The sequence below is a fragment of the Rhinolophus sinicus genome, chromosome 3 (genome assembly GCF_057876585.1).
Source record: "Rhinolophus sinicus isolate RSI-liver-muscle chromosome 3, RSI-T2T, whole genome shotgun sequence".
In the NCBI taxonomy this organism is placed as follows: domain Eukaryota; kingdom Metazoa; phylum Chordata; class Mammalia; order Chiroptera; family Rhinolophidae; genus Rhinolophus; species Rhinolophus sinicus.
Genome location: NC_142503.1, coordinates 92478045 through 92763087, shown reverse-complemented (window position 1 = coordinate 92763087; position 285043 = coordinate 92478045). Strand labels below are relative to the sequence as shown.

Genomic DNA, 285043 nt, shown 5'->3' with positions numbered 1-285043 from the left:
TTATTGTGGTAAAATACACATAACATAAAACTTACCGTTTTTTAGTGTACAATTCAGCCGCATAACGTTGAGAAAGATGAACTGGAACTTGAAGCAAATATAATCATCAGGGAGGGTCGAAGGGAGGAGTGAGGGCTCCTGGAAGTTCTTGCGCTCTAATCTCGAGAACCCAACACGAGGAAATCTCTGTTTACAATAAAGCTCTGTGGTTCTAACTTCCCCTTCCCTTAACTTCCCCTTCCCTTCTATAAATACCCCTCCATCTTGGCACCCAGGCCAGGGTGTGCTTGTGGCTTGCCACGTCTGCACGCACTGGGTTACAACCCTTTCTTTTTCCCAAATAAATCCTTCTTGGTGACAAAACACCTAGTATATATTACTTTTCAGTCAACAAAGTACATTCCCAATGTTGGACACCCACCACCACTATCCATTTCCAGAACTTTTCCATCAAACCAAACAGAAAACTCTGTACCCATTAAACAATACCTCCCTGCATACTAACCTCCTACCACCTCTATTCTACTTTCTTTCTCTATGAATTTGCCTAGTCTAGGTGCCTCTTATAAGTGGAATATTTGGCATTTTTTTTGTCTGGCTTCTTTCACTTAGCATAATATTCTCAGGGTTTACCATGTTGTAGCATATATCAGCATGTATCCTTTTGAAGGCTGAATAATATTCCATTGTACAGATAGACAACATTTTGGTTGTCCATTCACTGGTTGATGGATATTTGGGTTGTTTCTACCTTTTGGCTATTGTGACTAGTGCGGCTATATATCCCTACTTTTGATCGTGTGCCCCATCCTGTTCTCCACACAAATGTCAAACATGATTTCCTAAAACCCAGATATGATCATTTACTTTTCCTGCTTAAGCTCTATAGAGGGTTTCCTATTGCTCACACAGCTGAATCCAGGCATACTGGTCGTGGTGTATGAGGGTTTCACAGTTCCAGCCCTCACTTTCAGCTCCCCTCCGGCCTCTCCTCTGCTGTGCTCCTTCCGGTCCTACAAATGCACTCACCTTTCCACTCCTGGTGCTTCTGCACATGCTCTTGCCTCTGTGTGAAACGTCCTTTTATGCTTGCAGAAGCGCTGCTCATTTGTCAGAAATTAGCTTAAACACCCAGGCTTCTTGGACCCTGAAAGTGAATGAGCCCTGCCTACCCTCTGCCTTCAAGGTGGAATGGAAGGGGTTGGGATTCCCACCTCTGCCACTCATTAGCTGGGTGATTTTCGGCAAGTTGCTTCTCAGAATCTCTTTCCTCATCTCTAAAGTGCATAATTGGAAGACACTTTTCAGAAAAAGGCAAAATCATGACTCTCATGCAGGTATAAAAGTAAAAACACATGTTAAAGATTTTATTTTACTCATAATGAAGGAACTGGGCAGATGTTACAACTAGTCCAAAAGAGAATCTAAAAAACAGACACTTTTATAGATCAGGAATATTAAAATGAATATGCAAATAGAGGCAAATTTGTTTTTCCACAGAGAAGGGAGAGCACTTGAACCGCTATCGATGGAAGAAAATCCACGTCTATCAGTTACCCACATCTTACAGGTTTGTAAAGGAGTTCCCATAGACGCAGGATCTGCTGAAGTGGAACAGCTTGCTATAGATAACACTTAGCTTTTTCTACGTGACTTGAGTCCCCACTAATTATTGTTTTTCCATTCTTTGTGGTCACAGTGAAGATTGAACTTCCAGGCCCCTTGGTGGTTGACTGAAGCTTTGTAGCTAGATCTGTACAATGAATTATGAGTGGAATTGACAGGTATCCCTGTGGGCCTCAACATTTAGCTGCTGGTTCAGAGTTCTTTTGACCTCTGTTGGCCTGGATCCCTGAGTGACTATGTGAGCAAAGCTTCCTGCCCACCGTGTTGGACTTGTAGTATAAGTGGGACATAAACTGAGATTTGGGCTTATTCATTCTGCAGCATAACTTAACTTATCCTGACTGATCTCAAAGGAAGTTGTGACAAAAGCTCTTTATGCAGGAAGGACCTAACATATCGAAGTCATTCAATCACTGTTCTTTCCTTCCCCAATTTTCTACCTCATTGTATCAGAACATAAAACTACGTCTATATTTATTGCTAGAGTGTGACTACCACAAGGCGAGGGGCCATGATTTTGGTTGGTCTTTGTATTCTCAAATAGCATCTGACCACCCAGTCGTTTGCAATAATGTTTACTGAATGAACAAATAAAGTATTTATTGAATTTGAGTTCTGCCACTTGAGCTACTTATAAATTTTTGGAGCCTTAAATTTTTTATCTCTAAATTGGAGGGGGAAAAAGCACTAATGGAGTTGTAAGTAATGAAAATAAATAAATAAATAAATAAATAAATAAATAAATAAATAAATAATGGGGATGTGAGAGCGCTTTATCACTTTTTAAATTACGTAAAAGTCAGTGGGATCATTATAAGTTAAAGAAACCAAGGCCTCCAAAGTTGGAGTGACTGAGCTAAAACCAGGACAAAAAAAATTGGGATTTTGAGACTTAAAGGTCCAGAGTTGAAGGAGCCCTGAGAGGCCCTTCCAGAAGTTTCCTTGGGGGACATCAACCACCTGGATATTCGCGGCTCCTTTTTTGACCAAATGGAGCTGGAGAATAAGTGACTTACGGCTGATGTCAGAGACTCAGCAGGGAGGGGTACGTGTCTCCTGAGAGTCCCATCTGCCTGGGGCGAGTCTGAGCGGTTCTGGAGAGCCAGCAACTGTGAGACAGTGCAAGTACGCCAGCCCCTGGCAGTCACTTTGGGAGAATATGCTATCCAAGTAGCCCAGGATTTCCCTCAAGGGACCAAGCAATTTGTTTCCTAATTAGTAAAGAGTAAAGGAGGATTTTTCTGATGTTCTTGTCTGAGGGCTGAGATTTTCAATTTTGTAGCTGCCTTGTGAGGTCATATTGTTGTAAACAGCATGAGGAAGTGGACAAAACCACAGGATGTGGATCAAGAGAAACTGATGATAGCCCATGTTCCACCACTCACAACAGTGTGACCTCACTTCGTGTCTCCACCTGTTTCTGAAACAGCACACAAGTCACGTGGACCAGCTTAACACTGGTTCAGCTCTTTTAAAGCAGATCGGTGATTAATACAGTCCTTGAGTTATGTTACAGAGACAGCGCAGCACATGTGCCCCCCACCCCCACCCCCTGTCCAACAGCTGCACCCAGAACCGAAGTCTAGCCCTCCCCATGGAACCAAAGGATCTGGACATGACCAGAACTTGAACACCAGAGCCTTTCAGAAGTGAAGGGTTCTGTTGCCTAGGAAGATCCGGAGCTGAAACCCCCTTACCATAAATGGTCACGTTCCAAGCTCCTCCAATTAAAATGTGCCCGACAGCGAGCCCTTCTGTTACGGATACCAGGATGGGAAAGAACCCAAGCGGTGCTCAGAGAGTTAGGAGAGTCAGCTTTATTTCGCCAGCAGGCTCACCGGGATCTTTCCCCAAAGACTGAGCCCCTAGCAAGGTTTTGAGCAGGTTTTTATGGGTTGGGGACTTCCTTGAGTCGGGGAAGGGGTAGGTGTTGTCTGGTGATTGGCTCGGGGTGTGGCTTGGAGGGGGGTATGTGGAAGTGGGCTGGGGCTTAGGCTGGGGACTTCTCTCTCTGCTCTGGCCACCATTTTAGGTCAGTTCCACGTGGCAGGGAACCATCTTAGGTCACTTTATCCATCATTTCCGCATACCTGTTCCCCTAATGCCTTAAAACCTTCCAATTGTAAGCCACTGAGGAGTTTGGGTTTTGAGCAATAGCTTTTCATTCCCCTTGTGTGGTGTTAGCAATAAAGCCACTCTAATTTCTCCACTGCAGTTGTCGGTGTTCACTGTTTGGCTCTGCTGTGTGCTGAGAGGGATGAACTCTCTTTCTGTTCCGTTACATTTCCTAGAAAATGTGAATCATTCTGTCTTCCTCACCTCACAGGATTGAGAAACACTCTAGATGCATTTTCCAGTGATAAGGCAATACAGTCATGTGCTGCTTACCCAGAGGGAGACATTCTGAGAAATATGTCGTTAGGCGACTTCGTCATTGTGTGACTATTATAGATGCACTTACACAAACCTAGATGGTCTTGCCTACTACACAGCTAGGCTATATGGTATAGCCTATTGCTCTGTAAGGGAGGAAAATAATTTTCCCTTTACCCTTCTGGGTTCTTGGCAGAGACATCCCCATAATAAAAGATTAACAGGAGAAAAACACAAAAGTTTAATAAAATGTATACCTCTTTATGTATACATAGGAGAGACCCAGGAAAACTGAGTAACTCACCAAAATGGCAGACACCCTCATCTAAAATATCATTTTCAGCTGAAGAGAAAAGAAGATGGTGATGGTGGTGGTCGTGGTGGTGGTGGTGGTGGGGTGGGAGGAGTCAGTTATGAGAGGTTACAGGAAAAGCACAGAAAACAAAGGTCAGGTTCTGCAGATTTAAGTCTTTGCCTTCAGCACTGATAAGAGTTTCTAGAGATAAGGTCATTGGGGCTCATCCTGGTACAGCCAGGGAGACACCCTTACAAATGTAAATGTCTTTTACAAAGTGTAACTTCTACTTGATTTCTCTCATGTCTGCTGTTTCTTAAAATTAACTGGCGTAAAATAATCCTTATGCCAAATAGACATATTTTGAGGTCACAAATTCTGTTCCCCTACAGCTCCTAGGTTACAAACTTGTACAGTATGTTACTGTACTGAATAGTGGAGGCAATTGTAACACAGCGGTAAGTATTTGTGTAATACGTTGCCATATGACATTACCATGGCTTCGATGTCACTAGGCGGTAAGAATTTTTCAGCTCCATTATCATCTTATGGGACCACAGTCTTATATGAGGTGGTCAGTCATTAACTGAAATGTCATTATGCAGTGCAGTTAGTTATTTTGACTATCCTTATCTCATTGCCCTGTACAAATTGCACTGTAATTGCTTGTTGACATGTCAGCTCTCCATTACACCACGAACTCCTAGGAATCAGGGAAAGTCTTTGCTACTTTTATACCCCCTCCCTACCACTTAGCAGAGTGTCTAGCACAGAATGAGTGAAAATAAATAGTTGTTCAATGAGTGAAAGAAAAACAAAATGAACCAGAGCGTAGCATCAACAAGGATGTTTATTACTGCAACTGCCTCTCCCTTATCAAACCCTGCCCATCTTTCTGGACCCAGCCCGGGGCTCCTTCATCGAGCCTCAGGGGGCTATGTCTGCACGTGCTGATCTTGTGGGCATAAGGTACGTACAAAACTGTAGAGAACATTTAGAATTTTTTTGAGCCAAACTGACATATGTCGGAGACCAAGATCTCAAATGCTCCAGAGAATACAATTTCGCAGTTTCTTTTATGCATTTGAAACTAAGAAGGAAACATAATGAAGATGGCATAAAGGTGGGAGGATAATTAACAAGATTATGTGCTCTCTTGAGGGTTAATACCCCCTTCATACTTCTGGTATTTCAAAGGTGTGTTAACCTAGATGCACAGAAACAATGGACGGGGCTTTGCTTAAGGCAAAGAAACCTTTTACCAAAAAGTTATATGACTGGGGTGTGACTAACCACAGTGACCTGCCCAGTTAGGAATTTATGATCAGATCACCCTGTGAGGTTGCTTTCCCTTTTTATGTCCACAGTCTCATTTTTAGATTGCTCACCAGCATGCTTTTGTGCTTTACAGAAATTCAGGAGCTCTAAGGAGTCCTGAACATCTATTCGAACCTCCTTATTTTATGAATGAAAAAACTGAGGTCCAAACCGAAACTCAGACAGGTCTCTTATCTTGTAGGGGGTCTTAATTGCTTAGCGTGTATGTCATTGCTTCCCTTCCCTCTGAAGATTGAGCTAAGTCTTCCTTTCCTCATATCTACCCCTTGCCCTCCTCCTACAGTGCTGCAGGTGACGCTGGATATCAGGTAGATACTCAGTAAAGACTCAGGGCATGGACTTCTCCATAAATTGGACAGCTAGTTAGGGTAGAGGTAAGAGGAGTCCTTAAGAAATGATAGGAGACTATTGCCATCTGCTGGTATGTGTGTGGAACTACAGACAACAGTCTGTCCTGCTGGTAGACCCATCAACACTGGATTTAGTCTTGCCCGTTTGCATGCATTGACCTCTTCCTGCAGGTAAACCGCTCCGACTCAGAGTTGAGCTTGGGCAAGGCATGTCTGGCAAGATTCATCTCTGGCGGCATAGTCCACAAATGTTTACTGAGTCCTTCATTTATACAAAGATATTTAGACTTAGCCCCTGACCTCAAGGAACTTGCAATTTGGTAGAGAGCTAAGAGCACCGGTAAATATATTACAGTTGTAAACAAGTACCACAGAAGGGAAACAAAATATGCCAGAGTCCTTTAGAGGCAGGAGAGGACTGCTGCTGTTTGGGAGCGTGCAGGAAATCACTGAGACCCCATGGAAAACGTGATCCCAATAATCTCATCAAATGGAAGAGACCTATTGCCATTTGGGGTTTAGTTTGGCAAGTTGCATTCTGGCAGGGAGAGACTGGGAATGGAAAGGGGATGTTTCAGTGGAGGAAACGTGTTCAGGAGATGGAAGGAAATTACCATTTGCAGGACTGAAGTGAGCTAGGGGTTGTTTCATATTCAGAAAAGCACAGTGTGACCCATGGTATTTGGTTGGGTGAGTGGTGGGTGACAAGTCTGGAGAAATAGGCTGGGGTTTGGTCCAGTGAAGGAGATGGTGCTAGCGCCCCACTCCTGCCCTCAGGATTTACCATTGTATCCCAGCCTGCCAGCACCTGTATCTCGTCGCGAGCTCTCTTGGGTGGCCCACTCTGCCCTCATACACAGCAGGTTGGAAGTGCACCCCTCCCTTACCCGAGCAGCTGTCGGCCTATGATGAACTGGAATTGGTATATAAATACCCCTGCTCCCTTGCATCCTGTTAACTCTTAGACACCTGTTTGACCATTATTTCCCAGAGGACACCAACAGGATTAAGCTCCGTTGCCCAAAGTGGTAACTTGCCTGATAACACACCCTTATTGGCTACCTTCCCGTCTCACTTCCCCATTGCCTACTGGTGTCTCCTGAGATCATTTCCAACATATGTTATATACACTCAAATTCTTATCTCAAGGCCTATTTCAGACGAAATTCATTCTAAAACATCATGTAAGACCTGGGATGCTAAGTTAAGAAGATTGGACTTCGAGCAATAAGTGCTTCTTTAATGCCAGTTATAATAGCAAATTTGCAGATAATGTCTTATAAACTACCATCGTCTCCACATTCTCTCTTGCAGCTGTGGTGATCTCCTAGCCAATCTTAACTTAGCTGGGTACCTATTGCTATGCAGTGACCCAGGAACACCTGTATCCCCATCTCGGCCTTCACTTTGAACATCTGGCCCAGCCTAGTGGCATGTGCAGATTTGCATCTACTATTGGTCACAACTTGTCAAGATTTCTTCTTTTATTATTCCCTTTACGTTTAAAGAACTTCCTTTAGCCATTCTTCCAAGGCAGGAAGCCGGGATATTCACCCCAACCCAGCAGTAATAAGTATCTCTCCTCACTGTAAATGGGTTAAATATACTAATTAAAAGACAGAGATTAGCAGATAGATTTTTTTTTAATGACCAAATTATATGCTGTGTGCCTATAAGAAACTGACCTCAACTATAACAATATTGGTAGGTTAAAAGTAAAAGGATGGAAAAAAATATAACATGCCAAAAGAAAGTAGAAGGGGATATATTGTTATCAGATGAAATAGACTTCAGAGCAAAGAAAATGACCAGAGACAGAGAGATTACATAATGATAAAAGGGTCAATCCACCAAGAAGACATAGCAATACTAAATGTGTATGTACCAAACAGTGGAGCTACAAAATACCATGTTTTGCCCTGTATAATGTGCACTTTTTGCGCAAATTTGCGAGGGTAAAATAAGGATGCACATTATACATTGGTAGTAGTAATTATGTATCTATATAAATGTTTTTAATTATTTTATTTATGCTATGAGTTTAAAGTGTAACTCTAAAAATCAACAACGATATCCACATGCAAAATAATACCCTGGAATATGATAATCGGTTTTGTTGAACTTACGAGGAACTTGCAACTACGAAGAGTTCTTGGCCTTCTACGATGCGTAAATATCGTAAATGTGCTATGACTACATAAAATTTCTTGTACCTTGTATCTGTCTTTGTGTTTTGTAATTATTTGTTGCATAAAATTTCTTGTACCATAATGTTAAAAAATAAATGCCAAAATTCCTTTATAATACCAAAACAAGTACCTAAATGTAAATAAATAAAAATTTGAATTAAAAATTAAAATGAGGGGCCAGCCCGGTGGCTCAGGCGGTTAGAGCTCCGTGCTCCTAACTCCGAAGGCTGCCGGTTCGATTCCCACATGGGCCAGTGGGCTCTCAACCACAAGGTTGCCAGTTCAATTCCTCGAGTCCTGCAAGGGATGGTGGGCTCTGCCCCCTGCAACTAAGATTGAACACGGCACCTTGAGCTGAGCTGCCTCCCGGATGGCTCAGTTGTTGGTTGGAGCGTGGGCTCTCAACCACAGGTTGCCAGTTCAATTCCTCGACTCCCGCAAGGGATGGTGGGCAGCGCCCCCTGCAACTAGAAATGGCAACTGGACCTGGAGCTGAGCTGCGCCCTCCACAACTAAGACTGAAAGAACAACAACTTGAAGCTGAACAGAACCATCCACAACTAAGGTTGAAAGGACAACAACTTGACATGGAGAAAAATTAAAATGAAAGATTTTTTTCCCTGAAAGTTTGGGCCAAAAACATGGGTGTGCATTATACATGGCAAAACACAGTATGTGAAGCACAAACTGATAGAAATGAAAGGCAACATAGACAAATCCACAATTAAATTGGGAGATCTCAACACCCTTCTCTCAGCAGCTGTTAGAACAACTATACAGGAAATCAACAAAGAGATGGAAGAACTCAACAACACCATTAACCAACAGGATTGAATAGATAGAACACTCCACCCAACAACAGCAGAATACACATTTTTTAAAAATGCCCAAGGAGCATATACCAAGGAACACCATATATTCTGGGCCATAAAATAAAATTTCAAATTGAAAAGAACTGAAATTATACAGTGCACTGGAATAAAACTAGAAATCAATAACAGAGATAACAGACAAATCTTCAAACAGACATAAAACAATCCATGGGTCAAAGAAGTCTCAAGGGAAATTTTAGAAATACACTGAATTGAATGAAAATGAAACTACAACACATTAAAATGTGTGAGACACAGCTAACGCAGTGCTAAGAGGATACTTATAGCATTAAATGCTTACCTTAGAAAAAAAGGAAGGCTCAAATCAATAATCTAAACTTCTACCTCAAGATATTAGGAAAAGAGAAGCAGAATAAGCCCAAAGCAAACAAAAGGGAAGTAATTATAAGGACCAGAAATCAATGAAATTTAAAAACAAAAACAATAGGGAAAATCAATGAAACCAAAAGCTGATTCTTTTAAAAGATCAACACAATTGACAAACCTTTAGCAAGAATGACAAAGAAAAAAAAAGGAGACGACACAAATTACAAAAATCAGGAATGAAATGCAGGAAACCACTATAGACCCTGCAGACTTCAAAAGGATAATAAAGGAATACTGGAACACATTACACACATGAATTCAACAACTCAGATAAAATGAGCCAATTCCCTAAAAAACATAAACTATCAGAACTCATCCAATATAAAAAAGATAACTTGAATAGCCCTATAACTATTTTAATTTTTAAAATTTATTATTTAAAACTCCCAAAAAGGAAATCTCCAGGCCCAGATGGATGTTTTCACTAGAAAATTTTACCAAATATTTAAAGAGGAATTAATGTAATCCTAAATAAGCTCTTACAGAAAGTAGAAATGGATGGAGCACTTCCCAATTTATTTTGTTTAGAATTACCCTGATACCAAAGCCAAAGACAGTACGAGAGAGAGAGAGAGAGAGAGAGAGAGAGAGAGAGAGACAGAGAGAGAGAGACAGAGAGAGAGACAGAGAGAGAGAGAGAGAGAGAGAGAGAGAGAGAGAGAGAGAATGCACTACAGACCAATATCTCTCATAAATATAGATGCAGAAATCCTTAACAAAATCTTGCAAATAGAATTCAGCAATATGTAAAGAGAAAAATCACATAATCATATTGATGCAGAAAGGCATTTGACAGAATTGAACACCCATTCATGATTAAAAAACAAAACAAACAAACAAAAAAAACCTCTCAAAAATAGAAATAGAGGGCAACTTCCTCAGTTTGATTTTTTTTGGAAGTCTCTCCCTAAAAACCAAACACCCCAAACAACTACAATTAGCATCATACTTAATAGTCGGGGACTGCTTTCTCACTGAGGTTGGAAATAAAACAAAGATGCCCACTATCACCACTCTTACTGAACATAACACTTGAAATTCTAGCCAATGCAAGAAAGAAAGAAAGAAAAAAGTAATTGCAAGGCGTACAGATCAAAAAGGAAAAAATAAAACTGTCGCTGTTTGCAGTTGACACAATTGTCTGCTTAGGAAAGTCCAAAGAATCTACCAAAAAATTCCTAGAAATAATCAGTGAGTTCAACAAGGTCTCAGAAAACAAGATCAACATACAGAAATCAATTGCATCCACTTCATAGCATATACAATATTAACTTAAAAAGGACCAAATACCTAAATGTAAGAGCTAAAACTATAAAACTCTTAGAGGAAAATATAACATAAATCTTCATGACCTTGGACTAGGCAGTGATTTCTTAAATATGACACTGAAATCACAAGCAACCAAAGAAAAAAATAGATAAATTCGACTTCATAAAAATTAACAAATTTTGGGGCCAGCCAGGTGGCTTAGGTTGTTGGAGTGCCGTGCTCCTAGTGCCGAGGTCACGGGTTCGATTCCCACGAGTCAATGAGCTGCGCCCTCTACTGACTGTGAACAATAGCTCTCCCTGGAGTTTGGCTGCCATGAGTAGCCGGAGGTTGGCGTGAGCTGCCGTGAGTGGCCGGCAGCCAGTATGAATGGCCCACAGCCAGTGAGCGCTGCTGTAAGCGGCCAACCAATGGCGACTGACTGCCTCAGCACAAGTCTCATAATACCAGCATGGGCCAGGGAGCTGTATCTTATACAACTAGACTGAGAAACAATGGCTTGAACTGGAGTGGGGGGAGAGGAGGTGGAAGAAAGGGGAAAAAAATTAACAAATTTTGTGCATTAAATGGGTACTACCGTGTTTCCTCGAAAATAAGACCTAGGCAGACAATCAGCTCTAATGCATTTTTTGGAGCAAAAATTAATATAAGATCTATAGTAAAATAAGACTGGGTCTTATATTAATTTTTGTGTCAAAAGACGCATTAGAGCTGATTGTCCGGCTAAGTCTTATTTTTGGGGAAACATGGTATCAAGATCAGGAGACCCAAAATGGAGGGGTAGATAAACGCTGTGCTTACCTCATCCTGTAAACACATCAAAATTACAATTAAATTATAAAACAACAAACCTGGAGAATGATCTGAAATTAGCTGAACAGAAATTTTGTAACTAAGGATATAAAGAAGCCACATCAAGACTGGTAAGACAGGTGGAGATGCAAATGGGTCAGCCGCAAACTCCCATGTGGCATTTGAAAATTGGGAGGGATATCTTGGCCACAGAGTTTCCTCACAGAGTAAGCAAGGGACCCCAGCTCCACACCAGCCTCCCCAGCCTGGAGTAGTGGTGCTGGGAAAAGGAGCCCCCACAACATCTGGCTGTGACAAACAGGATTCTGACCATCCGGGTGGGACGGAAGGCTGTGAGAAACACAGACAGCCTCTTAAAGGATCCATGCAGGCCCTCACCCTGGGCTCCAGTGGAGGGACAGTAACTCAAGGGGTGTTGAAGACATATGGAGAGAGACTGAGTTGTGTAACTTCTGGGTGAGTGCTGGAGGGACAGTCACCATTTTCCCTGTGTGGGCCCTCTTCCCGTGCAGCTGGCAGGCAGGTGCCATCTTTCCTGTGTTGAGCCTGCCCCCACAGGACAAATCTGAATCTGATTGGTTTAGTGAGCTCCACTGCTCCACCCTGCTGACTCAATGAGACCCTGCCTCACCCAACTTGCTACCACCTGGGGCTTTATCAACAGCTGAACCTCACAGGAGCCAGCAGGTGGCAGCAGGCCTGAAGTGTCCCCACTTTTTACAGAGTTACCCCAGACCCTGTATGGCAGACTTGGTTTGCAGCATGTCCTCTCCCATGCACCTCCAGGTACAACACAAGCAGCGACCAACCATGGATCACTTTGTAGCTCCTACCAGGTACTCCCCGCCAGTCACAGGCAGTAGGTGACCTGGGCCTGCACCAGAGTCCCTCCCAAGTGGCCCCAGAACAAACATACTTGGAGGTTTGCTTCAGACCACAGCAGAGCACTGCCCAATTAGCCCTACAAGTGTCACACAAAAAGGACAGTCTCAACAGGCACTGGAGCCCACCGGGGCAAATCAAACTCTGTGGGGTAAGCCCCCCCTCACAAACCTCACAGCCAGTCAGCCTGAGGGTCAATACCACCCACTGACATGGCAACACCAATCAAGGTTCAGCTATAACAGGAGGGCACGCAAGGGACATTCCTACAGCACCTGGCTCAGGGAGATTGTGCAACTGGCCTCCACAGGGCACGTACTACATAAGGCCACCCAGCCAAGGCTGGGAGACATAGCAGCCCTACCTGATACGTAGAAACAAACACAGAGGGTCAGCCAGAATGAGGAAACAAAGAAATACATCCCAAATGAACCAACAGAAGAACTAAACAAAATAGAGGCAAACAACCTACCAGATACAGAGTTCAAAACAATGGTTATAAGGATGCTCAAAGAACTTAGTTAGAACTTCAACGAGACAGGCATCATAAAAAAGGACCTAGAAACCATAAAAAAGATCCAGTCAGAAGTGAGGAATACAGTAACTGAAATGAAGAGTGCACACTAGAAGGAATCACCAGCAGACTGGATGAAGCAGAGGATTAAATCAGTGATTCGGAAGACAAGGTAGCAGAAAATACCCAATTGGAACAGCAAAAAGAAAAAAGAGAATCCAAAAAATGAGGATAGTTTCAGAGTCCAGAGTGCTAACCATTACACTATATGGCCAAATTGAGGATAGTTTCAGAGACCTCTGTGACAACATCACGGTAACAACATTCACATCACATTGGGTACCGAAAGGAGAAGAGAGAGAGAAAGGGACTGAGAACTTATTTGACGAAATAATGACTGAAAACTTTCCTAACCTGGCAAAGGAAATAGACATACAAGTCCAGGAAGTGCTTTGAGTCCCAAACAAGATGAACCCAAAGAGGCCCACACCAAGACACATCATAATTAGAATGGCAAAGGTTAAAGACAAAGAGAGAATCCTAAAAGCAGCAAGAGAAAGGCAACTAGTAACCTATAAGGGAGCTCCCATAAGATTGTCAGATGATTTCTCAACAGAAACTTTGCAAACCAGAGGGATTAGCAAGAAATATTCAAAGTGATGAGAAGAAAGGACCTACAACCAAGATTACTCTACCCAGCAAAGTTATCATTTAGAATGGAAGGACAGATAAAGAGCTTTCCAGACAAGAAAAAGCTAAAGGAGTTCATCACCACCAAACCAGTATTACAACGAATGTGAGAAGGAGTTCTTTAAGATTAAAAAAAAAAAAAAAAAGATAGGGCCGCTGGTTGGCTCAGTTTGTTAGAGTGCAGTGCTCATAATACCAAGGTCACCCATTCAATTCCCACATGGGCCAGTGAGCCGAGCCCTCCACAACTAGAGTGAAAACAACGACTTGACTTGGAGCTGAGTTGTACCCTCTACAACTAGATTGAAAAACAATGACTTGACTTGGAGCTGATGGGTCCTGGAAAAACACTGTTCCCCAATATTCTCCAATAATTTTTTTTAAAAAGATAAAAAATATGAATAATAAAATGGCAATAACTACCTATATGTCAGCAATTGCTTTCAATGTAAGTAGATTAAATGCTCCAATAAAAAACATAGGATGGCTGAATGGATAAGAAAACAAAACCCTTATATATGCTGCCTACAAGAGACTCACTTCAGATTGAAAGACACACACAGACTAAAAGTAAAGGGATGGAAAAAGTTATTTAGTGAAAATGGAAACGAAAAAAAGAAACTGGGGTAGCAATACTTATACCAGACAAAATATACTTTAAAACTAAGGCTATAACAAGAGACAAAGAAGGACCCAGTAATCCCACTCCCTGGTATTTATCCGAAGAAACCCAAAAGGCTACTTTGAGGGAACATGTGCATCCATCCATATGTTCATTGCAGCGTTGCTTATAATGGCCAAGATGTGGAGGCAGCCTGGGTGTTTGTTGATAGAAGAATGGATAAGGAGGGGGTGGTACATATATACAGTGGAATATATTGCTCAGCTAGGGAAGGGAATGGGTTCTCCCCATCTGTGGCGGCATGGATGGACCTGGAGGGTATTGTGCTGAGTGGAGTATGTCAGACAGAGAAACACAGATGCAATTTGATTTATCTTATACATGGAATCTAAAGAACAAAATAAACAACCAAAACAGAAACAGACTAATAGATACAGAAAACATTTTGATGATGCCAGATGGGAGGGTGGTTGGGGGGGTGGGTGAAAGGGGGAAGGGATTAAGAAGTACAAACTCTGGGTGGTGAGCACACAATACGATCTATAGATGATGTATTATAGAATTGTACACTTGAAAACTATGTAATTTTACTAACTCTTGTCACCTCAATAAATTTAATTAAAAAAACAAAACAAAGGCTGCCAGTTAGTTTAGTTCGTTAGAGTGCTGGTGCTCTTTTTTTTTTTTTTTTTTTTATGTCGAATTTTATTTTTTTTAAAAACTTTGTTTTCATACAATACATTTTCACATTAGATTCCCACAGTGGGAAAAAATAATAATGTATTATTTAAAGTCTTATATTTGTGGACAGATTATCTCAAGAAAAGTAAAATGAACACATTTGAGGATTAAATCTCAGTTTAGAATCTGTTATAGTTTGATGCATCTAATATGGAACCTCTTCCCTACATGGAATTTTTCTATATTCAGAAGTTCTTCAGGCTCTTTTTCTTAGGATTTAGATATTAGTAATGTGAAATATCAGCATTTCCTAATTTTAAAGTTTCTTAAGGACACACAACCATGAGTAACTGGTGTCAACTGAACAGAGGGGGAAGTTTTCAAACATTTAGCACTGCTTAAGTGTCTGCAGTCTTTACTTATGAATTAAAAGTCTTTTCTTTTCTCCATCATTCCCAAGACAAATACAGAAGTTTGATCAGGTAGTGATAGTAATAAAGCTGAATTTCTTTTAAGAGTTTGATAAATTAAAATGCAAAAGCTCATACATATGTTTAGTTATGATGTGACATATGTTTAGTTATGATGTGAGTCTTGTGAGAAGCTGGGAGACAACCCCATTAACTCATCAGAATAAGGAACTCGGTCTCACAATTTCTTGAATACAATTCCTCATAAACCTTTTCCTCAAAGATTACATTGTAAGACTAACCAGGTGATTGGGAGAAGAGATTTATCTCACCAATGGAATTATCTTTTATTTCCTTCTTATGTGAGTAGAATGGCATGACAGAGCAGAGGCAAAGAGGTGTACAATCAATTCTCAACATACGAAGTCAAGAAAGTCAGAGCTTCCATAGCATGGCAACAGCTTTGCAGATGCCCACATCATGATAGTTGAAATAACAAAGCCCAGCAAATGTTAAGGCTGAGAGTGCCAAAATGCCTGCCTTGGCAGCTTTCTGCCATGCACTCGCTTGCACATAGTCAGTAGCAACTTGTCGAAGGCCCCAGTGACTGTGGAGAGTGAGGACTGCAGCCAGCGAGTAGTCCATTGCAGAGGAAAGATTCAAATAAGCAGCTGGAAGTAGGCCCAGGAGCAAAACACTGACAACCCTCTCACCAGTCCAGTGGAGAGACGCAGCCTTGGAACCAGAATGGCAGCTGGGTGACAGGTGAATGTGCTGTGTTCCACACCATCCTGGGGTAGGTCGGTCCTGGAGAAATGCTGAGACGTGAGCAGGTCTGACCACTGAGGTTCGGAGGAGAACTTGGCCTCCTTGGGCACTGCAAAGGACACTCAGTCTCCAGATACACGCCATGTCGCTACTTGCTGGTGCTCTTAACAACAAGGTTGCCGGTTCTATCCCCACCTGGGCCACTGTGAGCTGCGCCCTCCACAACTAGATTGCAACAACTATTTGACTTGGAGCTGATGGGTCCTGGAAAAACACACTTAAATAAACAAAAGTTTAAAACAAAACAAAACAAATAAACAAGAAGTATAAATTGGTTGTTACAAAGTATTCATGAGGATGGAGGGTATAGCATATGGATTATAGTCAATAATATTGTAATAACTATGTATGGTGTCCAGATAGGTACTAGATTTATCAGGGTGATAGATGGGAGGGGGTTGAGGGGCAGGGTGAAAAAGGTGAAGGGATTAAGAAGTACAAATTGGTAGTTACAAAATCATCATGGGGATGTAAAGTAAAGCATAGGGAATATAGTCAATAATATAGTAATATCTATATATAGTGCCAGGAGTGTGCTAGACTAGTCAGGGGTATCACTCCTTAGATTATATAAATGTCTAACCATATGCTGTACACCTGAAATTAATATAAAATAATATCGACTGTCAACTGTAACTGAAAAATTAAAAAAGGAGGGAAGGTGAAGGGCAATAAGTGGTCCAAATTTCCAGGTATAAAACAAATAAGTCATAGGGATGTAATGTGCAGCATAGGGAATATAGTCAATAATACTGTGATAGCATAATGTGGTATCAGATGGTTGCTGGACTCTCTCTGGTGATCACTTCTTTAGGTGTATAAATGTTGAATAACTATTATGTACACCTGAAACTCATAAAATTATGTTATATATATATATACATATATATATACATATATATGTATATATATATATATGTATATATATACATATATATATATATATATATATATATATATATATATATATATATTTATTTATTTATTTATTGGGGAAGGGGAACAGGACTTTATTGGGGAACAGTGTGTACTTCCAGGCCTTTTTTCCAAGTCAAGTTGTTGTCCTTTCAATCTTAGTCGTGGAGGGGGCCATTCAGCTTCAAGTTGTTGTCCTTTCAGTCTTAGTTGTGGAAGGCGCAGCTCAGCTCCAGGTCCAGTTGCCGTTGCTAGTTGCAGGGGGCGCAGCCCACCATCCCTTGTGGGAGTCGAACCAGCAACCTTGTGATTGACAGGACGTGCTCCAACCAACTGAGCCATCCGGGAGCTCAGCAGCAGCTCAGCTCAAGGTGCCGTGTTCAATCTTAGTTGCAGGGGGCAGAACTCACCATCTCTTGCAGGACTCGAGGAATTGAACTGGCAACCTTGTGGTTGAGAGCCCACTGGCCCATGTGGGAATCGAACCAGCAGCCTTTGGAGTTAGGAGCACGGAGTTCTAACCGCCTGACCCACTGGGCCGGCCCTGTTAACTATATTTTTAATAAAAGTATTTTTTAAAATGGCTACTATCAAGAAAGTGAGAAGACAACCCAGAGAATGGGAGAAAATATTTGCAAGTAATATATCTAATAAGGGTCTAGTATCCAAAATATATAAAGACCTCTTATAAATCAATAATGAAAAGGCAAAGGCAAAAAGTTTGAGTAGACATTTCTTCAAAGAAGACATACATGACCAATAAGCACATGAAAAGATGCTCAACATCATTAGTCATAAAGGAAATACAAATCAAAACCATAATGAGATGACACTTCACATCTTACTAGGATGATTTATCAAACAAACAAATAACAGCAAGTGTTGACAAGGATATGGAAAACTTGGAGCCCTCATACATTGCTAGTGATGATGTAAACTGGTTCAGCTGTTATGAAAAACAGTTTGGGGTAGTTTTTCAAAACGTTAAATATAGAGTTACCACACACCCAGCTATTTCACCCCTACATATGAGGTCTGACAATTAAGTTCGCGATCTCATCCTAGAAAACCTGCCACACACCTCATTGCTGAATATCACTACGGTCACCTTCGGAGTACTCCCCTTGGGAAGCTATGCACTGACACAAGCGCCTAGTCCACCCTTCAAAGCAATTTTGGAACTCTTTTTCTGGAATGGCCATCATAACTGTCATCGTATTACCCTTCATGTACTGGATGTCATCAAAATGTTTTCCTTTCAGTATTTCCTTTATCTTCGGGTAAAGAAAGAAGTCACTGGAGGCCAGATCAGGTGAGTAGGGAGGATGTTCCAATACAGTTATTTGTTTACTGGCTAAAACTCCCTCACAGACAGTGCTGTGTGAGCTGGTTGGTGCATTGTTGTGTGCAAGAGCCATGAATTGTTGGTGAAAAATTCGGGTTGTCTAACTTTTCCACGCAGCTTTTTCAGCACTTCCAAATAGTCAGCTTGGTTAACTGTCCAGTTGATACAAATTCATAATGAATAATCCCTCTGATATAAAAAAAAGTTAGCAACATCGTTGCAACAAGTTCATGAACTTAATTGTCAGACTTTGTATATACTCAAGAGAAATGAAAACATGTTCATAACAAAAACTTGGACACCAATGTACAGCATTACTCGCAATAGCCAAAAACTGGAAACAACCCAAATATCCTTCAACTGATGGATGGGTAAACAAAAGGTGGTATAATCCACGCAACAGAATATTTTTTAACCATAAAAATGAATGAAGTACTGATATATGCTGCAATATGACTAAATCTTGAAAATATGTCAAGTGAAAAAAGCCAAATGCAAAAGGCTACATATTGTATGATTCCATTTATATGAAATGTTCAAAATAGGAAAATCCATAGAGACAGGAGTAGATTAGTATTTGCCAGCGCTGAAGGGAGGGGAGAATAGGGAGTGACTCCTAATAGCTATGTGGTTTCTTTTCGGGCTGATGAAAGTATTCTGGAATTCATAGTAATGATGGTTGCACAACTTTGTGAATCTACTAAAATCACTAAATTGTACACTTTAACATGGTGAATTTTATGGTGTGTGAATTATATCTCAATAAAAAATAAAATTTTAGAAGTCAATTGTATTATGAAACAGACGGGATAGAAATAGCCCCACACAAGAACTGAGTTGCAGAGCTGCAGGTGGCTCAGTTGGTTAGAGTGCAGTGCTCATAACACCAATGTCACCAGTTCGATTCCCACATGGGCCAGTGAGCTGCGCCCTCCATAACTAGAGTGAAAACAATGGCTTAACTTGGAGCTGATGGGCCCTGGAAAAACACACTGTTCCCCAACATTCCCCAATTAAAAAAAAAAAGAACTGAATTGCAAAAACTATTCAATGGAGGAATAATACGATAGTTATTTTAATAAATGGTGCTGGAGCAATTGAGTATCCATAGATAAATAAACAAACAAACCAACCTGGACCTAAATCTCATACCTAAACAAAAGTTAATCCAAAATGCACCATAGATTTAACTGTAAATGAAAAATTATAAAACTTTTAGGAGAAAACAGAAAAAAATCACTGGGACTTAAGCTTGGTGAAGAATTCTTAGGAATGACACCAAAAACATGGAGAAAAATAAAAAAATTAAACTTTATCCAAATTAAATATTGTGGTCTATGCAGGATCCTCCTGTTAAGATGAAAAGACAAACTACAGACTGGGAAGAAACATTTGCAAACCGCGTATTGATAAAGGACTCATCCAAACTCAACAGTGAAGACAAGAAACCTAATTAGAAAACGGACAAAAACACAAGAGACGTTTCACCGAAGAAGAAATATGCAAATAAGCACATGAAAACATGTTCCACTTCACTAGCCAATAGGGAAATGAAAATTATGGCCACAATGACTATTTATCACTACACAGCTATTAGGTCAGCTAAAATAAAAAAATATCAAATGCTAGCAAGGATGACCAGAAATTACATCTTTGGTTGGAATGTAAAATGATACAATCACTCTGGAAAATTGCTTGGCAGTTTCTTAAAAAACTAAACATACGCTGTGACCCAGCAATTGCATTCCTGGGCGTGTACCCCAGAGAAATAAAAACGATGCCCACACAAGAACCTGTATGTACATGATTGTTCTTAGCAGCTTTATTTATAATAGCCCCCAACTGAAAACCTACAAGAGGAGAAAGGCGAAATAAACTGCGGTACATCATACCGTGGGATACCACTCATCAGTGAGAAACAATGAACTATTGATACACACAACCACTTGGATGTATCTCAAGGGCATTGTGTGAAGCTAAAAAAGCCAAACTAAAGTCACATACTGTATGATTCCATTGATATAACATTCTTGAAATGACACAATTATAGAGAAGGAGAACAGACTAGTCGTTGCTGGGGTTAATGAGGGTGAGGAGGAGGCAATGACTATAAAGAGATAACACTAGGGGATTTTTGTGGTGATGGAATCATTCTGTATCTTGGTTGTAATGGTGGCTACATGAATCTACGCATGTCATAAAATGACAGAACCATACAGACACTTCATACCCATGTCAATTTCCTGGGTATGCTATTGTATTATAATTATGTAAGATGAAACTCTTAGGGAAAACTGGATAAAAGATAAACCCAACTTTTCTGTACTACTTGTGCAACTTCTTGTGAATTTATAATTACTTTTTTAAATAATTACTTTTTTAAAACTTATTTAGGCTATATAGACATAGGCATCCTAGGGTTGATAGGTAGATAATATTCATGTTTATCATTAATATTTTATGAGAAAACACTGCCCAATATGAAGGCATTTCATTTACCCAGTGCCAACAGTCTATGAGGTGTTGCACAGTATTTAATTTTCCAAATAACATAAACTTACCTCGCTAAATAACGTTAAAACATTTACTGAGCATTTTCCCAAAACATATTAAAATTGTCTGTGCTTTGTTGCACAAACAAAAATGTAAGGCGGCAGGATAACTCAGTTGGTTAGAGCGTGAGCTCTGAGCAACAGGGTTGCTGGTTTGATTCCCACATGGGCCAGTGAGCTGCGCCCTCCACAACTAGAGTGAAGACAACGAGCTGCCGCTGAGCTGCCACTGAGCTTCCGGTTGGCCGGATGGCTCAGTCGGTTAGTGCTCTCAACGACGAGGTTGCTGGTTCGACTCCTGCTAGCGATGGTGGGCTGCGCCCCCTGCAACTAGATTGACAAACGGCAGCTGGACTTGGAGCTGAGCTGCGCCCTCTGCAACAAAGATTGAAAGGGCACAACTTGACTTGGAGCTGACGGGTCCAGGGAAAAAATACACTGTTCCCCAATAAAGTCCTGTTCCCCTTCCCCAATAATAATAATAATAAAACCTTAAAAGAAAAACGTAAGGCAGAATTCAATATCAGGGTCAGTTCAGGGGTTAGGGGCCTGCCAGGCAGTCAGCTGTAAATATTGACTCAGTATCTTTCTTCCTTTTTTTTTTTAAGCCACCAAAATGGGTTTATTTTTGTCACGGAACATGCACAAAACTACAATTGTATCATTACTTTGGTTTCCTTAAATATTACTTAAGTATGCATTAAAAATATATGTTTAAAGTTAAAAGAAATGTAACATTTTCAAGAAGTCCTCTGTAAAAACTCCTTTTCAATATACTTTCCTGCTTTGTTAAATACGTAAATAACTTAATCTATAGTTATAAATAAAACAATTAACTCTTACGCCCTAAAAGTATATACAAATTTTGAAGCTTGACAAAAGTGATCTCTTTTTTCTTTTTTTTAAGATTTTTATTGGGGAAAGGAAACAGGACTGTATTGGGGAACAGTGTGTATTTCCGGGACTTTTCCAAGTCAAATTGTTGTCCTTTCAATCTTAGTTGTAGAGGGCATGGCTCATCTCCAGGTCCAGTTGCCGTTTTCTTCAATCTAGTTGCAGGGGGCGCAGCCCACCATCCCTTGCGGCAGTCGATGAGTGGAACTGGCAACCTTGTGGTTGAGAGTCTGCGCTCCAACCGTGAGCGCAGCTCATTGACTTCATTCTAGTTGCGGAGGGCGCAGCTCGCTCGCTGGCCCACATGGGAATCCAACCGACAGGCCCGTTGCCCAGAGCTTGCACTCTAACCAACTGAGCCACCCGTCTGCCCCAAAAGTGATCTCTTTTATTTTATAAATACTTGAAATAATGTGCAGTATTTGCAGTATTTATTATAAAATAAAAGACTTACCATCACAAGTTCTTATTGCCCCTCTCACCCAGTTCTCCCAACAATAGACCTTCCAGGGCACTTGATGAAGATTCATGCATTTAAAATGTCAAAATGTTCTAAACACTAGATTTTTAAAACAGTACAGAAAGTTGCCATTTAACTATTACTAAGCCTTACTAAAATCACTTCAGTTTGTCTGAAGAACAAGAAATGCTTCTAGCGCAAGGCTCATACCAACATGGGTCAGGGAGCTGCGTCCTCCACAACTTAGACTGAGAAACAATGGCTTGAATCGGACTTGGGGGCGGGGGAGGGGAAAACTGCTTCTAAAGAGTAAATGCTTGTACTATCATTTAAATGGAAGCTAACAAAGTCTAAAATAAAACCAGATTAAATTGTATTAGTCTTGGGAAAAATATTCCATTGAGATTCTGCTATAGAAATAGAATCACTACTATCCTAAATTTTCTAAAATTTATTTTGAACCAAACTTTGATTAGTTGAAACTTTCAGGGTAGAAATAATGACACACAAAAATGATCTTAGACATTACAGAACATTTGATTAGTTTTACTCTAATGACTGGAAATCTCTTTTTTTAAATAAAAATTTTATTGGGGAATATTGGGGAATAGTGTGATTTTCCAGGACCCATCAGCTCCATGTCAAATCTTGTTTTCAATCTAGTTGTGGGGGACACAGCTCACTGGCCCATGTGGGGATCAAACCAGAGACGGGAGTGTTGAGCACTGCGCTCTAACCACTGAACCAACCGGCCGCCCTTAATGACTGTAAATCTTTATTCCTTCAGAAAATAGTCACATATTTATTGAATAACATCTCCTGTTTAGTGATTAGATAACCATTAGTTGTCTATTTAGTTATTAGATAACCACTCAAGATATATTAGGTAAGCACTCAAATTATTTTTATGTAATAAAACTGAAAAGAGTTTTGCATGTTGAAAATGCTTCATAACGCATTGCTTTTTAGGCTGTCGTTTTCAGAGTATAAAACCACCTTCGGGTTCACTGCCCCTGGGAACCCCACTGCTGCCCCTGAGCTTCTGCTACTCACCACCGTGGAGGCCGAGGAAGACCTCAGTTTCTTTTCTTTTGTCAGGTTTATCGAATAAGAATATTTATGAGTAAGTCCAATTTTTATGAAAAACCTTTATTAAAGAAAACTCTGGTGGAAAATGCCTTTCCTCCCCACCAGGTCCATGAAGCCATCTGTTGAAGAAATTCTCCAGGCTCCGCCAAGAACAGGACCAAGAGCAGAGCCTAGGTCCTGGGGCTGAAAATTCAGCGGTCACAGCCGTTGCTGAGCTCGCAGTAAAGAAATGTATTTTTGCACCCACTTGTCCTTCGGATCGGTACATACTTTCTGGCCTCTTTTGGTAGTGAATCTGTGGGAAAAGAGACGCTGAGAGTCAATGCTGAGAACTTCCGTCTTCTGGAAAGGGATGGGAAAGGAGGGGCAGCCGCCTGACTTCCCTCTTCTCAAACTGCTGGTCTTCTCCCCTTGCCGCACCTCTATCGCACTGTCCCTGCTCCCTCTTTTGGCCCTTGCCCTCCCTCCTCTCCAATATCCTGCTTTCCCCAGGAAACCACGTTTTCAGGCGCGCCTCCCCCAGGAAGCATTTTCCAACAGCTCTAGTCCGAAGCACTAACCTGTACCGTGCCTCTTAAGAGTTTTCACTGAGATGTAATTCACACATCATACAGCTTACTCATTTAAAGTGTATAATTGGAATTCAGTTTTTAGTATATCTATAGATGATACAGCCATCACTACTATCAATTTTGGAACATGTGCATCACCTCCCAAAAAGGAACCTCATATGCATTCTGCCACTTAATTTGTAAGCACATTATCATGGGTTGTTCGCCAGGATTCTTGTGCATTTCTTCCTAGGATTCCTGATTCCCGCTGTGAGCTCATTAAGATTGGGGGATCTGGTTAACGTCCCTGAATCTCCTCCAGCCTCCTGTACCCTGAGAACACTCAGACGTGACGTGAGCCTAGATCGGGGCCCTCTAGCCTGGAGCACCTGGCAGCACCCAGAGATGTTTTCAGGGCTGTCAGGCAGGCCCCAGTACATGCAGGGGAGAAGAGCCAAAAGAATGGGAAAATAGAGAGAAGCAAGAGTTTTGTGGACATGTGAAAAGGTGGCTGCACATAGCTTTGATATGGATCCTGTTGAGAGATGGGCATCTTGAATTTCGGCCAGTCTGAGGGACTTGTCGACCAACAGAGTGTGGCAGAAGTGAGTGACACTATGTGACTTCAGAAGCTAAATCAGAAAAGATGGTGGAGCTTCTGCTGGTTTGCTGGATCACTGGTGCTGAAACCTGGAATCACCTGGTAAGGACTCCTACCCCAGGTCACCACACTGTGAGGGAGTCTAAACTAGTCCTACAGGGAAACCACACACACACAGAGGCCCCGAAGACAGAGATGCTGCCAGCCCCAGTGGTTCCAGCTCCAGCCCCTCCTGACACATGAAAGACTCCAAGCCAAAACCATCCAGCCAAGCCTTTCTGGAATTTCAGACCCACAGAAACTACATGAGATAAGAAACGGGGCCATTGTCTTAAGCCCCTAAGTTCTGGGGGTGGTTTATTATACAACCATAGGTAACTGACATAAACCTCTCACCTTCCTTTTACAAATGAGGAAACTTGACTTGCCCAAGGTCACACAGCTTATAAGTGAGAGAGCCACTGCTCTGAGGCCAGCTCAGGGCTCTTCACCTGCAGTTGGTTAAGTGTTGATGACTCTAAACCTCCAGAAAGCCAATCAAGACACAAAGGAGAAGACCCAGGGCATCCTGAGCCCTGGAGTGCCCTCCCCCAGCCCCCCACCATGTCTAGGCACTTGAGTGCCTCTTTCCCATCCTTAACAGTCCCAAAACGATGGCATTTAAGTTGGCTTCTGGAGTCCTTTCTTTCCCCTTCTGCACCATTCTCTCATGCTCAGGAAGCCCCATGTCCTGGAGAGTAGTGACCACCCCTTCCCTGTGTGTATTTGCACTTAATTAAAGATGCTCCCATTTGTTGAATGTTCACTGTGTGGAGGCATAGCACTAAATGCTTTGCATATATTACCTTGTTTAGTCCTGCCAGGGGGCCTGTGAGGTGTGTGTCATCTCTCCTGCTACCAATGAGTCTGGCGTGACCTGGCTCCTCTTTACCTGTCTGCCTCGTCAGTGACATGGTCCTCTTCTCACCCCCACCTGCTGCTCCCTCTGCCTGGTGCATGCCTGCTCCTTCCTGCCCCCTTTACCTGGGCTACTTCCACTGATCCTTGAGGGTCTTGGTGTAAATATCACTTCCTCCGAGATACTCTCCTGACACCGAGTTAGTCCTCCTGAGACTATGACGAAGAGTGGCAGAATATGCCATCCCAAACTATGCCACTTTGGCATAGGATTATTTTGAGCTAAAGTCACTTAAAAAAAATTCAGGTGCCAGAATGGCTCTCTGACCTCCCCCTTTCTTCCTGGAAGCAGGAGATAAAACACTCATGTAAAAAAGGTCCTCCCTTATGGCAGAAATAGTGCCATTTGCGACAATATGGATGGATCTTTAGATTATTATGCTAAGCGAAATAAGTCAAACAAAAAAAGTGGAGAACCATATGATTTCACTGATATGTGGGGTATAAAACTGAAAACAACAAAGGAACAAGACAAACAAACAAAGAAACAAAAACTCATAGACATGGGCCAGCCCGGTGTCTCAGGAGGTTAGAGCTCCATGCTCCTAACTCCAAACGCTGCCATTTCGATTCCCACATGGGCCAGTGGGCTCCCAACCACAAGGTTGTCAGTTCAATTCCTCGAGTCCCACAAGGGATAGCGAGCTCTGCCCCCTGCAACTAAGATTGAACACAGCATCTTGAGCTGAGCTGCCGCTGAGCTCCCGGATGGCTCAGTTGGTTGGAGCACGTCCTCTCAACCACAAGGTTGCTGGTTCGACTCCCGCAAGGGATGGTGGGCTGTGCCCCCTGCAACTAGCAACGGCAACTGGACCTGGAGCTGAGCTGCACTCTCCATAACTAAGATTGAAAGGACTACAACTTGACTTGGAAAAAAGTCCTCGAAGTATACACTGTTCCCCAATAAAGTCCTGTTCCCCTTCCCCAATAAAATCTTTTAAAAAAAACCCAACCAAACAAAAAAACCTCATAGACACAGACAACAGTTTAGTGGTTACCAGAGGGTAAGGGGGGAGAGGAGTGGTAGATGAGGGTAAAAGGGATCAAATATATGGTGATGGAAGGAGAACTAACTCTGGGTGGTGAACACACAATGTGATATGTATGTAGATGATGTATTATAGAACTGTACACTTGAAACCTATGTAATTTTACTAAGCATTGTCATCCCAATAAACTCTAACTTAACAAAAAATTTAAAAATGGTCCTCTCTGTACCAGGAGGAAAGAAACATCTTTATCACCAGAGATAGGGCATCAAGGCCAAGAGAATTCTGTAGAAAGAGACCTTGCCAAGATAACTTGTACCATCCTTTAGCGCCCCTCCCCCATACATTTTAGTTACTTTTCCATAATTGCCTCTCTTTGTTCAACTTAGTATAAAAATATTTAGTTTTCGTCACTTTTTTGGTCCTTCATTTTCTTATGAGGACTCCCATGTACGTGTAAAAATCTGTATGCTTTTCTCCTGTTTATCTGTCTATGTCAATTTAATTGTCAGGCCGAGCCTAAGAGGGCAGAGATTTTTCTCCCCTACAGTGACAAGCTCCCTCCTGCTTTCCCTCCTGCACCCATCACAACTGTGATTACCTATTTTGTGCAAACATCTTTTAATGCCTCATTTCTTGTGCTAGATGTAAGTTCTGTAAGAGCTGTCTTATATTCTCTTTTCTATTCAGCATTTAGCACAGTGCCTGGATTGTGCCTGGCATGTGGTATGCGAATTAGGAAACCAAAGCTCAGAATCACACCTGTTAGTGGCAGAGGCGCGGTGGCAACCCAAGTTACCAGGCTCTCATCCTGAGGCTCATCCTGGCACTCCGGGGGCCTGCCCAGCACCCACCCAATTATGTGGCCGGTAGCCCAAAGGATAAATACTCACATCACAGCCCGCTGGGAACAGCTGCTCCTCGTGAATTCGTAGGTTTGCACCCTGTTCAAAGGCAGGGTCTTGTGGCTGAATCGTAAGCAGCAGTACCTGGCCACATCACTGCCGTCTATAAAACAGGGAGAGGAAGGGCCTTGGAGATGCCCCTTGGCTTCACTCCCAGTCCCCCCAGGAAGGGAGTGGGGCAGCTACATACGTGAGGCAGCTCCGAGGTGGACACTCAGGATGAAAACCAGGAGAACCCCAGGGGCTATGGGGAAGGTCTTCATGCTGCTGCAAGCCGAGCCCGTCACAGTCTTCACCCCAGTTCCTCCTGCTCTAACCAGAACCCCTTTTATGGGGATGAGCGCTCCCTATAAAAGGGGCAATCCCTGTAGTTAATTCCAGATAATTTTAAGTTGAGAACTTTGACCCCTATGGAGGAGCAACCGGACACCCAGGAGAAAGAGATTGGAAAGTGAGGAAATGTCATCTGGGGGAAGGGGCGGAGACAGGATACAATTGAAAGCCTCAGGCCCAGAATTATGTCAACACCTCCTTGCTAGAACAGCTAAAGCAGAAGGAACGAAATAATAATTCCAGTGAATTGATCTAAATTCCCTCATAACACAGTTAGCTGTTCCAGATGAATTTCTGGCTCTTGGCCAAAGCTTTCCTTGCTTTCTAAACATTGCTGATCTCTTGGTGAAGTCTGGACAGTCTCAGGACATGCAGAGAGCAGCCTGACTAGGACAATGGACATTCAAGAATGTTCTCAGTGTCACACATCTCCCAACACAGGAGGTGCCAGAGCTGCCTGGGGCACTCAGAGCCCTCTCATCTGGCATAAGGACGCCAAGCCTGACAGAACAGCTCCATGGCCCCCAGTCTGAAAGATATACCTATTCTCTGTCCCTTCTTTGCTCCCTGGGTGGGGCTTTTTGGGAGGGGGACCCAGGACTATATATTGTAACCAGATTTGGCTGAGGTGGAGAAACTGAATTCTAGAAATGGGTAGTGACTTCTGCCAGGAGAGTCTTAAGGAGGGGCAGGCCGGGCTTTCAGACCCGAATCTCACAGCTGCACTCGGTCCTTCCCACTCCCCGACATGACCCCAGGCTTTAAAATTTTGAACTTAAGGTGTGTTTTTTTTTGTTTGTTTGTTTGTTGTTTTTTTTTAAAAAAGGCCACTAGCCATCTAGAACCATAGACTTTTTCCAGGCTAACTGGGACTTTTAAACACCCTCAGACTGTTTTGACACCTCTGAGTGACTTGAACTTGTCTCAACCTAGGACAGCTCTGTGTGGGGCAAAATTCTTTTAAGTTCTTTTTAAATTTTGGGTGAAATCTGTACTCATATTGCTTCTATCTATAGACCCAGTTCTACACTAATATGTCTAATTTCTCTTCTTTTGGAAGATGAGGAAATTGAGGTTTCGGCAGATTTGTTGTTTTAGTTTGGGTTCCCCAAGAGCAGGCCCTGCGACAAGGATTCCAACGCAAGCAATTCACGAGGGAGGTGATTCCAGAAGATGCCAGTAGAGGAGGGGGTGTTACTGGAGAGGGGGGGCCCTTCTCAGGGTGACGTCCGGGCTTGGCTTTCACACTGGGGGTCGAAACCAGAGGAGTCTGGTTAGCTTCCCACACTGGGTGTGGAACCCAGGCCTCGGAGAGGAAATTCAGGGATCCTAGCCGCCACGTTCCCGGGGTGGTCCCTCCTCAGTGCGATGTCCAGGTTCTTGGCATCTTGAGCAAAGAATTGAATGAGACACAGCAGTAAAGTGGTGAAAAAGTTTATTAGAAAAGATAGCACACTCCAAAGAATTAGGAGCAGGCTGAGCACGAAGAAAAGCGGCTCAAGGCCCAAGGCTCAAGGTGTCATTATTATCAGGAGAGAAAGTACACTCCAAAGGGTTTGGAGCAGCCCTGAGCAAAGGCAAGACTCGAGAGGGAGCCTGGGGTTTTATCTTTTCTTCTCTAGGGTGGGCTGCTCCTCTCCAGGCCCAGGACCGCCTGATTGACACCTGTGATAGACAAGGGGCTATTACCGTGTTTCCCCAAAAATAAGATCTAACCGGGAAATAGCACTAGCATGATTTTTCAGGATGCTCATAATACAAAATAAGCCCTAATATGTCTTTTGGAGCAAAAATTAATATAAGACCAGGTCTTTTTTTCGGGGAAATACAGTAGGGCTTATTTTATATTATGAGTATTCTGAAAAATCATGCTAGTGCTATTTTCTGGTTAGATCTTATTTTCGGGGAAACACGGTACCTCATCCTCTTAGACTGCACATGTCTCTTCCCAAAGTTCAGTCTGTTATAATGATATTAATGAACTTCTGGGCATATGTACGACATTACAATGATGGTATAATGAGTGGTGGCCTCTTCCAGTGGCTAATGCTTAGGGCAGAAAAGGAAGAATTTGGGAGGTCTCCAGGCGGTGCTCCCTGTAGGTTGTGTTGGACATGAAGGAATGCAGAGACCCAATTACTTGTCTCTAACTGCCTGCCTTATTTCTCCTGAGAGACGTGATCCCCATAAATGTCTGTGGGGTGTTGAGGGACAGGAGGTCTGTTCTCCTGTATCTGCTTCAAGCTGAGAATGGGGTAGAGCTGTCCCTATCTAATGGGGATTCACGACACTCTCACCCTATCTGATCTTAAGTAAAAAGAGGGGGGTCTCTTCTTCCTTGGTCGGTGTGCACTGGAAGCCTCACTGGGATATAATTCGTATCCTGATGGCCCCTAGATGAGGAGAGACAGATGTTAGTTAACAAATTAAAGCACTGCTCCAAAAATAGGACTCAAATCCCAATTATCGTAATCTCACCCAGGGTTGGGTATGGACTGGCCTGAGGAGTGCTAAAACCCACTTGGTCTCTGAGATAGTGTTTATTTATCCAAGCGTTAAGTCTGGAATGGTCTGAGGGAATGTTGGGCTACAATGATTACAGTTAACAAGGGGCTAAGGAGCTAAGAAACTAGGGAAAAGGAGACTTAAAATTCCTATAGTAGGGTGGCCGGATGGCTCAGCTGGTTAGAATGCAAGCTCTGAACTACAGGGTTGCCGGTTCGATTCCCACATGGGCCAGCGAGCTGTGCCCTCCACAACTAGACTGAAGACGCTGAGCTGCTGGTGGGGTAGCAGGATGGCTCAGTTGGTTAGATTCGTGAGCTCTTAACAAGATTGACAGTTAAATTCCCACATGGGATGGGTGGGCTGCGCCCCCTGCAACTAAAGATTGAAAACGGCCACTGGACTTGGAGCTGAGCTGCGCCCTCCACAACTAGATTGAAGGACAACGACTTGGAGCTGATGGGCCCTGGAGAAACACACTGTTCCCCAATATTTCCCCTGCCCCCAAAACATTCCTGTAGTGAGGGGACTTAAAATTTTTATAGTGAGGCTCTCCCGAATCAGGGGAAGCGAGGCAGAGGAGGGCAGGTGCCAATGGGAGGCGAGGCGGGTTGTCAAGCAGGTTACTGCCACCAGCAGCTGAAGCCCAGTTCTTCCGCGGGGTTCCAGGAGCCCATGGAGAACCAGCCCGAGTCGGCCCAGGTGCAGGGTAAGGAAGCGGGGACATTCACCCCCCGCTGTCTGCATGGCACTGGTGGCAGGCTATGTCCCATTCTCCTCGCTTGTCCTCTGAGCAGGCTGAACCTGCTCTGTGATCAGGAAAAGGCCCTTCAGGTGGAGTCCAGGGCGTCCTCAATGAGCAGCCTGTGACTCACAGAGGGGACTGATGAGGGGATGTGGGTGGGGCTCCAACAGCACCTGCTACAGCCATGATCATGCTTGCCCTCGAATGTTCTCTTCTTTGGGCTAAGCTCCCCTATGCCTTCAACTGCCCCGCTCCATCCTACTGGCCACCTCAGCACACCAGTTTCAACTTTGATGAACTGGGGACCCAAATGTTTCATAAATGGGATACATAAACACTAACTATCAGGGGCTGATAAATAGTTAATAAATTGGATTATATTAAAATTTGGAATTTTTATTCATTAGAAGATTGAAAGGCAATGTGCAGGTTGGGAGATTTTTGCAATATATCCGTACTGGGTTGAAAAATGTCCCTCCATCCGTACTGCTGTGAAAAATGTCACAGCAACCCAGAACTCCAGAATATGACCTTATTTGGAAAATAAGGACTTTGCTGTAGTTAGGAGGAAATCATACTGCGGTTTATAAGAAGAAACATATATTTGGTCTATATCCCCTGGCACACAGCTCCTAAAACCCAGGTAATTTTCTAAGTGGTAAGAGCGATGGGAGCACCTTTTGTTATATTTGGTCTTTTATCCTCAGTTCTTGAAATAGCTTTAAAGCAATGAAGGCAAAAGGAGTATCTTATTATTCTTACCTAGCCCCTCTCAAAGTCACTGCAACTGAGGGCAAGAAAGTCAGGGCATTCATCGTCTACCTCCCATTGCTGCCAGCTGAGGGCACTTGGACCTGCCCTGTGTGGGGGCCAAGGGGGACCCCTCAGGTGGAGGACCTCAGATGCATGTGGATAAAGGATGGAGGGAAGAGTGAGAATGGAAAGGTGAGTGCCGCGGGGATGTGGGCTGGGCAGTGTCTGCTGCATGAAGACTTGGGGGCTGGGACAGAACACCCTTTGGCTTGGAGCAGAATGCCCCACTCTGTGTCGGCAAAGACGCCGCTCTCTGGACCTGTGACCCATGTCACCTGCTCAGGGAAGCTTTCTTCCATCCTCCCTTCTGAGCTGGACTGGGTGGCCCTCCTCTGCTCCCATACAACCCAGTGCAGGATTGAATCACAGAGAGCGTCACCATCACTGTTTCACACACATCAGCTTACCTGCCTTCCTCTCTGGATGGTGAGTGCTTTTCACTCATTCCTTCACTGACTCATTCCTTCAACAAGTTTTTCGTGCTCTCTGCATTGTTCCAGATGTTGCGATCAAGAGTAAACATAACAGATGTGGTCTCTGCTGTCAGGACATGTATATTCTATTAGAGGGAATTGACATCAAGCAGGAAACAATTACCCAATAAATTATGAATTATAGCTGGGGTGTTTGCTTTGATGGAGAAGCACAGAGAGCTTTGAGAATGTATACTGAGGGCATCAGAATGAGGTGAGGGGATCATGAAAGTCTTCCTTTAAAGGAAGTGACCTTTGCACTCAGCCTTGAAGAACAAGGTGCTGGTTATTCTCCAGTGCATGCATCCATGTGCACCAGTGCGCGCGCGCACACACACACACACACACACACACACACACACACACCCGCAATTCAGCATTCTCTACACTCCTCTGCCCTGATAAGTGCTGGAGGACGACTTCCATGGACAGCATCCTCAGGCTTCCTAACCCGCTGGTGGTAACTCCTGGATTTTGCTCACCTTGCTCCCTCCCTGCCTGGCCATAACTCTGGCAGTGGTCTGTGTTTCTCCATGGAGCCAGCTCCCGTGGGGCGACCCCTTTGCTGCAGCCATAGCTCTCCTGGCTCTCTGGCCTCCATAACATTATTTTTGCTCATGCCCCTCACACCTAAAGATGGTAGCATCTTCCTGCCACTGCTAGTCTTTGGGTGCCGCACCATCCCCGTGGGCTCTTAAACAGCTGATCCCTGTACACTCTTTTCATTACAGTCTCTTTTTCTAGATCCTTTTGCATCTGCCATGTTTCTTACTGGCAACCTGACCAAAAAAAAAGACAGCAAGACTAATAGGATAGGAGGGCATTCCAGGGAGATTGAATGCATGTGCAAAGGCCCTGTGGCAGGAGGCAGCAGGGCATATTCAAGGAACTGAAAGAAGGCCAACATGATTGAGACAAAGAGCAGGGGTGGGAGGTGAGAGGACTGAGATGGAGATGGGGAGGGGTGAGGCTGGGGCTGGATCAGGCAGGACCCTGTAGCAGCAGCTAACACTTGGGGCTGACTGCATGCCAGGTATTGGTCTATAGTTATTCACCCACATGAGCTCTCAACACAGCACTATATGGCAGGTCTGTTACTAGTCTCCTTTTACAGATGAGGAAACTGAGGCACACCTGGTAAGTGGTGAGAATGGGATACAAATGCAGGTAGCCCACACTCTTCATATCCAGACTCAAGCGAAGATCTGGGTTTTGTGGAAGCTAAAGCTTACTTAGTCTGGTGGCTTTCTTTTTAAAAAAGGACACAAAGCTACCTAATGAGGTACGGAGTTTTGGAAGGGGCGTGCAAGTGAGAGGCCCTGAGAGAAGCTTCCTGAGCTTCACGGAGAATCCCCACCAACTCTGCTCTACTGCCTCCTGTACAGAGCATGTGTAGTATTTTCTTCTTTGTCCTAAACACATTTGGGAGACATTAAGGAGCTGAAGTAGGACCATGACAAGATTAAAGGAGGAATTTCTAAAGACATACCACCCCACCCATCCCCTGCCCCGGGAAGTTACAAGGAGGATGCACTAGAGAGGGACAAGGGGACATGTGGAAGACCAGTAAGAAGGCTCCTTATCTCGCTTCACAAGCCTGCAGCACAATGTCTGCAACCTGTTTATTTCACGAATGTTTGTTGAATTCTTACCAGGTGCCCAGGCACCATCCAAGGCCCTGGAGATACATGGTGGACAAGACCCAGCCCAGCCCTTACTGAAACTGAGTAAATGGAAATGAAACCTTGTCTGCTGTCCCAGTGAGACCTAAACATCAGGGAGCAGAGAGAGGCCAGAGGAGGCACAGCGTCAGGGTTTCCCCAGCACTGGGCCTACCTCCGGGAGGTAGGCAGAGTCCTGGTTTGGGCCCATTAGAAATAAATACAGTCATGCACCAAGCACATAACAACATTTCAGTCAATGACAGACTGCATATATGACGGTGGTCCCATACGATTATAATGGAGCTGAGTAAGAAACGGAAGGATGTATGGTTCCGGAGGAATTTTTTTCTCTGACGGGAGTGATATCTGTGGTCTTGGCAACAGATTCCCTCTCACTCACAGCACCTCAATTTCAAGTGCACAGATTCCACCCCCATCAGTCAGCCACATCCTGATTCAGCACAAAGGGGCCTGTCCCCCCAGCACTCTGTATTCAGAGGGCACCGCAGCCCTCCCAGATCTAGCCTGATGGTCTTCAGAGGCTGTAACTTCTTCGCTGAGGATCTCAGAGCCCGTACAAGGACACAGGCCCACGGCAGCCACCTTCACGAGGATTACGTGCCACTGCCACTGTGACAAAAGCTTTCTGTGGTGGTGTGCAGCCAGCCTGTCCCTGTGCTTTGGAAATGTTTTCAGGTTGTAAGGATGGAAAGCATTAATACATTTATTTCTTCCCTCAGTTCAATGCCAGAGAGAGCCTTTGTGCCAGATTTGGAACCAAAAACAAATTTCCAAAGTCAAACCATTGAGTCCTTGGTTCTACACCCTCTCCATGTTAAACACCCTTTCCTAAAATGAATACCACAAAGTTCCTTAATCTGTCCACTGCTGCAACATGCAATAGCCAAAACCACGTCGCCATGACACTCCTCTATGTTCCTTTATCTCTCCATCTTGATGTCTTACTCCTACGCATCCTCAGGCCACCTTTCACTCCCTCCCATCTGTCACTACTGTGGTGCTCTGTGCCTAGTCAGTTTCTCCTCAGTATTTCCAGTCACCCAGCCCACATCCCTGTTCATGGAGCAGCACTGACAGCTTTGATGTCCTATTTCTGACCCTAGTGGGAGGAAGTGGGGGCGGGGGGCTTGTGGCACAGTTCACAGCCTGCAGCAGTGTACAGTCATGTCCCGGCCTTCACCTTCACTCCCCACTCACTCACTGACTCACCCAGAACAACTTCCGGCCCTGCAAGCTCCATTCATGCTAAGTGCCCCAGACCATTTTTTTGTTTTTAATACCATATTTTTACTGTGCTTTTTCTATGTTTCAATATGTTTAGGTACACAAATACCATTGTGTTACAATTGCCTACACTATCAGCACAGTAACATGCTATACAGGTTTGTAGCCCAGGAGCTGTAGGCTACCCCATACAGCCTAGGTGTGCAGCGGGCTGTACCATCCACGTTTGTGTGAGTGCCTCCATGATGTTCACACCATGACAAAATCACCTAACAATACGCTTCTCAAAAAAGTATCCCCATCATTAAGCGACACGTGACTATAAAAGGAAACTACATCTTAAATGGAGCCAGTAAGCCCTAAGGGGCAGTTCACACACACTGCCACCTACACCCCAAACAGAAGGACAAACGTTAGCAGAAGGAAGGAAGACTTTCTCCTTGCCCAGCAGAACACCTCCATCTTCACCTGAATCCCTTTAGCTGGTTGCCTTCAGGTTGGGCTCCTAGTTACAACCCAGCCAATAAGAAACTGTACACTCAGCTAATGAGAAGACATAACCACCCTGAACTCTTCTAAAAGAGTCTCTCCCAACTTCCTCTTTTTCCCTATAAAAGCAAGTCCCTCCCCTCTGTCCTTCTGACCTGTCTATAACGGTTTGCCATAGTTTGCTTATCCTGAATTGCAATTCCTCGGCTATTCCTAAATAAATCCATACTGCTGGTAAAATAACTGGCTCTTTTGGTTTTTAAGGTCAACAGGTCGAAGAGAAGCAGCATGGAATCGAGATAAGAAAAACATGTTTCCTGGAATCTGAAAAAGACAAACCTTTTTTGTTTGTGTGTAACCAGTTTCTTCATTTATCTTCATGGCATTTCTTTAAGGGAGGTTTTATTATCCCCCTTTCATCGAAGGAAATTGAGATTCAAAGAGGGGAGGTGATTTGTTCAAGGTCGCACAACTAGTGTGTGGTCGGGCCAAGGTTCAAAGCCAGGGGTGTCTCATGCCTGTGCCTTTTCCTGCCTCTGAATGTCTCAGGGTCTTGTCCCCTGTCCCCCTCCCCTGAGAAAGGGCCTCGACGTTTGCTTGCCCCAGGCTCTGTACTGGAGACAAAACTACTTTCCACTTAGGGGAGGATATCAGAGCAGTAAGGTGCAGCACTTGGCGAGGCTGCAAGGGGTGCAAACTTCCAATGAGCCAATGCAAAAAGGGAAATGCAGCCAACTTCCTGAACATAAAACAAATAGCTGGTTGCCTGGGAGAAGTGCAGCTCCTCCCCACTCTGAGTCCCGAGAAGAGTTTCTCCACATGTTCTCAGAAAGGGTGAGAAAAGGGTCGTGAGCACCTATAAGGCAGATGCCACACTTCAGTCTCTTCCTGAAAGTCAAGGGGACATTAACCCCTCGGCAGGGCCCTACGTCCCTGTGTGGTACTCCTGACACGAGTGGGGAACAAAGTCCCGGCACACAGGTTCAGATAGAGTAACACAGCTTTATTTGGGAGCCAATGTCCCTCCAGAGACCAATGCTCTGGTAAGCACAGAAGGTTATACAGAATACAACAGAATTTCATAACAAACCGAGTCCCAGAGTCAATTGAGGTGGTGAAGGTCCCTGGTCCGGGAGAGGCGACTGGGCCCACGATGGGTCTGAGGCAAGCTGGTCTTGCAGGGAAGACCTTCGGAGAGTCCCGGAGCATCGTGGCTTGCCACTCGCAGAGGGTCTTAGCCGGAGCACCCAATCAGACCACTCACAGCATTGCTCTGGAGTTCTGCTTTTATCCTCTTTTCCTTGGACTTGTTTACTTCTTAGGTGGTAACCAGAAATTGTTTGCCAGGAGTTGTTTACCTCTTAGGTGATAACCAGAAGTTGTTTGGTGAAGGTGTTTATCACTCAGTTTTGTTATGCTCAGTTTCACACAAAAACCTGTTTTTTAATTCACTCTTATCAGTCTCACAGATGTGTGGCCATAGTCCTGTCCCTACTAGTAAACAAATTGTTTTGCAAACCTCAATCCAACATATATAATACACTGTATATGCTCTCTACAGTCAGATTGTGACAGGACCATACCCACAGCATCCAGCGAGAAGCTCACATTGCAAGGGGTTTGTCATTATTCAGAAATTAGAAAACCAGCAGAAGAAGGGTGAGAGTTCCAGAGAAAGCCAGTAATAAGATATTTTTCCCTGGAATCAGGAAATATAGAGGCCAAAAATCCTATCCGACAGTGGGGATACCCCTTAGCAAAGAAGAAGCAGGAAGACTGGAGGTTGGACTAGGCAGGAACCAGGTGGGAAGGGAAGCCGGGGGTGGGGGAGGATACGTGGGGTCCCCTCGCTGTCCTGTTTGGGCCGAGCGTTCCAGGAGTGTATCTACCTTTCCCACGTATGGTCAACAACAGAATAATTTCCCCTGAAGCTGCCTGTGTCTCAGAGGGAATGCTAGATTAAAAGATCCCAGAGCACAGCTTTGTAAGGAGAAAGGAAAGCTTTGTGTGTTCTGAAGGGGTTTCCTGGAAATTGACTGCCATTCTGGGAAATTATGTAACAATCCTTTTAATAAAGAAGTTCAACCTGTAGAAACAAGTCTATGGAATTCTTTGGAACACAAAGGTCTGCAAATATTAATATCTAGAGTTAAGACTATGATTCCAGCAGTCCTGACAATACAACATCTTCCTGCCCCAAACAAATCTCTGGTTGGCAACCTCTCTCAGCAAGTCTGCTTTCAAGAAGGATGTGGGGATGGGGGAGAAGACAGAGCAGCTACCTCTCTGAAAGAACTGATCCGCTGCGGGACAGCTAGGCAGTGACTCCCATCTTACATGCCTGTCAAGAAGCACTGTATTCCCAGTAGATGGATGGAACCTTGTTGAGCCCAGTCAGAAGGCTGGCTGTTGCGTGGGGGGACAACGCAGAGAGGAGGAAAGAAAAGTAAGAGAGGTGGGGAAAGGAGGAGATAAGGCTCTGAGAAGTTCAAAGGCTTTAAACAAGTATAGTAGCTCCTTGAATCAATTCAATGCTATAGGGACTTTAACTCTTTACATCAATTAGGCTATGGGGAAATTGGTTTCTTTATACATTGTTTCACTTAAAGTTGCAGTAAATGAGGACTTACTGTACAAGACTTTCTGATGTCCTCACCTTTATCTTGCCACTGCAGCTGCCACCTGGAAGGAGAGGCAACTGAGACCAGAACTCTGCTCACCAGCTACCCCTGCCCCCCAGCAAGGGTCGGAGTCGGACAATTAAACCAGCCGGGCACTTCCCAGATGGTCCCCTCTGGCCGGATGAAGCCCAAGGCCCTCTCTGCTCCTCAGTCCACCCGCATAGAAGATGAAGTCGGTCAACCCTGGCTGGGCATCACAATCATCTGGACAACTTTTTAAAACTTGAGCTATAATTGACATGTAACATTGTATTAGTTTTAGGCATACAACACAATGATCTCATAGATAGTGCTAACTGATCACCACAGTAAGTTTAGTTAACATCCATCACCACATACAGTTACAATTATTTTCCTTATGATGAGATCTAATCTCTTAGCAACTTTCAGATATACAATACAGCATTGTTAACTATTGTTGTATATTACATGCTGTTGTGTATTATATCTCCAGGATTTATTTATCGTATAACTGGAAGTTTGTACCTTCTAACAACTTTCACCCGTTTCATCTGTTCCTCCACCCCGCCCCCTTTCCGCCTCTGGCAACCACCAATCTCTTCTCTGTATCTATGAGTTTGGGATTTGTTTTTGTTTTTGTTTTTTTTGTGCTTTAGATTCCACATATAAGTGAGATCATATGGTATTTGTCTTTCTCTATCTGACTTATTTTACTTAGCGTACTGCCCTCAATATCATCCATATTGTTGCAAATGGCAAGATTTCATTCTTTTTTGTGGCTGAATAATATTCTGTTGCATATGCACACACCACATTTCCTTTATCCATTCGTCCATCAGCGGACACTTAGGTTGCTTCCGTGTCTTGGCTGTTGTGAATAAGGCTGCAGTGTATGGACACGGGGCTGCAGATTATTGTTTCGAGTTAGTGATTTCATTTCCTTCTAATAAATACCCTGAAGAGGAATTGCTGGATCACATGGTAGTTCTGTTTTTAATTTTTCGAGGAACTGCTATACAGTTTTCCATAGTGGCTGCCCCAATTTGGGCAACTTTCCCAAATATGCATATTTCTAGGGCCCATCCAACTAGAGTTTGAGTCATCTTGTGTGGGGGGTGGGGCCTAGGCATTGGAATTTTAAAGCTCCACAGCTGATACTGAAGCCTTTCCGTGATCACAAAACATGATGAATGATGCTCCCAAGTGCCATCCAATGGAAAGGCTGGGATCTTCAATACAGGAAGTAGTGGGTCGAACCTCAGTAACAGTGTATGACAAGGCTCAACTTGGGTGCAGTCAGTTGAGTGTGAGCTACGGTGGAGAGAAGGTGTGTTTTAAAGTGTGCCGTAAATTATCCTCCATCATGACAATGCTCCGTGTCACACATCGCTTCTGGTACAGCAATTTCTGTCCAATAAAAACATCATGATGTGTCTTCATACACCTTATTCACTGGATCTGGCTCCGTGTGACTTCTGGCTCTTCCCCAAAGTAAAAAGGACCATGAAAGGTAAACGTTTTGAATTGATTCAGGACATCGAGGCAGCCACAACAGTGTAACTAAAGACACTCACAAAAGAGGACTTCCAGAACTGCTTCAGGAAGTGGCAAGAACAATGGGATAAATGTGTTCGAAGTGATGGGGCGTATTTTGAAGGGGATTAATGGCAATGTGTCTTTTACTGTAATACATTTTTTTAATTTAAACATTCACCTTGTTTGATCACACCTCATACATGCATGCACCTCTGGACATACGTGTAGGAACCATTCCTGGATGTGGAATTGCTGAATCAGTGTGGTTAATATTCTAACAGCCGTAAGACTTTTCCAAAGAGGCTGGTCCAATAGACACTCCCGCAAGCAGTAGAGCCCACTGCCAGCTTCTCCACGCTCCCAGAGGCTCTCCCCTCCTCTCCCTTGCCTGCTTTAGCCCTCCCATGGGCCCAGCTGCAGCCATACCAGACTATACGACTTCCCTGTGGAAATCAATGACGATCACCCAGGTGAGAACAATCACATTATTCATTCAGAGCTTGCTGGAGTAAGGGAGTCAGTTACCATCACTCACATTTGGCGGAGAGACTCACAGGCAGGTAGGCGGGAGGGTTGAGCTTCAGAGTGGACAAAAGGGAAGATGCAGGTGTGCTTCGATTGGAGGTGGTTGGCCCGAGGAAGCTGGAGGTAAGTTAACTAGAAGCAAACATCTTATGTGATTGATTTGGAAGCATATTTGACTTTCTCTGCTTGGCCCTGAGCTGGAAAAGGGGGAGTCATGGAAGCTGGCAGTCACTGACCATTGATGGCTCTGGGCTGGTTGCTTCAGAGGCTGTGTGTCAGAGTTCTGTTGTCATCTATGGCCTGGTCATTGTACCTCAGTCCCTCGTCCCTGACTGCTCTGGCTCTCTTCCATCCTTAGAAATGCACTCTTCTTTCCAGAGTGAAGTCTCAGTCCCCATTCAGATGCCAACTCTGTGAAGATTTCTGCTCCCTCCACCCCCATCACACTATGCATCTGTCATGCAGGGAGTCTGATCCCGCTCCCTGCACAAGAACGCAGGACACGGTGAGGCCAAAAAGGAACACCCACGGGGCCATGTGTAGGGGAGTCACACCACTATATTCTCGCTGGCGGCTGGGTTGTAGACACAGGAAGCAGGAGCCACATGATCTGCAACCTGCCGTCCGCTTCTCTGCCAACCAACCAAGCAAGCAAGCAACCAACCAACTATCATAGCCACAGCAGTTATATCAGTGGCCAATGGCTAACTGGTAACAGCTCATGGCTAACTAGTCACAACTGACGGCCATCTACTACCCGAGCCAGCACCTTTCCACGTGAGGCCGAGAGCCTGGAAACTGCTCTCTGGGACTCTGTCCCCACACTCCACCGGTCAGGGTCTCGCCTCATAATCTACCTGACAAGCATCTTCCATTAGGGGCCCTGTGCCATATTAGCCTATAGGCACCTACGGTGGGGGGCAGGGGGAAGAAATAGCAGTTTTAGGAACCAACAGTGGCAAATACCTTCCATCTGGGAGGATACATGCTAGCTTTTTGTCCTGAGAAAGGAGGGTCGCTGCCACTGGCAGCTTTCCTGGTTTGTGGTACCAGACCTTTATGGCAGGGCTTGGGGTCCCTTGCGTAGTTTCAACATGTAACAGAACAGGGGACCCCATAATAGGCCATAGCGAGCACATATAGGTTGCCCCACAAAATCATCCCAGCATCGGGACCTTCGTATACCACAGTCACTTGAGGTAGCCACTCGGCTACCACCCCTGGCGTCATTTGCAAATCATGGGTCAAACCAGCCCCCCATGGGGCTGTCAGGCCCAACCACCGACAGTGGGGGCTTTTGACCTGCCAGGGCCAAGTCCATTGCTGTCGTTCCCCTGCTTTCAAGCAGGTGGGTGCTGGCAGGAAAATGTTTCCATTTCTGCCGTAGCCTGGCTTTAACAGAGTCTCACTGGTGGTAACTTGTAATTGAATGGGAGCGGCCGTTCGATGTAGCAGAGCTTCTACTGGTGCGGGCCCTCCCTTCCGTGGTCTCTCATTCAGGATTCTCAGGATGTCCCATGGACACGAAGCCTAGTCACACATTGTGGGAGGGTGTTTTGACACCCGGAGACCTTGCTTCAAAAGGCCATTATAGCGTTCAATCGTGCCAGCTACTTGTGGGTTACATGGGGTATGAAACAACCATTGTACGTCCATCCTGGCAGCCCAGCACTGCACTTCTTGCCCCATAAAATGGGTACCCCTGTCACTTTCAATGACTTGGGGGCGCCCATAGAGGGCGCACAGCCGTGTAAGGGCGACCACTGTATGCCGCTGATCCGCAGCCGGATACGGCCAAGCAAACACCAACCCTGTAGCAGTGTCCACTGCTGTGAGCGAATACATCACATTGCGGGCCTTAGGCAGGGGTCCAGTGTAATCCACTTGTCAGTGAGTGAGGGGCACCCTCCCTTGTGTAATCTGCTGTGTCACCCAGAGCAGCCTCTGCCTTTGGGGGATGTCCTGAGCACAGACGGCACAGTCATAGCAGGCATCTGCTATCTCCTGCCATTTCAAAGGCAGACCCCAGTGTCTGCTCACCTGTCACATGGCTCGGTTTCCAGCATGCTGCAATTTTCTATGCAGCCAATGGGCCACATCAGTGGCAGGAGCCCGTTCTAACCATCGGACCCATGCTAGGGCGTCTGCTTCATCATTACCTGGGGACACTAAGGGGGAGTGACCTGTGACATGCATTAAGGTCACCTCCTTTCTCTGCCCTAGGTCCCAGAGGTCCTGCCACATGGCTTGACCCCACAGTGGACGGTGTCCCACCAACCAGTTTTGGTGTTTCCAGGTAGGGAGCCACAACGTTAGGTCCCGGAACACTGCCCAGCTGTCAGTGCAAATAACTAGGGGCCCGGGCTCGTGGCTGATTATCATCCACAAAGCCCGTAGCTCAGCTCACTGGCTGCTCTGGCCCGTCCCAGTATCAAACCAAATGGTGTCTGCTTTGGGCTGCACACCAATAGCCGTCCAAACAGCTGCAGCCCCTCGGCTAGAACCATCGGTAAACCAGGCATCCTCAGGTACTGGGGACTGTCCTTCTTTGTAGGGTGAGGGCTCCAAGTCCTCCCCTCTAGGCAGAGCACTTGGCTCAGCCTGGGCTACAAGGTCCAAGGCCCCAGGACGTGTTGTAGCTCTGTGCTCAAAGGGCTTGAACTAAGGGTGCTACGTTGCTCCAAGTAGGCACCCCACTTGGCGAGGGTGGTGGTCTGTGCCACCCCCGTTTTGGGTCCCTGGGTCTATGTACAGACCCACCCCTGGACAGGATAGGTTGTTCGAACCAAAACCCGTGCTGTTCCTATGATGGCTTCTGTGGCCACTAGGGCTGCATACACAGCAGCCAGCTGTTTCTCTATTAGAGAGAAGCGCACTTCTGCTCCTCTCTACAATTGGGACCAAAATCCCCCTGGCAACCGGAGACGCTCCTGCTGTTGCCAGAGGCCCCGTCCGTACCCCTCTTGGGTGACGTGAACATCAAGTTCAAATGGGCGGCCGGGGTCCACTACTTGCAGAGCCTGTGCCTGCTGCACTGCCCGTTTTGTGGCAACGAAGGCTTGCTCTATAGCCTCTGTCCAATTCCATGAGGCCCCCTTTTTTATCATATTGTACAAGGACCTTGCCATTTGTGCTAAATGGGGTCCAAACGCCTGCCAATATCCTAGCAGACCCAAATATGTCTGCAGTTGGGAGACCTTGCTCGGCCGGGGAAATACTTGTATTTTGTCAGTAATCTCCTCAGGTATGACCTTTGTCTTACCCGACCACACAACACCCAAAAACTTAACAGATAAGCCAGGGCCTTGGACCTTTTCCTCATTCACTGCCCAGCCACGTGACTTCAGGTGGCGGAGAAGAGAGGGAGTTGCTTGCTCTAAATCTGAAAGAAAATCAGAAGTTAGAAATATGTCATCAACATAGTGAAATGAGATCACAGAAGATGGGTGATCCCACTGTGCCAAATCCTGGGCCACGAGCTCGTGGCAGATAGTGGGGCTGTGCAAGTATCCTTGCAGAAGGACTTGAAAAGTCCACTGCCGCCCGTTCCAAGTAAAAGCAAACTGCTCTTGACACTCAGGTGCAATGTCAATGGAGAAAAAAGCATTGACCAAGTCCACTACATAGTGATACGTTCCCAGGCAGACAGTCAGACGATCCACCAAATCGTGAATTGAAGGCACTGCAGCGTGCAAAGGTGGCGTCACCTTATTTAACTCCCTATAGTCCACAGTCATTCACCAGGTCCCATCTGGCTTCTTCACAGGCCATACTGGGGAGTTAAAGGGACTGTGTGTTGGCCTCACAATATGTGCCTTCTCCAATTCCAATATTGTACGACCAATCTCCTCCTGCCCTCCTGGCAGGCGGTACTGTCGCAATGTGACCACGCGCCAGGGCTGTGGCAACACTTGAGGAGGGTGGTGAACATGCCCGTGTGTCACCGCTTTCACCACCTGGATCCGGAAACGGAACTCTCCCAACGACGTCTGTAAGCTGAGGCCATGTAGCACGTCCACCCCTAGAATATACTCCGGAACGGGGGAGACATAAACCTTGTAGGTACGAGGGGGAAGCCTTCCTTCCAGTGGTAAGGAAACAACTTTTATAGTCAGTCTTTCCCCCATAGCCATCAATGCAGATTGCTGGTCCGGGGAACAGTTCTGGGTTCCCATAAACAAGACTGCAGTCTGCGCCAGTGTCAACTGGGGCCAAAACCCTCTGCACATTAGAAGGGGACCAATGTATGGACAGTTCCACGTGGGGCCTCTGGTCCCTGCTCGTCCCCTCTGACCGGGTACCTTGGCCCCACCCCTAATCAAGCTGAAAGGAGTCAGCCTCAAGCAGCTGCATGAAATCCTGGAGGGACAAGGGTTGCGCTTTCCAGACTTCCCCTTTGGGGTTCACTGGAATTGCTGTTCCGGACGCAGCTGTTTCCAAATTTCCAGCAAGAGTGCATTGCGTTGTCGGTCTATTTTCTTCCGATCGACCCCTGCTGCCACGAGATCACTCCACATCTGTGCACATGAGGCCCGTGACCTCACCCCCTTACTTTTGATTTGGGCTTCCAGGTCTCAACTGCTTAGACCACCTGTCTTAACTACCTTTGCCGCTGGCTTTCAACATCCTCCAGGGTGGCCATGGCAGTTGTAACTTCATGGATCTGCCGCCACACATAGGGCATAAGAATGGCAACCAAGGATCCAAAAGCACTCGCAGGTGCAGTATCCAAAACCAGATCTCTCATGCTGGCTGTAAAAAGCTCATCATCCGGCCCCCGCATATTACGGTTGAAAATAGCATGTCTCATACCCATTTCACGGATTATTTGCCTAAGTTCCGTATATGACTGTCATTGACTCACAGTGTCTGACAGCTCACCAGCCTGTCCCCATACTGTGTGTACCGCAGCAGTGAGCCACGCCATTTGAGTGTTGTTGCCTGGTCATGGGCCAACCTATGGCAGTTCTGTAACCTTTGTAGCAGGGATGGATGCACTGTCACGAAGCCTAGCTTTTCCATCTCGCCTGGGGAACAGAGAATGTTGTCTGCTCCCTCATCCCATAAACCACCTGGGGAGCAGAGAATGCTGTCTGCTCCCTCATCCCATAAACGTAGTAGCCAAGCTGAGACTGGCTCTCCAGGGCGCTGTCTGTACTGCCTCCCTAGCTCCCGCAACTTGGTGGGAGTGTAAGGAGTGTAGGTCGTGAACTCAGTCACAGCTGGGTTGCCTGGCAACAATGCACCCAGGGCCCAAAGGTTGCTCACGTTTTACCCTTTGCTTCAAGATGGGCCAGGTTTGGGGGTTGGGAGCTACACTGTCTCCACTCACATCCTCTGCCTCTGCCTCAGAATCTCCACTGTGGGGCTCATCCTCTAACAGGCATGCCTGAGCTTCCAACGCCTCCCACCAGGACACCTGGTCCTGCACCTGGGCTATTCCAGCAAGCGCTTCCTCCGAGTTATGATGCAGTACGGTGAGAACCTCCTCTAACTGACGGTCTCGAGCTTCCAGCACCTACCCCCGGGGCTGCTGGTCCGGCACCTGGGCTATTTCATTAAGTGTGTCTTCCGAGCTACGACGCAATGCGGTGAGGAACATCCAGCCCACGCGGCCGGCTGTACCAATCCCCTCCTCTGGCAACCGCTCAGCTAGAACCTGCAGGGCCTTCTCCACACTTGCCAGAGAGCCATTCTTGTCCTCCCACTGCTCCTTGGGGGTCCAACTCCTGAGAACAGTGTCTACCGGACACCACACACTGTGTGGGGGCCACCTGTCCTCCTGCCCAGAGTCAGACACCATTCCACGTAGCCGGAATCCTACTCGCCATGCCAGGCATCCGATTGGGTGGAGGCCTTGGTGCAAGAAGTCCACAACCCTCAGAGCCTATAGCAGCAGCAGACCACCAAAAGGAAGGAGACGCCTTCTGTGGCCAAAGGGTGGTGTGCCATCTGAGGCTCGAGTCTCCCAGGCAGACCGTGCCTCCCGTTCCCGGCGCCACTCCTCACGGGCCTCCCGAAGCTGAGTTTTCACACATATAAACTGCTCCATTACCCCTTTGGGCATTCTGGCCGGTGCTATACCCTGCTTGCTGTGCCATGTGTCATGTAGGGTGTGGGGACAGAGTCCCAGAGAGCAGTTTCCAGGCTCTCGGCCTCACGTGGAAAGGTGCTGGCTCGGGTAGTAGATGGCCGTCAGTTGTGACTAGTTAGCCATGAGCTGTTACCAGTTAGCCATTGGCCACTGATATAACTGCTGTGGCTATGATAGTTGGTTGGTTGCTTGCTTGCTTGCTTGGTTGGCAGAGAAGCGGACGGCAGGTTGCAGATCATGTGGCTTCTGCTTCCTGTGTCTACAACCCAGCCGCCAGCGAGAATATAGTGGTGTGACTCCCCTACACATGGCCCCGTGGGTGTTCCTTTTTGGCCTCACCGTGTCCTGCGTTCTTGTGCAGGGAGCGGGATCAGACTCCCTGCATGACAGATGCATAGTGTGATGGGGGTGGAGGGAGCAGAAATCTTCACAGAGTTGGCATCTGAATGGGGACTGAGACTTCACTCTGGAAAGAAGAGTGCATTTCTAAGGATGGAAGAGAGCCAGAGCAGTCAGGGACGAGGGACTGAGGTACAATGACCAGGCCATAGATGACAACAGAACTCTGACACACAGCCTCTGAAGCAACCAGCCCAGAGCCATCAATGGTCAGTGACTGCCAGCTTCCATGACTCCCCCTTTTCCAGCTCAGGGCCAAGCAGAGAAAGTCAAATATGCTTCCAAATCAATCACATAAGATGTTTGCTTCTAGTTAACTTACCTCCAGCTTCCTCGGGCCAACCACCTCCAATCGAAGCACACCTGCATCTTCCCTTTTGTCCACTCTGAAGCTCAACCCTCCCGCCTACCTGCCTGTGAGTCTCTCCGCCAAATGTGAGTGATGGTAACTGACTCCCTTACTCCAGCAAGCTCTGAATGAATAACGTGATTGTTCTCACCTGGGTGATCTTCATTGATTTCCACAGGGAAGTCGTATAGTCTGGTATGGCTGCAGCTGGGCCCATGGGAGGGCTAAAGCAGGCAAGGGAGAGGAGGGGAGAGCCTCTGGGAGCGTGGAGAAGCTGGCAGTGGGCTCTACTGCTTGCGGGAGTGTCTATTGGACCAGCCTCTTTGGAGAACAGTCTGGCGGCTATGTTAGAAGTGAGAATATAGTGGTATGACTCCCCTATCTATGGCTCCGTTGCTGTTCTTTTTGGCCTCATTATATCCTGCGTTCTTGTGCGGGGAGCAGGACTAGAGACCCTGCATGACACCACTGTTCACACCCAACCCTGCCTCTACAGGCAGGACACAATCACCTTCAAAAGAGAAATCATTTTACTTGGAATGTACCTGACAGTAGCAAGTGTATCCACACCTTTTTTTTTTTTAATTAAAGTTTATTGGGGTGACAATTGTTAGTAAAGTTAGATAGATTTCAGGTGTACAATTCTGTATTACATCATCTATAAATCACATTGCGTGTTCACCACCCAGAATCATTTCTCCTTCCATCACATATATTTAATCCCCTTTACCCTCATCTCCCACCCACCCCCTTGTGTCCACACTCTTGACATACAAATTACATGGTATCTCATGCATAGGAAAAAAAAGCTGGGGTCCCTCTCCTCCCTCAGCCCCACCCCATCTTCCCATCACCAAAATGTGGGGAAAGACCAGCTTTCAAGCCAGAGCAGATCTTTGTCCCCAAAGTAGCATGGAGCAAGCCATGTCACAAAGTGGGACATCTCCTCGAAGCTATATCTTCACAAGGGAATTAAACTACCCAGGCTGTCCCCTTATCCTGCTCTCCTATGCCCATTTTGTTACAAAAACCAATGAGTTCCTGAAACCTTTATTATCATATCCCATAAGAAGTGTGCAAGGAGGGCCAGGATCTGGCAGTGAATGCCACAAAGGGGCCCCTTGCTTTTGTGGGGTTTTCATTCACTCGGAGTGCTGGGAGAGGGACAAGCCCGAGGCATCCTCTACCTGATGGAGAGATGCAGCTGTTGTCAGGTCCCCCATCCCCAGATCGATCGATAGATGATAGCCTGTAGGCCCCACTGCAAGACCATAGGGCCCAGAGAAGCCAGCAGCAGGCTAAGGTTCAAACAAGTTTGTCTACAGGTTGGGCCTCATGCACCTGGGCTCTGATGGTGCCAGGAAGGCAGGGGAAGGGCCAGCTCCAGCTCAGAAGGAGGACAAAGGACCTTCTCCCCAGCTCAGGGAAGGCCAGGGGCACAGGATGCTTGGAGCCTTTGCTCAGACCCCAAGAGTTTTTATAGACTAGACATATCCCCTGCAAGTGATGCTAAGAAACAGGTTCATTAGCTCTTCACTTATCACTGCTGGCTCACCAGGCCCCAAGCAGCCTGGCAAAGAACTGAGACCAAGATGCAACTTCAGGACAGGGGGCCAGGAGATGGTGAGATGCAGCTATTAGTAGGACGTCTCTGGAGACGGACTTGGGTGCCCATTGCCCTGGCCCCAGGATGAGGCCTTCTTCTGCTTGGTGTTCAGGTTCTTCATGTACCTCTGGACCCACTGCTTCCTAGGGTTACTGCAGAACTTCTGGCCGTTCTTGGTGGTGAAGCTGTGGAGGAATGACAGGGCACACCTGAGACCTGGCAGGGAGCCTGGAGCGTTTTAGGAGGAGGTGGGGGTGCAGCCCATTGAGGACAAGCTGCTGCCCAGCCTCCTAGCAAGTGACTCACACGATGTCTTCGCTCTGTGTTTCTGTGTCTCCCTGTTTCAGTGTCATGTTCAGTCACCTTCCTGTCAGAGGGGGGAAGCCCAGTCCTGCCTTCGATAACTCTGGATCTCTATCCACAGGGAGGAGTAAGAAAATGCATTGAAAATCCCCAAGAAGAAAAGGCAGAACCTCCAATCCACACGCTATGCAAGGAAGTGTGGTCAATAAGGACATCGGGGCTGGGATGGGGCAGCAGGATGTGCTCCTCCAGGCCAGTGGAACTGGGCCTGGTGCCAGTGTGGGGAATCACTAATAATATGAACATCACATTCCTACAGCATGCTGCTGTTTACACAGTGAGTTCACACCTCCTGCCTTATGTGAGAGGCAGCTATGAATTATTTGAGTCCTAGGTGACCTTGAGCAGTCACTTTTCTGAGCCTCAGTTGCCCTCTGTAAAATGAGGATGATCCTATCTGACTCATAGGATGGTCAAGAGGGTTAGTTAAGATAACATTATGGGCCAGCCCAGTGGCTATCATGTGCTGCCGTGGGCTACCGTATGCTGCCATGAGTGGCTGGCGGCCAGCGTGAGTGGCCGGAAGCCGTCGTGAACTGCTATGTGCTGCTATGGGCTACTGTGTGCTGCCATGAGTGGCTGGTGGCCAGAAGCCATCGTGAACGTTTGGCAGCCAGCAAGAGCTGCCGTGAGTTGCTGTGAGCAGCCGACTAACCACTGGCGACCGGCTGCCTCAGCTGGGGGAGCACAAGGCTCATAACACCAGCATGGGCCAGGGAGCTGCGTCCTACACAACTAGACTGAGAAACAACGGCTTGAACGGGAGTGGGGGGAGGAGGTGGAAGAAAAGGGGAGGAGAAAGATAACATTATATGCCCTGAATGGTGCCTAGTATATATTTGGTGCTCAATAAATAATCGTTGATTCTGAATCCTCTTCCTAGTTTTCTGGGTGTGGAAGTTGAGGCTCAGAGAGGTGAGGTGACTTCCCCAGAACCACAGAGCTGGGTCCTCCTGACCTCACCCCTCAGTGACCCTGGAGGCTCCCATCTCCCTGCTCCTCTCCCATCAGGTGCCCAGGGGAAGATACGAGTTACTTACATCACTCCTGCCTTGGGGCAGATACTCCCACTGGACAGCTGGTAGCTCACCACTCGGCTCTCAGGAATTTTCTTGGAAACGAAGGACATGCAACAGGCAAAGGGTATGGTCGCAGAGCCTAAGAGACGGAAAGAGAAGAACTATGTCCTTTCTCACCCTGCCCTAGGCTCTGGGCTCCAGATACAGACGGAGCCTGTCCCCTTCACTAAATACCTCTGATCTAGTCACAGGGCAGCAGCATTCCCCTCCAACTCCAGGCTGGTCGGCCCTCCTCCCTCCACTGTGCCATCCTAGCTATGCCCTCAGGATGGTTGTCCTGCTCAAGAGCCATTCTGGGACTGGAAATCTTACCTGCAGGGGCGATGCAGTGGGTACACAGGGCCAGGAGCAGGAGGCTGGCTGCTATGGCTGTGGAGCCTGCCATGTCCTGGGGAGCAAAACTGGGGTGCAGGAGGAGATGGACTGGGTTCAATGGGCCTGGTTCCTTGCAGGACACCCCAACCTCCTTCTGCCCTTTATAGAGGAAGCTAGGAGGAAACACGCATTGGTATAGCCTCCCCTCAACGCCTCTAGGCTTCCTTGAAAGTCCTAGAAGCCTAAGTTCTGCAAATGGGATGTTGTTGCCCAGCTGAGTCAAAAGCTATTTTGGGGTGCTCTAAGAAAGGGCTGGGGGAGGGGAACCATTGCTCCACCAGGACAAAGTTCAAAAGCTTTGGATGCACAGTCAAGAAGGCTGATGGGGGTCCTGGCCGTGCTGCTCCTTCCCTGTGGGATCCTGGGTAAGTTACTCATCCTTCTAAGTTTCTATAGCTGAAAATGGGTAGTCATCCTATCTCCTTCTTTCCATTCATTCATTCATTCATTCATTCATTCACCTGCTCTTATTTGGCATGTGCCATATGCCAGACTTCTAGTGGGCAGATATGTGATCAAGTGTATGTAATAAAGTATCACAGGTGCTGATAGAGTCGGCATAGAGTGAAGCAGATGCTGTCATTGTCATCCATATCCCCTTGGACACATTTACCATGTTCACGCACACTGGCTTCTGGTGGCCTTGCAGTCCCCACCTTCAGGCTGCCAGAGCTACCTAACCTACAGGCTATAGAAAAATGGGGAGTAACTCAAAACTTACATCATCAGGGCAGCCCTTGACCGGTATCTGCTGGAGAGATACGGACTCCAAGCCCAGTGTGACCTATACTGCGTCCTGAGTTCCTGGTAAGGTCAAGTCAGTTACCTTCCATGCTGTGAGACTTCGCAGTCCCCCTCCCCTGCTGGTTTCCCCTGGAAGCACTTCCTAATAAGCCACTTGCTCACGAATCCTTGAATTTGTGTCTGAGGGTCTGCTTTAGGGACCCTGACCTGAGACAAGGGGTATGCATGGGGAATGGGAAACCAGCCAGTTCTGCTGAAGGGAAAGTCAGGGATGCACTTGGATTTGACGGCTCTGCTGAGGTTTGAAGGATGGAAGTGGTAACCACGCTGGGGCTTTGCCAATCATAACGATAAGTTCAGTTGTTAGAAACTGAAGTGACTCTGTCAAACAGGGTGGGTCGTGGCTCCCACGTCACTCCAAGCCCCATTCCAGGATCTCAGGCTGGGACCCCAGGTTTAGAGACTCTTGTCATTGATGCTTCCATTTCCAAACTCTCCCCCCGTCCTCTCCGTTCTACTTCTCATGGAAACACTTGGCCTTCTCTGGCTTCCCTGCTCTGGCCAACTATGGCACCAGGAGCACACTAGTATGGGAGCAGAGTGGCACTCATCACCTAGATGACAGCCAGTTGTGCATTTGTCTCCCACTTGACCATGAACACCTTGAGGCCAATGTCTCATTTCCATGCCCATCAAGTCCCAAGCAGATCACCTGTCCCATGGCCAGTGTATAGAATGAATATATGGTGGACCAACTTTGGTCCCTCTCCTCTGGACCAGGGACTTCCACAGGGTCTCCGCCCAGCATGACTGGGGTCAGCGTGTACACAAGGCAGCCAGCAGGCAGGTCTTCTGAGGCTCACAAGAGTGGAGTTGGGGAGGCCAGCAGGGCCTGATCTCCCCATTGCCCTGCTTTACGTTGCGAAAATATTGAGAGCCCCGCTCAGCTCCTCACCAGCTGTACACCTTCCCCTCATCAGCCAGCAGTAACAGTCCTCACCTGGCAGAGTGTGGGGAGCGTTCAATGATGAGCCCTTTATACATTCAAGGGCTTTCATGATTCCATTTTATGACATCCCATTGTAGCCTCCTCAATAATTCAGAGGGGATAACCTACTGTCTGGGTGTTATGCCTCAGTGGGTGCAGGGAGTGGGGTGCAGCAGGAGAAAGAAATGGTGAAGGAAGAAGTGGGGCAGAGGCATCATGTGGGAGAAGAACGGGGACAGGGCTGAGCAGGGTGGGTGGCACGAGGTGGAGCCCTCGCTGTCTGTCTGTGGTAAGCACAGTGTCAGGGCAGAAGGCCATTGGGTGGGAGGGTTTCACCCTGATTAGTCATACCCTTTAGGGGCTTTTCCAAGGCCCTTTCTAAAAAACATCCCATCCAGCGTGCTCTGTCTGGAGAAGGAGGTAAGACAGGACTTGTCAATCCTATTTTAAAAGGGGAAAACTGAAATCTATGAAGGATAAGTGACTAGACACCATCACAACCATGTATCTGGTCTCCCCAAATGGGACCCTGCACCCTTCCTGCTTGAAGAGGCGGAATCCAACAGCCAGTATGATTATTTAAAGTAAGAGTGGGGAGGAGGTCCTAGGAGAGCAGAATAGAAAGGGATAAATCAAAAGAGAAAGAGGAGGGAGGGGATGAGACAATGAGGGGGAGGAGGAGAGCACGACAGCAGGTACAGGATTGAGGGAGGGAGGCGGAAAGGACAGAAGAGGGGCAGTGTGAAGTACTTGGAAACCCCCTGGCTCGGTTCAAACCCTGCTCCACACCCCACCACAGTTTCTCCATCTCAGAAGAGGGGTGTTGCCCAGATCTGCCTCTCCCCTAGTGTGGCAGCCACACCAACACAGGCGATACGATACAAGGATTGGCATTTCTTTTCTTTTTTTCTTTAATTGCAAAATGTGTATTACTTGGCAATACCTAGTATCAGCCACAGAAATCCAGTTTATATCAAAAGACACCATTGTGTGGTTTATCTTTTTAAAAGCATTCACTATTTTTCATTTCAGTTTTTATTTTTTTATTCAGGTTGGTTTAACATTCACTTATCAAACTGATATAAAAATAAAACAGGTGATTTTTATAACAAGTGGTTAGGAATCATTTAAAAATTATAAAATTTAGCCAAGTATTATTCTTTCCTTTGCCTTTGCCTAGGGAAACCTATTTTCAGACATAACACATAACCTTGTTTGGACGATTGTCCTAATCATTGTGAGATGTGTATTGGAGATTTCAGGAGAGAGTCTATCCATTCTGTCAATCCCAAAATAGGTTTAAACACATTAATAGACTGTATGAATCAGTACCTCTTTTTCACGTATAGCCTTTGGAGGCAGAGTGGCAACCAGCCTTGTGTCCTTGCGTAGGTCAGTCTTTCTGGGTCTATTTTCACCAAAAGGTGAGAAGGGCAGTTAGACCAGTTATCTAAGGTCCTCAGTGTCTTTGATTCTATTCATTAAACCTTCATTTATATGCAAAGCAACCTAAAATTTACTTAGAGATATAGTGCAGTGTAGGTTAAAAACTAACATGGCAACTCAGAATAAGGTTATCATTTATAGAAAGTATAGCTTACTTACCGCCACTTAAATCCGTTCTATATTTTATAAAAATTGTGCCATGAGTGGACTTGTGGTTCCTAATCATATATTAAGAAATGACAAGTGTTTACTTTGATTTTGCCTTAGTGACATAAATTGGTATAAATTAAGTACAGTATCTCTACCAGATGGAAATTAGTTTTTGAGTGATCAAACTTAGGAAAATATGGTTATCTTATGACTGTCTCATTTGATTATACTAGAGGAAAACATGAGAATTTTCATGACAAGATCTATAGGCTATTTTTGTAGTCTAGTCTGCACCAGACCCTCAACTGATGAAAGGTTTCGTTTGAATTTAAGTGAAGTGAAAAAAATGTCAATTTACCTTTATGTTTGAACTAGCTTCTATGTGACAACTGACAATACATAATCTTGGGATCTTATACTTCTCATATGCCATAACTGAAAGGGGATGAGTAAAATTTAATATATAACTTATTCATGCTCACATTTCTGACTCTTTTTTTTAAGATTTTATTGGGGAAGGGGAACAGGACTTTATTGGGGAACAGTGTGTACTTACGGGACTTTTCCAAGTCAAGTTGTTGTCCTTCCAGTCTTAATTGTGGAGGGCACAGCTCAGTTCCAGGTCCAGTTGCTGTTGCTAGTTGCAGGGGGCACAGCCCACCATCCTTTGTAGGAGTCGAACTGGCAACCTTGTGGTTGAGAGCCGGTGCTCCAACCAACTGAGCCATCCGGGAGCTGAGCAGCAGCTCACTGACTTCATTCTAGTTGTGGACGGTGCAGCTCGCTGGCCCATGTGGGAATCGAACCAGCCGCCCCATTGCCCAGAGCTCGCACTCTAACCAACTGAGCCACCCGTCCGTCCCACATTTCTAACTTTTGAACAAAGACTAAACAAATCCTTCTTAATGGCCTGTGTATATTCTGCTACTGAGCTTTAAAATGTAATTTCATTAATATAATGATTACATTTTCCATCCCTACTTAGAGTTTTTCTAAATTAAAGTTATCTAAGAATATAACTTTATAAAAAGTTAATTAGCCTATTTTTTTCACTGAAAAAAACAACACACCAGTTTAAAAACAAACACCCAGTAATGTAAAGTTTTAGCATTTGCCCCATGTTTAATTTTCTTGCTGGGGAATTATTCCTTAATCCTCATTCCCCAAAGATAAGCACTATCAACAATTTAATATATTCCTTTTGATTTTTTCCCTATATGTACACTGTCAAATGCATGATTTTATATATGCTGTTTTGCCACTTGATTTTTTCAAGTACAATAACACCCTAATGAAGATGTAACATAGTTAATCTTAGTTAACTAACCTTGGTTTTTGTTTTGTTTTTGTTTCATTGGGGAATATTGGGGAACAGTGTGTTTCTCCAGGGCCCATCAGCTCCAAGTCGTTGTCCTTCAATCTAGTGGTGGAGGGCGCAGCTCAGCTCCAAGTCCAGTGGCTGTTTTCAATCTTAGTTGCAGGGGGTGCAGCCCCCCATCCCATGTGGGAATTGAACCAGCAACCTTGTTGTTAAGAGCTTGCGCTCTAACCAACTGAGCCATCCTGACGCCCCTAACTAACCCTTGTTTTGATGTTAACTTATTCTTGTAATGCATTCCTGTAATGAGTCATGGAGGGTAGGATCTGAGCTAATACTACCTCAATACATCTTTTTAAAAACAGCTTCTTTAAGCGGAAATATTCCTCCTAAAATGATTTAAGTAGTCACCAAACCAAGGTGCTAAATACTCTTATCATTTTAAATGCTTTTTACAAATTACAATGAAGAAAAACAGCTTTCAGAAATAAATGTATTCTAAATATTAGCCCAATTAGTTGTTTTTATCAAAATGTAGGATTATGGGATCATGTCCTGTCTTCTTCACAAATATAAGGAAGTCTTCGGGGCTCAATCCCATGGTTGCAGCACTGGGCATTGGATGAAAGTACACCTTTTCATATCCACCTTGCAAAACAGCAGAATCCAGAACAAATTTCACATCTCCATCATCACAGAAGCGTGTCAAGGGTGTGGCACAACCTTGCCCAACTTTAAGTTTTTCTAGCATGGCTGTTTCATCAACAAACCGCAGATTTCCACTTCCAACACCTAACTGCTTGGCAAGATCATTTGAATTAATTTGTCTATCATAAAGAACTGTCACCAGCCAATAGCCTTCTTTCTTTTTGTCTTTAAGAAATAAGTTCTTACTATGTGCTCCCTTCAAATGTTGGATATGAGGCATCATTTCTTCACCCGTAGCCACCTCCGGGTGCTCCAGGGCCTCCGTGCGCATGGCGAGCGCGCCGGCCGCTGCTCAAGCTCGCGGCGCGGTTTGGCGCCGGTCATGCTGCTGTGGTGGCCGGGGGACAGACCTGGAATTGGCATTTCTCATTTTAATTTAAATATGTCTTGTTATGGTTACCCTCTATGACAAGGGGTTTTATATTTATGGTAATGATATATAATTTCAAATACCTGAAGATACGTCCCAGAAAGGGAGAGTTGGTCTTGAGTTTAGGTGGGTTTCCGGGCGGGAATTCCCAGCCATCCTCAGGAATTTTTTTGCTTTCCCATTCCCAAATCCCGAGATACAAACTGTTTTCTGTTCTCCACGATGAATCATTTCCACAAAGTGACATCCGATTCTACCAACCACCGGGGCTCAAGGAGCCAATTTTCCCGATTTCCTGACCAACTTTTCTCGGGATTCAGAAATGGAAAAGTGAAAAAAATTCCCGAGAACGGGGAGGAATTCCCACCCAGAAACCCTAGTCTTGATGGCCCTGAAATCAGGCAAAAGTAGACAACAGGAAAAGGTTGTGGTGTTAGGGTGGGGCTGACTGGTAGGAGGGCAGCCAAGGGAGCCGAGCCCAGCCTGCCTATGAAACTGCTAAGTATTTTAGATCCCTCCTCTCCATTAAATACCCCCACTTTCTATGCAAGGAAACCAAAGTTTAGAGGTCAAAAAAGGGTAGAGCTCGCATTTGAACTGAGTTCTGTCTGAATTCAAGGTTCACTTCTCACAGTGGAGTTCAGCCTTGTGGGCAGTGGGGCCGCCACCCATGGTTTTGAGGTGCAGAGTTAATTATCTGTGACCTAGTGACGTGATTGGAGCCATTAGCAGGTATAGTAGGAAGGGGCTAGCGGCAGGGAGGCTGACTGGGAGGTTATTATAGCCGTCCAGGGGAGGGACGAAGAGGGACTGGACATGGGCCAGGGAGAGTTTAATTTGGCTCCACGTTGCCCATTAGCTCTACCGGAAGAACCTGTGGAAAGGGAGATGAAGACTCTGAGGTGCCGTCTTCCAAGATGTCATCCACCCCTTTCCAGGTTGTAGGTAAGAAGCACCAGCACGTTTCCTATGAACAATTTCTTGGAAGTCAACCCAGAACCCACCTTGTAAAGCCTCTCCCTAAACCCTGAGAAGACTGGCCAGTAGCCATGGCCAAGTAGGACCACCTTCTAGATTTGAAAATCACCTGCCAGGCTTGAAATCTCAGCTCAGCTCTTTTGCTATCTGATAGTTAACTTCTCCATGCCTTCTCCATGCCTTTGTGTCCTCAGCTATAAAATGGGAACTAATGACAGTATCTACCTCATGGGTTATTATGAGGATTGAATGAGGTGATTCATGTCAAGGGCTTAGCTGCCTGTCTGGCAAAGATCAATTGTCCCCAAAAAGGTGGTCATTCTTGTTTTTGTTCTTTTGTTACAAGTTTACAAGCTGATGATCTGAGTAATCCACAGGCTCTTCCATGAGTTTTATTTTATTATTGAATGTAATTTAATCTACATTAATGACCAGTAGAGAAGATGTAATGCATTTCATTGTACAGAGAGGTGAAGTAACTTGCTCATGGTCACATAGCCCCTGACTCCACCTTCAGTTTGTAGCCTAAACTTGAACCACCATCGTTTGGGGGTTAGAAACGGAGAGGTAGTGAGGGAGAGAAAGGCTAAGAAAGAGAGTGAAAATGGATAAGCTGACTCTGAAATTCGTATGGAAATTCAAGGAACCCAGAATAGCGAAAACAATTTTGAAAATTAAAAAAAAAAAAAAGAACAACATTGGAAGACTAACACTTCTGGGTTTCAAAACATACTACAAACTACAAACTAAAGTAATGAAGACAGTTTGGTATTGGCATAAGGATAGACATATAGGTCGATGGAATAGAATTGAGAGTCCACGTATAAACCCTCAATTAATCTTTTACCAAGGTACCAAGGTCATTCAATGGGAAAGAATAGTCTTTTCAGCAAATGATGCCAGGACAACTGGACCTCCCCATGAAAATAAATGCAACTGGACCTCTCTCACTCCATATATAAAAATTAACTAAACATGGATCAAAAGCCTAAATGTAAGAGCTGAGACCATAAAACTCTTAGAAGGAAACATAGGTGTAAATATTCATGACCTTGGATTAAGTAACAGTTTCTTTGCTATGATACCAAAGCACAAGCAAGCAAAGAAAGGATAAGTTTGACTTCATTAAAATTAAAATCTTTTTTGAATTAAAGGACACTATCAAGAAAGTGAAAAGTCAACCCACATAATGGGAGAAAATATTTGTAAATCATCTGGTAAGGGTCTAATATCCAGAATATATAAAAAACTCATACAACTCCACAACAAAAAGACAAATAATTGAATTAAAAATAAGCAAAGAAATTAACTAGACATTTTTCCAAAGAAGATATACAAATGGCCAATGAAAAGATGGTCTACATCATTAATCATTAGGGAAATCCAAATCAAAACCACAATGAGATATCACTTCATACACACTAGGGTGGCTATTGAAAAAACAACAACAATGGAAATAACAAGTGTTGCTGAGGAAATGGGACCCCTCATACACTGTTTGTGGAAATGTAAGATGGCATAACCCCTGTGGAAATATTTGTCAGTTCCTCAAACAATTAAGCATAGAGTTACAATATGATTCAGCAATTCCACCCCTAGGTACATACCCTAGAGAATGAAAACATGTTCCCACAAAAACACTAATATTCATGGCAGCATTATTCATAGTTGCCTATAATGTGGAAACAACCTAATGTCCAACAAGTGATGAATGGATAAGCATTGTTATAGTTATGCAATGGAATTTTACTCAGCCATAGAAGGGAATGAAGTACCAATATACACTTTACATTAAGTAACAAAATTCAGACACAAAAGACCAGATATTGTATGATTCCATTTATAAGAAATGTTCATAAGAGACAAATCCATAGAGCCTTAAAGTAGATTAGTGGTAGTCAGGGGCCTGGAAGTAGGAGCGATTTGGGAAATATGGGGGTTTTTTTTGGGGGGGGGGGGTGATGGAGGAAATGTGGTGAGGGTTGTATAAATTGTGAACATACCACTCAAGTATACACTTTAAAGGGGTTAAATGATGCATTTCATATTATGTGACATTTATCTCAATTAAAAGTTAAAGAAAAAAAAGGAAAGAGAGAGAAGAAGCTGAGGAAACTTTTAAAATGTTGGTTCAAATAGCGGGGCCTTAATGGCTTTATTAAGGTTGTGCCGTCTCTGAGATCTTACCTGCCTCCCTCACGCAGCCCGACTTTCATCTAATAGTCTGACTTCTCAGATTGGAACCTGAGTGGTCACAGTGAGGTGGGGAGCAGTGTGTTTTCCCTCAGTTCTCCGCTACCCTGGGCGCATTTCCTGGCAAGCAGGCAGAAAAGGACTCTTCCTTCAATGGGTTCCATGGCAGAGTCTTAGAGAGCTGAAGCTTCAGGGCCCCTTTCCTTTTTTTTCTTCCCTGGTGAACCTCCTCAGGCCTCTTGCCTCTTTACTCCCTCTTTCCCTTCTTATTTAAACCTACTACTCTATAGAAAGGCAATAAAGGGCATTTGCTGTACACACAAGTGGCTGATAACAGCTTAAAATAAGAGGCCTCTTGTTCTAGGCGTCTGCAAATGAGAACAATGGGAACCAGGTTTCTCACTCTTGGAAAAGGGCATTGAAAACATGCAAAGGCGGACAGAGAAGATGAACCCAGGATTGGAAGCAGAGACATTTAAATATCATCATTTAGAAACAACAACACACCAGTAGCAATGAGCATACTTAGCAAAAACATTTCTCCTGGGAGAAATGGCTGATTCTAGTCCTAGGACAGAGAAAGTGGAGCCTGGAATGTCTTTTTGTGTTGGAAAGTAAGAAAGTTCTCGAAGAACCATGGGAATACGTCTAAAGGACATAGGAGCCAGCTTGCAGGAGCTTACACTCGCCAAATCTATGACAGTTTGACCAGTAATGGAGATAGTGAGGGATTGAATAAAATAAAAGTGAATAAACAAATACATAAATGTGTTTGGATTGAATTGTGTCCCCCCCAAAAAAAAAGAATATATATGCTGGAGTCCTAATCCCCAGTATCTTAGAATGTGACCTTATTTGGGTATAGGGTCTTTGCAGAGATAAAATGAGGTCATTAGGGTGTGCCCTAACCCAATAAAACTGGCATCCTTATAAAGGGGGGAAGTTGAACATAGGAAGGGAAGACAATGTGAAGATACACAGGGAGGAGATGGCCGTTTACGAACAAGGGGAGAGGCCTGGAACAGCGCCTTCTTCACAGCCCTCAGAAACAACCAACCCAGCTGACATCTGGATCTCAGACTTGTAACTTTCTGCTGGTGGGTGAAAGTGTGATGAGAAATGGGATATTTACATGGCCTCAAAGTATCTCCCCACAAATCATTTGTTAATTACAAAGAGAAAATTTGTGATTTGATAGTGAAGAAACGTGAAGGACAAATTTTTGGAAAACGATGTGCTTTCCTAGTAAAGTTTGAAACTGGGTTGGGGGTCAAGGGGAGGAGCAGCTATGTATATTGGAGGGTTGTACTTTCACACCTGGTCAAACTGAGCTGCATGAACTTGGGCAACCACTCACTTCTCCCAGCCTTTGATTTCCTCATCCATGAAATGGGCGGCTGAGTGGGGGGGCGGGGGACTAGCTGTCTCATGTGGTCATGAGAATCCAAGGAAATTATGGACATGAGAGCTTTTAGTCAACTTCAAAGCGTGGTGCTCCTACAAGTCTTCACCATCCAGCAGGAATCTGAGCCTTAAGTTAGAGGAGTTAAGCCCGTTTCAGGAACTAGTCAGCAGAGGCGCAAATATCTGGGGTCAGTGTGGCTTTTCTGAGCCCCTGAAATGGAACTTCCAGGCAGTCTGGCTCTGCAGGCTCTTGAATGGACTTTAAGGAAGGAGGAAACTGACTTGGAAGGTGAGATCACTATACTGGGGGACAGATGGCTATTGCAAGACCTTTCCTAGGATACAGTGGATGTGTTTTGAAGGGTTGAAAAATGTCACCTTCTTGACCCTACTACCCTGATAATTGACAATTACCCTCTAAATAATATCCCTTTTGTTAAAATGCAAATGTGTTTCTTGGAAGGGAAAACAAATCCCTCACCCCACCCACTAATAAAACTTGAGCTAGTCTTCCATCCGTCCACCTACACGTCATCCACTCACTGAGCCCTGCTCATCCAGACGTACCAGGGGAAACTATACCCAGGTGCTGCCTTCAGGAGCTCACACTGAGCCATGAGACACAGGCAACGGTGACACAGGTGGTAGGTGCCGCACAGGAGAGCAGACAATATCAGAGAAAACTTCCTGGAAGAGGTGCCTCCTGCACTGAGTGAGGCTGATGGAGGTGGGAGGGTCTGGGGGTAGGAGAAGCGTGTTCCAGGCCCTGGAGGCCGCAGGAATGAAGTCAAGGAGTCGGGGGTGACTTGGTCAGGTCTGGAGCTTTACAGAAATCACCCTGACTGCGGGTGACCAGAGTGGAGGGACTATGGTGAAGGCTACAGTAGGGGCCCAGAGCGAAGGTGGGCAGGCAGTGAGAGTGGAAAGAAGAGGATGGATTTGATAACTACTTGGGAAGTGGACTTGCCAGGACTTGGTGCCCTGTTAGTTGAAGGAGGAGAAGGAGGTGACCAGGATAACACTCGGGCTTCAAACTTGGGTGTGCGTGTCGTTGGGGTAATTTATGAAAGAGAAGAATCCACCAGGGAAAGCAAGTTTGGGTGAAAGCTGTTTGGGGCTGTTGGGTCCAAGGTACGGGGGGTTCTCATAGAGCTTTCTAGTATGTAGCCGATGAGGCAGTAGGGAGAGGTCTGGACATGCAAACAATTATTAGACCAAGGCCCTTGGGGTGGCAGGGAGGTCTCACCTATCTTGACACTTTGCAGATGGGGACTGGGGGCCCACAGAGATTGCACAGGTCCAAACGCCCCCACCTGTCAGTGCCCCAGACACTGACAGTGTAGCACCATGGGAAGGACCCAGCCCTAGACGCAGACCGTCCTGGGTGTGAGCCCTGCCTCCACTTGCTCATTTGGTGGCACCAGGCCCGGTGTTGAACTTCTCTGAAGCCCAGCCCTTTGCTGTAAGATGGGGTGGGAAAGCCCACCTCCCAGGACGGGGGGTAGGGTTGTAAGCCTTAGTGAGAGACTATTCCACACCTGCCTTTTAAGACGTGATGAATTGCCACCAGTTCAGATTTGCATCCCTCCAGCTATTACCTTAAAGCCCCACTTGATACGCTGAACTCTTATCTCATACTTTTATTATACCCGTTTCACAGGTGAGCAAACTGGGGCTCAGAAACGTGAAGTGACTTGCTCAAGACCCCAAAGCCGTGATGCAACAGGGCTGGTCCTACATCTTCCTGGTAAAGAACTCATGCCCTGGCCATGGCACTAGGCAGGCCTGGTCTGTTATGTGGTGCCAATTCCAGCACACTGAGAGCCTTCCTCAGTAGCTCTCAAATCCATCTCTTCCTGTCGACCCTCATTGCCAGCACCTTCGCTCAGACCCCACCAGCGCCATCCTGGATTCCTGCCCCAGTCTCCTAACTGAAGGTGGCTGAAGGTGGACAGTGTCAGGTTTGAAGCAGGGAGATCCAGGCGGGCATCAGGAGGATGGGTGGGCACTGAAGTGGGGAGCTGAGAGGATTCAGGGGAGCAGGCTGGGGTGTCACTGCTTCACGTGGTAGCCTCTGTCCTCAATACCAAACATACACAACACACAGACCCAGAGGACTGGGAACGGGGTGGTCTTGGGAGCCACTGACCTGGAAGTGACAAACTGACAGCCTCACACCCAGTGCAGAAATGCTTCCCCTCATTTATCAGATCTGGAGTGACAGGGAGAGTGGGATGAGAGGACGGACCTCCCAGGCACAGAAGGGAGCCTCCTGCACATCTCACCTGTGTTTGGCTTAGAAATTCAGGAGCCAAAGGTTCATACAGACTTTTGAGGAGTTGGCTCGTGGCAACAGGCAGACCTTGACAGGTGCACATGCAGGGGTGAGGGCTGTTCCCATCGGGAGAGCACAGTGAGCCCATTGTCAGGACAGGCTTTGTCACACCCTCTAGACCTGGTACTGGAAGGGGTGTGTGCCCTGGGAGAGCAAGGGCAGGGACAGGCGGCAGCTATGAAGTGATTTGCCCTTTGGTTCCTTGATGGGAGGTCTTCCAAGAGTTCAAGTTAACAAGAATCCAAGGGCACTGCTAACCAGCTGGCCCAGTCTGGGTGGAGAACTGGGACAGCTGTAGACTGAAGGGGCCTAGGGGATCCCCTTGTATATCTCAGTGTCATTGCTGCCTCCTAGACGTTGGAGGCCCAAGGGGAACAGAAGCAAGAATCAAGAGGTAAGGGAGGAAGACGTTTATGGTTAGGGAAGCCATCCAGTGAGATCCCCACCAAGGGGGGCGTGCAAGCACCTCTTTGCAGAGCTCCGAGTAGGAAATGCAAGCTTCAGATGAGGGAGTCTTAGCTCTGGGATTCTGGGATCCGGGAAAGGACCCATTTCAGATTAAGGCCATTAGAGCTAAGAGTCCACTGGACAGACAAAGACATAAACAAATAATTACAATATAGCACAATAAGGCATAGGAGTCAGAGTGATGAAGACCCTGGGCTTTAGAGGCAATTAGGCCTTGGTTCAAATTCTGGCTGCAGCCTCAGTTTTATCATCTGTGAAATGGGGATGAAACCCTCTGCTTCCCAGTAGTATTATGTGGAAAAAGGGAACTGCTATACATAGTGTTCCAGGCATGATGCCTGTCCTGAAGTAAATGGTAGTAAGGGAAAGTCATTGCTAGTGTCAGGCTGGTGATTAGGCCTCCCTGCCCTAACCACCCCTGACTAAAAATCTTCACTAGTACCCTATCACCAACAACCAAACTTCATCCATTCTCTTACCATCTCCATAATTTTTACCATTTCTGCCCAGCACCCAGACTATTATACACTTAATGGTTTTTTAAAAATTGAATTCACTCCAAAATATACTGGCTGCATTTTTTCCGATAGAAATTTAAATAAACCCATAAGTATTAAAGTAAACCGTGTGTGTGTGTGTGTGTGTGTGTGTGTGTGTGTGTGTGTGTATCAGTCCTTAGCAGATGCTCTGCCTAAATGTCCTCATCTTTGCCAATTCAGGGCTTGCTGGTCTGATGTCTGTCCGTCTGCCACCACCTGGCTGATTGTACCCCCGGGGGCCAGGGCCAGGCTAACCTGCTGGGGAGGAGGACTCAGGAACTCCACATGGAAGCAGCTGATACTGACACTAGTTATCAGCAAACACTTTGGCAGGTCTTTGTTTACAGACAGGTAAGATGGGGCCAGCGATGTGCTCGTAAATGTTTAACAACTGGCTCTGTGGGGAAAGCTCTGATTTGTAGTATTTGCTGATTCCCTTGGAGTAAACACTCCTAACATGGCTGATTTCAAGCTTTCAACCTGATGTCACTGAAAGTGGTGTTGGGGAGAGATGCTCTTCCAGGTAGGCGAGAGCTGGCTTTGGCGTACCCCTGGGTGGGGCCCAGAATAAAAACGTAAGGGGCCTTAAGTTCTGGGAGATGCAAGGAGGGAAAGAGTGGTCTTGAGAGGGAGGTTGGAAGACACTAGCCTGAGGCTCACTGAAAGCAGGTGGGTGCAGGCGGAGCGAAGGCCTCCGAGCATGTGGACAAAGGCCCTTCTGGTGGCCGCGCTCTTAGAAGGCAAGGAGTCCCAGGGCAAAAGGGCACAGCAAGACCTAACCACACCATTTTCCTTCTTGCCTGTGGCTAGGTCCCATCTTTCTCCTCATAAAAATAGCTCTTTCGTGGAAGCCAAAGAAGGATCAAATTCTGCTGATCCGCAGTCTTGTGACCAATGACCTCAGTAAAAGAAGAAGTGAAAGGGCAAATGGTGCAGCCGCTATAGAAAACAGGTTAGCACTTCCTCAAAACCTTAAACATAGACATACCATATGGTCCAGTGTGTTAAGCATGTCTTTTTGCTTTCAGCGTTGTGATGCTTTGATAGCTGGGGCCTTGCTAACACTGGGGAGATCACCCTTCCCAGGGTTCCTACTTCCTAGAGAGAACAACTCACCTGGTGAGAGATGGTCTTTCTCATGCAAACCAACCAATCCAGAGCCCATCCTGCCAACCACCTCCTTGGTCAGGCTCACACTCCAGGCCACGACCCCCATGCCCTAGTCACCGTAGGGCCAGGTAGCATACCACTAAGGAAGCCCCTATGCCACAGAACCTGGTGAAATTATTCAACCTAGCCAATCTTAACCCCACTCATACTGTCTTGCCGCTTCCTTCCCACAAAAAGCACAATAAAGACTCTTGCCCACATTTTCTCCAACTCCCTCTGCCGCCTGACCAAGTGTGGTGCTTCCTTATGTGGCCCTGTGTGACATGTTATGCCTCCTGTTTCTAGGAATCTGTGAGTATATACTTCTTCCTTCATGACAGTGATTTCCATGTCTGTATGTCTCACCATGCCTCATTTAAACAAATTCTGGATACGTTTAAAACACCCAGGAATTCTGTTTCTAGGAACATGCCCTCAGGCACTCAAACTAACACGTGTACAAGAATGTTCACAGCAGCGTTACTCTCAACTGCCAAAAAGGGGAAACAATCCACAGGAGGAATAGATAAAGAAATTGTGATACATACACAAAACGAACTACTATTCAGCCATAAAAAGGAGTGAACTACTGACACATGCTACAACACGCACGAACCTTGAAAACTTTATACTAACTGAAAGAAGCCAAACACAAATATTACATACAAGGTCAGACAATTAAGTTCGCAAACCCATCCTAGAAAAGTGCTACCTACCTCATTGCTGAATATCACTACGGTCACCTTCGAAGTACTCCCCTTGGGAAGCTATGCACCGACGCCAGCACCTAGTCCACCCTTCAAAGCCATTTTGGAACTCTTTTTCTGGAAGGGCCATCAGAGCTGTCGTCGTATTACCCTTGATGTCCTGAATGTCATCAAAATGTCTTCCTTTCAATATTTCCTTGATCTTCGGGTAAAGAAAGAAGTTACTGGGAGCCAGATCAGGTGAGTAGGGAGAATATTACAATACAGTTATTTGTTTACTGGCTAAACACTCCCTCACAGACAGTACCGTGTGAGCTGGTGCATTGTCATGATGCAAAAGCCATGAGTTGGCGAAAAGTTCAGGTGGTTTTCATCTAACTTTTTCACGCAGCCTTTTCAGCACTTCCAAATAGTAAAGTTTGTTAACTAGTTGTCCAGCTGGTACAAATTCATAATGAATAATCCCTCTGGTATCAAAAAAGGTTAGCAACATCATTGCAACAAGTTTGCGAACTTAATTGTCAAAACTCATATTATGTGAAATATCCAGAAAATTAAATCCATAGGGAAAGAAAGCAGATTAGTGGTTGCCAGGGGCTAGGGGGAGGGCATGACTGCTTAATGTAAGTACAGCTTTCTTTTAGGGTGATGAAAATGTTTTGAAACTAGACAGAGGTGCTGATTGTACAACATTGTGAATATATTAAATGCCACTGAATTGTACACTTTAAAATGGTTAATTTTATGTTATGTGACTGTGGGGACAGAACCCCAGAAATTAGTTTCCAGGCTCTCGGCCTCACATAGACAGGCGCTGGTTCAGGTAGTGAATGGCCGTCAACTGTGATTGGATGGCCATCAGCTGTGGCTAGTTGGCCGTCAGCTGTAACCAGTGAGCCATTGGCCACTAATGTAACTGCTGTGGCTACGCTAGGAGCAAATAGAGGCTAGCAAGCAGATGGTGGCTGAGCTAGCAAGAGCGGATTGCAGTTAGCAAGTGAGGTTGGTTGGCGGAGAAGTGGACGGCAGGTTGTGGATAGTGTGGCTCCTGCTTCCTGTGTCTCCAATCCAGCCGCCAGCAAGACTATAGTGGTGTGACGCCCCCATCTATGGCTCCGTGGGTGTTCCTTTTTGGCCTCACTATATCCTGCATTCTTATGCGGGGTGTCATGCGGGTCTCTGGAGCTGCTCCCCACATAAGAATGCAGGATATGGCTAAGCCAAAAAGGAACACCCACGGAGCCATAGATGGGGGAGTCACACCGCTATAGTCTTGCTGGCGGCTGGGTTGGAGACACAGGAAGCAGGAGCCACAATATCCAAAACCTGCTGTCCACTTCTCTGCTAACCAACCCCACTTGCTGGCTGCAATCCACTGTGCTAACTGCAATCCGCTCTTGCTAGCTCAGCCACCATCTTCTTGCTAGCCCCTATATGCTGCTAGCGTAGCCACGGCAGTTATATTAGTGGCCAATGGCTCACTGGTTACAGCTGACGTCCAACTAGCCACAGCTGATGGCCATCCAATCACAGTTGGTGGCCATTTATTAACTGAGCCAGCACCTTTCCACGTGAGGCCGAGACCCTGGAAACTGCACTCCTGGCTCTGTCCCCACACACCCTGAATGACAGTGTGATTTTAAAAATGAACATATCCCTGTGGGTGGCTGGTTAGCTCAGCTAGTTAGAGCGTGGTGTTAATAACACCAAGGTTGCTGGTTTGATCCCCGCATGGGTCACTGTGAGCTGTGCCCTCCATAAAAATAAAAAAATAAACAAACAAACAAACAAACAAAAAAACCTAAATTAATATATAAAATATAAATAATATATTATAAATATAATATCATAAATAGGCATCTGCCTCCCTAACGGTTTGTATATTCAAGTTGGAAAACTATTTTAGATTTCTGCTTCAGAAGATGCCTTGTCTTAATGGTCTTCTTCTATTCTGGTGTTTAAGGTATTTCTGTAATGAAAAAGAGGATCTCACTATTAGAAAGTGTCGTGCTGGGGACCCTGCTCGCTGCGCCATTTGTCGTGCAGGGAGGCCTGCAGGGTCTCTGCTCCCGCTCCCCATACAAGAACGCAGGATATGGTGAGGCCAAAAAGGAACACCCACGGAGCCATAGGTAGGGGAGTCATACCACTATATTCTCTCTGGCGGCGCTATACTCTCACTGGAGGCTGGATCCACACTGTCCGCAAACCGCCATCCACGCTTGCCAGCCCAGCCACCATCTTCTTGCTAGCCCCCATTCTTCTCTCTCCTCTCCTCTCCTCCTCGTAGCCACAGCAGTTATATTGGCGGCTAATTGGCTAACTGGCTACAGCTGACGGCCATCTACTACCCGAGCCAGCACTCCTCCACGTGAGGCCGAGAGCCTGGAAACTACTTTCTGGGGCTCTGCCCCCACAGAAAATTATCCTAATTCCTGGAGCAGGGCTTCCTCCGCATGCTTCAGTAGAGCCTGTGTGACACTCGGTGCCCTGTGAAACTGGCCAAGCCACTTGGCTCTGAGTCCCTGCCCACCGATCACCTCATTTTACCAACTTAGTTTTCATGTTGAATAATTCTGATTTTCTGTCCACAAAAATGGTAAGTCCTAACCTTCCCAAATTAAGTCACGTACATTATTTTTGTTAAACCTCCCAAATGAGATTTTCTGAGAGCCTCTTTTGCCTATACTGGGACCCAGGTCCCCTCACATTACCCATCTGTTATTTCTGAATTTCTCAGTTTCTTCCCCGCTGGCCTCTGACCACACCTGTCTCTTGTGAGATGACCAAACCCTGGGCACGCGCCTCTATACTCACACCTCTCTGACTCCTGGAGAAGGCACCAATCTTCCTTTGGCACCACATATCCCTTAACGCGCCTGTGGGGACAGAGCCCCAGAAAGTAGTTTCCAGGCTCTCGGCCTCACGTGGAAAGGTGCTGGCTCGGGTAGTAAATGGCCGTCAGCTGTAGCCAGTTAGCCAATTAGCCACTAATATAACTGCTGCGGCTACGGAGGAGAGGGGAGGAGAGTAGAGGAGCAGAGTGGAGGAGAGTGGAGAGTCGTCGGTCGGTTGGCAGAAAAACGGACAGCAGGTCGCACGTCCAGTGAACCCAGCCTCCAGTGAGACCATAGTGGTATGACTCCCCTACCTATGGCTCCGTGGGTGTTCCTTTTTGGCCTCACCATATCCTGCGTTCTTGTGTGGGGAGCGGGAGCAGAGAACCCGCAGGCCTCCTGGCACGACAGCCCCACAACGCAGCTGAGATCAGGCTATAACATCTGACAAGAGTATATACTGAATCGTAAGGAGTAACAAGCCATAGCAGAGTCGGCAAAACTGTTTTTGTAAAGGGCTAAGTGACCAGTATTTTAGGTGCTACAGGCCCCCATACAGTCACTGACACTCTTTTCTGTTTGTTTACTTGCTTGTTTGAACAATCCTTTAAACATACAAAAGCCAATGTTAACTCGTGGGCTGTACACAATGGTCTAGGGGTGGATTTGACTCATAGGTCATAATCTGCCAGCCGTGATCCAGCTGAGTCTTGGGAGGTGCTGTGGTCAGAGTTCCCAGAGGCCAATCCACCCAATGGATCCCTGCTGTAAGGATTCTGCGGAACATAAACTCACAGGGCGATCTGATCATAAATTCCTAACTGGGCAGGTCATGGTGAGTAGTCACACCCCAGGCATATAACTTTCTGGGAAAGGGTTTATCTTCGCCTTAAGCAAAAGCCCTGTCCATTGTTTCTGTACATCTCGGTAAACACACCTGTGAAATCAATGCAGCTGCCCCTGAAAACAGCACGTAATCTTGTAATCCGACCCCCAACCACGCTTTCTCCCACCTCCATGTACTCTTCCTTAGTTCCCATTAAAAAAACAGCAAAACTGTCGTGCTCCAGAGCATTATAAAATCTTGCTTCCTGGCAATTGCAGTCAGTTTGGCTTAAATAAATTTTAATAAAAATTCTCTACAAGTTTGGATGTTTCTTACATCAACACTTCCAATACTGTTTTTGCCCAGCTCCCAGCCTCAGCTCTCACAGTGGGAGTCAGTTTCTGGAGAAATTGCTTGTGTCACTCAGGGTTCTCAGAGATATAGAATAAACAGTGTATATAGATACAGAAATGGAGATATTTATTTTCAGAAACTGGCTCACATGATTGTGATTGTTGGCAAGTCCAAAATCCGTAAGATGGCAGTCTGGAAATTCAGGTTGATGTCACAGTCTTGAGTCCAAATTCCACAGGACCACAGTCTAGAAACTCGGGGAGGAACTTCTATGTTATAATCTTGAGGAGAATTCCTTCTTCAGGAGCCCTGTCTTGGCTCTTAAGGCCTTCAACTGATTGGATGTGGCCCATCCATATTATAAAGAGTAATTTGCTTTACTCAGAGTCTACTAATGTATATGTTAATCACATCTAAATAATACCGTCACAGAAACATCTAGGATGTGATGTTGGACCAAACAATTGGGTACCTTAGCCTAGCCAATTTGACTCATAAAATGAACCATCCCATTGCCTGTGCCTCAGAATCCAGGTTCAGAAGGCCTGAGGCAGAGAGAGAAGACTTTCACGTTCCCTTTAGTCTGAGGCCTGCCTCCCACACTTCATTTAGTGTCCAAGGACTGGCCTCTTTCCAGAATGACTTATAGTGAAATTTCCACTCATTGCAGGGGAAACACAACTCCCACCACAGAGCTAAAGGACACTTCCTTAGTGCTGAGTCGGGATGAGAGAATTGAGTTCTAGTTTCAGCTCTGCTGCTAACCTGCTATGGAGCCTGGTTTTTTACCAGCTCCAGGCCTCCTGCTGACCCCTGGATCTAACACACAGAAAAACCCTGTAGAACAAAGTAGATGTTCAACAGATACTTGTTAGGTCACCTTAGCTTTAAGAAGACTTATCTGATCAGAAAATAGCTTAATTGCCCCAGATCAGCCCTCCCTGTCCCTTTTGCCCCCCAGCTTTGTGTCACAGGACCCATGTTTCAGCCCAAAGATCAGTATTCAGGTGTTTGCAGCTTGGACACAAAGTTGAAAGTCTTTCTGCCAAGTAAAGAGAACTTACCACTGATGAGTGTCTATCACACTGTAAGCATCCTGTCTAACCCTCCAAACAGCCCATAAGCAAAAAATATGCCATTGTCCCTACTGTCATCATTCACAGCAGTGTCCCAGCGGCAAGCACAGGGACAGGAAGCACCCCTCCCAGAGGGGTAGGTAATTAGGAACAACAATTTTCATTTCCAAACAGAACAGTAACTCTTCTTAATCATTTCCCCAGGTAGAAGGGACTTCACCAGTTTCCCCAAGAATCATGGCTGGGCTGTAGGTCACATGTGGAATCACTCACTGATTCTAATACAAGGGAAGAGTCATCCCATAGGAAAAGCAAGCCTTCCCTCCTGAGATCCAGGAGACTGCTTTTAGCTTCAAAAGACTAGTTTTTCCAGACTCTACTTTTTTCCAAACCAGTAAACAAATATTCACACTTGACAACCCTTCAAATATTTTCAAATGTGCTACTCCTAGGGCATCTTATCTTCTCCAAGCCTTCAGCCATTCCTATGTCGCCTCTTCTCAAGCCCCCATCCCATCCATCTGGACAGCTCCTCCCTGAACTCACTGTACCCAGTGGTTCTCAGCCATGGCTGGTCCTTGAAATTGCCCAGGGAGCTTTGATAAATATGGATGCCTGAAAACGTTTGAGGAGAAACAGATATTTGCATGGTCTCCAAGTATCTCCTCCAAGATTTTATTAAGTAGAGAGGGAAAAATAGAAACTTTACAGTACGGAATCTTGGAAGACACTACTTTAACCCAAAGATCAAAGTGAATATCACCAGTAATAAGATATTATCAGGAAAAAAACAAAATAAAACAAAAAAGCAGTAGCCTTTCCTCCTGTCTGCCTCTTTTACTTTCACACAGAACACTTCACTTCTGATACTCCTGGTCACTAAATGTGTGGAGGTTTTCCCCGATCAAGCTGGGTGACACCAGCTGGGTGTCCTACAATTTAATTCAAATCTACCTAGAGATAGCATCGGATCCCACAGCATAAGAGCTCAGTCTCACAAGGCTGCCCGACTTCAGATGCCAATCACAAGTAGTAGGTCCCCAGGTTACCCACAACTTCTGCCCGACTTGGCTACATATCAGAGGTTCCATCGCCTCAGGTTCAATTAATTTGCTAGGGCAACTCACAGAACTCAGGACAACAGTTACTTACATTGACCAGTTTATTAAAGGCTATGATAAAAGACACAGATGAACAGTCAGATGAAGAGATACACAGGCTGAGGTCTGGGAAGATCCCAAGCACAGTGGTCTCTGTCTCCGTGGAGTTGGGGTATGCCATCCTTTTGGTACATGGGTGTGTTCACCGACCTGGGAGCTCTCCAAACCCCATACTATTGGGATTCGTGTCACCCAGGAAATTACAAGGATTTCAGGAAGACTGTGTCAGGAACTGGGGTCAAATACCGACTATTAGAACAAAAGATGCTTCTAGTGCTCTTATCACCTAGGAAATTACAAGAGTAATTTCCTGTCCTGAATCAATTCAAAACATTTACCTTTCATGGTCAATTTGACTTTGGGGAAGAACCAGAAGTCACACGGTTCCAGATCCGGTGAATAAGATGGTTGAGGATATACTGTAATGTAATGTTTTTATTTGACAGAAATTGCTGTACCAGAAGCAACGTGTGACTCAGAGCCTTTCCGTTGTGATCAAAATATACAGTGAATACTACTGCCGAGTGCCATCCAACAGAAAGGCAGGGATCTTCAATACAGGAAGTGGCAGATTGAACCTCAGTAACCATGTGTGACAATTTTCAATTTGTTCAGTGCAGTCAGTCGGGTGTCAGCTACGGTTGAGAGAAGGTTTGTTTTAAAGTGTGCCGTAAATCATCCTCCATCATGACAATGCTCCATGTCACACATCGCTTCTGGTATGTGACAATTTCTGTCAAATGAAAACATTATGGTGTGTCCTCATCCACCTTATTCACCGGATCTGGCACCGTGAGACTTCTGGCTCTTCCCCAAAGTCAAAATGATTCAGGATATCGAGGCAGCCACAACAATGCAAGTAAAGACACTCATGAAACAGGACTTCCAGAACTGCTTCAGAAAGCAGCAAGAATGATGGGATAAGTGTGTTCGCAACAGGGGGGTGTATTTTGAGGGGGATTAATAGCAATGTGTCTTTTACTGTAATAAGTTTTTTACAATTTAAACATTCACCGTATTTGTTGATCACATCTCTTATGTTCAGGTGTCCCAGGCTGATGAAGCAGCTCATATCTGGGACAAACCAGGTCCATGACAGAGAAAAAGGACAAACAGCAACAGTGGAAGCATGTACTGGCTCTTAGGACTCCTTCTGAGAAGTGGCAGTTGTCACTTCCACTCACATGGTCCTTAGCCATATTATATCAATGATCAAGCCTGACTTTAGGGGGGTGGGGGTGGGGGAATAATCTTCTCACAGGGAAGAATAGTGAATATTTGGAACAATAACACAATCTACCACCAGGCCAATGAACAGAACCCTATTTCTCACCTGAGTTCTGAACTAAGATACCGTATAAAACAAAGAAGACAACACATGGAGAATTAAAATGACTCCTTCATTACTAATATAGGCTAGAGTGAAGGATGGCAGCCTGGTAGGAGAGCCAAAATGGGATTGCTGAAATAAGCCCAGAATTTAAAACCTACTGCCCAGTCATGGCTGTGCTGGATGGGGCATGTCTATGTCTATAGAGGAACCTGCTCCCGGAGGAGCAGAAAGCATACTCCAAGGAACCAGCTCTCAAGCAAAGGGGGCGAGGGAAGGGAGGACACCAGGTTTCTCTCCAAATTTTCCAGGCAAATTACTATTCCCACTTCCCTGAAACAGAGTGAGTCAACAGAGGGGAAGGCCAGGGGCAAAAAGCTAATAAGCTCCCACCACATGGAAAGAAATGTCAGGAATAGGAAGGAAACACCATGAGGCAGGTATCTTTTGGATGAGGAAACAGAGGTCAGTGGGGACCAATAACTTGCTCATGTCCCAAGTGGGGGCTGAGTGCCACCCAACTCCAGAGAGGAAGGAGGGACCACTTCCACTTAAAAGAAATCAACCAGGGTGTGCCTCAGGGAGAGGAATTTGCCATACCGGTGGGAAGGTTCAGATCTGAGGGACATTTTCTGTGTGCCTTCGTGTGTCCGAATTTGTATCTGCTGATTTCATATTAATCTTCTTGTGTTTAACAAGCATGTATGGTTGTGGCCCCTCCATTCCACTCTCAGGATAGCCATTCAGGAAATTGTAGAATCAGTAAAAGTTGGTTAATTCTTGGTTAACTTGAATAAGAACAACTTTACAGGGACTTATTAGGCCTATTTTACAGGCCCAGAGGGGCTGAGATAGTAACTGAAACCCAGACCATTGGAGGCAGTGCTGGGATGTTAAGCCCTGGTCTTCTGCTTCCCATGCAGTGTTCCTTCTCCTGACTCATACTACCTGTCTCCCCCCATCCATAAGGCTGATGTAATGCCAGGCCCACCCACTCAGAGCCCCGCATGAGGGGTCTTTGCCTCTCGTGGCGCTGTGATTACTTCCAGGCAGCAAAACCTACAGACAGAAGAGGCAAGATGTTACCGACGCGCAATTCCAGGATTTATCGCCAGCAGCGGCAGCCCAGGAGCAGGTCGGAGGCCCATCCCCAAATTCTCCCGAAATCCGCCCCAAGACTGAGCTAACAGGCCACGAGTGGATGCGTCACCCCTCACGACTCCTGTTCCCCCCACCAGCCTTCGTTTTCTCTGCCGCCTCACCAGGAATGGGGGCGGAGTCTGTTGCCAGGGCGACCCGGAGTGGAATTCCTTGGGTCCATTTTGCCAGATTCTCTCTGTGTTCTTGGCTTTCCTCATTCTAACCACCAAAAAAAATGCGAACCGTGCCACCCTCCTGCTTCCTTTCCTCTCCTCATTTTGCTTCTTTCTCTACGGTCTGAATCTCTCGCTGTAAGATCAGGTTGACCTCTGTCATTTTCCCAGTCTACTCTTATTCCTCCAGCCAGTCCGGATGCCCTTGCCATCCCTGTCTGATCGCAGCCTCTCGGATTTCTCTTTTGATCCGTACCACCAAGCAGTGAGAACTTTGTACTGCATTTCTGGTCAGAGAGCAGTCACAAGTGGGTTTGGAGCCTGATCTTTTCTTTGGGGAGATTGATCTGGCACCAGCTGGGGGGTCAATCATAGTAGCTATAATTTATTGATCACTTGCTTTGTGAGGTATCTTACGTATACGACTTCTAATGTTTTGAGGAAAGCCTTATTGTACCCATTTTACAGGTGAGACCATTAAAGCTAAGAGGATTACTCCAGGTCCCCAGCCGATGAGTGGCAAAGCCAGGATTCAACCCCACATCTATTTGGCTCCAATGTCTGTGTCCTTCCTTTGTCCACGTCAGGAAAGAGCCAGAGGCATGGAGGATACTTGGGAGACAACTAGGCATGACGGAGGCCAAAATGAGGAGAGCACAATGGGAATTTGCATGGGGGCCGATAAAGTCCTTGGGAATGGAGAGTCTGGGCTGGCTTGTGAGTCTGGGGAGGGCTCCTAGTGAGATGTAATTACAGTAAATTATTTTTGTACAGTACTTTATAAAACTTCCACACATATTAACTTATTTGTTCCTCTTCACAGATTTGGAAGTAAATCTTATTACCTCCTTAAATTCAGGAATTTTGATTCAAAAGCTGTCGCACCCCCACCCTCTCACCACCACCACCCCATCACAAACTCTAGAGAACAAACTCCTGTAATGGAGGTTTGACTCTTGGCTGTGGTTGGGGTTTCTGGGCAGGAACTCCTGACCGTTCTCATGAATTATTTTCGCTTTCCTGTTTCTTGAGAAAAGTTGGTTGGGAAATCGGCTCCTTGAACCCAGGTGGTTGGTAGTATCGGCTGTCGCTTTGTGGAAATGATTCATCATGGAGAACAGAAAACAGTTTATATTTCAGGAGTTGGAAACGGTAAAGAGAAAAAAATTCCTGAGAACGGGTGGGAATTCCCGCCCGGAAACACTACTGTGGTATAATTTAGGGTAATAGTGGCAGCTTTAACAGGGTGGCCAGGGTATGCTCCAGACACACACTCTACCTTTCTTTATTCTTCTCTGTGGAGTCGGCTGACGTTAATGAACCACATAAGGAGGCTCCCAAGCCCTCTGGCTTCAGGGGGTTTGACCAATGGGAGGCACCAGCAAGCTGGCTCCTGTCTCTACCAGTATAGCTGCTCTCAGCAGGCCCAGGAGCCATGCCCTGCCCTGGGCCCTCAGGCCTAGATGGTGGAATGGCTCTCAGGCATCCCCAGGCCTGGGGCACTGCACCATCCCTACCTCACCCTCACCTTTATAAATAGTCCCTTTCGGTTCCCTTCAAAGGCCTTATTTTGAATGTGTACAGCTCTGGCAATTAAGTTCGCGAACTTGTTGCAACGATGTGGCTAACCTTTTTTGATATCAGAGGGATTATTCGTTATGAATTTGTGCCAACTGGACAAACAGTTAACCGAGTTTACTATTTGGAAGTGCTGAAAAGGCTGCGTGAAAAAGTCAGACGACTTGAACTTTTGGCCAACAATTCATGGCTTTTGCATCATGACAATGCACCAGCTCACACGGTGCTGTGTGTGAGGGAGTTTTTAGCCAGTAAACAAGTAACAATTGGAACACCCTCCCTACTCACCTGATCTGGCCCCCAGTGACTTCTTTCTTTACCTAGAGATAAAGGAAATATTGAAAGGAAGACATTTTGATGATATTCAGGACCTCTAGGGTCATATGATGACAGCTCTGATGGCCATTCCAGAAAAAGAATTCCAAAATTGCTTTGAAGGGTGGACCAGGTGCTCGCATCCGTGCATATCTTCCCAAGGGGAGGATTTCGAAGGTGACCATAGTAATATTCAGCAATGAGGTATGTAGCACTGATGTAGGTGATGTTGGATCTGCCGGCAGTTTCTGGGTGCGGGCCGGGATCGTGTCTCGTGAAGCCAAAGAATGGAAATACGGACCAGGGGGAGGCAAAAAGTTTTAAAAAGAGGATAGTTTATTAGAGGCAGGAGAAGAGGTTGCAGCTCCCAAGCGGGAGGGGGTCCCCAATGGGGGGTGCCCCATGACTGAGGCAAAAGCTCTTACTTTTATACCTTCCCTTGCCTGTTTGGGTAAGGGAACCTGTCTGAAGAAGGGAACTGGCGCCTTCTAATGAAATTCGCCTACCAGGTTTGTTCTGCTTGCCCATCCTAAAGGAATTAGCAAAGTAACCCACTCTTATCTATCAGATCTGCTCCGTTTGTCAGGCCAAAAGGAATTTTATGATTAACTTCAAAGCGTTGTTACATTATGTCCTGGAGCAAAGGAGTGATTTCAAAACCTGAAGTTTTAGGATATGGCTGTCTTTTGTTTATTCTACCAGGGACCTCCCTGTCTACCTAGGGACATGCTAACTCTCCTGTATCAGCACTTTTTCTAGGATGAGTTCGTGACTTCGTCCAACCTTGTATGCCATCTGTTTGCTCCAGGGCCTTGATGAGAAAGATAAACCTGCAAATCTCAGAGGCTTGACCCAATTAAAAGTTATTTCTTGCTCATGTCACAATCCATTGTGGGTCTGTGTGTATGTGTATATATACTCACATGTGTGGAAACTGGGGAGGAGGCAGCGGAGGTTGGGTTAGAATGTACAGAAGAAAAGTTGTGGGTGGAGGAAGGTCTAGCCAGTCAGACTGAGGGTTGGTTTTTCTGGAAGGCAAAGGGCACACTGACCTAGATTGGTAGCTCAGTGTGCACTTGCTGTAACCGAAGGTGTGTCAATCATCGAGAAATAGGAACCTCTTGTCAGCACTTGGCATGGGAATGACAGAGTGATTGCCCTAAAGGTGCTAATGCTTGCCCAGAGAAAATAATTTCATTTAATTATCATTGACTTTAATACACAACTGCTAAGCAAGGCAAGGTACTAGAGTCTCTGGGAGGCACAAATTTGATTCAGATATAGGGTCACCTTCAAAACACTTGAAATTTCTTCATATTTAAATTTTATTTTTAGACTTATAGTAAAATTCATTCTTTTTGGTACACAAGTCTATCCGGTTTTTAGGGTTTTTTTACATTTTTATTTCTTTGCACATATTTTTTTATTGAGGTATATCATAAAATTCACTATTTTTTATAGTTAAAAAATTTTTTAAATTGGGGAACAGTGTGTTTCTTCAGGGCCCATCAGCTCCAAGTCAAGTCATTGTCCTTCAATCTAGTTGTGGACGGTGCAGCTCAACTCTAAGTCCAGTGGCTGTTTTCAATCTTAGTTGCAGGGGGTGCAGCCCCCCATCCCATGTGGGAATTGAACCAGCAACCTTGTTGTTGAGAATTTGCGCTCTAACCAACTGAGCCATCTGGCCACACCCTAAAATTCACTATTTTTTAGTGTACAGTTCAATAGTTTTAGTATATTCAAAGACTCATGCAACCACCACCATTAATTCTAAAACATTTTTATCGCCCCTAAAAAGAGATACCTATTAGCACGTACTCCCCATTCCTCTTTCCCCCGACCCTTTGACAACAACTAATATATTTTCTGTCACTATGGATTTGCCTCCTCTGGACATTTCATATAAATGGAGTCATACAATATGTGCTCCTTTGGGACTTGTTTAACTTAGCACGTTTTCAAGTTCATCTATGTTATAGTCTGTTGCAGTACTTCATTCTTTTTTATGGCTGAATATTTCACTGTCTGTGTAGACCACATTTTGTCTATACATTCATCAGCCAATGGACATTTCGGTTGTTTTCCACTTTTTGGCTATTATGAATAATGCTGCTATGAACACTCTAGTACAAGTTTTTGTGTGGATGTATATTTTCACTTCTGTTGGGTTGATAAATATAATTTTATACTGCAGCATAATATTGTATGTAGCTATAGTATAGTGGACTGTAAACACACAACCACTTTACTGACATTGGAGATAATTTTTGGATGACCCAAGAGGATCATTGTAGAAACCAGTTGCTAACCAGAAGGGGTAGGGGAAAATGGCACACTTTCCCGTGGGGGATCTGTGCTGAAGCAGTGGGCTTGCCGCTCTGTGCCTCTAAGTGTGGGGATAAAAGAACTGGGGAGAGATGGCTTGGCAAATGAATGCCACAGATGACTGCAGTCACATTACCTTGGGGGATTGTCATCCAGGATTTTGATAACTTAAGGGGGAGGCTCAGCGGTCCCTAGATTAAAGCCGGCGTCTAGATACGCCGCTTCCTGAGACAACCAGCAGGGAGCAGTATTCTGCTTTGAGACGGGACCATATTTAAGGAACCCTGCGCCAAGCTGTCCACCAGGGGGCAGTAAGGACATGGCTTGGAGGCCCCAGAACCTCAAGTTTGTGTGGGGAACCACAGAGCAACCGGTTATTCTGCACCGCAGCCATCCTCACCGGAGTAAGGAAAAAAGAGAAGGAAGAGCAAGCTGAGGACAAAGAACAAGCTAATAAGGAGACGCGCTGCTCAGTGGGCTCCTGTCCCAGAGGCTGGGACCACTTGGGGGACCAGAGGGACCTAATGTCCTGCGCCCCTGGACAACCCGTTGGCATGGACGAGGTCCAATCCTCACCCTACCTCCAGCCCCTCCCAAGCCCTGCAGTCACTCCATTCCTTCGGCAAACGTGGGGGGGGGGGGAAGGGGGTATGTAAATCCAGGAACACCCTAGCTAGCCAAGCTGGGTGGTTGACACCAGTCCCAGAGCTGTTTCAGCGGTGCAAACTGAGACATTTGGTGCTTATCATCTCAAGCCCTCTGACCTTCCGCAGCCTTTTCTTCCCCACACCAGAGACATCAGCAGTGTAGAGGAGGGACTAACAAATACTTCCGAGCACCAACTATGTGCTAGGTTCTATTCTGGGTGTTGGCACATAGAGGTCACTGCCCTTAGGGAGCTCATAGTCTGGTAAGAGTGACAGACAATCAGATACGTAAAGACCCAAATAGGTGAGATCATTTGAGACTGTGGCAAGTGCACTCAAAGAAGAAATAACTGAGGGGAGGTGGGGGGTGGGGAGGGAGGCTCAGAAGGCCCTTCTGAGGAAGCAGCATCTGAGCTGGAGACCTGACGGCAAAGAAGGAGGCCACCATACTAATAGCCAGGAGAGAATGTTTCAGCAGAGGGAAGACCTCGTTCAAAGGCCCTGAGATGAGAAAGACTTTGGCTTGTTTGAAAACAGAAAGAACACCAGTGTACTGAGTGAGGGAATGTATTCATTTCCTATTGCTGCTATAACAAATTACTGCAAATTTAGTTGTTTTAAACACAAATTACCACTTCACACCCATTAGGATGGCTACTATTTTAAAAAAGCAGAAAATAACAAGTGTTGGTAAGGATGTAGAGAAATTGGAATTGTGCACAATTGTGTTGGTGGGAATGTAAAGTTGTGTAGGTACTGCAGTATGGCAGTTCCTTCAAAAATTAAAAATAGAACTATCATATGATCCAGCAATTTCACTTATAGGTATACCCCCAAAATAATTGAAAGCAAGGTTTCAAAGAGATACTTGTACACCCATGTTTATAGCAGCATTATATACAGTAGCTAAAAGGTAGAAGCAACGCAAGTGTCCATCGGCAGATGAATGGATAAACAAAATGTGGTCTAGCCATACAATGGAATATTATGCAGCCTTAAAAAGGGAATTCTGACACCTGCTACAACATGGATCAGCCTTGAGGACATGACGCTCAGCACAATAAGCCAGTCATAAAAAGACAAGTGTTGTATGATTCCACTTACATGAAGTACCTAGAGTGGTCAAAATCTCTGTAGACAGAAAGTGGCCTGGCAGTTCCTAGGGGCTGGGGGGAGTAGGGAGTTATTGTTTAATGGGTATAAACTTTCAGTTTTATAAGATGATAGGAGTTATGGAGATGAATGGTGGTGATGGTTGCACAACATTATGAATGTATTTAATACCACTTAACTGTACAGTTAAAATGGCCAAGATGGTCTATGTTTTATGTATTTCAACACAATAAAAAAGTTGGAGGGCCGGCCCTGTGGCTCAGGAGGTTAGAGCTCCATGCTCCTAACTCCTAAGGCTGCCGGTTCGATTCCCACATGGGCCAGTGGGCTCTCAACCACAAGGTTGCCGGTTCAATTCCTCGAGTCCCGCAAGGGATGGTGGGCTCTGCCCCCTGCAACTAAGGTTGAACATGGCACCTTGAGCTGAGCTGCCTCCCAGATGGCTCAGTTGGTTGGAGAACAGGCTCTCAACCACAAAGTTGCCAGTTCGATTCCTCGACTCCCGCAAGGGATGGTGGGCAGCGCCCGTGCAACTAAAATTGAACACGGCACCTTGAACTGAGCTGCCGCTGAGCTCCCGGATGGCTCAGTTGTTTGGAATGTGTCCTCTCAACCACAAGGTTGCCGATTTGACTCCCACAAGGGATGGTGGGCTGTGCCCCCTGCAACTAGAAAACGGCAACTGGACCTGGAGCTGAGCTGCGCCCTCCACAACTAAGACTGAAAGAACAACTTAAAGCTGAACAGCACCCTCCATAACTAAGATTGAAAGGACAACTTGACTTGGAAAAAAGGCCTGGAAGTACACACTGTTCCCCAATAAAGTCCTGTTCCCCTTCCCCAATAAAATTTTTAAAAACAAAACAAAACAGTACTGAAAGAATTTAAAAAAGTATTATTAAAAAAAAAAATTTGGATACCTCCTCCCCCAACACATTTAATAATCTTTCCGTCCTGGAGGCCAGAAGTCCGAAATGGGTGTCCCTGGGCTAAAATCAATGTGTCCGCAGAGCTGGTGTTCCTTCTGGAGGCTGTAGGGGAAAATCAATTTCCTTGCCTTTCCAGTTTCCTGAGGTTGCCTTATTCCTTGGCTGGTGGCCCCTGCCTCCATCCTCAAATCCCATAGCTCCAACCTCTGCTTCTGTCGTCACATCACCTTCTCCCCCTGACACTCCTGTCTCCTTAAAAGGACACTCACTTTTCCATTGGGCCTACTCAGATAATCCAGGATAATCTTCCCATCTCAAGATTTCTAACTTTATCACGTTTGCAAAGTCCCTTTTGCTATATAAGGTAACATATACATAGGTTCCAGGGATTAGGACGTGGACATCTTTGGGGGCCAGTTTTCCATTTCCCACAGGGCATGCAGAGTGGTAGATGATGAGCTGAAGAAGGTCAGCAGGGAACAGGACATGTGGGATGTCCTATTAATCATAAACTGTGACAAGGGCAACAACACACTCTGATGTACTTTTTAAAAAACAACCCTGGCTGCTGGGTAGAAAATGGGTTTCAGATAGAGACGACAGCGTTCGCTCATGGATTTGAGCTGGAGATGTCCACACTGGTGTGTGCTCCCTGAGAAGTCGCCTGTCCCCCAGCCTCATGGGGAGAACCAGACACTCTCTGAGTAAGAGGATACCCGGTACAGCCATAAACAGGCAGAACCAGAGAGATGGGAGACCACTGGGTGCTCCCTGCATTAGACTACACGACCCTTGGCTGTAGGATATGTGAAGTCGCCACAACTCATTCTGCCAGGGGACCAAATTCACTTATTCTCAACACTGGTAAATGGTAAATGTATCAATTCTCCATATGCATTTGTGTTTGTTTATGGACTATTAGAACTGAGGATCCAAAAAGATTTTAAAAGGTATCTAGTTCCACCTCCTACCTGGTGTTTGAATGTAACTTCAGTATTCTCATGAAGTCACCAGATGGCCTCTGTTTGCACACCTCTAGTACCAGGGAGCTCACCACCGATCCAGGCAGCTCATGCCATAGATGGACAATCCAAACTGTCAGAAAGTTCTTTCTTAACTGTGTCTCTCATTTACACCTTTCTGCCTCAGTGCTCCCCTCTGGAGAAACAGAACAAATCTACTCCCTCTTCTCCAGAAAAGCCCTTCAGACAGTTACAGCCAGTAGTCTGGAAGGGAAGTCTCTGTGGTCCTTTTAATTATTTCTCATCAGACATGATTTGAAGTCCCCCTCCCCCTCCCAATCCTGATCACTGTTTGTTGGGCAAGCTCTAGTTTTCTACATCCTTTTTCAGAGTGTGTGTCTAGAAGTAGACCCAGAACATCTGGATTGGCCTGACTGGCACAGAGCAGATGAGACCACCATCCGCTCCTCTTTCCAAGGCCCAGAGTTCAGTTCCAGCAGCTTAAATTTCCATTCACTATTTTTAACAGCTCCACCACATTCCTGTTTCATATTTTGCATCCTGTTGGGTAAAACCTTAATTTTCATGCCCACTGCTGTGTCATGAGCAGCATTAGTTTAAATGTATGCAGTATTCATTTAAATATATCCCTTGCTTTATAGCTGGAAAATTACGTGGTTATAGTTTAGTACCAAACAAAAGATGAAAAGAATCTCAGCTTCTCCCCCAGAGGTTCAGGAAAACACAGATACGGCCAGAACTAGAGAGGGGGCAGAGTAGGGCCTGAGAATGGATCTGAATATCCAGCACAGACAGCGAAGCATTTATTTTTAAGTTGTCTGTGTGGCCTCAAGTCAAATTTACATACAGGCAAGCAGGATATTAGAGGGAACTACTGTAGTGAAAAGGGGAGAAAATTGAGGTCTAGCAAACCGATTCAAATCCCAGGCCTTCCACTTCCCGCTTGTGACCTTGGGCAAGTTACCTCACCTTCTGGAGCATCTGTAATCCGCGAAACAACATACCAGTTATGTACCCTAAACAGCTGTTCTCTGGCGAAAGAGCATTTCTAACTTGAAGTGCTGAAATAGACCCTGATTATTAAGGTGTTCTATTACATTCCTAACATTTCAGTGCCTTCATAGAAACCCTCTCTAGTCTCCCGCTCTTGCCTCTCCGACCCAGCCACCAAAAGCTGCCCCAGCTGTACTCTTGGCCAAATCCAGGCCATAGCAGTGGGAGGACCTGAGTTCTAATTCCGCCTTTGCCATTTAACTGAATTACCCAGGGGCCTCCCCGGACCTCAGTTTTCTCGAATACGTGTAACGGAGATAAGCACAGGTAATGGAGGGGGGGGTCTCTGTAAACCACAGGGGACAATAATCATTAGGTATTAGAGCAGAAGTGAGAAAACCCAAACCCGAACCCTTGAAGCTGCCCCACACCGGAGCCCTGCGGGGCGCCAGGACTGTGCAACCAGGCAGGGCGCGCTGAAAAGACTCCCCACTGCCAGCCGGCGGGAGAGGCTGGTCAGCGCGATCCAATGGGGCCGCTCGGCGTGGGCGGGGCCCGGGAGGCGGGGCTTCCGGCAGCTACCCCATCCGTTGCCAGGGGAGACAGCCGCAGGGAGGCGGAAGGAGCCTGCTCTGAGTCGGTGCCCAGCAGGCACGGGAGCGGTGGCGGCCATGGCGGTCTCGGAGCCCGGGTATCGGAGCTGGTCCTTTTGGCCTGAGGTGCCATCCGCCACTTTCTTCACCGCGCTGCTCTCGCTACTGGTGTCTGGGCCCCGTGTGTTCCTGCTGCAGCCTCCCCTGCCGCCTTCCGGCCTCTCGCTGCGGTCCGATTGCCTGCGCAACTGGCAAGGTGAGCAGGCGGGGCCGGGAGTCCGGTACCAGCCCTTTTCCTCCCACCTCTCCAGGCCCTGGGCTTCGGCCTCCCAGCACCCGTGCCATCAGCCCGTACCTCCAGCTTCCCCGTCCACATCATCATGCCCCCTATCCTTGGACCCATATTCCACGTCTTTGTCTCTCCAGAGCCCATCTTCGTCATTACTGTAATCCTACCTGAATTTGTTCCCTTCCCTGTCGCCACCGGACAACGTTCGCAAGCAAACCAATTTCATTCATCCATGCTCGCTCTCTAAGGAGAAGGCTATTTCTCTCCCCCTCCTTCGTCGTATACACACTTCCGTCTGCTTTAGGGCCTAACCCTCACTGAAAAAATATTTTCTCTCGCCTTCATCAAGACATTTGAGCTTTATCTGTGGCTACGCCTATGCGCGTCCTGGCCTCTGGAAGTTTAGGATTTCTTTTGCTTCTTCGTTTGTATCTTAATTCTCACTCAGATTGCCAGTTTATGGGGTTAGGAGCATCATGTGCCTTTGGGGGAGGTGTTTGTTTTCTCTGGGGGAGAGAAATTTTGCAAACCAATTAAGTATAAGCATCTGCTCATAAAATCCTTTCTTTCCTGGGGAGGAAAATGGGAAATTTGTATAACTTGCTGTTTTGCAAAGCCACAAAGGTGGCGGATGCAGTAAGCTCATTTAATCCTCCATGATCCCATGACGTAGTAATGAGACTGAGGCTTACTGCAGAGAATCACAGAGCTATTCAGTTACACAATTGAGACAGAACCCAGATTTTTCCTCTTGTTGTATGATGTTTTGGAACCAGAGGCTTGGGGTACATTATCCCCAAATCATATAGAGTTTCTTCTAGAATCTTCACATTGATGCTTGGAATTTCCGTTTGGGAAGTATTCAACAAGTAATGAGGTGCTCGTCAGATAATGTAGCCCAACAGACATGGCCTTGCCTGACTGGGGTTCATAGCCTGTCCCCTTCCTCAAATCTAAAACTTACACCCCCAACCTGACACAGAGCATGTCATAGGCAGATGCAAAATGTCAGCCCAAACTAAACTCCCTTTTTTTCTTTAGTTCACAGTTTCTCTGAGCGTGGGGCTCATGGGCATGTGAGTATTAGATACGCACGTAAGAGACCTTTGACGGCCCCAAGTGTCATCCTGTTACTTTACAATGAGGAAACTGAAGGCAAGAGGGCCTGTGACTTGACCTCAGCCAACCAGTACGTGATAGAGCCAAGATTCCACTCCAAGCCTTTGGGCTCCCAAGTCCAATATTACTGCCACATGACTGGTCCCCCTCCTTCAGTTTCATGTTTTGGCCTGCAAGGACATAAAAGTGCATAAGAGATGACTGCTTTTAAAAGAATGAAAGTAAGATTCTTTGCTGTTTATTGCACATAAAGCATCAATCCACCTGTAGGATTGGATAAGCACTTTCAAGGAAGACTTCTGAGTTTTATTTCTATATTATTAGTGATACTCATTATATCTGGATTATAGTGATAATCTTTATAGGTGCAAAATAATTCATGGTCCCTTTTTTCTTCCTCTGAACAGCCACTATGGAAGGAGAGGTCAGGATTACAGCCGAGGAGACTGACACACAGAGTGTTAAGGGAACCCACTCAGTCCACCCTGAAGCTGTTACAATTAATTAACCCTCAAACTGCCTGGTGAGATAGGTCAGTATTAAAATCTAAAAAACGGGCATAAAACACGTTACAAATTCAAAGACCATCCCATGCTACAAAGTGTTATTTTTTTTTTCCCACATGGAAGTCAATCACTAATAAGACTCACTCCAGGTCGGGGAAAGAGCAGAGATTTAGACATTACTCTACTTTGAGTCTTGGGCCCTTCATGGTTGCCTCCCACTGCTTATCTTGGCTACAGACTGATTTCACTGGCTCTCAGTGCTCTATCATGGGGGCTACTCCCCCTTTTCGAGGTGGTTGGAAACCTGTTTTTCCCTCCTTGGAGCAATCCACCGTCAGGCCTCTAACCCACCTCCCTCTACAGTTTACAGGCTGGTGACCTACATCTTTGTCTATGAAAATCCAGTCTCTCTGCTCTGCGGTGCTGTCATCATCTGGCGCTTTGCCGGCAACTTTGAGAGAACCGTGGGCACTGTCCGCCACTGCTTCTTCACTGTGATCTTCGCCCTCTTCTCTGCTATCATCTTCCTGTTGTTTGAGGCTGTGACAACGCTGTCGAAGCTGGGGGAGGTGGAGGATGCCAGAGGTTTCACCCCAGTGGCTTTTGCCATGCTGGGGGTCAATGTTGTCCGCTCTCGCATGAGGAGGGCCCTGGTGTTTGGTGTGGTCGTGCCCTCCATGCTGGTGCCATGGCTCCTGCTGTGCGCCTCCTGGCTCATTCCCCAGACCTCTTTTCTCAGTAATGTCTGTGGACTTGGAATTGGGCTAGCATGTATCCTTCCTAGAAGGGAATTGTAGAACGATGACATCCCAAAAGGTGAACCAAGTTGGAGGGTTTGGGGAGTCATGTAGGTAGAGCTGTGAGCTCAGATATAGGTAACCCGGGTTCTAGCTTCAGCTTTGAAAATTGTGTAGCCTTGCGGGGTGGTGGGGGGCCGGGGGTGGGAGCGTGGTCACTTACCTTCTCTAGGCCAGAATTTCCTCACAAAGCTATCTCCTTGGGCCAGCTTAGCACTGCCAGTTAGTAAAATATTCCGATTTGATTTTTTTTCCTTATAAACTAAGGTGTAAATGTATATTTGACTAATTATGATAAGACTTTACATTGGAAAAACCAGAAATACCCATGAGCTGGAGATGTTCCATGAAAGGAATAGATAACAAGGTTTTTCTGTTTTCGTTGGTTTAGTCTTTTTCTCAGAAAAAAGAAAAATTATGATAGGCTTTTATCGTATGAATGGTTTAAAACTTAGGATAAGTTTTACATCCCTTGTGTAAATATCCCGGCAATTAGGGAAGAAAATTCTAAAATACAGAGGGGTTACTTTTTTAAACATCGGAATTGGTATTATTGGGGGTTAGATAGGCACAATCCTAAAATCTCTTTCAATTTATGATTCTATAAGCTATTAGGGTAGGTTGTGTATAAATACACATTGATAACGTAGTTCTTATTTATCTTATTTTTAAATTTAAATTTAGTTTCATTGATTTTAAACCTTTTTTTAATATGAAAATTTAAAGCTATAGACTCCCCTGTAAGCACTACTTTAGCTGCATCCCACAAATTTTGATAGGTTGTGTTTTCGTCACTCTGTTAAAAGTATTGTCTAATTTTCTTGGGATTTCTTCTTTGATCCAAGGCTTATTTTATGTAAGTGAGTTGCTTAATTTCTAAATATTTGGTGATTTTCCATATTTCTTTTTGTTATTGATTTCCAATTTCATTTCATGGGGTCAGAGAACATTTCTTTTGAAGATTACAGTCCTTTTGAATTATTTCTAGCCCAGTATTTGGTACATCTTGGTGAATGTTCTATGTGTACATGAAAAGAATGTGCATTCTGCAGTTAGTGAGTATAGTGTTCAATATATGTCATTTAGGTCAAGCTGCTGATGTTGTTCAAGTCTTTTACATCCCTATACTTGTTCTACCAATTACTGAGAGGACTGTTGAAATCTCCAACTAAAATTGTGGATTTGTCTATTTTTTCCTTTCAATTCTTGTCAGTTTTTGCTTCAAGTATTTTGAAACTATAATTGGATGCATACACATTTAAGATTGTTATGTCATCTTAATGAATTCACTCTTTATCATTAAGAAATTGACCCTTTTAATCTCTGCCCTAAAGTCTTTGTTATCTGATATTAACATAGTTATTCCAGCTTTCTACTTTCTTAAAATTAGGATTTACACAGTATATATTTTTCCATCCTTACATTTTTAACATGTTTGTGTCTTTATATTTAAAGTATGTTTCTTGTAGATAGCACATACTTGGTTCTCCAAAGACAATCTCTGCCTTTTAAATGGCATGTTTATCTCATTTACATTTAGTGTAATTATTGATCTGGCTGGAGTTGAATCTACCAGCTTGATGTTTGTTTTCTCTTTGTCCCAAATGTTCTTTGGTTTTTTCTTTTCTCCTACCTTCAGTTGCATTTTTTTTTTTTTTTAGTATTTTCTCTATTTCTCTCTATTAACTACACTTTTTTGTTTTAGTTTTTAGAGTTTCTCGCACACTGACTTCAAGTGCAATGATCTTTTCTTCTGCAGAATCTACTGTGCTGTTAAACTGATCCAGTTAGTTTTTTACTTGTCATGTTGCATATTTTAGCTCAAGAGGTTCCATTTGATTCTTTTTAATCGTTTTTATTTCTTTGTTGAGATTATTTATCTGTTCCTTCATTATATTTACGTTTTCATTTAAACACATATACTTACACAATTATAAAAGCTGCTATAAAAATAATTGTCTGTTAATACTATCATCTCATTTCTGGATCAGTTTCTTTTGACTGATTTTCCTCCTGGTTATAGACCACATTTTCTTGCTTCTTGTCTTGTAATTTTTTATTTTATGCTATACATTGTGAATGCTATGTTATTGAGGGTTGAATTTTGTTCTTCCTTTTAAGAGTATTGATTTTTTTTCTGATAAGCAGTTAATTTACTTGTTAAGGCGTTACCTTTTCGGAGATTTATTCTGAATGCCCTGGGTGTTCAGTGAGTTCCTTTTATTCTGTGGTTGGAATTCGATCATGTCCTTGGCCTGTATGACCTCTAGGAGTTGTTGAGCTTATAGTTGTTGTATCCTCAGTAGCTGTTCTTTGCCTGGCTTGAAGATTCTCAGCCTAAGTATGTGCATGTTAGCATTCAGCTAAAGACTCAGGGAACCCATAGGTCTTCTATGAGCAGCTCTCTCTTCTCCATTACTCGGACCTGTAAATCCCAGGTACTTTTTCCTCTCTGAACTCTGTCTCTCCAGCTCAGCAAAAAACTGTGATATGATGCGTGGATTCTTCTTTCTGTGCTATAGTTTGGAAAGTGCCTCCAGGCAGAAAGCCAGCTTGATCTTGAAGTTCACTTCATTTGTTTCCCTTTTCTTAGGTATGTCAGTCTGGCAGTAATTATTGTCCAAAATCTGAAAACAATTGTGTAAAATATTTATACTTCTTTATAGTTATTTATGGTGGGAGGACTAGTCTAGTATTATTACCTCATCAGAGTCAGAAGCAGATACATTCTTGAGATCATTCTATGATCTCAAGCTATCACTACTTGACTACTTCTGACTTCCTTACAGCACTGATTATCAACTGGAATCAGTATTTGGAAATACACCGTCCTCCCTGAAAGAATTTAGAAATATGCAGGGACATTTTTGGTGATCACAATGACTAGGTGCTACTGCCATTTAGTGGCTGGTGGCCAAGGATGCTAAAAGCCCTGTAATGTGTGAAATGGTCCAGCCCAGCAAAAAAATTGACTTGTTGAAAATGCCAGTAGCATTCGAGTTCAGAATACTGCCTCAAGGAACAACTTTCTCTTGGTGCTTCCACAGGGAAGCCTTCTCTGTACCACCCCTCTTCTAGCTATTGCTACTCACAATTTAGGGTTCAGCATACCCATCACTTCCTCAGGGTCCCCAGCAGGGTCTTCCATAGATCAGCTTTTGCTTATCACCACTTATTCTACCCCAATTACTTACTCTTTGTCTGGCACTTGTGACTTACTCCTTAGTTCCCAGTGTATGTTAGATGTTCAGTAAGTATTTGTTGAAAGGATGGATGGGTGGGTAGATGGGTGGGTGGATGGATGGGTGGGTAAAGGCTGAATCTTTGTGACTGCCTAGGCAGTGGTGGGCTGACACAGGTCAGAAGACCAGAGTGCCATCACGTCACTGGGGATGGTGACAGTATTAGGGGAATGCTGCCAGAGAGTCCCATATGAAGCTCACTTGGTCATCTAGAGGCAAAGTGCCTTCTGTCTGGGACAAAAGTACAAGATGTCAGTCCCCTCTGTAGGGTATTAGGACAGTATCCTGCTGCATCCCACTGCAAGGATGGAGGTGTGTGCTGGCTTATGACTTGATTACAGGGCTTAGAGAGGCTCATGAGATAAGATGGGTTGACGTAGGGGAAGGGGAAGTGTTAGCACCTATCTGCTGTCCCCTATTGCTGGGCCATGTTCCCTCTGAGGTACAGGGGATGGAAACTCTTGCTTTTCTCTGACCTTGAAACTCCAGTCAGTTTGTGGTAGAAAAAGCACTAATGCCTCTGTAGAATAAATGTGGGAGCCTGCATTCTCCTGTGGGGGGTGTTCACTCTTCCCTTTAGCTGCCTCCAATTTTACTTAACATGCTGACCTCAGATGGCATCACATACTGCTACTCCCTCGACATCTCAGAGCGTGTAGCATTGAAGCTCGACCAGAAGTTCCCCTTCAGCCTGATGAGGAAGATTTCAATGTTCAAGTACATCTCCAGCTCTTCAGCCGAAAGAAGAGCCGCCCACAGCCGGAAGTGAGTTATAGACCCTTTAAATCTTATTAAAGCAATTCCAGGGTGTGACCGGTTCAGTGTCATGGTGACAAAGGAATAAGGTGTGGGCAGTCCTGGGCCCAGAAAATCTACGCACAGATGTCTTCTGAGCACTCGAGATTCTGCCCAGCTGTATCTGAAGTGGGGAGTGAGCAGGAATGGCAAAGGGAAGGCATTTGAAGCACTGGTGCGTTATCCTTAGCGAGTTGTGGCAGACTGGGGGACGGAGTGGCCCTATCTAGTTACTACCAGCCCTCAGCACTGACGAGCACTCCGCAGGCCGGGTTGGGCTCTGGCGTGGTGCACTGGTAAGAAGCACAGAGAGTCCAAACGCTGCCTCTGTGGCTTAGGAAATGGCAGGGCCCGACACCTGAGAGGTAGGGTTTCCTTGGCTACCCAGAGAGAAGGGGAGGTTTACTCTTTCTAGTCCAGTCTCATTAACTCTCAATGGAAAGTGCGAGGCAAGCTGTCAGAGCTCTGGTAGCCTCATTTATTTTAGAGAAGAGGCCCAAAGAGGACAAGAGTCTTTCTCCAGGTAACAGGTGGGAAGGGTCTAGAGCTAGGGTCTCTAGATCTGCTTCCAGATCCTCGCTCCTTTTCCTCTGTTCCACACCACCGGCTTCTGTGCCTTCCCTGGTTTCTGTCCATGCCGAGACTTCACAATGTAGGTTTTCTTTCATTCAGCAGTCCATCTAAAGGAAGGACTTACTGTGAAGCCAAGATGTCAGTGGCCCTTTTCTGCCTTCAAGCTGTGGAGTAAATTTTGCCCTCCATGCTCGTCTGGATGCAGGGAATGAGTTTAATTGGAAGCTGCTCTTATTTCAGGAGGTGGACGCTCCCAGCCCTCACTGGCTAAGGGCCCTTTGACCATTTTTTAAAGGCATGTGTTGGGCTGGGGCAGGGAGTAGCTATGAAAAACAAATGCACACACCCATTTTGCTTCAGGCAAGTAATTCCTGGGGTCTAAATGTGTGGGAGGCTGTTTAAATATAGAAGGTGAATTGTGACTTTTTGGCTTTTAATTGTTCTCACGGAATCTAGAGAGGACTTAGAGGTCCTCGGGTGCAATCTGCCACCCTCTGAAAGAGTCCCCTCTAAAACAGCTGGTAATGGTCATGGTCACCCACCCTTAACTCACATCCCCCGGTGGCTGGGAGCTCCCTGTCCAAGGCAGCCCCTGATGAGAAAGCTCTTCCAGGCTGAATTGCAGTGGCCTCTGTGGCTGTGACTCATTGGTGCCAGATGTGACCCTGCTTCACCCTGACATGTAGATCCGAGTAGGGGACATGGTGACCCTTTCAGTTCCTTCCGTGTTCCTCACACGGCATGGTGTTTGGTCCCTCATTAACCTGCCTAAAGTAGGCACCCAGAGCAGTACATGGTGTTTCGACGGCCTGACAGTGAGACACGGACAACTGCAGCATGCGTGGGCAGGTGACATGGCGTCTGCACAGCTCTGCCTCCCTAGAGGCTCTTGCCGAGCTCCTGGTAGACCTGAACCTCCACCTTTTCAAATATGCCAGAAGTGCTGTTAAGTGTCCTGTGTCTATGCTCATCTGTACATTTGCTTTGTAAAGTCAGGTTTTAATGGAAATTTATACGGGTTCATCCCGTCATCTAACAGACATCGGTCGTGTTGGTGTTCGTTCTCCACATTTGGAATTTTGCACCAAACTTCAGAGGATAAAACCCTTCAGATGTGTCTCCATTCGCGGTCCCGCCACATGTGTCTGTGGTAGGGTCTTTAACCGCAGCACAGATAGCTCCCCACATCTGTCTCGTTGGCTCCTGCCGACCAGGACTTGGAGCTGCAACTATTCCTGCCTGGGGTCATAGGTAGAAAGTGTCACAAGCAGACAAGACTTGTGCCCAAGTCCTGCGTTAGCTTGTTAGAGCCCCCGGCCCTCCCGCCCTCGCAGGGCTGGCTCATTCTCGTTGAGGAGAATTGCAGAGCTGGCCAAACACACTGATTGCTCTGAGCCGGTCCCCATCTCTCCATCCGCTTTGCAAGCTGCTGTGAGTTGGTTACACTCAGATGGCCGTGGGCCCATTATCCCTTCCTCCCACTGGCTCGCTGCTGCACTGAGCAGGCCCTTCCCTCTCTGGGCATCTGGGCTTTGTTAGGTTGAGACTAACCTTTCCCTTCTTGGTACTTAGAGCCAGTCACAGCAAATTGTCCAAAGCATGTTGCAATATAAAGCACGACAGCGACCACAAGCTTTTCTCATGTAGAACGATAGCTGGGGGTGCTGTGTGCCTTGGCATTTCCAGCTGAATGACCATTTTCTCTCGTTTCATTCTAGGCTGAACCCTGTGCCCGGCTCCTACCCCGTGCAGAGCGGCCACCCTCACGTGCCCCCAAACCACCCTGTCTCCCAGATGCAGCACGCCAGTGGCCAGAAACTAGGCTCCTGGCCAGCCTGCGCCCCTGGGCACATGCCCAGCCTGCCTCCCTACAAGCCTGCCTCTGGCCTGTGTTACGTGCAAAACCATTTTGGCACAACCCCTAATTCCAGTGTCTACCCGGCTTCTGCAGGGGCCTCCCTGGGGGTCCAGCCCCCTGCCCCCCTCAACTGCCCTGGCACTGTGTATTCCGGGGCCCTGGCCACTCCGGCAACTGCAGGCTCCAAGGAGGGCTCAAGGGTCCTGATCCCCTGATGGGGAATTTCTGGGGAAGTCATCTCACATCTCAGCCTTCTGAAGAAGGTCCTCTCTGAGCTAAGGTTTTCTTGACAAAAGTTATTTATTGAACACCTCTATGTGCCAGGCTCTGTGTTGAGTACTTTGATATCTCTCCCTATTTCATCCTCATGACAACTTTGTGAAGTACAGTTTACTGTCCCCAGTTTGTAGCTGCAGAAGCAAGACTGAGATTACACGAAGTCGCCCAGCTCTGTAGTGGCACAGCTGGGCTGCTTGGCTCCAGGCCCAGGGCTCCTCCTACCTGCTGTCCTGCCTCCCAAAAGCACCTGGGAGAAGAGGGCGTTGTCAGTGACTGCCAATGGCTAGTTCCCGCCCTGCATTTCCTTCCTGTCACTGTGTGGTGCTGTGGTTGTATAGTGTCTGTGTGTCTGCCCCTCGGGAGCTCCCAGCTGTGTGCTTGGCAGTCCCCAGGCCTGTGTAGTGTTTCTCCCTGCAGCGGCCCTCCCCACCTCCCAGACTTCTGCCCCAGGAGCGGTAAGAAGGGCCAGTGTGAACCGCAGCAGCTTGCTGGTGGATCCATAGTGTTGATTACCTTTGTATAAAGAAACAACCTCTAACCTGCCGTCCGTCTGTGGTCTCTTTGTATTCTGGCTGGGGGACATGGAGAGCTGGCTTTGGGCAGTAGTGATGCGGGGTGTGATGCCTAGAGGAGAAATATATTAGGGGTCAAGTCAGGCAAATGGCCTCCACCCAGTGGGAATCTGACGTGGGGAACAAGTTGGCAAAGGTGCTGGGCGAGCTGAAGGGGCAAGCAGGAGGGTTTGGCAACTCTGAGATTGGTGACAGTAGGTAGCCACTGCGGCTCTTAGAGAGGAGGGGTATTACCAGAGCTCCAAGTGGGACCACCACCAGAAGGGCTGCCTGGCAAGACCTTGTACCAAAGAGTGACATGGGCAGTGATGACATCTGAAGCAAGAGGGGGAGAAGAGACCTAGCTTCTTTGCCTGGCATCTAACGTCAGGGTCTCCCATGGGCCAAATTAACCAGGAACCTGTTGGCACGTGAGCTCCGGAAATGTAGTTTGGGGTGGCAGGTGGCCCCTCTAAGGCAGGACAGGACAGGATGTGAGCCAACAGGCCCATGGCCAGCTAATAAGCCATCCGCTGGAGTTCCTCACAGTGGGCTCACATTGATAAAGCAGGCCAAGTTGTAGGTGTTTTTATGGACACAACACATGACCACTTATTCCAGGACCTGGATGGCCTACTCTGGGCTGGTTCTTTGGTAAGTCTTGGGGATTAGAGGTGGATAAAACACCTACAAATCCACCCAGCCCAGATGAGGGCAGGCAGTGACAGTCACTGGAGGGGCCTGCATTATGTGAGGGGGTGGGGGATGACGCTGAGATGATGACTCCCCAGCTGGGTTATGAAGTAGGGTCACCAGCCAAGGAGTTGGGTGCCCAGACTACAGCTGGGACTTGTCTGCAGTCACAGAGCAAGTCTGGAAGGCTGGCCTGAGGCCTCTGTCTCCAGCCATACCTGGCACCTTTCCCAGTGTCACTCGGAGGGTGCAGACTGCTGTGTGTCCGAGGCATTTTCCTGCCAGTCTTAGGCCTGTACCCAGAAGCAGGTGAGAGGGCCATCTGTTCCCAGTGTGGCAGGGTGACATCCCATGTATCTGGCCCTTCTGCATGGATTGTGCAGCAGAGCCGCAGAGGCCATGGGCCTGGGTCGGGCTTGGGAGGGCCTCTTACATGTCCCCAAATAGAGCTGTGAGGATCCTCAGAGGCTGTTCAGCCCAACAGTCTCCTCCACCCCTGGTTTTACTAATGGGGTTCCAGGGAGGCAGGAAGGAGCTTGGCAGAGCAGCCAGCAGCAGCCCCTGACTCAGGCCCCTGCCACAGTTGCTACTCTGAGACGGTTCTCAATCTGTTCCCCTGTTCTTTCCTTGGTCTGGCCACAGCTAACAGCAGGCAGCCTGGAGCCAGGTCAGAGGGGGCCATTTCTCCCCTCAATATACATTTTAGAGGACCTGGAGGGAGATCCCAAGCCCCTTCCCTATTTGCCTGTTGAATCATCCACTAATGTGTCCCATGTCTGGAATCTGAGTGTGTGCCAAGCCTCAGGCTGCGGCAGAGACTGAGATGAAGGCACAAGTCCCTCCAGCCTGGTAAGGGCCGAGAACCCCTACCATGGGGCTGGCACTCAGTCAATGTTGGTTAAATGAATGAATGAACAGGTGGTCCCTGCCTTTGGGGAGCTCAGTCTGGGGTGGGGATGGGACAACAAAGAATTGTAATTTAGCAATGCTTTCAGGTGCTCGGAGTTCCCCTACCCCCAGACCAGCCTGGAGAGCTGGAGAGCAGATCAGTCAGGTACCGAGCACACACCCTCCCATGGAGAGTGAGTGGGGCTTCGGAGGGAGGAAAGGAGGATGGAACCAATTATGTCCTCTGGCTGTTGTTAGGAGAATGAAGAATACAACCCTTTCAGCATAAGGGAAAGCCATTATTCCTTCCCTGCTCTCCCAAAATCCCTCTCCTATCCGCAGGCAAGGCAGGACCTACTGCAGCCAGAGAAGCTTCCAGACTTTGTCCAGTTTTTCCACTTTGTCAGCAGGGGGCAGCAGAGAAGCAGAATCGCACCGTGGCAGCCTCCACAAACCTTCCCTGGGGCAGGCGGTGCTCCCCAGCACTGGGGGTACAGGAGGGAAAAGGCTGGCTGGCTCCTGTCCTCGGAGGACACCCACACATCAGGGCATCAGATTTGCAGATAACTACAGCACAAGTTAAGGGCTGTGAGACGCATGCCTGCCCAACCCTGCAGGGCTTTGTTCCTTCACACACATGCTTATTCATTCTTTCATTAACACTTTGAGAGCAACTACTGAGTGCCAGGCCTGGGCTAGGCTCTGCGGACATGAAAATGGAAAAGCACTACGGATGCACTCATAGTTCATTAAGGGAAACATGCTATGTGGAGTGAGACAGAGAGAGGAACCCACCTGGGAGGTCAGAGCAGAGAGACTTCTGAGAGAGGGAGAGTTAACGGGACAGGGGAGGAACTGGGAGGACAGAGGATGACAGTGTGAGCAAGACAGGAAGGTGGGGGTCCAGGAGGTGGTGAGACAGGTTAGTTGGCATGTTGTTAGGCAGACAGGAAGGTCCCCGGTAAAATAAACAAAAGGCAGCCATATCTTAAAACTCCAGGTTCTGAAGTAACTCATTCACTCCTGGACAAAATGTACCAGCACCTTGAGGTTAATGATCTCATAAATCCCTTTTGGACAAATGGAGCAGATCTGACGGATAGGAATGGGTTTGTTAACCCCTTCAGGACGGGCAAACAGAACAAACCTGATAGACGAATGTTATTAAAAGGCACCAACTCCCCTTCCCCAAACAGGCAATGGGAGGTACAAAAGTAAGAGCTTTTGCCTCAGTCACTGGGCACCCCATTTGGGACCCCCTCCCTCTCAGGAGATGCATTTCTTTGCTTTTTAATAAACTATCCTCTTTTACAACTCCTTGCCTCTCCTTGGTCCGTGCTTCCATTCTTCGGTTTCACGAGACACGACCCCGGCACTCCCTCACTCACAGGAAAAAATTCCCTACATCAGTGGGGTGGAGAATTGGAGCACGGAGGCTGAGAGGCCAGATAGGAACTGGATGGTTACGGTAGCCCAAGCTGGAAGTGATGAGAGCCTGTCCTGAGGCCCTGGCAGTGGGGGTGACAGGCAGAATCAGAGTCTAGAGCACAAAGTGCCTTTCTGGGGCCACACTGAGCATGAAGCCAAGCTGAGAGTGTGCACAGTTTTCCGTTTTAAGTCCGGCGTCCCTGTGCTGCCTGAATGTGTCTGCTTGCTCACAGTGAAGGTTGGAGGCAATACAGTCCTATAGGATGAAGTTCCCAAAGCATGGGATGGTGGGGGGTGGGAGCTGGCCATCAGACTGACCCATTGGGGCACCTCCCCAGCCTCCATCCCAGGATGCTTCCTGAACTCTGATAGGCTGGTCCATGCCTAGACAGCTGCCCACTGTAAGAGTAGCACCCCAACCTGGACCTGAAGGTTGGGTCCTAAGGGACCTCCACGCTATCTCTAGATGACAGTTCTGTTTTGAGCCTAGGGCTCCTCCCCAAGGAAGGTCTCCAAAGGCTTGTCTGCCCAACCTTGACCTTGAGCCATGACCAAGGCTGCCTTCTTAATAGAACTCCTCCTCCCGGGGGCCTGGCTATAGCCCCCCAGGCACCAAGGGCCAGATGGGCGGGCTACTGAGGTGGCTCTGGGACAGCTGGGGCCTTCCCAATGCCCAGGGCAATTAGAACCATACACCACCCCCATGTACACACACACCCTACCTACACAGGCATGTAATGTATAAACACAACATTTTGAGCTCACAAATCTGGACCCTCACCCATATATTAATTTAAGTTCAAACAGGCAGATACCCACACAAAAATGTACATGTATGTGGTTAAGGCACATACCTACGTGTACTCATACCTGTCCGTGCACAAAACCATGCATATGCTGATCTGTGCACGAGTGCATGCTGTACATACACACATGTATACATGTCACCCCACAGAGCCAAGTGAGCACTCAGGTGGGAACCACTGTGGGGACAGAGCCCCAGAGAACAGTTTCCAGGCTCCCGGCCTCACATGGAAAGGTGCTGGCTCGTGTAGTAGATGGCTGTCGGCTGTGGCTAGTTGGCCGTCAACTGTAGCCTGTTAGCCAGTTGGTCCCTGATATAGCTGCCGCTGCTGCGCTGGGGAGTGGAGTTGAGGAGAGTCATTGGTCTGTTAGCAGAAAAGTGGACAGCAGGTCGCATGTCATGTGAATCCAGCCTCCAGTGAGACTACAGTGGTATGACTCCCCTACCTATGGCTCCATGGGTGTTCCTTTTTGGCCTCACCATATCCTGCGTTCTTACGTGGGGAGCAGGACCAGAGACCCCGCAGGCCGCCCCGCATGACAACCACCTAACCCCTTCCCTCTCCCTCCACCTTGCCCAACATGATCCCAGCCTAGCCCCCCCAATCTCATCCCTCACCAGCCTCCTGCCTTTCCCCAAACATACCTTGCTGTTGACACTGTGTGAGATAACCAGACAGCTGGCAGGAAGCCTCTGGAAATGAGCAAAATTTTCAGGAACAGGTGTGACCACTCGCCGCCTGTGATGAACAAGACAACAGGTAAGTCCCTGACCCCGCCCCCTTCTACCTGCCCATCACACCCTGCCTGGACTTGCACCATCAGAGGGCCATTCCTATGAATTAGCCTCATCAAACATTGAGGAAACAATGGAAAACATCTGGAGTCCAACTCTCACGCTGCACTCAGGATTGTGAGGCCGAGAGAGGAGGTTATTGGCTAAGAACACACAGTGAATCTGTTACAGAGCCAGCACAGAACCCAAGTCTCCTGACTCCTGTCTTTGTTCTGCCTCTCTGATCATTGGGCGGAGGAGTGGACTGGCTCAGGCGGGGAACCTGTGAAGACAGAAGCAGAGATCGGAGTAACGTGTCTATAAGCCAAGAGATGTTCAAGATTGCCGGAAGCCATCAGAAGCCGGGAAGGGGAAAGGACGGATTCTTTTCCCTGGGAGGAGCCCTCAGAGGAAGCATGGCCTTGTTGACACTTGATTTTGGACTTCTCGCCTCCAGAACTGTGAGAGAATAAATTTCTGTTGTTTTAAGCCACCGGTTGGTGGTGCTTTGTTACAGCAGCCCTAGGAAACTAATACAGGCAAGTCCATCTCCCCAAGTGGCAACATTCGGCACATGGCCGTCCTGCTCAGAGGCTCCGGGAGCCCCCCACTGCTGGATGCAGCTGGCACTCAAGCCCACCCCACCTCTACCTCCTTCCTGCTGCTCCCCAGCCCCACCCCTCGACATTTCTCCACTAGCAACTTGCTTGTCTCCACAGCACCTTGTACTCATTTAGTGGGAGAGAAAAGAGGAAGGGAAGACAGAGAAAAATGAGATTTTGAATGGTGACTGGCGTCCCTGCTGGAAATAAAAAGGCTGGAAGAGGGAGGTGGTCTGCAGGCAGGAGAGTAGGGGTAGACGTGCCATTGAGGGCAGCGCGAGGGAGGGGCACACAGGCAGAAATAGCCTGAGGCACTGCGAAGAGTAGTGCTAGAACCCAGACTGGAGACCAGCAGCAGAGGCCTTCAGCCCTCACCCCTACCCCCCAGGCCTGAGCCTGATGGAAAGACACCTGCAGGAGGGCCTCCCTGATGGGCCAGAATTGGTGACTTTGAGTTCCAAGGGAGGAGCTCTGATCCGAAGCAGAGGGTGGCGTCCGAGGCGGCAGCAGCCTCTCCCTGGCCTCTCTGAGTCTCGGGTCCTCATCCGTAAAGAAAGAGAATCCTGCCTGCCCCACAGAGGGTAATTATACATGTAAAAGACAAGCGGGGTAAAACCATGCTTCTTTCTCGTGTTTGACCTGGGGCAGGCACACAGCCTCGTGCCTCCCTGAGCTTCCATTGCCTCACCTGCAAGTGAATAATTCCTACCTTTAGGGAGGTTGCCAGCATTCGAATGAGTGACAATGAAGGACAGAGGCACCTAGCATAAGGTGCACGTAATAAACAGCTTCTGTGAGTGACGAAAGGCTTTATCAACTGCAGCAAATTGTATCGATTCACTTTGGCTTTCCCCAAGTAGCTGTCTGTCTCCTGCACCACGAACTCCTTGAGGACAGGGACTGCCTGGCTTGGACCCTTGTCCCTGAAGCCTGGAGTTCACTCATACTCACTCACTGAACATCTACTGAGCAGCTACGGTGTGCCGGGTGCTAGTCCAGTGCTGGGGTGCTGCAGTGAGCGAGGTGGCCAAACGCTGCCTTCAAAGAGCTTAACAATCTCTGTGTGTATGTCAGGGGAGGCGTGGGGGAGGGAAAGACAGCAAACGGATAAATAAATAAATAGGAGCTAGCTCAGTACAGAGCATTCAAACAGGCTGATGGGAATAGAGTGGTGACTTGAGATCAGGGAAAGCCTCCCTGAGGAGGTGGCTTTTCTACTGAGACATAAAAGAATCCCAAGAGCAGCCCTGAGAGGATCAGAACAAAGAGCATTCCAAGAGGACAGAGGAACAAGAGCAGAGGACCCGGTGGGAACAGACCAGGCATGTTCGAGGAACAGAACAGAGTGGCTGAGGGGAGGATGGCATGGGGTGATGCACACAGTAGGTGCCCATCAGTGCTTATTGCCCTGGGAATCTGCACACGGGCAGCCTGAGTTAGGGAGGCCACATGGTCAGGGCTTAGTGTTCTGAGCCCAGATGACCTCTCTGCCTGGCCCACAGGAGCTCAGTCAAGGGCCGTAGATCCTGGGAGGCTGTGCCCTGGCAATGCCCACCCTCACCCTTTCACTCATTCATTCATTTACTCTCGTCACATAGTTACTGAGCATCTGCGGCATCCTGGGCCTCATCTCAAGGCCTGGGGACACAAAGGCGACCAAGGCCTGGTCCCAGCGCCGTTTGGTAAAGGAGGTGGAACCCACAGTAACACCAGCTCCGGGATAGACATCTGCTCGGCCCACCTCCCCTCCCCCGAGAGCACAGAAGAGGGAGCAGCTAGCCCTGCAGGACCCAGGGACAGTGTCCCAGAGGAGTTGATCCCTGAACCTGGCCTGGAGGGCTGAGCAGGCCTCTCCAGAGCAGAGTGTGGAGAAGGGCGTTCCAGGAGGACAGAACAGCATGTGCCTGCACAGATGCGTTCAGCTTGGCTAGACCAGAAAGTGGGGTGTGGGAGGGTCCAGCATGGAGACATGGACATGCAGAAACTACAGGACCAGGGTGGGAAAGGCCTTGAGGGTCAGCCTAAAGAGCTTGGACTTGGTCTTGTGGGTGGTAGAGACTAGGTTTTCCTGCTTGTGCAGGGGTCTGAAGGGAACCACACAAATTCCCCCAATGACAGAGCCGGGGCTAAAACCAGGCTCTCCCCGGAGCTGCCCCATGCACCCAGGGCTCAGGGGGCTCGAGGACGGAGGGCATTTAGGAGCAGTCAGAGCTGTCCCTTCCAGGTGCCTGAGATCTGTGTCGCAGAGTGAGCTGGCCCTCTGTTGGTCTCCAGCCTGCCACAGGGGGCCCGCTGGCTGGCCAGGGCCATTCCTGTGGTTAGTGGAGAAGGAATATAAAACCCTTAAGCCTCCTGTTCTTTGTTGTTCTCCACTACCAGGTGGGGTCCCTCTTCTATTAACTCTCAGGGCTCCAAGTACACAGAAAGTTTACCTGCCTTTAGAGGTGAAACAGGGTTTATTTAGCCCACCTCCCCACATGGAAGTGTAATCGGGTGTGACGATTGTACCTCAGTTCTTGTCTCCTCAAGGGAAAGAATTCCATCAAGAGACAGAGTTTGTTTGTGCAAGCATAACATAGTATGAAGTTTATTAGCAAAGCAGATCCACTGGAGAGGGATGACCCAAGAGAGGGAAAAGCAGCCTCTCCTAACAGTGCCTGAAGTTTTTATTTCTATGGGTAGACTTGTCTCCCCTTCTCCCTCTCCAGTGTCTCTCACTCTCCCAGCTAGCATGCCTCCACCTCCCTTCTTGCTCCCAAGGTTGTCTGAGCTCATTACAATGGCCCTGAGAAGCAGGGTGTACATTTTGATAAGCGGGATATTTTCCCATCCCTCTCCAGCATTTTTCCTTCTATCTTTAGGGGCATGTGTGAGCCCGCTCTCCTGCTGGGTCAGTTGTTTTGTGCCCGCCTTTGTTTATAATATCCCCCAGAGCAGGGTTTCTGTGACCTAAGAAGGAGCAGCTGCAAGGGGGCTCCTAACAGGGGCTGGTTGCCTTCTTCTCCTGCTCATTTCTACCTTTCCATCTACCCTATCGGAAGGATGGAGCCCAGGTGTCCTGCTCCCCAGATCCCACCTGCTCCAAACTCTTCCCCTCTCTGCTGCCTGAGGTAGTGGGCAGACAGAGAGAAGGCTGGTCTCAGTCCTGACTTCCCGAGAGCTCTGCCAGGGAAAGAAAAGCTCTCTGACATCTCGGCCGTGGTGCTAGCTAGCATAGCACTGAGCCCATGTCTCTCCCATCCTTTAAGAAAACAGCTGGCCTGAATCCCACTAATTTGGTTTCCCTTCTCCTTACCTGAGATGCAAGGAAGGAGGTGAGGAGGATGCAGAACCTTCCCTGGGGCCTGGGGAAGAGGGCAGTAGGTCTTATAACAGCACCTCCATCAGTCTTCCTCCCTGGATGACCCCCGGGAAGGACAGAGAAGCACTGAGTGTGCGTATGAGAGTGGCAATGTGGGGCAGCTGCAGGTGGATGTATGTGAGTTCAATGTGGGAGCAAGTGGATAAGTTTGAAGGAGCCGGCGACACAGTGCAGGGACCTGCCCATCAGAAATGTCTCTAGTGGAAGAAGCCCTTCCACAGGCTTATTTGGCCTGGGGCACCGATGGCTGTGCTAGAAAGGCCCTTTGAGTCCCTCTGGTCCTGAGAGGAAAGAGCCTTTTCCGAGGGAGTGGAGGCAAACCCAGCAGCCTTCCATTCCCTGCTGAGACTTTCTCCCAGGGTGAGGACTGCTCCAGCCCTGCCCTGGCCTGTGTCGGCCCCCACCCAAGGCCTCTCCAGTCAATATGGCTCAATCCCTCTTGGTCACCAGCAAGTCCTCTAAGATGTTTGGAGTGGAACTGTCTGTGTGGAATCTAGCCTCAAGCCCTGTGGGGACAGAGCCAGGAGTGCAGTTTCCAGGCTCTCAACCTCAAGTGGAAAGGTGCTGGCTTGGGTAGTAAATGGCCATCAACTGTGATTTGATGGCCATCAGCTGTGGTTAGTTGGCCATCAGCTGTAACCAGTGAGCCATTAGCCACTGATATACTGCTGTGGGTACGCTAGCAGAAAATGGGGGCTAGCAAGAGGATGGTGGCTGGCCAGCAAGCGGAGGAGTGTGGACTGCGGATTGCAGAGAGGCGGATTGCAGCTAGCGAGTTGGTCGGTTGGCAGGCAGAAAAGCAGACAGCAGGTCGCATGTCATGTGAATCCAGCCTCCAGTGAGACTATAGTGGTATGACTCCTCTACGTACAGCTCCCTGGGTGTTCCTTTTTGGCCTCACCACATCCTGCGTTCTTATGTGGGGAGCGGGAGCAGAGACCCTGCAGGCTGCCCCACACGACAAGCCCTCATGCTGCAGTGCCAGTCCTGATGGAAGCAGCAGGCCTCCCTGTAGGCCCTGGGTCCCGCCCTTTCCAAGGGTGCCAGACCTTCCTGGTGGCTTCTGCACCTGGGAGAGGTTCAGCTTTCTTGAGAACTAAGGTCTGGCTGGGAGTCAGGTTGCAGTGGCGGGGAGGGGGTGGCAAAGGGAGAAAGGGGCTAGAGCTCAGGTTGCTGCTGGCCCTTGGAGGCTCCCACGCCTGGCATTAGATAACAGTTCCAGCCTCAGGGAGCCTGGCCCTATGCTCCTTCACCTCTCCTGAGAGGCGACGTCCTGGGTCTGAGTGAGAGAGGAGGAGGGGTGAGGCCTGACTGAATTGTCCCCAGCGGCCTGCCAGCTGCCTCCTCTAACAGATGAGTGCTGAGGGAGTCAGCTGAGGCCTGTAGGAAAGACCCAGACTTCACCTTGGCCCCACCTGTCCCACTGTATGACCTTGGGCAGGGATCTTCCTCCATCGGCTCCCCTCCGTTGGCTGAGGGGTGGAGGGCAGGGCAATGACTGTAGAGAATGGCCAAGTGTTGCTGGGATGTCTGCACCTGGCACTCAGCAGGCCATCAGCACACCTTGACCGAGTGGGAGTTCCATGAGGTCAGAGCCTTAATCCCAGCGCCCAGAACCGTTCTGGTTCTCCCTGTCCTGGCGCATGGAAGGCACTCAATAAATATTTGCTGGATAAATGTAATGACTCATTTAATCATTGCAACAATCTTATTAAGTAGGAATTCCTATCACACCCACATTCATATAGCAAAACAGACACAACGAAGCAAAGGTCAACCATCAAAGGTCAAACAAGTAAGTGAGGATTGAACCCAGGTGGCAGAATGCCAAGTGGGGCCCATTTTACCACAGTGAGGGGGCTCAGAGAGTGTCATGATCAGCTGGGAATATAATACCCGGCCCACGGGCAGGCCTGGTGTGGCCAGTGCCCAGCTCCCGTGGAGGGTCTGCGGCCCCTCTGGCCTCACCCCTCCTCTGCAGTGAGAGCCCACAGTGCTTTTCCCTAGAGCGGACAGGGACTGCGCCCACACGGACACAGACAGACAAAGGGAAAGGTCCTGGGGAAAGGTCCACAAGGCCCCTTGGGTGGCTGTGAAAGGCCAAGGGACAGCTTCCAGTGCAGGACGGGGAGAGCTGGAAAGATGAGCCAGGACATTGGGTGGTTGCGGTTTCTCCATAGACAAACCTCAGTGTGGGGGTGAGGGGGTAAGGGGGCGTGTGTGTGTGTGTGTGTGTGTGTGTGTGTGTGTGTCTCCTGCTGGGAGGAGGGGGTTGATCAGGGAGGGCTGAGCATTGGAGAGTGAGGGAGCTCAGGCACGGGCGTCAGGAGCCTGCCTCACTGTGTGGCCTCGGCCTCCCAGCCCAGGTCACTCAGCTGCAAAATAGAGCTCATGCTGCCTGTCCCAGAGGGCTTCTCTGGCTCAAACGATGTGGACTGGGGCAGCAGCATCGTGGGGCCTGTCTGGGGACGAACTGGCTGCCTTGGGAGTTGAGGAGTCCTGTCACTGAGGTTAGCAGAGGAGCGATACCATGGAGGGCTGAAACTGATGAGCTGTAGGGTCCAGAAGACCATTAGCTTTCTGAGAATTCGGGCAGAATTTGGACAGATCACAGTCTACCTGGGCCTTGTCCACAGAACCAGCATTTCTCCCAAACACTAGGCTTCTGTCTCTTTCCTACTGTCTGAACCACTCCAGAGCCAGCCTGCCTCCTCTCCTCCCTCACCGCCCCGCACCAGGGTTTCATCCTTTGCAGGCTGTGCTTCTCTGAGGGCTCTGGAGGGGCGGTAGGGGACGGGGGCAGCAGACTTCACCTGTCCAGGGGTCTGGATCTCTGCTCTGGAGCGAGCCCAGCTGCTAGATGCCACCCTTCTCTGTCCCTGGTCCGTGATCTCTTGTTCAGGGCTTTGCTGAGAATTGCTGGGTCTCTGAGGCCAATGGCTGGAGTGTAGACCCCACCCTGGACTGGCAGGTGCAGTGAGAGAGGCTTGTACACAGGAAGGGGGGCCTACTCAAAAGCAGTGCTGTCACTCTCTCTGCCACCTTTGCCCCAGCAGGCCAGGATGGGAGGGCGTCCTCTCCTTGCAAGGAGGAAGCCAGGTGCCCAGAGATGAGACACACCAGTTGCAATTAAATCTCTTTTTGCCTCATGGGGCCCCACCTATTCTGGTTGGGGGTCCTCAGAGGCACAACCAAAGACCCGAGCATCATCCTAGCTTGTCTCCCCTGTCCAACCTCTCTGCAACTCACCCTCCATTCCTATCTGCCTCTTATTAGTGGCCAATGGAATGGCTAGAACACAAGGATGCAAGCCACAGCTCTTCCCAACTCACACCCCTTCAATGCCCCCACACACACATTGCTCTTTATTCATCAGTTCATTCAACAGATTCTTACGTGCCAGGGATCGATGCACAGAATAAGTTTACAGGCTGGCAGGGAGAGAGATAGTAATCAAACAGCCACACAAATGAATACGTATCTATTTACCAACTGTGGCAAGTGTCATGGGAGAAAGGAACACGGTTAAGTGGGGCTTAAAACATAGGACCGTGGCTGGCCAGGTAGAGGAGCAGGAGTTTTCAAAGGACCTGGAGCAGGAGTAGAGGAAGGAAACATCAAAGGGTTGTATGCTGCAGGAGGCAAGAGAGGAAGGGTGGTCAAAGGTATCATAAATGCTGCTGAGAAGCAGAGTAAGATAAGGAGAGAAAAATATTCTTTAGGTAAAACACACATTTCTTAGCATGGCCGTCAAGGCCCTTCAGGATCTGGCCTCACTGATATCTCCACTCATTCCCTAGCCACTATGCAGTTGTTGGCACTGTTCTCCCTGCCTGGAATTCTCTTGCCCCTTCTCCTCTTGGCAAATGCTTAAGGATCCCACAAGCCTCAGCTCAAAAGCCACCTCCTCCATGAAGCCTTCCCTGACTTCCACCCCTCCGGTGAAGAATCTCACTACATTCTTGGTTTTCCCATAGCACTTGTATGAACCTCTGTTGGATCACATGGCAGACACACTGGACCTGCCCAATGCCCATCCCCTCTTCTTCCTCACTGAAAGAACTCCATTTTTTTTTTCTTTTCTGAGCAGCAATGTTCCCAGCCCCAGCAATGCATTGGGATTGATATAATCCAATTGTGATAATACGATGGTCTACTTTCCCAACCTCCCTTGCAGTTACAGGTGGCCATGTGATCCAGTTCTGCCCAATAAGACATGAACATAAATCTACTGCAGAAGGAAGGGTTGGAAAATCTTTGCCTTCCACTCTTTATTTGGTCTCAAACACAGATATGATGGGTTGAACTGTGGCAGTCACCTTGAGACCATGAGGGAAACGCCAAAGAAATTACAGAAATGTTGGCTCTGATACCATTGAACTGCTGAACCAAAGCCAGCAGCAGACATACTTGGGACTTCTTGTTTTGTGGGAGAAATAAAACCTCTATGTAAGCCAACTATTGCTTGAGTTTTCTGTGGCTGGCAGCTGAGTGCTTCCCTGATACCCAGCACTTTACAAATCTTGTAATTTATTTGGTTGCATGTCTCCCTCCCCTACCTGGCAGCTCCCTGAGAGCAGGGATTATGCCCTAATCTTTAGGGCCTTAGGCTTTAGCAGGGTGTTTGGCAGTGAGTCAGAACCCAAGAAGGGTCCATTATTAACTGCAGAGAAGATTTCTGAGGACCAAGGCCGCTCCCAGATGGAGGTAGAGAGAGTGGTAACTTCAGAGGCCTAGTACTAGGGTTGCCAGGTAAAATACAGGATGCCCAGTTAAACTGAATTTCAGATAAATAATGAATAATTTTTTAGTATAAGTATGTCCTAGGCAATATTCGGGATATACGTACACTAAAAATTATTTGTTGTTTATCTAAAATTCACATTTCACTGGGCATCCTGTATTTTTATTTGCTAAATCTGCTTCAGGCTGTTTTCCACAGGTGTCCTTACCTGTGTTCAGGGGCACCTGCAGTAGGCACGGAGGGTGGAGTCTCATCCATAAGGGGAGAGGCTACTCCTGGGGCCAAAATGACAATAATATCTCCCCTCACTCTAGGCAGGACAAGAAAAAGAATAAGATCGAGGTGTTGTAGGTCCTTGTATTAGTTATCTATTGCTGCATAACAAGTGACCCCATATCTAGCAACTTAAAATAACACTTTTTTTATCTCAGTTTTTGTGGGTCAAAAATCTAGGAGCAGCCTTAGCTGGGTGGTTCTGCTCAATCTGGGTGCTTCTTTCACCAGATCCCCCCTCCTCCCCACTGCCCCTACCCAGGGGAGATCCTTGTCACTTCTCTCCTGAACACCTAGGCTCTTCTGAACCAAAATGTACATGTTGCATAAAAGCTCCATTGGCTCCCCAGCAGACACGGACCCCTGGGTGAGACACTCAGCTCCTGCTCCCCACTCCCCACTGGGCCTAACTGAATTTCACCACATGTTCTCTAAGCGAGCTACACACCTTCATAGACCCTGATAGCTCTGCCTAGAACATGTTCTTTTTTGACTGTCTGTAAAACTCCTAGGCGTCCTGCAAATACCATCTCCCAGAACCCTTCTCAGACTGCCCAGGAGAGTCTGTCCCGCTCCAGCCCCTTATAGCCTCTGTTCACAAGTGTGTAGCCATCTCATTACCTGCTTGCTGGTCTGTCCCTTCAGAAGTACGAGTTTTCCGGGGCAGGCACACAGCCTGGCTCATCTTGGAGTCCTCAGAACAAAGCCCAGGGTTGGGCATAGGGTGGGGGCTCTGCTGACTGGTGAAGGTGCTGATGCAGGTGGGGGCTGGGAACAAGATCAGGTAGAATCCATTTAGCTGCAAGTAACAAAACCCCACCTCGAATTGGCTTCACGAATGACATTATCTCATGCAGAAAGAAGTGCAGAGGGAGGGTAGGCAGCTGGGGTTGCGTAACCAGTGGTTCAGGAACCTTCTGCTCCACTGTCCTCATCATTGGCTTTGTCCTCAGGCCAGTTCCCCTCACGGCCACATGATGACTGCACGAGATCCGGGTGTCGCAATGGGGCATGACAATATCCAGAGGCAGAAAGGGGCCTTTTCTTCTAGTGTTTTCCTCTTGGGAGCCAGGAACCCCTTCCCTGCAGCCTCCCAGCAGACCTCCCTTCCTGTTTCATTAGCCAGAACTGGGTCATGTGGCACTTAAGTCATTTGCCATTGAGGAAATCATCTAGTACAGGGTCCACTGAGAGTCAACCAGCAAGTCTGGGAAGGGATCACACTCTGACAGTGAGAGCAAAGTGGGGGAACATTTATGGATGGAGGTAGGAGAAGGGGGGAGCCTTTAGGCATGTCTGCATCAGGCAAGGTGAGATGTTGAAGAAATAAGGTTGCTAGGGTTTATTTGGACTGGTTTCCAGACCCCTCACCATCCTGGTCACCTTTCTGTTCATTCATTCGTTCATTCATTCATTCATTCATTTGTTCATTCATTCATTCAAATAGTGATTGAGTACCTACATCATAGGTCCTGTTCATTCCTATGACGTGAGTATTATAATTATTTCTCTTAGATATGAAGAAACTGAGGTCAAGGTCCCAGAATAGGTCCCAGGAGCTGTCATAACTATCTAGCTCCTGATGCGGGGGTGTGAGCCCCCCAAGAGAGAACTGCAGGGAGCTGGGGAGGTCATGTGTCCCAACTGGGCCTCACTCTCCTGAGCCCCGCTCTCAGCCCCATGGGAAGCCTGGGCTTGGCTGGATGAAGCATCTGTGCTATTTTATGAGGGATGGGGGCCTCAGCCAGGGCAGAGACTGTTTTGGGACCCGCTCTAGGCCTGCTGCCTTCAGTATCTGGCAGGGGCACTCAGGGTGGAGACGGTTCTCAGATACAGACTCCCTGGGCTACACCCCTAATCTCTCACACTGTACCTCTCTGACCCATGAAAGGCCACATGGGGCTCACGCCATGGGAAGGCAGGACGACCCTCAGCACAGCACCTGCCCCAGCTGGTGGGCCCTGCCAGGGACAGCCATACTCCCAGCTGCCCAGGTGAGTGCCCCTCCGCATGGGGACAGAGAAGGTTGGAGCGGTAGGGGCCAGAGGCTGAGCTCTAGGTGGTTGCCAACCAGCTGCCCCTCCCCTCCTTGCCCCTCTGAGGGAAACCTGCTTCAGGGTAAGGAGGGCACAGACAAGACCGGTCAGGTCAATGGAACTGAGGCCTGAGGGCAGCTGGGGGTGAAGTAGCTGCAGGGGCTGTGCCATGCCCCCCATCCCATTCTAGTCTGCGGGTAGAGGGAGGGGAAGGAAGGAACTGGTGCGGGGCCTGTCCTCCACTCGTGTGCAGGGCTGGTGGTACAGTGGGAAGAGTCCTGACTAGGGGTCTGGTCCCAGCCCTGCCATTCGCTACCGTGTGACCTCGGGCAAGTATTTCAACCTCTGTAGACTGAGTTTTCTCATCTGTAAAATGAGGAGGTTTCACGTGATGATCTTCGTCTGTGCTACCGTGTCTGCTTGAAGTTTGTGGTGGGACTAGACATAGCGCCCTTCACTCTTCTAGCTTCCACCCCACCTGCTCCCATCCTGCAGCCGTTACTGATCTCCAGCCCCGAGTCCCCAAGCCAAGGACTGGCAGCCCTGGGTAATTTTCCAGGGCTTTATGGGACACAGCTTCATGGTCATCTTCCCTCTCCCTGGAGGCAGGCCAGGCAGGCATTTTGGCTGAGAGAAATGGAGTGGAGTGCCCAAGGCTACACAACGAGGCTGTCAAGGGCACTGCTTGCTCTACAGTCCAGTGGGTGGGCTGTGGGGGCCCCACTGCAGAGCATGGGGCTGAGTCCCTGGAAAGTCATTCTAATTTCTCCACCTCTGTGCTTCCTGGACCACCTGCAGGGTAAACATGCTTGTGAAAATGTGCACAGATTCCTGGTCCCTGGCCTCCCCTGCAAGGGGCTCCGTGGCCCAATGCCTGGGAATTCCTCTGCCTAATGAAGTTTGGAAGTCACTTCCCTGGATGACTTGGAGAAGGACCACGGACAGAGACTACATCTGTCTGCAAGCGGGCCTACAGAGATGGATGGAGGCGCCACTCGCAGCCTGGGAGGCTCCTAGACTCTTTGGGGTGGGTACAAGCAGCCACCTGAAAATGGAGACCCCAATGCACGTGACATAGGCCAGGAGTTAGGGTGTCCTCTGGAGACTTTAACAAAGGAGAGGAGGGGCCGGCCAGGTGGCTCTGGCGGTTAGAGCTCCATGCTCCTAACGCCGAAGGCTGCCAGTTTGATTTCCACATGGGTCAGTGGGCTCTCAACCACATGGTTCCTGGTTAAACTCCTCGACACCCGCAAGGGATGGTGGGCTGCGCCCCCTGCAACTAACAACGGCAACTGGACCAGGAGCTGAGCTGCGCCCTCCACAACTAAGACTGAAAGGACAACAACTTGACTTGGAAAAATCCCAGAAGTACACACTGTTCCCCAATAAAGTCCTGTTCCCTTCCCCCCCCCCCAAAAAAAAAGGAGAAGAGGCTGACCTTGACGACCTCTTCAAACCAATAGTGTGGACAGCCAGTGCAAGGTGGGCAGCCCAGTCAAGGAGGGAATTTACGGGGCTCCTTCTTTCTCATGCAACACACTAATCCCTCTTGAAAAACACGTTCTGGGAATGAGGCCAGAGTTGCTTGAATTTCTTGAGCTACAGCATCATCGGTTTCCTCTTGGCAAAGCCAATGTTGCCAAAATGATTAAAATAATCCTGTTATCGATCTGCTTGAGAGGCCTGATCGGGTTTCCTTCCTTGTGAGACATGACCCTCTAGAGCAAAGGGTTTCTCCCACACCCCAGAAAGCTGCCTCTGGGGTGAAAGTTCTCTTTGAGCGCAAATGTGGGTAAAGCGCCTCCCCCAGAAATGCACTGAGGGCCATTTTGGAGAGAATCTTGTGAAAAATAATCTGGAAAACTAAAAATATTGATTAGTGACAAGGGGTTGTTCCATTGTCTTTCACTAGAGAGATAGTCCGCTCACCTCACAGGTTCTCTCACCGAGCTTTTGCTGAGGTCTCCCACGTGCTGAATGCTGAGCTGTGATGCCCTTCTGGCCCTCTTCCCTTTGCCTTAGGAACATTCTACCTGTTTCCCTCATACCCAGACTCTAAGCATTCATCTTTAGAAATCAGAAAATAGAATAACATCTCAGCAAATATTTTCCCCTTCATTCACCTTGTTTAATCCTTAAACCAACTTCAGAAATTGGGTAGGTTCACCCCCATTTTACAGATGAGAAACTGAGGCCCAAAGTAGGGGATGGCTTGCTCAGGATTCGAGGCACATTTCCGTGAAGTTCAAGTCAGTTAAGCTCCAGGGTCTCCATTTGCTGAAAACAATACTATATAAGAAAATTATTACTGAAAACACTATGAGTGAGTTTTAACTTTTCTGTCATTACAAACCGTCCGTGATTTTATTCAACAAAATGAAGCTTCTGGATAATTGTATTTGTAATCTCACATTCTTTTTTTTTTTAAAGAGGCCCCACAGGGAGAAAGAAAAGAAGAAGGAAAAAAGGAAAAAAGAGAGAGAGAGAGAGAGAGAGAGAGAGAGCACCCAAAACGCATCAGCCCCTGCACAGCTTGCTCTCAGGGTCTCTCAGGCTCCTGCCAGGGTCTTTTAGGGAGTAAGTGGCAAGATGGAGGCTCCAAGTCAGCTGTCTTTTCTTCCACCTCTTCCTGTCCTCCTTCCTACATCAGTCTTGTTCCTATTGTCCTTGAGGTAGTGGGTTGGTATTCTACCTGCTTTGTTTATTTGAGTCATCGGGTGGTAGAGTCATCAGAAATGACTGGTATGGATGTTCTTACTTCATATCACACTTAAAAAAATAAGCCTGTAATCTCTGTTAATGGAGATTAGATTGACTCACATTGTAAAAGGTAGAAATTACGCAGGGATGTAAACCTGTTGGAGATTTCATAAATGGATGGGCTGCGCAAAAATGCAGTGAGTGTCCAGTCACGGGATGTGTGCAAAAAGAGGGTGGAAGCCATTAGTTGCCAAACAGGTGATTCCAAATTTGGGGAGGGAGGTATTCAGAAAGATGCTGTGTAAGATGGGACCCTGAGAGTCTGTGGGGGCAGAAGCTTGGAAGGAGACCAACCTAGCATGTAGGTGATTGAACAAAGGAGAGAATGTCCCAGGATTGGGGTTTGGGCAGAAAGGGGCTTGGAAGTCGATGGCCTCAGCTGGGGGTGCATTATGTTAGCCCAGCATCACATTTGGGGCAGGTGGTTGTCACTCGACTCCTAGCTCTTCTCTGCTCCATTGTGATGCTCTCATTTCACCCTGCGATCACTATGCTCAGAAGTGCAGGATGAGCCTGGAAAGCCTTGTCTCAATCCCAGCTCAGCCTCGGCCCCTGCTGGATGCCATGTAAGTTAGCTCCATGGGCCTAAGTGTCTCCAGGCAGGACTCAGGAAGAAGACCCGATTATTATCGCGTCACAGGTGCTGCAGTGGTAGAATTCCAAACCACGAGGGAACTGAGAGTCTAATCCCTTGGTAAACTGTCAGCTTGTCACCATACCAGAGTGGACAGAGACTCAGTTTCCTCATCTGTAATATGGGAACCACAGTATCCATCTTTCGGGATGAGGTTCTTAAGTACATCCAGGGTTCTCAAACTTCAGCCTGCATGAGCAGCCCCGGGAGGGTTTTTGTTCAAGCAGATTTCAGGGCCCTCCTCCCCCAGAGTGTCTGATTCAGTCGATTAGGGAAGGGGCCTGAAATTTGGCATTTCTAACATATTCCCTGGTGGTGCTGATGCTCCTGGGTCGGGGACCCCTCTTTGAGAATCACTGAATCAAGCACATCAGGAGGTACTTGAACATGAGTTAGCCAGAAGACCGCCCGACCCTTGAGGCCAGGGACCAGCAATAACCCACTTCCATTTCTGCTAAGCGACTGCTGGGCATAGGCACATAGTAGATGCTCTCAGCACCTCGCTGTTTGAACTGAACATTAATGGATGCCAAGCAGGCTCCTCCTCCTCAGAGGCTCTTTCCCAATGGTTGTCAGGGGTTCTGGTTGCCATGGCAACAGCCGGCAGCAGCCAGGAGATTTGAGAAACATAAGGGCTCTTCACAGTGGGGCAAGAGGCAAAGGTCCTGGCCTAGCAGCACGTGGACAGGAATGTGAAGAGGGAGTAGAGAGGAAGGGTTTGGCTTTCAAAGCCCCCCTTAGCGCAACAGCCTCCCTTTTGCTCTTCAGCGTATCCTAGCTCCGGCCTGCAAACCAAGCAAGGATTTAAACTGTGGTTACATAACAGAGAAAGGAACAAACGGTGTAAGGGGGGGTGGGGTGGGGGTGTAGGATGTAGGGAGCGGGAAAGAGAAAGGAATCTGGTCCCTGAGAACCACTGTGCACTTGGTCACTTCACACACATTAACCCTTTAAATCCTGTGGACCATGTTACAAGGGCCCACAGGACCCGTCCAAGGTCACACAGCTGTCTGGGCCTTGGCTGCGTCCAGACTGAAAACCTGATGTGCTGTTACCAAAGACCATGTTTGTTCTTTCATTTCAGGGCAACTTCTTTGAAATTTTTGAACTTCGGTCCTGGTTACAGAGAACTCGGTGTATATGGGCAGCGGGGAGAAAGGTCTGGGGAAGTTTCTTTAGCACCTCAGGGAACAAAGCTGGTCATCACCTGGGCTTCACCTTTCATCCTCCTCTTCATCTGCTTTCCTGTTTGGATCCATCTGAGCCATACTGTGGACACCCCCACCCCCACCCCCACCCCACCCCACTTCTGGTCAAGTTAACCCAATAGGCGATGGTTCTCGTATTCCAGTGTGGATAAGAATGAAGCTTATTTAAAATTTCAATTTCTGCCTTGCCTCCAGAGACTCTGATCCAGGGGCTGGGGGTAGGAACTGGCAGTTTTAACAGACCCCGTGATGATTCTGATGTAGGTGGCTCATTGATTACCTTTTGAAACATCCAAGGCCTCTCCTATCTCCTGTATTTTCATGGTCCCTTCTGGAAGCCCCCAGGTTGCAGTGACTTCTTGTCCAGCACCCCAGCTGCTTCTGCTCTATCCTTTTCTCAGCTGTTTCCAGGAGCAATTTATCCAGTCCTGACAGCACTGTCTACAGACAGCATATCCACAGCTGCAGCCAGCTGGCCAGCTCCCCCTGCAGCCAGCAGGTCACACACATCTGGCTTATTAAATCCAGCAGCCAGAGCCTCTGCTCTGTTTTCTAAGGACCTGGCTCTTAACCAGATAGGAGGCCTGAGCTTGGAGGCTTCAGGCAGGATGAGCCAGCTGTCCCTGACATCAGAAGGGAACCAGGATGTCTGGGGCCCTTTGTAAAAGAGGCTTGGGCAGAGAAGCGTCCCATCTGTGGAGAAAGGGCAGCCTTTGGAGTGTACCAACAAAATGAGGCTGTTCCGCTTCTCTGCCTCAGTTTCCTCAATTGTAGAATGGGGCAAGACCAAGTGCTCATCAAAGAGCTTCAGGAAGTTCAGGGTCCTCCGAGCCACAAGGTCAAGTGTGAGGGTTGGCCGGGGGCTTAGATGTCCGGGAGGTGCGTCCTCAGGCTCCTACTTCCTTTCCTCTTTCACAATAAGACTCACAGGTGTGCCAACCTGCCTGCCACCCTGCTGTCACACATTCATGCTTTGATTATCACCACAAACCTCAGAACACCTGGGAGAAGTGACAGGGACAGGATTCCTCCCACCCCCAGTTTTGCTGATAAGGAAACTGATTTCTTATTCAGGGAGGGAGATAGAGAGACTTGACCAAGACCATGCATCTGGTTAGCAGTTGAAGCGGAATTTACCCCTAATCTCCAGATGGAGGTTCTGCGCTTCTGTGCTTTACTGACTGCCCCATCCCTGGCCCTGTAGGTGTCAGGGATCACAGCTCTGTGGGGTCAGGAAATCTGCAAACTCATTTCTCCTGCACTTTCACGGAAACCTCCCAAGGGAAAGGGCCAGGGCAATGCTTAATTCAAAGGGCTTGGAGTAGCCTTTCCAACACCATGCCAGAGAGCTGGTATGACAATTGTTTTTGAGAAATGAGGAGGCTTACATCAGAGGCTGACATCAGTTTCTCAACCACATCCCTCTGCATCTGTGGGGGATGTCAATCCAACTTCTCTGAGTGCCCAGCTGACCTGGGATCCTCTTTTTCTTCTTACTAAAAGAAGATCACCCCTTTCAGGCCTGCTTGGAGTGAGTTACTGCTCAAGGTAGGGAGTGGCACAAACTCTGTGTGCCCATGAAAGAGGAAGCCGGGGTCAGAGGGAGCAGGGGAGAAGCAAGGCAACTGGAACAGAAGCCCTGAGAGGCTGGAGCCCTGAGCCGAAGGGGCTGTCCAGGGTGTAAGTGTGCGGAGGCTGCACGAGCATGGGGAATGGTAGTACTCCAAAGTAAGAGCTGAACAGAGACCCCAGGGGCTGGGTAGTTACGCTAGGGGAGCCAGACCCATCACTGGGGAAGTTCAGCTCCTGGGCCTGGAGTTAAGTGGGAAGGCTTTGGACGTGCTTGACAAGCCCCCTGATAGGCGCCAGGCCTGCCACAATTTAAACACTTAACAATTTAAACACTTAATAGTTGTGGGGTCTTGGGGACTTTGGTACAAATCCCTTCACCTCTCTGAGCCTCTGTTTTTGCACCTGTCAAATGGGAATAATAGTGTATACTTTTGAGAGAAATTTGTCGTAATGTGTGTTATAGAATGTTTAGCACAGCGCTTAGGATCTAGTTAGTGCTCAATAAATGGTAGTTAGCCTCTCCCCTCCATCCCATAACAAGTGAGTGCCCATTGTGAGTACTTAGGAAATGCTTGGTTCTATAGAACAAGGGAAGGTTTCGAGGAATTGTGGTGATCAAAAGGTACTGATACAGGGTAATGCCTCCCTTAGCTTCATGGGATGCTACAAGTTTAAAAGCTTCTTCCGGGGAAAGAAGCTTTGCTTTAGGGACCAGCTTCTGGCCCCCCAGTGCTCAAGTTTTCCTGTCTGTTGTAGGTGCCCTGAGTTTTCTGGTTGTTCACATTCAGGAGAAATCTGGCGGGGCGGGGGGAGGCAGTGTGGGTGTGGGACTGAGCTGTCTGCAGTAGAGAAAGGCCCACTATCCTGGTGGCCCCCTATCTCTCCCTTAGAAGATCACACCTTCCTGATGAGTCCTTAATGCAGACGCACCTACACCTACACCTGGACAGAACCTTCTTCCATCTATTGGAGAGAGCCCCAGAAAACCAACAAAGCGGGGCCCTGGACAGGCCACACGGTCCTTGTCCTGCGATGACCGTAGTCCAGTCCTCCAGCTCCCTCCCACCCCATTTGGCAGGACTTGGGCATGGAGAGACAGAGAGAGGAGGCCTCTACTACAGATCTGCCCTGGAGGGACAGCAGTTGACCACTGACAAATATTCTGGAGACATGATTTAAAACAAGAAATACTCTGGGCCTCGGAGGGCTGGTCAGTTGTTAGGCCATCACTTCCAGAGGGATCAGGGCAGCTTTCTGGGGGTAGGAGTATTGGAAGGGTACGTACATATTAACATGGAGAAGAGCAATATTCCTGATGACTCAGAGGAATCAAAACACAGCATGTATGAGGATTTGCCCACTTTTGCTAGAGTGTAGAGTTTGTGGAGGAAAGTTATGAAGGTCAAGCTGGAAAAACAGGTTGGGACCAGATTTTGAGTGCTCTTGGGTTCCAGACTAAGGAGATCCATTCATTCCACAAACTTTGATTGTGTACCTGCATTGAAAACTGAAAACCAGATAAGAATTCAGCCTCCATCCTTGACAATAGTTAATCTGGATGGGGGCAGTGAGCTGAGACCCTGGAGGAGGTCTCTGGAGAAAGCTTGATATACCAAATCCACGGAGAGATTGAGGATCTGTTTCTTTTCAATCACGCCAGAACAAAATGAACCTCTAGGAAGAGGACCGCTGCACAGGAAGAGACCTGTAATCTTAGAAGTGGTTGGCTCGGCTGTGCACACCCTAAACAATGTTAGAACAATGTTAACGCTGCTTGTTGATTTGACTTTTAGGCACAAGTGACAGACAAAGCAAAGAACATATACGGGGTCTGACAACTAAGTTCGCGAACTTGCCGCCATGTGCTTACATTGGCAGCACTGTACAAACAGCTCCGTAAGGTTTCATAACCTTGGTATATCAGTGTCTCACAGCTGTGCTCATGTCGACATGTGGCGGTGTCTTGCTGAGTGGCGTTCATTATTGTTGTTGCGTGTTTTTGTGTGCCGGCACGAGAATGTCTCAGCTTGAATTAGAGCAACGACCAAACATTAAATTTCCTGTTAAACTTGGCAAAAGTGGACGTGAAATCAGGGACATGTTAGTCCAAGTTTATGGGGATACTGCCATGAAGAAAATGGCAGTGTACAAATGGATTAAACATTTTTCTGAGGGGAGAGAATATGTCACTGATGAAAAGAGGCCAGGGCGGCCAGTAATGAGCAGAACTGACAAAAAAATTGCAAACATTTGTTGAATTGTGCATCAAAATTGTCACTGACTGTGAAAAGCATAGCAGACCAAGTAAACATTGATAGAGAAACAGTTAGGAAAATCTAAACTGCACATTTTGGCATGAGAAAGGTGTGTGCAGAAATGGTCCCGAAGGAGCTCACCCATGAACAAAAGTAGAGTCAAAGGTTGCCAATATCTTTTGGAGAGGCAGGACGATGTTTTGGGCTGTGTTATTACTGGTGATGAAACATGGCTGTACCGATACGATCCTGAAATAAAGTGTCAAAGTGCACAATGGCAGTCAGCCAATTATCCACGACCAAAAAAGTTCCGTCAGTCCAAATCAAGAGTCAAAAAGATGTTGCTAACTTTTTTTGATATCAGAGGGATTACTCATTATGAATTTGTACCAACTGGATAAACAGTTAATCAAGTTTACTATTGGAAGTGCCGCAAAGGCTGCGTGAAAATGTTAGACGAAAATGACCTGAACTTTTCGCCAACAATTCATGGCTCTTGCATGACGACAATGCACCAGCTCACACGGCACTGTCTGTGAGGGAGATTTTAGCCAGTAAACAAATAACTATTGGAACATCCTCTCTATTCACCTGCTCTGGCCCCCGATGACTTCTTTCTTTACCCAAGATCAAGGAAATAATGAAAGGAAGACATTTTGATGACATTCAGGACATCAAGGGTAATACGACAACAGCCCTGATGGCCATTCCAGAAAAAGAGTTCCAAAATTGCTTTGAAGGGTGGACTAGGCACTGGCGTTGGTGCACAGCTTCCCAAGGGGAGTACTTCGAAGGTGACTATAGTGATATTCAGCAATGAGGTCTGTAGCACTTTTTCTAGGATGAGTTTGCGAACTTAACTGTCAGGCCTCATAGACAGAATGTAAATGTTACCAGATTCAGTGATGAGAATGTCCAGGTTCAGACAGCTGAAGCTGGGAGGCAGAGGTGGAGGCACAGAGCAAAGGGAAGGGCAAGGAGGCAGATAGCGTCATCATATATGAGGTGTGATCAAAACATACAGTGAGTGTTTAAATAAAAAAAATTATTACAGTAAAAGACACACTGCCATTAATCTCCCTCAAAATACTCCCTCTCACTTCGAACACACTTATCCCATCGTTCTTGTCACTTTCTGAAGCAGTTCTGGAAGTCCTCTTTCATGAGTGTCTTTAGTTGCACTGTTGTGGCTGCCTCGATGTCCAATTGATTCAAAACATTTATCTTTCATGGTCCTTTTGACTTTGGGGAAGAGCCAGAAGTCACACGGTGCCAGATCTGGTGAATAAAGTGGATGAGGACACACCATAAAGTTTTTATTTGACAGAAATTGCCATACCAGAAGTGATGTGTGACATGGAGCACTGTCATGATGGAAGATGAAACCATTTTCTCATTTCATGTTAATAATGTGTTGTTTGTGATCCATGATTTATGGCACACTTTAAAACACACCCTCTCTCAACCGTAGCTCACACCCGACTGAAAACACTGAACAAGTTGAAACTTGTAACACACTGTTACTAAGGTTTGACACACCACTTCCGGAATTGAAGATCCCTGCCTTTTCGTTGGATAGCACTCGGCAGCAGCATTCACCATATTTTGTGATCACAACGGAAAAGCTCCAATTAATGGCCAACTGTCTTTTACTATAATAAATTTTTAAATTTAAACATTCACTGTACTTTTTGATCACACTCATAGCATGAAGAGATACTGCCAGCAGTGGGTGGACAGAGAAATGAAAGTCCCAGACCTATGTCAAGTATAAAGATGACTAACACAGGCAGTAAAGTAGCTATATAAATAATTATGCTGGAATGTGTGGGCAAGGAAGGCAGGGCTGTGGTTTTAATGACCCAGCTCATCATTAGCAGGACTCAAGAGGTGACACCTAAAATATAAGACAACAGTCAGCCACAAAAACATTTATTTACTGGCATGGAAATAAGGACCAGAAGAAAGGACTAAACAAGGCAAGAAGTGATTCTTTCTAGGCAGTAAAGATAAGAAACAGGGGAGCTGGCAGGAACTGTCTATAACATCACACATGTCTAATTTTGCTTTAAGAAAAATGAAGTGTATAGTCACTATTTAGGTCAATAAAATAGTTGGTTCTTTGGCCAGTGACAGGTTACTTGGGTATTTAAAAAAGTATTTATGTATTCAACTCAGAATAAGTAAAACATTCATTAGGCACGAAATGTGAAAGATACAAAGATCACACAGTAATGCCTTCTTTCCCTCCTGGTCCCAATTCTCTAGAGAACCAATGTTACCTTTTTTTTTTTTTTGAGGAGGGCACAGCTCACAGTGGCCCATGCAGGGATCAAACCGGCAACCTTGGTGTGATTAGCACCCTACTCTAACCAACTGAGCTAACCGGCCACCCCAACCTTTATTATTATTTTTTTTACTTGCCAGAGCGGTCATGCACATACAACCAAACATTTATACACAGTAGGTACATGCTTCCTCCACTTTCTCCACCTGCTGTTCATCACCTTGCTTTTTTTTTCTTCTATCAAGTTGTCTCAGAGATTGTTCTGTATCAGCAATGTGCTTCCTCAATTGTCTTTTTTACAGCCGGATGATACTCACATATGGATGTAGCAACAGTAAATGTCAGTGCCTATTTCCACACAGCTCCACAACAGTTTGAGTCATCCAACTCGGATTTTGTCATCATCCGGGGTAAAAACTGATATCTCACAAAGTTTTAATTTGCATGTCTTTTACGTGTGAATGGGGAAGCTTTTCATATGGTGAAGAGCCATTCAGATTTCTTTTACTGTGAACTGATGATTCCTGTCTTTTGCCCATTTATGTTAATCAGATTTTTTCTTATTAATTAGTAGGGGCCCTATTAGGAAAACTAGTCCTTTGACTATTAATAATTGCAAATATTTCCTCCTAGTATGTCATTTGTCTTTTGACTTTGCCTAGGTCTTTGCCACACATCAAATTTCGATTTTTATGTAGGCAGATTTCTCAGTTCTCTCATTTATGGTTTCTGTCATAACTCAGAAAAGCCCCTTGGAGATCAACACAAATTCTCCCATGGTTTCTTGTAGGACTTTTCTTTTTTTTTTCTCACTCTCTTTATAATCATTTAAATCTTGTATCTGTCAGGAATTTATATTAGTGTAAGGTGTGAGGTGTGTATCCAAGCGAATTTTTTTTTTCCAGCTGGCTAGTGAAAGTGTGTTTTGAGGAGGAAGGGTAAAAGGACAGGAAAGTGGGGCAGTGAGCACAGCAGTATATGAAGAAATATTCCTGGCAGTGAGTATAGAAGAAACTGGAGGAGACATGCGCAGTCAGGAGCTGCTGAGATTAACCAGGTAGACCTGAACACCACACATGGGCAGGGGCAGCAGGAAAGGTGAGAAGGGGGAGTCTTGGAGATAGACTCCATAGGACTCAGTTGGTTCAATGGGAAAAAGCAAAAGAAGATGCCTGCCTGTTTCCTGCCTCAGAGATGCTATTAGAGAGTGAGAACTCAGTGTTATGAGTTCTGGCGTCACAGAGTAAGGTGCAAGGATCCAGAGTCAAAGTTTGAAACCTCACTGGGACACCCATGGGAGATGGTCAACAAGGTGTTGAAAAGGTGGGAGGAAGTATCGGAGATCTGGGTGATGAATTTCCCACTGCTCTCTTGAGGATCTAGTATAGGAGTTACATGGTCAGTCCCTAAGGTGGACACGGCACACCCCATCCTGAGGGCTACTGCATTCATCAAACCTATTGGAGGGACTGGTTCCTGGATATAGGAAGCCTAAAACTGGGATCATGGTAACAATTCCCTCTGTGTAGGTCCTTACTATTTTCAAATCATTTGGTTGGTCAGTCTCGTTTTCAAAAAAGAACAGGCTTTGAAGGAAGTGAGTTGCCCACTGTTCCAAAAGAAATTTGAGGCAGAGCCTGTAATAATAATAGTAAATAATAATGTCAGTGGCTTACATTTCTAGAGCACTCACTATTTCATTGAGCTAAATCCTTCAGGAACACAAAGTATGTCACTTAATCCTCAGAACCCTATGTGGATTAAAAGGGGATTCTACGGAAAGTGACCTCAGTGTTATCTAATCAGAAATTCTTAACTGGGCAGGTCATGGTGGGTAGTTATGCCCCAAGCATATAACTTCTTTGGTAAAAGGCATATTTATCTTTGTTTTAAGCAAAGCCCTGTCCACTGTTTCTGAACACCTAGGTTAACACACCTTTGAAATATCTCTTTTCAGATCCCTCCTTCTGAATTGTGACCACCCTCAAGAGAGCATATAATCTTGTTAAGTGCCCTGTAATCAGATCCCCAACTGCCTCGCTTTCTCCCACTTTTATGTAATCTTCCTTACATTTCCTCCTTAAATTCCAAATGCATAAAAGAAGCTACCAATTGTCATTTCTTGGAAGCATTTTTCTCAGTGTAAGATCTTGCTTCCAGGGTATCCTCTGTTTGGCGCAAATAAATTATTATAAAAATTCTTTAGAGGTTTGGACATTCTTGGACATCAACATCTATAATGTAGGAACTGCAGTAGGAGGCAGGGGGACCAAGGCTGCCAGACCTGTGAAACCCAAAGCGCCCTCTGTCCCTTCCCGCGTGGGTCCAGTCCTAGCTCCTGCTTGATCACTTCCCGCCCCGACCCAAGCAGCCACCATTCCCATCCCTGGTCAGGCAGGAGGGACCCCCGACCATCTGTGCACGCAGACTCAGGTCAGGGAACTGAGGGCCGCAGAGGAGAAAAAGCGGGGAACACACACGAGTGGAGGTCAGCAGCAGGCCAGACGGCGCGGCGCACAGACATAGCCCTGCGGTGACCCGGGAGAGGGTGGGCAGCGGGCCAGGGGGCCGCAGTGACCGGGCAAGAGACGTCACGCAGCCTGAAGTCCCGCCCCGCAGGGAACTACGTGCCTGGCCTTCAGGCCCGTAGCCCAAAGAGAGACGGAGGGGGCGGGGCGGGGCCGGGCCGTACCAAGAGCTCGGATTCGCAGGGGGAGACCTGGCCCAGGGAACGCGCTCGTGTTAGGTGGGGCGGTGCCGCCGACGGCCACGCCCCTACCCCCGTGACCGGCGCGGGCAGTGGTAGCACCTCAGTGGTGTGGGCTTGCCGCGGTCTTGCGCAGGTGCGGGGAGTGCTACCGGGCCGCCCGTGGTGAGTGCGCGCGATCGCGGGCGCGGGGTTTGTGAGGTCCCGGCGCCAGGTTCTGCGGCTGCCGGGGCTCCGGGACCCGACTCCTTCTGGTCTCGGCCGCCCCGGCCCTTGGCGGTGGGGCAGCTTCGCGGGCCGGGTTGCTGAGTGTCTCATCTGGCGCTCGCACAGAAACCGCAGCTCCCACCTTGGCCCATCCCGGGCTGGCCCTTCCCCTCGAGCTGACCTCCTGCGGCAGCTTGACTGTCGGGTTTCCACGGCCGGAGGCGCTCGACAGGCCCTTCCACCGAGTGTTAAGTCTCGGCGTCAAAGGGCTCGGGCACCAGGCCCGGTGCCACCACCTAAGGGCTAAGCTGCTTTTCCTCTCCAAGCCTCAGTTTTCCCGTCTGTACGATGGGCCTCGAGGCAAACAGTTTTGGGGGTAACTCACGTAGGAGGCGCTCTGTGAGTGCGAATGGGGCCAGAATCCGATCCTGCAGCATCAGGTGGGCTCAGTCGAGGGCTCAGGGGGTCCGGCTAGCCCGGCCTCCCCTGGGAATCGCTCTGCGTGCTGGCGAGGCCCGGGCATCTCTGGGGATCAGTGTCCCTGGTGGGCAGGTGTCTTGGCGGCCGCTGTTACAAATCTTTGCTGAGCTCTCCTGGGCAGCCGTGAGCACCCTTAACTCGTGGCAGCATTTGGGTAAGAGGTCGAGGTTTCCTAGGCAGGTAAGATGGGGGTGGGGGCTTCAGGGAAATAGACCTCGACTTTGTTTTTTATTTCTTAAGGCAAATCACCATTGTGTAAGCTGGCGACCAATACTGAGGAGTTTGGGGTCATTTCGATGAACGCGACTGCCTCCTCCGTTAGACCCCCCAAAAGGCAGACTTCCCTCTGAGTTTGGCCGCGCTAGAGAATAGTGCTAGCACTAAGGGAGACGGAGTGGAGTGGGTGGTCCTGGGTCTGAATCTTGGCACTTTGTCAGGATGCGTAACTTTTTGAGCCTCTTCAGTAGCACAGATGGTGATACAGCCCACCCTGTCCCCACAGGGTTGAGGTTCTGAGGATCAAAAAAGAGCCTTGAAGGGGAGGTGACATTGAGAATTGTCCTTTAAGCTGAGCAGCCTTTAAGCTGAGCAGTTAACTAACCCTCTGAGATCCATTGTCCTTACTGTGCAATGCTGTAATTCCTGTTGTTTGGGGAGGAGCCATTGATTCGTGAACCACTCACAAGTTATGCCTACACAAGTCCCCTCTGAGTGGTTGTTTTAGTAAAGCAGAAAGCCCAGAAGGGATTGCTTTCTTTGTGTCCCTCTAAGGAGTTCTTATTTCCCTTTTCAGAGAGTGGTCAGTTCTTGAGTTTCTCATGATTTTCATACACGTGATGTAGGAAACTGTTTCATGGGACAGATAGCTTAATCATTTTCTCAAGTGTCCAAAAAATAGGCCTGCATTTCAGAGCATGGAATCTTAGCTTCCAGTTGTGTTGTGCTGTTGAAAACTTCAGAGTGGTCTTAACTCTCCAAAATTCTTCATGTCTAGCACTTGAAAAAAAGGACAGGTAGGTTTGAAATAAAAGGAACCCCAGGGATGGACTTCAAGCCCTGGAAATAGCAGCATTGACTGCAGCCAACAGGAGTCAGGCAGGTGAATACCTCTGGGTTGTATGAGTTTATAATCAGCCAGAGAGGTCAGTTGCCTGACGAACTTGAAATTTTAGGACCTGCCAATGACTGGGTTGATCCTCCCTTAACCCCTTGAAATTCAGGATCTGAGTTAGATAGACCATGTGTATTTGGGAGATAGACTATTTGAAATCAGAACGGCTTGGCAAATCCAGAACGTTTACTTGTTAAACCCATGGAATGTTTCAAGTTAGTAAGAATTCAGATTTTAAGCAACTTTTTGTTTTTCCCCTGATGGAAGCTTCTGTAGTTATAGGACCTTTCATGGTTCCAGAGAACCAAGTTGCCCCTGCAATATCTTCGCTTTCTTGTACTTTAAGAAGGAGCAGACCCACTGGATTGGGAGTCAGGGAACCTCACTTTCAGCTCTGGCACAAGCACTGAGTGGCTTTTGACAAACCACTGCAGGCCCGTGGGCCTCGTTTAGTGCTTTGGCATTTAACTTATATGTCAGATTCATTTAAAATTAAAAAAAAAAACTGAAATGGAGAAATGACTGTTTTCATAAAAATGTAATTTTCTGTTTTCAAAAATACGTGCTTATTTCAAAAACTATTACAGAAATATGCCATATAGATAATGAGCACCCCTCATATAGCCTTACACTGGGACAAAAAGTCACTACTAGTGGTATAGTATATATTCTCCAGAGAGTTTTCTTCACGTATAAAAACATTATCTAACATTTTAAAACTTAAAGCAACAGAAATTGTTTACTATTTAAATTTTAAACACATAACCAAGATGAAACTAGTCCTACTGTTCTGGGGCTTTCTTTTTATTACTTAACATGATGAATTTCTATATCACTATGTAGAGATCTACTTCATTCTTTTTAAAATGACAGAATATTCCAGTAACCAGTATTATTGAAAAAGTAGGTGGTTTGCAGCTTTTTGTTATTATAAATTCTGCCTGAGTAGTCTTGTTCTTGTGCAGTTGGGCAAGTATTTTTGCACAGTGAATTCTTAGAAGTGGAAGAGTTGGAACAATGTTTATAAGCTTTTAAATGTATTCATTTAACAAATATTGAATAGGAAGGCAATATTTGAGGTGTTGAGGGTATAGCAGTGACCGAAACAGACAAATCCTGCATGAATCTGATCTTCTAGTGCTGGGGGGAACAAGCAACACAAGGTTTGTCACATAATTTCGGATTTAACTTTTCGTTATATGTCAGATTCATTCTAAAATTAAAATCAGAAAAATGAAATGAAGAAATGATTTTTTGTAGAAATGTATTTTTTTCTGTTCACAAAAATGTTTAAGTGCTCATTCATTATTACAAAAAAGACTATTACAGAAACACGCAATACAGATAGGCATCCTTCATAGCCTGAGACTGAGACATATTTTTCTATGCAGAAAATTAATACAGAAAAGGGAGGGAGGGAGGGAGGGAGGGAGGGAGGGAGAGAGAGAGAGAGAGAGAGAGAGAGAGAGAGAAGGAGGGAGAGGGAGAGAGATTGCAGAAATGGTGTGAGTTTAAATATCAATAGATATTGCCAGACTCCCTTCCAAAAATGATACCTTGTTATGTTACCACCAACAGACTCATGGTTTTTTAATTCATAATTCTAAGGCCGGTTGTGAAGATTAACTGCTAATGGAGAGATGCTTTATTTCAGGAAAATTTATGCAGACTGTGCTAAGTGTGTGTGATGTATGCATGTGTGTACACACACACATATTTAAGTTCTGGTGACCCCCAAAGGTTGGTGTGTCCTTGCCCACTTCACAGCTAGGGAAGGGTCTCAGAATTGAGGTCACTTGCTCAAGGCTCTGAGGGTGAAACTGAGGCCTCACCAGGGCCGCCTTCTTTCAGTGCTGTGTCTCCTTTTCTGACTGGAGAGGATTTCTTTGTTTGTTTGTCCTGATGGAAGAGAAATCTCCTAACACATATAAGTACTTAATGATACGATTGTTCCTCCTCACTTCCAATACCACAAAGCACAAGTATGTGTGTTTTGTATGTTCACTGTACATACTAGTTTCATTCTAGTGTAAGAAACATAAATGAAATGAGTATATGATAGCTAGACGATGCCAGTTCTTTATTAATTACTATTATATTACTATTATTTTGTTGTTATATAGGCTACAGAACAAAACTTGTTTTCCTGTACAATTCAGTTATCTGGTATTTTATGGAAATTAGAGGCAGCTGAGCAGATTACACATCCATGCAGTAGGGGAATGGAGTCCGGCTCCACCTGCCTCCCGGAGCAACAGCTCAAGAGGTGTTTATTTTCCTGCAGTTAATGCTCCCTGTTCTTGGTAATGTTTCCATCCCTGTGGAATGACACTTAAAAAAAACCATATTTGACTTTCAGGGTCTAAGCTTCATGTTTAGAACCTGGTTCAGGCACTTGAGAACTCTGCTGGGGTGGGAAAGAAACATAAAAGTAAACAATTATGACAGAGTTGTGGAGTTTATTCTTGAGATAATGCACATGAGGCTCTTATTCTTGGTGCTGAGCCCCATGTGGGGGCGTCATGCAAAGCTCCACAGAAGAGATGACATTTGAGATGGTTCTTGGAGGGTAGTAGGTATTCACTGAGCCCACCAAAGCGCAACCCCTCTGGAGGGTGGAGGTGGAGGTTGCAGGTTGTGTGAGGCTTGGAGCAATCGGGACCTCTCTGAAGGTGGTTTGTGAACCCTGCTAAGTGATGGCAAGGCTTTTAAATAGGTCAGTGATGGGACTAGCACAGAAGCGTTTTTCTGTATGGGGTGTTCAGACTTTCTTCCTGCCTAGTGTCTTTCTCTTTGAATGACTTCATCATCTGGAAATATCTTCCTGTGCCTAAATCTGAATCATTACCATTTTAGAGCTCTACATTCTAAAAATATTTCTCCTCCCCCAACCGCCTTCCCAAGTGAGGTGTTTACATTAGTTGTGTACCTGTTGGGGTGTGTGTGTGTGAAGGTGGCAGAGGAGTCCCATGGGCAAACCATGGCTTTTTGCAGGCTGGTGGCTCCTGTTGGTTGGGTCCATTGGAGCCAAGTTCATCAGCCTCTGTCATGCCTGATGCTGGTTGGCAACTTGGTGAACACTTGGGTATGTTTTGAACAAAGGACCTGGGGAACATCGTTCTTGTGAGTGGCTTATGGATAAAATGGTTGATAAGGGGAGATAACTTATTTTGCTTATAAAGAGGTGACTATGTTGGGGGAAAATAAAAGAGTTATTCTTTAATTGGAGTGCTGGAGGTTGAGGCATTCTAATCTCCTTTGCACAGCATCGTTACACAGCTGAAAGAATGTACAGCTACTTCCCATAAATTAATCCATTTCAAAGGCTAAACTAGAATATAATGATGGGCCAAACTGGTGGCATCAGCCGTGAACTGTTTCTCAGAGAATTGGACTTTTTAGGAGACATCCTATAGTAGGAAAACAAACTAGAAAAAGTTGGATTTTGTCTCCCTGGTTGTAACAATGGAGGGAGATGGACTCTGGAGTGTGCCCTCTGATGTGGGACTTACGTAATTCCACGTGAAATTTCTGAATTATGTTTAGTCTTTTTTTTTTTAAAGATTTTATTGGGGAAGGGGAACAGTGTGTACTTCCAGGACTTTTTTTTTCCAAGTCAAGTTGTTGCCTTTCTATCTTAGTTGCAGGGGGTGCTGCCCACCATCCCTTGTGGGACTCAAGGAATTGAACTGGCAACCTTGTGGTTGAGAGCCCACTGGCCCATGTGGGAATCGAACCGGCAGCCTTCGGAGTTAGGAGCACGGAACTCCAACCGCCTGAGTCACCTGGCCGGCCCATGTTTAGTCATTTTAAAAATTCCCCTAGCTTTACCTTCAGTGCCTTTTCTTATGGTTCTGCGCACCCCACCCTGTTTGCCGAGCTCAGCTGTCCACGTTCCCTCGTCCTTTGGTGCTTATGTAAGAGCACCGTGATCTTGAATACTTTGATCCTCCAGGCATGCATCATCGTTGCATTGGGTAGGCGGGGTCTGTACAAAGGTTTGAGGGCTGGGTAGGAACCCATGAACTCATGCTCACCTTCTCTAAACCCAGATGTGTTGACTTCGTATCTGTAGGTCACTTGGGGTCGGTTTTCAACACTATAAACATGGATGATGGTTCTTGAATACACAGGAGAATGTATTAGCCAATCATGCCCAGGACTTTCGGGGGTGGGGTTTAGGTTGGGACACATTCCAGGCATCACGTCAGGTATTTGTGGTCTTGTGAAGGTGAGCATTTGTTGGTTTCAGTTAAGGGTTTCAGAACCTTTGCTTTGTTTAAGAAACCACAGTGCTATGTGGACATGTTGGATGCAGTCCCTTATGTAATGGGATTTGCAAACTCTAAAAGGTCAGTTAGCATGGCAACAGAGATGAAAAAGCCCATCCTGCCTACCTGACCCCACCCCACCCCACCCCACCCCACCCCACCCCACCCCACCCCACCACACCCCACCCCACCCCACCGGCAAGGTCTCTATCCCTGTTAGTGACCTTACCATCCTCTTGGTCTCTGAAGCTCTAAGGACAAATGACGTCTGCCCACTTTCCCTGTCTTCATTCTGTGTTTCCGCCACCATGAAGTCCTGTCCGTTTTTAGTCTTTGAATCTCTGTCCGCTGCCATGGTCTTATTGTAGCCCCTTGTCATTTCCTGGTTGTGCCAGACCCCTAATTGGCCTCCTGAGTCCATAATTCCTCCTCCCCGTTCCCCTCACTACCTCCCGGTACTATTGCTAGATTGATCTCAAAGCCCTGCTTTTATCACCCCTCTTTTGCTCAAGAATTTACAATCGCTCTCACTGTCTTACTGCTCTGTGTTTTTCTTCCCTTCTCCATCTACTTCCATAAAAGATATGGAAGTGGCTTATAATTATAGGAGCCTAACTCGCCCTCTCCCTCATGGCAGTGTGCTTGGAGTAGAATGTGAATTAAGTGAGGACAGGAACTTCCCCGTCTTTTCCACGATTGTCAGCCAGTGTGTGCGGCAGTTCCAGGGGGAAGGCAGGCACTCAGGAAATACTAACTGCGTGAATGGAGGAGTGACTGGATGAACGATTATGGCTTCTCTCATCCCGTGTCATGCGACGCTTTCTCCTGCGTACTGACCGTCAATATTGGGTCTGATCTGTATTTTTCAAGATTATTCTGAGGTGTCATATGTTCTTTTTGTAAGATTTTAGTTTTCTATCTAGGTGTGAAATTTTAAACGTTTCAAATTCTCCCCATAATTGATAGTTTACTGAATAATTAACCATTTTATAACTGAAGAAGAGAAAGAACTTGGGTACCCCCTATAGTATTCTGTCTTTCTAGATATTTCTAGATCAGTTACCTGGATGCCAAAAACATGAATAAACTTGTTTATTTTTAAAAATCTAATTAAAATGAATAAAAGGGATCTAATTTCACCTTTGAATGTCTGTTGTATGTCAGGTCCTGTGCTGGCTGTTTTATATCTCATGCGATGATCATAATGCTGTGAGGATGGCCGGGCGGGACTGAGGCTGAGGTGCCCCGTGGTGTGCAGGCGGCACATGGGGGGGGGGACGGGCCCTGTGGTGTGCAGGCAGCGCATCTGGGGGACGGGCCCCATGGTGTGCAGGTGGCGCATGGGGGGGGACGGGCCCCGTGGTGTGCAGGCGGTGCATGGGGGGGGACGGACCCCGTGGTGTGCAGGTGGTGCATGGGGGGGACGGGCCCCGTGGTGTGCAGGCGGTACATCTGGGGGGCGGGCCCCGTGGTGTGCAGGTGGCGCATTGGGGGACGGGCCCGTGGTGTCCAGTCGGCACATCTGGGTATGAACCAAGGTCTGTCTGTCTGCAAGGCCCATGTTGTTCATGGCTCCACTGCATTTTAAGTTTGTTTAATTTCAAGGCCCACACTCGTCTCAGCAAAACCAAGATCATGGAAAGATGTAGTAATTGAGAGAAGGACCCTGGGAGGTAGGTAATTGTACCAAAAAACAATCAGGGGAAGCTTGTGATTGAGCACAAAACTCAGCTCAGACCTTTCTAGAGGGCGAGGCAAAGAAGGATGGGATTGCACAGCAAACATTGGAAAAAGGAAGCAGATCCGTTTATCACAAGAAGCACTTTTCCCTGGGCCTTCATATAAGCTTTGCGAATAAGGCAGAGGGCAGCAACCTCTGTACTGGTTGGCGTTTGTAGAGCACCTTGTGTGCACCAGGCCCTCTGTGAGGTGCCCGGACCGCGCTTGTGTGTGGGTCATACTGACAGGGTGATGACAGCTTAGGCCACGGAGGAGGGAATGTCCTAAAGAACAGGAGCGTGACCCACAGGTAGGCCTTTCTGGGACCCACATGGTTCAGGGCAGGGAACTTGAGGCTCTCGTATAATAATAGTAAGGGCAGATCTTTGGGGCATGGGAGCAAGAGAATAGACTCAGAGTGATGTATTTTATCAGCAGGGGTAAAGTGGGAGAATCTGGGAGAGTGAGTGGGGAGAGACCCTTTGCCTGGGATAGGAGGCAGACAGTCCACAGTGAAGCTCCTGAGGTTCTTGGCACATCCCATAGGCAGTGTCCTGCCAATGTGGTGTGAAGGTTAGAAAGCCTAGCTTGGCTTCTTGCCCCTTAGTGGGGGACTGTAAGCAGAGCCAGGAGTTCTCAGAAGATGGCACTGGTTCTGTTCAAATGCTCCTGGCTGCAGGCCACGGTGCTGTACCACTGAGTGCAGAGAGATGACTGGTCTGGAACATTTTGTTGATTCAGTCATTGAGCAAATACATGGACTGAGCACCGTGTTATGTCAGGATTCTTGAGCACTAGGGGAACAAAATACAAGATTGCTCCAGCCGGATAGCAGCTTCTGTCATGTCTCCACAGGTTACTTAATTTTGAGTAATACTGTCATCTGATGGTGCAGCCAGAATGTTAACTGCAAAATAAACCCCCAGGTCATTCAATGAAGCAACTTCTATCTATAACTTTGCCCTGCTCTGAAAAGATTTTGAAGGAAATGCACATGGCTGATAGGATGGCTGTGACGCCACTTAGCCTGGGTTGGAATCCTGGTTCTACCACTTACCAGTTCCCTGACTTTAGACAGGACTTTGACCTTTGTGATAATTACAGCTCCTAGAACTCAGAAGGCTGTTGTAAGGATGAAATGAAATGGTAGGATGTCCGAGTGTGAAGGCTTAATACATGTTAATTATTGTTAGTATTTACTTAGAAAAAAATAGATGAGGCAAATAGGAAATGATGGGGGTTGACCAGGCTTAAGGATAGCCAGAGGCTTTTTCGATTTGTTCAGTTTCTTGATGTCCAGAGCAAAGAGGGGAAGACAAGTGAAGAGTGGAGAGTGACTGCTGATGGGTACGAGAATCCTTCTGGGGGTGATGAAACTGTTCTTGGAATTAGCGGTGATGGTTGCACAATGGGTGAATATGCTGAAAACCACTGAACTGTATGTATATCTTTAAATGGTGACTTTTATGGTATATGAACTATATTTCCGTTTTTAAAAACCCGGTTTATACATCATGAGTCTTTGAGGAGCTGGACTCCCACTAGTTCTGCCTCCATCTCATCCCTCAGGTGAGCTCTGCACTCTGCGCAGACGCACTCACTGCTCACTGCGTATTCCTGTTCCGCCCCCACAGCTCTGATCCTCTTGAAGTTAACTTTCGTTGGTGGCCTGTGAGAGCGACTGATGGGTGTCACTTCTGGCCTGAAGCATTTAAGAGCTGGGGCTGAGTCCCCAGTCTTCTCCCCATCACAGCAACCCTAGAAGTTACACATTGAGGTGCTGAGTCCCCTTGTGGAAGCCAAGTGCCAAGCAGGGTCCCCTTGCCTACACTGGGCGTTGCATGCAGTGATGCCTTAAGGCACGAGGATGTGGGATTTCCCAGTCCTGTCACCTGGAGAAATGTCCTCATTGCCCCTCTCACAGGTGCGCTGTGTGATGTGGTGGGCGTCTTTTCTAACAGGAAGAAGCCACAGCGGATGCAGTGGCACAGGGGTGCTCATCACCCAGCTGTGCCCCACAGTTTGCTGCAGCCAAGTCTGCAGCGCTCCTGGCAGAGGGAGCATCACACTGTCAGCCTTAGGGGCGTCTTGCAGGACCTGGTGCACCTGTCCCAAGTGACAGCTGCAATGTCAGGCAGCACCGGAGTGTGTTTGTCTTCCTGCTCCTTAAGAGAACGCGGTCGGGGCAATAAACTGTCGTCAGCTAATGGTTTAGTGCTGAGGCACTGTCTTATAAATGGAATGTAATAATTGTGGGTGCTTTTATAGACACCACAAGACAGTCCTCTGTCACCATGCCATCTGATTGTTACTGACTTGTTCCTGTTGTGAGTGTTTAATAATCCTGCCAAAGTGGTTTGGAATAAGTAGAGGCTACTCTTCACACCAGAGCAAACTGGTGAGTTTGGATTAAGGTGCCATCGGTTTTCCATTCTGGCCAGTGGAAGTTTGCCCCGGTGGAGCTGATGTTTAATGATGGTACAGTAATGAGGACAGAGAGGCATGGGGTTTGGCGGGAGTTCAGAGTCCTAAGCTACACGGAGTGATCAAACAATACAGTGAATGTTTAAATTTAAAAAATTTATTACAGTAAAAGACACTTTGCCATTAATCCCTCTCAAAATACTCCCGCTTGCTTCGAACACATGTAGCCCATCGTTCTTGCCACTTTCTGAAGCAGTTCTGGAAGTTCTCTTTCGTGAGTGTCTTTAGTTCCCCTGTCATGGCTGCCTCAATTGATCCTGCATCAATTTGAATTGATCCTGAATCAATTCAAAACATTTACCTTTCATGGTCATTTTGACTTTGGAGAACAGCCAGAAGCCGCCCGGTGCCAGATCTGGTGTGTAAGGTGGATGAGGACACACCGTGATGTTTTTATTCAACAGAAATTGCCGTACCAGAAACGATGTGTGACATGGAGCGTTGTCATGATGGAGGATGATTTGCGGCACATTTTAAAACACACCTTCTCTCAACCATAGCTCACAGAACAAGTTGAAACTTGTCACACACTGTTACTAAGGTTCGATGTGCCGCTTCCCATATGGAAGATTCCTGCCTTCCCATTGAATGGCCCCCGGCAGCAGCAGTCACCGTATTTTGTGATCACAACGGAAAGGCTCCATGTCACACATCGCTTCTGGTACGACAGTTTCTGTCAAATAAAAACATTACGGTGTGTCCTCATCTACCTTATTCACTGGATCTGGCACCTTGTGACTTCTGGCTCTTCCCCAAAGTCAAAATGATTCAGGACATTGAGGCAGCCACAACAGGGGAACTAAAGACACTCACGAAAGAGGACTTCTAGAACTGCTTCAGAAAGTGACAAGAATGATGGGATAAGTGTGTTCAAAGCGAGGGAGGGTATTTTGAGGGGCATTAATGGCAGTGTGTCTTTCACTGTAATGGATTTTTTTAATTTAAACATTCGCTGTATTGTTTGATCACACTTCATATGTGTTCTTGACAAGAAGAGCTGTTGCTATCTATACTTTTTAGTCATTTCAGACCTTCTGAGCACTCTGCTGTGCCTGACCTTCACCAGGCATTGTCTTCTTCTGTCTCCCTCACAGTAGCTTCTGGGGCCTTGAACCACCCCCTGCCCTCTGCTGCTTTATCGAGGGACTTGAACCGCATCACCCATCACGTAACCTGACCCAAGCGTACATTAGGCTTTCCTGTTGGAAGTCAGGGTGAGCTGAGGCTCTGGACACATCCTGATGGTTCAGGCTCCCTGAAAGGCAGGGTTGGACAGACCCTGGGAGCTTTGGGCCTCAGAACCCAGACCCTTACTTACCCTAAGGAAAGGTCGGGTTTCTCCAGAGCTTTTGGAGATCCTGTTTTTTCTAAACTCTTAAGGAAATCAGGGGCTTTTGGGAGCCACTTAGACTGGCTTCCAGGGGCAGAGCTGAAGTACTCTGCCACTTAACCTGCGTTCTCCCACTTTGAGCACACCCAGTACACGAGGCACAAAACTGAACAGTAGTGAACAACTTTTTTTCTTCTGTGGGTGTCACACACGGGGCACATCTATTGTCCTATATACTTCTGACAGCCCCTGGGAGGTTGGTAATGTCATCCTCCTTTTATAAATGAGGGCATTGCAGCACAGAGAGATATGTGCATGTGTGTAAATGTTGTCATGGCATAAGCAGTTTAAATGTGTGACGTTTTTAAACATAAATCATGTGTAAATGAGTATTGAAATGTGCTTCCCCGGGACTCTGATTCTTACTTTCTGGGTCACCCACTACCCTGCCTTGACAAGCTCCCCCCCAGCTGTCTCCCAGAGGAGGACTCGGGACTGAGAAAAGCAGACGGAGAGCTGAGTGGTGCATCCATTTGCCCCCAAGCTGTGTGGTCCTCAGGCTGGTGTGTGGTTGCGACTCTGGGCCCACATCTCCCACTGCAAACCTCCCACTTTCCAGCAGAGGGTCCTGTTTCCTAGGAATGGTTGCCATTGCTGAGACGGCCTGTCTGGTCTGTGCATCCGTTTCGCTGCCCACCTTCTGGGCCACAGGTGTTGTGGCCTCCCTTGAGTGCTTATTGAGTCTAGTATTTAGGGATTTTCCTTTTTATTGTTTAGTTGTTGTTGTTTTTCTCCTGTTTCCCTCCCAGGCTTCTGTGGGCACAGTGCTTTATAGCTCTGCTCCCTTGTGTCTTGCAGAGTTAGAGCTGCAGAGACATGTGGAAAATAAATTGCTTTTTGGAAAATAATTTAACAGTAAATCAAGAGGCTTAAAAATATTTACTCCCTTTGATTCAGAAATATTTCTAAGATAAATTTAGAGACTCTATTTTAAGGAAATAATCAGATGCACAAAGATTTATCTTGAAAAGATATCAATCATCATGTATTTATGGCATTATATGTAACAGAGAGGATATCCTGGAAATGACACTTTTTATAGGTTGGAATAACATTTGAGAATTTATGATGTTCACAATTGAATAACTGAAAAAAGCAGAAAAAAATTATATGTAGTATAAAAACTAGTATTAAAAATAAATATATTTTATAATGTACATGTAAAAACATGGGTAGAATAAAAACAAATAGTAGATGTTTGGGTTGTTCTCTTTTAACTTTATATTTTTTAATGTAGCATATTTTCTTCAGTAAGCACATATTTTTAACTTTTTTTTTTTTTTTTAAAGATTTTTTATTGGGGAAGGGGAACAGGACTTTATTGGGGAACAGGGTGTACTTCCAGGACTTTTTTTTTCCAAGTCAAGTTGTTATCCTTTCAATCTTAGTTGTGGAGGGCGCAGCTCAGCTCCAGGTCCAGTTGCCGTTGCTAGTTGCAGGGGACACAGCCCACCATCCCTTGCGGGAGTCGAACCGGCAACCTTGTGGTTGAGAGGACGTGCTCCAACCAACTGAGCCATCCAGGAGCTCAGCGGCAGCTCAGCTCAAGGTGCCGTGTTCAATCTTAGTTGCAGGGGCGCTGCCCACCATCTCTTGCGGGACTCGAGGAATTGAACTGGCAACCTTGTGGTTGAGAGCCCACTGGCCCATGTGGGAATCGAACCGGCAGCCTTCGGAGTTAGGAGCATGGAGCTCTAACCACCTGAGCCACCGGGCCGGCCCCTATTTTTAACTTTTTATTCTGAAATAGTTTTAGATTTACAGAAAACTTGCAAAAATAGTGCAAAGTATTATGGAATACTCTTCATTCAGAATCCCCAAATATTAACATTTTACCATGTTTGCTTTATCATTTTCTCTTTTTTTTTTTAACACTTTTTTTGTTGACCCATTTTAGAATAAGTTGCCCATGCGGTGCTCATTTACCCCTAAATACTTCAGTGTTTATTTCCTAAAATTGAGGGACATTTTCTTACATAACTATAGTACAATAATCAATAGCAGGAAATTAACACTGATAACACTGTATTGTCTAATTGTAGAGTTTATTCAAATTTTGCCACTAATGTCTTACATCAAAAGAAAAATCTCTTTTCTTCCTGGTCCAAGATTGCATTTAACTGTTACCACCGTTTACTTTCCTTTGATCTGGAGTGGTTCCTCAGTCTTTTTTTATCTTTTGTGACCTTGACATTTTTCAAAAAGTCAGACTATTTCTTTGTAGAATGTCCTTCAGTTTGGATTTGTCTGATGTTTCCTCATAATAAGATTCAGATCATGTATTTTGGGCAGGATCTCACAGAAATGGTATTGTGTCCTTCGAGCACCATATCCGGTAGCAGGTGGTTTTACTTTGTCCCAATATTGGAGCTGTTCAGTTTGATCACTTGGTTATGGTGGTGTCAGCCAGGTTCTCCACTAGAAAGTTCTATTTTTCCCTGTGTAATCAATGTTTCTCATAATACTTTCACCCACAAGTTTTAGCATTCAGGATTCTTGGCTGAAACAGTTGTTACAATAGTGGTTGCCAGTTGGTGATTTTCTAAGTCTTCGTTCCTCTTCATTTATTAGTTGGCATTCTACTGTATGGAAGAACTCGCCCTTTTTGCCCATGTACTTATTTATTCATTTATATGTTTATGTCAGTATTGACTCATAAGTTATTCTTTTATCCTATGGGTTATAATCTGTCACTATTGGTCTTTATTTTTATACTCAAGTTGTGCCAGTGGGAACCCCTCCCCACCCCCACCCCTGCAGCCTCCTGTGTCCTTTTGACACGTCTCCGTCATTCTTCAAGCCCTTTCTTATTCTGTTTGCACAGCCAGGTTAATTCACTGCTTTTCCTGCCCCAGTTCTGGAGTCAGCCATTTCTCTAAGGAGCCCTGATTCCTTTTGATGGAGAATGATGTTTAGAAACCAGGATGTGGGTGCTACATGGCTCCTTGTTTCTGGGATATCGTTACTTCTAAGCCTTCTCAGCAGACAAAAGTTGGAAATGCACATAAACATATACGCACTTCTATATCTTTCTATATCAAAAAACCATTGTGCATACTGATACCTCCAATTTCAATTCAACACTATGGTGTTCGTTTCTCGTTCTCTCTTTCTGTATTTCCAAACTCCCTTCTTCAATAGTAAGAAATACATCTCCCATGTATTATTTTTAATTTTGGAAGTAACTCATGAATATCAGGCGCCTCATTATAAAGGGACAGACAAAGCAAAGGTCCTTTTAGATACCCTTCACCTCAATCATATTCTAGACATTCCCTAGAGGAAATCACTATTCAATTATACTATCCTCCTGGATCATTTTCTAGAAAAATACATAATTTTCCTTTTATTTCATTAATGGTTTCATAATGAGAATATCACTTTTTATATAATGTGTTTTGGCAGTCTTTCAGCAAAGTACCTTTAGTTTCATCTAATTATTTTTAACTACTGCATAGCATTCTATTATTTGGAATTGAAAACATAAGTATCCAATTTGGGGTTGGTACAAGCAGTGCTATGGTGAACGTGTTACTGGGCCCAGTGAGAAGCACATTCCAAGAAGAGGATCACTGAACCCGAGGGCCTGGGTGTTTTATCCCATATGAAAACAGCTTTAAAAATATTTTTCTAGTTAGGTAAATAACACATGCTCATTATTTTTTAAAAAGAAAATAATACATTTTAAAAAAAATGGGGGGGAGACCTCTCACCCCTGAGACAATGTTTTTGTAATAATCCTTTCACATATCATCTTATGTATACAATGTCTGTTGACAAGTTTGAGAACTTGTTGCTAACCTTTGTTGATATCAGAGGGATTATTCATTATGAATTTGTACCAACTGGACACACAGTTAACCAACTTTACTATTTGGAAGTGCTGAAAAGGCTGCGTGAAAAAGTTAGACAACCTGAACTTTTCGCCAACAATTCATGGCTCTTGCATCACGACAGTGCACCAGCTCACACAGCACTGTCTGTGAGGGAGTTTTTAGCCAGTAAACAAGTAACTGTATTGGAACACCCTCTCTACTCACCTGTCTGGCCCCCAGTGACTTCTTTCTTTACCCAAAGATCAAGGAAATATTGAAAGGAAGACATTTTGATGACATTCAGGACGTGAAGGGTAATACGATGACAGCTCTGATGGCCATTTTAGAAAAAGAGTTCCAAAATTGCTTTGAAGGGTGGACTAGGCGCTGGCGTCAGTGCATAACTTCCCAACGGAAGTTCTTCGAAGGTGACCGTAGTGATATTCAGCAAAGAAGTACGTAGCACTTTTTCTAGAATGAGTTCATGAATTTAATTGTTTGACCTCGTATGTACACATACACATCATTGCATCACTGGGGCCATAGCACGTATGCTGTTGCATTGTGGACACTTACTTATTTTGTAGTGTAACTTACGTACAGTAAAGTGCACAAATCTTCAATGTACCACTTCACAACTTACGCAGATAAACTCCCCGGTAAATGCTTGGTCATGATAGTACACACTATCCAGCATGCCAGAAGCTTCCCTGTTGTTTTCTACTCATGACCCCCACTCCAAAGGTAACCACTATTCTCATGTCTCTCACCATGGATTACTTTGGTCTGTTCTTGAAGTTAAACTATAAATAGTACTCTTCTATGTAAGGAACTCTGATACGTTTGGCTTCTCTTGTTCAACATTATGTCTGAGATTCCTCCATGTTATTGCATGTTGCAGTAGCTCGTTCTTTCTCATAGCTGCAGGAACTTAATCCTTTTTGTTGTTTACTTCTTATTCAAAAAAATTTTTTATAAATTCATTCATTCATTCATTCATTTTAAGGAGGGTGCAGCTCACAGTGGCCCATCTGGGGATCAAACCGGCAACCGTGGTATTGTTAACACTATGCTCTAACCAACTGAGCTAACCGGCTACCCCCAACATTTTCAATAGTAACAGCTACATTTATTATAGCATATACTCTGTGCTAGGCACTGTTCTAAACCCTTTACAAATTCAGCTTATTTAATTCTCACAATAACCCGACGAAGTGGGTACTGTTACTGTACCAACATGTCCATGATTCTATCAGATAGAAGTAGTTCCCTGTTATTCCTAGTTTACCCAGTGTTTTCATCATGAATGGATGTTGAATTTTGTCAGTTGCTATTTCTCCATCAGTTAGGATGATCAGAGGGATTTTTAAAGCCCATTGATACAGTGAATTACATTGTGTTTGAATATTGAACCAACCTGTATTCCTGGAATAAACTTCACTTGATTATGAGGTAGTGTTCTTCTTCTATGTTGCTGGATTGAATTTGCTAATATTGACAAGATTTTTGGATCTCTGTTTATGAGGCATGTTGGTCTGTAGTCTTTCTGTCTGTCTGTCTGTCTATCTGTCTTTGATTTCAGGACGGGGCAATACAGGCCCCATGAAATGAGTCAAGGAGTCTTGTTGTTTTCTGACAGATGTTGTGTACATTGGTATTATTTCCTCCTTAAATGCTTGATAGAATTTACCAGTGAAGCTGTCTGCTCCTGGTGTTCATTTTTGGTGATGGTTTTAACTACTAATTTAAATTCTTTTAGAGAAATCTTTAGGTTATCTACTTTTCTTGGGTGAGCTCTGTAGTTCATGTTTATTAAGAAATTTGTCCATTTCTTCTAAATTATCAAATGTTGGCATATTCTTGTTCATAATTTCCCATATTATCCTTTTAATGTCTGTGGAATCTAATGATGTCCCCTCTTTCATTCTCTATATTTGTAATTGACATCTTTTTTTTTTCCTTTTTTTTCGTGATCAGCTTGGCTGGAGGTTGATCCTATTTGAAGGCAACATATGTATCAAAAGTTATATGAATTCAAATCTGGTTGAGAATTTAAGGATTTTTTTTAAAGAGAAAAGCTTTTTGTTTAAAGGTGCTTTTATTAATATAATTACGGAGGAAATCAGAATGGACTTCAGAAACAGACACACATTTTAATTCAAGCCCCACCACTTTCCAGCTGTGTGACTCCCACAAACCACTGACACTGATCTGAGCATTGATCTCCTCACTTAGGAGGAGATGATAGTAACCTCAGTGGAAGGAGGCTGACACCCTCACACACGTGCATCCGAGCACTGCCCGGCCCAGAGCTTGCGTGTAGCGGGGAACCGCTGTACTGCCATTTAGCAAAGTGAGCCTTCGGAAGCAACTGCTGAAATTACCCGTTTGTGGAGTATTCCTCCATTTTCCTGGGCAAGTTACTCCTTTGCTATCCCCACAGCACTTTGAAAATGTTTATTTCACTGCATTTCTCACCTTTGACTGCAGTGTTTCCTTGACCAGACTGGGAACTTCCGCACGACGGGGCCATGTTTCTGTCATCTTTTCTTCCTCATGCCCGCATATATTTACGTGATCAAAAATACTTCAGTAAATAAAGACTAGGGAAATAATTAACAATGGTACATCAAACCAGTGGACTATTGGGCAGCCAAAACAAAGTCATCATAAAGGATCCTCTAGCAGCATGAAAAAATATTTTATAAAATAGAATATACTTTATCTGCTTTTTATATGAGTATATGTATGTATGTATAATATATTTATGTATGGAAAAAATGAAGAAGACTCTGAGAGAAAGTAGCCATGTGGGTGGTCAGCTTCTGGCCTGACTTCACCCTTTAACATAAACGTTTGAGCAGGGGGAGATGAGGCCAGGAGGTGGTCAGTGTCCTGTGGCTGGAGGCTGCGCAGGGAGAGGCTGGAATTCCTGGCACTAAAGGTCATGGAGGTACCTGGGTGTGGCAGGCACAAGAGTCCCGCCTTCCTTTTTCTCTGTCATGGTTTGCAGATACCAAGTCTTCCGTCTTGGAGCCAGAAGGCAGCAGCATCTGTGTGCAGACCGCATTGGGTTTGCAGTGACACAATTAGGATGTAATGATGGTGTGTTTGGGGGAGCCAGAAGGCCAGTTACCCCAGAAGAAGCTCCTTGTTAAAGCTGAAAGCTAGCTCTGTGTGAAGCACAGACTGTTCTTGGGACCAATTTTTTAATTGAAAGAGTTAGTACTTCCCCCTTCCTGCCTTTTCTCAGAGGTCTGCCCTAAGCCTCCCTGTGTTTCTTCCTCTTTCTCAAGTCCTTAGGATACGTTGTGGGATGATGTATCACTGTGTATGTCTGCCCTTGCTTTCTACAGCTCTTATTTAGTGTAAACTAGAACTGTGTGTGCGCACGCACGCATACACTCACGTTTAAAGGGTTCAGTGAAAGAGATCCAAGAATCAATATTTAAGTATTAATTCAGGTCAGAGAGTTGTTGTCCCCTCCTCCCCCACATTGTCACAAATCAGCAAGTTCAGTTTAATGAACATTAATTTGGTTGGTCTGTGTCCCAGGCTCCTGGAGTGGCAGGTACTCTGTCATCAAACCCAGATTACCCAGCCTTCTGTGGGCACACGCCTGATGGGGGGCTATGCCTCACAGCAGCTCATTCTCTTTCCAGGCCCCTTTGCCAGAAAGTTACGTCTCTGCCCTCCATTACCAGGCCCCACTTCTGCACTCTGAGGCCTCTCCCACCTGTTTGCCGACTACCCCAAGAGGAGGTCAGCTGCCTCTAAATCTTCTTTTCTTTAGGGTAGTAAACCTTTCCAGTTCCTGGACTGTTTCTCATGTGGTGTGTTTTGGGGGCTGTTCCATTCCGGGGACTCTTTCTGATTGTGTTGCAGTTCGTCTTGATGCCAAGTACGGAGCCCACCTGTACGTCTATTAACGAGCCTTTAGTTCACTTCGGAAGGCTGTGTGGGCATCGGCCCATCCCACTCCTGTTTCTGTAAAGGGGGGCTGTGGCAGCATCACCGTCCGTGCTGCAGGCGTGCTGCATGGAGGCAGGACGGGGCCATGTGGGCTGTAGCATGACCTGCCTGAGTGGGGGGTGTTCTGATAGCTCTCTGGGGGTTCCTGTCAGACTGTCACCCCTGTTTCTGCTGATGCATCAGAGGCAGAAGCAGCCTCCAGAACTGGTCTGCCCAGCATCTGAGTAAACTAAGGCAAGTCCTCAGCTTTCTGTGTTTCTCTTTTCCTTGTTTGTATTCAGAATTAATTGAGGCAAAGGAGGGGTCAGGAGGATGAACCAGTATGAACTTTGTTAGAAAAACCAGGTCCTTCCTCCTGAGTCTCTCCTTTCCTCTTACGCGGCTCCCACACTCACAAACAAGCCTTTATTCTCTGCAGCTCCCAGCTGGGAGGCCTGCAATTTAACTCAGTTCTGACACTACCCGCCTGGAGATAGCATCAGACCCCACAGGTTAAGGTTAAGGGCTCAGTTCCACGTGGCTGCTCCCACCCACTTCAGATGCCAATCACAAGTCCAGGTTGTCACCTGTGCTTCTGACCAGTAGGCTACAAATGGCGCTTCCCATGACCCCCTCCTCAGGTTCAATTTTGCTAAAACAGCTCGCGGAACTCAGGAAAGCAGTTGTTTACCAGTTTATTGAGAATATGATAAAGGATACACAAATGAATACCCCAATGAAGAGACACAAAAGGGGGGGTCTGGGAGGGTGTTAAGCACAGGAGCTTCTGTCCCCGTGGAGCTGGGGTGCATCACCCTCTCAGTACCTGGATGTGTTCACCTGGAAGCTCCCCAAACCCGGTACCACGGGGATTTTTATGGTGGCTTCTTCATGTAGGCATGGGTCAATTATTCACTCCATTTCCAGTCTCCCCTCTCTGGAGACTGGGGCGGGGGTGTCGTGGGGGAAGACTGAAAATCCCACGCTTCTCACCGTGGCTTTGTCTTTCTGGTGACCAGCCCCATCCAGGAGCCCACCAGAGTTGCCTCATTAGAACAAAATACACTCCTATCACCCAGGAAATTCCAAGGGCTTTAGGAGCTCTGTGCCAGGAACAGGAGGCAGAGACCAATATATATATATTTTTTATTCTCGCACAGAACTGCTGTGAAGTATCTTGTACCCATAAATTGCCCTGTGCTAACTTTTAATAGTGTTATTAAGTTATACCCACAGAAGGCCCTGGAGTACGTTGCCAAAGGCTTAGGGGAACAGTGGGTTCACCTCAGTTGGGGTTCAGGCCAGGTGGCTGAGGCCCCAAAGAGGCTGATTGAAACAGGACCGAGTGGCTCTCCACAACCAGATGCAGTTAAATGGCAGCCCCTGTGGGCTTTGTCAGCTCGATTTATGCTGAGTGATGCTGGCTCTTCTGCCTACTTCTTGCCAAGTCATGCTTTCACAGACCAGCTTTCCTGGCTGCCTTCCTCTTTCACATCATTGCATCAGACACAGTGGCAGTCATGTGTCTCCAGATCATACCCATAAGCCCTGTTATCTGGGGGAAAGGTCGTCAGCTGGGGGCGTTTGGGCAGCTGCTGTGGCCGGTTAACCTGAGTGTGTTCTAGCCTCGACTGCCTTGGTCAAGGCTCTGTGACTGTATTGATGTTGTGGGTGCAAGCACCATTGTACGGGTCACTTCCCTATGGCATAGTCCTTTCTAATCATGCCACACCCTCGTCCTGTCAGCAACAGCTGCCCACGGCCCAAAGACCTTAGCCACTTCTCTTCAAAGGCTTATCACCCTTACCCACACACACAGAGGCGCCCATCGTGCCTGCTTGAGTCACATCAGATGCTGCAGCTGCTGGTCTGTCATGGTTTAGGCCTTGGTACATGCTTCCTCTGCCTGGAACTTCTCTTATCTCTCTGTCTGACTGATGGACCCTGTTCATTTCTCATGACCCAGCTCAGATGTTGGTGCAACCTCTTTGTTTTGGACCGTCTTCCCGTCTTCAACCTCAGAGCTCTGTTTCCCCCCACACCTGGCCTCCCCGTGGCATTGTCGCTGTTGGGATATGCCTATAAGTGACAGCAGTGAGTTGGCGCCCTGCATCCCCCAGCAGTGTAGTGGCAGAGACCTGATGAAAGACAGGATTTAAATATGATGTAGAGTGTTGTAATACACAACATGTTCAGGGTACAATAAAACGGTCACTTACCATACTAAGAACTAGGAATATCTGAACTTGCTTGGGAGAAGACAACAGATGGCAACATCCAGACGGCACAGACGTTGGACTCATACAAGATACAAAGAAGAGCCAAACGGACGTCTTAGAACTGGAAGATACAGTACAAAAAACACCCCAAAAAACTCAGTAGCGGGCTCTGGAGTAGAGTGGAGAAGACAGAGGAAATCCCCAGTGACCTTGAAGATAAAACAGTGGAAATCATCCAGTCTGAACGACAGAGAGAAACCAGACTGAGAACTGAACAGACCCGCAGGGCTGTGGGACCTAATAAAACACACTTATGTCCTAGTCCCAGAAGGAGAGGAGAAAGGGTGGGGCTAAAAAAGTATTTGAAGAAATAATAGCTGAAAAGTCCTCCAATCTGATGATTCAAGAAGCTTAGAGAACCTGAAACAGTATAAACCCAAAGCAATCTACACTGGCCACATCTTGGTTTGGATGATAAAGTTTGTGGACACGAGCTAGAGAGGAATCTGCTCTGACTGCTCTTTTGAGCACTGCCCTTTAGCAGGCTGCCTTGGGGAGGCACTTTCCTCTGGGCTCTCAGTCTCTGGAGAGTGAGCTGTTAGGCAAGAGCAGGCATTGTTTCCTTTAGGTTTTCCCTCACCTTGAAGCCACTAAACCTTGGCAGAGGTTTGTGAACCTCAACAGACCTGTTCCCACTGCAGCTGGGGGATGGATGCCAGACCCTCTTCTGGGATGCCTCAAGGTGACAGTGACTGTTTGCTGCTGGGTGATTTGCATGCTGAAGGGGCGGACTAACGCGCCTGCTGGCTTCTTTCCTTCCTTGTTGCTGCATGACGTGATGGGCTCATTCTTATGTCAGTGGCGGCTTGGTTGGTCAGTCTTGTTTACTGACCAGAGATTGCATATAGCAAATGAAAGCCCCAACCACTTCCTGGAAGGGAATTTTATGCTCCAATGTTATAAACAGTTGGATGGGGAAAGGACCCTTCTGTTGTTGCCTCTTTGCTCTTTCAGAAGCTGGTGAAGCGCCTGCCGCACTCCTGGCCCACAGTGTGCCAGGCGGCCTGCTGGCTGGCACTAGGACTAGGGTTGCTAACCTTGGGGCGCAGGATCAGCAGGAACTGGCCAGCTGCTGAAATTCAGGGGGAATAGCACCTGTCTGTCTGTCTGTCTGTCTGTGCCCTTTTCTGTATGTATGTTGTCTTTTATAATAAAAATGAAAACTTAATTTATAATAAAAGATCAAATCAGATCTGCTCTATTTGGGTGGTCTCTTGACCTACCCCCTTTTCTATGCCTGAGTTTACAGATGGGGGTCATTAAAGCCTGTTGCCGGGAAGGGATTTGCCAGAGGTGGCAGGGCTGTGGCAGGAGCCTGGTCTAGTTAAGAGGTTACTCTTTCTATTTTCTCATGTCCATTTCTTTTCTTTTCTGTTCCGGAGAAATGTTGCACTTGGCCCCACGAGCTCTGCCCTGGCTAGTGTTCTTCCTTTCCACTAAACATGGAAAGAAGAAATAAGTCACAGGGCAGCAAGATCACATAGGGTTCCCCTAGTCCCCTTAGGGTGCCTGTGGGGACCTCAGACAGTCTTGTGGTCACTCTCCCACACCTGAAATGGAGAACACTCATCAGGCAGGATGTCCAAAATTGTCCCATCAGAATATTTCACAAGTGGTTGGAGTGCTGTGCTCCTAACACAGATCACCGGTTCGATTCCCAAATGGGCCAGTGAGCTGTACCCTCTGCAGCTAAGATTGTGAACAACAGCTCTCCCTGGAGCTGGGCTGCCATGAGCAGCCAGAGGTTGGCGTGGGCTATTGTGTGCTTCCATGAGAATGAGTGGCCGGCAGCTGGCAAGAGCTGCAGTGAGCCGCTGTGAGCAGCCGACCGGCGACCGGCTGCCTCAGCTGGGGGGAGCGCAAGGCTCATAATACCAGCATGGGCCAGGGAGCTGTGTCCTACACGACTAGACTGAGAAACAGCGGCTTGAACTGGAGGGCAGGGGGAGGTGGAAAAAGGGGGGGGGGGAAGAAAGAATATTTCACAGCAGAGGAGAGTGACTTTGTGTTGTAGGGTCTTGGGTCCCAGACTGCCGAGGTGCCTGCCGCAGGGCACCACAGCAAACTCCCAGCAGTGTCTAATTTTCTAACGCAGGGCAAGTCCACTAGTCAACAAACTAGTACTAGCTGGGGTGCTTCAGTTTCAGTGTTCGGCCTTCTACATTCCTTTTGATGACTTGGTGTCTTACAAAGCTAGGTTTTTGGTGGTTGTTTAGACCTAACTATTTCCCAGATAGAACTTAGTTTGGGCCTAGAGTACCATGAAAATTTTACTGAAATACCAGGGGCTCCATGACCTGAGAAAGTTTGGGAACCTCTGTCCTAGGGGGTTGCCAAATAGGAACACTGCCACCCCAAATTTGTTTTAAATCTGCATGCTTCAAGTTACCGATTCTTGGGCAGGGATTCAGAATTACAGGCTGGAGAGGTGGGTGGGTGTTTGTGTGCGCTTCAGTGTGAAAATAATGGTTTAGGTGAGATAATAATGGTTTAACAGCTTGTTCACGGCTTCAGCCCCCAGGCACATACCCTAGTGTGGGGAGTGTGGGATCGAGGTGTTTCCTCCCAGGTTGACTTTCTTCTTGCCAGCCTGCGAGCCCTTCCCTACCACCGTGTGCCAGATTCAGAGGTGCCCACAAGTCTGGTCTTCCCTCAGGAGCTCACAGCAGAGCAGGGGGGAGACACATGTGCAGTAGGTCTTCCTACTCGGGTGCTGAGCGTAGCCCTCCCCTGGGAAGCTGGGGCCCCTGTTCCAGTTTGGCCATGCAGGCAGCTCCTCACCCATTTGGACCCTCCAGTTCCTCATTGTAGACCAGCCTCAGATAAATGAATGCCAGGTCCTTTCCAGGGCTCTGCAGCTCTTGTCTGTCTGAAGTTTCACACCTCAGAGTCAAAGCTCCTGGGAGCAGTCTCAGTTCTGCTGAGACCCCAGCTCCGATTGCTGGCAGTGTGCAGTGTGCTGGGGAGGGCTTCAGGGCCCGAGCCCCACCCCACCTCCTTCGGGGAACCAGTCACGTTCCCAGTGGGAGTGCCTGCTTGTTTCCACGGTGGTGCAGGGATTTGTGGTGTCCTGACTCTGAGCTAAGATGGAGAGGCCTGAAATGCTGCAGGAAGCAGTAAGTGCAGGTATTAGAAACAGTAAGAATGGAAAAGAGTAGACTTAGCCTCACAAACTGTGTTGTAATGATGTATTTGCGTTGTGCCTTTCAGATCATAAAATCGGTCCATAATCTGTGTGCCATGCTTTGCTAATCCAGCTACTCTAGGATCCTATGCTCATTTAGCCACACGTTTGTACTAGGGGCTCATTATCTGCCAGGGTGTGAACACAGTGAAGTCCCTGCCTTTGTGGGCTGACCTGGCAGGGAGATGGCCAGAGGGGGAAAAAATGTATGTCAGGTAGTGGTCGGCGCGTGAGGGGCAAGAGAAGGGAGAGTGACCAGATAGCTAGTCAGGCAAAGTCTCTGAGATGGTGACATTTGAGTGGAGACCTGAAGGAAGGGAGGGAGAGAGCCCTGGGCAACATGTTAACATGTGCAAAGGCCCTGAGGCCAGTGTGATTGGTGAGTGTGAGGAAAGGGCAGAGCAGTGAGAAACGTAGTGGGAGTGGTTTCAAGGGGCCAGATAAGGACTCTAGGTTTTGTACTAAGTATGAAGCCATTGAGGGTTTTGATTAGGGAGGTGACGTGATCTGACTTACTTTTTCAAAGGATCCCTCTGGCTGCTGCGAGGAGAAAGGCCTATTAGGAGTCTATTGCAATGGTCTGGGTGGCTTGAACCAAACATATTAAAAGAATGGAATTGTGTGAGCACCTACCACAGTCTCCCTTGCCCTCCATCACACCATCACCCAGAAACCACCCACCAGGAAGGAGCTTTCTCTGGAGTTCGCAGTCAACTTGTTTGTATGTGTCAACAAACAGTCTTTTAGCTCCGTGTGCATTAGCTCCCCCCTTGGTAAAGTAAGGGCACAGGGTGACCTGAGTTGGAAGGTGGGGGGACGGAGCGGATGTCCACTGACTGCTGCCCTTTGAGGGATGCCAGCTAGGGGCTTTCCCATGTCAGCACGTTAGTTCTGGTCGGAACCCCCAGCTGGTTCCGGCAGGGCTTTGAGTGTCTGCTGCCTCCTGTTTGTGGTCCTTCCTGAGTCCATGAATCCATCCCAGCAGGTCCTCTCTCTCCAAAGCTTTGTGAGAGCTTGACAGGAGGCTTGTGGGCGTGACAGACGACTGACAAGGTTGGAAAGAAAGACCTGACTAACACTGGGTAAATATTAAATGTGTTTATAAGTTAATATTTAAATATAAACAGTACTCTCTGTGGACCCTGGAGTTAGGTTTGGCCTTTAATGTAAGATATCAAAAGGAAGAAGCTGAGTTTATCTCAGGAACTCAGCCATTAGACAGCCCCTCAGATTGATGAGAAAGCAAAGAATGAAGTTGGAGGGCCCTTTCTGAATGGCCCATTCCCAAGAGGGCTGATGCCAGGAGCCTCAGACGCTCGGGTGCTCTAACTGCTCAGGCCGGCCCTGTGGTTTCCTGGAGGCAGTGTCAGCTAACAGAGGTCAGATATGAGGCGGTCTCCTATTGCCTGAGTTGCTGAGATATGACAGGCGTTCCTGCCTGTCTGGGAGTCATGGGTGTGGCGAAAGCAGCCCCATTGTAAGAGCAGTGATTACCAGCAAAATGGAATGGTGCAGTTTCAGAGCTGAGCCCAGCCTCATTGCTCAGTGACAAAAGTGGACTTCTGAGGTTGCATGTACTTTTTCTTTGGCCTTTGTTGACTCATACCAGATCTGCCTACCTGCCAGGTTTCAAAGGTAGAAGGGCCAGTTGAACATCTTTCAAGGGATCTAACTAGTTTGGTGTGAACCAAGACCACCCTCGGGTTCGGTGATTCACCAGGACTCACAGAACTCAAAAAAGCTGTTCATTCCCAGTTATGGTATATTACGGCAGAAGGGTACAGACTGAAATCCGCATAGGAAAAGGCTCCATAGGGTATAGTCCAAGAGAAACCAGGAAATCTGTCTTTGTAGCTTCCAGTTGTCCTGGAGTCACATGGACAGTACTTAATTCTCCCAGCAACCATGTGTGACAGTGCCTGTGAAGTAGCGCCAGCTGGGAAGCTCACTTGAGCCTGGTGTCCTGGGTTGTTTTCAGGAGTCAGCCTTATAGGCATGGAGCGCCAGTGTCTCTGAGCTTACTTAGTCTCCAGCACCCCACAGGCCAGGCTGATATGTGATTCAGAGTCCCAAGCATTCACCCTGAACGGTGTTGCTGGCATAAACTGTCTGCATATACAAAGACATTCTTACTAGGCATCGTATTCCAAGGGCTCAGAGGTTATTCCCCAGGAGCCATCCAAGAGCCTCTCCTGAGGACCTGAGTGTGGAGTTTGGGGCAACCCCAGCCTGCCGCACATTTGGGGAAAGGGTTGTGGTGAAGTGCTCACGTCTCTCATGTGGAACCAGCCCCTCTGCTGTGTCTTATGTGACTGGACGATGCTTGGTGGTCCCAAGAGTCAGTGGCTTCTGTTCTCTGTTTGCAGGGGGCCCAGTCCTAGCTCCAGCTGGAGCCTACACCTAAGGTACACCCTAGGCTGGGCAGGGCTGGGCCCATGAGGGCCACTTGCTGTTTTAGTTGCTATTCAGGGCTACATCCGTGTCCTGGCAGGGGCCTTGCTGAGAAGGAAGCTTCTGCCCTGGTGCTTAGCCTATTCCTTCAGCCCTTGGGGCATGAGGCCCAAGCTGAGCTTTCGGGGAGGGTCCTCCCCAACAGGCCTTAGGTGGACCCTGCCCTTCCCTACTGAAGTCTGTCATTTTTTTCTCCCGACAGTTTCTTGATCAACATGGAGGATTCCAACATAGACACCAGCGCCACCACGTCTGAGACGATAGCTGAAGAAGTGTCTCTTTTCAGCACGCCGGACATAATTCTGTTTTCACTCATCGTGGGTCTCCTAACCTACTGGTTCCTCTTCAGAAAGAAAAAAGACGAAATCCCCGAGTTCACCAAAATTCAGTCAACGTAAGTGAACTGCTTGGGATCCCTCTTTCTTGGCATTCTAGAGTGCTTGGAAGTCTCCATCGATCCAAGAAGCATTCTGTACTTAGGCCTCTGTCAGGATTGAGCCAGCTGAGAGAGACAGTTTCCTTGCAGCATTTGGGGTCCAGTCTTGGCTTTTGCCTCATGGGTAGACAGACGGTGCGTCAAATCTACCTTATATTTACACCGTACTTTAGAGTTTGCAAGGTCCTCTTATATCTGTCTTACTTGAACTTCACAGGGACTATACAGAGTGGAAGGCACCATTTTACAGAGCAGACAACCTGAGGTTCGGGGGTGTGAGAGGCACTAGCCGGGGTCACCCACCCAAGCAGAGCTGGGGCTGGCACTGTTTTTGTTTTACTCCAGGCCCCTGCGTGACCTTTCCATTTTGTAAACAGATGGGATCATAGAGCTGCTCTTTGCACAAGACCATAGAGCAAGGCAATTACTTCTTTTGCAATTTCCTTCCAATCCTTTTCATTACTGACAAGGAGAGAATTGCAGTTTGGTACGGATATGTCCTTTTTACCTAACACTTGCTAATTTCTTTTTTTACATGAAGAGAGCCACCTCAAGCTTAGAGCTTTGGGCAGCGACAGTATAAGAGGAAAACTCTTTTTTTCCTCTACTCCCAATACTTCAGTGACCAGGTGTGGAGGACGTTTTCCCCACAGCACGCAATTCTCCAACTCTCGTGACACCACCTGCCTGGGGTTGGCATCAGATCCCACAGGTTAAGGGCTCGATCCCATGAGACTCCCCGCCCCCTGCGATGCCCGTCTCAAGTCCAGGTTGTCGTCTCTGCTTCTAACCAACCAACCAGCTATAAATCAGAGGTTCCCAAACCTCCTTTTCAGGTTTCATTAATTTGCTAGAGTGGCCCACAGAACTCAGGAGAAGAGTTGACCTACTAGGTTATAGGTTTATGATGAAAGGAAAAGTTACTAGTTCAAGGTCCGTGTGCCCGACACTCAAAGGGCCAAACTCAAAATGTCAGAGTTTGGAATAAGGGAAGTGTTATTGATCGAGAAGGCACCAGCTTGAGAAGACAGGGGACTTGAATGCTTCTGCAAATCCATTTTAGGGGCGTCCCAAATTCAGTGGTCTGATGTCAGGTGAAGGGAGGAGGGGCGGGGCCAGAGGTGGGTGGGGACTGGAGACAGCAGTGGGTGCCCACAGGGATGCAAGGGGGTGTGAAGTCTCCTTGAAGCACAGACTCTTCCAGCTCTTCAGGAGCGGCCGTCTGACTAAGGGCTGTTTTGTTTTATTTTGTTTGTTTTCTTTAACTTTTTTTAAATTAGTTTCAGGTGCACAAAACAATATGATAGTTAGACATTTATCATTTATATCCCTCACACAGTGACAATCCCCCTGCCCCCATCCACTATCCCTCTGACGTCGCACACAGCCATTACATTTCCACTGCCTCTATTCCTAATGCTGTACTCCGCTTCTGGTAAATATATATATATATATATATATATATATATATATATAATTGTAGTTGACATTCATTATTGTTCAGCTTCAGGTGTACAGTGCAGTGATCAGGCATCTACATCATCCCTGAGGTGGTCTCCCTAATGACACAAGTGTCCATCGGATACCCTACATCTTTACAACATTATTGATTACATTCCCCAAATTGACTTTCATATCCCCGTGGCAATCTTGTGATTACCGACTGTGCTTTCTAATCCTGACTAGGGGCTGTTTTTGCAAAATACTCAAGCCTGAAGCAGCATTCCTCTAATTAATTAGCATACCTGTAGCAGGAGCTGTTAGCCTGAGGGTCATGGGACAAATGCAGGCCGGCGCCTTTCACTGTTACAATTCTCCCTTTTTGTTTATCCCTCAGTCTTGAGGGAAATAGGGCAACTGGGTTCCAGGCTCCACAGGAGGGAGGAATAACCTGTAAGAAGGAGTCAGATTTGTCTGCCCATCGTGCCCCTTTTATCCGGCTCTTACAGTGTCACACGCCCACTTCTGATGGTCCCTGAGCCTTGGAGAGGGTAATCTGGGGATTCAATTTATAAGCAGAGACCACAGCAACAGTAGAAGCGGTAGGACAGGAACCTACTATGAGACAAAGAATAAAAAGTAATGAAGGCAGGCAGTGTGACAATCTGATAGATTCTCCTGGTCCGAACTCTGAATCTCTGATGTCATCATGGGCTCAGCTCAGGCAGACCTTCTGTGTTTCTTACACAGCACCAGTCACTGAGACATGGCTGATGATTTCTCTGAAGTTTACACTGTGTCATCTAGCAGCAGTCTGCAATTGCAAGGGAAAACAAAACAAAACAAAACAAAAACAGTTTTAGTTTTCAATAATTCCAAGACAAAGGATGGAAGGAAAATGAAACACTAGTTGAGAGGGTTGCATCCAAATACTTTCAGTAGAAAAATTCAGTTCACAGGTGAAAAATAAAACTACAGATAATTAACTAAACTAGGGTCTAATATCCACAATTGCGCATTATGGTTTCTATTGAAGCAATTTTTCTCTCTAAAGTCACCCTCATTTTTATCAAAGATAGGCAAATGAAGACTAATTTCATTGCATAGTCTACTTTCAATAAAGTTGGTCTGTTATTTTCATAAGTACAACAAGAATAGCAATTGATCAGACTTGTACAAGCTCCTTTAAATCTGCTTCGCTGGAATTTCATAAGGAATCTCCAGATTGAACTTCAGTTAGCCCTTCCTGCCATTAGACTTCACTTGCACTACCTTTAGATTTGGTTGTATTTCTCAGGTTCTTGAGGTCCCTGAAAATGTCTGGAGGTTGTTCCTTTGCCATCTCCCAGGAAAGCAACCTTTGTTCCTTACCAGAAAGACTGCTGTGAAACATGGAAGGAAGGTCCCAGGCTGTTTTTCCAACAGGCTTTTATTGGCTTCCAAAGTCACTCATAATTCCTTAAAGCTTTCTGGTGATAGCCAGAGTCTGTGCATGTCTCTTTCAAACATGATATTCCAGCCTTATCAAGAGTTTCCAATTGTATCCTATCATAAAGAGAACAGATTCCTATTGAATTTATGCAAACAACCATATTGCCATGAAAATAATAATACTTATTCAGTCTCCAGATTTCTGGATGGATCAGATAGGAAGAAAAATATGTGTTTCAATACTGCTTACAAAGGTAAAATTTATCAAACTGCTCTAAGGAAAAAAAAAAAGAAAACAAGTTACCTTGAAACATACTTGCTAAAGTACCAGAATAAAACAATATGGTGTCTGCTCGCTCGGGTCCTGAAGGAATTCATGAGACAGGTAGACATATAGAAGGAAGATTTATTAAAGTAAGAGAAGGATTGGCTGGCAGAGTCTGCTGGAAACTACTGCAAATCACTGCCTCTCGACTTGTTTTATATTTTCTAACCAGGATGTAAGTTGCTTTGGCCTGTAATGGAATTTTCTATTGAGTTTGGCTTTGTCCATGGGAATGGGGGAAAGTACAGTTAAACCGGTTATTCCAACCTTTGCATATGTTATTTAGATTTAAGTTGGAGCTACTAGGAGTGGATCCCACACAGACACAAAACCTCTCCCAAGTCACAGGGCCAGCACGAGGCCAATGCAAATAGAAACATTGAAACTGGTATGCATAGTAAATGTATAGGAAGCAGAATCATTAAGAGGCAAAGAAAGAAAGGAAAGCTTTCAGAAAGTCCCAAGCTAGTTACACTTGTTAAATCAAATTATACCAGTGATCCAAATCTCAAAATAGAAGATTTAGTGACACCATTACAATTCCTCTGTCTTTACAATATGTGTGTGTGTGTGTGTGTGTATGAGGTGTGATCAAAGTGTGAATGTTTAAGTAAAAAATTTATTTCAGTAAAAGACGCATTGCCATTAATCCCCCTCAAAATATTACCCACTGCTTCGAACACACTTATCCCATCATTCTTGCCACTTTCTGAAGCAGTTCTGGAAGTCCTCTTCGTGAGTGTCTTTAGTTGGCACTGTCATGGCTCCCTCAATGTCCTGAATCATTTTGACTTTGGGGAAGAGAAAGAAGTCACACGGTGCCAGATCCAGTGAATAAGGTGGATGAGGACACACCATAATGTTTTTATTTGACAGAAATTGCCATACCAGAAGCAATGTGTGACACGGAGCGCTGTCATGATGGAGGATGATTTACGACACACTTTAAAACACACCTTCTCTCAACCGTAGCTCACACCTGACTGACTGCACTGCACCAAACAGGTTGAAACTAGTCACACACTGTTACTAAGGTTTGACGTGCTGCTTCCCATATTGAAGATCCTGCCTTTCTGTTGGATGGCCCCCGGCAGCAGTATTCACCGTATTTTGTGATCACAACGGAAAGGCTCCATGTCACACATCGCTTCTGGTACGACAGTTTCTGTTTAATTAAAAACATTACTGTGTGTCCTCATCTACCTCATTCACCAGATCTGGTACCATACGACTTCAGGCTCTTTCCCAAAGTCAAAATGACCACGAAAGGTAAATATTTTGAATCGATTCAGGACATCAAGGCAGCCACGATAGCACAACTAAAGACATTCACAAAAGAGGACTTCCAGAACCGCTTCAGAAAGTGGCAAGAACAATGGGATAAGAGTGTTTGAAGCGAGGGGGAGTATTCTGAGGGGAATTAATGGTAATGTGTCTTTTACTGTAATAATTTTTTTTAAACACTGACTGTATATTTTTCCATACCTCATGTTGTATAATAATTATTCCTAAAAAGTTTTATCAACCTTTTAATTGCATCTATTTGTTAGTTCTTAATAACTCTATGAGATTTCAGTCAATTAATACCCAAGCTATTTTCTTGACAAATTTCATAACAATAACAAGAGCTTATTTTTTTTGTAAACTCACTTAAAACAAAAATACCATATTTAATGTTAACTCTAAAAAACATGTGTATTTAACCAAACCAAACCTAAACCAGCTTTAATATCAAATATTTTCCTAGCTCATATAATCCTGAAAGGCATTTGGGTTAGTTTCTATTATATATCCTTATTTATATAAGCGCTTAATTCCTTCACGCTAATCAAATATTATAAACTACCTTCCGGAGGAAAAAAACACCATGCCATATATAAAACACAGATATCACAAACAGAGGTCATACACATACACAAAATTATCAATAAGTGTAGAGAAAACAAGATTTTTCATTTGCCCTTGACAATTTTTAAGGAGGCTGGGAAATGGAAGGGGATGAGGGTCTGGCATGTGAGACTAGCAGCTTGTGTTTTTAAAAGTTTTCTCTCCTTTTTTCCCTTCAGTCACCTCAGCCACAGGCAGCAGTGGCTGTGTTTACATTTCTGATTAGCCAGCAGGAAGGTCTTGGGGGGCAACGCTGAGACCTCCCTTCCCCCCCTTTTTTTTTCCTATCAGACTTTGAAAAATCAGCCTCCAATTTTGCTAAATTTCTGATCAGTTATTAAATCCTTTAACATCTGTTCAGCTATACTAATTCTCATAACCTCAGAAACTTTTAAAAAATTTCCACCTTGTTGGGAAATCTGTTGATTTTTCCTTCTGTCTTTTTGAAAATTCTCCTGTTAATAAACCTAACATCTGCATCAGCATCTGTAAGATCCAAGAAGCTTAACAGCAAATTCAAAAGTCGTAAGACTAGTTATATGTTTGAGAATTCTCATATAAGCACGTGTTTGTTTAAGCCAGTTTAATACCACAAATTAGCAGTACCATTTAGTGGTAGAAATATGCCATATCTAGAACATATTAACATAGAGATCTCATAGCTTTCATTTTGAAATACAAGCTTTTGTGTCCCAGGTACAATATAAAACTCAGAGGTAATTTGCTCAGATGACCAAAGCTTTGCCTGCTATAGAAATTCCTTTAAAGCCCTTTAAGAGTTAACCTATACTCAAAGGATGCATTCTGTTTTCTCTGAGAGGCCTGAGAAAGTTGGAAGGCTCAGAGTTAAAAAAAAAAAAAAAAAGCGGCTTCAGATCGCCTGAATTTAAAAGTGACAGATCCTCCTAGAGGAAGACGGTGCCAGGATGAAGCCTGAGCACAAGAGAGCGGTTACCACGTCTGGAGACAAAAAGGATGAGGAGTAGGGGCAAGCGTCAGGCACCGTGTCCTTTCTCACTTCCCAGTCAGTAAGGGAAGAAAAAGCCTCAGATCCACACATAAATGATGCACAAGACAATAAATTGAGTGCTCTCCTAACTAAGCCTCAGGTACTCCAGACAAGTTACAAATTTCAAATTCAAATAGCCAAATAAACAAATACAAATGAACGGTTCACAAATCAGGTACAAGTCCTACAACTTTTCCCCCTCCCAACAAGTTACCTCAAACGAATGCAAAACAAATTGGCTTTTCCCATAGAAAAAGCCTAAACGAAGGAGGAAGTTCCCGTTGCTGATTGGCTGTACACATGGGGTGACTTACCTCCTTCTAAATTGAGCCTGTTGGCTCACAGATGCAACATGGGTAAATTCCCAGCAGTCCTTCCTTTTTTAGACGGAAATGCAAATATCTTTGGAGAGAGAGAAAGGGAGAAAGAGAAAGCCAGGATAGAGAGGAAGAATTCCTTCCGTCAGATGGAGGCCTCCCAAAATGCAAATGGCCTTGTTCTGAGGACAGAGCACCCAGATTGAGAGGAAGGATTCTCTGCTGTCCATTCCAGAACTACTCGACAGCTGACTGACAGACAGCTGACTGAAGTCCAAAGATGTTTCTTTACTCCAAATGTGCTGTGTGCCAAAGAGAGACCAGCGCCCACTGGGGAGTCCCTCCTGAGCCCCCAAGCAAAGCGGCTCTGGCAGGTGCTCAGGACTCACAGGGGGCACCCACCCAGGGTCCATCTACCCCTGGACACCAGCTCCGGGCTGTGGCTCGCCATTTGTTACTGGTTCAAGATTCGTGTGCCCAACACTTCAAGGGGCCAAAACTCAAAACATCAGAGTTTGGAAAAAGGAAAGGACATTGATCAAGAAGGCACTAACTAGCTCGAGAAGATGGGGAGCTTTAACGCTTCCGCAAATCCATCTTAGTGTTACCGGGTGAAGGTCTGGTTGCCTGCTGCTCATAAGCCAATAATCTAATGGAGAGACAAGGATGGTGGAAAGAAAAGCAGGTTTATTCAAAATGCCGCTATTCGGGAGGGTGGCGGACTCCTGTCTAAAGGCCATCTCCCTGTTCCTAGGATGGCAGAAAGTTTGATAGGTTCACAAGCAGCAACAGAACAAAGGAAAGGGGAGTGAGTCTTGTTACTTGTCCGGGAGAACGTCTCCTGGGGTCCGGTATGTTCTGTGATGGTTATCTCGAACCCGGTCTTAGGGGTGATTCATAGTCATCTGACAAAAAATCACAGTCCAGAGTTGCAGCCTGGTTGCCGGTGTCCAGAGGGCTGACTCAGTTTCTTGCAAGTTAGTGTTCTGATTAATTAGATTAAGGAGGTATGCATGTAGCCTTGGAAAAACACAGCAATTAAATTGGACAGTGAGGGGGAGAAACAAAGAAGAGGGGGGAAAATGAACTACAAAATAAACTGTAATTCAGCAAACCACGCCAGGGTGCTAAATCCTTAAAAGTATATGTCATGCTTACATTAAAAACGCCCCAAATTCAGTCCTCTTTTATGTCAAGGGAAGGGAGAAAGGGTGCGGCAAGAGGTGGGTAAGGCCTGGAGATAGCTCGGTGCGGACTGGGAGACAAGGGAGAGTGAGTCTAAATCTCCCCAGTGGATCCATTGACCCCCACTGATCTCAATCAGGGTCTTGAGGCTCCTGTAAATCTTTGATAAACAGTCATTATTTTGTACATGATTTACCAGCTCTTCAGGAGAGGTACCTTTGGACAAGGGGCTGTTTTTGCAAAATCCTCAAGCCTGAAGCAGAATTCCTCTAGGTAACTAATATACCTGTCCCAGGAGCAGTTAGTCTGAAGGCCATGGGAGAAATGCAGGCTGGAGCGTTTCAGTCTGTTACAGATACAACTCAGGAACAGCCAGATGGAAGAGATGCATTGGGCAAGGGTAGGAACCCCACTCTCCAGCACCTTCGCCTGTTAGCAGCCCTGAGGCTCTCCAAACCCCATCCTTTGGGTTTTTTATGGAGGCTTCATTATGTGGGCACGATTGATTAACTCGCTGGGCATGGGGGATTAATTCAACCTCCAGCCCCTCTCCCCTCCCTGGAGATCAGGGATAGGGCTGTGAGTTCCAACCCTGTAACCACAGTGTTGGTTCCCTTGGCTACTGGCCCCATCCTTAGAGGCTTTCCTAAGTTACTTCAGTAACATGAACTCCAGCGTGATAGAAAGCGGCTTGTTTTGAATAACAGAAGACTCCTTTATCTCTCTTATCACTTAGGAATTTCCAAGGGGTTTAGGAGCTCTGTGCCAGAAAGAGGATGAAAAGCAAATATATGTTTCCAGACAGTATCCAGCTTGACTTTACAAACACTGTTTTTATTTTGTTGATTTTTTTAACCTTCCATAAAGCTTCCTTTTAAGAAAGTTTAACTTAAAAGGTAACTTAGTTTAAATACAAATATTAAGGATGTAAGAGTTCAGAGGGTTTCTAGATATGAAAAAATGGTGGTGGAGGTGTGACTAAGTGACTACACCACTGTCTCCTCATGACTGAGTTCCGTGTCATGGCTGCAACCCGGTCATGTTGCAGGGAGGTTTGGGTGGGACCTACGAGGCCAGGCCCTGTGCTGGGAGAACCCCAGGGCACAGCTCTGCCCTGCAGGGCTCCCTGAATTCCACAAGGAGCTCTCTGGTAACAGTTTTCTCTCCCAGAAAAGTATAGTTCTTGGACTTGAAAGCAGATATTCAGGGAGTACAATTCTTGTACAGTATGTACAAGACGTTGCTAGGATAACAAAACCAGTTTTACCACAGGCTAATTGATGTAATGAAAGTCAAGTTCCTAGGGCATCTCATTAATATAATAAAACCACATTATTGGGGTCCTGCTATACCATTGACAGGGCATTCGTTTTACAGTTTAGAACACTCAGCAACTGTTTGCAGAGGCCCTACTAAGTGCCAGATAGCCATGAATAAAATAGATGAAGTCCTCATGTTTACCAAGCTTGCTCTCTAGTGCTGAGTAGATCCTGGGCAAGACCCTTAACCTCGCTCTGCCTCATTTCCTCATCCGCTAAATGGAGGCGATAACCCCAATCTCACGGAGCTCTTGAGAGTATGAAGTGAGGTGATATTTATGACATCGCCTAGCATTGCTCCGTGGTCGCTGCTTAATGTTTGTAGCAGAGTGTATTTTGCACCAAGCGCTAGGTGCTACAGGAATAGGGGTAGCATTTACGTTAAAGGAGCTGAGAAGTCAGGATGTTGAAATGTGCTTTTTAAAAATGGTTTATGAAGTGCTTTCATGTGCATTACCTAATCTGGGCCTCTGCGACAGGAGTGTGCGCTAGGCAGGGTGGGCGGCCTCATCACTCATCGGAGAGCTGGCTGGCAGGGAAGCCACGGGCTTCTGGAATTCTAAGAAAGAAGGAAATCCCCCTGGCAGAGGGATGAAGATCTGCTGTGTGTGTGTGTGTGTGGGGGGGGGGGGGGTTGCGAAGGTTCTAGAAAGTGGTGCTGTACCCGAGCCTGAGAGGGCTTTTGCTGTCAGAGGGCCTGAGGATGGGTGGGAGCTGGGCAGCTGAGCTGGCAGCCAGCCTTTTCCAGCTGGCGCTGATAACAGGTGCATTCCTGGTGGAGCAAAGTATTTTTGGTGGGAAAAAACGTGGTGGTTAAAATAAGGGGACTGGTGTCCAGGTCCCAGCTTACAGTGAGTGGCCCTGCACTTCCTTGTCTGTAAAATGGAGGTGTCCCTCCACCCCACTCCCCCCACGAGTGAGGAGTATGAATGTGCCACGGGAGCGCGTGGAGCCTCCGTTCTCCCCATCACTTCTCTGGCCTTGCAAGATCGACTTGAAATAAAACTCCTAAACTGTGGGAGCACTTGTATCTGGTAGATTCTAACTGTTTCTCTCTGCCAGGATGCTGAAACTGTATTTCCCTCTTCATAATCTTAAATTTTTAACCTTAAGTGTGTGGTGTCCTACCCTGCAGCAATCCTTTCCCAGCCTTCATTATATCATGTTGACCACCTGCTGTGGCCGGGGGTTTTATGGCAACACTGTACAGGGAAGTGTGTACAGTGCAGGGGTTAAGTCCTGGGCCGTACAGCTGGGTGACTAAGGCTTGAATCCCGACTCTACCACATAGGAGCCATGTCACGTTTGCTGTTACTTAATCTTTTGAAGTCCACGTCCTCAACTGTAAATTGGAGATAATAATAGTACTTATGTCATAGGGTTGTAAAAATTAAATGGCGAGCTGTTGTAGAACTCTTTGCACAGGTCCTGATGCGTGCCCTCAACTGGTATGTCTCCTTATTTTCTCCTTCTTGTTAATACCATCTCCAGTCTTACAGGAGACCTTCAAGGAAGGCGTTATAATTCCATTTTTCAGATGAGGAGACTGAAGCACTTTGATGAGGAGCTGGCTCAAGGCCACCTAACGTAGAAGTAGCAGAGTTGACTTTTGAACCCAGATCTGCAAGCTTCACACCCCGAGTTTTCCCCACTTTGCCATGCTGCCTTCAGTCTCTTAGACGTTACTATCCCATTTCAAAGATGAGAAAACTGAGACTCAGAGAGGCCACTTAGCTGATACAGCTGGGCCACAAGCCTGGACCTCGTGTTATAAATCCTGCATCACTGTCGCTGAGCACATACGTTCAGTGAGCACAGGTGATTTTCTCCACAGCACAGAGCTTCTCTTACCCACCAGGTCAGTGGGGTGTGATGGGGCTTCGTGTGGGGACTGTGTATGGCCCAGGGCTATGTCAGGAATTCTCACCACAATTTCTGGTAGCTTCTAGTTGGTGTTTTAAGGTCTTTTAGGCCTTAGCCACCTGGGATACTGTGTCCAAACCTTTGGGCATGGATATTTTTGAAAACCAAACAAATAGGACCAACTGTGTCTGACCAGCAAGCACTTTGAATAGCATGGAAGCACAGGACACGTATCTACAGTCTCACCGACCCTGGACTTCTGGGTACAGGGCATCCAGGAGGAGGCTGTGTGCGCCGATGAATCTCCCCAGCTATGCTGGCCCCCAGGGCCCTCACCACCAGTCTGGATTTAGCTTTCAGAACCTCAGGAACCCAGATGCCCTCTGCTGCCACTGTCCGTGAGTGGCTGACAGAGACACCACCTGTGGACTCTTCTGGAGCCTGGAGTTTGCTCTCTGAGCCAGAATCAGCCTCAGTCCAGGAGTGTACCTGAGACAGTCTTTGCCCTCCAGGGTGGGGATGGGAGAGGGTTTAATACATCAGCCAGAGTAGACTTTGCCCTAACCCTCCTCTCCGGCAGAGTTCCGGTTCAAGAGCAACAATGTGGGACTGTAGTGCTGACAGGAGTGCAGGGGAAGCTGCCCAGCCTCTGGTAAGAGGGGCGGTGTGGGCATGTGGTGATATCGCAATACTGGCTAGCATCCTGGGGTCCATCAGTCAGGCAAACATTTATACGAGACTGTGCCAAGCCCTTGTGACAGACAGATCAATAAACCGGACCCTGCCCTCCGATCCCATGGGAAGGAAGGGCAGTCATGAGAATAGGTTCATCTGGAGTGGGTTACGCTGGAAGACGTGCATGTGAAGAGCAAGAGGCAGGGTCAGGCTCTGACGGGTTGTGGAAGGCTTTCGATGGGAGGGGGCGTTGGAGTTGAGTCTTTAAGAGGAGCGGGGTTTGACAGGCTGTGGTGGTGGACCTGAGGCCCGGACGAGAAGGACCCTGGGATGTGTTGGGGCGCCAGTGCGCTGTTTGGTGATGTCACCAGGGTGTGTGTTTAGGGTAGGGTGGGGCCGGGGCGTGGGAAAGCAGGCCGGAGCCGGATTGGACAGTGCTCTGTACACCACTGACATGGTCACACCCAGGCTTCACAAGGCCCCTGTGGGCAGCATGGGGGACACGTGGAGAGGGCTGTTGGCAGCGTTTCTCTGATGACCAGTGACCTGTTCATGTATTTATTGGCCATTTATCTTCCTTTGTGAAGGAAGGTCTGTCTGTTCAAGATCTTGCCTATTTTGTCTATATGGTTATCAGATACAGGTCCTTCGTTAGGTTAATGTATCTCCCTTCTGTCACTTGCCTTTTTACTCTCTTAATAGTGTTTTTGATGATCAGAAGTTCTTGACTTAAACTTAGTCCAATTTGTCAACCTTTTGGGTGACCTTAACCTTCATTTCATGGTTAACGTTTTTGTGTCCCGTTTAAGAGGTCTTTACTTATCTTGAGGTCATGAAGATGTTCTTTTATAGTAGCTTTTAAACTAGCTCTGCCATCCTGCTGAAATTGACTTGGGGAATTGTGTGAAACACTTTACAAATTTTTTTTCATTTTTTAATTTTATGGGTATTCACTCAACCCGGCACCACTTCCTGATGCTTTTCCGACTGCTCTTCAGTGTCACTGTTGATATCAATCACGTGACTGTATATGTGGGGATACGTTTCTAGACTCTTCTGTTCTATTGATCTGTCCTTTATCCTTTCACCAATAGCTCAGTGCTCTAGCTTCTATGATTTGACAGTTACTCTTGACTTGATATCTGGTGGCTAAGTCCTCCAGCTTTGTTCTTCTAAGATTCTCTTGGCTTTTTTGGGCCCTTGACACTTCCCTATAACTTTTAGAATCAGCTTGTCAATTTCTACCAAAACTAAACAAACAAACAAAAAGCTGCTGGGATTTTAGTTGGGATTAGATTGAATCTATAAATTGACATCTTACAATATTGAGCCTTTTAATCCACAAACAAGATTTTCTCCCCCGGGGGAGGTCTTTTGAATTGTTTTTAATAGCAGTTAATGACTTAAAGAGGAGCAATTACAAGCAGCAATTTCTCTTAATAATAATAATAATGTTAAAAGTGGCTCTTTCATATGCACTCCCACTCCCTCCTCAGCCTGTACCTCCTGACAGAGCATCCCATGCCAGGCAGCTCCTGATCGAAGGGGCCTGGGACAGTGCCAGTTCCCACAGGAGTCTGAAGCTCCGGGGAGCCCCTCTGTGCCCCCACATACTTTGCCTCACGCATGTGATGCAGCGCTCTGCGTGGAGCCACCCATCTCATTGGATGGGCAGCTGTTTCTATTTCTGCTGCTCATGGTGCAAAGATAGCACCCCATTCCTGTCTGGGCCCCTGGCTGGGCTCAGGGCCTAGTGAGAGTGAAGATACGCAGAGAATGGCTGTTGAATTAGTAAGTAGTAAACTTGTGTATGTGGCTGCCTCTTGGGCAAACTGGCCCACAGGCTTACTCAGTATTTTTAAATTTTTAAATGAAAGGCTGGCAATTTCACATAAAACCTAAGCTTACAGCTTCTTTTGAACAAAAGTCAGAGGATCTGGCCACGTCGAGCCCACCGCGATGCCTGCCGGCCGTGGCTGTGGCTGAGCAGGGCCATGTTTCCAGATGGGGCCTCGTCCACAGCCCCCGCCCCCGGCTGCCTGGCGGCTGTGCCCCTCTGCTGGCTCACTGCCCTGTGCCCCATCCTCCACGGCCCCACCTCTGCCACATTTCTGGTGTCAGAGCGCTTTAAAGGAAAACAAAGCTTGTTATGGAACATTTCAAACAAACACCAAAGCTTAGAGCGTAGAAGAGGGAACTCGTGCACTCATCACCCAGTTTTAACAATTATCCTCTCCTCACCCATCTTGCCTCCTGCTCCCGCCCCACTGCGCCTGGATTCTCTTCAAGCAATCATATAATTTTATAATTAATCATATAATTTGTAGGAATTATGAATAAAGCAATTATATGATTTCACAGAAAGCTGGAAATATTTCCTGTGAAATTATATGGAAATAAGAAAATATTTCAGTCCTCTAAAATTCAAGGACTCGCCTTTTTAAACATAACTTAATGCCCTATTCCTGAAAGTCAGCAGTAAGCGTCATTATCGTCAGATATACAATCAGCATTTGTTCATAGTTCCCTGTGGACTGATAAAATTTTTTAAACAGTTTTTTAAAAATTCAGGATCTAAACAAGGCCCATGCATTACACTTCATTAATAAATCTTATAAGGCTCTCTTGGGGGTCAGGTATATTGAGGTATAATTTACATGCAATAAAATTCACCTTTTAGGAAAAATTAAGTAAAATTCACTGTGTAAGTATAAAGTTTTATGAGTCCCATGGGATGTATGTGGCTGTGTAACCAGTGTTACAACCAAGATATAGAATATTCCATCATCCCAAAAAACTCCCCTCACCGCCCTCCCTCTGGGCAACCACTGATCGGATTTTGGCCCCTGTAGTTTTGCTTTTCCCCAAATGTCATGCAAATGGAATTATGTAGCTACAGCATGGGCTTTCCCTCCATCCTTGTTTTTTCCTTGAAGTATTTTTGAAGAAACCAGATCATTTATTTCACAGAGTTTCCCACAGTCTGGATTTTGCTGATTGCATCCCACTGGGGGTGGCTTCTGAAAAGCCTCAAAAGAGCTTGTTTTCCTATGTGATCTTTATTTGGGGACTTGCTCTGGACAGAAAGGCCAGGGAAGCCAGGAGTCAGGGCTGCTGGCTTCGTTTCCATCCGTCTTTATCTTTTGAGTGCTGACATGTGGAAAGTGAGCTAGAGTTCTTTCCACATCGAGCTCAGGGTCACCCTCTTTATAGAGAGGTCCTTGGCTCTGCCAAACATGAAAATAGTAACACAGATGAGTTTGACAAAGAGAAAAGCACTAGGAGAAGGCCCTTGTGGACGTGGAGAGTGACCGTGCCTGAAAGCTCCCGTCAGGGCAAATGGCAAGGAGATGGGCTCCGGATATTTACTCTGCGCCTGCAAGCACAGGCCTGGGCTTTGTCTCAGGGACTCAAAGTCCTCAGGGACTTTGTCTGCCTTTCCTTCTGCCTTGTCCCCCGATGAGATTGGGGTGGTGTTGGCAGAGCTAAATAGCCCAGCAGCTCCTTGGACCTCAGTCTCTCACTTCGCTCTCCTGCACAGTAGCAGTCACCTGCCTAACACGTGACAAGCCAGTCACTGCCCAGTGGTCTCGGGCTCAGGAGAGAGGCCAGAGGGCATGGCAGGGTATGGGATCCCGGTCTGCGTGTTGGGGGGTACATGTCGAAGGCTATATGGGTGGGGGGTGGTGTCTATGAGGGAAATAGCAGCCCACTTGAGCTTGAGAGCACCCCACATGACCTAGGATCCCTGGGAAGGACTGTGAAGTATGATTTCTGAACATGCCTAGGGACACACCTGGGACTTGTGGGACAGGGAGGCACAGCCGTGCTCAGTGGGAGCGGACATGAACTTTCACAGGCCTGGAGTTGAGTTACTGCTTCACGCCCGAGCCTCCCTCTCCTTGGTTCCCAAATGGGGATGGAAATCCTTGCCCACTTCACAGGCTGGGGAGGATTCAATGAAATAAAATATAAAGCTCCTTGAATACTAGCTGGCATGCATTCAGCACACAGCAAGTAGTACTTCCCGTTCCCATCTTTTGTCTTTGCCTTGTGGCCTCCGACACCTGCTTTAACCTCCCACCTGCCAAAGGCCCGTGGTCACAGGAAGCGCCTTCACTCTGCTCGTCCTTCACTGCTGGTTTCCGTTCTTCACTCCATCAGTAGAGACAGCTGCTGTTGTTTATTTAAGCACCAGCCAACCACTCTGTTTTCACCGAAAGCAGCTGCCGTACCATCAGCTTTCTGCCCCAGGGTTCGGGACTGTGTTGCCCATGATAGAGAAATCAGGGCCTGCTTGTGGAACTGACTTTCCTGTAGTGGACGCCTCAGAGTCAGAGCTGGTCCTGTGCCGCCTGCCCGCCTCACAGCTCCAGGGCCATCATATGTGTGTCGGCTCTCCTTCCCTCTCTGACGGTGGGGGCCTGCTACCCTGGTAGGTGGAGAACTTGCCACCACACACTGGGCTCCAGAGGGGAGCCATTCAAAAGCAGCCATCCCGTGTGTCACCAAGGGCAGGAAAAGTCCCAGAAGAAACCACTTCTGCTGTGCAGAAGATTAAATCTGAGTTGCAGTTTTCAGAAATCCTTCTGAGTGCTGCCTGGGATGGGAAACAACATGAATCACACTGGGACGTCTTGGTTCATCTCTGTCCAAGTGACTCAGTGCTTTTGTCCACCCTCCCTTTTGTCTTCCCCACACAGCGGGCTGCAGTTGACTTCTGAAGCCTGAAGCGGGGAGACTCCTGCTCCCAATTTAGGAGTGGAGAGCCCTAATTGAAACCTTTTGTGCTCCATTCCGGAGCCGCATGGTCTCTGGGCTGGGAGCTTGGGCCAGATGCGGCCTCGGAGATGGGCGGCTTGTACTTGGGTTCTTTGACGGGTGCGCCTTAAAACGAAATCTCAGCAGCGAACAGTGACCACCTTGCCGCGTACCCCTGCTGCACAACGGAGGGTAAGATGTGCTGGTCTCACAGCACACAGGGTGCTCCCAGGTGACGGGCCGACTAGTGTCTTAGGCTCTGTTGCCCATAGTTCCTTTGCAGGGAGGAAGACATGAACCAGATCTAATTTAATGTGATCCTGAGGCCCCCTGGCAGCGGGACCAATGCAGCTTCCTTTATGGAGAGACGGCCCTGCCATAGCAACCTGCACAGCTGCCTTCTAGTGTTTAGAAGAGCTTTATTCAGCCTCCATGACTTCCTTTTATTTATTTTTTTTCAAATGGGAAAGGGGGAGGATGTGGAGAGAAAGGGCTTTGATATAAACAGTTTCCAAGGAGACCCGAGTTGGGGTTGGGAAGGCTTTCTCCTTCCCTCCGTCCATACCGAAGAAGGAGGGGTGTGTGCCCCAAACGCAGGGGATCACGGGAGGTTTCAGTCTGGAGTCCTGGTTCCTCCCTGCTGGAATCTCCAGATGTTGCAGTGTTCTCAGGCTCGTGGGGACGGATGCACGCAGGGCCTGGGCTGAGATTCCGAGAGGACTTTGGGGTACCCAGGAGCACATGCAGGGTTTGGGCCCTGCCAGCGCTGTGTCAAGGATGGATAGGACCCGACCTCCTAGCTGCTGGCTCCCAGCCCAGTTCCAGGAGAACACTGCAACCTGCCTTCTTCCTTAAGTCCTGGAGTTGGGAGTGAGAAACCATGGGGTGCACGTACTCAGCTCCGCCGGACGAGCCCACCCTGAGAAGGTCAGTTCCAGACAGTGTCTGCGGCAACAAACTGTCTCGATGCCCCTCTGGCTGGGGGACACCTGACACTTATACTCGAGTGTGGATGGAACTCCTTCCTGGTCAGGAACACCCTGCAGGCGCGAAGAGGGTGCTGTGTAGAGTTAACCAGCAGAGCTGCGGGCATCTCCGGTGGGGTGGGGGGAGCTTGGCTGGGCAGGGGCACTGCTGGCCCTTCCAGTCCTGGATTTGCAGGCTGCATGTCCCTGTTTCCAAAGGACGGGATTTGGACTGGAAACCAGGAAGGCCCCAGTCACCAACTCCTCTGCCTGTGAAAGATCAGATTCAATGTGCAAATTCCCGTGTGAAGCTGTCGGGCGATAAAGCCAGTTGAGGGCACTCAGGTGTGAACCCCATGCGGGTGAGCAGCAGTGGGGAGACAGGTTCAGCTGCGCCCCAGCAGGCGAGGTATAACTAGGAGGAATAGCACGAAAGTACACTGTTGGGCCAGTGGCTAGAGGCACGAGGTCTCCTCAGCCGCCTTGGGTTTCCCTTCCCCTCACGGACCTCGGTGTGCCCAGGATCTCTGGAAGCCATCCCTGGAGGTGGGGAGTGTTCTTCCTTTCCCTGGGGGTTGAAGCTAGTGAAGGGGTCAGAGCTGGCCTTCAGAAGTGTCTGTGCCTCTTGGGAGAACCCTTCCTCCGGGGACAGGCCGGGTAGCCCTCCTGCCCGCCTCTGACTTTCTAGCCAGATGTGCCTGGAGGCCTTCCCTCTCCACTCCCAGAGCCGCCAGCCTGTAATTCCAGCCCTGTGCAACTGCATCAGGAGGCCACACTGAGGCCCTCCTCCCCGCGCCCCTCCCCACACATGTGTGGGCCTCATCCGGGAGCCCCTCAGCTGCCAGTTCCCATGGCTTTCTCTCTCGGGAGGCATTTTGTCTCTGAGAACAGAGCACAGCACTTCTGAGAAACCCTTCCTGGTTCTCTCGCCATAGTGCCTGCCCCCTCTGAAGCCCTGTGGCCTGGGCCAGCCGATCCCATCATTGGGTCTTAACACCGGCCACCTTGTGCTGCTGGGCCATGGGAATCACAGAGTGACGTGACCCAAACAGCCTCCTTCTAGAGAACACCCTCTTTATCCCTGAGAGTTAACCAAGTTCCAGGTGCTGTGCAAGGCACTGGAGGAGGCTGCAGAAGCCAAGAGGCAGTGTTTTCAGTAAGAGGAATCTGAGGCCTTGAGAGGCCATGACTTGTCACAGGCCCATTCAGTGGCAGAACGAGGATTTGAACTCGAGTCCCTGCTCCTGATATATGGCCCCTCCCATCCTGCCTTGACTCCTTGGGGCCTGTCTTTCCCAACTTGGTGATTGGCACTTGGAAGGTAAAGGCTGCCTTGTTTAGTCTCATGCCTGTGGTTTAGTCTCATGCCTGTGGTGCTGGCACAGTGCCCTCCCCACCCAGGCTGGCACACATACCCTGTAGGAGGAAGAGCAGCCCTGCACCACTGGGCAAAGGGGTGCCACTTGTCCCTTTCTTCAACAAGTCTTCAGATCCACCTTCTTCGAGATGTAGCTTCTGTAGAAGCCTCTGTCCTTTCAGACGAGACAGTTGTTGGCTTTTCGGCCCTTGAGTGGGTAGGGGAACCCTCCAAAGGCCTTCTCAGACCACCTCTGCCAACCTTCTGCTGGGCAGAGGACTCGTCGGCCCAGGAAGCCAATAAAACATGCTGAGTACTGGGCACTGTGCCAGTGGCAAAGAGATACATGGGTAACTCCCCCCAAATTAGTAAAGCCAGACCTCTGATTGAGCAATGAGAATACATTGAATTAAGTGCCTGGACGGAGGTGTGTGATGTACCAAAGATGGTGACAAATAACCTTACCGTCTGCGGAGCAGGGAAAGTTACTCCAATGAGGAAATCATACGTTCTGTCCAAAGTATAGGGAGGAGTTTGTGGGGACAGGTTAGTGGAAGGATATTCTCGGCAAAGGCAACAGTGTGTCCAAAGGCAAAGAGGAGCCAAGAGAACTGAGTCGTCTGTGTGGCCCAGAGCATTTGGCAGGTGGAGTTCAGGAGATGGGGCTGGGCCACGGTGTGAGATGTATTCCGAACCGGTGGCCTCCGTTCCCTTACCTAGAATGTCTTCTGTGATACGGGTCTCTACGTGGGCCTAGCTACTCTAACTGTCCTCATTAGAGCCTTCAGAATCCGTCTGTATCCACGCTCAACTTTTCTTAACATAAAAGGTAACTTCCATTTTCCTTTTACAAAAACATTACATGTTCATTACAGAAAAGAAGGGTGGGGGAGTTGGGAATGGAAATTAGCAAAAAATAAAGGGGATGGGGAAGACTCATAATTGCTCCCCTAGGAGAGAACTTTGAATGTGTTAGTGTGTATCCTTCTTTCCTTTTAAACAAAGGGATTGTGTCACCCATATTGTTTGTAACCTGCTTTTCCACTGCAGTAATGACCTGCGCTGCCCTGTTTACTAGTGAACGGTGTGTGTCATGTGGCTGTAACGTGTGCAGCTGCTCGCCTTTTGTTAGACATTGGAATTACCCCCTCTTTTTCACTATAAAATGTATTTTGAATTATAAAAATGTGAAAAACAAAAATTGGGAACATTCTGGAAACCATCTCATTCATCCTTTATCCTAACCCTTCCATGTTGTCTCTCAAGACGCATTTCTCTTCAGGTCCTTTTTCTGTGAATAATTAATAGTGTGCACTCTTTTTTAAGAGCACAGAGTCTCGCTTTCCTCCCGCCAGTCATACAGGACACCCTGGAAGAGGTTGAGTGTGAGGGAAGGTGTGTTTACGACCTTGGTGACACAGCCATAGCTTATCTGTATGCCTGGCTCTGCATTATTCTAAATTTCTACCAGAATTTCTACCAGAGCTTCTGCATCCACACACCGTGACCGGGTGCAGTTGAGAAGTGGCAAAAGAAGTGTTCCATATAAGTAAATATTCCAAAACCTCAAGCCCAGCCCCTTTTAGGTGTCAAACAAATGCATTTAGTTTGTTCTTGTTTTTCAATTAAGGTAAAATTCATACCCCTTAAAATTCACCATTTTAACCATTTTAAAGTGTACAGTCTTGTGTTTAATATAATCACACTGTTGTACAACCATCGTCACGATCTAATTCAAAAAGTTTTCATCACCCCAGAGGGAGACGCTGTCCCATTATTAGCAAGCTGGTCCCGCACCCCCAGCATCCCTCATCTACCTTCTGTCTCAGTGGATTTGCCTGGTCTGCACATTTCATATAAATGGAAATTGCATTTAGTTTTGTTTCTGCCTTTTTTCTCATAATACTTCGTCAGAAACGTTTGTCTAGGTTGCTGATAGTTTTCTTAAGTATCAGTTTAAATTTACGCTTGATTTATATTTGGTGGGTAATATATTCTCGTGACTCAGAATTCAAAAGGAACCCAGGGGCTGGGGTCACACCGCTGTACTCCTCGCTGTCGTCACCGAAGAGTGAGTCTCGCCAAGCCTGTCGTTAGTGCCGATAGGCAGTGAGTGTTCAAGTGTGTGTTCTAGTTCAGGCCGTGCATGATGTGGGCGGGTAGTAAGACGTGGCTGTTGGTGGCTGGGCATCAAGATGTCCAGGCACAAGACCCCTTCGGAGTCTGTATCACTTGGAGCTGGGAGTGGGAAGAGAATGGGGCGGGCCTGAGGGCCTCCACTCCTGCTCTTGGCCTGGCCCTGCTCATGTCAGGATGGACCTGCCCTGGGGACACTAGAGTAATGGGGAGGCAGGGGGCAGCCGTCGCTGGGTAGGGAAACCTGGGCAGCCGGCCCCCAGCTGCCTCCCTCTTGCCCCTCATGGGGCCGCTGCAGTGACAGTGCCTTCAGGACAGAGGAGAGAAGCTGGAGTGGCCGAGTCAGGCACTGGGCCTTGCCTTCCATGGGGCCCCACGTGTAATATTGTTTAACATTAGGCCCAGAAAATAGCCTAATATTTCGTGCTAAAATAGGTTAGTAGGTCCTAATAGTCCTGGGCCTACTAATCTAGGAAAAACGCAGCAGGGGCTTACACATGGAACTTCTGTCTCTATGTTTACAAATACGTGTCTAAACAGCTTCTCAGAGGCATCCTTAAAAGACACTTTCACTTACGTAACTTTTTCCATGGACCCCAGGCCTCTAGCCCTGAGGGATATCACTTTTATGCAGTTGTGACACGTGTGTACACACCCACTGGCACTCCACTTTTTAGCACACTTTCCCACTTGAGGGAGGATGTAAGGGAAAGAGCAGGCATCTCTGAGTCAGGCTGGGATTGGTCCCTGTCTGGCAACTTACTGGCCAGGGAACCAGGCACAAGTCTTGACATCAGGCTTCTGTCAACTCGTCTGTAAAATGGGCGTTCAGGTTCCCCTGTATGGGGGTGGGGAGGGGCCTGCTTTGTGGCAGGGGCTTTCTGGGTGTGATCTCGTTACCCTCCCCGAGACCCCACATCTCCAACATGTCGCCCAGGTCTCAAAGTGCCTGGCCATCTCCGATTGCATCCTTGCCCCTTGGCCAGCCTGCCTGACCGGCATGGACTCCTGGCTGGCAGGCTGAAGGCAGAAGGGAGCCAGTGAGCTCTAGACGGCCTCCGGGGCGCCCCGATGTGGGGAGAGGAAAGATGGAGGCTCTGCACCTGCCCTGAGGCCACCCTCTTCTGATTCCAGCCCACCCCACCCAGACAGTCGACAGTGGGTGTCTTCATACCTCATCGAATCCCTTTGGCCCTGCTCTGATCTTATCTGTGGTCCATTGTATTTGATGAAAAATGCAGCTCCTTGCCTGGACTTTTCTGAATCGGAAATGGGGATAGTCTTGGCCACTCTGTGAAAAGGATTTGCTAAGTAAATAAATGGCATGAATGGAGAGGAGGCCAGCCTTCATCTAACTTTGGAAAAACTGTGGGAATACTCAGCACCTGCCTGCACGTCCGGCAGCCAGTCTGCACCACAAGCTTTTGTGTGAGGAGCTGGCACCCTCTGGCCACCCCGAGACCCTGCTATTGGCTGCGGGCTGGCAGGGGAGGTGGCAGGGTGAGTGGGAGCTCCCTGGAGGAGATGGGGCCCAGTTCAGGGCGCTAGAATGTGCCAGGATGACAGCAGGGAACAAAGAACTGTGGCCTTACTGCAGGGGTGGGGCGGAATCCAGGGGAGTTGGGACTTGGGCAGGGCCTTGGGCGGGGACAGGGGTCCGTGGATGAGGAAGTGGGGTGAGGGCGCTGTGGGTGGGAGCGATGGCTTGACGGGATTCTGAGCCATAACGGAGGGAGTCACGTGAGGTTGGGCACAGAATCTGAAGGGACTTGTGTACCCCTGTGCTGTGGGGCCTGGGAGCCATGAGCGTTTGCGAGTGGAGCAGGCAGCGGTGTGGTCAAACCTGTGTTCAGGAGACTCGGGCGCTGTGTGAGGCAGGGAATGGAGGTGAGAGAAGGCTGTGGGGACCGTTGCTGTGGGTGTTGAGGGATGGGAAGGGAGGCCCTTGACTGTTTTGTTCTCGTCCATCCGGGGGTAGGGGGCCTGACTCTGCTACGTTGTTGGTATCTCGAGAGGCTTTGGATTTACTGTAGGGCGAGGGGGCGAGGCCTGGCAGCCCTGGCACTGGCCCAGAGGCAGCTGCTGGTGTGGTCACTGGGGAGGCGCAGGGCTGAGCTGAAACGCCTCGATGCTGCCACACGCATCCCATGTCATCGGGCACTTTTCTTTTTTAGGCCCTCCTCTGTCAAGGACAGCAGCTTCGTGGAAAAGATGAAGAAGACGGTGAGTTTTCTCTCTGTGCTCTTCTCAGTGAGTCTTGGCCTGGTGGACGCCTAGGGGACCCCAGCAGGTCAGCTGCACTGGACAGGAGAGGGTGGGTGGGAACCCGGGCCCGGCCCCCTATGTGTACATTTTTGTCTAACCAAAGCCCCAAAGCTGCTCTGTTGTTGCTGGGACAGTTCATTTTGGTTTTGAATGTTTCCTTCTTGAACAAACCAAACTATAAGAATAGACTGTCCTCACTCAGGATGCCGTCCCGTCTCCTCCCTCCCACGCCAGGCTCTGTCCGCGAACATATATGCACCCCACATGGCTGTGATCGTGGCACAGACACAGTTTTATGTTTGTTTTCGTTTATTTAAGTGTTTAACTTGATGACAGGGTTCTACATTCACATGGTTACAATCCCAAACATAAACTCTGCGGTGGAATGCCCATCTCCTGTGCCTGCCACTGACCCCCAGTGTCCTTAGTATTTTACGAATCTTTCTAGAGCTTCTTTGTGCCTGTACAAAAAAACACAGAGGCTCTTACACTTTTTTAAAACACAAAAAGTGGCATATGACCTACACTGTTACAGACCCTGCTGTTTTTCTGACTTAATGACATATCTCGGCGATCCTTCCATCGCAGTTCAAATACAGCTCCCTCCTCCTTCATTGCAGCTGCATCATGATTCCATTGTGTGACCAGAAGCGCTGTGGGGGTTTACACACGGCCCTTTGACGGGCACTTGGAACATTTCTCACCTTAAACTCTTACAAATGATGCGGCTGTGACTCTGTAGATCAGTTTGCACATTTGCAAATACAGTAAAATCCTGGAAGTGGAATTACTGGATCAAAGGCATATCATTTGTAATTGTGATAGAAGCTGCCACGTTGTCCCCACAGGGGTCACACCAGGGCATGAGCAATGTGGGAGAAAAAGTGTTTCTTGCAGCCTTGCCAACAGACTTTATTATCAAAGTTTGGGGTTTTGCCCGTTTTCTAAGTTAAAAAAAATTGTGTCTCTGTAGAGTTGTAATTTGCATTTTCCTTATGAATGAGGTTAAGCAGATTTTCATGTTATGATGGCCTTTTTTTTTTTTAAATAGATTCTCTGTTCAAATATTTTGCTCAATTTTTCCATTGGAATTGATCTTTCTCTAGGAATTCTTTAAAATTATTAGGGAGCCTTACCCCTTGTCTGTGATATGAGTTAAAAATGTTTTTCCCAGTTAATAGTTTGATTTGACTCGGCTTATCATGTGTGCTTATTTGTTTTGCCATGTAAAAGTCACACAGTCCACTTCATTCTTCTTCCTATGACTTCTGGACTTTGAGTCATCATTTGAAAGTCCTTCCCTACTCTGAAGAGATAAAGGAAATTCGCTCATGTTTTCTTCTAGTACTTTTACAGTTTCTTTTTTCATATTTAAAATTCAATCTGTTGGGAATTTATCCTGGCATATGATGTAAGGTACTCAGCACTGCTTTTTTTACACACCTGAGTTCCATGTAATGGAGGCCATCTCTTCCCCCACTGATTTTATCATACATAATTCCCATCAGTTCTTTGGGGTCTATTTTCTTACCTTCCTATTCTAGTACTTTGATCTAGCAGTCTGTGTAGGTACAGTGTCGTACTGTTTTAATGGTTGTTTTAATATCTGGTCATGCTAGGCACTGCCTCACCCCGTCCCATCACTTTTTCAGTTTTCTTGGCTATTTCATATGTATTTATTTATTTTGGGTAATGGTTTTTATTGAGATATAATTCATATTCCATTCAGTCCACCCATTTAAAGTATACGCTTTAGTGTTTTTTAGTATATTCACAGAGTTGTGCAAACCATCAATCACCACAGTCAATTTTAGAACATTTTCATCACCCCAAAAAAAGAAAACCCATACCCGTTAAGTCACTCCCATTCCCTAATCCGCCACCTCAGCCCTAAACTGTTAATCTACTTTATGTCTCTGTAGAGTTGCCGTTTACAAATGGCATCATATAACATGTGACCTTTTGTGTTGGCATCTTTCACTCAGCATCATGTCTTCAAGGTTCATCCATGTTGTAGCGTGTGTCAGCACTTTATTCCTTTTTATTGCCAAATAATGTCCCTACGGATGGAGTTATATTTATTTTTCCACAGGACTTTTAGGGTCACTTTGTTGAGGAAAAAAGAGCTCTTAAAATTTATGTTAGGATCATGTTACGTTTCTGTATTGATACAGGTAGAACTGACATCTTGTATGTGTTGAGTTTTCCTCTCCAAAATCAGAGTGCTTTCCATTTGGTTGAGTCCTTTATCACTCGGTAGCTTCTCATGTATTTCTCATAAGGTTGATTTCTAGGTACTTTACATATTTTGATCCTACCGTAAATATTTAGCTACTATTTTATATTCTGTTTGGGTCCGTTTACCAGATATCATAAGCATTTTCTCCTTTATGAAGTAGTTTTTGTAGTGATTATTTTATAATGCATTTTTAAATGATTTGTAGAAAATTCAGGAAATGTAAAAGGTATGAGAACACTTTAAATCAATTGTAATCCGTGTTTTATTTTGTCCTTTGTACACGTATCAGTTAGGGCTGGGTGCAGAGACCCCAAACCTAGGTACTGGGCTACATAGGTGCAAAAATCCGAAACCTAGGGCCCTGGGTACCACTGCAGAGAACTCTCGTGCCTGCATGACCGGAAGGTGGCCTGTGCCTCACTTCTACCTTCCAGATCTTGCAAAGCACATCCAGTTGCCAGACCTAATTTGCTGCAGCCCTAGCTACAGGAAGTCCAGGGAACGGGGTTGGGGCTTTTCAGTAGCTGCTACAGAGGCACAGTTGAGGGGGGGGTCGGGGAGAGTGGGGGGGGGGGCAGGTTGAAGAGCCGTGAGCCAGTCCATATGGTTCCTTTTCCTATTCTGTAGATTTTTTAAAATAAGTATTACTTTTATATCATCCAGAAAAACTCGCCCATAATTCCCCATTTAGAGACTCTTGGTGTATTTCTTGCCTGTCTTTTTCTTTTGTGTATGCATGTATATACTATACAAAACATATACATAGACACATATGTGGGTGCGTGTATATAACAAAATTGGATTACACTATACATACTGTTTGGTCACCTTTTTTCACTGAGTGCATTATGTTGTATTTTTTCATATGTCATTTTAAAATCTGTCCGAAGTGTGACCTTGAGTAGCTGCATGTGTAAGATTACACTGATGGCTGCAGTCAGCTGGGTGGCCTGAACCCCCATCCACACCACAAGAGCTGTGGCAGTGAGCTGCCAGCCCGGAGTGACCTAGAGAGGACTTGCGGCAGGAAGGAAAGAGGCTGCCCTTGAGGCGCCCCCCCCCCCCCCCCCGCCTGGCCTGCCCTGTGGTCACCTGGCGTCCCCATGAAGCCTGTGGCTCGCAGCCCCCTGACCCTGCGTGTCCGGCCTTCCCTAGGGCAGGAACATCATCGTGTTCTATGGCTCCCAGACGGGCACCGCCGAGGAGTTTGCCAACCGCTTGTCCAAGGACGCCCACCGCTACGGGATGCGGGGCATGTCAGCAGACCCCGAGGAGTACGACTTGGTGAGCTGTCCCCACGCTCTGGCCCTTCCTCGCATTAAGGAAGGCGTCCCTGCATCCTGGAGATGCTTCATGGGCTGAGTTAACCAAAGGGACAGACAGGAATGGGTGTCTCCTGTCGTTTGTACTAGCAGCCAGGTGGCCCCAGTTTTAAGGACATGAAGAACACCTGGCCCAGGTGTGCACTTGTGAGCTCCCAGCACTGCTCACGCCCAGCCGTCCATGTTCTGCGTGCTGTGCGCTTTACAAGTGCTGGGTGGCTGCTAGCAGAAGTGTACTGGGTGTGGCTTTAATAATGAAACGGTCTCAGCAGGTGAGGAGAGGACCTGGTTCCCATCTCTCCCCCACACCCCCACTCAAACCACAGCGGCAGGGGAACTGGATTGAGGAGTCGGGGAAGTGCCCTGATCCTGCTCTGCCCTGACTGCCTGTGTGACCCTGGGATAGCCCCTTCCTTACAGATGAGGAATGAGGGTGTTGGACTTGGACGGCCATCTCTGGGAACCCTTTTGCTGGGCTTTGAAATGAGGCCGTAAAGTCCTGTGTCTGGGCCAGGGCCGAGGAGCGGGGACAGAGCCTGAGGGAAGAGTGCAGCTTGGGTTGGAGCAGGAGAATCTGAGAACTGGGAAAGGCTTTGGGGCTGCGGGATCCTTTCCCTGCCGCCTCAGCCTCCGCCTGTCACTCCTTTGGGCCACTGCGGGACCATGCAGGGTTCAGTCCCTACTTCTGGCCTCACTGGCCTCAGGCTGTCTGAGGGCGTGGGGGAGGCTCTGCCTGCTCATTCTCCTCCTGGATTGGCTCCTTTGTCCTGTTCTTCCCCTCACGTGCTTGCATTCTCCAGTGTGCAAGAAACTTCCAGCGGTGTGCTTGTCTGTTTCTGGGCCAGGAGAACTAATGTCAGCCAGGCCACCTGCCCCAGGTAGAGGCAGTGGGCAAGGAAGCGGGAGCTGGTCCTTAGGTCCCAGGCGGGGAGGAGGCTGGCAGGGAGCATCTGGTCCTGGGAAGAAGCTTCCTGGGAGCTGCCTTCCTGCGTCTCCCTAATGGGGTCACCGCATCATCGCCCAGCTGCTCCTGCAGCTCCAACAACACAACAGATGTTCTTTCTCTCAGAACCACTGTCTCCTGAGCATCAGCTGCATGGACTCCATCTCCCAAACCAAACCGCCCACACTCACCCCCACCCTCTGTCTTAGGGACGGGCACCACCACCTGTCTGTCTCCAGACCTGGGTTTTGAGTTGGTGAGCCTAGGAATCAGTGAGAGCCTAGGCCCTGTGTGCTCCAGGGACCTTGTGGGACAGTAACGTCCACCTGCGGTGGCCCAGCGCCAGTGCACAGGGAACCATGTTCTGAGTGCCAGCTGGTAGCACGGAACCCAGCCGGTCTGTGCCTGTCCACACCCTTTCCTCTGTAAATGCACCCCCTGCACTTGAACCCTGGACTAGCTTGTCTGCACCCCATCGCGTACAGACCTGGGGCACTGAGCAGACTGAGTCATGGTCACTGGGCCTGGGCCCTGCCCTTCTGTCTCCAGGCCGACCTGGGCAGCCTGTCAGAGATAGAGAACTCCTTGGCGGTGTTCTGCATGGCCACCTATGGCGAGGGGGACCCCACTGACAACGCTCAGGATTTCTACGACTGGCTGCAGGAGACGGATGTGGACCTCTCTGGAGTCAAGTATGCGGTGAGTCCCCCACCTTTTCTCCGGTGGCTCCCTGTGGGCTCCCAGGTGGCAGCCTGTGGCGCTTCCCCTGGGCGCCCAGACCCCCATGTCCAAAAGGAAACCCTCCAGGTCTCACCTCCTCGTGATCAGCCAGGGCAGGCCAAGGTGTCAGGACAGGGGGCCCGGTAGGGAGCTCGTGGCAGGGAGCCCGGGGCAGGCTGTTTATAGGGCGACCCCCTCTTCTGCTCGGGGCCCCAGCAGTAAGAGAGTTTCTCCGTCCACGTGCCCAGCCCCACTTGGCTCCAGGGGCATTTGTTGCTGGAGACTAAAGGCAAGAAAGGGGTGGCGGGATGACCAAGATTCGGCTGGGTGAGGAGAGCCGGATGGGGGGGTGAGTTGCCCCTGCTGGCCACCCAGGGTTGAGGTTTAGAGCCTGGCTGTGGAGGGGGGCTCCAGGCTGTCAGTCACCGAAACAAAGCCACTTCCAGGGCTCAAAGGTGTCCCACCTCACAGTGCTGCCCAGTGGCTGGGCCAGCACTGCATGGAAACCTACCGCTGGCCAGGCCTCAGACCCACCCCTGTGTCACACAGGTGTTTGGCCTTGGGAACAAGACCTATGAGCACTTCAATGCCATGGGCAAGTATGTGGACAAGCGCCTGGAGCAGCTCGGTGCCCAGCGGATCTTCGAGCTGGGGATGGGCGACGATGATGGGAAGTGAGTGCCCCAGACCCAGCCTGCACGCGAGGCCCCCCCAGCTGTCAGGTGTCAGATGCCCTCGGGGTTAAGGGTGGCTGTGGCACGTGAGGGGTGTACAAATCACAGTGTCTGCTGAAACGCTGTGAACACAGAGGAAGAGAGTCACACCCCCCGCCCCCCAACCCCTAGCGAGCGAGCCTTTGCTTTTCTTCATCCTCCTGGCTTGTCCATGGTTAGTGCAGACATCTAGACACTTCCTGATACCTTGGGATACATCACTGGGCAGGCAGTATGCAATGAGCCCTCCAGCTCTGGGGGCTGCTGAGAAGAAGAGGGCCCGGCAGCGCCACCTGACACCCAGGTGGTTGGGAAGCCAGCCCAGCAGGGTCTCATTGCCACAATTGTGTGGCCTGGGGCCTGGCTCATTACCTCCTCTCCCCAGCCTGGAGGAGGACTTTATCACGTGGCGAGAGCAGTTCTGGCCGGCTGTGTGTGAGCACTTTGGGGTGGAAGCCACTGGAGAGGAATCCAGGTGAGTGTGTGCCCAGAGTGGTCTGTGGGCCATGGGCGAGTTCCTCCTGAGAATGGGAGACCTGGCCTGGTGGGGTGGTGGTGAGAGAGAGGGAGAGGCAGTCTGGTGGAAGCTCGGTCAGATGCAGGAGGGTGCCAGGTCCCAGGCTTATGTGTTGGGCTTTGTCTGAAATGACAGGCTTTCCTTACCTTCTCACAGAACCACCTGGAAGGATTCTGAACCCCCGGCTGCCCCACCCCTTCCGCAGCTGCGCTGGCTCCCTCCCACCTCCTAGGGCCTATCTGGACCCTCATGCACTGTCTCCTGACAGTTTCACTCCCTGACTCAGCCCCCCTCCCCCCTCCCCCCTGCCAGCCCCCAGCCTCACCCTCCGTCCCTCCTTTTCAGCATTCGCCAGTATGAGCTTGTGGTCCACACCGACATAGACATGGCCAAGGTGTACGAGGGGGAGATGGGCCGCCTGAAGAGCTACCAGAACCAGAAACCGTGAGTGGAGGGCATGGTTGGGGACCAGGCCCTGTGGCGCTTGTGCACCTGTCTCAGGTGCCTGGGGACAGCAAACAACTGGTAGTCCTGTGTGTCCCGCAGACCCCATCCCGTGGGGCATCCTTATCTCCACCCTTGTCCAGGAGTGGGTGTAGGTGGGGGCACCCACGTTTTCATCTCCACTGCACAGCAGTGCATGAAGCTCAGAGCAGAGACGGGAAGCTGCTCGGTGCTCAGGGCCCACAGGATCCCCCCCACACCCAGAGGTCCCTCGTCCAGGGCACAGCCTCTGAGAGACTGGCACTTGCTCAGCTTGTACTTAAATGCTCTGAAGTTTTGCTGTGAATATGCTGGGGTGGGGGGTGCATAGCAGTTCCTGGACCAGGACATAGTAATTTCAGTTTTGAGTCTATGTTGAACTTTGGCAGAAGGACACTCTTCCTTAAATTCTGCCCTAATATTTGGACTTTTTATCCAAAAACATAGTGTTCCTCTCCTGGGCCCCTGACTAGCCTTACCGCTGGGCACTGCTGATTCTGCTGGAACCACTCAGAAAAGTCCTCCTTTTACTCCCAGATCCAAGACCCAGCAGCCCTTCTTTAGTCAGTCCTGCTGCAGTCCTACTGTCACAGGAAGGCCAACATTTCAGTGACTTTAGAGCATAAAAGTTCATCTCCTGTTCATGTTGCCGTCCAGGGCAAGTGAGGGAGGGACCTCTGCTCCATGCAGTCACTCGGGGACGCAGGCCCCTTCTGTCTCGGGCATCTTCAAGGACTTAGTCCTCTTTGCTGTTAGCTCACCAATGGGTACACAATGTGGAGGGTCTCCCAGGTTCTTAGGGGCCAGCCTCACTTTCCACATGTGTAAATGGAGACACTGATAACCCAGCTCTGCCCACTTTGTGGGGTTGTCAGGAGCATTGCCTGGAATTGGGCTGGGGGAGCCCTTTCCATACATGAGGTTTCCTCCTAGCCCTTGGAGGCCGGCTCTGAGGTTCCCTGTGTTTTGTGACACCAGAAGGGTGTCTTGGGGGCAGGGTAATTCAGATTGAAGACCTAGCCAGTCACTGAGCTGCTCTCCTCCCCTCCAGGCCCTTTGATGCCAAGAATCCATTCTTGGCTGTTGTCACCATCAACCGGAAGCTGAACCAGGGAACTGAGCGACACCTCATGCACCTGGAATTAGACATCTCAGATTCCAAAATCAGGTACGAGCTGCCGCCACCCACTTCCCCGCACCTTCACTCGGGCCTCCTAATCTGGGTCCAGGGCCCCCTTCCATCCTCCTCCTGAGCCTCACGTCTCCCCCTAGGTATGAATCCGGTGACCATGTGGCCGTCTACCCAGCCAATGATTCTGCCCTGGTCAACCAGCTTGGCGAGATCCTGGGTGCCGACCTGGATGTTGTCATGTCCCTGAACAATCTGGATGGTGAGTCCTGGAATCAAGGCCACCCTCCCTGTCTGCCTGGGCCTGAGGCAGCTGGCAGGAGTGGGCCCCTTGGCAAGGCCTGTAGGTTGAGCTGTTTAGGCCTGGAGCCCTGGTGCCTGGAAGGACCCTTATACCCAAGATGCCACAGTTACGGGTTTTAGAGCAAACTCCAGGGTGGGGGGTCAAAATTAGCTGTGGGGTCTGGCCCTCTGCCTTGGGGCTCCCGCCATTCCCCACACTGGCTAGTCCCTTGAGGGAGGGAGGGGTGCCTGCAGGCAGCTGGCCCTGCTGCCTGCCCAGACCCCATGTCCCGTGGGGAAGAGGGGGCTGCAAGCCAGGTCCCTGGTCCCCAGGCTCGGATCCAGCACAGCTGATCCCTGGGGCCTGGGGCTGCCCTCTCCCTGCTCCCGGGGCTGCATCTTCTCACCTGTGACGTTTGGCATCACAGTCAGCATCCCTAACAGTCCTCGGGGTCCATTCAGGGTGCTGAGTGCAGGAGGCACTAAATAAGGCACAGGGTTTTCCCAAGGCCGGGGTACCAGCTGCCCTGGGTGCTGCCCACTCGTCCTGTCTCCCTCGCCTGGCCGCTCCTTCTCACCAGCTCAAGTCAGCCCTTAGGAACAGCATGAAAGGGGGCTGATTTATATCAGAGTTCATTGTGCCAGCAACAGGGGACAAGCCATTGGGTCTGTCGTTCTGTGGGGCATGTCCCTTGTACCACCAGAGACAGGAACTTGCTGAGGGAGGCTATGGAGCTCACTCCCCTCAGGAGACTCTGAATCCCTGCCGGGGGCCCTTCACTGCCAAGAGCGGCTGAGAGGTGCAAAGGCTCAGAACTCCCCAAGGCAGATGGGTGTGCGGCTTTAGAAAAGATGTGCTCACCCCACCCCCAGCCCCGTAGTGCGAGGCCTGAACCCTGCTTCTGAGCTTGGCACAGAGGTCGCTGGGGTGCTGGGAATACCCTCCTTTTTGATCTGGGTGCTGGATACACAGGATGTTCAGTTTGTGAAAATCCATCAAGCTAGACATGTACGACTTGTAGATCATACTAAGGTCAAACGCCTCCAGGAATTAGACCCAAACCCCTAAGTGCTGAGCCCACCCTGGGCCAGGCCCTCAGCCCTGTGGGCGGTTCTGCAGCAACTCATCTGTGCACAGACATAAACAGCCCTGCAGTCTCGCCTCTAAGAGGTGGAGCCCCTTCTCAGCTGCTCCCCAGCTGGGGGCTGCTCTCGTCTGACTGGGGGAGGGGGTCAGTAAAGCTGGCTTGGTGACTGGTGGCAGTAGACGGCTGCAGCAAGGCCTGACAATGGGGCCTGTGCCATGGCTGCACCTGGAATGGACAGGATGCTGCCCCAACAGCGCAGCCGTGGATCCAGGCGTAAACACCCATCTGGAGGTGGCCCTGCATCACGGTCCAAGCCCCTGTGTTGGCATCGCACGGTCCTGAGCCTGGGTCCCTACGGTAGACCAGGCCCAGCCCTCTGAGCTGCTCTAGGCAGGCAAAGGGCCCCTGCAGGGACTGAGACTCTGCTGGAGTGGGGACAGTGAATGCCAGGCCTCCCCCAGCAAGGTCCCGCTTCTGACAAGGATGACATGTGTGGCCTGAAGCTTAAGCCTGGCTGAAAGCCTGAGGCTCTGCCCCAGGGCCAAGGAAGGAGCACAAAGATCTGGCCTTGCTTCCGGTGCCAGCTGGGCTGCCTGCTTCCTGCAGAGCAGCCTGCGGCTTCCCGTCCCCTCCCGTGATACCCCAGTCACCCAAATCCTGCCTTCTGTCTCCCTGCAGAGGAGTCCAACAAGAAGCACCCATTCCCCTGTCCCACCTCCTACCGCACGGCCCTCACCTACTACCTGGACATCACCAACCCTCCGCGCACCAATGTGCTCTACGAGCTGGCGCAATTCGCCTCCGAGCCCTCGGAGCAGGAACAGCTGCGCAAGATGGCTTCCTCCTCTGGCGAGGGCAAGGTGTGCCCGCCCCCCGCCCCCCGCCCCAGACGGCTGCACTCCCAGGCTACCCCCACCCAGCCACTCTCCCCGCGGCTTGGGCCGAGCTTCAGCTCACCGCGTCCCCTCACGCATGTCACCTGCGTCCTGTCCTCCCCAGGAGCTGTACCTGAGCTGGGTGGTGGAAGCTCGCAGGCACATCCTGGCCATCCTGCAGGACTACCCGTCCCTGCGGCCCCCCATCGACCACCTGTGTGAGCTGCTGCCTAGGCTGCAGGCCCGTTACTACTCCATCGCTTCGTCTTCCAAGGTAGGCAGGCCCGGCCCGCCGACAGGAAGCATCGCCTGGGCTTCCTTGAGGTGCACGGGCGCCCTGGGGGGCGCTTCGCTGGAGCCCCGGGCAGTGCAGCTAGTAGGCCGGGCTGTAAGACTGCACACTGCTCACAGCCCCGCTGCCAAGAGCCGGTCAGGGAAGCTGTTTGGGCAGCACAAAGGGTGTGGAGAGACCCTGAGCAGGGACCCACTGCCGAGGCAGCCTGGGTGACCGGGGAGGGGGCCTTGGCACAGCTGCTGCACTCACTCCTGCCCCCACCCCCAGGTCCACCCCAACTCCGTGCACATCTGTGCCGTGGCTGTGGAGTATGAAACCAAGTCTGGCCGCATCAATAAGGGTGTGGCCACCAGCTGGCTGCGGGCCAAGGAGCCCGCTGGGGAGAATGGCCGCCGGGCTCTGGTGCCCATGTTCGTTCGAAAGTCCCAGTTCCGCTTGCCCTTCAAGGCCACCACGCCTGTCATCATGGTGGGCCCTGGCACTGGGGTCGCCCCCTTCATAGGCTTCATCCAGGAGCGGGCCTGGCTGCAGCAGCAGGGTAAGTGTCTGGGCCCGGGCTGGGGGCAGGGCCAGGGTCAAGGCAGGTTCCACACTCACCGGCCCACCCCCCCAGGCAAGGAGGTGGGGGAGACGCTACTGTACTATGGCTGCCGCCGCTCTGACGAGGACTACCTATACCGTGAGGAGCTGGCCCAGTTCCACAAGGAGGGCGCCCTCACCCAGCTCAACGTAGCCTTCTCCCGGGAGCAGCCCCAAAAGGTGAGGCGGGGGGGCAGGCATATGTGGCGGGGGGGGCGAGCTGCGGGGCGGCCTCACAGACACCACCCTCTGCCCTCAGGTCTACGTCCAGCACTTACTGAAACGGGACAAGGAGCACCTGTGGAAGCTGATCCACGAGGGGGGGGCCCACATCTATGTCTGCGGGTAAGTGAGGGCAGAAGACAGGGCTGAGGCCCTGCCTGACCGTGGGGGTCCTTGCCCGGCCCCCAGTGCCACCTCCTTTCTCCCCCCAGGGATGCTCGGAACATGGCAAAGGATGTGCAGAACACCTTCTACGACATTGTGGCCGAGCTGGGGTCCATGGAGCACGCCCAGGCCGTGGACTACATCAAGAAGCTGATGACCAAGGGCCGCTACTCCCTGGACGTGTGGAGCTAGGAGCTGCCCTCGTGCCCTACAGACTTGCTTCCCCATGTAATCACTTCCCTCCCCCTTCTGCTTGTCTCCTGGGTGGGTTCTGCTGGGCCATCACAGGAGGCAGGCCCAGTGAAAAAGACTGCTCTAGGTCCGAGATGTGCCCTCCAGAGCCCCTGGCCACAGGGCACATAGCCAAGGGTGACCGGGCCCACACTTTGTGAACACCTCAGGCCCCCAGTGGCTGTACAGAAGGGGCTTTTCTCAGCTGAGCAGGAGCTTGGCCCCTCCACGTGATTTTCAATGAGTGTAAATAATTTTAACCTCTGCTCCTTGGAATAAAGTTCTGTTTTCTGTATTTGCCTGATGCTATTCCTTGCACAGGTCTGGGGCCTCTACCTGGGTCTACTAACTCAGACCCCAGAGAGACCAACAGCTCAGGAGTCCCATGAGCCCGTGCAGTGGTGGCACAGAGAGCCACTTGCCCTCAGTACAATACACACCGAGCCACTTCTCTGCCTCCCTTCCTTTATTGAGGCCACTGGCCCCAGATCCCCGCAGGCTGGGACACAGGTCCAGGTCTTCTTCTCCAGCATAGCCTTTGGGGCCCACAGAGCCCACAAAACCAAGGGAGAGCAGAAGAGACCCTCCTGGATGAGGGGAGCACGCACCCCCTCAAACAACACATGGGGTACAGAAGCCCCTTCCAGGCTGATGGCAGGGGAAGGCCCAGTCTCATTCTTTCTTGCTCCCGCGCCTCTGACTGTGGAATTTCTGGTGCACGACCCGCAGGGTGGTGAAGAAATTGCCAAGGAAGAGGATGAGGAAAGGGAGGCCGCACATGAGCACCTGGGGGAGGAATCAGGTTGAGGCCAGAGGCCAGACACCGGCCCTCCCAACGTCCTTCCCAGGGCCTCCAGCTCACCTGCCACTCCTTACACTCGGGGTCCCGGGCCAGGCTGAACAACGTCAGTGCGTTAAAAAACTGCCAGAACTGGGAGGGAGGAGGGTTTCCATTAGAACACAGTCCCTGCTCGAGCCAGAACGGGCTGGGCAGCCAGACAGACGGGGACACAGATAGAACTTACATGTCCAAAGAAAAGAAAGGGCAGCAGGAAGGTGAGGCCCCGCCACATCCAGGACTGGAAGCCCTCTGCAGGGAGAAGGGGCAGGGCCCAAAATAACCAGGGACAAAAGGACACCGCCACTCAGACCAGCTCTAGGGGAAAGGACTCCCTTCCCAGCTCCCCTTCAGGATCCACAGCGGGGGCCACGGCCGACTCACCCACAGTGAGGTCCATGGTATGCCTTTCACCCAGCGCCCGCAGCCGGTACAGGCAGCCGCTCTGGTAGTAATACTGGAGGAACTGCACAAAGCCTGGGGGTGCGGGGGCATCAGGACTCATCCGGAGCCCCCAGTCCTTTCCCCACCCCTGCCCGTGGGCAAGTCCTGAGCTGCGCAGGGACCTCCGAGACACTTACTCTGGTACATGGAGAAGGACAGGAATTGGTTCCGGAACTTCTGGTACATGAGGCCGTCGGGCCTAAGGCATAAAGCAGAGGGAGGGGGCGGGGAGCTTGGGGGTGCCAACTGTCCCTGCCTCCGCTCCCCGCACCGAGGCTCTGGAGCCAAGCTTGGCCACTCACCATGTCAGCATGACTCCCGATAGGAACGTAGACACGTAATGATGGAAAACCCACCAGCCTTTGATCCTGTGTCAGGAAGCGGCCATCAGTCCTGTCCCCTCAACCCCCAGGACTGGTGCTCGGGGATAGGAAGTGGGCTGAGGTGAAAGGAAACCAGCACCCCAGCCCCATTCCTGCTTCTAGCGGGCCATAGCTCCCTCCCTGCCCCAGGAGCTGGACCAGACCCTTGCCCTTGCCCTTGCCCTTGCCCTTGGCCTTGCCCTTGCCCTTGCCCTTGCCCTTGCCCTTGCCCTTGCCCTTGCCCTTGCCCTTGCCCTTGGCCTTGGCCTTGGCCTTGGCCTTGCCCTTGCCCTTGGCCTTGGCCTTGGCCTTGGCCTTGGCCTTGGCCTTGCCCTTGCCCTTGCCCTTGCCCTTGCCCTTGCCCTTGCCCTTGCCCTTGCCCTTGCCCTTGCCCTTGCCCTTGGCCTTGCCCTTGCCCTTGCCCACCGCGAGCCGTTGTTGATGAGGATGCTCTCCCGGATGGTCAGGGTGCAGTAGTACCAGACCAGCAGGAAGTTGAAGGCGGCGTCTGTCACCCTGTGGAGGGGGACACAGCGTTGGCAGTAGAGCCTAGAGAGGGCACGGGGTCTGGCCCCTGAGCAGCAGGACACCCACCTGGAGTTGAGGAGGAAGCGGCAGGTGAAGGAGATGAGGATGAGGATGATGGTGAGGTAGAGCTTGAACTTCTCGTACTCATCTTTGTAGGCAAACCTAGGGTGGGCACACACCCGTGGGACAGGCTGAGAAGCTATGCTGGCGGGACCCAGCCCACCTCCGCCAGAGGAGGGGGTGCCTACTCCGGACACACTTCCATGCATGGCATGGGCCAGCATGGGGGAGCAGCTGCTGAACCCCCAGGCTTAGCCCAGGCAGCTGGGACAGAGCGGAAAGGGAGCGGGAGGGTGGGGAGCAGAGCTGAGACCCAGCCCACACCAATTACTTAGCCTGCTTGCTCAGGAGTGTCACGTTGACGTTGCCCAGAACCAGGCTCAGGTACAACCTGCGGGAGGGGGAGAATGGGTGAGGAGAGGCCACGGCCGAGAGGGAAGCCAAAGGGCAAAGGGCACAGAGCCCCCAAGTGGGCCAGTGTCTGGGTCACGGCCCCTGCCCGGCCTTCCCATGGCCTTGGCTACGGGCTTTGACCTTGGGAGGCTGCAGATAAGCTCCATGGGGAACACTGACGCCCAGCCTTTGTCCTGCCTGCTCCCAAATCCTGCCCCAGGGGAAACCAGCATCCCCTCCCTCCCTTGTTGTCACCCACCTCCGCCACCTCAGGGCCTCCAGAGCACCTAGCTCTCCCGCCATGGAAGGCCCGCCCACATCTCACATCACCCCTGTCGCCTGGGCACTAGGCTTACCGGCTACGTGCGTGATCAGCATTTGTCACCTACCCTACAGTCCTGGCTACTTCCGAGCCTGAGCCCCAATCCACTGCAGCAACCCACACCCACCACCACACCAGGACCTCCTCCCAACCCAGAATGGCTTCCTCACAATGCTCATGATATTCTGACCCCCAAGAGCCAAGCCGCCCAGCACATGTCACCATATGGACCCACCCCTTCACTGAGGCCCCCAGGCCCTGCTGACCCTGCTCCCCTTTCCTGAGCCAGCTAAGTCCCCAAGCCCTCTCTCACATGTCAACCACTTTCCTGGCAACCCATAAGTCCCAGCTCCTGGCACTGCCACACACCCACCAGCTAAGCTCATCTCATCCTTCTCTGCCAAGGAAACTTCAAGAGGTGACCAGAGTCATAGCTGTGTACTAAGCAACTGCACCTCTATGTGGGCTCTTGTTCACACTCAAGCCACGTGGACGGGCTCAGAGTGGTTAAGGACCTTGCCCAAGGCTGCGCAGAGATTAAGGGGCAGAGTGGGGACTTGGACGAGGCTGCCAGGCTGCTCAGCGCCACCACCGGCTTCCTCTCCCATCCCAGCAGTGGCCTCAACCAACCCTCTCTTCCAAACCCTTCGTCCTGTCTCCCTGGCAGCTGACATCGCCCCTGCCTGCCTGGTCACACTCGCCTCTGCGCCCCCTCCCATCCCAAACCACAGGGACCCAGGCCCAGCCCTTCCCTTCTCCCTGGGGTTTCCCTCCATTACTTAGTGCCCCTTTTCTGATGAGCTCCCCTCTGCTGGCCCCACCTCTCAGCAAGCAGATATGCTCAAGTCTGTCCTATGTACAAAGTTACACAGACACCCAAACAAAAGCTGCCCCTCAGCCATCACGCTAAGTTCTAGGTACTATAATAGTTTCTCCTTCCACTCACAGCCAAGCTTCTGAAGTGTGACCTAAAGTTGGCTGTCTCCTCAGCTCTTTTGTCATCCCCAATATCAACTTCCAGCCACACCGCCCTGTGAAGTGGTTCTCGCCAAGGTCACCCTGACTTCCACGAAGCAGTTCCCCTGCATCACGGCCTCTGACCCCCTCCCCAGCCATCTGAGCTGAGGCTGCTGGCCACTCCTTCCCTTGCCTTCTGGAACACGCTCTCTCCCAGCTGTCTGGCTGCCTGCCATCTCTGATGGATTTTTTTTCACTTGGCCCAAGGTTCTGCACCATCCCTGCCCATCCTCCCTGGCGGCGGACATTCGTACTTGACCTGTCACTCTTCCCACACCGACTGGGCCTGAGGCGAGCTCTGCACTTCCCTGCGGTTATTGCCTTCCTGGCTCAATCCTGTATCCTTTGACTTGGCTGAGGCCTCACCTACTCCAGGTGGGCTGGGTCCCTTGCTCCCCCATTCCCTGTACTTCCACCACAAAGCACCCATCCTCGTGAGCTGTCACTGTCACTCAGCTGTCTCCCCCGAGGTAGGACTGGGCTGACTGCTGAGCCCGGAGTGGGCCCAAGGAACATCTGCTGACCAAATGATCACGCACAGGAAGAGTGCACTTCAAGCTCTTCTCCCAGGAGTAACTGTGAACTGAATTTGGGGGAGAGGTCTCACCCATTCTTCTTGGGCAAATAGGCCTCCATATCGAAGAAGAGGCCTTGGCGCTCCTTTATCTGGTTCTCCAGCTCCTGCACAGTCTCCTTGGCCCCCACTGGAAGGGAGGGTTTGCATCTGCAGGTGGGACCACAGAAGCCAGAGTCAGAGCAGGAGGCCCCAGGTATCACACTGACACTTGTGGGGCAGGAGGGTTAACGTGGCCCAGAAAGGGGAGCAGCCATGCCAGGGAGTCAGCACCAGCCCTCCACCCCCCCACCAGGTCAGACACCCAACCCCAGACAGAGGCTGAGGGAGGATGGTGGACTCCTAACTTCTTCAGGATGAGTGTCAGCTCCTGGAGCTGCTTCTTCTGCCGAGTGATGGAGCTGGTACAATTGTTCTGCAGCTTGGTAAGCTCCTCTAGCTTCAGACGGTACAGCCGGTGGGTCTCCTGGGGATCGGGTTGAAGAGAAGGGTCAGGCTGGTTGGGAGGGCCATTTAGCCAGAGCCTGCTGGCAGGGGACAGAGCACACACTCCCGTAGAGCTACTTGGGAGGGTCTCAGCAGGAAAGGAGGCAGCCAGCTGTGCCATCCCAGGGACCTCCTTAAGGCTGCTCTCTCCCCAAGGCAGGCAAGGAAATGGGGTTTTCCTGAAAGCCCAGAAGCCCCCACAGCACCCCTCTCCCACAAACAGGCTAGTTACCTGAAGGATTTTTTTTCGCTCTCAGCTCATCTACTAGTTGTTCCCACCCCTTTCTATCCCATGCCGAGTCTGGATTCTAGGCCCACAGGTCCACCTTCTGGACCAAGCAGGCTGCCTGAAGCCGCTACTGCACTCTCAGATCCTGTCCATCCAGCCTGCAAGAGCAGGGGAGCTGGGGTTGTCCAGGATGGCTTCGGCTCTGGCACTCCCAGCATCTTCCCCCCAGGTTAAAGGTCATCAGGCTTCAGCCCTTGGACCTCCTGCTGTAAGGCCAGTGCCCTACCCTCCCCCAGCACCATTGGCGCGAGGCTTCCCAGAGCACTTTGCCCTGGTGGGTGAAGTCTTGAGAAGCAGCAGCCTGAAGACAGGGCAAAGGACAATGTGAGGACAGGGTCCCAGGCCAGCACGATGGCAGTCAGGCTCGGGGACTAGGTTTGCTCTGTTCAGGACTCTAGGGAGAAGCACTAATAGCAGCAGGCTTCACTGGGCCAGGGGGCGGCCAGGCTTCCCTGCAGACAGGAAGGGGCTGAAACCAGTCCAGGAGGGGCAAAGGCCTGATCCAGCGCCCAGCTGGTCGGAGCTCTGCCCTGTCTGGGTCTGTTTCTCATACCCAGCGGGGCTGCCACGCCCCCTCAACTCCTCTGCCCATCCCCAGCCACCGCCTCCCTTGTCCAAAGGAGGCCAGCAGCCTCTTCCTCCCTGGCCTCCCCTTGGAACAGCACAGTAGCCCATACAAGCCAGATCCACTCAATTCTTCCTGCGGCTTCCCACTGGTCTGAGAGGCTCCAGCCGGCCAGGCCCATGAGGTTCCTGCAGGGTATGGCCCACCCACTTCTCCCCTCACTCTCTGCAGCAGCCACACGGGCCTGTCTTCGCGGGCGCTGTCCTTCACCCTCGATCGGCACCGTCCCCCTACAGGCCGGGGACTTCACCTAAACACCACTTCCCCCAGCCCAGGCCCGGCTGCCTCCCGGGGCGCTCCCACTCGGCACTCAGCCCCGACAGCGGGATGGCCCTGCTCCGGGCTCCGGCCCAGCCGGCGTCCGGGGCATGTTTGCCGAGTGACTGACCCAAGACTGGGCCCGGCCGGCTCTGATTCAAGTGGCCACACCCCTGAAAAAGACGGGGTCGGGGTCTCTTTCCAAGGCTATCGCTGGAGGCCCGAAGTCCGCCGGGCACAGTGGGGTCCCGCCCGGATCGTGGCGGACGCTCGCGCGAAGGGTGCCTCCGTCGGACACTCAAGTGAGGCCGAGAGGAGGGTCCCTCGGGAGCGACACCAGGGTCCCCGACCCCTGACTCGAGCTCCCCGGTGCCTGACACAAGCCTGCCCGACCCTTGACCCCGAGCCAAATAGACGTGGCTCAGGACCAGTGGGCACCCACTTTGGCGCTCACCTGGATGCTCTGGAAGTCCTGCTGCAGCTCCTCCCAGTCCCGCAGGCAGTCGCCCAGCGGGCCCCGGGGCGTGGGATGCATGGTTGCCGGGCCCCGCGCCAGCTGAGCCGAGGGTCGAGGACGCCGCCGCAACCCGGCTGGCCGGAGGCGCCTCAGCCTCCACCGCCTTCTCCCCGGTCCGCTTCCGGGCTCGCGCCGCCGCGACCACCAATAAGAAAAGGTCCTGGAGCGGCGAACGCGCTGGCCCCGCCTCCACCCGACCCAATCCAAGTCCGGGGCGTGGCCTGGGCGGGGCCAAGTGCACCCAACACCGCTCGCCCAGCGACTCCTGGCCTGGACGAGGGCTGGGGCGGCAGCGGAGCCTCCCAGGGCTCCACGAGTCGTGCCAACCGCGTGATGCAGCCTGCAGTGACCCGGACCGTCATGCTGGGAGTAAACCAAGACCCAGGGAGGTGACACTTGCCTCAAACTCGTTCATCCTTGGGAAGCTGCGCCTCAGCGGGGAGGGGATTCCAAACTTCCTCTCCATATTTACAGTGGCTTCCTTACTGTCTCCTTGCCTTTAGCTCATTGCTACTGTGCCTTCACACAGCTACCAGACTGCCATTCCTAAAATACGAGGCTAATCTCCACCATGTCCCTCCTGAAAACTTTCCAACGGCTCTGCCCTGCCTACCAGGATGTCCGTAACCGACAGAGCCATCGCTCTGCAGCCATCCCAGGCTCTGTTCCAGCTCAGATCCTGACTAAAGCCTGCGTTGCCTGAAAAGTCCTTACTCCTCTGGCAAACCCCACTCCTTGAGGGTTTGGGCTTCCGTTTGGGATAGGGGAGACCTCCAACCCTCTGCAAAGAGTCCTAGGAGATAAAACGGTGTTCATCTCTATGTCCCAAGCCCTGCCCAGGTGGCCCAGGAATATTTGCTGAATGAACATTGAAGGACATTCCAAAAGCCCCATCAGTCTCCTTGTCTGTGCCCTCTCATGGCTCCAGGCTTGTTCTGAGGGCACTACCAGAGCTCCAAAGCACATTCGGAAGAAAACTCCCTTTAAGACGTGAGGAATTTCTAGACACCTGGGTGTGGGCGATGGAAGGGGCAGGAATCTCTTCCTGGTAAACACAACCAGTCAGAAATGAATGGGAGCACAGAAAGGAAATCTGTGCAAGAGATAAACCAGTGGAGAAATGGGGAATGCTGGGGCTGGGGATGAGGCAAAGGTGTGCCATATGCCAGGAGACTCTCAGAGCTGTGGAACCTGGGGCCTGGGCCTGGCACCTCTAGGTGGAGGGGAATCTCCACTCACAGGTGGGTATTGTGACACCCCTGTGAACCAACACAGAAAGCAGGAACCCCTGGAGCTCCCCCCAGGCAGCCTTCGAAGGGTCCAAGTCATGGGGGGGGGGCAGCTGCTCTGGCAGCCAGATGCTCTTTCAGAGGCAGCCTCAGGAGTGCAGTGGGGGTGATCCAGGAAAGGGGGTGCTTACTAAGTCTGAGCAGAGTGCACCTGCTATGTGGCGTGAACAAGGACCCTGGGAAGAACCAATATAGGAGGCTGACAAGAGGCTCCAGGTAGCGAAGACCTTTTCCACATCAACCTGGTTACACAGCCTTGGCCCACTACCCAGAAGAAGCTCTCAAGCAAGGTTTTTCAGGACCCATAGCTGGGCCACAGAGATCAGTAGAGTGGATCCGAGATGTCTGTGATAAAGTCTCCGAGGACAATCTTCTCCCACTCCAGCAGCTGGGCCACAAAGCCCCGATTTGGACGCATGTTGTTTTTGCACTTCTTGACGTAGGCCCAGGACCTCTGTTAATGCAAGGAGAGAAAACAGATTTCAGGATTGGACCTGGGCCCTTTCCTCTTAGATCAGAGCCAGCTCAGGAGGGAAGGGAGGCATTTGCTCAGGGGCCAGCAACATGGCTTAAGGGCCAGACACAGAAAAAGCACGGGTTAATACATTAGGGTAAAGGAATCACAGGAGCTGGCTCTGCCTTAAAGCCCCTCTGCACCTCTGCTTCTTAATATGGAGACCGTAACCATTCTCATTTCAGATAGCTTCTGTGAAGGTTGAGACAACATATGTGAAACTTCCCGTGGGCAGGAAAGCACCATGCCCATGACTGGCACATGGTGCTGCCTCAACAAAGGTTTGTGTTGTAAGTAGATACATTAATGGAAAGGGGAAGAAAACTGGACAAATTCTCTGAAGACGGAAGATCGAAACTGCCTTCTTTCAGGCATCCACCCTAAAATGCAGGAAGGTGACAAGCTAGTCTCAGGTGGATCGAGGACAGAAGAAAAAAGAAAAAGGCAAAAGTAGTGCCTCAACAAACTAGGAATAGAAGGAAACTACCTCAAAATAATGAAGATCACATATGAAAAGCCCACAGCTTATATCATACTCAATGGTAAAAGTCTGAAAGCTTTTCCTTTCTTGGATCAGGAATAAGGCAAGGATGCCCGCTTTCACCACTTCCATTTAACATTGTGCTGGAAGTCCTAGCCAGAGCAATTGGGAAAACAAAAAGCAAAAATAAATAAAAGGCATCCAAATTGGACAGGAAGAAGTAAAATTATCGGGATTTTTTTGCAGATGACATGTTCTTATATGTAGAAAACCTTAAAGATTACACTATAAATACTGTTAGAGCTAATAAATGAATTTAGCAATATACTAATATGCTAACAATGAACAATCTGAAAAGGAAATTAAAAAAACAATTCCATTTACAATAGCATCAAAAAGAATAAAATACTTAGGAATAAACTTAAACAAAGAGATGGAAAACTTGTACCCCCCCCCAAACTACAAAATGTTGCTGAAAGAAATTAAAAAAGACATAAATGAAGACATCCCATTTACATGGATTAGAAGACTTAATGTTGTTAATACTACCCAAAACAATCTATAGATTTAATGCAATCTCTATCAAAACCCCAACAGCATTTTTTGCAGAAATAGAAAAATATATCCTATAATTCATATGAAATCTCAAAAGACCTCCGAATAGACAAAACAATCATGAAAAAAGAAAAACAAAGTTGGAGGCCTCATACTTCTTGATTTCAAACCTTCAAAGTTATAAAACTATGATAATCAAAACAGTGTGGTCCTGTCATAAAAACAGACCAATGGAATAGAACAGACAGTCCAGAAATAAACCTTCACATATATGGTCAAATGATTTCAGTGAGGATGCCAAAACCATTTAACAGCGAAAGGACAGCCATTTCAACAAAAGGTGTTGCGAATACTGGATATCCACATGGAAAAGAATGAAGTTGGAACCTTACATTACACTATGTACAAATATTAACTCAAAATGACTGAAGACCTAAATAAAAGAGCTAAAAGTATGAAACCCTTAGAAGAAAACATATAGAAGGAAAAGCTTCATGACATTGAATTTGGTAATTATCTCTTAGATATGACACTAAAAGCACAGGTGATAAAAAAAATAGATAAATTGGACTACATCAAAATTTAAAACTTTTGTGGATCAAAAGACACCATCAACAGAGTGAAAAGGCAAGCTACAGAATGGGAGAAAACATTTGCAAGTTATACATCTGCTTTATATCCAGATATATATCCAGATGTTACTATGAAGAATATAAGGAACTCCTGAAGCTCAACAACAACAAAAACAACCCAGTTAAAAAATGGGCAAAGGACTTGAATATGCATTTCCTCAAAGATATACAAATGGCCAATAAGCACACGGGAAGATGACCAATATCACTAATCATTAGGAAAATGCAAATCAAAACAACAGTGAGATATCATCTCACACCCACTAAGATAACTACTATATATATAAAATAAAATAAAAACAGAAAACAAGCGTTGGTGAGGATGTGGAGAAATCAGAACCCTTATGTACTGTTGGTAGAATATAAGATGGTACAGCCACTGTAGGAAACAATATGAAGATTCCTCAAAAATTAAAAATAGAATTACTATATGACCCAGCAATTCTCCTTCTGGGTATATAACCAAAAGAATTGAGAGCAAGATCTCAAAGAGATATTTGCATGTTCATACCAGCATTATTCACAGTAGCCAAAGGTGGAAGCAACCCAAGAGTGCATCAACAGATGAGTGGTAAACAAAATGTCATATATACAGTTGACCATTTAACAATGCAAGGGTTAGGGGCTCCAACCCACATGCAGTTGAAAATTCACATATAACTTAAGTCAACCCTCCGCATAAATTGATTCCCAACCACAGGTCAAAATTACACTTGACACTTGCACAACACAGGTTTGAACTGCACAGGTCCACTTATGCATGGGGTTCAAATCCGTGTTGTTCAAGGGTCAACTGTACATACAATGGAATTGTATTATTCGCAATAAACAAAAGGTGGAGACAAAAGGTGGACTAACCCAAGTGTCTATCAACAATGAATGGATAAATAAAATGTGGCTTATACCTGCAATGGTATGCATCTAGCAGAGCATCAATATACTCATGTGTGAGGCAAAAACTTATAGAGATACAGGGAAAGATAGATGAATCCACTATTGCAGTGGGAGACTTCATGGACAGATCCAGCAGGCAGAAAATAAGTAAGGACATAGTTGGACACAACAATACCATCAATGAACTGGATCTAACTGACATAATAGAACACTTCACCCAACAACAGCAGAACACACATTCTTCTTAAGCTCACATGGAACATTCACCAAGTTGAATGTTCAACTAAATCAGTCATCTAAGCTTCCTCCTTCTTAGTAAACTAAAAATAAAAGAGTAAATTAAATACAAAGTAAGCAGAAAATAAAAAGAAACAATACAAATGAGAGCAGGAATCATGAAATTGAAAACAGGAAATCAGTAGAGAAAATCAATGAAACCAAAAGCTGGTCCTTTGAAAAAGATTAATAAAATCAGTAAGCCTCTAGCCAGGCTAACTGAGAAGAGAGAAAATCCAAATCACTAATATTAGAAATGAAAAAGGGGACATCACCGTAGACCCCATGGACATTAAAATGATAATAAAGGGATACAATGAACAACTCTATGCCCACATATAGTCTAGATGAAATGGACCAGTTCCTTGAAAGACACTATTTCCCAAAACTCATGCAAGATCACACAATCTGAATAGGTTGATATCTATTAAACAAATTAAATCAATAAAAAATCTTCCAAAACAGAAAGCACCAGGCCCAGATAGGTTCATTGGTGAATTCAGTCTTAAAAAAGGAAATTCTGACACGTGCTACATACAACCTGGGATGAATCCTGAGGAAATTATGCTCAGTGAAATAAGCCAGTCAAAAAAGGACAAATACTGTATGATTCCATTTATATGAGGTACCTAGAATAGTCAAACTCATGGAGACAAGGTGGAATGGTGGGTGCCGGGGCTGGGCGCTGGGGCTGAGTGCAACACGGGGGAGTTATCGTTTAATGGGTATTGAGTTTCAGTTTGGGAAGATGAAAAAAGGTCTGGAGATTGGTGGAACAACATGAATGTACTTAACACTACTGAACTGTACACCTAAAAATGGTAAAGACAATATATTTTATGTTAATGTGTTTTGCCACAATTTTTAAAGAAACAAAACACAGTGATGCCAGGGCAGAGCTGTGCAGTCGTAAGGTTTACTAAGTCCGGCCAGGTCAGAATAGGTTCTCGAGACCAAGCATAACTATAGCCCCACATACCCAACCACACACCCCATTTCCAGCCCACAAAGTGTCTGCTGGGACTCACCACACATACAGCAGTCAGGAAGGATGGCCCTTATGCTGTCTACCAGGGAACAGAAAGGGGAGGGGACGTGCCGAGGTCACTCTTGGTGAGGAGCAGCACCCAGCCATGGCCCCACTTTTCAGAGGCCAGGCCAGTGCTTTCCCTGCCACTTTAGGGCCCTGTGAAAAGCCCAGATTCTCCAGCTGGGTCATCTGGCTTTGAATTCCAGCTCTGCCATTTACAGCTGTGGGTCCTCAGGCAAGTTAGCCAGCCTCATATGCCTCCTACAAAATGGGGATAACAACAGGCCATGGGGTCATAGTGTTTCCATTACACATAAAGCAGGAAGCACTCTGCCAATGTCAGCTATTATTATGCCTCAGGAGTCGGCTTTTTGTTTTTCTCTGATGATCTTTAAGGGACAAAGCTACTCCCAGCAGTTGAAAGGCAATGACATTGACTTATTAAGGTCTTGCTGGCTCCGGGATCCTACACAACCTGTGTCTGTGCTTTGATGCCCAGGACAGGCAGGGGTGACTGGATGCCAGATTCTTCCCAGCTTACTGCTCCTCCTCACCCTTGGTACCCAGAGTTGCTGAGCGGGGACCATAAGGCCCAGGAAGCAGTATGTTGAGAGTGGCCCACATTCTTCTTTCCAGTCCTGTGGGCTCTATCACAGCTGAGCTGACAACACCCAGGGGACAGCTTCCCTAGTGCACCAAGGAGGACCTATCCCCCCCAGGACCACTCAGACAATGGGAGGCAGACCTGTCTCTCTGGACCCCAGGCAGCAGCAGAGCTGAGCCCAGGGCAATCCAGGGTCCTTGCTATCCAGGCAGCAGGAAAAGCTGACACCACACAGGACTCAGTCGGTCTGGAGAGGACCCAGCAAGGTCACAGCGGCAGTGCCTCCTCCCGCAGCTCCACGAGCTGCGCAGCTGTTTTGGCCAAGAGTTATCTAGATGGCATCGCAAACAACAGGACTTCTCTGCAGATGAGAGGATGATTGCTAGTCCAGGAAGGAAGTGCCAAGGTTCTCCTGAGAGTGGGACTGACCTTGACCTCAGGGGGCCAAGTGCCTGGCGACCCACTGACCAGGATGACCATGCCCAGGTGTCCCTGACCCTCGCTGCCGGAGCTGTGCACCTCCGTGCAGGAGCCAGTGGATATCTGTGTGTGGGCCTGCACATGCCCCATCGCCATGGGGACCTGGCCCTTGCTACTTAGAGGAACTGAGTGGGTGGAGGAGACTCCTCTCTCTGCTCTCACCCAGCCCACTCTGGAAGTGGCTGTGACTCTGTGACTCTTGCTTTGGATGTGGCCAGAGAGAGGACTGTGGTTTGCTTGTCAGGGCGAGGACACATCACTAAGTGTCAGAGCTGGAGGGCTCCAAAGACCTTCTTGTGCTCACGCCACCCTGTGAGCAATGAGGACACCAGGGACCACAGCAGGGCCAGGCTTGGTGACATTCACAGCCCGGCCCCATTCAAACTCCAGGGGAGTGCATGTCCTGGCACCCCGACTCCCTGCAGGCGGATGGGCTCAGCCTGCTTTCTGCCAGCTCCCCACCTTCTCATACCAGCTCAGAAAGGCAGCGAAGAAGAGGCCCCTCTGAGGATAGAGCCCATTCCTGGGAAGGCAGCTGGAGAGGCATCTCTACAGGAGCATGGCACAGTCTGCCTCCCAGATTTATCAGTATCGTCACCCCTCCACAGAGGGCAGTGACCCAGTGGGAGGGCCCTAACGATTCACCTTCACTGTAGGTGGGGTGCGAGAGCACACATCTGGGCCTCTCTCTCCAGACTCTTCTTTTTTTAATTGTGCTAAAATACACATAACATAAAACTGACCATTTTAACCATTTTTAGACACAGCTCAATGGTGTTGAGTACATTCACTGCATTGTGCAACCATCATCCATCTCCAGAACAGTTTCTTCTTCCCAAACTAAAACTCTGTATTCATTAAACAACTCCCCATTTCTCTCTCCCCCTCAGCCTCTGGCAACCCCCATTCTACTTTCTCTCTCTCTGAATGACTACTCCAGGTACCTCATATAAGTGGAATCATACAGTATCTGTCCTTGTGTGTCTGGCTTATTTCACTTAGCGTAACGTCCTCAAGGTTCATCCACATTATAGCATGCGACAGGATTTCATTCCTTTTTAAGGCGGAATAATACTACATCGTAGGTTCATACCACATTTTGTTTATCCATTCATCTGTCAGTGGACACTTGGGTTACTTCTACTTCTTGGCTATTGTGAATAATGCTGTTAATGAACATGGGTGTACAGATATCTCTTTAAGTCCCTGCTTTCACTTCTTTTGGGTATATACCCAGAAATGGAATTACTGGATATCCAAGACTCTTTTCAGCCTGCAATTTCACCCCCATAGAGCACACTGGGTCAATATCCAAAACCACTGGCAATGGGCCCTGACCATGGTTATCCTTGGCCCCTCCCCTTCTTCCTAGCACACTCATAGACAAATGCAGGGCTTCTTTAGGTCCTACCCAGCCCTCTGAAATCATGCACAAGCTGTGCCAGGCAAGGCTCCCCCATCCCCTCTCCTCAGTGTAGGCCTGCCATCTGGTGCAATGGCAGTGGGGAAACCCTGCCCTGGGAGTCAGGAGCCCTGAGTTTCCACAGGGTTTGCTATGATGGGTCCCTGCTTCCTTCTCCTCTCTGGGCCCTGCTCCCCTCAAGTGTATAGGAATTGTTGGAGTGGGTGCCTGCTGAAGCCCTGCCAGCACGGCAATTCTGTAACTCCAAGCAGCAGCTAGGATATACCTCCCTTGGAGAACCATGAACAGACACTGGTGAATAGACTGATGGTAGTGGGGACTCACAGAAGGTGCTACCATCTGCAGCCTTGCCCAGCCTGTGCCCGGGCCTGCACCATACCCAGCCTCAGGCCTCCAGCCCTGACCGTTAGGACCTTACTGCTGTGCCGAGTAAAGCCCTAGGCATGGAGCGCCTCTCCCTGACCCTCCCCCTTCTCATCCCCAAATTAGGGCCCCAAGGCAGTATGGGATCCTGTCCCTCCCAGGTGCAGCTCGGACCCCACCTCCTGGAGGAGGCTTTGGTCCGAGCCTGGACCAGGGAATGCATACCTTCAAGCTCTGCTCATTCTGGTGCATGAGGTAGGCCAAGATGGCCGCACAGCTGCGACTGATGCCCAGGGTGGAAAAGACCAGGATGACAGAGTCAAGCTGGAGGTGGATCCCTGCAAGAGGAAGGAAGGGTGGGGGGTCACGTGTGGCTCCTTTCCCTGTGGACCTGAGTTACTGTAAGATCACTAGGTTCAAGAGTGGGTTCAGAACCAGCATTCCATGTCCTAGGCAAGTCACATGACATCTCTAGGACACTATTTCATCGCCTGGCAAACAGGATCCTCAGACCTAATTGGCAGTTCAAGAGAATCATACCTGGGCTGTCAGCATTATCATGTAAAGGCCTTTTCTTGGCTCTCCAGGCTTCCAGACCAGGAAGGTCTTCTACCAGTTGGCCTCCCCAGGTGGGGATGAGAGGATCACACCTCAAGGGCACTTGGGAACTGACAAAGGCAGTGAAGCCTGGGTATGAATCCTGGCTCAGCCAGTCAATGCTTGTGCGGTTTGGGCACGTTACTCTAAGCCACAGTTTCCTCGTCTGGAAAATGGGATAAGAGTATACTACCTACCTCCTAGGTTTTGTGTTGTGCTTAGCCCAGTGTCTAGTACAGATATGTGAGCTGTAATCATACCTAAAAATACCCGAGGCTGTGAGTCTCGCCTAGTGAGGAGTGCGAAGGAAAGCTAAGCTGGCACCCGAGGCTGGCCTGGTAATCCCCAAGAACTGAAGATAAATATTCCAAATGCAAAATCACATACTGTCAATGCTGGAGCAGGACCAGAGATGATTAAGGCCAAGTGCTTCAGTACATGGATAAGGAAAATGAGACACTGAGCAGTTCAGGAGTGGCCCAGAGTCACCCAGTGAGGGGGCGCTGGAAAAGGGGCCTCTTTGTGCCATGGACTCTGTCATCTCATGGTGGGACACATGGCAAGTCTCAGTCTCAGCTCATAGTCAAGTGATAGCTGCAGCATCCTGGGCAAGTAAGAGATGTTTGGGCCAAAATGTCATTCTCTGGCCCCTTGTGCACTAGGGGCTGTGTGAGTGCCAAGTGGGCAGGCCTGGGGTAAGGCCTTGGACCTGACTCAACCTTGCTGACTCCAGAGACCTTGCTCTCCTTGGGCAACGCTGAGCCCTGGGAATGACTGAAAAATCCAGCTGCAATGAGGTTAAGCAACGGGTGGGAACTGCTGTGTTTGGTGGGAGGACAGAGGGCCACAGGGTACACACACTGAAAATCAGGGACGTCAGAGGCTCTGGAGTCTTCCTTCCACCTGCCCCAGCTGACCAGACAAAAGAGCAGGGACAGAATGAGATTCACCTCCAGGATACCAGAGCACAGCCCAGAGCAGGCCTCCATGAGCATATGCACAAGCTGGGCCAACAGCCTCCTTTCACGACGGGCAACAGGTGCAGTGAGGCCAGGCCCAGGGCCTAGGGGTCCAGCCAGGGCTAGGACTCAGTGCGCTCAGTTCACTGTCTGGAGCTGTGGCCCCACTGCCCCCGAGGCAAAAGCGTAGCTGCCCATGTTACTGAGGGCCCCTGAGAGATGGGCGTGTCCTGGAGGTTGTCCACACCGGGCTGGGCACGCGCTGCCCCTTCTCTCCTAGCATTGTGAGTCGCCATCAGGAATAGGTGAGCAGACGAGGTGTCACAGTCCCTCTGCCCCCTGGGCACAGGACAGTTGCTGCCTGGTTAGAGAATGCTCCTTACCAATGAAGTGACAAATGTGGCGCAGAAAGGGGACGATGTTGGCTTCCAGGGAGTCTTCTATCTGGATGTGCAGGAGCTTGTCTGCGTCGTCCAAGAAACTAACAGAAGAGAAGCATAGGCAATCGGGCAGACTCACAAAGAGACCCCTGCAGTGTCCCTCATCCACAGAAACAGGACCACAGGGAAGGGATGCTGAGTCAGCATCAGGTGACGTGGGCAAGGAACCAACCTCAGAAAAAAAGCACCTCCCTCATAGGGGTAGGATATGGATTAAGTCAGTTAATCTATGTATTTATATGTCTGCTTGGCACATAGTAAGTGCTCAATAAATGTGACATTATTATTATTAATGAAACATGGTACTTTCCCAGAATAAGGTGTAGATAATAAAATGAGGATGGGAAGAAATATGTCATGACTTTGGAGAATGAGTCTGTTATGTTAAATGGAGAAAGCAAGGTAAGCAGGATGGAGAGTGGTAAGGGTGCTGTTTCACGAGTTATGACAATTAAATTCATGAACTTGCCACCGTGCACTGACATTGGCAGCACTGTACAAACAGCTTGGTAAGGTTTCATAACCTCAGTATACTAGTGTCTCACAGCTGTGCTCATGTCAACGTGTGACGATGTCTTGCTGAGTGGCGTTCATTGTTGTTGTTGCATGTTTTTGTGTGCCATCGCGAGAATGTCTGAGCTTGAATTAGAGCAATGAACAAACATTAAATTTCTTGTTAAACTTGGCAAGAGTGGAAGTGAAATCAGGGTCATGTTAGTCCAAGTTTATGGGGATAATGCCATGAAGAAAACGGCAGTGTACAAATGTATTAAACATTTCTCTGAAGGGAGAGAATGCATCACTGATGAAGAGAGGTCAAGACGGCTAGTAACGAGAGAGGAAGGAGATGAGATGTGTGGGATGGTTAATAAGAGCATTCCTGCAAGGAGCCTGGCCCAGTGCCTGGCATGGAGTAAGCACTTAATAAAAGTTATTTGTGAAGAATATGACCTACTGATGACATTCAGCAGTATGCAGATCACTGTGGCCTGCAGAAAGTTCAATAGATTCAGAAACAAAAATAGACTGGTTTAGTTTCTGCATGAGTACTTCTTGTGACAAATAAAAGCGCAAGTCACCATCCATCCACCCATCTATCTTTTTGCCTCCATCCATTCCTCTTTCCTTCCCCATCCAGCCATCCATGCCCATCAATCCAGTCTTTCCTCAGACACTCACTCAGTCCCTATTGTGTGCCAACCTAGGGAGGGAAGACCCTAGTGGACACAAGAGGAACCAAATAGGGCCCCTCCCAGCTTCAAGGAGTTCCCAGTCGGATGGTGGAAGCAGACACATGAAACAAATGGTGTCAACTCAATTGGCTGGATGTTGGGATAAAGACCTGCACATGATACTAGACAGGAGGGGCATGGAGAAGCCGAGGGAACTGGGGAGAGCTTCACAGTGGAGGAGGTGCCTGGATGGAGAAGGTTTAATGATTGAAGGCTAATATATAAAATTCAATTGGATTTCTAGATACTAGCAGCAAACACTCAGAAATTGAAATTTTTAAATATCCCTTAGAAACACATCAAATACTTAGAAAGAAATCTGACAAAATGTGCAAGATATGTACACTGAAAACTATAAAACATTGCTGAGAGAGGTAAAAGAGCAAAGTAAATGGAGAGATAGACCATGCTCATGGATCAAGAGATTTACATTGTCAAGATGTCAATTCAATCCCAATCAAAATTCCAGTGAGCTTCTTTGCAGAAACTGATGGGCTTATTCTAAAATGTATTTGGGGGGCCGGCCCGGTGGCTCAGGCGGTTAGAGCTCCATGCTCCTAACTCCAAAGGCTGCCGGTTCAATTCCCACATGGGCCAGTGGGCTCTCAACCACAAGGTTGCCGGTTCAGCTCCTCGAGTCCCACAAGGGATGGTGGGCTCCGTCCCCTGCAACTAAGATTGAACACGGCACCTTGAGCTGAGCTGCCGCAGAGCTCCCGGATGGCTCAATTGGTTGGAGCGTGTCCTCTCAACCACAAGGTTGCCGGTTTGACTCCCGCAAGGGATGGTGGGCTGTGCCCCCTGCAACTAGCAACTGGCAACTGGACCTGGAGCTGAGCTGTGCCCTCCACAACTAAGATTGAAAGGACAACAACTTGACTTGGAAAAAAAAAAAAAAAAGGCCTGGAAATACACACTATTCCCCAATAAAGTCCTGTTCCCCTTCCCCAATAAAATCTGTTTTTTAAAAAAAATGTATTTGGAAATGCAAAGGAAACAACTTTGAAAAAGAAAAACAAGATTAGAGGACTAACACTACCTGATTTCAATATGGTTATAAAGCTACAGTAATCAAGAGTATGGAAATGGTATAAAGAAAAACATAGATCAATAAAAAAGAGTAAAGAATCCGGATATAATCCCACACACATGTGGTCTCAAAGCAATTGAACAAGAAAAGGATCATCTCTTCAAATGATTTTGCATATCTCCATATGCAAAACAATGACCTTTGTTCCATATCTCACACCATACACAAAAATTATTTCAAAATGGATCAAAACACATGAAGGTTAAAACTATAAAACTTTTAAAAGCAAATACAGAAGAAAATCCTTGTCAAAATTCAAGTGTCGGGCCGGCCCTGTGGCTTAGGTGGTTGGAGCGCTGTGCTCCTAATGCTGAGGTTGCCGGTTCGATTCCCACATGGGCCAGTGAGCTGCACCCTCTACAGCTAAGATTGTGAACAACATCTCTCCCTGGAGCTGGGCTGCTGTGAGCTGCGGTGAGCAGCCCGCAGCCGGCGAGAGGTGCCGTGAGTGACCAACCGACCACTGGCTGGGGACCGACTGCCTCAGCTGGGGGGGAGCACAAGGCTCATAATACCAGCATGGGCCAGGGAGCTGTGTCCTACACAACTAGACTGAGAAACAAGGCTTGAACCAGCGGGGTGGGGGTGGGGGGGTGGGATGGGAGGCAGAAGAAGGGGGGAGAAATTCAAGTGTCTATATATGCATGGGTCTGTGCTTGCACTCTGTTCTGTTCTACTGGCTTATTCTTCTAGGCTGTACCAATATCACAATCCTTGCTGATACATGTCTAACCACTATGCTATATACCTGAAAATAATATAAAATAATATTGAATGTCAACTGTAATGGAAAAATAATAAAATAAAATATGGAAAAAAACTAATCCTTACTTGCTGTGGTTTTTAAGTCTCAGTATCTAATCAAGCAAGTTTTCCCACTTTTTCTTTAATATTCACCTATTTTTGCCCTTTGTATTTCCATATAAATTTTATAATTACTGTATCAAGTTTTACACACCTATTGGCATTTTATTGGCATTACACTGAATCTATAGATCAACTGAGCAAGAATCAACATCTTTACAAAATTCATTCTTCTAACCCATGACCACAGTATGTCCTCTGTTTATTCAGGTCATCTTTAACAAGTCACAGTAACGCTGTATATTTTATGTGTAAAGATCTTACACATCCTTCATGAGTTATAATCCTAGGCATTTAATATTTTTGTGCTATTGTAAATCACATGCTTTTAAAATTTCAGTTTCTGTTTTTTATTTGTATGCAGAAAAACAATTCATATTTGTATACTGATCTTATACCCAGCAATCTTATTTAAGTCTAATAAATAATTTATCTGTAGGTTGTTATATGACTTTTCTGTGCATACAATTATGTTGTCTGGGAATCATGAAAGGTTTTTTCCCTTTTGATTCCTATTTTATTTCTTTTTCTTGCTGTATTTCACCAACTAGGACCTCCAGTGCAATGCTACATAGGAGTGGTGACCCTTTGTCTTGTTCCCAGACTCAGAGGGAAAACTTTCACCACTTCACCATTAAGTGTGATATTTGCAGCAGAGATTTTTGTAGGGTTTTTTTTTTAAGATCAAAGAAGTTCTCTTCTATTCCCAGTTTGCTAAGAGGCTTTTTGTTGTTAATCATGAATGTATAGTGAATATTACCAAATGCTTTCACTGCATCTGTTGAGATAATCCTGAGTTTTCCTCTACGTTATTGATATGGTAAATTACATGGGTTGATTTTTCAGATTCTAAAACAACCTTATAACCTTGGAATAAACCAAATTTAGTCATCATGTGTTATCTTTTTCATATATCTCTGTATTCAATGTGCTCATATTTTGTTTAGGATTTTTACATCTATGTTCGTGAAGAAAATTAGTGTATAAGTTACCTGTATTATAATGTCCTTGTCAGGTTATGAAATCAGAGTTACACTGGTCTTATAAAACAAGTTGAAAATTGCTCCTCTTTCTTTCTCTTTCTTTCTTTCTTTCTTTCTTTCTTTCTTTCTTTCTTTCTTTCTTTCTTTCTTTCTTTTTATTTTATTAGTTTCAGGTGCACAAGACAAAGCAAAACTTAGACGTTTATCATTTATATCCCTCACACTGTGTGAACCCCCCTCCCCCCGTCCACTATCCCTCTGTACGTTCCCCAAATTAATTTTCAAAACCCCATGACCATCTTGTGGTTACCGACTATTTTCTAAAACTCTCACCTTCCCCTTATCCCCACCCCCCCGCCCCTCTAGCTTCTTTATTTTTTTAAAAAAATTTAATATTGGCTTTATTTCCTCCTTAGATATTAGGTAAAATTCATCACTGAAGCTATCTAAATCTGGAGTTTTCTCTATGAGAAATTTGCTTATTAGTTATTGAATCAAGTTTTCTATTTTGTCTGATGTCAGTTTTGATAGATTGTATTTTTAAAATATGTTCATTTCATCTAAATGTTCATATTTATTACAATAAAGTTTTCATAATACCCTCTTAAGACCTTTTTAATACCTGTAGGGTATGTACAATCCCCTTTTATAAATGATTATTTGTGCCTTCTCTTTTTTTTATCAAATATATTTTTTAAAAGCATTTTGACTTTTTTGACCCTTTCTATTTTGTTTCCAGTTCAGTAATCTGCATTTATTATTCCTTCCTTCTTTTCTTTTTCCCGCTTTTTCTGCCTCCCCAGCAACCTCGGCATTAGAAGCACGGTGTTCCAACCTCCTGAGCCACCAGGCCAACCCCGCCTTCGTTCTTCTTTATTTGGGTTTAGTTTTTGCTGTTCCTTTGGCAATTTCTTGAGATGAATGCTTAACTAGTTGGTTTTTAGCCTTTCTTTTCTTATCTAAATGCATTAAAGGCTATAAATTCCCCTCTAAACACAGCTAGGCTACATTCCACAAGTTCTGATATATTTTCATTATCAGGTAGTGGAAAATATTTCAAAATTTCCATTGTGAGTTCTTCTTTGATCCATGGGCTATTTAGAAATTTATTTCTATATTTCTAGGAATTTTCTAGTTATATTATTTTAAATATTATAATTTTTTTTTAAATTAATGCTTTCTACATTAATTTCACAGTGGTTAAAAGCCAAATGTATATGACTTTAATCTCCTGAAATTCATTGAGTCTTGCTTTATGGACCATCATATTGTCAATTTTTATAAATGTAAATATAAGCTTTTTTAAAAATACAGATTCATCAGCTGCAGGGTACCATTTTTTAAAAAATTTATTCTGAAGACAATTTTTCTCTTCTAGTCTATTAATATGGTGAATTACATTGATTTTCTAATGTTAAACCAACCTTGTCTTCCTGGAATAAATACATTTATTCATGTAATATTACCCTTTATATATATATTTTTTGATCCAATTTGCTAAAATTTTGTTAAGAATTTTTGTTCATGATGATATTGGTCTGTGGTTTTCCTTTCTTGTAAAGTCTTTGTCAAGTTTACGTATCAGAGTAATGATGGTCTCATAATGAATTGGCAAGGATTCCCTCCTCTTTTATTTTCTGAAAGAATAATAGGTACTATTTCTTCCTTAAATGTTGGGCAGAATTCACCAGATAAGTCATATGGGCCTAGAGTTTTCTTTGTGAGAAATTATTTAACTATGAATTCAATTCATTAATATGAGGCTATTCTATTATCTATTTCTTAAGTGAGCTTTGGTAGCTTGAGTCTTTCAAGGAATTTGTTCATTTAATCTAAATTTCAAAATTATTGGCATATAAAGTTGCTCAAAATATTTCCTAATTATTTTTATTTTTTATTAAAATTTTATTGATATCATTGTAGAGTCACATGAAATTATAAGAAATAATACAGAGAGACCTCTTGTACACTTTCCCCAGTTTACCCAATGGTGACATTTGCAAAATTATAGGATAAAGGCACAACCAGGGTATTGACACTGATACAATCTGTCACTATTATTTAGATTTCCCCAGTTTTCCGTGTGTGTGTGTGTGTATGTGTGTGTGTGAATTTTATACAAATTTATCACCTGTGTAGGTTCATATATTCACCTCCAGTCAAGATACTGAATAGTTCTAAAACGAAGGATCTTATGTTCCCCTTTTGTAACCATATCTCCCTCCCTTGACCCCCTTCCCTAACTCTTAATAATCACCAATCTGTCCTCTATTTCTAAAATTTTGTCACATTAAAAATGCTATATAAATGAAATCATTATAGTATGTAACCTTTTGGAATTGGCCTTTTTTTTTTCTGCTCAGTAATAATTTCCTGGAGATTTATCCAAGATGTTGCATGTACCAATAGTTCATTCCTTTTATTGTTGAGTAGCGTTCCATGGTACGTATACACCACAGTTTGTCTAACCATTTACCGTTTGAACAGCTGCTACAATCATTTGTGTACAGGTTTTTGTGTGAATATAAGTTTTCACTTATGTGGGATAAATGCCCAGAGAATGTCTTTTAATATCCATAGGATCTATAATGATAATGTTCCTTCTATTATATCAAATATTGGTCATTTTTGTCTTCTACTTCTTCTGATCAGTTTGCTAGAAGTTTGTCAATTTTATTGATCTTTTCAGAAAACCAGCTTTTGGTTTCACTGATTTTCTCAATTGTTTTGTTTTCTATTTCATTTCTTTCTATACATATCTTTATCATTTCCTTCTTTCTGCTTACTTTTTCTAATTTTTTAAGGTGGAAGTATAGGTATTTGAGTTGACTTGACACTCTTTCTCTTTTCTAACATAGCTATTTAAGCTATAAATTTCCCTCTATGCACTGCTTTAGCTGCATCCATAAATTTTGATATATGGTGTTTTTATTTTCATTCTGTTCAAAAAACTGTCTAATTTCCCTTTTGAGTTCTTTTTGACCCATAAGCTACTTAGAAGTATATTATTTAGTTTCCAAACATTTGAGATTTTCCCCAGATATCTTGCATTGGTTTTTAATTTAATTCCATTATAGTCAGAGAACATAATTTTTATAACTTAAATCCTTTTAGGTACACTGATACTTGTTTTAATGCCCAGAATAGTCTATCTTGACAAAACTCTCAGGTTCTCTCAAAAAGAATATTTATTGTAGAACACATTCAAGGACTAGAAAAACATTACTGTTACCTGGTAGAGTGTCTTATAAATGTCAAATAGGTAAAATTGGATGATAATGTTCTTTCAGTCTTTGAAATCATAACCAATTTTCTTTCTATTGAGAGAGATGTAGAAATCTCTGATTATAATTATGGGTTTCTCTATTTCTCCATCAGTTTTCACTTTATGTATTTTAAGCTTCTTTATTAGCTGCATACACATTTAAGACTATTACGTCCTCTAAAATTTAGAACCTAGGTTAATAGACCACTTTCCTATAATGAAATGACCCTTTTTATCACTGGTAGTATTCTTTGCTATGAAGTCCAATTTATCTAATAATAATATAGCCACTCAGAAGTTCTTTTTTTAAAAAAATTAGTCTTAGCCTGGAATATCTTATTCCATCCATTTGGTTTTAACCCATCTTTGTCTTTAAATTTAAAGTACATTTCTTGTAGACAGCCTACAAACTCTGCCTTTAATTGGAATATTTAGACCACTTGCACTTTGATATGATTGAGTTTGAATCTATCATCTTGCTATTTGTTTTCTACTGGTCCCATCTCTTCTTTGCTCCCTTTTTCCTCTTTTTCTGTCTTTTGGATTGAATTTTTATATGACTCCATTTATCTCTCTTGTTGTCTTATTAGTTACATTACTTTGATTTATTTTTGTTTTGTTCTATTTTTTTGGTGGTTGCTTTAGAGTTTATAGAATATATCGTTAACTTATTATGGTCTCCCTTCAAGTGACATTACACCACTTCATGTAAACAGAGTAAGAATCTTATAAATAAGTGTATACTTCTGTTTTCCCTCTTCCTGCCTTAGTAAATTGTGGGCATACACATTACTTCTACATATGTTATAATCTTAAAATACATTGTTATTTTTTCTTTATAAATAATATATACATTATTTTTTCTTTAAATAATTATATTTTGAAGAGATTTAAAAACAAGGAGACAGTTTTTTACATAATTAGCATTTCTGGTGATTTTGATTCTTTTTGTATAGATTCAGATTTCCATCTGGTATTGTTTTACTTTTGCCTGAAAGACTTCATTTAATACTTTTTTGTAGTGCACATTTATTAATCATGAATTTTTTCAACTTCTGTATGCCTGGAAAAGTATTTCCCTTCACTTTTAAAAGATATTTTCAGGGCCGGCCCGGTGGCTCAGGCAGTTAGAGCTCCGTGCTCCTAACTCTGAAGGCTGCCGGTTCGATTCCCACATGGGCCAGTGGGCTCTCAACCACAAGGTTGCCAGTTCAATTCCTCGAGTCCCGCAAGGGATGGTGGGCAGCGCCCCCTGCAACTAAAATTGAACATGGCACCTTGAGCTGAGCTCCCGGATGGCTCAGTTGGTTGAGCATGTCCTCTCAACCACAAGGTTGCCAGTTCAACTCCCGCAAGGGATGGTGGGCTGCGCCCCCTGCAACTAGCAACGGCAACTGGACCTGGAGCTGAGCTGCGCCCTCCACAACTAAGACTGAAAGAACAACTTGAAGCTGAACAGCACCCTCCACAACTAAGATTGAAAGGACAACAACTTGACTTGGAGAAATGTCCTGAAAGTGCACACTGTTCCCCAATAAAGCCCTGTTCCCCTTCCCCAATAAAAAAAAAAAAAAAAAAAAAAAATATTTTCACTGGTTATATTTCTAGATTGACAGTAGTTTTTTTCCTTCAGTACTTCACAGTTTTCTCATTTTCATTGTTTCTAATATGAAGTTTGCTACCAACCTTATCATTGTTCCTTAGTATGTAATATATCTTTGTTTTCTCTAGTTACTTTTAAGATTTTCTCTTTTTCATTGATATTAAGTACTTTGCTGTGGTTTTCTTCATGTTTTTTATGCTTTAGTTCTGTTGAGATTCTTGGATCTCAACAGAATTTATAGATTTTGTTAATCAAATTTGGAAATATTTTGGCCATTATTTCTTTAAATATGTTTTCTGTCTCCCCACTTTCCTCTCCTTTGCAAATTCCAATTACATATATGTTAGGCCACATGAAACTGTCTCAATCTCATTGAAGTTCTGTTTTTTTGTTTGTTTGTTTTTTAAGCCTTCAAGTGTTTCATTTTGGATACTTTCTATTGTTATATCTTCAGATTCTTTTCTTCTGTGGTGTCTAATCTGCTATTAATTCCATCCAGTATATTTTTCACCTCAGACATTGTATTTTTAATTCCTAACCTATGGCTAGTTTTCCCTCACTACTGAGACAATACTCTCCTGAGTACTCTCTTTGATGCCCTGTATATTGTGAGTTCTGTCTACTCTGACTTGAAACACAAAGTACACATCATCTCTGGGGATTGTGCTGTCTATTCATTTCTATTGGTTTTTCTTCCAGCCTTGAGTAGTTTCCTCACATGCATGTGGTGATAAGTACTCAGCTGTAGACACTGGGGGACTCTCTGCAGGTGTCCAGAGCTTTCTTTACATTCAGCTTTCTATTCTCCACGCAGGTCTCTCCTGAAAATTCTAGCCAAATGACCTCTGGATTCCTAACTCTGTAAACTCAGAAAGAACACCAGGATCTGCTTTGGCCCCCTTCCTGTACTGTGTGACCTGTAAGCAACCTCCATGAAATAAGCTGAATTGATGGTGGAGCTCCCCCCTCTCAGGCATCACTGTCCTACGCAGTTGTTGGCCATTATCTGAAAACCCTTGTTTTAGATGTTTCGTTTGGCTATTTTTTTCAGTTGTTTAAGGCAGGATTATAAATCTAGTTGTGAGGATGAAGTCTCCGGAATGGGATTAGTGCCCTTATTAAGAAGGCCCAGAGAGCTCCCCGCCCCTTCCACCATGTGAAGACGTAGTGAAAACCCAGCTATCTGTGAACCAGAAAGCAAGCACCAAATCCGGCCCTGTGATCTTGGATTTCCCCACCTCCACACCATGAGAAGAAATTTCTGATCTTTATAAGCCACCAGTCTATGGTATCCGTTACAGCAGCCTGAAAAGACAGGGTTCATTACTCCGAGGGCCTGAGATAGGCAAAGCAGGGTAGAATAGGATGCACTGTACTGTAATGATCAATACCAGGAAAGCATTACTTTTGGTGAGATTTAAAGGGCGAGTATGGGGTCTCTGTTGGGGCAGAGAATATCATGGCCAAGCCGAGAAACAGACTATAGCCCAGGAACAGGTAAAGGTAAATACAGACCCTGCTCCAGCGTGTGCTGACTTCTAAGAGACTTTTCAACTCTATAAACGATTGGCACTAGGAATCTTGTAAACACAAATGATACTTAACATTAAAAACATCAATAGTATTTCTACTTACAAAGGCCCTGTCTCCATGGAGATGTTGACATGTGCTTTGATTTTCAAATCTTTCTGGATTTTAGGGTTGCAGGCTTGCACGAAATTGCCCAGGTAGATCTTACCTGGCACTATTTCAACAGGGTATGGCTGAAATTCATCCAGTTCCTGAGGTGGGGAAAGAGAAAGGCTGCTATAAATATTCCCCAGGGAAGAAGTTGTTTTCATTTGGGATTTTTGTTGCTGTTTTGCTTTTTTTTTGTTTGTTTGTTTGTTTGTCTCTTGAAATGTGGCTCAGCAAACAGGCTTGGAAAGATAATCCAAGACAGTAAATAACACTGAGATCTAGGCATTCAAAGATATTGGCAAGTAACAATGTGCATGAGGAATTAGAAGGACTGAGCCATAGCATCACGGTACAGCACGCTGAATCTGAACACTGACGCCCCACTTCCCTCCACGGCACCTGTTTGCATTCGGCCAGGTGCACAAAAATTGAAGTCTGATACCCGATGGCCAACAACTGCATAAACCCAGGGTATGTCCAGCTGCGGGCAGGACAGCCCTTTTATTACAGTTGGAGGCCACAAGAATTTAAAATACATTTAAAAATAAAACCAAGAATCTTTCACAGGAGACTATTTGCCATGAGGAAGTGAATTCTGATAAAGTTCCGATGACTTCTGATAGAGAGGCAGGGAGAGCAGGGTACCACTTAAATGGAAGCTTACTGAATTCCAGGTCCAAAGTTATAAGAAGAAATATTTTGGTTTCTTTGAAAAACAAAGAGAAGCATTATTTCTATATTTCCCAAAGCGTGTTCAAAGAAACACTGGTCCCTCACAACACACTGTGAAAAAAGGGTTCAGAGAACCAAGTATATATGGGAAGCAGTACCTGTGATATTCCCCTCTTAGAAACTCACAGTGGACATTAGCAATGAAAGGCTCAAAGAAATCTGGCAGTAAAGAAATCCACTAACTACAGCCACTATGGAAAATAGCATGGAGGTTCCTAAAAAATTAAAAATGGAACTACTGGGGTGGCCGAATGGCTCAGTTGGTTAGAGCGTGAGCTCTGAACAACAGGGTTGCAGGTTTGAGTCCCACATGGGCCAGTGAGCTGCGCCCTCCACAATTAGATTGAAGACAATGAGCTGCCGCTGAGCTTCCGGAGGGACAGCAGAATGGCTCAGTTGGTTACAGCGCGAGCTCTCAACAACAAGATCGAGCTCTCAACAACAAGATTGCTGGTTCAATTCCCACATGGGATGGTGGGCTGTGCTCCCTGCAACTAAGATTGAAAATGGCGACTGGACTTGGAGCTGAGCTGCGCCCTCCACTACTAGATTGAAGGACAACGACTTGGAGCTGATGGGCCCTCGAGAAACACACTGTTCCCCAACATTCCCTAATAAAAATTTTTTAAAAAAAGAAAGAAATTAAACTGTGTTTTTTTAAAAAAAAAAAAAAAAAAAAGATGGAACATATAGTCTAGTAATCCTACTTCTGAGTATTTATCCAAAGGAAACAAAATCACTATCATGAAGAGATATCTGTACCCCCACACTCCCTGGAGCATTAGCCACTATAGCCAAGAGATAGGAACAACCTAAGTGTTCATCAATGGATGAGTGGACAAAGAAAATGTGGCACGCGTGCGCGCGCGCACACACACACACACACACACACTCACCCCAACAATTAAGTTCATGAACTTTCCGCCGTGTAAGTACAGTAGAGAGTTTACAAACTTAATTGTCCGACTTTTCATATTCCTGTGTCTATAATGGAATATTATTCGACTGCAAAAAAGAAGGAAATCTATGTTGGTGACAACATAGATGCGCCTTGAGGTCATTATGCTAAGTAAAATAAGCCAGACAGAGAAAGACAAATATTGCATGATCTCACTTATATATGGACACTAAAAAGCCAAACTCATAGGAACAGAATGTATAGTGGTGGTTGCCAGGAGCTGGGAGGCAGGAGGCAGTGGGGAGATGCTGGTCGAAGGGCACAGACTTCCGGGTATAAGGTGAGTAAGTTCCGGGGTCTGATACACAGCCTGGTGACTACAGTTAGCAATGCTATATTATATACTTGAAAATTGATAAGAGTAGATCTTAAATGTTCTCACCACACACACAAAAATGTAATTTTGTGAGGTGATGAGTGTAATCATTTCACAATATATACATATATCAAATCATCATGTTGTACAACTTAAATGTACACAATATTATATGTCCATTACCTCTCAATAAAGCTGGTGGAGGGAACTATAAAATCTGATTGTTCCAAGGAAAGATTATTAGAGCACCAATCAGGTTGTTAGAAAAAATTATCATCAAGTAATAAGACTAATTTTATAAATAAGTTTTAAAACAGCCAGAAAATCATGCCAGTCGAAGATTGTTTTCAAAGACTTCAAAGATTGTTTTCACCAGCTTCCGGGGAACTGAGAGCCGGTGAAAATCTTCCTAATGGTTCCTTGGGCTGAACTCATGTAGCTCAGATGTTTGTCGTAAAACTGTGGCTACATCGTTATTGTTGGCATGAATTACAAATCTACTTGTGATATTCAGTAAAATAAAATCTAGGCAAAACCTCAAAAAAAAAAAGAAAAAAAGAAATCCACTACCACCATCAGTATAAACTGATGTTTCTAATACGATCTCTCTGTTTAGGTGATATTTTTTTCCATCAGTATTCCATGGGAAATGCTGACCTATGTAATTTCAAAGGTCGAACCCAGTTCTAAAAACTCCTCTGGCTCCAAGTCTGACTCAGAAATAACATCCTAAGTACCTCACGCTACTCTGCTGTCCCCTGCGTCCTTCACAGCACTGTGACCGCAGCACATCTCCCCTCCCAGGGAACACACGTCCAATTCACTTTCCTCCCAAGCTGGCAGCCTCAAAAGCCTCCATCCATCAAAGAACAGACACCAGGCTGAGCCAATCCTCAAGTCTGCGAAAGAGACTCCTGATCCTTTTCCCTGCAGGCAGCCCCCTACGTGCAGATGTGACCCAAAGCCTCAGAGCGCAGGATGGCCTCGGCAGGATGCTCAGCCTGCTGGAGCCGAATGAAACCCTCCGAGTGCCATCCTCACTAAACACCCATCACAAATCTCTCAACTCTCCTCCTGCTGCCTTCAAACCAGCCTCCTTTCCTGTGATTGTACGGGCCGCAGGGGGAAGGGTGTGTATGGATGAAAACATGCTTTGCTGGAAAGGGCAAGCCCATGTTCATTCTAGATGACACAATGGTGACAGCCACATCGACAAACGTAAAAGAAACAGGTATCTGAAATGAACGTGTCTAAACTGAGCCCATTGCCTTCCTCTCACACTGCCTCCTCCTCCTGTGTCCGCCACCTCAGTGGGCCACATCACAGGCCACCTGTCACCCACACCTAGACCAGGGCATTATTCTGGATTCCTCCCTTTCCTGTACCAACCCACACTAATCCATGCCACTGCCTAAGCATTTCTTAAATCTGTTGTCTCCTCTCCATCCCTACCAACTACTAGGTCTCCCCAAATCCTCCCTGTCCCCATTAATCTGCTCTCTGTACTGCAACTAGAGTTGATCTTTCTAAGGGAAAGCTGACCATGCCACCCCTCAACTGCAAACCATTCCGTGACTCACCATCATCTCTCTCTAGTGTGGCTTTCACTCTTCTTTTAGCCACAGAACCGTTTTGCTCAAGATGAAATCTTATTTTAGGGATGCCACATATAGAACAGGAAATGATAAATCACTCTGTCTAAGGCAGAGGAGCAGTCTCAGAGCCCAGAATCTATGACACCATCTCCACTCATAGAAGGAGTTCCTTGGGGAACAGTAAGAACACCCCTGCTTTACAGGAAGGGAGGGGGCTTTAACTCTCACTCCTAAATTAGTAACAAGGCAGGAAGAGGCAAAGAGTAGGCACCTACATTCTAGAGAGGGCCACACACAACTAGGGTAGAACTCACCCACCCAAGCCCTGCTAGCTACCACCAGCCACCACCCCACCCGTCTTCCCAATCTACATAAGACTGGGGGTGAGGCAAGTCACACATGTATACACATATCGAATGGACCAAATTGTACATTTTAAATATGTATAGTTATTCCTATGACAATTCTACCTTAATGAAGCTTTAAAAGGTGGGAGCAATGAGTTATCAGCAATGTGATGTTTGAAGAGAAATACTCCCTCAAACACTGCAAATCCAGTAAGGGGTGCTCTTCTAGGAAGGAGGAGGAGTGCCTGCAGGATGGGGAGACCATCCGCTCCTTGAGCTGAAAATCACAGTGTGGTTACCTCAGTGGAAGGAGAGGAGGTGGTCCTTTGATGAGCTTGACACAAGGACCCCGGATTTGGGAACGGTTAAGACCTCAGACATGAGTCCTCACCTTTTCACACAGGCTGATGTGAGCTGCCAAGTCAGCAAGGCAAGGAGGGGCTGCAGTGAGGTCTGCCTGGGCCTCTTTGCCCATCACCACACTCCCTCGGGGCTCGTTCCAGGATTCAGGTGGAGTATGGATGCATGGATGGGTGGGGTCACGGGCTCCCAAGGGAAGGGAAGAGAATCAGGCCCAAGCAAGAAGGACTTCCCCACCTCTGACAGCAGCCAAGCACACAAGCCAGGCCCCACTCTGGGCCCTCAGCACCACAGGGGGCCCGGCCCTGAAGGGGGAAGAGAGGGGTGTCCTGGGAGCTAACCCACACCCTCCCCACTCCCAGCCCCGGCAAACCCCAGGCTGCCCAGCCCCAGGGACGGAAAGAGATGAGATTTGGTTTGAGACCAGAATGTTAATCTAGCCTAGCCTGGACTGGACTGATTGTTCTTACTCCCTTTTAAAAAAATATTTCAAAAATACACAGAAGTAGATAGAACAGTGTAATAAACCACAGGACCTATCACCCCTCTGCAAACATTATCAACTAAAGGCCAATTTTGTTTCGTCTATACTGACTGCCCAACCCACACTGGATTATTTTGAAGGAAATTCCAGATATCATATTATTTTACCCATAAATATTTCATTATGTATCTCTAAAAGATATGGACTCATATTTTTTAAAACATAGCCATAATAATTCATCAGAACCTAAAGAAATATAATAATAATTCCTTACTATCATCAAATATCCAGTTAATACGCACATTCCCCCACCCCATTGTTTTATAATATGACTAGGTTAAAGTTTTCATCACTAAAAGTGGCCAGAAACTATGAAATCTGCCCAAGGCTCGGGTAAGGGCAAGGATGAAGGCACAGCTAAAGGCAACTGTTGGAAAACATGAAGGCCCGGCATGTTTACATCCCATTGCAGTCAGATTCTTCAATAAACCTGCCGCCCACAGTGCCCCCCAGGGACCAGTCCCTGCCTGCCAGTCACTGCCACCCAAAGCTTGCTTTCTACGCCCTCACCCCTCTTCCTCACAAGCTCCTCCTCCCTCAGGTTTGGCTCCCAGAGGAGGTCTCTCTCCTGGGCTCCATACACCTGCTGCGCCCTTGGCCACACCTCTGTCTCCCCACTAGACAAGAACTTCTCAGAGGCAGGGACTGCTTTCTCACCCTTTCTGTATCCTCTGGACCTAAACAGCTAAGAATGGCCAGGGATCCTTGAATCATGACACCCCTCCCGGCCTTTTGACTATGTACAGCCCACCATCCAGAACTCCCCTGGGACCCTGCCTTCTGAAAGGACCCCATCTCTTAAACACCATGCCGGCTTCTGCCCACATCTGACAATTCTACATTCACCGTCTTGGCAGGGACCTCCTGGATACCCTGAGTTCATTTCCCAAGCCCTGTCTTCAAAATTTCTTCCATCTTTTCCATGATGTCCATCTCCTCCTCTTCGTCTTCCCACTCTGCCTCCCCCGCCACGCCCCACCCCCACCCGCTTCGGGGTCCTCAGAGGAGGGTCGTGCTCCCATCCAAGCCCACCTGTGCTCAGCACGCTCTCTTACCTGAGGCATCCAGATGATTTTCTGCGTCCGAAAGAAGTGGTATATGGCTGAGAAGCGCTCATAACCCCCTTTCAGGATACGGATAGGGTGGCGGGTGAGGTGGGTCATGGCTCTGCCACACTCAATGGCAGCTCCGGCCACCAGTTCTAAGAATGGAGACCAAAGAAATGAGTGTCCTCATTTGTCTAAAGCTTCAGTAGATGGCTGCTTTATTCTGAAAAGCAATTCTCTAGGAAGCTGGAGCAAATATAAATAAAGATGAGTGTTACAATTAACATGTAAAAAGCCACTTACCACCAAGAAAGTTAATCTCTGTTTTTCTGTGAATACATACCAGGGTGCCAACAAAATGTGTACAAGTGGACACAGGTCAGCGTTGCCCAAGCAGTAGTTCACCGTAATCAAAAGTGTCTGGACGCTGATGGTAACCACTGTGAGCACCTCTTGTAATTGCAGACGTCAGACGTGACTTGTATTCGTCTCTTGTTGTCGGTATATATTGAGTACTACAATGTCAATAAACTTTTCCTTTCTTAAAATGTGTATACATTTTTCTGGCACCCTCTGTATATAATGTGTATATATATATATATATATATATATATATATATATATATATATATATATATATTCTGTGTGTGTGTGTGTGTGTTGTGTGCCACATGTTGTATACCATACAATTCTCCTATTTAGAGTGTACCATTCAATGGTTTTTAGTATAGTCACAGATATCTGAAGTGAACATGTCTAAACCGAGCCCACCGTCCTCCCCTCACACTGCCCCCCCTCCTGTGTAGTAAGTCAGAGTTGTGTAACTATCACCACAATCAATTCCAGAACATTTCCATCACCCCAAAAAGAAATCCTGTGCCAGTTAGAGGGTTTCACTCTCATTTCCCCCATAAACGCCCAGCTCTTGGCAATCACTACTCTCATTTCTCTCTATGAAGTTACCTATTCTGAACCTTTCATGTACATGGAATCATACATTACGTGGCATCTATGTCTGACTTCTTTCACTTAGCATGTTTTCAAAGTTCATCTATGTTGCAGCATGTATCAGTACCCTGTTCCTTTTTATGGCTGAATAACATTCTATTGTGTGGATATACCCCACTTGTTGTTTATCCATTCATCTGTTGATGGACATTTGTGTTGTTTCCATTTGGGGCTGTTGTAAATAATGCTGCTGTGAACGCTCATGTGCAAGATCTTGTGTGTGCGCTTTCATTTCTCTTGGGTACATACCTAGGAGTGAAATTGCAGGAACATACAATAACTCTACATTTAACTTCTGAGGAAAACGCCAAACTGTTTTCCACAGTGACTGCACCATTTTACATTCCGATCAGCGGCGTATGAGTGTTCCAATGTCTCTACATCCTCGTCAACACTTGTTATTATCTGTCTTTTTTATTATGGCCATCCTAGTGGGTCTGAAGTGATAGCTCATGGTTCTGACAATAATTTATTCTAAAACGCCTTCATTGAGCTGTAGAATTACTATTATATTAGACTGTATGTAAATTAGATATATGATAGGAAATCTACATAACGAAGGCAATGCCGAGATATCCTGAGAGCAGGATCTGACTCCTAAAGAGAAATGCTGTGTAGCAGACTCTGGAGAGCAGGTTAAAAGGAGCCGGGAAGGGCATGAACTCTGACACCTACATTGAACCTTCGTCTAAGGAGAGAAGGCCAATTCCAGCAGGGGCTACTAAGGATGTAAGTGGCCTTAAACCCGTCTGGAGAAACAGTATTTGGAGCAAGAGCCTACAGACGACAGCCAGGCCAGGAGAGAACCTGTAGCTGGCGAGACAGAAGCCAAAAACCACCCTTGAGGGCCTGGCTTGGAAGCCAGAGAGCTGAGTCTCCCAGGGTCTCACAGCCCCATTTCCCTCTTAAGCAAGAGACTGAGAATGACTGCGCAGGTCACAGGCCCCAGGGAGTGAGAGGGGAGCTACAGCCTTTAAACCAGATGGCTGTTCCCCCTTCAATGTTACAGACCTACTGGATGTTTATTCATGAGCAGGGGCGATGGGGTCAGAGCGGGGAGAACGCCAGTTACCAGGGGACAATTAGAGATTCAACCAGGAGACCACCCCAGGGCCTAAGTTATCCAGCCAAGGATGCAATGGGGTTAATATTTTTAAAACATTAAATTCGTTCATTTCTATTCCTGTTAATCCTGAGTTCTCAGTTGACATGAGGTTTCTCACACTTTGATCTGGGGATGGGGGTGACCACCTCTCAGCCTGAGATTTAAGTTAAATTGTTTGAGGTCCTTAGCCAAACAATTATTTTGAAAGTCAGGCTTCCTTGAGGAAGGAGAAAAGGAATTCCAACAGTCTCAAAGCTTCCCTTCACAGTTGGTGTGAATGTCCCGGCCCAGGGAACTCCACCTACACATTATCCCAGCGTGGTGGTCTATAACCCATGTGTTGCAAGGAAGGGTGACTTCACAGCAGGGAAATACAAGAAGGGGGCTTCCCTCTGCATGCAAAAAGCAGCTTGGAGAGAGGGTCCCAGAGGTCAAGACAAGGCAAGATACTTCCTGGATTCCTAAGAAGACACATAGCTGAGGGGGTAGAAGCATACTGGCTGGGGGTGGGGGAGGGGACTACAAACAGCTTGCGCCCCATTTCCCACTAGGATCCTGAGACCCCCAAAGCAGAGGTGGGGAGTGGTTAACCTAATGCTGGAAACAAGGGAAGCAAGAGCAGGCCTGGGGACCAGGAGTATGTGTGGAAGGCCAGGGCAGCCTACGTAGGAGGGCACAGGGCTGAGTGCCCCAGGAGCCATCGCCACACACTGCCAGGGTGGAGGGGGCCTCTCCTGACTTACACTAGACATGGACATTTTGGCCACAGGCACAGCAAGGACAAAGGTATATGGCCAAAGGCCACACAGGCTGATTGCACCTCAACCAGAGGCCAGAAGGAAAGAACTACACAGAGACTGACACCTGCTTCTAGGATGTGATGAAGGCTCGCCCCACGCCCAGATCTCCTTGGGGATCATGGAGGTGGGAGCTTACCAGTGGAAAGGAGAAGGGGTGGTGAGAGAACCCTTGAAATGGTCTTTTACAAAAGACTCTGCATTTACCTGAAAAATGCCACTTCAAAGGGGGAAAGTCGCCTTGAGTGGGCAAGGTGTGTGCATGTGTGTGCTTTTGATTTTTGTTGTGTTGTGATTGTGCTTTCCTACCCAGTGAGAATGGGGCTCCATAGCACAGTGAGGTCATTTATAGAATGCAGAGGGGGTTCCTAGAGTTTCAGGGTGCAGCCCACAATCCTAGGATTGCAGACCAGAGCCCAGCAGAATGAGCTTGGGGAAGAGGGATGATTTCCTGGCTAAGAACCTCCTGGGAAGACTGGTTTGATTCAAGGTGGACGCCTAGTGCCACCCAGTGACCGTTGCTGTGAATGTTCCAGCCCATGGAATCATCACACATATCAGTGACTGAACCACACACAGCAGAGCCCCCATGCCAACGGCCAGGGGTGGGAAGCCCAAAGCAGGAGCTGAATGGAGAACGCTGTGGAGCCTCAGTGAAGCACATTAGAACCGACCACAGTTTAATGCTCCAGCTTGGGGCTGGACTGACTGTGCCTTGATCTTCAACATCACCACCCAGGCCTTAAAAGATTGGACAGAGCCAAACTGCCTGGGTTTGAATACTGGCCCCACCACTTACTAGGCATGGTGATTTTTCAAAAGTCTAAAAATTCTTTCAAATGCCTCCCTTTAAAAGGTTGAGTCCAATTCCCCTCCCCTTGAGGGTAGACTATACTCAGTGACTTCCTTTTCATGACTAGAATGTGACAGAAGTAATTGTATCAGCCCCGAGACTAAGTCATAAAAGGTGTGTGGCTTTCCATTTCTCTCCCTCTTTCTTAGATCACGGGCTCTGGGGGAAACCAGCTGCCATGCTGTGAGGCCATGTAAGCAGTCCTACGAAGAGGTCCTTGTGGCAAGGAACTGAGATGTCCTGCCACGGCCAGTGTGAAACTGAGGCCTCCTGGCACTCACCATGTGAGTGAGTCATCTTTGATACAGATCGTCCTGGCCGAGTCAGACTTTCAGATGACAGCAGCTCCGGCTGACATCTTGACTACAATCTCAGGACAGACAATATCAGACCCTTCCAGCTGAGCTGTTCTGGAATTCTGGACCCACAGAAACTATGAGATAAGTAATATTTGTTATTTAAGCTACTGAGTTTGGGGGTAATCTGCTGTGTGGCAACAGGTAACTAATTCACTAGGAGTGGAACCTTGGGCAAGTTACTTTGCCTTTCTGGGCCCCAATTTTCCTGTGTATAAATTGGGGATGTTACGTATTAGGAAACAATTCTCCATGATCTCTCGCATTTCTATATGTCCTTTGAACAAAGGCACTAGCTTTTCAAAGATATTTGTAAAACCAACCAAGGATGGGCAGGCTTTCTGACCATTATTAAAAATTCAGGTCCCCTAAGCTCAGAGTTTTTTCCTATAATACAATGTACTATGTGGAGAGTTGTACTTGGCCCTCTTCATGTCACTGGGGTTGGGGGCACCAGCGCAGGAAAATGATGACATTCTGGCTACTTCGACTGCTGTGAGTGATAAAGTTCTTTGTCCCTGACCCGGGGCTGCCTGTCTTCGGCCAGCATCCATGAAACTGTGGCAGGCTCACTTGTCATCTTGCAAGAGAGGAAAACTCTCAGCGCCTTCCCAGGTCTTCAGAGGGATGTTGTGCAGACTGCACGAGTCGACCCAGGTAGAGCACTTGGCATGGTTCCTGGCATGTGGCAAAAGTGTTCAATAGCTGTTCATTCTTATTCTTATTCTTGCAGCCAGTGTAAAAACCCACCTTCTCTGCTATCGGCAGACTTGCCATCATCATCGTCATCGTCATCATCATCATCTTTCAGGGTTGCCTCCAGGTGGCTGGTGGTGTTGTCATACACCACACAGTACTCTACACACTCCAGATCCACAGACTCTGGGATAAGATATGTATCTGCCTTCTAAAGAAAAGAAACCACAAGAGAGGCCTGTTGGAGGGTGGGTTCAGCTGAACAAATATGCCCTATTCAGCAGCACTGGTTGGAGCCAGAGGTGGGACTGTGCCCGCTTTCCTGACTTTATTCAGGGGCACAGAAGCACTGAGACCTGACAGAAAGTCTGCTCAATTATAAGGCTTTTCCACACCCACATCCTGGGCTGTGAAAAGATGACCACAGCTGACTGGACCAGGGATAAGTGCCTGGCCAAAGAACAGTTGGTCTACTGACCTGCCAACTGAACTAACACATCGTCTCTCTCTCTGGGGAGTGGGGTGAGGCGGGAAGTGGTTGCCCACAGGGGCCAAAGCCAAAATCCCCCATCAGAGGGCAATAAGCAGAAGTCGTAAGCAAGCAGATACAGTGAGGCCGACTGTAAACTCAAATGTAAGTTCTGTGAGAGCGGGAACATTTGCCCTTTTGTAAGGTGTATCCTGAGCTTCTACAACACCGCCTAGCACATGGTAGGCCCTAAATACGGCTAAATGAAGGAACGGGCAAACAGGTCCATGAGGTCCTGCCGAGTAGTGAGGAAGTGGCTAAGGCACCATGATGGCGGACCACAGGGCAGGAACAATGGGTGCCTTCTGCCAAGGAGGGAATGAGCTCTTGCAGAGCCAGACCTGCCCGGGATCCCACAAGGTATTCTAGAGCTGGGGGAGGCCGGGCTGGGCAGCAGCTGAGAGTTTAGTCCTTCTTTGTTCTCAATGCTTCCTGAAAGCCCTCACCACTCAGGGGAATCTGAGCCTGACTCTGTCCCTTATGACCTGTCTTGCTGACGTAGAGGCACTGACAGAAAAACTATGGGGGCGACAGGACAAGTGCACATCTACCAGAGGCCGTGAGGTCAGGCTCTGAAGGTGTAGACCAGGGAGGTTCCCTGGGACTCAAAGGGGAGAAATCTGATGTGTCTAAGTGAACTAGGAGACCGCTCGCGCTCGAGGGGCAGCGGGATTTAGACAGTGATGATGAGGAAAGTGGGGTTGTGGGTGTGAAGAAGAGCATGAGCAAAGGGAAAAGGTGGGAGCAGCCCACAGAGGCTGGAACAGGCGGGAGAGCAGCGAGAGATGTGGCTGTACATCTATACATTCATTCAATAAACGTTCGTTCAGGACCTACCTTGCACTGCGCTAGGGACTGGAATGCAGAGATTTTATAAAAGGGGGAGGGAATGCCTGCGTCGGTGTGGAGGACTCAGAAAGGCACATGAGTTAGGAGACATCTGAGCTAAGACTGCAAGGGCAAGTGGAAATTTGCCAGGTGGACAAACGCTGAGGGAATGTTCCAGGCAGAAGGAACAGCTTCCAGTCATTCATTTGAGTCAACAAACAGGTCCTGAGCACGTCCTGGATGCCAGGGACCAGGCAGAGCGTCAGGGAGACCATGATGAGCAGAGCACACACTCCGCTGTGCTCACAGGGAACCACACGTACCATGTTTCCTAGATCTGAAGGGACCACTGGTTGTAGGATGCACCACCGATTTACCAACAGTTACAATCAAGAGTGTACATTAAAGGAGGGATTTATGGGCATATAACAATATCTCAGGCAAGGTGGGGAGCAACTGGTCCCCAGGAAAACCTGAACCAGGGCTCCCAAGTCCAGCCCTCTCTCTCAGGCACTGCTCTACCCCTGCACCCTCACTTCACCCTCTCAGACAACTTCCTCCTGAGGCCCAATGGCCACGGGCGCTGTTCAGACTCCCATCCTCCAAATTCCACCACCAGAATAGAAAGAGCCACCTTCTCTAATTCCAGTTCTGATTTGCTCAGTGTCCATTCTAGACCCATGTCTAATTACTATGTGTTAGGCACACCGGAGGAATGAGTCGCGGGAGACCAAAATTGGTCTATTAGGATTTATTTGGCATCTTTGAACTGCGGGAGGTCAGGTTAGAAAAGACCATAACCTGCCCGAGCAAAAAGGGGTGTGGAGTTTTATAGGAGGGAGAAACGAAGCTGTTCCCCCTTCAATGCTTCAGGGGGTTTCATTGTATCGTCTCCCACAACAAAGTGTTTTGGGGTGTGACCGAGCCCTCTGGTTCCACATCCTGGGCCCCAGGCCGCTGTCTGGACCCCCAGTCCCACCCAGGCCTACTGATCAAATACCACCCAGGCCCCTAGGAGCCAAAGAACAAAGCAAGACAAAATGATTTTTAGGATAAGATGGTTTCTACATTCCAGGCGGCTTCTCCAGGCCTAAGGCAAATACAAGCCAGCAGGTACAAAGTACAAAGCAAGACAAGATAAGGTTTCTTCTCCTAGCCCAAATATGGCCTAACACTGTGGCCAGGATCTGGATACTATTTTAGGGCTCACCACTAGACTCCCACAGTTTGAACAGGGAAAGGAGTAGTTCCCCTAAAAAGGGGGTGGGGGGGTTGCCAGGCAGAAAACAACAGATGTCTACCACATGCGCTTTTGGAGAAAAAGACACTGCCACATTAAAAGAACAAATCAATTGTCAGATATATTTCAATTTCAGAAATGTTAAAATATGAAGGAAAGTACATGCATCTTAGAACCAAGGACACACAGCAGGGGAAGGCTATTGAGGTGTAAGAGGAGAGGGGAAGCTTGCCAGCGGGGAGGTTGGAGGGGGGGGTGGAATCACACCTGCAAGACCTTGAAGTTGAGGGGCTCTGTGTCCTGCTGGGGGTTCCCTGCAATCTTCTGGCAAAGGCGTTGGGGAGGGGAGGGGAGAGGTGTCAGTCTAGCTGAGGGGTTCTGAGGGGCTGAGGCAGAGAGAATGTCTCTTTTCCAGAGTTGAGGGTGCTGCCAGAGCCAAAGGAACATGCAGATTTGAGAGCTGAGTTGGAAACTTAGGGCCATGTCTCATCAAGGGGCTCTGAATAGTCTGTAAAAGCAGAGAAAGGTCTGAAATGGGGATTAAGAGCTAGAGGAGGAGGCAGAATTGAAAATCCAGAGGGGAAAAAACGCCAGATAATGATGGGTTGGGTTGGGGGAAGCTTGTCCTGTAAATACACTTGAGCCAGGGCCCACACTCCCTGCCCAGTTCTGGGTGGCAGTGGGAGTTTTGTGAGACAAAATTTTAGAAGTAAAATCGACAAGATAGCTAACTGCATGTGGATAGTGAAAGCTGGAAGCTTAGGTGAAACCTCTGAGCAAGAAAGTGAGAACAGAAAAGGGGACACAGGTTACACCTGACTAGGTCAAGAGACTGAAAATAACCACATAAGATGGCGTGAACATACACACACACAAAATTCATAACTAAGGTGGGCCATGGCGGGAAGTCACATCTTTAGCCTGAAGCTTCCTTCATAAAGTCAGTCTTCACCTTAAGTGGGCCTGTCTATTGCCTTATTGCACCTAAGATGGTACCCTTGGAATGTCAGTAATCCCTTTTTCTGGACCAGAGCAGGAAAGCACAGAGTCCCTCATTATTATTATTGTCCCTTGGTTACCATCCCTATGGGAACTATTAACTGTGCTGCACCCACCTGTGTGAAAGAAGTCCCTGTCTCTCCAATGTACTTTTATCCAACCCCAGAGATTTTCCCCGCTTTGCTTTCTCCCACCCCTTAATCTACCGCCAGTGGATTTCATGTAACCCTCCTCCTTTGCTCCTATGTATAAAATAAGCTGCAAACCACCATTTCGTGGAGCATTTTCTCAATCTGTTGAGATTGTGCTTCCTGGCAACTGTCTTCAGTTTGGCTCAAATAAACTCTTACAAGCTTTCTCTTAGGATGGATGTTTTTCGTCGACAGAAGTATACTGACAGGTATAAAGGAGACCAAGGATAGAGCAGTGGTTTTCTTTAGAAGAAGGACAAAGTGAAGCTAAACCAGAGACAGAGAAGAAACCAGAGAAGCAAGAGATAACCCGGAAGTCAAGGGCGGATAATGTGGTCAGGACTACAGAGCTCAGCGATGGGTCCTGAGTGAAGGCTGCCAGGCTTGGCAATGACTTGAGAGAGAAGCTACCCTGTGGGGGTGGAGAAAAGGGCCTCCCTGCAGGAGTCGGGGCATGGTGACTGCTGCGAGGCTGTCTTTTTAAAAAGTTGGAATGGAGAAAAAGGAAGATGAAAAGGGAAGGGATGGAAAGCGAGAGAGGGGCCTGCCATCTTTGGGTTATAGTAACCATCTCTATGGTTTACTGTCTGTTCCCTAAGTAGAACAGAAGCTCTGTGAGAAGAGTGACAATGAATTAAGGGCATCTTGCATTCTCTTCTGTCCCCAGGGTCTGGAACAGTGCCTGGAATGTCAATGAGTTAAATCAAGATTTGCTTCATGAAGCAGCTGACCATGCTGCAGGGTGGGGCACCTTAGGGAATGTGTGAGAAGTGTGGGAGGCCCTCGTGGTGGATGCACGGGGGGGAGGGTTCCTGCTTCTGCTGCTAAGTGTCCAAGTAGATGCCATCTCCTGGATCTAGGATGAAACCTCCCATTCTCCCCCCACTGCTGTAAGGTAGCCAGCGGCCCCAGGTTCTGACCCTGCCAGTGTACCTTCTTCACTCGAAGGGCTGTAATCACATGGCTTTCATCATACTCCTTTTTGGAACGCACATCTGAAAAGGAAAAGGATTTATAATAAATAACTGTATTTGCAAAAGAGTGTATGACCAAACTACTTAGAGAACTTACAACATCATCATCTACTTGTTTGGCAGATAGGTGATAGTTATCATCGGTTTAAAACTCAAGGTGTAATTCCACTACTCAGAGCTGCCCACACCATGCCCCCTGCCCCATCACACCCACACCCACACACCCCCTTAAGGAGTAGTGAGATTTTGTGTCTTTGATTTAGGAGGAGTTTTATATGAGGCCAAAGAGCAAGGAAGGGAGAAATCAAAGCCAGAGAGAGCTCATACTAAATGCCCCCATGGAATTTTAGATCCAAATTCAGATTCTAGAACCTAGGAGCTGAGGTTCTAATGCCACCGCAAGGACAGAAGTTGTGTTTTCAATGGTCCTTAAAGTTGGGAAGAACATAGAATAGAAATTGAGCCTTATTCATAAATACTAAAAAACACTGTTATCCAAAACATACAGAGTTCCTAAAATTCAACAATAAAAAAACAAACAACCCAGTTAAAAAATGGACAAAATATAGGAACAGACACCTTACCAAAGAAGATAAAGATAGCAAATAAGCATATGAAAAGATGTTCAACATCCTATGTCATCTGGGAATGGGAAATTAAAACAACGAGATACCACTACACACCTATTAGAATGTTGGAAATTCAAAACACAGAGGCTGTGAAGCCACAGGAACTCTCATTCATTGGTGGTGGAAACGCAAAACAGCCTGGCCAATTTGGCAGACGGTTTGGCAGTTGCTTTTTTCTTTTCTTTTTTTAAAGATTTTTATTGGGGAATGTTGGGGACCACTGTGTTTCTCCAGGGCCCATCAGCTCCAAGTCAAGACATTGTCTTTCAGTCTAGTTGTGGAGGGCGCAGCTCAGCTCCAAGTCCAGTTGCCGTTTTCAATCTTAGTTGCAGGGGGCGCAGCCCACCATCCAGTGTGGGAATTGAACCGGCAACCTTCTTGTTGAGAGCTCCCACTCTAACCAACCGAGCCATCTGGCCGCCCCTTCAGTTTGGCAGTTTCTAACAAAACTAAACATTCTCTTATTAGCAATATGCTCCTTGTTATTTTCCCAAATGAGTTGAAAACTTATAACCACACAAAAACCTAAACACAGATGTTTATAGCAGCTTTATTCATAATTGCCAAACCTTGGATGCAACCAAGATATCTTTAAGTAGGTTAATGGCTAAATAAACTGTGGTACATCCAGACAATGGAATATTAGGCCATACGAAAAAGAAAAGAGCTGCCAAGCCATGAAAAGACAGAGGAAAGTTAAATGAATATATATAAGTGAAAGAAGCCAATCTGAAAAGGCTATCGCTGTATGATTCCAACTGTATGACATTCCTGAAAAGGCAAAACTGTTGAGATAGTAAAAAGATCAGTGGTTGCCAGGAGTTAGTGGGGAAAGAGGGATGAAGAGGGAGAGCACAAAGGATTTTTAGGGCAGTGAAACCACTTTGCATGATCCTATAATGATGGATACATGTCATTATACATTTGTCCAAACCCACAGAATGTACAAGACCAAGAGTGAACCCTACTGTAAACTATGAACTTTTGGTGATAATGAAGGTTCAAAGTAAGTTCATCAGTTATAACAAACATACCACACCGATACCGGATGTGGATAGTTGGGGAGGTTGTGCATGTGGGGCCAGGGAGTATATGGGAACTCTCTGTACCTTATGCTCAGTTTTGCTGTGACCCTAAAACTGCTCCAAAAAAATAAAGTCTGTTTTTTAAAGACATAAGAGAGCACTAACCACAAGAGAAAATATTGATAAATCGAATCCTTTAAATTAAGAACGTCTATCTCTTTTCATCAAAATACAACATTAAGAAAGTAAAAGGGTAAGCCACAGAGAGAAAATATCTGCAGCACAAATCACTAACAGAAGACCTATCCAGAATTTATAAAGAACTCCTAAAATCAACAGGGGAGAAAAAAACTTGAGACATCTGAAGATATCTTTACGTGATGATATCTTTAGTATAAGACATCTTTAGAAACAGCTCAAGGTCACATCCCTAGGATGACCTCAGCCCCTCTTAAAGTGCCTGTTGAGAAAACTCAAGGTTGTCACAAGAATGTACTGTTTGTTCTACCCAACCAATACCGGATGGTATGGGGCCCCTGTCTCCCAGCCTCTGGGGAGGGTAGGAGCCTAATGTTGATAAGCACCAGTTAGCAAACCCAAGTGGGCTTCACATGGGCCAGTCCCCCTTCCCTTTTTGTAATTTTTCACTTCCCTGACTCTACTAAGCCCTTGCTTGCCCCCCTCCCTATGCCGACACTCTCCCTTGAAAACACCCAGTCACCTCTGTACAACTTGGACTCAGTTCACTCTTTTCTCCATTGCAATCAGTATATTACTGATTGAAATCTGTCCTTACAACTTTAACTAATGTCTGGCATTGTTTATCTTTGACACCATTAGCAACAAAAATGCACTAACTACAGTACATTTACATACTGAGTGAATCTTAGTAAAATAATCTTGAACAAAGGAAGTCAGCATATGGTCTGTATGGCTTAAAAACAAGTGAAACTAAGCACAGTACACTGTAAGCTAATTTCACTCATTAATGTAGTTGCAAAAATCTGAAATGAATAGTAAGCCAAATCTAGTAGTGTGCACAAAAAATATATTATGATCTAGTAGGAACCATGTAATGCTTGAAAAATCACATTAAGATATTAAAGGAGAAAAAATGTACTTTCACTTCAATAGATGTAGAAAATTTTCAATTCATAGCATGAAAAACATTCTTAGTGAGTTAGGAATATAAGGCAACTTCCTTAACCTGCTGGGCATCTTACTAAATATCTACAGAAAACACCACACTGATCAGTAAACTGAGAAGACAAAATGTTCACAATCACTGCTCCTCTTTAACACTGCACTGCAGGGCAGAGGGCACAACAATGTATGAGGTAAAAAAATAAGTGTATAAGAATTGAAAAGGAAGAAATAAAACTGTCATTATAAACAGACAATATGATGGTCCAAGAGATTCACAAACAATTAGAGTTAGTAAGAGAGCACACCAAAGTTGCTAGATACAATATCAATATAAAAAAATCAATAATAGTCTGTAAAAGTGGAGAAAAAAAGATAATGTTTCAAAAGAGAAAATGCCTGAGTGTGGGGACAGAGCCAGGAGTATAGTTTCCAGGCTCTCGGCCTCACATGGAAAGGTGCTGGCTCAGGTAGTAAATGGCCATCAACTGTGATTGGATGGCCATCAGCTGTGGCTAGTTGGCCGTCAGCTGTAAGCAGTGAGCCATTGGCCACTAATATAACTGCTGTGGCTACACTAGCAAAAAATGGGGGCTAGCAAGAAGATGGGGGTTGAGCTAGCAAGAGCGGATTGCAGTTAGCGAGGTTGGTTGGTTGGTAGAGAAGCAGACGGCAGGTTGTGGATAGTTTGCCTCCTGTTTCCTGTGTCTCCAACACAGCCTCCAGTGAGAATATAGTGGTATGACTCCCCTACCTATGGCTCCATGGGTGTTCCTTTTTGGCCTAGCCACATCCTGCGTTCTTATGTGGGGAGCAGAACCAGAGACCCCACAGGCCACCCCACACGACACTGAGTAATGCCTCAATGACCCAAGTGTCTACCACAAGTTGTAAATCAACAACAAAGACTAAAGAGATGGCTGTGCATACAGACAATTATTCAGAAAAATCCTGTAGAAAATAAGAAAAGCTATAGGAAGATAGAAGCTAAGCTCATTCCTGTGAATGATGAAGAACCTGTAACAAAAAAAAAAAAAAAAAGAAAAAGATGGCGGGGACCGGATGGCTCAGTTGGTTGGAGCGTGATCTCTGAACAACAGAGTTGCTGGTTCGATTCCCACATGGGCCAGTGAGCTGCGCCCTCCAAACTAGACTGATGGACAATGACTTGGAGCTGATGGGCCCTGGAGAAACACACTGTTCCCCAATATTCCCCAATAAAATTAAAAAAAAAAAAAAAAGGTAGAAAGCAGATTTAAAAAAGCAGTACCAAAAGGTGACAGCAAAGTAGAAGAGAATAAAAAGCAAAATACCTGCATGAAAAACCAAGCTGAACATAATTCTTTCAACGAAGGATATAAAGAAGAAGCCACGATGAGACTGGTAGACGAGACTGGTAGGAGGGGCAGAGACACAGAACAGGCAGGTCCCACACCCACATCCTTGTGTGGCGGTTAAGAATCAGGAGGAATATCCAGTTGTGGAGGTGCCCCCCTGAGGAGCCAGGGGTCTGAGCCGCACACTGGCCTCCCCAGCCCAGAGCCCCAAGTTGAGGAAGAGGAGTCCCCACAACAGCTGTGAAAGTCAGCAAGGACTCAGTCCAGGTGAGGGCTGCAGAAGACTCAGGCATCCTCTTACATGGCCTGAGCACAGACTCACTCTCTCACACTTGCCCTAAGCAGGCGCAGGCAGAAATGCTGGCAGGCACCATTGTTCCTTTGTCAAGTCCTCCCATCCCACAGCCTACAGGTGCAAGTGGTCACCAAACTGAGTCTCCATCAACCTGGCTAACACAGCTTTCTCCTCACTCTGCTGATTCCCTAAGACCCCACCCCACCCAATTCACACACCCAGCCCAAACCTCTTTCAGAGGCTAATCCACACAAGTAGCTAGCCTAGGCCCACACTGCAGACTTTTCTAAAATCTCTCAAAGGTTCACAAACCCCAAACAAGCAGTGGCTGGCTTCAGCGTCCCTTATACCTCTTACTAAGCAGCCCCAAGCCTGGCACTAGTGGCAGCCAGCCTTGGTTCACAGCATAACCACTCCTAGGTGCCTCCAAGCCCAGCACAGGCAGCTACCAACTGCAGATCATTTTGTAGCTCCTACCAGGTGGTCCTGGGCCACACATAGGCAGCAGCTGACTTTGGCCTGTACCAGAGCCCCTCCCAAGAGGCCCCAGAATTAAAATACCTGGTGGCCAGCTTCAGACCACACCAGAGCAGCACCCAACTAGCACCACAAATGACATACCCAAAGAGTGGATTCAGAAGGCACCAAGCCCTGGTAAAGCAAATCCTGCTCTGTGGGGTCAGCCCCTGCATAACAGTTTGTTCACTGTAGTCATGGCCAGTCCTCACAGTCAGTCAGCCTGAGGGTCAATCCCACCCATTGATGTGGCAACAGAAATCAAGGCTCAACTACAGCACGAGAGCACACACAACCCACACAAGGGACACCCCCAGAGCACCCAGCTCAGGTGAACAGGAAGACTGTGCCACTGGGCCCCACAGGATATCTACTATATAAGGCCACTCTGCCAAGACTGGGAGATTTAACAGATCTACCTAATACACAGAAACAAACACAGGGAGACTGCCAAAATTAGGAGATTAAAAAATACGTCTCAAATGAAAAACAGGACAACACTCCAGAAAAAGAACTAAACAAAATGGATGCAAGCAATCTACCAGATGCAAAGTTCAAAACACTGGTTATGGTTACAAAGCTACTCAAAGAACTCAGAGGAAATATAGATGATCTTAGTAAGAATTTCAACAAAGAGATAAGAAACATAAAAAAAGAACCAGTTAGAAATAAAAAATATGATAACAGAAATGAGGACTACATTAGATGAAATCAATAGTAGATTAGATGAAGCAGATGACTGAATGAGTGATTTGGAAGACAAGGTAGGAGAAAACACCCAATCGAAACAGCAAAAAGAATCATAAAAAATAATGATAGTTCAAGGGACCGCAAAGATAACATCAAGTCTAATAAAGTTCACATCATAGGAATACCAGGAGAAGAGAGAGAGCAAGGGATTGAAAACCTATTTGAAGAAATAATGACAGAAAACTTCCCTAACCCAGTGAAGGAACTAGACATACAAGTCCAGGAAGGCAGAGAATCCCAAACAAGATGAACCCAAAGAGGCCCACACCAAGATACATCATAAATAAAATGCCAAAGGTTAAAGACAAAGAGAAAATCTTAAAAGTACCAAGAGAAAAGCAGTTAGTTACCTACAAGGGAGCTACCATAAGACTATCAGCTGATTTATCAACAGAAATTTTGCCGGCTAGAAGGGACTGGCAAGAAATATTCAAAGTAATGAAAAGCAAGGACTTACCACCAAGATTACTCAACCCAGCAAGGCTATCATTTAGAATCGAAGGGGAGATAAAGAGCTTCCCAGACAAGAAAAAGATGAAAGAGTTCATCACCACCAAACCAGTATTACAAAAAATGTTAAAAGGACTTCTTTAAAAAGAAGAAGAAATATTGAAAATATCACAAAGAAAAGAATTTTTACTGACAAAGACAAACATCATAAAAGCAGTGGATCAACCAATACTAAAGCTAGTACAAAGGTTAAAAGGCAAAAGTAGGAAGATCATATGTAATTGCAACAGTAAATTAAGGGATACACACAAAATAAGTAAAAAAAAAAAAAATAATGACAAAGACATAAATGTGGAGGTGGTGAGTAAAAATGGTAGTGATTTTAGAATGTGTTCAAATTTAAGCAACCATCAACAAAATGGACTGCTATAAACATAGCGTGGTATATGTGAAGCACATGGTAACCACAAACCAAAAATCTGCAAGGAATATACAAGAAAATACAGAGAAAGGAATCCAAACACAACACTACAGAAAATCAACATACAAGAGACGAGAGCAAGAGAATAAGAACAGAGAACTACAAAAACAATCAGAAAACAATTAATAAAATGGCAGTAACTACATACCTATCAATAATTACTTTAAATATAAATGGATTAAATGTTCCAATCAAAACAGGAATGGATAAAGAAGATGTGGTACATATATACAATGAAATATTACTCAGCCACAACAAAGAATGAAATCGTACCATTTGTGACAACATGGATGGACCCAAGGGTATTAAGGTAAGTGAAATAAGTCAGAGAAAGACAAAACCATATGATTTCACTTATACGTGGAATCTAAAAGGAAAATAAACAAACAAACAAAACAGAAACTCTAGCTACAAACCTGTGGTTGCCAGATGGGAGTGGGATTGCGGGGGTGGGGCTGAGTGAAAAAGGTGAAGGGATTAAGAAGTACAAACTGGCAGTTACAAAATAGTCACAGGGATGAAAAGTATAGCTTAGGGAATATAGTTAATGATATTGTAATAACTACAGTGTTTCCCCGAAAATAAGACCTAGCCGGACAACCAGCTGTAATGCGTCTTTTGGAGCAAAAATTAATATAGGAACCAGTATTATATTATATTATATTTTCGGGGAAACATGGTATATATAGTGTCAGGTGGGAGCGAGACTTATCGGGAGGAATGGCTTCATAAGTTATCTAAATGTCTAATCACTATGCTGTACACCTGAAACTAATATAAAATTGAATGTCAACTGTAATTGAAAATTTATTTTAATTTAAAAAAAAATTAACTTAACCAAGAGGTAAAATACTTGTACATTGAAAACTACAAAATGTTGCTGAAAGAAATTAAAAAACAAACAAATAAATGGAAAAATATTCCATGTTCATGAACTGGAAGACTTAATATTGTTAAGATATTAATACTATGCAAAGCAATACACAGATTCAATGCAATCCCCATCAAAATCCCAATGACGTTTTTTGCAGAAATAGAAAACCCATCCTAAATTCATATGGAATCTCAAGGGACCTTGAATAGGACAGTCTTTTCAACAAATGGTCTGGGAAAACTAGATATCCACATGCAAAAGAATGAAGTCGGACCCTTATCTAACACCACATACATAAATTAACTCAAAATGAATCGGAGACCTAAAAGTACGAAACTCTTAGAAGAAAACATAAGGCAAAAGTTTCACAACATTGGATTTGGCAATGATTTTTTGGATATGACACCAAAAGTACAGACAACAAAAGAAAAAATAGACAAAATGGACTTCATGAAAATTAAATCTGATAATATCCAGAATATACAGAGAACTCCTAAAACTCAATTAAAAAAATACCTGATTCAAAAATGGGCAAAAGACTTAACAGATAATTCTCCAAAGAATATAAGTAAATGGACAATAAGTACATGGCAAGAGCTTGACATCACTAATCATTAGAGAAATGCAAATCAAAATTACAGTGAGATTCCACATCCCACTCATCAGAAGGGTTCACACACAAAAAACACCAGAAAATAACAAGTGTGTCAAGGGTATGGAGAAATTGGAATGCTTGTGCACTGTTGGTGAGAATGTAAAATGGTGCAGCTGCTATGGAAAACAATATGGCAGTTCCTTAAAAAATTTAAAAATAGAACTACCATATGATCCAACAATTCCACTTCTGGGTATATACGCAAAAGAAATAAAAGCAGGGTCTCAAAGAGATATTTGTACACCCATGTTCATAGCAGCATTATTCACAAAAGCTAAAATGTGGAAGCAACACAAACGTCTATCTAGCAATAAGTGGATAAGCAAAATGTGGTATATAATAGAATATTATTGAGCCTTAAAAAGGCAGGAAATTCTGCACTATGTTACAACACTGATGGACCTTGAGGACATTATGATGCTAAGTGAAGTAAGCCCATCACAAAAAGACAAATACTGGATGATTCCACTTATATAAGGTACTTAAAATAGTCAAAACTATAGAGACAGAAAATAGAATGGCGGTTGCCAGGGGGTTAGGGGTGGGGAATGGGGAGTTGTTTAATGGGTACCGAGTTTCAGTTTTACAGTTTACAAGAAAAGAGTTATGGAGATGGACGGTGGTGCAGTGTTGCCCGACATTATGAACGTATTTAATAACACTGAATGGTAGATTTAACAATGGTTAAGATGAGGGGCAGCTGGATGGCTCAGTTGGTTAGAGCATGAGCTCTGAACAACAGGGTTGCTGGTTCGATTCCCACATGGGCCAGTGAGCTGCGCCCTCCACAACTAGATTGAACGACAACGACTTGGAGCTGATGGGCCCTGGAGAAACACACTATTCCCCAATAAAAATTTTTTAAAAATGGTTAAGATGGTCAATTTTATGTTATGTGTACTTTATCACAATTTTTTATATTGGGAGAAACAACATAATACCAATTCACACCAATCAGTTTGCAAAAATGTTAAAAACTGACAAAACCAGATATTGGTGTGTATGTTTCTTACACTGATGATGGAAGTATAAATTGATACAATCTTTTTGGAGGGCAGTTTGATAATAATGTAATGAAGCTGAATTTGCAACTCTGCAATTCCATTTCTAAGTAAATATCCCGAAGAAACTTACACATGAATAAGGAGGGATGTACAAAGCTGTTCACTGCAGCGCTATCCTTAAGAGTCATACAATGCAAGCAACACACTGCAATCCACTAGGAATGGATACATATCCCAACTAACAGTTAAAATAAATAAATTAGATCTTCACATTTAGACATGGGGTGGAGGGAATCTCAAAATTTTGAGGGAAAAAAAGCAAGTTGCATAATAATTGTACATTACGGTACTATTGGAATAAATGTTTAGACCACACATTATTTTGGGATGGCTGCATGTGCAGTAAAGATGTAAAAATATGGAAGCAACTCTTTTTAGGGAGCGACAGAAACGGGATCAGGATGGGGTACAAAATAGGGGTACATCTGTATGTGTAACATTGAATTTATTATGTTAAAGTTGAGTTGCGAGTACATGGGTGTTTATCAGAATTATTATATATTTGTTAGATGTTTGAAATATTTCACTAAAACAAGAGGACTCAGAACACGAGTCTTGCAGGAATTTCTAGATTTTATCTGGAATGATTTCCAAGTCATGTGACGAAAGCAGCATTTTAAGCTATGCCTAATGAGTCTAATAGATTTCTAAAGTCATTTATTCCCCCATCCCCAAAAGTTTGTTGAGTCATCAAAAATAATGTTTGAAGGATGCTATCCACAAAATATTTTTTAAAAGTACTTACCCAATAAACAGAGATAGTTGGGTTCAGTCAATCTGGATAGTTTTGTGACCTGATTCAAGATGTTGTAAAGCTCTATTGGTTCACATAAAACCAAACGAGCCATCCTATTGGGAAAAAGCAATAATATAAAGCTTAGTACCTCTTTCTATTTTAAATGAATAGTCACAAAGTAAGATACTGATTTAAACTCTTAACACACCTTCAAACAAAGATGAAAGTAATCACGGAAGTGATCAGGAAAGCTTCGAAATTTTGTAGTGAAATGTGTGTAGAGGAGAATAAAATATTGAACACAACATGTCTGAGCCATATAAATACGAAGTAGGCTGTAAAATAGTCACCAACTCATTTGTTCTTTTAGCATATAATACTGAGCACCTACTACATGCCAGGCACTAGAAATAGGGTGATAAGCTAGACGTATCTTCATGAAGGTTACAGTCTAGTATGGAATGTAGACATTGGACAAAAAATACATTACAAGAGGAAAAGCACTATAAAACAGTCAGTGTCCTGTGTAGAGGAACAGCTTACGGGCGTGGGTGGGGGGGGTCTCACCTCGATGGGGGGGATCAGAGAAGGGCTGTCTGAGATCTGGCTGCTAAGCTGAGGTAGGAGGCTAGGCAATCATACCCAGGTGGAGGAGGGAGAGAGCATGAAGAAGGCAAGAACATCAGTACCTGAGCCTTCAGAGGAGCCTGGTGTGGCAAGAGCAGGGAGAGAGGGACCAGTAAAGATCCTGGGGAGGCTTGTAAGGCTCATGAAGGTCAGTGTTGGGTGGAGAACCCCCGATGTGTACTGACAGAACCACCTGGCCAGCCTGGGCTCTGGCTCCTGACTGCAGGGCTCCGCTTGAGATACTGGTTCCTGAGCACAATGGTCTCTGCTCCCCGGAGGACAGAGGGGGAAGGGCAGGGCCTGTGCAGCAGCTTCCTGCAGGGAGGCCTCCTTTCAGCAGGGTGGAGGCTATGGGAGCTACCCAGCAGGCCTCTGGAGCCCAGCAGGGGGCAGGCAGGAGAGAGGTTAAGGCCAGGTAATCTCGCTCAAAACAGAGCCCACTTCAGAGTGAGCTGTACGATCCTCCCAGGAAAGGCCAACCCCTTGACATTGGCCCTGGATCCTGCCCACTTCCTCCAGGACTTCAGTTCTCAGCCTCCCCTCCATCAATGTCAGCCTCCACATGGATCATTCTGATTGGCATGCAAATCTTCTCTGTACCTGTCTCTGTTCTCTTTTACAGCAAGACTTCTCAAAAAAAAGGGTGGTGTTGACTCACTGCATCCACTTCCTCACCTCCAAAATCTCTAGGTCCGAATCCCAGCTATGCCGCTTACTATGGGCTGCTCTATGGGGAGTAATTAGTCTCTCTGTGCCTCAGTTTCCACCTCTGTAAAATGGGGGTAATATTAGTATTGCCACTTCTGTAAATAAGCATAATAGTACCTACCTGTTGTATGTGGATTAATGAAATTACACGTAAGGCATTCTGAGCAGGGAGGAGATAAACACCATGTGTTGGCTACTGGTACAACTTCCTCCCTGGAACTTCTAACCCCATCACACCCCAGAAACTGCTCTTGTCATGTCATCAACAATATCCCTCTTGCCTAATCCATTAGTCACTTCTCTCTGTGCTCAAACAATGGAGTTTCTTAGCTGCATTTAACCCAGTTGAGATTTCCTCCTCCCCAGCACTCTCCACTTCCGGGATTTCTCTCTCTCTCCCTCTCTCCAAGCTTTCCTCCTACCTCTTGGACTGTTCTGCTGTCTTCTTTGCAGAAGGCTCTCTCTCTTCACACAAGAATGCCTTTGGGCATAGCACACTCTCACCCCAGGGCAGGGCTTCTCAGCCTCAACAGCACTGACCCTGGGAGCCAGATAATTCATTCTCTGTTTTGTGGGCTGACGTGTGTCCACATCGGAGGATGTTTAGCAGCAACCCTGCCCCCACCCAGTTATAACAATCAAAAATGTTTCCTGATGCTGCCAAGTGTCCCCTGGAAGAAGCGGGCAGAGTCCCCGCTCGTTGAGAACGACCACTCTAAGATCTAGCGTAGGTGAGTGCGTCTAGCTGGCCCCTTGTACACCAGCGTCCCAAAGCGCAGCTCCTACTTGACCTCTCCACTAAGCTCCACACTCCACTCGGATGCCTGTTGGGCACCTCAGATATGACATGGCCAATATACAATTTGTAATTCACACATGCACACGCTTCCAATACCTGTTTATCTTTTGTCTTCTCGGTCCCAGTAAACAGCACCATTACCATCTAGTTACACAAGGCCACCTCCCTAACCCATTTCCCTTGGCCCCTCACTTCCAATCTATTAGCGCGAATACCTACATATGCGCCAAATCCACCCACTTCTCTCCATCTCCAGGGCTAACATCCGAAACCAAGGTATTAGGTTGGTGCAAAAGTAATTGCAGTTTTTGTAATTTTTTTAACTGCAATTACTTTTGCCCCAACCTAACACTATCATCTCTCTCCTGCGGATGTAACACTTCAGGCTGGACTTCGTGCTTCTTGCTTTCTCCCTACAGTTTAATCTTCACATGGTAGTCAGGGTGATCTTCTTCAAACTACGAGTCTCTTTGTCTTCACCTCCCTTGCCATTACCTGACATTTATCATGTTCTTTTGTCTCCTGGCTTTACGTCAGGCTCCTCCCACTGGGGTGTCTGGTTTATAAGGGCAGGGACTTTGCCCTTCGTGTTCACTGCTGTGTCCTCACCCAGTGCCCGGGATCTGGGGTAGAGTAGAGCCCAATAAGCATGTGTTGAATGAACAGTCACCATTCCTGCCTTCACCAACGGGGCCATCTCGACCTGATGCCATACGTAGATGCCACATGCAGATCCGTCCTAAGCACCTCCCCTCTCTCACCCCCGTCAGGGCCTCTGCCTCCGAAAGCCCGTTTTGGAGGTGGTGAATGCAGGGGAGAGAGGATGGGCTTTGGGTCCAGTCCCACAACTTCGTTAAGCCAACCTAAAAGCTGGTCTGTCACTCAGAGCCCATTCTCAAGCTCCCGCCTACGTTCCCCCATGACAACCGCCATCTCTTCCTTCACTAGCTGAGAGATTGTCTCTGGGCACACAGGTTAAAAGCCAGCCCCAGGCATCACCTCCTCAGACTTCTCTCCTTCGCAAAAGGTCAGGTAAGAACCGCCCCTCACGTGCTGGTAAAGTGCAGGAAGGATGACAGCAGTCCCTGTAGCTCACAGCAGGGTTCTGGGAGATGACGCAGCCCTGTGAGCTGAGATCAGGGCCACCACGAGCCTTTTGGGTGACTAGTCAGCACTCCGAACTCGGTTCGGTTTCAGATGTTCTTGGCTCCACCACTGGGGCCCTAAGAAAATTTTGATATTGAACTTATACATAAAACCATGAAACTATGGATGAGTTTTTGCCCAAAGTATTTTCCGTAATGAATTCCATTAAGCCAATTGATTTTCTATATTTCAGTTAACCAATTCCAAGTTTTTTCATTTTCAATTTTGTTTAGCGAAGATTATTTTTCCCAAGATCAAGTCTTTTTTCCATGTGAATTTTACAATAAAGATTTGATTCCTCAATCAGATTTATTGTTATTGTATCAGATTTTACTGAGTATGGTTTCTGCCACTGTTTCATTTGTATTGATTATTTCTACAAGGTCTTGGTTTTTGGTGACCTGTTTGAAACAGTGGAGTCAAAATGGCAAGTTTAAGACATTGCCCTTCGGACTCTTTCAGCACAGCATATATGGCTCTTCTTGAGAGACTTTTAGGGTGTTTAGTGCATAGTTCCTGCAGGGTTGATGGGGAGGCAGGTGGCAAGGGAGGTCAGAACGAGCCCCTTCTGAGGATCTGGTTTGATGGTGTGAGAGAGACCAAATTTCTGATTAATCGGCCCATCTGGAAAATCCTCACAGCTTTCTGAGTGGCAAGCAAAGCCACCCACTTATCTGTCAGGAGAGCAGGGGACCAGCACCGGCTGTGTCCCTATACACCAGACACCCACCAGTAGGATGTTACACACTCTCCCTGTGATGACCTGAACTTTCAACCAGAGGACTTGTGTGTGGCTGTCTCTCCCAGTCAGCCCAGAATGGTCCCGCAGTTGGTCTGGCGAGCTCAGCGCCAAGGAGCACACAGGTCTACATTTGAGGAAAGCAGCCAATTGGGAAGGGGCTGCCATAGCCTGAGACTAAGGGGGAAACCAGCTGGACACAGCCCTTCTTCTGTGCCTGACCACACCTGGGGCCTTCCATTCTGACAGACGGTGTCACTGTCAGAGGCTAGGCCTGACCGCAGGCTCCTCACAGCAGGTGCAGGACCCTGAGAGCTTGGTCTAATGCTCATCCCCAGTCAGTCTGGGTGGATACAGTTGACGGGCATTTGCTTCTGGAGAAGAGACATTGTTTAATTCTCCTGGAGAGGGCAAACCATGGATGTCACCTTGGGCTCTTGGCTCAGGCTGAGAAGGGACCAGAGGACTACACAGATATGAGTCGGGGTCCACAGCCACCCCCATTAGCCCCGGTTCTCTGTGGGAAACTAAGGATGACCAAGGATTAAATACAGTGACAGGTATCAATGCCCTCACCTGCATACTGAGACAGGGATACACACTGGCAAGGCTGTAGGAATGTTACACTGAGATATCTGATATACATTGCCCAGCACGGGCCTGGCATAGAGCAAGAGCTTAGGGAACAGAAGTTCCTTTACTCCCATCCTCTCTCTCTCTTTTCCACTTCATCCAGGAGGCTGTGATGGCTACTAGTCCAATAGACAGAAAGCACCATTCAAAGAGCCTCAGGCCAAAGACCGGAGCAGGATCTGGCCAAGTTTATATGCGATGGGGGCAGGGGGCGCTGCCTGAGGGTCAGCACCCTAAGGGATCTGGTAGTCTTTCCTCGATCCCCGCCTGACACCTCCTGTGTGGCCTGAACCTTAACAAAGCTAGAGGTCACAGTGCCAGCCACAGTACCCCAGATCTGCCTGGTCCTGAAATCTCTCAGTTCAGAGGGGCACCAGGTCCCCTTGTTAGTGATCACCAGTATCTCTGTATTTCAGAAGCAGCAGGTACGGGCCTGAGGCCTAGACCCAGATGCTCACATCCCGACCCCTTGCCTTCCATCTTGCCTTTACTTCCATGTTTCCAAACCTAGGCCCACTGCACACCCTGAGGTATCCAGTGGTCGTGTGAGGTTGGCAGGCCTACCCATGCAGCAAGTCAGCTGTGAGAGGGAGGGGCTGGTGGACGGCAACAGTCTCCTGAGGCTGCGGCCCTGCTGGTCTCATCTCCTCCAACTCTGCCTCCAGCACTCACTTCTCTGGGCTGAGCCGCACCTTCCGCTCCTCTGACATGGGCCCTCAGCCCTGACCAGGCTCTGGACTCAGCTTTGCTCTCACTTCCCTGACCTCTGGCTGGCCTGGGGAATGTAGGCTCTGCTCCCGACTCAGATCTGCCACCAGCGGCGCCTCAGCTCCTGAGGGCCCTTTGCCCGCAGCTTCCTGCTGCCTCTGCTCTGGCCAGCCCACCGTTCCCACCTGTGCTGCTGGAGCGTAGCTTGGACAGCCACAGCCTTTTCACTTCCAGCAGGAATGGGCCACAGCTAAAAGTTCAAGCTATGTATGTAAACATGGTTCTGTTTTAAAATATATGTTCCATTTTCCTATACCCCGTGCAAGGTCTAATTCTTTGTTTTAGCTCCAAGGACCTGAAAGGAAAGATTTAAAATATTTCACTTGAGGTACAATTTTCGGGAGAAGGTAGGTTGGCATATATGTACCTAGTAGCAAAAATCTAATAGTTCAAAACATTCAGGATATGTGCATGTGTGTGTCTTGTGTATGTGTGGGGGTGGGGCCAGGAGAGTGTCAATGTATTTGTATATTGTTTATAAAAATATACAATGAAGAACAGACAAAATGAATCTGTGGTGATAGATTCGTCTACCAGAAAGTAGCTGTCTTGGGGGACTGATGAAAGGAGCATAAGGAAACTTTCTGGAATAAAAATGTTCCATGGCTTGTTTACGATGGAGGTTACAAGGGTGTAAATTGTCAAAACTAACCAACTGAACACTTAGGACCTGTATACTCTATTGCATGTGAACTATATGGTCATAAGTAATTCAAATAACTCTCCTGCAGATCCATGTGTTTACGTGTTCGAGGCTGTGAATACGCAGGTGTATGGCTCGAGTTTGTGTGCGTAGCCCTACCTGTACGCCAATGACCTGGGTGTGGGATCTGGGAACGGGACACCATGTGGACTGGGGCACAGAGTGTTCACTACAGAACTTCAGCGTGGCCCCACAGCTGCCCGCTGACCCCTTTGGCATCATTCCTCATTTGCCCAGCACTTCCCCAAGGCCTACAGCTCCTACCCAAACCTCCTCAGCCACCCTTGGGTCCCCATGAAGCTACTTCTCATTTTTAAATTCCTACCTGGGAAGGTTAAGGCCACTGGGTCTGGACGGCCCTTCCCCGCTAGCTGCCCCCAGGCTGCCCTTTTAGCTTTCTCCCAGAGTCAGAGGGATAAGCTTCCTCTGACTTCATCCTCTCCCACCCAATCCTTCCTCCTCCCCCTCTCCCCGGAGGCCCCTTTCAGCATCTCAAAGCTCCCACCATTAACATCCTTCTCTCTTTTTGCAGACATTCACAAGTCTCAGCTTTCTTGAAACAATTCATGAAACCAGAAAGAAAACCCCTAAAATAGCTTGCCTAGTGCCCTCTGAAGCCTGTGCGGGCACAGAAACTGGTTCTAGGCCTTTGCCTGGAAAAGTCTGAGGTTGGACAGCTGTTAACTAAGCAAGGAGACGCAGTTGCATTTGAACTGCCTGCACCCCCAGAGTTTCTTGAGGCAAAAGATGTGTGTTTCCTATAGACCAGATCTGAGCCAGGCAGGAGACAGGGCCATCTAGAAGCCATCTCAAAGGGACTTGGCCCAACAGGGCCACCTGGAGGGACAAAGCACCAATCATAGGTAGTGGGGGATTCCAGAAACCAGGGGCTGTAGGAGCAACTGAAAGCTGCAAGACAAGCGTAACCACCTAGGTAAAGCAAGGGAACCGCAGGTAAGAGAGACCCACAAAAGCACTGCATGGAGGAAAGAAGTCAGCTAAACTCTCATCAAGCTCAGAGACTACTAATGTCAGATGACAAAAGGGACCTTTCCTGTGCCATGTCTACTCTGACAACCCTCCTCCACCAACACTGATGGGTCTGAAGCCTGTCTGTGAGGTGGGGGTGGGAGACGGGTGAAGAAGGAAGATGAAGAAATGGAAAGTCAACCACTCTCCTCTCTAGAGGTGGGAGCCTAGTGGCAGCTAGAGAAGGGGAGTTGCTTTCACTTCAAATTAAGTTCAGAGCTTTGACTATTAATGTGAACTGGACATTTAGGCTATTTCATAAGTCTGTCCTGGCGACTAGATATAATCCAAGGGCAAGCAAAGATTTCAAGAAAGAGCGGGGATGAAGACATAAAGCTGTTTTATGACGGCACTAGGCTTCCTGAATGCCGCCCAGCACGTTCAGTGTAAGTTACAAAACAGCACAGCACCTGGCACAGAGCCAATGCTTGGTACAGCCGCTGTTAAGACTGTTACAATATTGGGATTCAAAGGGTAGCAGATAGGAGCTGAATGTGAGGACGGCTTTGCTGTCAAGTTGTTAGGGATGGCCTGGGAAGTAGTGAGTTTGTTGTGGAGATGCTGACAGGGCCAGTTTGACAGGGATGGGGAGGGAATCAAGCCCCAGATGTGGAGTGAGCCTGAGAACCTGTGATGCTACCTTCTCTCAGGGCCCCAAATCTCTCCTCTGTAGGGGTGACTTTAGCCCTAGCCTCTCTCCTGAGTTTCAATCCCTCATTTCTTCTAGGGAATAACTCCCCATCTGTCCACTCATAGTTCTATGAAGTCGGACAATTAAATTCATGAACTCATCCTAGAAAAAGTGCTACAAACCTCATTGCTGAGTATCACTACGGTCACCTTCGAAGTACTCCCCTTGGGAAGCTATGCAATGATGCCAGTGCCTAGTCCACTCTTCAAAGCAATTTTGGAACTCTTTTTTTCCAGAATGGTCATCAGAGCTGTCCTCGAATTACGCTTGATGTCCTGAATGTCATCAAAATGTCTTCCTTTCAATATTTCCTTTATCTTCAGGTAAAGAAAGAAGTCATTGGAGGCCAGATCAGGTGAGTAAGAAGAGTGTTCCAATACAGTTATTTGTTTACTGGCTAAAAACTCCCTCACAGACAGTGCCCTGTGAGCTGGTTGGTGCATTGTTGTGATGCAAGAGCCATGAATTGTTGGTGAAAAGTTCAGGTCATTTTCATCTTTTTCATGCAGCCTTTTCAGCACTTCCAAATAGTCACTTTGGTTAACTGTTTGTCCAGTTGCTACAAATTCATAATGAATAATCCCTGTGATATCAAAAAGGGCGAGCAACATCGTTGCAACAAGTTCGCGAACTTAATTGTCGTACCTCGTATGTAGACAACTCACCATCACTTCCAATCCAGCCCATCTAAAATGGAGCTCTTTATTTTGTTCTCCACCCAGCTCTCCTTCCACACAAACCCCGAATTCCGTTTCTGTACTTCTCTCTCTCAGACTGATTGTCCACATCATTTTCATTCATTTCTTCAATTCGGATGGGCATAAACTCTTAATCCTTCCCTTGAGATGGCTCCCTCTGGCCCCACCCTCTCCATTCCTATGACCACCAGCATCACTCAGATCTTCGTCATCTCATAAGATAACGGCCTAAGCAATCTCCCTGCTCTCTACATTTTTCCCTTGGAATCCTTAGCATGCCCAGGTCAGTCTAATCTTCAAACACCCTTCTGGTGGTGACATAAAAGCCTTTGATACACACTTGTTTTCTAAGGAATAAAATATGCACTTCTCAGCAAATGTTCGGAAGTCTTGCACAATCAGGTTTTCCCAACCTTATCTAAAACCATTCAACTCCCCTAATTCAAAGACCCACTCTCAGCCTGGCCAGTGCTGGACAATAAAGACACAGAGATGAAAGACACAGCTGACCCCAAGATGCTCCAACTTCTAGTGGTGAGATAGAGGGTAAATAATTAACCAGAGAACAGTCAGTGGTAAGAGACAGAGCATTGCGCGTCCTCATGGCCCCATTCCATCAGAAATTACAGCGGTACCTCGGTTTTCTAACATAATCCGTTCTGGAAGACCGTTCAAGTTCTGAAATGTCAAAAACAGCCAACAGCTAGGCCTCAGGATCTTGCACTCAGAGGAAGCCGCATGACATGTTCGACTTCCGAGTCGTATTCAAAAACCGAAGCATTTACTTCCGGGTTTATGGCGTTGGTAAACTGAAATGTTCATCAACAGGGACGTTCGAAAACCAAGGTCCTACTGCATCGGTTCACTGTCCCCTGAATATAGGCCTAGGCTTTCCTACCTCCAGGCTTTTCCTTGGGCTCTTTTCTCCCTCTTTCTCATCTCAACACTTTCCACTGTTAAAGGCCCAGCTCCTAGCCCCCTTCCTTTGAGAACTCCGATGCCCAGGCCAGGATCTCTCCCTCTCTCCTTCGGAGTTGACTGGTCCCATTGAATGACTCCTACTCCTGCTGTACGGCTCAGCTTAGGCTCAGCTCAGACGTTTCATCCTCCGAGGTCCTCTCTCACATGGCCCCCACCTACACCCCAAATCTGGGTTAGATGCACTTCCGCAGTGTTCCCACGGCACCTCATAATTCTCCTAGTGCTATCCTCATCATGCTGCTTGCAATTTACCTCTCTCCCACTAGACTCCGAGCATCTTGAAGGCAAAAAAATGTGTGGATTTGTTCACAGTTGAATACCCAGCTCCAACAGTGGGCTAGCACGTCTTAGTAGTTCAACAATCAAGTGAAAGGGAGGGAGGGAATAGTTAAGCCAGTCACGGAGGACTCCCTGGCTTTAGCACTCATGCTGTTCTTTTCACCCTCACCACTGTTGCCAAGCAAACTTAGTCATAGAGCTTCCCCACCCCCCACAGGGTTTGTGCATTCCCAGCTCTAGACGATGACCTGCAACACATCTATCCGCCCCACCTGACTCTGAACTTTTTGAGGGCAAGGATTCTCTGTGTGCCCAGAAAACAGTGTGTGGCGGGGTGAAGCTTAAATTTAATTTATAAATTTAAATTATCAACTCCTTGTGAGCAAGAACCATATCGTCACTTTTTCTGGGTAAACTCTGAATAAAACCCCTTACGCTCGGCCACAGTTCCTTCGTCCTAAAGCAGAATCAAAGTGTCCGTGTTCACAACGGTGCTAAGCAGACCTGAGGGGTAGGGACTGGGTGACTTAGATCTGTTTCCTCCTCCGTTAACACAGGGCTGCTGTCCTGTGAAGTTCGTAGAACAGTGCCTAGAGCTATCGGTGCTCGGTGTCAGCCACTCTCGGTGGTGATGTCTCTAAAGCTTTTCTAAACCGGAACGGAAGGTCCTGTGCACCTCGAGGGGCGACGGCACAGGTGGATGGGCCGCACGTGTGTGTGAGCAGCCGGGTGCACGGCAGGGGCCGATTAGAGACGCCCCATCGCCCCATCCTCCCACCCCGCCCCCGGAGCGCTCAACCTCTCCTCCTCCTCCCCCTTTTCCTTTCCAGGCTTTCCAGAGCTCGGAGGCCCCTCTCGCCTTCCAGAGGCAGGAGGAGTGGGTTTGGCGGAGGTCGGGGGCTCGGACCGCACCCAGTCAGCCGGGACTGCTGCGCGACCCTGGCGGGTCTCCCTGTCAGAACCTCTGTCTGGGGCCCCACCTGGAAAATGACTCCTCTAAGGCTCTTCCAGCCTAAAGTCCGTCCTCTTCCACCTTTCGGGTGCGGACTCTCCCTCCCACTCCGACCGCGTCTCCCCGACCGACCGCAAGGAATCGGACGCGCGTTAGGACCCAGTCCCAGAACGCGCGCCAACAGAGCTAGGAGCGTCCCTCCGCCTTCCTGCGCGACAGCCCGGAAGTGGCCGTGATACCGCGAGATCTGGAAGTGGGCGGGGCCGGAAGCCGGGCCACTCTTGGTAGGCCAGGCGGAGCGGAGCCAAGAGGCGCTTTGCAGTGTGGAGGTCGTTGGAGTCACTTGTCTGCCGCCTGCTTCTTGGCTTGCTGGTTCGCGCCCCGCCCGCCCCAGCCATGCTCTCCGTCCTCGCCCGGCCTACCGGCGCCGCTCTCCGCCGCAGCTTCAGCACCTCGGCCCAGGTAGGTCCGACGAAGGGCTGACTGAGGCTTGCGTTCCTGGCTCGCGAGCAGCCCTGACCCGGGAGGCCAGCCTGCACCGCATGGCCGCCGGGTAGGGGCCGGCGGCTGGGGCGCCCTGGGCTGGCCCTGCTACCGGGCGGGAAGTGCGGGAGAGAAAGCCTAGGAGAGAGAGGGGGAGGTAGCCCAGCTCCAGAACCGGTGCGGTTCTCGTCCCCCACCTCTTCTCCCGGTGTCCCCCAGAGGGCCTGCATTCCGAGGTTGAGAAGCCAGGGTCCTAGGGCCGGAAGTAATTTATGTTTTTATGCAACTTTCTATAGTACTTTGACTAATCTCGTTCTTCTTGCAGTATCCATACAGATAATTTGTAATTATTAACTCCATTGTGCAGACAGGCATGGTACCGAGAGAGCTAGTCCAACATTAGTTATTTGGCCAGGTGTTTAAAATTGGGCTCTCCTGACCATTGTCAGGGGCTTTGGGATCACCAGTCCTTCCCTCTGTGAACCTGAAGACTTCGCTTCCTCCGAAGGACCTTTTTTAAAGGTTTCTTTATGCCGTAGGTGGACTGGGCCTGCCCCCAGGTGTTGTAACAGTACATTGGTTGGCCTGGGACTACTAAAGCCTAAGCTATTTTTAGCTGTTTCTTTTAGGACAGTGCTTCTTCACAAACTCGGGTGTGTTTCAGAATCACCTGAAAGCAAGGACTGGCCCTTACCCATGAAGGAGAGGGTAAGACCTGGACCTCTGTAATTTTACCAAGTACCCCAGGTGATTCGAATACAACCAAAATTAGAGAACCTAGGAGATGCCTACATTGCCACACCCAAACGGGAGGTGATTATTAAAAGAGACTCCACATTTCTTATTTAGCATCTGTCTTTCAGATCACTTTCCTGTGCATTTAGTTAACTTGAAAAATAAATATACAAATAAGTACATTGAGTATCCATGCTTGCCAAGAGCTGGACTGGGTGTTGCAGGGGATACCAAGATGAGTGAGAAGGGACACTTGACATCAGCCAAGAATGAGTAAACTTAAGACAGGCGGATGAAGATTGATGCTGAGGAGTGTGGGGAGGGAACTGACCAAAGGTAAGGCAGCGGGATTTGCTGACAGATGATTTGGTAAGGGGAATGGAGAGAAAGAGGAGCATGCAGGATGCCAGAGCTTTGGAGTTTGCTGGGAGGAAGGGACTACTGAGCAGGCGAAGGACATCAGGAGCTGGGTTTTAGATATGTTGACTCTAAAACGCCTGTACACATACAATTAAAGATGTTAAGAAGGCAGTATGTCAGAAAGATGAGCTTGAGCCAAATGGTACATTCATCTAGAGATTTTGGATCCCGTATCCTTAACAGTAAACAATGTGTTGAGCATGCAACCTCAATAAATTTCCACTGATATGTACTAATGTATATGTTATGACACAACAAATAGAAATTTAAAAACAAAATGTACCAAAAAAAAACCCACAAAAACCCAGCAGACTTTAAAAAGTGAACGTGAATGAAGGAAGTGTGACTCTGTCCATTTTTGAAACAGTTGCTAAGCAGTTACTACTGTTGACAACCACTCCTCAACCTGCTAAAGGTCAGCAAGTTTGGCGACGGCTCTTTTTACAAAGAGATCATGACATAACCTCTGCAATACCAATGGTTCTCACTCACCCCTTTGTGAGGCTGTGTTTTTATACATATTAACTAAATTGATGAAATTTTGTAATATACAAATAACATCACCTCAGCACACTGAAAGCAAGGGAGTGAGGTCACCTCCCTCCCGGTGTTGTGTTCATCTTGTGTGTATCGTGGGACTGATTGGCTTAAGGACCCTTGTGAGGGCATCACATCAGTGTTTCTTGATAGGGTTTAATTATCTGTTAGATAAAAATAAAAACACAAACTTTGATATTTTCATTTTGTATCCCAGTGGATACAAACATGGAATTGGCTTATGCTTCCTACGTTGGAACCATCGCCCTGCCCTGGTCAGCCTTGGCAGCCAGCATGAGTCATCTGGCCATGAGGAACTTCAGGAGCTTTTTGAGCAAGGGAATGACTAAAACTTTGAACTTTATGAAGAACAGGTTAGAAGTGGTGCTGAGGACGTAAGTTAGATAGGAATCTGAGATTCCGAGTCCATCTGATGCTTTTTGAACAAGGAAATAACTAAAACTTTGAACTTTATGAAGGACGGGTTGGAGGTAGTGCTGAGGACCTGAGTTAGATCATAGGAAGCTGTTTGAGAGGCCGAGTCCTTTGTGTCCTAACTGGGTTGGTTCCAAAGGTTTGCATTTGGGGGAACACAGGTGCCATTAGGGAAAAGGGATGGGAGGGGTAGAGGGGATAAATTTATTTAGACAGTTGGGTTTGTGGGACCAGTGGAATGCCTAACAGAACTGGGAATGTGGAATTGGAATTTGGGAGTCCCTAGGATTAGAGACAAGATATGGGACTGATAATTGAAGATCTGGAAGTGGGTAAGATGGCCAGACCTCAGGTTCTGGGTTGGCCGGGCCCGTTTTCTGTGAAGTCACCTTTAAACCACCAACTGAAAAAAAATATTTTTTTTTTCAAATGCTTTTAAAGGTTTCACTCCTTAAGTAGATTGCACTGTGTGGAGTTGTTTTGGTTTGGGGTTTGTTTGGTTTGGGTTTGTGACAGCAGAAGCCTGTTATTCCTACCACGATTGCGGTAAAGTACAGTGCGCAGCATACGGAGTGTAAGGACCCAGTGTAGACAGCTGCCCTAGATCGCCACACAAGGTGCTTTGAGTTCTTATGTCGGCCGTTTTCTCAGTTTGTCCCCTAACTTCCTGCCTGCCAGGGATAAGCTCCCCTTCTCGTTTGTGAGTTCAGTTTAGAAACGACATCACTGCAATCGGCTGGAGTTTTGGTTAGGCCTTGAGTGAGACCGAGAGGTGAAGGATGCCTTTTGTATGTAATGGGAGTGAGCTGTAGGGTAGGACTTAGAATAGATCTGTTTTCTCTAAGACTTTTTTCCCAAGAGCCCATATGCAGGGTTCGCATCAGCTATGTTTGGCTTGTATCCCCGTCTCATCACCTGGTAACTTTGTGAGCCTGGCTATATTACAGCCTCTCTGCTTCAGTTCCTCGTGTGTGACGTTGGTCTGTTAATATTACTAATGGAGTTGTGAGAATTCAATGAGGAAAGACTAAGCTCTGCCTGTCACAGAGCAGACCCGGATAAATGGGCCAGCTGGTACCATTTTGTTTCCAGTGTTCCTAGTAAATGAGGTGGTTGCATGACTTGCGTTTCAGGTGAGGTATTGCTGTATGCTAAGTTCTGGCCTTCATAGGAATGGCCACCAAGGAGCAGTCGTTGAATTGGTTGTGAAAAACGTCCGGGGTGTGGGTGGCCATAAGTGCCAGTTCCTCCTTCTCAGACTCCTCCCTCCACCCCTTAAATGCTAGTGTCCATAGGGTTCTGTCCCCAGTACTGTTCTCACTCTGTGCCCTTTGGTGCCTTCTCCATGTCCGCGGCTTCCATTAATCCCAGTGCAGACACCGACCTGCATCCAGATCAAGCCCTTTGTCCAAGGACCTACTGGGCACATGTGTGCGTCTCGATGTCTCAAGGGGCACAAACTCAACATGCAGAACAATTCATTCTCCTTTCTTCCCAACCCTTTACCCCCCTCCTCAGTTCCCTCTGTGTAGTCACACAACAGCCTAGCCAACTGTCCCCCGTGTCTTTCCTTAAGGAAAGAAGAGTCTGTGAGACTGTGCCTTTCTGGGACTCTGTTCTATCCTTATGTTTACACCTTATGTCTATCTGGTCACCAAAAGATGGTTTGCAGCCAAAGACAGGTAAGATATCTCATGGGAGATACAACCCAAGTCAGGCGGAACCAAGTGGAGACCCCCGACGTGATGCCTTAGAAAAATATGGGAAGGTGCCTTGCCTCCCCTTCCCCCTGCCTGGGAAAGCTGTTGCCGTCTCTTGCTTTTCCCTGGCACCTGTTTGTGAGAGAAGTCATGAGGGCAACAAAGATCAGTTCTCTCCACTTATCTCAACGGAGCTGTTACAATATGAGAGACTTGACCCTGAGAAGGTACATACCTTAGGTAAGACTTCATGGGAACTTGTGCTTCGGCTGTTGACAGACAAAGGGTGATTGGAATAAGCATTTTTCTGCTATAATGTATGAGTCTCACAGACCGTGTAAGAAACAATGTTACTTTCTTGTATTTGTATATCTATCAATAAAAACCTCCAGTCGGCCTTATTCTGGGCTCCAGTCCTCTGAGACTGAGACGGCTGGCCTTCGGAGAGATTTAACTGCATTAAGTCTCTGTTTGTTTCTTTCTTAAAAACTTAACCCAAAGCCGCCCCTTCTCGTTTCCTCACTGCCTGTGTTGCGCGGGGGGACGCGACACCTCTGTTGCTTAAAGGCAGTGCTGTTGGCACAAGGCAGAAAGTTGTCACCCCAGGTTCCTCCCTCTTCTCACCATTTGGATGGATGAAGAAGGGGCGGGATGACTGAAATCTGTTGCTCCTGTTCCTCAGATCACTCATTACCTACCCATCCTTGCTGCTGCCTGCATCCCACCCGCAATCGTGCTTAGACTCGTGCTTAGTCCCCCTGCCTGCATTGTATATTCCCGGTCCACCTTCCACTCTGCCTCATGTCTTCCTAAACACACATCTTGTCATGTTCTCCCCAGCTTTTGAGGCCCTTCAGGGGCTCCCCGTTGCCTGCAAGGACCAGATTCGCTGTGCGTGTCCCTACCTTCTTTCCTCCGCATGCATCCAGCGGTGCTCACACCGCAAAGAACTCTTGGGACTGCTTCCCCTGAATGGGCCGCACTCCGTGTCTCCTCCTCGCACACCCACCTGTTAAACTACTCATCCTGCTAAGCCCCCTTTAACAAGTCATCGCCCCCACCCCGCCCCAATTTGTGCTACTGCTCTTCCTTCTGTCTGCCTGTATGACCTTGTCACGCTAGGCGCTATTGATTCGATTTGCACGCCTTTCAGTTTGCACATCTCACTAATGCCAGCAAGTTCGTCGGCACGTGCAGGTAGGAAGTTGGTGCCTGTTGAGTTGTGGTGGATAGCAGCTACTTTGGAAAACAGTCTGGCAGTTTCTCTAAAGGTTGAACCTGGAGTTGCCACGTGACTCATCCGTTCCACTCCTCGGTTATATACCCAAGAGAATTAAAAACATGTCTACATACAAACTCGTACGCGCATGTTCATAGCAGCACTTGTCATAATAGCCGACAGGTGGAAACAACCCTTTGTCCATCACGTGGTAGGTGGCCAAGCAAAATGTGGTCTCTCCACGCGGTGAATCTCCAGCTGTAAAAAGAAACGGGGACTGACACCCCGGATGAAAACATTGTGCTGAATGAAAGAAGCCCACACTAAGGCCACGTGCTGCGTGATGCCATTCATGTAAAATGCCAGAATAGGCAGGTCCATAGAGACGGAAAATAGGTTGTTATTCGCCAGGGGTTGTGGGGAAATGGGACTTAAGCTAGTGGGTAAGGGGTTTCTTTATAGGGTGATGGTTGTGCAACTCTGAATATACTAAAACCATTGGATTGTACATTTTAAATGAGTAAATTGTATGGGAAGTAACATCTCAATGAAGCTGTATTAAAAAAATGAATGGGAGTCTAAAAAAATAAAAATTAAAAAGAAAAAAAGAATGGAACCAGTTGTTTGATCCACTTAGCTCTGAAATGGTTGTTGAAAGTCAGGTTTCTTGACTTTAGTTCCAGTAAGTTGCCCAATAAAGTGATACAGATGCTTTTAGTTCTGGCCTTTTAGATGTTAACGAGGCAGTCTAGTCTCTTTAGATCCCCACGAAACTATCCCCTTTTACACTGCTCCCAGCTGCCGTGCCCAGGGCCCGCTCAGCTGGGTGTGGAGCAGTAGTGATGCTCAAACTTTGGCCCGTGTCGGAACCACCTGGGGAACGTGGTAGAAACACAGAGTCCTCAGCCAGATCCTACTCCAAGGAGCCTGACCCCCTGTGGCCTTTCTATAGCTTAGCAGATGCTCCTGTACACGTGTACACCAAAGTGTGAGGACTGGTGTGGGGTGTAGGGTCTGAGGCTGCAGATCTGAGTTATCTGGTAGAGAAGGAGCCTTTTCAACATACACATCCCGCCTCAGGCTCCAGCTGAGATTGTGCTGCCTGGATGGAATCTTCCCTGATCCCTCATCCCAGCTGAGTGCCACCCTACTCTCCACCCTTCCTGCACACAGTACTTAGCTCTTCTCCACATCTTATTACTGGTCCCCTCCGAGCCAGCGGGGTCTTCTTCATGCCAACAGTCCCAGTGCAATGACTAGCCCCTTGGTGGATGCTCAGTAGTAAATGTTTGTTTATTGTTTTTAAAGCTGCAGATGGAAGGTAAGGCTGCTGTGAGCAATCCCGCTACCTGAATGAGTAAAGCTTACTCATCTTTCAGAGGATGTTTGAAGTATGACCCTCTCACAGCCCCTGTAGACATGAGTTCTCCCCCATTTTCCTGAGACAAGCCTCTAAATTTCAGAAGGAAACTGGACCTTTGGACTGGTAGAAATAGGATTGTGTCTTCCTTTGGCACCTGTGCAGTAGGAGACCAGTACAATACTGCAGGGAGATCCTTTTAATGTGAATCCTTCTAGTGCTGATTCCATCTTAAGAGTCCTTTCTTCTGTGCCTCTTTTTAGAACAATGCTAAAGTAGCCGTGCTCGGGGCTTCTGGAGGAATTGGGCAGCCCCTTTCGCTTCTCCTGAAGAACAGCCCTTTGGTGAGCCGCCTGACTCTCTACGATCTTGCTCATACACCCGGAGTGGCCGCAGATCTGAGTCACATCGAGACCAGAGCAACGGTGAAAGGTACTGGGCACGCTGGCCCTGGAGAACTTACATCTCTTCTCCCCAGTAGACCAGGAGCCAAGTTTAGAGTAAGAGTCTTAGATGAAACTAAATGTTCAGAGACTTGGGCTTTCCGTGTTCAGTTTAGAAGTAAATTTTATAAATGATGACACCTTTTTGGACTTGAGTCTATAAAATTTTAAATAGCAGTGTCTTTCAGAAAAGCAAAGGTGGTCTAATCTTCCAATTCTAAATGTTTTCTAGCTTCAAAAGTAATGTGATGGGGAGGGGACTTCTCCTGCAGGGACTCAGGGCAGTAAGAAATGCTGTTCCTTGTCGCTGCAGGTAGCCTTCCAGTGTCATGGCCAACCCTCCATCCGGTTACCTTTGCCAGCTTCTCCAAAGCACAGCCACCATAGGGAAATCTGCCTTCCTACTAGGGAAACGTAGGTGTGTTATCCAAGAAGTAACTCATAATTACATATAATTATACATCCTGCTTATTTTACCCTCACATCCTTGCGACATTTGTCCATGTCACCAAGTTCTTGGTGAAATCATTTTTAAAGATACACTATAATGTGTCTCTTATTTGTTATTAATACCCATGCTGTTGCCCATTGGGCTCTTCCCTGCTTTGCTCTACTGTAAATTGAAATGTGTAACAGCTGTGAGAAACATCCTTATCTTTTATCTTGTTTCTTAGAGTCCTCAAAGCAGCATTAGTAGGTATGACTATTTGAAAGCTTTCACTATAAAGTACCAAACTGCTGTCCAGGAAGGTTAAACAGGCAGGAGGCTGACTGCCTGGCCTGTTTATGTGCCTCCCCGGTCCCTCTGAATCGATGCGCTCGTGTTCTTTTGGGTTGTGTATTGGAGTTTCTGAAAGCTCCTGCAATAAGAAAAAGGTTAGTCAAAATCAAAGCAGATTTTGGTCCCTGGGGCACATTTCCCTGGAATCTTCAAAACGGACCTTTTTTCCCTCGGGTGATAGGAGTAAACAAAGCAGGTACTAATACTTAGAGTCCTTGTTTATCAGCGCAGGGCTTTTCTTTTGTGGCCGTTCCGATCTGACCCTGAGACGGAACTTTTGTTAGGACGACTGTGACGGATTAAGCAGTTCTTCTAACCACGAGCCCACAAGGACTTCCAGGTGCCCGCAAATCAGATAAAGACAAGCAGCCACCTTGGTCTGGTTTTGCGGAAACCTGGAGGGTTGCTCCGTCCTGAATCCAGGGCCTGGGCAAATGGAACCTGGAGGAAAGCAGAGTAAAAGGGGAGCCTTCGTGCAGCCAGAACTGTCAGACTCACAGGGTGGTGTCCTCAAGGAAAGGAACCACAGCACAGGCGGGCCTTCCAGCCTTTCTTGAGGCCTGTGGTTGGCATTGGACGCAGGTGGCCATTCTTCCCGGGTTCTGACCCCGTAAGTGTGCTAGCCCCTCCAGGTCAGACATTGCGACATGGCTCTCATGAGTGTGTTTTCTAGGCTACCTTGGACCTGAGCAATTGCCAGACTGCCTGAAAGGTTGTGACTTGGTGGTTATTCCAGCTGGAGTCCCGAGAAAACCAGGTGTGTGTTTGAAAGCCTTGCCTAGCATTTCCCTGCAAGTCAGATGAGGAAGTGGTTTTCCATGAAAAATGGATCTAGTCAGATCTTTCTGCTGCAGAATAAATTCCCAAAGCTCCCCATTGCCTGTGGGATAAAGATCAAGGGCTCCCTGTGTGTCATCATCGCCCCTTGCCCCCAGGAATGCCACGCGTCTCCACCCTGAGACTTGTTCCTGATCTTTGATGACCCTCCTCACACATCACGCTCCCTGATTCCCGTGCCCGTGCTCCACCCCACAGACCTCTATTTTGGCCTTAGTCACACTGGACTGTTTTCCCTTCAAGATACATTAACTTGAAATGGGGACCCTGTCTCACTTATGTTTGAATTTCCTGTAACAACTAACACGCATGTTTGGAACTTGGAAATTGGTCCTGTGCTTTGTGAACTCTGAATCGGATCGTTCTCAGGCATGACACGGGATGACCTGTTCAATACCAACGCCACAATTGTGGCCACCCTGACTGCCGCCTGTGCCCAGCACTGCCCTGAGGCCATGATCTGCATCATTTCAAATCCGGTGAGTGCCGCTGGCAGGTAGGCTGTTGCTATTCTAGGAAAGCTCACCATTAGCCAAAGTGCTGATGTGCTGACTTGTAGGGAGAAGAATGAGACCGACACACTGAAACGGCACGTTGGATGAACGAACAAGAAGTCCTTAAGTTTATTTCCTAAGGATTCCTTCTGGCATGGACTGAGTTTTAAGAGGTTTTTCCATCAACTAACTATGTGCCTTTGGGCACATCACGTCCCCTCTCTGAATCTTAGTTTGTCCCCCTGGAAAATAAGTCCATTCTTAAGGCTCCTTTCCGCCATGCTTGTGGTAGCCTCTGAACTCCTTTTACTGTATTTTCCTCAGGGTTTGCAGTTCTGGTTCCGCATCATTCCCTTTCTCCTCAAACGTGCACACTCACCTCGTACACAACCACCCAGGCCCTGCTCACTGGCGTTTGCTGGGAGCTTATTCTTCAGCTCAGAAACTCCTGAGTGCTGTATCCTGTCTGAGAAGACAGCTGCGCTTCCCACGCCCGCCTGGCAGGTTCTTGGGTTGCATGCACTTAACAGCAGCCCTCTTCCATCCTGCCTCCCGGTTGAATCTGGATTCTGGTCTCTGAGTCTGAGGAGGATCGGAGTGACCTTGGAACACTCCGTGATGTTGACTAAGGAACGTGCCCGTTGATAAAGGCCCAGAGCTGGTGCCAGGGGCCTCAAAGAACAGGCTCCCGTCTTGCCCACCCGCTCACCCTTCCTCAGGGCCCGTTGGTCAGAAGTAGGAAGCAGTTGCTGCTTTTGTCGGGGAGCTAACTAACTAGTGCCTTATGTGTATCTATTGTTTCTATGAACCATGAGGTGAAGTGGTAAGCGCTTGTCATTTAGTAAGTCATGGACTCTTCACAACAACCTCATGAGGTAGTTGTCTCCCCCACTGACAGATAGAGACCATCCTGGGAGTTGACCTGGCTTGCCCAGGATTGCCCAGGATGACAGAGCCGGACTTGACCCTGCGCCATCTGAGCTTCTAGCCCTGTGCTGGCTGTCTTTTTTAGGAATGGCCATTCAGGTATAAGTCCCAGCTGGAGCTGAAGGTGCCCTGTGGAGCCATCGTCACATTTTTCAGTTGCTAGTTGAAGGGTCATTTGCATATTTGAACTACGGGCTCAGAGGCCGCCAAGGGGAAGAGTGCCTCCTGCAGTTCTTGTGGAAAGGGCAAGAAGCACTCTATGTAATAGGAAGTCCACTCACTATGACGTGTTCCATCACCAAGCCTCACTTGCCTATAAACAGAGTTGTCAGGACATTTTAATTTGGTACTTTGGACTTGTCGGTGGTCTGGCAAAAAGATTGTCCTTTTGCTACACGGCTTTGCTCTCTGGATGCAGGGCCAATTATGCCTGTCTCTTGGATTTTTTAGGTTAACTCCACCATCCCAATCACCTCGGAGGTGTTCAAGAAACACGGAGTCTACAACCCCAATAAAATCTTTGGCGTGACAACCCTGGATGTGGTCAGAGCCAACGCTTTTGTTGCACAGCTGAAGGTAAGAGCTGTATCGACTGTCTTTCTGAACTTCTCTGTCCATCCTTGGCTTGTTTTGGGGCATAGAAGACACCAGGCTGCTTACAGGTCACTTGTAACTGGGAGTTTTAAATGTTTTTAATAGCTTGTCCCCTTGGTGGGAAGTAGCTCTCGCATTTTCTTGGGGACTCGAAGCAGCAGCCCCTGCAGGTTTACACCAGCCAGCTGCAGTCTTGACCCAGCTCACGCTCTTCTCCCTGGTTCCTCAAGGGTTCAGGCTTTGCCTGGGTTTCTCACTGGCTGGGGTGAGTTGTGCTCTCCAAGTTCGTTGCCTCTGAAAACTAGTACTAACAGGATTTGCCTGCTAATCATTAGACAGAGTGATAAAATCAATAAACATGAAGAATTTGGGGACGTTCCCCAAATCCTAAGATACCAGAACTGTCCCTGGGCTGTAGTTCTGACCCCTTTTTGGGCTACCTGTAATAGGTAGCTTCCTGCAGACCGTTCTGACCTTGCCAGTTGCCTGCTGCATCATAGGCTGCTCAGATGAACTGCCAGGCTTGGCCTGAGCTGGGTTTGGCACCAGTGCCAAGTTGGAGTCCCCCGTGCCTTTCACAACTCACTGTCTAACCTTCTCTGTTGTCGATCCAGCAGAACCACTTTGGCCCCAAGAGTATCCTTCTTGAGCTTCAGACCATGTTTTTTTTTCTGACTTTTGAGATGAGGGGTGTCTCTAAAGTAGGGAACATTGTCATGGAACAGCTCAGTGAGAAGTGCACACACAGGACCACTGACCTTTATTGTGCTCCACTGTGCACCAGACAGATCTGCTTCTGAACTGTTGCCAAGGCCCCACTTTAATTCATACTGTGGCGTGTTCCCCGGGTTTGGTTCTAGGTGTGGGGGTCACCAAGATCTACAAAACATGGCCTCACGCCTTAGGAGCTGAGTGGAGTGGAGAGACTTTAATTAAGAGACAATTGAGTGACAGTTCAATTCAATGTGTATAGAGTGTGATTGTCTTTGAGTCAGGAAAGGCTTTATGGAGATTACATTGAAGCCAAGTGCGCAGGCCGGGAGGGCAGGGCTCCCAGCTTCCTGAGGCTCCTTCCCCAGCTTCCTAAGGCTCCTCCCCTAGCTTCCTGAGGCTCCTCCCCCAGCTTCCTGAGGCTCCTCCCCCTAGGACACCTGTGGTGCTCCCAACTCGCAGAGCAAACCATGTCCCCTGGGCCCCTACTCGTGCACAGTACAGTAGCTACATGTGGCTAGTAAATTAGAGAAAATTAAATCAAATTAGAAATTCATGTTCTCCATCGCACTAGCCAAATTACAGAGGATTGATAGCCACCTATGGCTGCTGCATTCTTGCCAAAAGCCCTATTAGACAGTCCTGTCTTAGCCTAGCTTTACTGTTTGGGGTGGAGAAAGAGGGATCCTGGTCCTGTCGGAGCTCGACAAGCTTCATTTGAGGGAACTGCCCTTTACCTCAGGCTGTCTGACATTCTGAAAAATTCCTAAAGAATCCAAATTGACCCTTAAGCTCCCAGTGTCTGGTTCCTCCCTCAGCCCTCTCAGCTGTCTGGACCTTTTCCTGCAGCCTTCCCTTTCCACTGGGCTCGCAGAGGTTGTCTTCGTTTACATTTCATAGTCTGCCAATGTCATATGCGTTCTATGCGTTCTTCATGCCCCTCGGCCTTTGCTCTTTCCGCTCCCTTTGCCTAGAATGTGCTTCCCTTGGTGAAGTCCTCTGTCCCTTCCCAGGTGGAGTTGAGTCTGTCCCAGGAAGCCCTCCCCCTTGCTGATGACATGCTCTCCTAGCTTCCATAGCCTCCCTGTGCGTCCCTCTGAGCACCTTGCATTGGGATGTCCCTTTGTGTCTGTCTCATGTTGGACAGTAAGTTTCTCAAAAGCAGGGCTCCGTCCGTTCATGCCTGTGTCCCTGATGCCAGCCAGCATGGTGCCTTGGTGTATGAGCTGCCTGGTCTTGTAGTGTCTGCCCCCTCAAGGCCAGGCCTTCCTGCCTGGGCCATGCTGGTTCCTAACTTGGGGCTGCTCACCTCCGGCCCCTAACTCCCACCAGATTCTGTTTTCAACTGTCGTTAGGAAATAACTGGTTCACAGATTCTCGGGAGCATTGGAGCTCGGTGTGACAAAAGAACCCGCCTCTCTCAGCCAGCCTGCCAGCCAGCCAGCGTGTTCTGAGCCTTCCCAGTTTGTGTCTTTCTGTCCCAATTGCTGTTTGAGTTGTCAGACTTCTCACCCCTGGATTTCCTGGAATCGTTTTGAATTTTGCTCTGAAACAAGGGAAAGGGAATTTGACTTGTTCTTGATGACAAAGTAGGGCACGTGAGTCTGGGCTTGTGCATGGGAATAACGTTAGCTGTGGGAAATAGGACGGTCATCCTTTGATTCTGAGAAGATAGCCGACTGATGGGGACCGATGGGGGTCCTTACAAGGAGGCAGCTTTGAACTCATCGTAAAGGGAAAGCCTCACAGTGACCTCACAGCACAGCATGTCTCACTGCGCGCATTCCTGTCTCGCTGCGCACGTCCCTGTCTTGCTGCCCGCGTCCCTGTCTCGCTGCGCGCGTCCCTGTCTCGCTGCATGTGTTCAGACTGACATGAGACCTGGCGTGCAGCCGGGCAAGTCTGAGCACGGCTGCATCAGTCTCTCTGATTTCTTTGTTTTGAGTTCTGTGGATTTTCCCAGTACATTGGTGCGTTGGGTGGATATGATATGTTTTATAATCAAAGAGCTTGTTAAAAACTAATCAAGCTTCACATTTTGGTAACTAGGGTTTGGATCCAGCTCGAGTCAACGTACCTGTGATCGGTGGCCATGCCGGGAAGACCATCATCCCCCTGATCTCTCAGGTACGGTGTGACCTTGGGTGTGACCTTGCCAGAGCTCCTGGAAGAGGCGCCACCTGGAGGCCCTCAGGACAGACTGACACGGATCTGTCCATTGTTGGACTTTGAAAGGATTCCTGCTATGACTGCAGTTGTCTGGGGGGTTCTTGACTGGTGTGGGGCTCCAGCGTTTTGGGGCTCCACAGCCGTGTGGGGAGAATGTATCAGAAGGTGCTCAAAGAGGCCAGCTCCAACGCACAGTGAAAACCGCTGTTAGAAACGTGAATCAGGTCCTGCTGAGGTCAGAGCAGGCAAAGGGGCTTTGTTTAAAAAGTAGAGACAAAGGAAACACCACTAAAAATACATCAACCCCATACGCCTTGAGTATAATGAAAAAAACACAAAATATTTGTGGTATTCTTGCCAGAAATGTATAACCTTACAAGAAATCTGGAGGAAACACCTTACAAATCCAAATGTATAGACATTCTACAAAACAGTACTCTTGAGTGTCACAATAGAAGAAGGGAAGCCTAAGGAACTGTTAGAGAATAGACTTAAGGTGACGTAACTGATTGCCGGGGTCCTACTCAGTACCGGGAACAGAAACGGAACAGTAGTGGGGAAACCGGTGAAATTTGAAGGAGGTCTGCCGTTGAGTTAGTCACGTACTGATACTCGTTCTCTATTCTTCATAATTACGCTGTGGTCCTGTGAGATGTTAACATGAGGGTAAGCCCAGTGAGGGAAATCTTTGTAGTTTTTACGACTTGTCTCTAAGTCTAAAATGAGTCCAGAATATAAAAAATTCTTTAAAAATGAGTAGGGAACTCACTCCACCTCCCCACAAAGTTGACTTGTCCTTTAAAGAAAGGCTCTTGGTTTCCCATGTAGTGGTGATGTGCGGGGACCCGCTGTGAGTGGGGTGAGGACAGGGTGGGGTCGGGCGTGGTGACAGCCAGAACCTGCTCATGGGTCCCTGTGCCTTTGGCTTGCAGTGCACCCCCAAGGTGGACTTCCCTCAGGACCAGCTGACAGCCCTCACTGGGCGCATCCAGGAGGCCGGCACGGAGGTGGTCAAGGCTAAAGCTGGAGCAGGTAGGCTTCCGGGGCAGCCCCCGGGGGGGCCGATGACGCAGAGGCCCTGCTGGAGTTCAGAGTCGAAAGCTGCGAGGGCCTTGGCAAGGAGCAAACCCTTTTCTAAGTGTCCTGTATGTTCGCTTGATGGCCCTGTGCCAGAGGGAAGCTCAGCTCAGAGGAGTGGTGTTTGAGGATGGCAGAGCTGATCCGTGCCATTCTCGGGTTTGTGAATTGAACGACGCTGACCTAAATTCTCTACGACTAAAGCTAGAGGTTGTACAGATGCGTTAGTTAGCGGGCACGGCAGGCTCACCTGGATTTTACAGTCTCTGTGCTGGCCTGCTCACCTTCCTGTGTCCTCCTAGGCTCTGCCACCCTGTCTATGGCATATGCCGGAGCCCGGTTTGTCTTTTCCCTTGTGGATGCAATCAACGGGAAGGAAGGAGTTGTCGAATGTTCCTTTGTGAAGTCCCAAGAAACGGACTGTGCCTATTTCTCCACACCACTGCTGCTGGGGGTATGTATCCTGGAGGCTGGGCCTCTTGACTGTGGAAGGAGAGTTCCCTCTAGTTAAGACTCAGGAGCGCTGTCCCATTCATCTGTTCCATAATTCAGAGTTCCTTTGTGCAGTAACTGCATCTCACTGCCTGGTGTGTGCTTGGGTTTTTGAGGGTGGAAACGCATCACAGAATTAAGAGCCAGGAGAAACTGCAAACTGGGGGGTTGGAACCTCCTGGCACAGGAATTTCATTCCCCAGAGGTCTGGCAGCTGGCCATCAGTGGCTGCCTGGGTGTGTTTCCTAATGAGACCCACGTTCCATCTCAAGGCAGCCCACAGGCAGCTCTGAAAGAAGAGGCTTCCCCACCAGCCTGCAGGCCGTCTCCCTGCAGCTTATACTTGTTCTTCTGACCTCAGAGCCTGCTCAGCCTAATTTCTCCTCCAAGGAGGTCTGGGGATGGCGCACAGCTGTCACACTTCCAGTTCAGGCGTTCCTGGTCCCTTGCTCCTCATCTCACTGGTTTTCCCTCTTGGAATGTGCTACAGATTGTCCCCTTGCAACTGTGGCGTCTGGGACAGAGCCCATCTAGTCGCATTGCTGGCTTTCAGCCAGGCTCTTTTTTGGTCTGGTGGACTCATAACGGATCTTCAGTGAGCTGAAACTCCTAGGTCTCACTCACACAAACCATCAGACCCAGGATTCCATTCCTTAGGTGTGCGCCACTGCTGAAATCAGGCAGCTGTGTGGTGGACTCAGCTTTGTGACTTGCTGGGCCATCCGGAGGCCCTTCCTTTGAACTAGGATGTTCAAAGATCAATGAGACGCGACCCCAGGCCTCAGGGATTCCCTGCAGCAGAGAGACTGACACCAAACATTAATTCAATCACAAATTCAGCGTGGTGTGTGCAGAGTGTGGTGGGGCCTGGAGGAAAGGAGCACACGAGGCTGATCGTCCAGGTCAGGGAGGGCTTTCCGAGGACGTGGCCTGGCAGCTGAGGCTGCTGGGGCAGCACAGGTAGGGCTCAGCTGTGGGGCTGAGACAGTGGCTACTGTCAGATGTTTACCTGCTTAATGACAGTGGACACACGTGGACGTTAAAATATTTCTTCAGTCCTTTACCGACTTGGGAAAGAGACTAGAACCCGAAAGTACTCGTGTGCTCTGTGACAGGGAGAGCATGAAATGCTACTGGTCATTGAGCACTGGGTGTGCCGAGTTGCCCACATGTGTCCACAGTCTCCCCTGAGGTAGAGTCCACTCGTTTTACAGATCAGGAAGCAAAGTTGGTGTGGAAGCCATTGTCCAGGGTGCACACGTAGCGACAGCCTGCTCCCGCCTGGGACTGTGCCAGGCCTGAGCTCCGGGCGCTTGCAGCTCCTCAGCAGGCTGCCCGGCAGCCACGGCAGATAGTCTGCGGGGAGGTGATGAAGCTACAGGTTGGGTTTGCTGTAACAGACTCATTCGTGGAAACTAACTTTGTTGTAAAATTTGACTGCCTCCCCTCTCTCCTTCAGAAAAAGGGCATCGAGAAGAACCTAGGCATCGGCAAAATCACCCCTTTCGAAGAGAAGATGGTAGCTGAGGCCATTCCTGAGCTGAAGGCCTCAATCAAGAAAGGAGAGGAGTTTGTAAAGAACATGAAATGAGAGCAGTTAGTGAGCGATCCGTTTCCTTAACTTATTAAGGCATCACGTCACTGTAAAGCCATTTCAGATACCTTTGTATTTCTGTTTGCTTTAATGATGAGTTGTATATCAATGTTATCATCCCTCCCCATTTGCGGTCAGTCTACTGGTGCATCCAAAAGTAGGCTTTGATTTTTCTTTTTCAAAGTCTCTTCCATAAATACAGTGCTTTCTTCCCCATTAAAACTGACTTCAGAGTGTCTGGTGTTTCTTTCATCACGAATCAGAACCAGATGTTTAAATATTAGACTGAAGCAAGACAGTTTCATCAGTAGCTTCAAGAAAATCTGAAATATCTATCAGTAACTACTCCTACTCTGCACCATTGCATCCCTCAGCTGTGTAAACTGAAAGAAGGGTCAGCTCAGGCCAGTTCCTCATAGTCCTTCCACCCACGTGGGTGCCAGGCCACTTCTCTGTCCCTGGGTCTGTGCAGCATTTCCCAGCTAAGCGAACGGCACCACCTTCTGCATTAGAGCTATCTTGGCTGACCTCTGCCCCCCTCTGAATTTTCTCCTCTCTCAATGGAGCCGTAATACTTAGTGACAGCCAATATTGTGAGGAAAGCTCGACAGGCAGGAACAGCCGAAATGCCAGCTGCCGTGCAAGGCTGAAGACACTGCTGTCTGTCCTCGGAAAGTGGCCTGAAAGGGATGTTGTCGCACTAGCTGGGCTTAGAACAAATGTGAGGAATTAAAGGGAGACCTGATTTCCTGTAGTGTTGGGTGCTGTCTGCTCCCCAGAAGCCATGGCCTGTGATACAGAAACAACTCCATGTCTGAGAAAACTTGCTGGCAACAGGTGATAGCCTTCCATTGATGTGACAGGGCAGGTGGGGGTGGAACTACACCCGGTGGATCTAAAACATTTTACAATCAAGTATGTCATTGTCTTAAACGAGTAATGTTCATTGTTTAAAACCTGAAATGGAGCCAAAAAATAAAGCAGGAAATACTCACTGGTTATTTGTCCTCTTAATTTTGCGTATTTCCTAAGTTGAGACAATGTTTCATGTGCCATTTTGCAATCTGTTCTGGTAATCTGTATCACACACACCGTGGCTTTTAAGCCATTTTACTAGGTCTCATGATTCTGCAGTTTCTGCTGAAAAGTTCTGTGGGGGCCTGTGGCCTGGCACATTCATGATAGCCGAGGCACATCGCTGGTGTTTGGGGGGTACAGGGACAGATGGGCTACTCCCTGAGGTCTCTGGCCTCACTTCATGGGGCCCCTACTACAGGTTGGGCAGACTTCTTACTCGATGGCTCAGGGTTCCCAAAAGTACGAGGGCAGAAGCTGCCTGACATTGAGCCTTAGGCTCAGAACTGACATGGCATCACTTATGCCACATCGCTGCTAAAGCGAGTCACAGGCGAGCCCAGGTGTGTGGTAGCAGGGCGCTGACCTGTCTCAGAGGCCTTACAAGTCAGACACGTGAGAGAAGTGTAGATACAGGACTGCAGGACTAGGGAAGACGAGGTCGCTTCTGGATGATTGGCAGAGGAAAGGATCAGAGACGACTGCCCCATCTAGATATGCCAGAGGGAGGAGGAGGCATGGAGCTGGCCTTGCAGTCTGGGCGGAGGGCAGCCTGCAGGGAGGGCAGGCTGGGTGCGCTAGGCTGCGGCAGGAGCAGACGCTTCAGAAGGGGCTCAAGATGTGTTTGAGGGATGGTGAAGTGTTTGAGTTGCAGCATAGGGCACACGACGAGGGCAGTGAGGCCATGGGGCGGGGGTGTCTTAAGTGCCAGGCGAAAGCGCTTGGACGTCATCCTGTGGGTAGTGGGAGCAGAGGGTTGTGAAAGGTGCTGAGCAGGGTGGGGACACATCCAAGCATGGGGCTCGTTAACTCGCAGATTGTGATTCAGGAGCCTGGGGGCCCCCCCCCCCGCACTGCAGGCCACGCTTAATAGGAAATTGTCCACTGAGAACACGCAGCAGAAGAGCTGAGGGCCCAAAATGGGATGGCGGTGAGTGGGAGGAGTGACAGGGACGTGGAGAAAAGCAGCCTCTCGCAGCCCCGTTTCCACCACCCAGAAGTCCGTCAGCCAGTTAGCAGTGTGGGTTAGACTAACCGTGCCCCCACTTTCAATCTCCAATTATACGCCTCCCAGTCGGAGCACAGGCTGCCATCCCTGCCTTCTGGTCGCCTCCTGACATATGACTCCTGTCCTGCTCAGCGAGGAACAGAAACCCAGGGATTGAGTGTATGGTATTCATGACCATAATAAGCTGGCCGAGGCCCTTGCCAGGGGAAGGCAGGAACCAGCCGTTAGAAGAACAGAGAAGAGGCTGATGTGGAAGCAGTGGGGCACCCACGACGGTAATTAGATGGCAAAAGATTTGGTCCTTCAGAGGCTGCCGTTCAGGTCCGAGCTAAGTTAGGTAATTACAAGGAAAGCCAAGTATCAAGTCCTCGCTATGAGGCCAGCAGGTGGACGGCTTAACCTAGAATGACCCTGACCTCTCCCAGGAGGGATCTTTGCTGCAGTTCTTCCAAATAGCCTGGAGAGGGAGCCAGAGGCTCGTGCCACAAAGCCGCTCCTTGGGACTGTCTAGGTCAGGTAGTTGGGTGAGGATTAGCCTTCCAGGGCCAAATCTGGCTCCCTGCCCTGTGTGGGCTCTGCTCACCCAGATGAACGGGGCAGCCACCTTCAGGCAGGGATAATTCAGGTGGGAGTGAGTCCAAGGAGGGCTGTGGAAACGGGCTCCCAGGTGCGGAAGGAGGGCCTAGCGACAATATCAGTGCAGGGTGTCCCCTGGGGGAGTAGATCTGGGAAGATACACACACACAGACCCCCATTAGCCTTGCCCAAGAGACTCAAGGCTGTGTCCTCCAGGATGAGTTGGCAGAGCAGCGTGGAGGATAACTTCCCACTTCTGTTAACCAGGAACCTTGGACTCCTTCCTGTGTAAACAGCAAGGCAGGCCACAACTTCCAGCACCCCAGTGGGGTGGGGATTAGGTAATCCACACCCAGGGTGGCCAGGAGGGAAAGGCCCGGACCAGAGGCCTGCAGCCACGAGGGCGAGGGCGTCTGCAGCTGCTGCTCCGTCAGACTCTGCGAGGGCCTCCTCGCGCTTGCAGCGCTGAGTTCCAGAGGACGGCTTTCTGACAGCTGCAGACAATCTCAATTCACCCACTTTCAGAGGCCGCCCACCGCCTCCCCTGCCTGCCATCCTGGGCCTGTGGACTCACTAAGGAGGCAACTTCCAGAAGCAGGGGAGCTGACCTACCAGAAAAGGGTTCTTTTTTCCTCCTCTTCTGGATGCTGAGTTAAATCCCCTCATGAAGTCCAGTAGGATAACCCAGAACCAGGTGCCGAAAGTAGGGCCAGGGGCGTTGATCTTTGACTGGCCTGTACCAGTACAGCTGGTCTGGTTGTGAAACAAATACCTGAACCAACTAATCAACAGCTGCTGCCCCAGGCTGCCGGTCCCTCCCTGGGACCCCCGGCCCTCCCCATGGTAAAGGAGTAATGCCCGCAGCATCGGTCTCTAAAACCTGATTAGCCAGTGCCAAAGTGTTCCTGGTGGTTAAATATTTAATACCATGGTGGAGCAGGGCCCCTTCTGCAGGTGTGAATGAAAGAGGAGCTACATGGCAGGCCTGACCAGCCCAGGGGGCTACATGGCAGATCTGACCAGCCCAGGGGACTACATGGCAGATCTGACGAGCCCAGGGGGCTACATGGCAGATCTGACCAGCCCAGGGGGCTACATGGCAGATCTGACCAGCCCAGGGGGCTACATGGCAGATCTGACCAGCCCAGGGGGCTACATGGCAGATCTGACCAGCCCAGGGGGCTACATGGCAGATCTGACCAGCCCAGGGGACTACATGGCAGGCCTGACCAGCCCAGGGGGCTACATGGCAGATCTGACCAGCCCAGGGGGCTACATGGCAGATCTGACCAGCCCAGGGGGCTACATGGAAGATCTGACCAGCCCAGGGGGCTACATGGCAGATCTGACCAGCCCAGGGGGCTACATGGCAGATCTGACCAGCCCAGGGGGCTACATGGCAGATCTGACCAGCCCAGGGGGCTACATGGAAGATCTGACCAGCCCAGGGGGCTACATGGCAGATCTGACCAGCCCAGGGGGCTACATGGCAGTTCTGACCAGCCCAGGGGACTACATGGCAGGCCTGACCAGCTCAGTGACAGAAAGTATCCACCCAGGATGGTCTGATCATAAATTCCTAACTGAAAGCACGTCACGGTGGGTAGGTTGTCCCAGGCCTCCAGCTTCCTTAGCAAAGGTCAGTCTCTACCTTAAGTGAGCCCTGCCCATTGTTCTTATGCATCTAGGATAACATACATCAGTGTTTCATTTCCTTTTGCAGCACCCTCACAGGCACAGCCACAGCACCAGGGCACAAGCACGAAACCCCGCGTTATCATGTTGCCCACACACCATCTCTATTTACTGCAAATGTTAACTGTTAACTATCCCATACCCACCAGTGTAAAAGAAGGAACTCTTCATTTTACTTTTTATCCAATCCCAGAGATTTCCCCACTTTGCTTTCTCCTACCTTCTTAATCTGCCACCAATGGATTTCATGGAACCTTCCTTACTTTCTCTCCTTTGATTCTAAAATGCATAATTGCCATTCTCCGGAGCATTTTCTCAGTCCGTTGAGATCTTGCTTCTAGGCACGTCCTGAGATTTGGCTCAAATAAACTTATAAAATTTTTCTATAGGTTTGTATTTTCTTTCATCAACAAGAGGAACAATCTCCCCACCCCAGCACAGCCTCAAATTATTGACCCTCCAGCCATGCTTCAGCCAGAGGGAGGGTCCAGGTGCTGGGTGGTTTCCCCGCTGGTTCACCTACCCCATCTCTCTCCCCAAGACCAAAGCTAATAAAGCACTGAGCTGACACAGAAGGCTCTCCACAACCTATTAAGTGCAAACAAACGTGTATATGACTCCATGTATGGTAAAACACACACACACAACCTCCCAAAAACCTGTTTGTATTTTAATGTGAATGCATAGAAAAAGGTCTTGAAGGAATACACACCAGTTGGTGTCTATGCTAGAATGTATTCTAGAATTTGTAGGATGGGAAAGGGAGTTGCCTTTGGAATGTGTGCTGTATGTAGGGTGCTCTCAGCTTTTTACTCTATATATTTTGTGTTATGAGTTGAATTGTATCCCTAAAAATTCGTTTGTTGAAGTCCTAACCAGCACCTCAGAATGTGACCTAATTTGGAAATGGGATCGTTGCTGATGTAATTAGTTAAGATGAGATCACACTAGAGTAGGGTGGGTCCCTAATCCAAAATGACTGGTGTCCTTATAAAAAGGGGACATTTGGACGCAGCCATGCACGCAAGGAGAACGTCATGTAAAGATGAAGGCAGAGATGGGTGATGCGTCTGCCAGCCTAGGACCACCCAAGTTTGCCCACAAACCACCAGGAGCCAGGGGCAGGGCCTGGGACAGATTCCTCCTGGTGGCCTCAGAAGAAACCAGCTCTGTGGGGCCTTCACCTTAGACTTCCGGCCTCCAGACCGTGAGACACTCAATTTGCGGTGCGTTGTTACAGCCGCCCCACGAAATAAATACACTTTGTATAGTTGAACATCGCACCATGAGAACTCCCTCCTGATAGCGGTCAGACTGCACAATGAGTGTTGCTTGTGAAATTAAAAATCACATATGTATCTTTCCAAAGCATGTTACTGAGCTAACCCCACACTCTAGCACCACTCCCTGTGCTGATGCAGAGGTCTTGTCATTTAACACAGCCACCACCCGTTACTGCCCCTTTTACGGATGGGGTGACCTTCCTGTGCTCACACAGCTTGACTGAAACGGTGCAGGATGGGAGCTTTGGCGCCTGGACCCCAAGCCCAGTGCCCTGCGTACTTCTCAGGGGCTGTGCCCACCCCCTTTCTGGCCTCTATCCCATCATGCATTTATCAGCTGTGGTGGGCAGAGGCACCTAGGGGGTGGGGTGAAGACCCTCTAAACTGGGAGTCAAATAGTCCTGGAATCAATTCCTGACTCTACCATTTATACCTGAGTGACCTTAGGTGAAGCGTCATTCACTTCGTGAGTCTCAGTTTCTTCATCTATGAGATCATAAAAAGCCCTTTACAAACTGTAAAGAGCTGAGCACAGGGATTTGTTATAATGCCTTATCCTGATGTCACTTTTGCCTAAAACACAGCCAACTTTCCCCAGCAGCCCCTGCAAACCCCTATTGACTAAAGCATCCCCAGCTGTGGGGCTGGGAAACCCTCCCCAGGCCGTGAGCACTTCTTTTCTCTCTCAGGTCTGCTGAGCGCTCCCTACTTCCCAAGCGTCCTTGTGGGAGGTAAAATAATGGCCCCCATAGATGTCCACATCCTAATCCCTCGGACCTGGGAATATGTTACCTTCCAAGGCAGAGGGGACTTTGAGGATGTGATAAAGTGAAAGACTTTAATTAAGATGGGGAGATTCTCCTGGATGACCTGGGTGGGCGTGATGTGATCACGATGGTCCTTACAAAAGGGAGGCAAGAAGGTCAAAATCAGAGGAGATGTGATAACGGAAGCAAGTCAGAGAGAGAGATTTGGAGATGTTACACCTGGAGCCTTGAAGAGGGAGGGAGAGGCCAGGGGCAGAGGAGTGCAGGTGGCCTCTAGAAAGGCAGGCAAGGAAACACATTCTCCCCTAGAGCCTCCAGAAGGAAAGCAGCACTGCTGACACCTTGATTTTAGAACTTCTGACCTCCAAAACTGTTAGATAATAATAAATTTGTGTTGTTTTTAAGCCATAAAATTTGTAGTAATTATTGTAGCAGCCACAGAAAACTAGTACACCCCTCCAAGATGTTTTGCGGGCATATTCCCTTTAATCCTCATCACAACCCTCTAAGGTGGATACAACTAACATCTCCATTCTAGAGCCAAGAAAATTGATGCCCAGAGAGGTTAAGTAACTTGTCCAAGGTCACACAGCAGGTAAAGTGAGTGGGATTCTAACCCAGGCAGTCTAGCTGCAGAGCTTTCCCCCTTCAGCAAGGTGACTGCAGCCTGTGCAGGTCTGTGTCTCAGGCACCTCCTGTCTTCCAGTAGCTCCCTCCACCGCTGGGCAGACCCTCCCTGCAAGTGGGTTGATTCTGTCTCTTGAAACCAGACCCTTGGATTTCTTGAGTTTCTGGTTCACCATGCTCTGATGTCTTACGTGCTTCTGGAGGGGGTGGGAGGATGCCCTGCCGTGCCCTCTGCTGGGAGGCAGCATCTTGGTAGCACTTCATAAGGGATGGGAGAGGGCATTGACCCCAGATCAGGGGCCTGCATGGAGGGGACCAGCCATTCAGAGTGACTGACAGGCCCTGAGAAAGTCATAGCCCCTGCCACTGCCCAGCTACTCTCAGAGGCCTGACAAAGAAGCACCACCTTGCTGTCCCACCCTGTGTGTGTGTGTGTCTGTCTGTCTGTCCCCTCTGCAGGTGTGGGAGAGGAGCTGTCAGATCACACAGAGCCCTCTCCCCAGTTTAGAGTCATTTCACATTCGCCCCAGCTGGCAACTCAGCCAGTCACAGGAAAGATCTGGTAGGAAGTCTTGGCAAGTCCCTCTTCCATTCTCTCAGCCTGTCCCTCCCTTCCGGGAGCCTCAGGCTGCCCTGGGCTCTTGGAGAGGCCACAGCCAGGCTGCCTTGTCCCACGGACCTGAGCCCTCCATCACTCTGGAGCCCCCTCCTGCCTAAGCCACCAGCCCAGCTCCACTGCAAACCCCGCCTCCGTTACCTAAAAATAACTCCTCTCCGCCCTACTCTCTCCCTCCTGGGCTTCTGCGGGTGTTAATATTCTCCCAGCCAGGCTGAGAGCCTCGTGCTAGGCAGACTGCAGGCCAGTAATTAGGTTAACTCCCCTCCTGCCAAGGACAGAGGCCGGTGGGCTGATGGGGCTGGGGTAGGGGTGATCGGAAATGCTCCTTTCATGAGCTGAGGTGATTTTGTGTGTGTGTGTGGGGGGGGGGGAGTATGTGGTGTGTGCAGTATGTAGTGTATGTATGTGTGTGGTGTGCTGTGTGTGGGATGTGTATGTGGTATGTGATGTTAGTGTATGAAGAGCCTGTTTGCATCACAGAGGATCTTGTCCTCGCCCAGAACATTCCATAGCTGCCGTCTCCCAGTGTGTCTGTGAGGAGGCCTCTGTTACAAACGGGAAAGCAGAGAGGGACTGTCCAGCCAGCCCCATCTCACTAGGAGCCCAGTGCAGCTTTACCCACTTTTGGGGGGCAGCGACCCAGTCCCAGGCACCTACTGAGACTTAAGTCAAGTGACTTTGCCTGCAGTGATTGGTGGTGGGACCTGAGTCCTCCCTGAAACCTGACACTAGCCCTGGGCACTTTCCTCAGGGGAGAAGCAGGGTCGTGCCAGCCTGTTGGAGGGCAGGGGCTGTCCAAGCAGCTGTGGGAGAGGCCCCAGGAAGGGGCGCTGACCTCACACTGGAGAGTCCCGGCAGCGAGGCAGAGGCCAGGGCCAGTGCGGGTGCCAGGCCAGACATCTCCAAGGGGCCCTGACATGATGTAGGCACATTTATTGTGATGTGTGTCTAAGTGTTAGAAACAGCACGTCAGGCCTGTCATCCTGGGCAGCACTGCTCATACAGGCTGAGTACAAACACGAGCTGATTGAAAGAAAGAGCTAAGTGGCATTACAGAAGGTATGCAAAGGAGCAAAATGTGGAGACAGAATACAAACTGCCCACGTGTCAGTGATACCAGGCTGCTTTATAAATTTGACTCCATGCATCCCAGTGCAACAGAACCTTCCAGAAGGAAGAATCCAGCAGGGCTGGAGTGATCCATAAGGACAGCCTAGAAGGTGAGACTGCTGAAGGCCAACAAGAGGTCACCTCACTCCGGACCTCCCCACTGCCCCCCACAACCCTCCAAGGCTGTGTAGCCTTGAGCAAATTACTGAACTTCTCTGGGCCTCAATTTCCTCACTAGCAAAATGGAAATGATAAAGCCCATTGCCAGGCTTGCTGAGATTAAGTATCCAAGGCCCACAACACACAGTAGGCGCTCAATAAATGGCAACTTTGCCTTGATTTTCTTCACGAGGCGGTCAGGGTCCTCCTGGGCTCACAGGGAGGCTCCCGGTCTGAGGCCGGGGCTGCTGAGAGGAGGGCTCTGGCTGGACTGCACAGGACCAGAGGTGAAGAAGCAGAGATCACCCGAGGGGCAGGGGCAGCCGCAGGCCCAGCAGATGCACAGGGCCTCACTGCTCCCCCCGCAGGCCTGGGCCAGCATGAGCACCGGCTTTGTCTGAGCTGAGCAAGCTGCTGGGGCTTAGGAAGTAAATTCAGCTGCCAGCGTCCCTGGAGGAGTAATTAAAGCAGGACCAAGGGAGAAGAAAGAGACCCTGCTGCCGTCAGTGCATTGGGAGGCTTTTCAGTGTGAAATCTATACACCATATTTATACCCGCACACACGTGCAGGCCTTTTCCAGGGAGCCCAGCTCTCTCCCTGTCCCACACTGACAGCCTGCTCCAAATCATCCATCTCTCCCCAAAATACAGCCGCCGGAGTGGGCAGGCTGGGGTTGGTGCAGGCCAGGACCCTGGAGCTCCGCAGGGCTCCCACGTGGCTCTGCCTCCAGCTCACTCAGCCTGCCGCCCCAGCTGGGGCAGGGCCCAGGGTTCTGGCAGATCCCTGCAGGGACATGAGTTTTCTGTCCTTTCATGTACACTGGACTTCTGCTGCTCAGAGGGGGCTCCTCCTGGGCCACTGGCCAGGCAGGAAAGGCCTCATAGAAGAGCTGGGCCCAGGTTAGAACCCCAAGAGGGGACCCTCAGTTGATCCACGCCTGCCTCTGGGTACCTGGGGATCTGGATCACTGAGTGTGTGCTCCTCTAGCCATGTCTGTCCCACGGTCTGATGTGTCGGTGCATGTATTTGTGCACGGATGCACATTGGTGGGGCCCATATTGATGTGGGGGGTGCTGTGTATGTCAGGAGTTGCTTGATGTGATGTGTGTGTCTGAAGTTTGGGTCATACAGGTGCAGAGGAGGTGTAGATATGTTCATGAGTGTATGTACGTGGATGAGTGGCTATGGCGTGGGTCCTAGAGCAAATTAAGCCTGAAACGTCGCTGGAGGCAAAAATGACAAAACTAAAGCTGTCCTATTTTGGGCTCATCATGAGAAGGCAGGGTTCTTTGGAAAAGAAAAAATGCTGGGGAAAATGGAAGGCAGCAGGAAAAGAGGAAGAGCAAATATAAGATGGATTGATTCCATTAAAAAAGCCATGGGCGTGAGTCTACAGGAGCTGAGCAGGGCTGCTGAGGACAGGACCCTGTGGACGTCACTCATTCACAGGGTTGGCAGGAGTCAGACCGACTAACAGCATGTAAGAATGACAATGAGGTATGTATGTGGAATGTGTATGGGGCATGTGTGTTGGGTGTGCACATTAGGCAGGGGTATGGGGCGTGATCGGGATGTGTCTGTGAGACATGTGCATAGGGCATGAAGGAGCGCGGGGGCCTGCAGGTGGCATGTATGTGAGGCACCTGTGAGCTGTGCGTGAGTCTGGTGCGTGTGTGTGCCATGCGCTTATGTGCAGTGGGTTCAGGCGACTGGAATCTATTCTGCTGGCAGATGGATGCTGGAGATAAAACTAGGTCACACCCTCCAAGACAGCCTCAGCTGCCATCTCTGCGCCCGTCCCCACCCATTCCCTCCTCCCCCACTCAAACCAGTGCCCTGTCCTGGTCTGAACATGGTGCTCAGGCGTCCGAGGACAGTTTGCTGCACACTCCTTGGGGATGAGGGTTCCCAGGCCAGATCCCTGCCCAGGGAGACAGCCTGAATGTTTCCTGGACCTGGACACAGAAGGTGCCCAGCAGTGATGGAGGGGTGATGGGTGGTGGGTGATGGCCTGTGGTGGCCTGTCAAGGAAAGAGAGGAAGCACACATCCCAGGCCGCAGTGATGGATAAAGGAGCAGGGCTGCCCTCTGCCCTGACCACACCCCTCCTTTGTCCCTCTGCTGACATTCTCCACTTGTTTCTATCCCATCTTTTTTCATGTGTTTTCTCTCCTCATCCTAATCCTCCCTCTCCTGAGCATTAAATTTTTTTTCTTGAAATACGATATGCATACAAAGAGTGTTAAAATAATTCATATACAGCTCAATTAATTTTCTCAAACTGAACACACGTGTGTACCCAGCATCCGGATCAAGAAACACATTACCAGCCTTTCTGTACCCCTTCTAGTCACCACCCCCCAAGGATAAACACTATCCTGACTTCTAACACTACAGACTAGTTTTATCCAAATAGTCATTTTAACCCCAACACCTGAGTCCCTTCCCCAACCCAGCAGCAATGTTAACCCCTCCTTGAATGTGAGAGGTAAGGAGAAAGCTGTGAGCTTATGCTATCTGTCCCCACCTCTCCACCCCCTCACCCCCCTGCCCCGGCTTGCAAGCAAAGGATGAGGGACTGGCTGGCTCTTGTCACAGATGTCTGTTGAGTCTCCACAGCCCCTGCTTGAGTGTTTTGGGGCTAAATTCCATAGCTTGACAAGGAATAATTAGCTTCTGTAAGTGTGTCAAGGCAATACAATCTGCTATAACGAAGACACTAAAATTTCAGTAGCTTATTACTACTTATTATTATTTCTCATTTTCTAATAACCTTACACTGATGTTCTTGGTCAGCAAGCAGCTCTCCTCCACGTGATGATACAGGGGCCCAGGCTCCTTCCATCTTGTGGCTCCCTCCCCGCTCCCCAGGGCCTTGGAGTCTTGAGCATCCTGTCAGCAGATGGGGGAAGAGAGGCCAGAGAGGGCACACCTGCTTCTTAGGTGCCTCTTCCAGGAAAATATCACTCTGTCTGCATTCCATTCGTGAGAATAGTCACATGGTCTATCTACATGCAAGGAATGTTAGGAGATATAGTCCTTGCATGGGCATTCACATCCTATTGACATGCTTCTGGAAGGGAAGCATGAACGTTGGGTGGACTTCTGTCACAGTGGGCTTCATGGGGAGGGAAAGCCCAGAGAGGATACAACCTCTTTGCTCCTGCCTCTACTTTGCCTGGTGGGCAGCGTTCACTGACGCAATGCCTCATTTACTTATCCCTTTGAGTGACTTCTCACTCATTCATTCACTTGCAAATTCATTCACTCATTTCCCCCAAGCCCTTTACACAAATATCCACTCTTCTGTGCACACACATCCGATACACCTATAAGACCTAGTCAAAGCCAAAGGTGCAGAATAACTGCTCCAGCCAGAGTCACACACCCACCATGTGGCCAGCTCTCAGGGGTACAGGCTCTGGGGTGCCAAAATGTCCAGGGAAGAGCCAGGGAATTGACAACCTGGTTCTAGGAGGTAGGTCCTTCCCACAGGGACAACATTCAAGGACCTGAGTGAGTTCTAGCTCCAGGTGTGCCCTGGTGAGGGCAAGGGCCAGGACCCAGGAAGAGAAATGAGACTGTGCACAGTTTTGAGGCCAGTGATTCAGGGGACAAGCCTGGCTTTGGTCAGACAGGTGGTTTGAGTCACTGCTCATGTCACCTATGGACTGGATGGCTATGGGCAACTCTGAATCTCTCCGGTCTTCAGCATCCTCACCTGTGAGATGAGACAATGATGCCCAGCCACAGGCCTATTGTGAGAATTAGAGGTAATGAGGATGAACATAATCACGGGATATAACCGTGTTCAAAGGGGGTCATTCTCACTCCTGGGCCCAGGCTCAGGGACACTTGCATCTGTGGGGGATTTGATTCCAAGTCCCCGGAGTGGATAAGGCTTAGGCTGCTCATGACAGTCCCCCAACCCCAGCCCAGGATAGCCTTGGGCCAGGTTGGGGACTGAACTATTGGGACAGTTGTGAGGCCTTGGTAGGGGAGGAGAAGTCCCATGTAAAACCCTAAGACAGAAAAGTATGGCCCTCTCCCCCCTTCCACCTCTTCCTCTGGTCCCAGCAAAAGTTTCCTTCTTTCCCACTACCACCTCCCAGGGATCTGCACTCTCCAAAAGGACCCTAACGAGGGCAATGCTTAACCCAGAGCAATGGTCCCTTATGATGGATTTACAAGTAGAGAAGAAAGCAAGAGACAGGAAGGAGGAGGCGAGTGGGGGAGGCTGCCGCCTCTGCTCATTTTTTATTAAAGATCTGCTTCAAGGTCAGCCCTGCCCGTCTGCCACAAGGGACTCCTCAATTTCTCTGCAGAGAGAGAGAGAGAGAGAGAGAGAGAGAGAGAGAGAGAGAGAGAGAGAGGCTGGGAGCAGGGCTAGGAAATGGAGAGGAAGAAGCCTGGGGTAGGCCAGGCAGAGAGGCACAGAGAGAAAGAGGCACAGAGATTCATGAATGCAGTGTAGACCCAGCAGAGTGCTGGGCACTGAGGGAGCACCAGGGCAACAGGGACGGGAGTGGGGAAAGAAAGGACGACAGCAGAGAAACACTGATGGGTTTGGCCGGGGCAAAGAGTGAACAGTTATGGTATCAGATTAAGGGAGGGACCCAGTAAAAGGCAGCAGGACATCCCTGGCCTTTCATCTGCATCATTAATTCACTGTAGGCTATGGCAATGAGCAGACCCATAGTAATTAGAAAAGGAATACAACCCTCAGAGACAGGTATTATTAGCCTCGTCTTACAGATGAGGAAACAGAGGCTCAGTGAGGCTTTCCAAATCCACACAACCAGCAGCAAATCTGGGCTTTGGGCAAGGGAACAGCCCGGGGCACGAGGAGCACGAGCTCTCAGGCAGATGAGGGCCACAGCATCCGTTCTCAAGCTCAGGACAATGATAGTGGGTCTATTCCAAAGCGTAGGACTTGGTAGATATGGCAAATTAAAGATGGCCACCAAGAGGGGGGATCTATGTCTCCCACCTTTGAATATGAGTGAGAGGGCATGATTTTAAATGCAGTGGGCTCTGTAACTGCTTTGACAAAATAGAAAATGGGTAAAGTAATGTCATGCCTTCTGAGCTCAGGTCTTAAGAGCTTGGCAGGTTCTCTTTCTCCTCTTTTTGGAACACTTGCTCCCAGAACCCTGAGCTGCCACGTGAGAAGTCTGATGGTCTGTTGGAAACAGCACATGGAGAGGCCTGAGACGACCTGGAGAAGGAGTGAAGTCAAACTGAGCCCAGCCCTCCAGCCAGCCCCACCTGGGCCCAAGACGTGTGAATGAAGGTGTCTTGAACCTTCCAATCCACAGCTCATCCATCAACTGAAACCACCAAGTGACCACATTTAATGCCTCGTGGAGCAGAAGAATCACCTAGCCAAACCCTACTCAAATTTCTGACCCACGAACTTGTGATCTATAATAAAATGGTTATTGCTTTGAGTCATTACGTTTTGGAGTATTTGTTATGCAGCAACAGATAGCTTTAGAACAGGTCTGGAGAGAGTGCAGATACCGTCACATTTAACAAGCACTCAAGGTGGTTCTGATACAAAGGGTCAAGGAAACACTTTGAGAAGCACTAGAAGAGAGGGGCTAGGACTTCAAGGCCAAGTGCCCCCAAGGTGTGTGTCTCCATCACATCATACAAAGAGATAAAAGGAAAGAGACAGGGCAGAGCCAGAGGAAAAGGGAGCAGAGTAGACCTGGGGGTAGAAAGGGGGAAAAGTGGAAGGGGAGGACAGAGAACAGCTTGGTGACAGACAGAAAACCAGACAACTCAATTCATCAAGCAATGATTCCTGCCTCCTCTGTGCTAGTGTGGGCTATCTGGAGACAGGCACGACCCCGCCCTGCCTTCACGGAGTTCATGTTTCAGATACAGGATGGTCCAGAGAGAGCGCGGCAGAGACAGGGAAGAATAAGAAAGGGCAGGGTGAGTTCTGTGGTCCAGGCGACTCCCTATAAGCTGCTCTGTGGGCGTGGGAGCTCTAGCGAGTGAAGACATCAGCCTGGCCTGGCCAGGTGTCTCATCACAAGGCCTTTCCCTTTCTTGCCTCTGAGCATGAGCCCCCTGGAAGGGCGAGGTGGGCACCAGGATGGGTGGGCACCTGGAAAGGAAACTTGCCCTGGACAGGGAAATCAAAAAAGGTGCTACCGCAAATTAAAGGCCAGTGGGGCATGCAGGGGTTGGTAGGGGAGGAGAAAGTGGAGGTGGGCAACGCCAAATTTAGTGACAGGTTGAAGGCAAGTGGGTCTGGCTATGGGAGGAATGGGAGAACATGAATCCACTCCAGGTGCAGGGCTCTGAATCAGACACTGAGTCTGCGTCTACTTTGGAAAGGTTTATTCAAGGCACTATTGTTCCTTTAATACAAATGGCAGAATGTAAACAGACCAAATTTTGGCTGGTGAAGCTAGGCAAAAGGGAAGCATTTAGATAGCCAATCAACAAATATTTACTGAGCACCAACTATGTGCTGGAACTGGGAATACAGCCGTGAGCCAAGTCCTCACTTTCATGCAGCTCAAGGTCTAGGGTGTGAAGAGAAAAAACACACAAGTGGATGAGCAATGTGACAGGTGGTGATAAGATTGAGTATAAGGGAGAGTCCTCCACCCAGGGAGACAAATGGCCAGTAAGCACACAAAAGATGTTTAGCATCACTAATTATCAGGGAAATGCAAATCAATACCAAAATGAGACATCACTTTACACCGATTAGGATGACTATTATTTTTTTAAAAAACAGAAAATAACAAGTGTTGCCAAGGACGCAGAGAAATTGGGATCTTTGTGCATTGCTGGTGGGAATTACAATGATATGGCTACTGTGGAAAACAGCATGGTGGTTCCTCAAAAAACTAAACATAGAATTACATATAACCTACTTCTGGGTATATGCCCTAAAGAATTGAAAGCAGAGACTCGTTCATAGATAGCAGCACTATTCACAATAGCCAAAAAGTGGAACCAATCCAAATGTCCGCTGATGGATGAATGAATAAACAAAATGTAGTATATAGATACAATGGAATATTATTCAGCCTTATAAAGTCCTGAAAGGGGCCGGCCCGGTGGTTCAGGCGGTTGGAGCTCAGTGCTCCTAACGCCAAAGGCTGCTGGTTCGATTCCCACATGGGCCAGTGGGCTCTCAACCACAAGGTTGCCAGTTCAATTCCTCGAGTCCCACTAGGGATGGTGGGCTGTGCCCCCGCAACTAACGGCAACTGGAGCTGGAGCTGAGCTGCGCCCTCCACAACCAAGATTGAAAAGACAACAACTTGACTTGGAAAAAGTCCTGGAAGTACACACTGTTCTCCAATAAAAGTCCTGTTCCCCTTCCCCAATAAAAAAATAAAAAATAAAAAAAAAGTTCTGACATATGCTACAACATGGATGAGCCTTGGGGACTTTATGCTAAGACACAAAAAGGCAAATTCTATATAATTCTACTAACGTGAGGTACTTAGAATAGTCAAATTCATAGAGATGGAGAATAGAATGGTGGGTGCCAGGGACTAGGGGGAGAAGAAACGGGGAGTCACTGTTTCACATGTACAATTTCAGTTTGGGTTTGAGTGATGGCTGTGCAACAATGTAAATATACGAATGCCACTAAGCTATACATCTGAAGTTGTTAAAACTGTAAATGTTATGTTATGTGTACTTTCTCACAATCATTTTTCTAAAGGAGGGTAAGAGGGAAAAATAGTGCTGAGTGAGGAGATGAGATTTTACATGGGGAGGTCTTGGAAGGGTTCCTTGAGCAAGTGCTATTCAAGCAGAGAAGTGTCTTCCAGGGGAGAGTGAATGGGAGGGGAGGACACCAGGAAGGACTAAGGCTTGGCCCAGGCAGACACCACGGGGGTGAAGAAGAGGGACAGTTCCAGGAGGAGGGGGGTCTGCAGGGAGAAGAGAGGGCTGGAGAGCTCCAGGGACCACAGGGCTCTGACTTGAGACGATACTTGAGAAAGGGAGAGTGATGGGTCAGGGACCCAGAATGAAACAGACAGCCCCTCCAAAGATTGAATTGAAGAGCTTGATGAAGGGAATCTGCACAGAGGTGTGGGTGGGGATGTGAAAATGGAGCAACACAGGATAGAGAAGCACCCAGAGCCCTTCCCACCTCCAGGCCTGAAGTGGTTTCTCCCGCCACAGGGAGAAACTTAATGCCAGAAGTTGGCGAGAAGACCTGGAGCTGTGGAGAAGGGGGTGCTAGACCAGAGCTGAGCTGGAGAGGGGCTCAGCAAGGGAATAAATACCTAACCTCTCTCTCCTCCTGCACTTCATTCTCCTGGTGGTGCTTCCCCTTGGGTGAACCCAACCAGAAGTCAAGAGCAAGGGAGCCTGGGTAATCAGTCTCCAGAGGTTAGCCTCCCAAGGCCCAGAGCAGGGCAGAGATGGGGGGGAAGGGACCCACAGGGGCAAACAGAGGAAAGCCAGCACAGATGGTGATGCCATTTGCTGAAATGAGTAACACAAGGGTAGGAGCCCTTTTTGAAAAATTAGCAGGCTGATAGGGAAACCAAGGTAGAGGTTTATTCCTCTGAGCCTGGGCAAGGGAGTGCAAGAGGTGAGAGGGCTACCGGGGGCACCCCATCCCATGTCGGGTAGACATAGGAAGTCTGCCCAAGGAAGCGGGGAAAACTTGCAGCCAGCTTACAGGGCCCTCTCCCCTTCTCCCCTGAAGCAGCTGCCATGGTAAAGCTAGAGGGGGCAGGTGCTTCCTAGGCAGATGAGGGGAGGGCAAGAGAAGGTGTGCCAGCTGGAGAAAAGTGTTCCCGGGCACTCGTCCCAAATAGAGTTGAGGCCTGGGCTGGTTAGGATCCAGATCGGTGTGATGAGGTTTACAGTTAACTTGACTTCCTTTAAGGAATGGGTGTCACTCTGAGAGGATGCCAT

The 285043-nt window shown here is 47.6% G+C and overlaps 7 protein-coding genes, 3 long non-coding RNA genes and 2 pseudogenes across 18 annotated transcripts in view; 4 read left to right on the top strand and 8 right to left on the bottom strand.

Annotated features, from left to right (window-relative positions):
• Positions 1–3471, bottom strand: part of LOC109459983 (uncharacterized) — a 14148-nt gene extending 10677 nt beyond the window's left edge. The window contains exons 1-3 of one of the 3 annotated variants that reach the window (XR_012494915.2): positions 3324–3471; positions 1173–1277; positions 36–155 (exon numbers count right to left, since the gene is read on the bottom strand). This is a non-coding gene — a long non-coding RNA (uncharacterized LOC109459983). Of the gene's footprint in view, positions 1–35; positions 3170–3323 lie in introns of those variants that run through there. The other 2 variants (XR_012494914.2, XR_016020742.1) reach the window with 2 other exon arrangements.
• An 11424-nt stretch (positions 3472–14895) lies between these two features.
• Positions 14896–16250, bottom strand: LOC109441011 (succinate dehydrogenase [ubiquinone] cytochrome b small subunit, mitochondrial pseudogene; annotated as a pseudogene). Its single transcript, XR_016020740.1, has one exon. The product of XR_016020740.1 is annotated as a succinate dehydrogenase [ubiquinone] cytochrome b small subunit, mitochondrial pseudogene (transcript).
• Positions 16251–23433: 7183 nt separating this feature from the next.
• Positions 23434–27857, bottom strand: CCL26 (C-C motif chemokine ligand 26). The gene is made up of 3 exons (XM_019720004.2): positions 27588–27857; positions 27386–27500; positions 23434–23689 (listed from the first exon to the last, which is right to left on the bottom strand). Exons 1-3 carry the CDS (start codon positions 27658–27660, stop codon positions 23593–23595), a joined length of 285 nt encoding a protein of 94 aa, XP_019575563.2. The 5' UTR covers positions 27661–27857; the 3' UTR covers positions 23434–23592.
• Positions 27858–47780: 19923 nt separating this feature from the next.
• CCL24 (C-C motif chemokine ligand 24) lies at positions 47781–50755 on the bottom strand. Its single transcript, XM_019717666.3, has 3 exons — positions 50570–50755; positions 50219–50336; positions 47781–49000 (listed from the first exon to the last, which is right to left on the bottom strand). Exons 1-3 carry the CDS (start codon positions 50640–50642, stop codon positions 48847–48849), a joined length of 345 nt encoding a protein of 114 aa, XP_019573225.3. The 5' UTR covers positions 50643–50755; the 3' UTR covers positions 47781–48846.
• Positions 50756–55362: 4607 nt separating this feature from the next.
• On the bottom strand, positions 55363–56310 carry LOC109438072 (prolyl-tRNA synthetase associated domain-containing protein 1 pseudogene; annotated as a pseudogene).
• A 28190-nt stretch (positions 56311–84500) lies between these two features.
• Positions 84501–94502, top strand: RHBDD2 (rhomboid domain containing 2). The gene is made up of 4 exons (XM_019717677.3): positions 84501–84757; positions 86779–87186; positions 91069–91219; positions 93541–94502. Exons 1-4 carry the CDS (start codon positions 84580–84582, stop codon positions 93893–93895), a joined length of 1092 nt encoding a protein of 363 aa, XP_019573236.3. The 5' UTR covers positions 84501–84579; the 3' UTR covers positions 93896–94502.
• Positions 94472–109064, bottom strand: LOC141570652 (uncharacterized). Its single transcript, XR_012494913.2, has 4 exons — positions 108700–109064; positions 108014–108115; positions 98970–99063; positions 94472–94583 (listed from the first exon to the last, which is right to left on the bottom strand). It is a non-coding gene; the product is annotated as an uncharacterized LOC141570652 (long non-coding RNA).
• Positions 109065–123569: 14505 nt separating this feature from the next.
• On the top strand, positions 123570–186348 carry POR (cytochrome p450 oxidoreductase). 6 transcript variants are annotated; one of them, XM_019717669.3, is made up of 16 exons: positions 123570–123702; positions 151082–151273; positions 174160–174208; positions 177645–177773; positions 179304–179453; positions 180024–180148; positions 180573–180662; positions 181050–181148; positions 182239–182355; positions 182460–182578; positions 184365–184546; positions 184686–184835; positions 185124–185394; positions 185470–185615; positions 185695–185780; positions 185870–186348. In XM_019717669.3, exons 2-16 carry the CDS (start codon positions 151095–151097, stop codon positions 186012–186014), a joined length of 2037 nt encoding a protein of 678 aa, XP_019573228.1. In that variant the 5' UTR covers positions 123570–123702; positions 151082–151094; the 3' UTR covers positions 186015–186348. The 6 variants fall into 6 exon arrangements, with proteins under 6 accessions (XP_019573228.1, XP_019573226.1, XP_074184511.1 ...); XM_019717667.3 differs by having other exon boundaries at positions 123680–124184; XM_074328410.2 differs by lacking the exon at positions 123570–123702 and adding an exon at positions 145813–145926.
• Positions 186349–186501: 153 nt separating this feature from the next.
• TMEM120A (transmembrane protein 120A) lies at positions 186502–192904 on the bottom strand. The gene is made up of 12 exons (XM_019717670.3): positions 192704–192904; positions 190939–191057; positions 190625–190741; positions 188617–188676; positions 188292–188387; positions 188124–188213; positions 187638–187703; positions 187473–187534; positions 187276–187368; positions 187079–187143; positions 186916–186984; positions 186502–186839 (listed from the first exon to the last, which is right to left on the bottom strand). Exons 1-12 carry the CDS (start codon positions 192782–192784, stop codon positions 186726–186728), a joined length of 1032 nt encoding a protein of 343 aa, XP_019573229.1. The 5' UTR covers positions 192785–192904; the 3' UTR covers positions 186502–186725.
• A 1362-nt stretch (positions 192905–194266) lies between these two features.
• Positions 194267–250384, bottom strand: STYXL1 (serine/threonine/tyrosine interacting like 1). The gene is made up of 9 exons (XM_019717673.3): positions 250231–250384; positions 239459–239562; positions 229454–229515; positions 224788–224944; positions 219928–220073; positions 213976–214121; positions 203247–203344; positions 201533–201645; positions 194267–194509 (listed from the first exon to the last, which is right to left on the bottom strand). The coding sequence occupies exons 2-9, from the start codon at positions 239559–239561 to the stop codon at positions 194378–194380; spliced, it is 957 nt and encodes a 318-aa protein (XP_019573232.2). The 5' UTR covers position 239562; positions 250231–250384; the 3' UTR covers positions 194267–194377.
• Positions 250385–250512: 128 nt separating this feature from the next.
• MDH2 (malate dehydrogenase 2) lies at positions 250513–268207 on the top strand. Its single transcript, XM_019717672.3, has 9 exons — positions 250513–250664; positions 257355–257523; positions 258989–259072; positions 259522–259631; positions 261024–261149; positions 263928–264005; positions 264980–265079; positions 265427–265578; positions 267076–268207. Exons 1-9 carry the CDS (start codon positions 250599–250601, stop codon positions 267205–267207), a joined length of 1017 nt encoding a protein of 338 aa, XP_019573231.1. The 5' UTR covers positions 250513–250598; the 3' UTR covers positions 267208–268207.
• Positions 268208–277407: 9200 nt separating this feature from the next.
• LOC141570382 (uncharacterized) lies at positions 277408–281584 on the top strand. Its single transcript, XR_012494386.2, has 2 exons — positions 277408–277627; positions 281280–281584. It is a non-coding gene; the product is annotated as an uncharacterized LOC141570382 (long non-coding RNA).
• Positions 281585–285043: the final 3459 nt, after the last annotated feature.

Excerpts from the sequence above, each read along its gene's own strand:
- MDH2 (XM_019717672.3), top strand. The coding sequence starts at position 250,599 with ATGCTCTCCGTCCTCGCCCGGCCTACCGGCGCCGCTCTCCGCCGCAGC. Across the intron at positions 259,632-261,023 it reads TCTGCATCATTTCAAATCCG|GTTAACTCCACCATCCCAAT; the intron begins GTGAGTGCCGCT and ends TGGATTTTTTAG. Across the intron at positions 265,579-267,075 it reads CCACACCACTGCTGCTGGGG|AAAAAGGGCATCGAGAAGAA; the intron begins GTATGTATCCTG and ends TCTCTCCTTCAG.
- POR (XM_074328411.2), top strand. The coding sequence starts at position 149,040 with ATGGAATTGTGTGAGCACCTACCACAGTCTCCCTTGCCCTCCATCACA. Across the intron at positions 174,209-177,644 it reads TGGAAAAGATGAAGAAGACG|GGCAGGAACATCATCGTGTT; the intron begins GTGAGTTTTCTC and ends GGCCTTCCCTAG. Across the intron at positions 179,454-180,023 it reads TCTCTGGAGTCAAGTATGCG|GTGTTTGGCCTTGGGAACAA; the intron begins GTGAGTCCCCCA and ends TGTGTCACACAG.
- RHBDD2 (XM_019717677.3), top strand. The coding sequence starts at position 84,580 with ATGGCGGTCTCGGAGCCCGGGTATCGGAGCTGGTCCTTTTGGCCTGAG. Across the intron at positions 84,758-86,778 it reads TTGCCTGCGCAACTGGCAAG|TTTACAGGCTGGTGACCTAC; the intron begins GTGAGCAGGCGG and ends CTCCCTCTACAG. Across the intron at positions 91,220-93,540 it reads AGAGCCGCCCACAGCCGGAA|GCTGAACCCTGTGCCCGGCT; the intron begins GTGAGTTATAGA and ends GTTTCATTCTAG.
- STYXL1 (XM_019717673.3), bottom strand. The coding sequence starts at position 239,561 with ATGGCTCGTTTGGTTTTATGTGAACCAATAGAGCTTTACAACATCTTG. Across the intron at positions 220,074-224,787 it reads GTCTGCCGATAGCAGAGAAG|AACTGGTGGCCGGAGCTGCC; the intron begins GTGGGTTTTTAC and ends CTCCATTCTTAG. Across the intron at positions 201,646-203,246 it reads CCACATTTGTCACTTCATTG|GGATCCACCTCCAGCTTGAC; the intron begins GTAAGGAGCATT and ends TTCCTCTTGCAG.
- TMEM120A (XM_019717670.3), bottom strand. The coding sequence starts at position 192,784 with ATGCATCCCACGCCCCGGGGCCCGCTGGGCGACTGCCTGCGGGACTGG. Across the intron at positions 190,742-190,938 it reads CTGACACTCATCCTGAAGAA|ATGCAAACCCTCCCTTCCAG; the intron begins GTTAGGAGTCCA and ends TCCCACCTGCAG. Across the intron at positions 187,369-187,472 it reads GTCCTTCTCCATGTACCAGA|GCTTTGTGCAGTTCCTCCAG; the intron begins GTAAGTGTCTCG and ends CCGCACCCCCAG.
- CCL26 (XM_019720004.2), bottom strand. The coding sequence starts at position 27,660 with ATGAAGACCTTCCCCATAGCCCCTGGGGTTCTCCTGGTTTTCATCCTG. Across the intron at positions 27,501-27,587 it reads CCACCTCGGAGCTGCCTCAC|ACGGCAGTGATGTGGCCAGG; the intron begins GTATGTAGCTGC and ends CCTGTTTTATAG. Across the intron at positions 23,690-27,385 it reads TGTTCCCAGCGGGCTGTGAT|ATTCACTACCAAAAGAGGCC; the intron begins GTGAGTATTTAT and ends CTTTTCCCACAG.
- CCL24 (XM_019717666.3), bottom strand. The coding sequence starts at position 50,642 with ATGGCAGGCTCCACAGCCATAGCAGCCAGCCTCCTGCTCCTGGCCCTG. Across the intron at positions 50,337-50,569 it reads CCACTGCATCGCCCCTGCAG|GCTCTGCGACCATACCCTTT; the intron begins GTAAGATTTCCA and ends TCCGTCTCTTAG. Across the intron at positions 49,001-50,218 it reads TGCCCCAAGGCAGGAGTGAT|CTTCACCACCAAGAACGGCC; the intron begins GTAAGTAACTCG and ends ATTCCTCCACAG.